At 43.7% G+C, this 247,657-nt stretch overlaps 4 protein-coding genes across 8 annotated transcripts; 2 read left to right on the forward strand and 2 right to left on the reverse strand.

Annotated features, from left to right (window-relative positions):
• Window positions 1-6,727: 6,727 nt before the first annotated feature.
• C12H1orf216 (chromosome 12 C1orf216 homolog) lies at window positions 6,728-12,840 on the reverse strand. Of its 2 annotated transcripts, XR_004256317.1 has the most exons (3): window positions 12,765-12,840; window positions 8,827-10,246; window positions 6,728-7,148 (listed from the first exon to the last, which is right to left on the reverse strand). XR_004256317.1 is itself a non-coding variant. In XM_032228599.1 (2 exons), the coding sequence occupies exon 2, from the start codon at window positions 10,228-10,230 to the stop codon at window positions 9,346-9,348; it is 885 nt and encodes a 294-aa protein (XP_032084490.1). In that variant the 5' UTR covers window positions 10,231-10,246; window positions 12,765-12,840; the 3' UTR covers window positions 6,728-9,345. The 2 variants fall into 2 exon arrangements, 1 of the variants encoding a protein (XP_032084490.1); XM_032228599.1 differs by having other exon boundaries at window positions 6,728-10,246.
• A 65,044-nt stretch (window positions 12,841-77,884) lies between these two features.
• Window positions 77,885-119,428, reverse strand: CLSPN (claspin). Of its 2 annotated transcripts, none has more exons than XM_032227109.1 (25): window positions 119,152-119,428; window positions 116,992-117,121; window positions 116,000-116,379; window positions 114,442-114,612; window positions 113,607-113,684; window positions 113,357-113,429; window positions 112,811-112,919; window positions 110,172-110,689; window positions 107,915-108,109; window positions 106,693-106,892; window positions 102,656-102,855; window positions 101,806-101,870; window positions 99,552-99,757; window positions 97,205-97,365; window positions 95,773-95,987; window positions 93,045-93,156; window positions 91,608-91,692; window positions 89,635-89,768; window positions 88,587-88,751; window positions 88,348-88,469; window positions 87,755-87,885; window positions 86,197-86,308; window positions 83,021-83,103; window positions 81,381-81,542; window positions 77,885-78,573 (listed from the first exon to the last, which is right to left on the reverse strand). In XM_032227109.1, exons 1-25 carry the CDS (start codon window positions 119,173-119,175, stop codon window positions 78,463-78,465), a joined length of 3,942 nt encoding a protein of 1,313 aa, XP_032083000.1. In that variant the 5' UTR covers window positions 119,176-119,428; the 3' UTR covers window positions 77,885-78,462. The 2 variants fall into 2 exon arrangements, with proteins under 2 accessions (XP_032083000.1, XP_032082999.1); XM_032227108.1 differs by lacking the exon at window positions 119,152-119,428 and adding an exon at window positions 118,761-118,976.
• Window positions 119,429-127,960: 8,532 nt separating this feature from the next.
• Window positions 127,961-155,848, forward strand: LOC116515224 (protein argonaute-4). Of its 2 annotated transcripts, XM_032227136.1 has the most exons (18): window positions 127,961-128,463; window positions 134,186-134,351; window positions 134,578-134,698; window positions 135,282-135,463; window positions 136,362-136,498; window positions 136,591-136,725; window positions 137,597-137,684; window positions 138,652-138,799; window positions 138,879-138,998; window positions 139,376-139,504; window positions 139,722-139,855; window positions 140,677-140,861; window positions 141,100-141,259; window positions 142,246-142,561; window positions 148,210-148,344; window positions 149,291-149,392; window positions 150,175-150,374; window positions 151,373-155,848. In XM_032227136.1, the coding sequence occupies exons 1-18, from the start codon at window positions 128,445-128,447 to the stop codon at window positions 151,479-151,481; spliced, it is 2,586 nt and encodes an 861-aa protein (XP_032083027.1). In that variant the 5' UTR covers window positions 127,961-128,444; the 3' UTR covers window positions 151,482-155,848. The 2 variants fall into 2 exon arrangements, with proteins under 2 accessions (XP_032083027.1, XP_032083026.1); XM_032227135.1 differs by lacking the exon at window positions 127,961-128,463 and having other exon boundaries at window positions 129,075-134,351.
• A 4,067-nt stretch (window positions 155,849-159,915) lies between these two features.
• Window positions 159,916-238,855, forward strand: LOC116516199 (protein argonaute-1). Of its 2 annotated transcripts, none has more exons than XM_032228617.1 (19): window positions 159,916-160,067; window positions 205,519-205,708; window positions 208,041-208,161; window positions 209,619-209,800; window positions 210,815-210,951; window positions 213,527-213,661; window positions 217,602-217,689; window positions 219,106-219,253; window positions 221,671-221,790; window positions 223,999-224,121; window positions 225,767-225,900; window positions 227,795-227,979; window positions 229,677-229,836; window positions 230,115-230,205; window positions 231,052-231,246; window positions 232,773-232,907; window positions 234,505-234,606; window positions 235,594-235,793; window positions 238,659-238,855. In XM_032228617.1, the coding sequence occupies exons 1-19, from the start codon at window positions 160,043-160,045 to the stop codon at window positions 238,765-238,767; spliced, it is 2,580 nt and encodes an 859-aa protein (XP_032084508.1). In that variant the 5' UTR covers window positions 159,916-160,042; the 3' UTR covers window positions 238,768-238,855. The 2 variants fall into 2 exon arrangements, with proteins under 2 accessions (XP_032084508.1, XP_032084509.1); XM_032228618.1 differs by having other exon boundaries at window positions 205,522-205,708.
• Window positions 238,856-247,657: the final 8,802 nt, after the last annotated feature.

The raw sequence follows: 247,657 nt of genomic DNA on the forward strand, positions 1-247,657 counted from the left end.
TTCGAACCACCGAAGCTGCCGACCTTTCTGATCGACATGGTCAGCGTTTTAGCCACTGAGCTCACAAGGGGAATACTTGCTTTTTCAAACAAACGTTCATAATTGCCAGGTGCAAGCAAACAGAGTCACGTGAATGTTCTTAAGCAGAAGCTTTATTGTTGGTCACCTATATTACAAGAATCTCGCTAATCTGTCTGCATTCCCTTGGGAGCGGTCAGAGAAGATTCCAGATTCTAGGGAAAGTCAGCCCTGTGCCACTTTCTGCAGTGCAAAGATTCTAAGCTAAAGCCTTGTCTTATCACCTCCCTCCAAAGGAGATTCTACCATCATAATCGGATACTAGGATGAAGAATCCAAATAAACAGTCATAGCACCTTTTTTCCATGCCAATAAACCACCAATAAACTAAAACAAAGAGCATCATTAAGGAACATTCTAAAGAAATGCTCAACTGTTACTTTTTAGCTAATGGTGTGTACAAACTCAGTTCATGTGGCTAGTTTATGGTTCAGTGTGTCATGAGAACCCAGAAAACTGGGTTGAGTGAACCATGATGTCATGCCAAGACAGATATTTAGAGATCAAGTGACCAAGGGTTGGGCATGAGTGCCCTATCTTTATCATCCAATCCTCCTTCTTTGGCTCTCCATCCCTCTGGCTTCCCACAAACCCATTCAAATCAAGGAAAAGAACTACAAAAGCAGATTTTGCCCACTGGCTTTTTTCAAGATGGAAACAATGGGTTTGAGTTTGAGTTTCATTTTATTTATATGCCACCCTATTCCCAACGGGACTCAGGGCGGCGCACAAACCCAAGGAGGGGAAGGGAAAAACACAAAAACTACAAAAGTACAGGGCATTTAAAAACAACCAACAGCCACACAATTCGAGAGGGGAAGAGAACTCATCAACCCCAGGCCTGCCGACACAGTCAGGTTTTAACGGCTTTTCGGAAGGCCTGGAGAGAGGTAAGGGTCCGAATCTCTGCGGGGAGTTCGTTCCAAAGGGCCAGAGCCGCCACAGAGAAGGCCCTCCCCTGGGTAGTGGCCAGATGACATTGGCTGGTAGACGGAACCTGGAGGAGGCCTGCTCTGTGTGATCTAATGGGTCTGTGGGAGGCAATTGGCAGCAGGCGGTCTCTCAAGTACCCAGGTCCAATACCATGAAGGGCTTTATAAGTGACGACTAGCACCTTGAAGCGTATCCGGAGACCAATTGGTAACCAGTGCAGCTCGCGGAGGATAGGTGTAATGTGGGTGTACCGAGGTGCACCCACAATCGCTCGCGCGGCTGCATTCTGGACGAGCTGAAGTCTCTGAATGCTCTTCAAGGGCTGCCCCATGTAGAGCGCATTGCAGTAGTCCAGTCTTGAGGTCATGAGGGCAGCTTTGAAGCTTTATAGAGTAACAGAGAGGTGGAGCCCAATAATCAGCACCATCAATATTTTAAGGAGCTCCAGGCTTGTATGAGGGTGGAGGGAGGATATCACAGGTGGTGAAGATCTAGTAGGGGCTGTCACTTTCTAACACTTGAAGTTCTTGTCAGAGTGACAGAGATTCTGAATCAATAGTGGAGTGAGACCAGATAAAGAAGATGGAGTAATAACCAGGAAGGAAGATGGAGTAATAACCAGGAAGGATTGGCTGGAGCTGAAGCAAGCAGTAGAGCAGTGTTTCTCAACCTTGGCGACTTTAAATCCTGTGGACTTCAACTCCCAGAATCCCCCAGCCAGCACAGCACAGCTGGCTGGGGGATTCTGGGAGTTGAAGTCCACAGGATTTAAAATCGCCAAGGTTGAGAAACACTGCAGTAGAGTATATGCTCTAAAGAATTGGAATTGGGTACACATATACAGATGATCCTCGACTTACAACAAGCGAGCCCAAAATTTCCACTGCTAAGCAAGAGATTTGTTAAGGGAGTTTTGCCCCATTTTACGACCTTTCTTGCCACAGTTGTTAAAAGAACCACTACAGTTGTTAAGTTAGTAACAGGGTTGTTAAGTGAATCTGGCTTCCCCATTGACTTTGTCAGGTGGTTGCAAAAGATGATTACATGAAGCCGGGGCACTGCAACAGTCATAAGTATGAGTCATTTGCTAAGCATCCAAATTTTGATAATGTGACTGCGGGGGAGGCTGCAATGGTCATAAGTGTGAAAAGCAGTCACAAGTCACTTTTTCCGTGCCCTTGTAACTTCAAATTGTCACTAAATGAATGGTTGTAAGTCAAGGACCACCTGTATTGGTGGTGAGAGCCTCATAGATTTCTGAGAGTGGATTTGCCAAATGCTTTGGCCACAAATTCTGTCCCAATGGCAGCAGGGAAGGCTCTTTCTGAGAGCACTTCCTTTTCCACCTCCACCGATAAATTAAATTCAAAAGCATTGCTAAGGGACATTCTAAAGGAATGTTCAGGTGCTCCAAGGAGAATATAAAAATGAAAAGCCTTTTTTGACTGGGAAGGAAAATGTGAGAAACTGCCAGGTAGATTTTTAGTACTGTGTTATTTTGGAAAAGTTAATCTATTTCCAATTAGCATAGGGTTTTTTTCCCTGGTAGGTATCATTATATCTACCGTTTTTATCAACATTGCCTTTAGAAACAAAAACAGTAATTTGGCAATGTTATAGAAATAAATATTTGTGCAAGAGCATTTACAGGAAATACATTATAACATTATTTAAAGCAGAGAATAAACCTCTTTTTTCTCTTCTTTTTTTCTTTTGCTGCCATTTTAGATGGGTTATTTCTGATCTATCTGAAAATCCTTTCCAAATGTTAAAAGCTTTGGCAGTAACTGCACTGCATATTATATTTTCAATCAGTGCTATCTCTGGTTGGATCATGATTATATAAAATATTAAAAGCTGTAAAAGCCATAAAACAATAGAAACAGTAGCATGGGTGAAAAATATTTATTTCTTCATATTATTGTCAAACTTTGTGTGAATTCAAAAATAGTTCCATCCTCTGGCAATATTTTCTTTCTTTCTTTCTTTCTTTCTTTCTTTCTTTCTTTCTTTTCTTTTCTTTTCTTTCTAATTAAGCATGCTGCAAGAATTATCTTTGTGGAACCTAAGGGACATATTACTTTTTTAGTAGTGGTTTCTATTAAATTGTAAATATCCTCTATTACTTATAATCATTGATAGATAAGACAATGGATTCAACAGATAGATGCTTTTGAGACAGAGGGATTTAGTGAGTTTAAGGTTTACAGCAGTGTTTTTAAAAATGGTAGCTTTAATACGTGTCAATGCTGGCTTGGGAATTCTGAGAATTAAAGCCCATACATTTTAAATATTGCCAAGTTTTATTTATCTGAGTCTAGAGTCAGTGTTACATACATTACTGGTGCTTTCACATCAAGTCCTTATTGCACAAGTGTCCCATTCATTTGTAGAATTTGGGGGAAGATGGCCACACATATAGAAGACATAGAATCATAGACTCATAGGGCTGGAAGGGGCCTCAGAGATCTTCTAGTCCAACCCCCTGATCAAGGCTGAAGTCTTGTACCATCCCAATCAAATGGTTGTCCAGTCTGTTCTTGAAAACCTCCAGTGATGGAGCACCCACAACCCCAGGAGGCAAGCTATTCCATTCATTAACTGCTCTCACTGTCAAAAAAATTCTCCTTACTTGTAAGTTGGACAGAGTGGGTAGACTGAGAGAAACCATGGAGATAAACAACCAAGAAATGGAATTTGTTCATAGCTAATCTCATAAAGGACACTTAAGGGTAGGTGCCCAGAAATCGGGGTGAAAACAATCGAAGACATTTCAAAAGATTCTGCCTCAGTGAAATTACTAATAAACAAGGGTTGAAAATTCATTTATAGATTCACAATTTGGAGTTTGTCCCTAACAGTTGTTCAGCTTACTAATGCAAATTGATAACACCATTGCTTGGCATTTTCTATCCTTTGGTCTTTTCTATTTCTTCTTCTTCTTATTATTATTATTATTAAATTGATACCCCACCTTTTCAACAAGAGCTAATAGGGTAATATGAAGCACTCCTACCTCTGATTATTTTTCCCCACAAGAAGATTGGAAAGATAATTAATCAAAGCTACTCAATAAGCTTCCATTCTCAGTTTTAGACTCTCCACAATCCTAATACAACATCTTAACTAGTATATGACACTGCCCAAATATTAGCCTAAGGAATGCTCCAAGTCAAAGCATCCTGGCTGGTTGAGGTCAGAGGGAATGACATGAATGAACTCTAAGCTCTAGCAGAAGCCTTAGGACCTTGGATAGCTCCCTGCAGTAAATCACAGGATGTTGCTCTACCAATATTTCACAACATTAAGATAGGTGGATTTTAACTCCCAGAATTCCCACCCAGTCCACCTGTCTCAACATTGTTAGGTTTGAAAAATGCTGCTCTACCACCTGCCTATCAACAGCTAAGGTCTTAAAACAGAGAGCAGAGCCTGGTGAACCTACCTATGCTCCGGCTGATTGCTGAGTGTATGTCAAGCTAGATCAAACTAAGAAACCAATCCATGTAGGCCAACACTATTATACTTTCATTGCACAATTAAAATAATAGAATTTTGCAATTCCTAGTGCACTTCTGTGATGGTGTGTGGGAAAGATTCACTCTCCAGCTAAAAGCTCTGTGTTTTCCTGCTTCAGCACCGCTCACCAAAGTTTAGAATGAGACTTTTTATTTTGAATGAAAAAATAAGCCATGGATATGCATAATCATTGCACATAAAAAGCAATAATCTATACATCTAACAACTCCTTTACCATTTAAAAGTCCTGGCTTCCTGGAATAAATCCTGGGAATTGTCTCTGGGCAAAGCAGTAGTCATCTGATAGAGAGGCTGGCTCCCCAAGAGTGATATTTCCCAGGATTCGCCAATAAGAACAAATCACTATAAAATCAGTTCAATCATACTGACACTAATGCAATTTTTCCTTCATTTTTACCAGTGCCATCTTCTAAACCAGGATTAGCAAACAATGGTCTTCAGGCCAAATCTAGCCTACCACCTGTCCTACAAATTAAGAATTGAGAGGCGGACAGGTGGCAGATTGCCAGATCTGAGTCTGAGCCAAACTCTTGGGGCAAAAGTAGTGGCCAAGCCATCCTGGGCAGGGGCAGCCTATCAGCATCTCCCTTGCTGGCAGGCCACAGTCTTCCAATAGTTACCATGCTGTTTGACCAGCAGATCTGCCAGCCGCAGTGGTAGAAGTGAGGCAGGATCTGGTCCTTTAGGCAGAAGTCTCCAAACTTGGCAATTTTAAGACTTGAGAACTTGCTGGCTGGGGAATTCTGAGAGTTGAAGTCCACAAGTCTAAAAGTTGCCATGATTTGAGACCTCTGCTTTACAGAATAGGCTTGGTGAACGCTATCTAAACTGTAGCAATCTCAATCTTCACACACACAAAGAACTATTATAAAGTGCAACCAGTATGCCCCACAATGTCTCTCCTAATAAGGAAACCTTATGGTACAGATAAGAGGTAGGTTCCAGCAGAGACTACTGCCGGTTCACTCAGGGACGTGCAGTGCGTGTTTTGCACGTATGCACAGTACAACTAAAATTGCTCTGCGCATGCGCAGAAGCAAAAACAAGATGGTGGTGCCTATGCCGCCACCAGGAGAACTGGTTCGGGGCATCGCAGGCCTGGGTTACTGCCAGTTCCAGCAACCCAGGCTGCCAAGCTACTACTGGTTCAGCCGAACTGGTAGGAACCCATCACTGGTACACGTAGTCCTCAATTTATAATCCGAAACTTTACACTCAATTTGTGAACTACTGGAAATCAGTTGAAGAATAAAATGTTGTATTCGAAAACCTTGTATTGTTAAGTTATTACACACAAAGTTTCACATTTCTCATACCTTTCCTTCCAGAGTTATAAAAAGCCAAACTTTAACCTTTTTTCGAGCTGTGTTCATTTTTGGCCAACTTTGCTCCAAATAATCTAGATGGAGATCGCTCATGAGAAAGTTTTTATTATTTTGTTTAATAGAACACAACAAGTTGTACAAAAGATGGCCAAGTTCTGTTTCTCTCAGCAAAATATTGCCGGAGATACAGTATTATGTCTCAAAGTTGCTGAAACCTCAGAGTCATACTGTAGAGGGCTGAGGTATGGGCTATATCTCTGCAACTATTGCATCGGCAAATGTAACTCTTTACCAATGTTCATTGGGGACATGTGTACATGTTCACACCAAATTTCATCGAAATCTGTGATGGTCGAACAGGGAGCCGCAGGCCACTTGACATGGAATGACCCATCAGACATTTAAGTCCATCATTTTCAAAGTTATGATGTACCCTGAACAAGGGACTTATAAGCTGGATTCAACATTCCGACGTCCCATTTCCACGTCTCCCACAGTTACATGACTGCATTTGGGGCACTTGGCAACCAGCCTGCATTTATGAACATTTGCAGCCCCCCCAGAGTCACATGCCATTTTTGCTGAAAACCAGTGTTTATTTCCAATTCCTGGCAGAAGAACCATGTCATAATAAACAATGGGTTTGCTTAATGGCTGTAGTGTTCACTTAACAACCATGGTGTTCACTGTACAACCACAGTGTTTGCTTAGTGACCACCAGCAAAAGATTGTAAAATTGGGCATGCTCACAGGATGACTCACTTTATGACTGAAATTGCGAGCGCAAATAGTCATAAGTGAAGGACTACCTGAATAGCATCTGCTTAGACACAATGCAAACAAAATCTATGGAAATTTTACATCCAATGTATTGCCACCTGCATTCTCATTCTATAATCTTATTTCATTTACCCACAAAATGCCTTAGGTAGGAGCTTACTAATCAAGATGCAAAGTATGTCTCCAAATATAGACATTTTTATCTTCTTTCAAAGAACATGCATATCACTCCTGATTTGTACTAGCGATAGCAATAATTACCCAAATGCTTCAATCAGTAAAATCAGTTTACATCATTATCCTATATTATACTTTGTAATACATTTATTCTGTTAAAAAAAATATAGAAAAGCAACAGACAAGTCTCTTTACACAGATGAATCATAAATGTTTTTTTAAAAAAAATCAGTTTGAGAAGGATTTCCGCAACGCGATATCCATTACTGGAAATGTACATCCGTATATCTCTACTTCTATCATAGTTGGAATCATCTGCAGGAAAGGAAGATTAAAATAAACATTATGTAAAATATTTAAAAAAATAAATTTCACTTCCACCAAAAAGATGCTGGGTGAAATATCTATTAATCTTGAAGGTAACCAGAACCAACTGAGGTCAGTAGATTATACTGAAGAACTAGGGGATATTAACTTTGACATAAATCTGACAGCTTATCATACTAAAGAAATAGCAAATTGGGTGTGGTCAATTGGCCAAACAAATATTTTCATATGATATTCCCTAATTTAGATATTTTGGAAAATGTCAAACACTCTCAGAAACTTTCTAACTCATCTTAAAAGAGGAGCCAGTTTTGTTAGCAAGTCGCTCAGAGTTTGTGTTCACCAAACATTGTAGACTAGAGAACAGTAGTTTGTAGTTATATTATTGCAAATCTACTTACAGGATTAGGTATCTCTTCAGTGTATTGTGTGACATTTAATTCAATTTCTATAGCCTTTCTGGATGTGGAAGACAGGAATTAGTCTTATAAAAATAAAATTCAAGGAAATATAGCACACTTGTTTGTTTTTTTTAAAGGGCAGTGTGGGGTATGATTGAGAGGCACAAGGATGAGATATATGTCTCTTCTTCATTCCAAGAGAATGAACAGCTTAAGGAGGAAAGATTTTGAGAAGTGGCATTTACTTCTGGTTTGGGACAAAAATGGCCCATGGTGAATAATGGGGTCACTTAACCAACACAGCATTTGCTTAATGACCACCAAAAAAGGTCATAAAATTAGTTCAATCACATAGGTGACCTGCTTTACAGCCGCCATGATTTACGACAGTTGTAAATTGAGAAGTACCTGTATTATTACTCTACTTATGCAAAAATTTATGGGCTTCAAGAGGCTACTAGGCTTCAATTTTAGATAGTGATGAAGATTTCTGGAAGTTAACATACAACTGTGTTACTTTGAAAGTTACAATATTCCATGCTGCTTTTGTTTTTTTTTAAACAAACATGCATGCAGTTATGTGCACAATCATATTTGGTCTCCAAGGTGAATACACTCTTGGAAAGGTTTGGTTTATTTGGAAGTAAAGTGAAACGTGCTTCTGGTTTTAATTTAAAGAGGTCATTGTCCAAAACGTAGGAAACAAGATCCTCTTTCTTCAATCAACTTGGGCACAGATTTTTTTATGTTGACATCCAACCTTGGTTCAACATACACCAAGGATCAGATGAAGAACAGGAGATACAATTTAGATTGTTGGGTTGGTTACATTTGGGGCATATGTTGATTGGTTCACAAAATCAGCTTCAAATTCAGCATCATCCCATTTTGATAAGTTGATGAGGGCCAAGGAAAGAACCAGATGTAGATTAACCAAATACAAGGCTGGAGAGAAGAATCCTGCCTATTCTAAAGCCTTTCAGATCTTTGGTTTCCAGATTCTTGTTTTGCATGCTGATAGGTTTGAACTTTAAGGGCTGAAAAAGTTGTAAGCACCTGGAAGCAGGATGTGAAAGCTTGCCTAGCAAAACCTAGAATAGAAAGCTTGGATAGCAAACCAACTCAAAGCCCTTGTTCATAGCAAGAAGGATGGAGTCTAGCTAACAAGGATGATAAATAAGGCAAAGTGTATGGAAATGGCCAGGCGGGTTAGGAACAGAAATTTGGCAGTTCGGGGTGGTTATCAAATAGTGGTACAGAACTACCTCATGTATCATAAGGATGTCATGCCATGCAAGTTGTATCATGGTTTGAAGCATCCAACATTTTATCCAGTTAGTAGCACAAAACTTGATAACTGACTTAAAAAATTCCCATTTCAAGCTTCTTTCCATCTCAGATGCTTAGCAGGTATTTTATAAGCCTATATGTCCACAATTTTTCAGCTTTTCTCCATGGCCATAGGCTCTATTCATCATAATACCACCTGCATCTCTTATTTTGTTTCACTCTAAGTTGTATTTATAATACATTCACCGCCAGAAGTGATGCATCTTGGAAAATATCTTGGAACAAAAATTATGTGTCCACATAAATAATACGTCCTGGAGTGTCTATGACTAACTTGCTGATAATTTTCTGATGTGTTCTAGGAGGAACATCAAACACGAGAAAAGTCCACTGGGGCAAATTGCAAACAAACCATGATCCTGATGACCCTTATTTGGGAGGCCAAACTAAGAAATGAAGAGATAGAAGGGGGGGCTTTTTTTTTACAATTCTCCCTAAGTTGAGGTTTTGGTGTGCCCCATGCCTTGCTGGACATGTTGAATAAGTTCTTTGCGGTTGTCCAGGATAGTGTCAAAGCTCTCCTGCAGTCGATTTTGCTGGTCAGCAACATTCTGTTGGAGGCTGCGAATCCAGCGTAGCAAGGCCAGGCGGCGATACATCACTAAGTGGATGCGATATTTCTGTTTCTCCAACTCTTTGAACTTCTCCTTCTCCTGCATGTTCCTGAAAGCTTCTGCCAGTGATGGGGAGAAGGTCTCAGAACTAGAGGAAGAACTGTCAAAATCACCAGAGGAGGCTTGTTGCTTAGTGTTACATGTCCAGTCTTCATCAGTAACAGAAGGTATCTTCCAAACATTGGTGCCATCACTCTCAGGGCTATCAATCCAATGACTGCTGGAACAACCCTTATCTTCTTGAGGGGACCTGGCCAGTTTCCCTCTTACCTTCACCTTCACCTGGCAGTTGGTCTCTTGTTCTGGACTCCTGACCTCAGCACCTTCGGGTGGTCTACGAATGTCCTCTTCCTCTCCTTCCTTCTCCTCCTCTAAACCCAGGAAGTTGTCATCAGACTTTAGGTTCTGAGAAATGCCTCTGGAGCAATTCTTTGTTTTCTGTTGGCATATTAGATCAGTCCGATTCTCAGGTACCTTCTTTATCCCACTGTAATTCCATTGCTCCCATTCCTCTGGTATCTGCACCTTTGATATGGATTGGCTCCAGTTTTCATTGCTATCATAGGACTTCTCATCCATGAAGTTGAGGTTCTTGTCTGGATGGGAGTCCTTTTTGTTACGGTAGATCACATCCTGCTGTGAATTTCCCTGGACTTCACCAAGCTGTGGATGGAGGGGGAATTCCGGTTGGCACATGGCAAACATCGATGCCCCCACCCAACTGGGAAAAAGAAAACCAGCAGAGAAAGAAATGTAGATATAAGGACATGACCAATATGCATAAAAATTCCAACACTCCTAGATGTCATCCCGAAATTCATGCTTTGGATCCCAGGCCAATCTCAGCATTTAGACCTCTCTAAAAGCCCGGATCATCAAATTAAAAAAAAAAACAACCTGTGATCAGTAACCATGTGATCAGAGCTGACTAAGCTTCTTCTGAATAGAGTTTAGTTTTCCAGGACTTAAGGAAAGTTTCCTTTGTTCCTATAATGAGCTTCTGGTTATCTAAATCCTGATTTATTTCATTAACTCAATGGTGCAGGTTCATGCAACACTGAATTAGCAACTGACCGGCCAAGTTGAGTTCACACAGCATACAGTATTGACCCATAAATTAACCAGATTTTGTTCCAGTGAGTTGTGTAAGGCCAATCCTAGTGCTTCCTGTGCTGGGGAGGCAGGGAGGAGAAGATAACTTCATGCTAGCCCCCAAGTAATTCACAAACTGGTCATATTTCCATCTTTCTAAGCATGGGTGACTATGTTGCATAATCTTTTTCTGGCTTAAAACCACAATAGTCCTCTGAATGCATGTGGGATGAGAGGACCATAAATGGGACCTGGATTATTACTTTAGCTGATCTAATTTAAGTTTTACTAAAATAAATGAATATAACACAGTCATCAGAATGAACACAGAACATAGAACAATAAGATTTGAATAAAACATTGAGGTTTTCTAGTCCAATCCCCTGCTCAAGCTGGAGATCCTATACTCTTCTGGATAAATGGCTGTCCAGTCTTGAAAACCTTCATGGTTTGAGCACCCAATAAACAAAAATATTTGTAGTTCAGGATTGAAATGAGGGGTCCTGTGTCGCCCTCTGAGCTTGGTTGTTTTCTTGCAGGTGCTTTATTACTCAAATTAGGTAACATTATCAGTGCTATCACTAATGAAGTGAGCTCCCATTACTTACAATAATACAATACAGAGTTGGAAGGGACCTTGGAGGTCTTCTAGTCCAACCCCCTGCCCAAGCAAGAAACCCTATACCATTTCAGACAAATGGCTATCCAACATCTTCTTAAAGACTTCCAGTGTTGGGGCATTCATAACTTCTGGAGGCAAGCTGTTCCACTGATTAATTGTTCTGTCAGGAAATTTCTCCTCAGTTCTAAGTTGTTTCTTTCCTTGATTAGTTTCCACCCATTGCTTCTTGTTCTGCCCTCAGGTGCTTTGGAGAATAGTTTGACTCCCTCTTCCTTGTGGCAGCCCCTGAGATGTTGGAACACTGCTATCATGTCTCCCCTAGTCCTTTTTATTAAACTAGACATACCCAATTCCTGCAACTGTACTTCATATGTTTTAGTCTCCAGTCTCCTAATCATCTTTGTTGCTCCTCTCTGCACTCTTGTCCCAGCTTCTGCCAACCTAGCAGTTTGAAAGCATGTAAAAATGCAAGTAGAAAAATAGGAACCCCTTTGGTGGGAAGGTAACAGTGTTCCGTGCACCTGTGGCATTTAGTCATGCCAGCCACATGACCATGGAGACATCTTTAGACAGCACTAGCTCTTTGGCTTTGAAACGGAGATGAGACCTGCCCCCTAGAGTGGGGAACGACTAGCACATATGTGCGAAGGGAACCTTTATTTTAATTTGGGTAATAAAACATGTGCAAGAAAACAACCAAACTCTAATGGAGCACCCACAATGTCTTTCCATATATTTAATCATTCTGTTCCCCTTTTCCTCCCATAATGGTTACCTTGGCATTACAGGCTTAATCTAACTAACCAAAGAAATTGTTTGCAAAAAGAGGCCAAGCCAACTCCCTCTCCTTACCCAAATTAACCTAAACAGGCTTCACAAGTTATGCAAAAGCCACTGTTGGGCCTTTAACTCTTTTTGTCTATTGTGCACAAACATCAGAAGGCCCACAACGAGGCTCTTCCACTCTTGGGGCTGCAGGTTGTGTAGTTCAGCTGTAGGCAGATCTGGGCTAGACAGGTGGAATATAATAACCTGGCAGAAAGGGAAGATTTTCTCCCCCAGGTCCCCAAAAACACCCAAAGCAGGTGAAAGAGGGAAAAAACCAAGCCGATGTCCATACAATCCTAAAAGGCACCCAGGTGGAATAAGGGGCTCCAGAATCTTCACTCAGCATTGCTAACGTACGTGGGCTCTCCTCGCATTTTCCAAGCAAGCTCTAGAAAATATTTCTTTCCTTTCCCGGATGAGAACGACGCTGTCGGGGAGGTGGCAGAAGGCTGGACCTGTTTGCCGTTTTAGGGCATGTGATTTGGGTGAGGGTGGGGGTGACAGGTGCAGCGCCAATGGTCTAGCAGGCAAACTGCAGGCAGTTTGCGCCGAGAAAGGAAGGAAGGTAAAAACCGGGAGCCGTTTTTGGTCGGGAGCCCCGCTGAAAGGATTATTCTACGTCCGCGCTCAAATTGTCGTTTGTGCCCCCCCTCCCCGTCCCCTCCCCGGAAGCCCCGGCCGCGGGCTTGGCACTCACCGCTGGAGCCTCGCAGGAATGTAGCGGGGAGGGGCGCTCGGGCGGGGAGGGGGGCTGGCAGGATTTTGGCAGCCGACCGTCGTTTCTACGGAGTAAGACGCGGGAGGGGGGCGGAAATGGCACAGATCGGGAATGTTGCAAGGAAGCACCGCCCGTTTCCTGGAGGTGCCCAGACGGTGGTGCCGGTGGCGGTGGCGATTGCAGAGAGGGAAGGCGAGGAGAGAGAACAGGTGACCCCGGAAAGCGATGCGTACGAACGGCTCCTCCCTCCTTCACACACACATCCCAAGTCCTTCTGAAAGGATTCCCAGCAGCTGGCACGTTCACATGACCAAGACGTGAGGCTGGACAAGATGCCAGGAGAACTGGGTTGGTGACGTTTGCGGTGGGAGGGCTGGGTGCGGGGTCGTGATGAGTAGCACGTGGAGGAGGACTTGGCCTGGGCAGTCTGTGGACCCCTGACCCTTTCTGAACACGGATGGAGCTGCGGGACAACCGTGGTTCCCCGCATTGTCAAACTTGGTGCTGTCCATTAAGCCTTTCATCAAGCCCACCTAATCCCCAACCAGGGGGTGAAATTCAGCAGGTTCTGAAAGGTTGTGGAGAACCGGTAGCTCGGAGAACTGGCAAATACCACCTCTGGCTGGTCCCAGAGTGGGGAGGGAATGGGAATTTTGCAGTATCCTTCCCCCAGGAATGGGAAGGGAATGAGGATTTTGCAATATCCTTTCCCCAGGAATGGAGAGGGAATGGGGATTGTGCAGTGTCCTTCCCCCAGGAATGGGAAGGGAATGAGGATGTTCCAGTATCCTTCCCCCAGGAATGGAGAGGGAATGGGGATTTTGCAGTATCCTTTCCCCAGGAATGGGAAGGGAATGAGGATGTTGCAGTATCCTTTCCCCAGGAATGGGAAGGGAATGAGGATGTTCCAGTATCCTTCCCCCAGGAATGGAGAGGGAATGGGGATTTTGCAATATCCTTTCCCCAGGAATGGGAAGCGAATGGGGATTGTGCAGTATCCTCCCCCCAGGAATGGGAAGGGAATGTGGATGTTCCAGTATCCTTCCCCCAGGAATGGAGAGGGAATGGGGATTTTGCAGTATCCTTCCTCTGCCATGCCCACCAAGCCACTCCCACAGAACCGGTAGTAAAAAAATTGAATTTCACCACTGTGCCTCCACCCCCACCCCTTCAGCCAAGCCCCAAAGATTCATGTAGGGTTGAGTGTGTTCTGAAAACTCAGTTGGTTGATTGAATGAAGTATGTTGAAGCTAATCACAGGTATGAGCTGTACAGAGGTGGAGAATGCAAGGAAATCCAAGCATAGCTGGCTGGCCTGGGAGTTGAAGTCCACCAGTTTTAAAGTTGCCAAGGTTAGACACCCCTGCTCTAAATCGTCCCAAAGGTGCTTTTTTTTTCAAGAGGCAACTGGACTTTCTGGTAGTCTGGTTCTGGTAGCACCAGAAAGTCCAGTTTCCTCTTGGGGGGGGGGGAAGCACCTTTGGGACAACTATGACCTGGATGACTGGGAATCTCCATAGACCTTGCTGTAAATGTTGCATATTTAGCCTGTTTAGTAGGAGATTAGCCTTAATGATTAAATACCATGCATGGGAAAGAGGAGGATATATATCACAATGTCATCACACAATAATGTCATCACTTCTGTGACTTCTATGCTGCCTTGGTCCATATCTGAAAAGCCATCAGTGCAAAAATAAAAATATCACATAATAGTTGCGTTGTTGCAATATATTAATCCATGGTTAAGTAGACCATTGTTTTTCTGGGTTTGGCCATCTGGCAGAACTATCAATTAACTACCCAAACTGGGTTCTCATTATAAGCTAAACCGTTTAAGCAATTATATGAATCCAGCTACTGGTTCAAAGCAGTGGTTGTCAATTCCTTCAAAGGTTGTTGGATTACATGAAATCATAACCATGTGTTAACTGGGTTCATGCAACAAAACCATAAACCACCATTTATAAAGCAGAAACTGAATTTAGTGTATCAAGGGATTCTGATTAAGCATCTTATATAAATTATTCAAATATGACAACAATGTTTGCAGTTTGGTGTAGTGTTTTAACGTCCTGGCCTTGAAACCAGGAGACGGTGAGTTCTAGTCATGCCTTAAGCACGAAAGACAACTGGGTGACTTTGGGCCAATCACCAGGAGACTAAGTTCTAGTCCCGCCTTAGGCATGAAGCCGGCTGGGGGACTTTGGGCCAGTCACTCCTCTCAGCCCAACCCACTTCACAGGATTGTTGTTCTGGGGAAAATAGGAGGAGTAAGGAGTATTGGGTATGTTTGTCACCTTAAGGCAGCTTGGCTTAGCATGTGTGAACTTTGCTTAGAACTCATGCTCATCTGTTATGTTCAACCATGGTTAGCAAGTAAGCTACAAGAGAATCAAAGCCACCTAGTAAAGAGGTGGGTTGCTCCCAGTTCAGCCCGGCCCGGATCAGGCAAACCAGTAGTAGCGGCAGCAGGATGCTCCACCCACCCACCCGGATGCTTCTGCACATGTGCGAGCGTGCCCAAACCAGTAGTAAAAAAATTGGCAACCCACCTCTGACCTAGTCTGAACCTTGGCAAACCAACATGGGGTTTAGCTGCAGTGCAACGGTCTCTACCCCTAGCGTGGCCTTGCCTGTGCCTTGGGCCTGCCCGTAGTCCTCTTCAAAGCTTGCTTCACATGCGGCATTGGTTAAACCTTGGTTATTCCTCCTTTCTGACAGAAAAGGGTTAGAGCAACAGGCCTTCGTGGTGCTGCAGCATTATCCGAGCAAAGTCTTTAGGCCTCTGCTGGGAACAATTTTGTTCAAAGGCTGGGCCAGGTCAGTGGATGGAAAACAACAGCAGATGAAAAGCAGGTGGCTCTAATGGCTTGTAAGAACCTGGGATCAGGCCTCAAGTGCCCAGCACCCCCAAAATCCAGATGTTTGGGATTTCTGCTGGAACTCCATCTCAGTTAAGATGGCCCTACTGCATCAAAACTGCAAGAAATCAAAGAATATTCTGAGGAAGCAGATTCCTAAAGTAGGATATTAAAGCAAAATATGAGTATCTTGCAATAGCTTTGCGGTCTTCCAATTGTTAATTCTCGTTTGGCTATCCTTGCCTGCAATCTTCAGTGGCACTTGGGCCATCTTGTCTGGCAACTCCATGTTTAGGGCAATGTTCGGAGAAAGTGTTCCATGCTCAGAGCTATGGTGGTGCAGTAATTAGAATACAGCATTGCAAGTTAACTCTGCCCGTTGTCAGGAGTTTGATTCTGATCAGCTCAAAGTTGACTTAGCCTTACAAGGTCAGTAAAATGAGGATCCAGATTGTTGAGGGCAATATGCTGATTCTATTAACTCTGTAATAGGGCTGTAAAGCACTGTGAAGTGAAATATAAGTCTAAGCGCTGCTGCTATTTCTATTCTCTGTTCACACATTGCTGTCACTGTCTCATTTCCAGTTGATGATTAAATGGTCTTACCCAGTGTTTCTCGACCTTGGCCATTTTTAAGAAGCATGAACTTCAACTCCCAGAGTTTCCCAGTGAACTAAGCTGGCTGGGGAATTCTGGGAGTTGAAGTCCATGCATTTGAAAGTGGCCAAGGTTGAAAAACACTGGCCTTACCCTTCTGGTTTATATTTTGCAAAATATGTATTATACAGTCGTATGTAAATCACTGCAGTCTCACACACACCTTTGAGATTTCTGTGCCAGATGTTGTTGTGTAGAGAGGTTGTTTGGATTTAGGAGTTAGGGGAAAGCATAAAATAGAAGTCTAAAAACATTCAACCCATTGCTACCCATAACCAGAAACATGTTTCTTTAGTCAGATAGAAATGAGAGGAAGATCAACAGAGTATTATACCACAACAGCAAAAAATTGGATTGCATAAATTAGGGGAAAGCTAATTTATCCTGATATATTTTGGGATGGAAATGCATTTTGCACCAATGCAAAGTAGCCCCATTGTTGTTTTAACTGTAACTGAATTTTTGGATTAAAAAAAATGTTATCTATCTCCCAAAGTTACCTATCTATGTGCTGGGTGGCCATTTTAAACAAATAAATACAACATAAACAAAGTCTCTATTCTCCTCCCTGCTCTGCTTCCCTGGGCTGACTGGGAAAGAAATGTTTTGCTTGCAAATGTGCCAAGTGTTAAAGGGAGATATTGGCTTTGGGGGAGGGGGAATCCTTCCAATGGCATTTTGCTCACTGCAATTTCCTCTCTCACTTTTCATTTTATTTATTATTTATTATGCTTCATCCCTGGTTGGGGGAACACATAAGAAGCCTGCCGAGTACTCAACATCTGTGGCCCTGCGTGTGACTTGAAGTTTACTATGCCTCGTGTTCTTCTCAGGCTAGTTTCCCCAGGGCCTAGACTGCCTTTTGTAACAACATTGTGCTACAGAAAAAGCACACATGGTTTTTTAAAAAAGGACTGGAAGACACAAACCAAAAGAACCTGTTTTATACCGGTAGCTCACATATCCTGCTAAGTCAGGCTTGACTAAGCGTTAATGGCTAGATTCAAGAAAAGCTACATTATAAATCAACAATCCCAAAGGTAAAGGTAAAAGTTCCCCTTGCATATACGTATGTGCTAGTCGTTTCTGACTCTAGGGGGCGGTGCTCATCTCCGTTTCAAAGCTGAAGAGCCAGTGCTGTTTCCGTGGTCATGTGGCTGGCATGACTAAATGCCAAAGGCGCACGGAACGCTGTTACCTTCCCACCACATATTTTTCTACTTGCATTTTTACATGCTTTCGCACTGCTAGGTTGGCAGAAGCTGGGACAAGAATGGGAGCTCACTCTGTTACGTGGCGCTAGGGATTCGAACCGCTGAACTGCCGACCTTTCTGATCGACAAGCTCAGTGTCTTAGCCACTGAGCCACCGCGTTCCTATCCCAAACTTAGGAGCAAATAAAAAAGATGAGATAATAGATAAATAAGCAAACACAGCTGTGGTGGAATGCAGTCCAGAGTTGAAGGAGGGAGAGGCCACGTAGCTGTGGACAGGAAGAGAGCAAAGTCAGACATTCCCTCACAATTCACAGACCACAGGTGGTCCTCGACTTATAACCATTCGGTTTAATGACCACTTGAAATTACATCACTGAAAAAAGTGACTTCTGACCATTTTTCACACTTAGGACTGTTGCAGATCACATGATCAAACATCAGATACTTGTTTCATATTTATGACGGTTGCAGTGTCCCAGGGGTCATGTGATCACCTTTTGCGACCTTCTGACAAGCAAAGTCAATGGGGAAGCCAGATTTATTTAACAACCGTCTTATTAACAGGTGGCAAGAAATGTGAGTTCTAGTTCTGCCTCAGCTAGAAAGGCGGCTGGATGACTTGGGTCAGTCACCCTCTCTCTCAGCCCAATGATCCACCCAACAGGATTGTTGTGGGGAAAAGATACGATGGAAAGCAGTGAGGAGGTGGATCCCCAGGAGGGAGGGGCTGCATTCCAGAGGAGTAAAAGGCAACTCAGGCGAGAGATTATGTGTGAGAGAAAGAGGGTAAGGACAGCCCCGCCTTAATAGTTCCCAGATTATATGTATATGCAGATAGTAGAATCCCTCAGTCTGTCAAGATTCTGTCTGTAGGTATGAAACAATAAAGAACTCTGTTTGCTGTGTGTCATTCTTGGTATTGGGCCTGACAAATAGGGAAGAAGGAGCATTAGAGATGTGTGTTCAGACCTTGGCTTCCCAAGAGCATGAAGCAAACTCCTTCTCCTGACCAAAACCCCATTTATTAATTGAATGTGAATTCTGCTCACTCACATCCAGCAAAGCCTTTCAAGGGAGGATTTAGAGCCACAGCTCTTATCTGGCTTGGAGAGCTGACAGGCCGATATCTGCAAAACCTGGCAAGGAGTCTCGGAGAATCATGAACCAATTAGGCAAACTAATTGTCTCCTGCAAACTCTACTCTCCTTTTGCTCCTCTTTTATTTCCTCAGAGAGGAGACATTCATCGTCCATCTGTGGCCTTACTCCCAAATCCACCCCTGTTCTTTAGCTGTTCCCTTTGTCTGGCCACTCTGCACATGCGCACACTGGGAACAAGCTCCAGCTGTTCGTCTGCCTCACTGATGTCTGACTCTGAAGGCAGCTGATAACTGTCAGAAGGCTCTGGCCCCCTCTCTGCCTCCAACACAGAGCCCTCATCAGAGCCTTCCCCAGACTCCAGGACTGGCCCATCTTCCTCCCCAACCTCCTCACTGTCCGAATCTGCTGCCAGCTATGCTGGCCGCTGCTGGGCCACAACAAAGGTAAGCAGGCATCCGTAGAAAACAAGGTCGACTCTCTACTTCCCTGTTCAAGGATGCAAACCGTGGATAAAGCCTTCTTCTTTCCCAGCTCCTCTTGTTCTACTTCCCACCTTTCATTGCTTACTTGCTCCTTCCCTCCCTTTCAACTATCTCCTCCTCCTTCCCCACAACCTGCTCCTGTCTCAGCTGTTGTCAAATGTTCAGCAAAAGAGACAAAAAAACAGCAACAACCAGAGACTGTAGTACCGGTAGCAGAACAATATTTTCCATCGCTATGTGTACCCATGTCCCCCTCCCCATGATCAGATCCCAAACAGCAAGTCCTAGCAGTCAGGTTAAGGTTAAAGGTTAAAGATTTGCATTTTTGTCGAGGGTTGAGACACACTTGCAGCCCACAAGCATCTTTCTAACACACATCTGGTTCCTCCCCAACCTCCTCATTATCTGAATCTGCTGCCAGCTCTGCTGGCCTCTGGCGGGCCACAACAATACGTTAACCACTTTGAATTATTTATAAAAATAATAAAGGCAGGATTTTTAAAAATCTAAAACATGTATCTAAAAATTCTGGAACAAGTGTTCCATGTCATTCAAATAGATCCTCCTAATGAATTCCCCATAAATGAGGGTTAGAAATTCCTCTTACAGCTTCCAAGGTCCTGCACTTACTGTACTCTAGGATTAGCTTTCAAGAGACCTGCCTGAAGTCTGGTGTACAATAGTTCGCATTTCCTTCATTTTCCCCACAGGGGTGGGGCCTCACCTTAGTTTTCACTCCTTGCTCCAACAAATCAGAATCAAAACTTTTTGGAGTGTGTATACTGTATGAAAAGGATCCATTTTGAAATAACAAAAGAAAAATGCCCTGTAGGCACTTAACTATGAAAGCCAGCTGAGAATAAATTTCAGCTTTCACGTTGAAGAGAGACAATATTTATCTCCATAGTATAAAATGCATCTTCATTAGATCCACTGTGACATCTTCTGAGGGAGATGGGCAGGTTACAAATAGGATAAATAGATAAATACATTTGCTTCATACCCAGCTGAGTGTCGTTTCTGACTTGTGGACTTCAAATCCCAGAATTCCCCAGCCAGCATGGGAGTTGACAGCTCCCAAGAGATCATAGGCACCACATTGAAAATGATGGCCAGGTAGACCATGACTTATATACCAGAGTTATTGAATTTGCTTATTACCTTAAGAACAAATACATACCATGTATGAGTTGTAAATTGTGGTTTATATCTTAGCATTATGGATGAACCAGGTTATTTATCTTGTAGAAAACCAAGAGCCAAGGATTTGCAATATGCAAATCCATTTCAAATGTTAATCTGATTGTTGTTAAGGCAGTTATCTATCCTTTTTGCGCTTTTCTTTGCATTTTGTCTCTCAAATGCTTTATAAGCAGAAGTTTGTTCAGTGGATTCCCCGTTTCTTCTCATATCTCTTCTACCTTCCTCTCCTCTTGTCTTCTTTCTCCTTCCTGTTGGAATAATTTACTTATGCTAGGCTATGTCCGGTTACACTAATCTTTTCATCTTTCCATTTTTAATTCAATACTACTACTGTCAAAATTAAATTTAAAATGGATCTGCCTAATTTTCAAATTATTATTTGCCAAGTGGTTTATGAGTTTCCTAAACAAGATTATGAGGATGAATCATAAATAGGTTCAAAGAATCCTCTGATAGATCAGGGTGCAGATGTTCCCTGAGTAAAAAAAGTAACTATTTCTTTTTTAAAATTTTTATTGAATGTTTTAATCTTTAAAAACAGAAAGAAAAACACAACAAGAAAAATCAAAACACAAAACACACATAACAATATAATTTCACAGAACTAAAAGAAAGAGAAGAATCGGATTTCTATAAAATATGGAATAAAATTTATAAGTGGCTAGAAAACAGAAGCCAAAACAGAAAATAGAGATTGCAAATATATGTTGATATAAATAATCAATATTATTATAAGTGTTAGTACTACTGTTGTTACATTATAGGACAAGGTAAAAGCAATAGGAAGGCAATGCAGAATGGAGAACTATAAAGGCTAAACAGGAAAGCCGATACAGAAGGCAGTATAAAAGTAACTACTTCATTTCTAGGGGGTATAGTGATTATCCTCTGGATTCACTTTCAAAGGATATTATAGGATTTTAAATGAGGATGGCTGGAACAATTCCCTTACATAGCCTAGAACAGACTGGAAGGAAGGGATTAAAGAAAACAATTAAGTTTTGCCTTTGTAGTGATTGCAACAGAGATGGGTTGCTACCGGTTTGCACTGGTTCAGATGAACTGGTAGTGGAAATTGTAACTGGGTTGCCAAACTGGTAGGGATGGCAGGCTCGCCATGCCCCCAAACCGGTTCCCCAGTTGCCGCATGTTTATTTGACATTTTTAATGTTACAGGCAACTGCACACACACGTGCACTGAACCGGCAGTAACGCTGGCAGAAAGCCACCCCTGGATTGCAACAACTTTTAACTAAGTCAGATATGCAGAAGGGAATTTTAAAGGGACATTTATAGGAATTTCAGTTGGCAGAAAAGGTATAGTCCAAAGGGAGAAGGATGGAGAAACCGTTCTAGACCTCTCCCACAATTCAGTTTGCAAAACATGTTCCTTAATTTGGTCAGCCCTAAGGCTAGAAAGCAGAGGAATCTGTTGGGTTCAACAAATGTACTTGTTCACTGAGGAGGCCCTGAACATCTTTATGGATATGCAAATTATTAATTAAATTAACTTGATTAAATCATGGATATGCAAATCAAATCAAATATGGATACAGCTATATTCCGTAATATGGAAGGGAAGGAAACTGGTTTCAGTTCAAGACCAAAATCTCATTTACCAGCTAGTGGAAAAAGGGAGGCTAACTGAACTGTCCCATTGTACATTGAATAGGACCACACAATATGCTTAACCAGGATAATTAAAAGCTCCAGAAGCTCCATTCACACAATCAAGCTTTATTTTCACTATGAAGATGCAAAGCAGAATGTTTCAGGAGTGGACTGTTCTAAAATACAGGATTATTCACTTTTCCCCCCCCTTCCAGACATCCTCAATATTTTCATCCCTTTCTCTACTGCAGTATATTTGCTTTGGAAGAACAAAATAACATTCTAGCATACCTCGAAATGTTTTGATTTCCCAACAGAAACATTTTGTACATCCCTAATCAATCAGTATTAATCTTTGCTTGGGGATTGACATGTTGGGCAAACCCAAGCTATTGGTAAGCTTATAGTTAAGCACACTGTGCAAATACAGAAAACAGGTTAGTTCAGTAAGCAGGTTAGCTGAGTTATATAAATTCAGTCATCTTATTATTGATAACTTATTGTTTTTCCTCCAAAAAGTTCAGAATGGTATTTTACTGCCCACTTCAAATATTAGGAACATCTGGGAACCATGAAGACAATGTCTAAAAGTGTTCTTCATTTAGATTTTCTCTGCCTCTGACTGACAAACTATTGTAACACATTCAAATTGTTTTTGTATTTAACCAATGTCAAATGGTTATATACCCATGCACATATTTTAGAAAGCTTTTTTATATACTTAAGCAGACATCATGATGATACTTTGATTCCTTCCACCACTTTATTTAAAGTGTACATAGGTATAAACCTCAATTTATAAATGGTCACTTAGCAACCATTCACAGTTATGATAGACACCCCTCGAAAAGCTATTTACAACCTGATTTCGAAGTTACGATAGACACATAAACACACACATACCATTTTCACATGATCACATTTTGGGGGTTTGTTAACCAGCTCATCTTTACAGCCGTTTGCACTGTTCCTTGGTCACATAACTGTGATTTTCTACTTTACCAGTTTATTTTATTTATTTATTAAATTTGTTTGCTATCTATTGTTTCAAGCAACTTTCCAGTATTTACTTCCAATTTCTAGCAAAAAAATGCCCATTGGATAAAAGGAATTTGTTTAATGACCATGGTGTTTATTTAATGACTGCAGCATTTGCTTAATGACTGTGGTCTTTGCTTAGCAACTATGAAAAATATCATAAAATTAGGTCCAATCGCAAGATGATAGACAAATTCATGAAGGTTATCAAAGGCTATTACACTCGATGGTCATTTACGATATGTAAAATCAGAAGCAGCATCCCTTACATCAGGGTTTTTCAACGTTGGCAGTTTTAAGATATATGAACAACAACTCTCAGAATTCCCCAGCCTGCCCAAGGTTGAAAAACACTGTCTTAAATACTGGTTCCAGGCAGTGGTGGGTTTCAAAAATTGTTCGAACCTACTCTGTGGGTGTGGCTTCCTTTGTGGGAGTGGCTTGCCGCCCATGTGACCGGATATGAAGATGCCAACGACACTTGTCAGAACCACCTTAAATTACCTCACACACAGCACTGGCATGCATAAGAATATGATGTAAACTTGTTTTTTAAAAGGCATCTTTGGTTTGCGTTAAAATAACTTCAACACACTCAATGTTCTGATTGTACCACAAACGCAGTAGTCATCCTTACCTTTCACAGAGGCACTGAGTTTTATAAATATGAGCATGATAGTGTAGAATAATCATATCCAAGGACCTGTGGTGGGTTTCAAAAAATTTTGGAACCTCTTGTGTAGGTGTGGCCTGCTTTCCGGGTCCACTGGTGGAACCTCTTCTAACCGGTTCGGTAGATTTGACGAACCGGTTCTACCGAATAGGTGTGAACTGGTAGGAACCCATCTCTGGTTCCAGGAGAGCAACAGTACTTGGAATAGGCATTACGGCACCAGCGTAGGAACCGAGAAACCGTAAGTTCTAGTCCCATTTTGGTATGAAAGCTAGTTGGGTGACTTTGAGTGAATCACCAGGAGATGGTGAGTTCTAGTCTTGCCTGCATGAAAGCTGGCTGGATGACTTTGGGCTAGTCACTTTCTCTCTGTCCAACCCACCTCACAGGGTGGTTGCTGTGGGAAAAATAGGAGGAGGAAGACATGTTGGATATGATTGCCACCTTGAGTTATTCATAAAATAATAAAAAATGAGGTTAAAATTAATAATATTTGGTAATATAATATAAATATACAATAAGATAGATAGATAGATAGATAGATAGATAGATAGATGGATGGATGGATGGATGGATGGATGGATGGATGGATGGATGGATGGATGGATGGATGGTAGGTAGGTAGGTAGGTAGATAGGTAGGTAGGTAGATAGATAAATAGATAGATCTAGATCTAAATAAAGATAAATGGCTGTTTGTGTGGAATGTTCCAGCATAAATCTGGAAAGCCTTGAGCAAATTCAACCAAACTTGGTACACAGATGACTAACTCTCTAGAAACAAATACTGTGGGGGGAGGGACACCCCTAACACCCCTTGGGGTATGTGTTCTGTTAAGATAACACCTGTTGTGCCTTAAAATGGTTTCTACCATACTGCCTTAAAATGGCTTCTACTGTACAGCGCTGTAGAGTTGCCATGGTAACAGCTTCACAAGGGGACTCCCTCTGGTAAGCGGGAAAATCCAACATTAGAAATTGCAACGACATTCATGGAAGGAGGGTTGGGATAAATAAATACCTGGGCACCGCCAGGTTATTAGCTAGTATCATATAAAAAATCTATTACTACTCTTACCACTGTTTTCACAGACTGCTGGTCTGCATGAATTGAGCCTTGGACAGATTCAGCAGGACTTTTCTGATGGTCTCAGTCAGTTTTTCAAGGAATTAGTCATCGTGCAAAGCGGGGGTGAGGTAGGGTGACCTTGCATTGCTCATTTTCCATGCATTTTCCATGCATTTTAGCCATTTGAATGTCAGCTGAAAATGGCAGTGAAGAAACCTCCAAAGTGATCCCTCCTTCTCCCCAATGGGTTAAAGCTTTGATTTTCTTTTTTAAAAACTTTCCCTGGACTGCGTGTAATCCAACCTTCCCCAACTGCCTCATCTGAATTTAATAAAGCAAGGGGGGGGAGTTGGAGAAATCTCCCAAAAAGCTTTCATAGAAATTAAAGTAAACAATGCCTTGACCTCCATCCCCTCCTTGCCCCGCTGCTGACTTGGGCCTGTTGTTACGGTTACAGACGGTTCGGCGTTTTTGTTTAATTGTAAACACATTTGGTAAATGCTGCCAGGACTTGGTGGTGGCTCACAAAGAGCACAGGTGAAGAACAGCAGGGGAAATGTCTGCTAGGATAAGAGAGAAAAAATGTCCTATTTAAATGGACGCAGAAAAGGAGAAGCAACCGACACAACTGAGAAGGCTACAAGCGGTAGCACAAAGTATTTATTAGAGCTACCATCTTAGATTGAGCTGTGAGGAAATATGTGATTTCGGACTGGAAGTTTCTACTGTTCACAAGATATGATGGTGCTGGAGTAGGGTCCTAATCTTATCCTCCTAACAATGAATGAAAAATAGAACATCTATGGCTTCATAAGAGTACAAATTGGTTAGGTTGGGTGGGTTGGGTGGGTGGGTGGGTTTTGGTTGGTTGGCTGGTTGATATGAGTTATCGAGTTGTTTTCAGTTCCTAGTGACTACATAGATTTTTCTCCATGATGATCTATCCTTAACCTGGTCTTTCAAGTCTCCAGATGGTCCCCACTGTAACTGAGCCTATCTACATGCTGCTGGTCATCCTTTTCTTCTCTTCCCTTCCACCTTTCCTAGCATCAGAACCTTTTCCAGAGAGTTGGATCTTTGCACAACATATCTGAAGCAGGGTAATTTGAGCCACCTTCATCTCATTTGTGCCTCGAATGAGAACTTTGGATTGGGTTGTTTGATGATCCACCCGTTTGCTTCCTTGGCTATCCGTAATATTACTACCTGTATCAGGAATCTTCGGCAGCACTGAAGTTCAAAAGCATCAGGAAGCTTCTTTGTGGTTTGTTTTATCTGACATGTGGCTACAAAAGAAAAAAAAACATAGAGACCCAATTCCCTCCTTTCCATTAATACGGGGTCCAAAAGGGAAAAAAATAGGGAGGGGTGGGTGAAATTCCCCATTTCCTTTTGCTCTGTGAATTGCTAATAAACTCCAGACAGAAAAGTCTGATTAGGAAATGGCTTAGGAAATTGAAAGGCGGAGGAGAAAGAGGAGAAGGGAGTGCCTGAACCGATACTGTGTCCCTGCCAGGAGCGAGCTGGGCTTTGCGTGTAATTGTGTCCTCTACTTTTCTCCCTTGCCATGTTCTATCTGTGCTATCAACTGTCGGAGTGAGAGCTAAGGTTGTCCTTTGAATGGGTCGTTTTCAGTGTATTGTTTTTAAGATGCAACTTCTTGTGGAGAGGTTGCCTTTTCCTGTGGAAAGCTTTCATTTGTCTGTTTTGCTCTCTGGGTGCACACTTCTTTTGATGCTGAGTTGACTCTATGGCTAGGAAAGGGCGCAAAGCGTAGTTGTTTCTAAGCATCTTCCAACCTTTCTGTAGAAGTATCCCTGGCTGTTCACAGGTCTACATTTCCTAGTCTGAGAAAGATTCAGGGAAGAGGTCCCTCTGCAAGACCAAGGCTTGTTTCATATAACAAGCTAAGTCATAGTTTAAGCTTGGATTGTATACATAAAGGAAAAGTTCCCCTCGTCTCTGAACCTTTTCCCCAGTCACCACAGTTGCCGCCACCATCTTGTTTTGGAGTTCTGCGCCCCTGCTCATCTCTGTTTCAAAGCCGAAGAGCCAGCGTTGTCCGAAGACGTCTCCGTGGTCATGTGGCCAGCATGACTAAACACTGAAGGCGCATGGAATGCTGTTACCTTCGCACTAAAGGTGGTTCCTATTTTTCTAGTTGCATTTTTACATGCTTTCGAACTGCTAGGTTGGCAGAAGCTGGGACAAGTAACAGGAGCTCACTCCGTTACACAGCGCTAGGGATTCAAAGTGCCGACCTTTCTGTTCAACAAACTCAGTGTCTTAACCACTGAGCCACCACGTCCCCTTGGATTGTATACTAAATCATGATTTGTTGGATGTGAAGAACAGATAATGCTGGAATGTGGTGACTTTGGTTTGGCTTAATGTTTCATGTTCATCAAACCAAACTCTGGTTTGTTCAACAAAGTTACTCCAAAGATAATTGTCGAATAATGATTTTCATCACTTGCCCCAAACCCAGTGCCTTTCCATGGTTGGCCTACATTTTCTCCAGCTAATCAGAGAAGAAAATCTCTTTGATCTTGGACCTCACCAATGCAGTGTAAAGCAATGTGTTCTGACTTGAACATAAACAAAACCCCTTCATTTCTAGACAAAAAGTATTTCCAGTCACTGTACATAATTGACATAAATGCTAAATTTATCTTCATTTTAAAAGGGAAAAATAGAGTTTTTTTTTTTTTAAAAGAGAGAGAGAGAGGAAAAAAGAGTGCATAGATTGAAATAGAGAGACGTTAATAGTTTGTCAAAACCATTGTGTCAAAAAGTCAGGAAAGTGGCCATGAACATGCACTGAAGCTTCACTTCCATTTTTATGGAGGTCCTTGAAAATGATTTCTAAAGCAAACTCTCTTTCATCAGATTCAATGAGAACTGATAGGAAAAAATGTGGGAGAAAGTTTCTGCCCAACAACCATATTTAGGGGTTCCATTTTTTAATATGCTTCCTATCCTCTTTTCCCCATGTACATGCATACACACACACACACACAAACACACACACTGGTGTTTACACCACATGCTAATCACCTTAATTAAAAACCCTGATTCTGTAGCTGCATTTACATATGTGATTTGATATTACTCTTAATTTGTAGTTAGGCTTTTTGCAATTTAATAGATTGCACCGATCTACTTCTTGGTTCATTGTACTGTGTCAGACCCAAAACCAAGAATGACATAAAGCAGGAGTCTCCAAAGTTGGCCACTTTAAGACTTGTGGACTTCAACTCCCAGAATTCCCCAGCCAGCCATGCTGTGGACTTCATGCTGGCTGGGGAATTCTGGGAGTTGAAGTCCATAAGTCTTAAAGTGGCCAACTTTGGAGACCCCTGACATCAAGAAATTTTCCAACCTGAATTCTTGATTGTTTTCACATCTACAGGTAGTCCTTGACTTACAAACATTCATTTAGTGAAGGCTCGAGGTTACAATGGCACTAAAAAAAAGTGACTTAAGACCATTTTTCACACTTATGACTGTTGCAGCATCCCTGTAGGGATGAGATCAAGATCAGATGCTTGGCAACTGGCATGTATTTATAACGGTTTCAGTGTCCCAAGATCACACGATCACCTTTTGTAGCCTTCTGACAAGCAAAGTCAATGGGGAAGCCGGATTCACTTAACCGGTATGTTACTGACTTAACAACTACAATGATTCACTTAACAGTTGTAGCAAGAAAGGTCATAAAATGAGGCAAAACTCTCCTAACAACTGCCTTGTTTAGCAATGGAAATTTTAGGCTCAATTATGGTCATAAGTTAAGGACTACCTGTATAGACAAAATCTCACTAAACTGAGGATTATCCACTATTTGCATCTACAACAGAGGTGGGTTCCGGCTGCTGCTACTGGCGGTTTGCTCAGGGACGTGCTGCATGCCCATGCGCAGGACTTTAAAAACTGCTTCTGTTCATGCACAGAAGCAAAAAACAAGATGGAGGTGCCATAGGCAGCTCACGGGTAATAGCAGACTGAGTTACTACCTACTCGGCCATAGGCAGCTCACGGGTAATAGCAGACCGAGTTACTACCTACTCGGCCGAACCGGTCTGAACCAGTAGGAACCCACCCCTGATCTACAATATATTCTAGGAACTATTAGGGAGGGATTGTTTTCATCCTCTTTCTCCTGCACATGAGCTGAGCTGCTTCTTACTCCAGAGGTGGTATTCAGCAGGTTCTGACTAGTTCTGGAGAACCAGTAGTGGAAATTTTGAGTAGTTCAGAGAACCAGTAAAAACCACCTGACTGGCCCTGCCCCCATCTATTCGCTGACTCCCAAGTCCCATCTGATTGGGAGGGAATGGGGATTTTACAGTATCCTTCCCCTGCCATGCCCACCAAGCCATGCCCACAGAACCAGTAATAAAAAAAAATTGAATCCCACCACTATCTTACTCCTCTGCAATGCACTTCCCGCGTTCCCTACTACATTCCACCACATTTGTTTATATATTAGACTTGCCTGCTGCCCATCTCTCCTAGAATTGACACAGGTTATAAGAATCTAGAGAGTGGGTGCATTCAACAACTGTCTTAAGTATGCTGTGTAAGCCCAGAGCACTGTCACAAATAGGGAACAAGATTCCTATAGGCACTTATGCACCCATGGCCTTTGCCATCGGTATTCATTGGGAGCTCTTAGCTCCTGATTATCTGTTTGAATTGGATTAGCAGAATCAGGCTGCAAAAATCCAGAGCACCCCTAGGTGGCAGCAAGCAGAGTATTCTAACTTTTGCTGCCATCTAGCAATCGTCTGGATTTGATAGTTCTGGCATGTAACCGCATGTTTAAAGTTTTTGTGACTGACAGGCCAATAGAAGCAAAAGGATGCTCCAAGCATATTCGCCCTGGCGTCATTTTTATTTCTCCAAATTGGTCATTGCTTTTTTTCTAGGACAGTTGGGCCCTATTTCAAACAAAACTCTGGGCTGCAGCAAATAACCATTTTTCATTTCAAAGAATAAGAATGAAGCTAAGTAGGCCTGAAGGCGTTTTTGGACATCAAAACAACACTGAAAACTGGTTCACAGCAAGTTCCTCTTCTGCTTTTCAAATATTTCTAAGTCATGTGGTTGCCAAGTAGTCGTCAAGAAGACATTTAATGGTAGTAGTGACTATGTGAACCAAATTGTGAGTTTATAGTTGTACAGAGCAGAGGTGGTACTCAGTCAATTCTGACCGGTTCTGGCGAACCAATAGCAGAAATTTTGAGTAGTTCAGAGAACCGGCAAATACCACCTCTGGCTGGCTCCACCCCCATCTATTCTCTGCCTCCCGAGTCCCAGCTGATCAGCTGGGACTTCTTTTGTTGCCCTGCACAGGAAAGCAGGTTAGTGGGGTGGGAAGGGAATGGGGATTTTACAGTATCTTTCCCCTGCCACATTTACCAAGCCACACCCACCAAACCAAGCCATGCCCACCGAACCAGTAGTTAGTAAACAGTTTTGAATCCTACCACTGGTACATAGTCAACAAATAGGAGTTAAAAAGTTTCACTAAGAACCTGTCTTCTGTTTTTTTCAGAAGGTTTCTGTGTGCAAGACAGAAGAGTAATGAAGTATACTGTATATGTGGCTATATGTAATGGTATGTGAAAATGACCTTGGGAGATGGAGGGAAGAGATGCCTCCTAGGGAATAACCAGATAAGTGAGAGCATAACCTGCAGCTGCATAACAGGCAGAGAAAGAAACTAAAAAATAAACCTCCCGAATTTCTCAGGTGATAAAAGAATCAGTGGGAGATTTGTACTTTCACTCTTGCAAGATTCTGTTAATGTATAATCTGTGGCAGATTAAGGCTCATTGGTGCCCTAAGCACCTACAGATCTTGGTGCCCCACCTTTGTACACACTGTACAAATCTTCATTGGTTTTTCTTTCTTTCTCAACTTTGTGGTGCCCCCTTTGGGGTTGGTGCCCTAAGCACGTGCTTAGTCTGCTTAATGGTTAATACACTACTGTGTATAGCCCTACAATAAGGTACAATTAGCTCATCTCATTGTGTTTCCTGTCTGATCTACCTGGGAAGGCTGACACTGAGTTTACACAACAGCTATAAACCAGATCAATTACAAACTTAGTTGTAAACCTGGGTATAATTTCAGATGGTGTGTATGTGTCAGCTTGAAACCCTGAACAAATAGATTAATGAAATATCTACTGACACTGTGTTCTGAGAAGTTTTCTGAATGTAAGAAGAAGAGAGGTGTGGTAACAGGAAGAGGCATACCTATCTTCTGGTGGAAATTGTTTGGAAACAGAAGTGGTCTCAATTGCAAACAAAGGACTTTGGGCATTCTACTTTTGTAAAAAATAAAAAAAAAGACTGAGGCTCTATAACCAGATATCCTTGCCCTTGTCAGAAAAGTGTGGTTCCCAAGACTTTTTAAGAGGAAGCTATGTCAAGGAACAAAACTTTTACAGTGGTTTCAACCCACTTCATGCCCAGTTAAGCATGGAGTTCCTTTAGGCAAATGGTTAACCTAGTTGCTGAGTTAACCAATTTTCTGGCCTCACACAAAACATTAACTAAATGCGTTGGATTCACAGAGCATGCAAAACCAGAGGAAATCAAATCAAGGTTAAACTAACCCAACTTAGCAGGTGGAAAGGATACTGCTGTTAGTTTTAATTGGCCTGGATGGACAAGTTGAATGGATATAACCTTTGTGAGCATCATATAGCAATGTAAGTCAAAGCCAAAATGAGATGGTATTTTTTTACCCAGTCTTATCTCCACATCATATTTAAATGTCATATAACTTATCCGTTTCACCTTAATCTACTATGTGTGTGTGAACACAGTCATTGTGTTTTGCTAGCTGAGGGCCTTGTGTAAACACATCCGTTGTCTCTCTCAGTTTGACAATCTCCAGAGGGGATGGAGCTACAATTCCCACCAAATCCAGGCAATGTGGGCCAAGTCCCTGGCTTCATTCTTATTTCTCCGGGATCTTGAAAAAACTTGGAAAAAAATCTCTAGCACAATGTGTCTTCAAGGCAAAAAGCTTTTATAAGCCTCTCATGATTCCTAGTCTTCATGCTCTAACTCCAACCCTCAAACTTTTATAAAAATGAACTCCTAAAGAAGTTACAGTGCTTTATTTTTTTTTATTTCATCAAGTATGAATTAGATAACAGATACAAGTATAGACATGATAATGAATACATGAAATGAATACGAATACAAGGGAATATTAGGACAGGGACGGTAGGCACGCTGGCGCGCTTATGCACGTCCCTTACAGACCGCTTAGGAATGGGGTGAGGTTGACAGTAGTCAGTCTAAGGTTAAAGTTTTGGGGGTTTGGGGGAGACGGCCAATTTAGACCAGGCAATCGCTTCTAAAGACATCTCCATGTAGTCTTAAAAGGAGTAAGTCCACCTTTAAAACTTCAGCTTCTGCCTTTGCTCAGTTGCTTCCTTGGTTTAGGAGTAGAAGAGCTAATATCAATCTGAGCAACCCCAACCTTAGCTACAAACGGAATGGTGCTGAATAGGATTCCTCCCCAAAATATACTAATAATGTGCCAGAAATCCCTTGAGTCCTGTGGGAAAGTCTAGTAATATAACTGTGGACTTTCTGATTTTGTAACCAAGAAACCCAAAACTGTTCTGAAAATAACTATATACAACATGACAGTTTGGAACCCCCAAAGTAAGCACTTGTTTTAGAAAGACCGATTTCAATAGAAGCCCTGAGCTGGGTTTATTCAGGAAAATAAATTTAGAAATTAAAATAAAAAATTCCAGAAAGCAGTGACAAACCATTTCTGAAATGTACAAAGAAAATATATAGAAACAGTTGTGTTTACATACTCTCCACCTCAGCACGAAGGACATTTTATACTTACTTAAGTGGTATACTCTGGCTTATCTTGAAAAACAAGTAAAGTAGGATCTGATTATCTATAGAGATTTTCAGTCATCCAGATCATAATTGTCTCAAGTGTGCTTTTTTTCTTCAAAAGGCAACTCGTCTGTTTTTTTCTCTTAAGAAAGAAGAAGAAAATGACTGTTGACTTACCTGAATGGTCGTTCTCTAGGCGCTGCGGGAGAGTCGAAGCATGGGTTAACTTCAGTTTGCTGCCCAAGGATTGAGTTCAAAGTTTGTGTAGCCACGCCTCCTGCTCCTTTTAGAGGCTAGTTTAAAAAATGAAGGGATGAGACCCAGAAGGATGTGGTACGTCAATGCATTATGTCCTTAGAGGTAGTAACCTGCATACCAACGGATGACCCCAGGGTGGGGTTGGACTCTCCTGCAGCGCCTAGAGAATGACCATTCAGGTAAAGCAACGGTCATTCTCCTAGGCGCTGCTTGGAGAGTCCAAGCATGGGACATACCCAAGCTATGTGGTCCCAGGGAGGGAAGAAGGATTGTCCTGGATCGCAGGAGCCACGAGAACCCATTGCAAGACCCTCCTTCCAAAAGAAGCTTCTGCAGCCACAAAGGAGTCCAATTTGTAATTCCAGATGAATGGAAATGGCAAGGATCAGGTAACTGCCCTGCAGATCTCCTCAATGGACACTTGCGTAGCCTAAGCAGCCGTAGTTGCAGCACTCCTCGTAGAGTGAGCCGTTATGCAAGGTGAAACCGACCTGGCCTGATGTTTGTAAGCCAGCTTAATGCAAGTGCGCAGCCATTGTCCTATGGTTCAAGATGGTATCTTTCTGCCCATGGAGCCAGGTTGAAAGGATATAAAGAATGATTCTGAGTTGCGGAAGGAAGCTGTCTTTTTCCTATATACACGCACCATACGACGTACATCTAGTGTATGCCAAACGTGTTCTCTGGCATGTCTGGGGCGCGGGCAGAAATTAGGAAGAATGACTTCCTGCGTCCTATGAAATAAGGTATTAATTTTTGGGAGGAAGGACGGGTCTAATCGAAGAATGACCCTGTCAGGATGTACAATACAAAGGTCCTCCCTGACCGAAAAGGCTGCCAGCTCCAAAATTCTGCGGTGATAGCTATAAGGAAGGCAGTCTTAAAAGGTAAATGTCGGAGACTAATGGAATGGATCGGTTCAAATGGAGCAGAGGTTAAGACCTGCAGGATGTTCGATAGAGCCCAAGTTATGTATCAGTGCATTGGCAGAGGATGGAGGTTGGTAGCCCCCTTCAGGAAGCGGCAAACTCTAGGATGCCTACTGAGAGGTTGAGAAGTGTCTCTGGACAAGATGGTGGCTAAAGCAGCCATCTGTCGCCAAAGAGTGTTGGGTGCAAGACCCTTATCCAACCCCTCCTGGAGGAATTCCAGAATTTGTGGGATTGTCACCATATTGGCATCGATGTGGTGAGAATGACACCAAGATGTAAAGATAGTCCATGTAGTGTCATAAATTTGCACCATGGAAGGTTGTCTGGAAGCCTGGATAGTGCGAATTTTCTTGTCAGAAAATTTGTCCTGCCTCAGGAGATCCCCCTCAAGTGCCAAATGGCCAACTGGAGCCACTGAGGATCCGGATGTGGGATGGCCCCTTGGCTGAGGGATTATCTGTTCCTAAAGTATGTGCCAGTGCTTGGACACCGAAAGGCTGACAAGGTCAGCATACCAGGACCTTCTTGGCCAGTAAGGTGCGACCAGCAGAACTTCCGCTCCCTCCATCAGGAACTTTCTGATCACCTGAGGTATCAGAGGGAGAGGCGGAAAGGTGGAAAGCAGGTTGGGAGGCCAGTGGCAGTGAAGAGCATCCATTCCTTCTGCACCGGGACACTAGAACCGAGAGAAGAACCGGGGGAGGTGTGTGTTTTCCAGACTGATGAAGAAGTTGATTGTCAGAAGGCCAAATCTCTGAGATAGCGGGTGAAACAGAAATGGGTGAAGCTGCCATTCCGAGTTGCTGATGGTAGTTCTGCTTAATCAGTCCGCGGTCATGTTGTCCTCCCCCGAGATGTGGTCTGCTTTCAACGACTCATGGTGACGCTCTGCCCATCACCCCAGGGCCTCTGCCTCTAACATGAGGGCCCTCGATTGAGTCCCACCCTGGTGGTTTATGTGGGCTTTGGTGGCTATGTTGTCTGTTAGTATTAAGACGTGGAGCTCTTCGATGTGCTTGCAGAAATGACCCAGGGCTAGTCTGGTGGCTCTGAGCTCCAGCCAGTTTATGTTGTGGGAGATCTCTTTTCATGACTACCTGCCCTGCATCATATATGTTTGTAGGAGGGCACCCTAGTAGTATAGACTAGCGTCTGTTATGAAGAGGCACTCCAGATCCTTGAAGAAGGCCCATTCCTCAATGCCACTGACTGCCACCACCTGAATGACCGAAGCACTTTTGGAGGCATTCGTACCACCCTCTGGGAATTGCTGGCTTTGCATCTGAATTGTAAGGAGGAACCACTGGAGTTCCCTTGCATGCAAACATGCCCAGGGAACTACTGCAATGCAAGAGATCAGCTTCCCCAACAATTGGGATAGAGTCAAGATGGATGCTGACCTGGATGCAGGGACCTATCGTTCAAGGTGATGCTGTTCACCCTGTGATCGACTCCACAACCTGCATGAGGAAGACCTTGCAGGTTGTGGAATGGATCACTGTGCCCAGGTGTTGGATTCTGGAAATTGGCGACAAGTGGCTTTTCTCCAGGTTGAATCCGTGCCGCTGGAGCGTGCGAATGGTGGTTTTGAGGTCTCAATGTGCTTATGCCCTGGACGATGCCTGTATCAGGAAGTCATCCAGGTAGCACTGGAGCCTCGCTGGATGAGATCATAGATGCGCTGCGACCACAGCGAGGAGCTTGGTAAAAGTCCTGGGGGCCGATGACAGGCAGAAAGGTAGGGCTTTGTACTGATAATGTTTGTTTGCAAACTGGAACCTCAGGAACTTGCAATGTGCTGGGTGAATGAGGATGTGCAAGTACGCCTCTTCAGGTTGATTGACATCAAGAAGTCGCCTTGCCTGATGCAACCCAAAATGGTCTGAAGAGCTTTTTGAGGTCCAGTATAGCTCTCCACCCTCCCAAGGACTTTGGAGCCAGGAAGAGGATGGAATAAAGTCAGTGGCCAGTAAAGGTCAGATCTCTGTCCGCACCAGCTGACGTTTGTGGTGAGATTTTGGGATTGGGCACTGGACAAATGTCCACAGAGGAATAGAGAGGAAATCTAGGATGAAGCCATGATGAACGGTGTTCAGGACCCATACGTCTGTTGTCATCGTCTCCCACTGGGCAGCATAGAGTTGGAGATGCCCACCTATGGGAGGGGACTGATGATGGTCATTTATTTCTATGAAAGGGGTGGTTGGAAAACCCCCCTCAAAAGGACCTATGGTTGGTTTGCTATTGTCTGCCCTTGTCTCTAAATGACACCCTATTATGGGTGTGATCCTGCATCTTGGGATAAGATCAGTTAAATCCCGCAGAGGTGGCTGGAGGATCTGCATTCCGAAAGGGCTGCCTACAAAAATAAGAGTCCTTCCTGGTAACAGATGGCAAGACTTTGCTTTTATCCTTGGATTCTATTGAGACTGAATCCAAGGCCTCCCCAAAAAGCTTTCCCCCTTTGAAGGGAGTGGAAGCAAGCTTCTGACTTCATGTCTGCCTGCCAGTGGTGGAGCCAAAGCAGGTGGCACAAGGTCACGTCGGAAGCTAGAGCTCTTGAAGAAAATTTGGTGGCATTGAGTGAGGCATCTGTTTAATATTTGACTGCTGCAATAATTTTGTTGATCTCCTGGTGCAACCTAGTGTCACCTGCTGGCAGCTTGGATTGCAATTTACGCAGCCAGAAGTGGGATGCCCTATTGAAAAAAGAGGAGAAGTCCTCATGGCCCATGCAGTATCCTGGTGGGTTTTGTAACAGGCCTTCTCCGCCTTCTTATCTTCTGCTTTAAGGCCATCCAGCAGATCAGCTGGAAGCACAGAATTGGAGGTTAGGGGGACTATGGGATCAGAGGAAGCTTTGAAAGATCCTCACTATTGCTCTCCATAGAGTAGAGCTTTTTGTCCACCCCACTGGGATTTTCCATTGACCCAGGCTGTGCCCACTGACGTTGGATGACATCCAGGAAAAGCTGAGGGGCTGGTACCAATTCCTGGGGTGGGGTGGTTTCCTTCAAGAGGCCAGCACTTGGATCCAGTGGCTTCTTTATTGCCCTGCTCTGGGGTGCCCATCTGTCTGGATGCCCTGGCCTTGGTGAGGATAGCCTTGAACATCGAGGGTTTGAATAACCCTGAGAAAGCGGGCATGTCAGGAGCTGGATTGTCATCCTCCGATAAATCGGGAACCTCCTGTCCACCCTCCTTCCCCTCAGACTCCTTGCTAACAGCAGAAGAGGCAGGAGAAGAGGGCCTCCCTGCCTGGTCCTTGGAACTTGGGATGTGTGGCCTAGTTCTAGATTGGCCCTGGTGAGGCAGACAGTGACCCAGCTGTTTAATGCCCTCAGCAATAGATATTGTGCTAGCGATTACCTCCTTCATTTCATTGGAAATATTATGGCCTTGGTCCTCAGCTGGGTGACGGCCCTTGGTTCTAGGATTAAGGGATGGAAGATCCTCCTCCTCAATGAGGAAACAGGCCTCATGCACTGAATCCTCAAACAAGAACGTGCTGAAGGATCTAGGGGACGCCCTGGATGGGTCGGGCTGTCAGCCTCTGCTTTGATGTGCTTTGGCTGCCATGAAACGGGGAGGGAGGGCATGGTATTTGGGAGGGGTTACTAATTGTGCTGGAGGAAGGTTCTGGAGCTCAGCTGCCTGTCGGACTACGCCTGCGTAGGAGATTCCTGCCAGGACTAACGGCACTGACATTCCATCTTTGTGATGCCTTTTGAAGTTATCTCACACCTGACACTTGGGAGAATTATGATTGGACTGTAACTGTGATGCCAAGGGGTGGGGAATGGGTTATTCTATATATCAATCGCTTTCGCGCCTAAATAATCAGTCTTCGCTTCGCTATGCCTTTAATCATTTATAATTAGTAAAAGTACACTTGATTTCTACCCACGGAGTCTCGTGGTCTTCTTTCCTAATTATCTAATGGAGAGGTTCTGACACGGGCAATAGGTCAAGATCCCCTTCCTCCACCAGGAATGGAGAAATATCCCAATGGAAGGAGGGCAGGGAAGGCCCTGAAGAAACCTCCGCCAGCGGAGAAGGAGCTCTGGCAAGCCTTTGGGCTTTTTGAAATTATTTCTCCAGGGCCCTCTGGCATCTTTCTGCTATCTTTTCAGCAGGTTTGGAAGCCTTCTTAGGTTTGGGCTGTTTTCCCTTAGATGGACGCCCAACACCCTCACTCTTGCCAGTAGGCCCAGGCCTGCTATGCTTACTGATGGAAGGACCTGCGTGTGCAATATCCTCGGCTACGCTGGTGGATGCCATTGCTAGAGGATCAGGGCAGGAAATTCTGTCTTCCCCTCTGCAGGGCTGTTGTGTGATGTAAATTGTAACCAGTCAATTGAGTCCAAGATAATTAAGTCTCTGCCCTGAGGCGATGTAGGAGCTCAAGCAGGAACAAAATGGGGCTTAGTGGCAATGTCCAGAGTGCCCGCAGATCCGCGTCCAATGAAAGTAGGGTATGGCCAAGGCAGACAACCAAACACCCTGCAGCTGCTTAGAATGTTCTTCTTGGGGAGGGGGAGACCTGTCTGGAAACCCGGAGCACTGCAGATTAAACTCCCTCCCAGTGGTAATCTGCTCTTGGAGGCAGATAGCGGCGATGCAAACGGCGAGAAGAAATTTCAAACTTCAAGGAACCTAAACTATCTGACTAACAATGAAAATAACAAAAGTGATACTATACTACACTATTTGGAGAGTCCAACCTATTGCTCAAGGACTGGAGCTCCCCAACTGCGTCCTTTTAGGGTGACTGAGTTTTTTAAACTGGTCTCTAAAAGGAGCAGGAGGCGTGGCTACACAAATTTTGAACTCAGTCTTTGGGCAGCAAGCTGAAGTTAACCCATGCTTGGACTCTCCAAGCAGCGCCTAGGAGAATGTTTTCCTTTTCACCCAAGACACGTCATCAGTTCTGATGGCAGGGGGATCCTACCATCCATCCTTCCACCATCAGAACTGATGAAGCATCTTGGATGAGAAGTGAAATGTTTTTCTTCTTCTTCCTCAAGCAAAAAATAAAAAAGCCCAGCTGCCTTTTGAATAAAAAAAGCACTTTTAGGATTTGATTAGTAATGGAACAAGAGACCACCATGAAATCCTCAAAGAAGGCAGTGACAAACCATTTCTGTACTGTTATTAGAAAACTTCCTGGATGGGTCTATGAGGTCACTAGGGCTCTAGTTCAGTTTCAAGGTGAGTTAGTGTTGTTGTTAATATATATTATATATTGTATGTATGTATGTATGTATGTATGTATGTATGTACGTACATACATACATACGTACATACATACATACATACATACATACATACATACATAATTGGAAAGTGGCATCAAATGTTGCACTACTAACATCAATAACAATAAATAATGCCACAATGAGACCAGGTACTAGCTTAGTTACTGAAAGTGCAATCAGGAAGACAATAGATAGTGTGACCCAAAGCCATTATTGATGTTGAGTAAGGAATTCTATATCAGACAAGTTGACCTTCAGGCCAACTAGGACTTCTTCTAGTGCAAGAGCTCCTGAGTATCAGCCAATGAATGGGCTACAGAACTCATCTGGTCCTTCTAGAAAATCAAGGCAGCCAGTGGTCAAGTGAATGGAAGACCAGCAAGGTTTTTTAAAAAAGGGGAGTCAGTTGAAAAAAAAAATCTAAGCAAGCATGATCTGCTATTTCAAACCAAATTCTAAAAACAAGGGTCTTCAAAACACAATATTTGACTTTTGGAGAAAAACACAGATTCAGAAACAAAGATATATTCTTAGAACAAAAGCTTTTAGGAATACTGTACTGCAGGAATTGGAGAAAAAAAACAGCTGCGAATATGAATAACATTGATAATAATAAGACAAATGGACAACATCAAACAGATGAACTTTTGGAAAAGCCACATCACATTTTATTAACTTTGAAGAGATATAACAGTGATGATGAAAGATATGAAAATGTTCAATAAAAGAATGTTGAACACCAGCTCTCTGGTAGACAGATGGAACTGAAAGGATGAATGATTGAACATATAAAAACATACTTAAAATATAGGGAAAGGCTTCCAGTCTCAAAAAAGAAAAGTAGTAAGAGTCAAAAGATGCAAGTTTTGGGGGTAGAAAAAATTGAAACATATACATGAGGTGAAATTACAGTAATCAACTAATTTATTAGCCCTTCAAAAATAAAAATACAACATTGGGATACATTGCTACAAAACCAAAGGAAGAAAATCAGTCACTAAATGGAAAAGTCTATTGGAAAATGAATCAATGAATTGCAAGCTGATGTTTGAAGAACTTGAAGGAAATAGGTTCAGAAACAATATCAAGAAGATTTTATAAAAAATATCAAAGAACCAATGAAATCTCAAAAGAATTAAAACAAGTCATGGCTGTGTTAAAGAAAATTAAACAATATGAATTTTGACAAAATCAGCAGTTTTGAACAAATCAGCATTTGCTTTATAAAAGCATTGCTGGGAAATATGACAAATACACTGTAGATGCCTTGATAAAGATGAAACATTATAATTTTGGACTAACATCTGGGATAACACAAAGTAACATAATAAAGATGCTACATGGATAAAAGAGATTGAGAAGAAAGAACATTGGCTCGGTCAAAATGGATGATATGGTCATAACATCTGAAATTGTTAAAAAGAAAACAAAGAAGGTTTCAAATTGGAATGCATCAGGAAATGTGAAGTACATCAATTTTGGCTTAAACATCTGACAACATTCTAAGAAAGATTGGCTGTTTAATTGAAAAAGTGGAAGAATGGATGATAATTGGTAGATTATTCTAATAATAAAATACAGAAACAAGGATATAATTGCAAACAACTACAAATGAATCATTTGTGAACGATACTCAGGCAGTTAACTGATATATTGGCACTTTCAATTTTGAATTATAGCTTCAAAAATGCCTGAACAAAAAAGATAACTGCCAAAATTCTTAAGGAACAAAAAAAATTGCTGATTGACAAAATTACAGTATACTAAAAACTTCAAGCAAGGAAAAACCAACTTAAAAATTGTTTGGATGGATTATAAAAAGAGGTAGGATTCTCTTCCACATAAAGCAGAGAATATACCTATATGGTAAATGTTTGGAAATATTTGGCATTAGCACATACTTCCAGAATTCTGTAAAAAAAGTCATAAAAATGGGAAACAACTTTGATAGTCAATGGCAAAGAAACTGGAAATATAAACATCGGTAGAGGAATTTTTCAAGGAGATTTTCATTGTTTCCATGGCTTTTTAACCATCTCAGTGTTATCCTTCACTCGTGTCCTGAATAAAACAAAATTGTCAAAAGAACGTGGGAAAGGATGACTTGAAGATACATAGTTATCAAAAATTGAAAGTGGACCCCTCACTTAAAATAAACAAAATGGTGTATAGCTAAAAAAAATGGGAATATCACACAAGATAGAGACCGCCTCCTGCCAATCACCTCCTCGCGACCAATTAGATCACATAGATTAGGCCTCCTCCGAATTCCATCTGCCAGTCAGTGTCGACTGGCAACTACACGGAGGAGAGCCTTCTCGGTAGTAGCTCCGACCCTTTGGAACGATCTCCCCGTGGAGATCCGTACCCTCACCACCCTCCAGACCTTCCACACAGCCCTTAAAATCTGGCTATCCCATCAGGCCTGGGGTTAAGATTGTAATCCGTCCCCACCCGAATGATGAATGTTGTGTTCTATTTTAATTATGTATTGTTCTTGTGTCATTGTTTGTATTCCCTTCCCCATGAATTGTAAGCCGCCCTGAGTCCCCTCAGGGAAAAGGGCGGCCTATAAATAAACTTTCCAATTCCAATTCCAATCTTAGCTCACAGAGAAAAACTAGCAATATTTTAGAATACCATAATCAGTCACATTAACATCTTACAGGGTGAAATCAAAAACCAGTTTGGAAAATTTTAAATGCATGAAAAAATTCTAAATTAAAAGTTAAACGAGAATACAACTAAAGCTATAAACAATGATACCAGGTATAGAATAAGCTTATATAAATTAAACTAGATATAGGTTGAGTTGGACAACTCAGAAAACCCAAGATCAATGTATCATGCATTGAATCCATAAAATGATGTTGATTGATTATATTTAATCAATTATATTTAACTAAAGTATACTTTTACTTATACCCAAAAATTAATGGTTTACTATAGATAATAACAGAGAAACATTGATTGAATGATTACACCAGGACAAGTAAAGAAAAAAAAATGTTCATTACCATTTATTTGCAAAGAAATCAGCCTGAAAGTAGCATAAGAATGATTATACAAATGAATTACAAGTATGGATAATCCTCAACTTACAACAGTTCATTTAGTAACAGTTCAAAGTTACTATGTCACTGAAAAAAATGTGGCTTATGACCATTTTTCACACTTACGAACTTTGCAGCATCCCCATGATCATGCGATCAAAATTCAAATACTTGGCAAATGGTTCGTATTTATGATTGTTTCTGTGTCCCAAGGTAATGGGACCTCTTTTTACAACCTTCTCACAAGCAAAGTCAATAGGGGCAGCCAGATTCACTTAATAACCGGGTTACTATCTTATCAACTGCAGTAATTCACTTAACAACTGTGGCAAGAAAGGTCGTAAACTGGGGCAAAATGTAACAAATATTTCACTTAACAACAGAAGTTTTGGTTTCAATAGTGGTTGTAAATATTCCAGTTGTTAAGTGAATCACATGGCCATTAAGTGAATTCAGCTTCCCCAATTTATATTACTTGTTGGAAGTCAACTGATAAGGTCACAAATGTCAATCACATGACTTTGGGACTTTGCAACCATCATAAATACATGCAAAGTGCCAAGATCTGGAATTGTGGGAATGCTGTGACGGTTGTAAGTGCAAGGATCAGTTGTAAATTATTTTTCTCCTGGTTTTTAGAATGGTGCCTTCATCATTACATCAAACTGGCTTTTGTAAGAAGCCTTAGGGTACCAGTTTTTTTTAAACCTCTTAAATAAACTGCCCAGTTTCCAAACAATCCAGAAAAGTTTATGGTTTGATAACTTTGGCCTTTAGAGTGCCATCCAATTTTCCCCTCTGTGCATGACAGGGACACCCTAGTGGCATGTTTGTTTATTTCAATATCTATTGGTCAACTGAGATTTCTCCTTTAAGCCATAAAGAAGTACCCGCTAAGGATAAATAATACCTAATCACTGCTAAGGGAAAAAAAGATTGAAAGCAAGATAGCAAAATCAAGCAAGAGCGGACTAAACAAATTGAGTAAGATGGCAAGCTTCAGACCGATTCTGTTTTTATCCAGCAAGGCCATTCATATTCATAAGACTGAAAAAGATTAGATGCAGCCTCATTTGGCTTTTAAGGGGCAGAGGAGGAAATACAGGAAAATGAATCAGCTGTGAGTTTCCTTGAGCTTCAGTCTGTTCCGCAAATATTCAAAGGTTCCCTGTGCAGCCAAGTTCCTCCCCCCCCTTCCCCCCCTCTGCCTGGCTTTCGGTCTGAACACATTGTCTGAATTAGCGTCTCGACGAAAAGGATATTGTTAGTTCCTGTACAGAGATAATAACCCCTGGTAGCGCCGGGAATTTCACCCATGCAGAGAGAATTTACCAAACTATTTCAGCCGCTGATCCACATAGATCCATTTACTCCCCGGCCCAAACAACTTAATGGAAACAAACTTGTCACCAGGAAGTCCGAATTGAGGACGGAATGTTGCTATAATTGCTAAAAGGCCATGTTTCCGCAAACGGAGAAGGGCAGGCTTCCTTCTCCTTGACGGCTTCAAAATCAGCCATCGGAGGCTGCAGCCAAAGAGTTCCCATCCTGATCCTCTTAACAATTAAAGAAAAGAAAAAAGAGGACATGGTGGGTGGGGGAGAAAATCATACATACATACATACATACATACATACATACATACATACATACATACCAGAGGTGGGTTATTCCCGGTTTGGCCCGGTTCAGCCGAACCAGTAGTGGAATTCAGGCCTGGGTCGCAGAACCAGCAGCGACCCAGGCCTGCCATGCCCACAAACTGTTTCCCTTGCCACTGATGTGCCGCCGCCATTTTGATTTTTAATGATTGCGGGTGCACAGTTAACTGTAAATTGTTCTGCGCATGCATGAAGAACAATTTACATTGAACAGAGCACATGTGCGCAGCGTGTGTTGCATACAGGTTGCAAACCAATAGTAAAACCAGCAGCAACCCACCCCTGATACATACATACATACATACATACATACATACATACATACATACATACATACATCAAACAGAATTATAGAAAATGAAGGATGAAGGCTGGGATCCATTGGGAAAGAAGCAAAATTAGGGTTCAGGTAGTCCTCTACTTACAACCATTTACTTAGTGACATTCAAAGTTACAACAGCACTGAGAAAAGTGTCTTATGAACAGTCCTTGCACTTACAACTGTTACATCATCCTCATAATCACATAATGTTACGTAATGTGTTTGCTACCATTTTGTTAAATTGGGTTGTTGTGTCATTTCATAAAATTTGAGCTGAACTGACAAACTACAGTTATGCTTACAGTTTGTATTTCCTCTTCAGTATGTATGAATTAGCATTAATAAAGAAAAAATATTTTCTCCCTACATGAATATAATGGGAAAATATTGCACATTAAATGTAAGTGTTGAATGATAGAGGCTGAGCTTTGCTAACAGTATAATAACTTGCTTGTGATCTTATTGTTATTACTACTCCTTTCATTAAGGATTAACACAGTAAAAAGAACAATCCATTTTTGACTGGTGCTTTTTTTTTTTATTAGAGTTCCAAGCCGGAATTTAAGAATTATCCATTAATGTTAAAAGGCAGTGTTTCCAAGCTTTCTTGGCTTTGGATCACAGCATCCGTGGTGATTCCCAATTTGTGCAATGGGGCACCGTAGCAAATTCACTAACAATTCCATTTATTGCAGACTAAAATATCCTGTAGCTCTCTTAATACTCTGCAGAACTCCAGGATATCACATGCACAGTTTGTGAACTGTGGTTGTCAGATACAAACAGATGCCTGAAAAATACTTTTTTTTTACTCCACATTATATATCTGAAACATTTCGCTTCCATTTAAAAAATGGTTTAATTTGCTTGTTATTCCACTTAAAAAACAAATAATGGGTTGATTTTGGAGATCTTCTCCACAATCTCCTCCTACTATTATTAGAGTTAGGACTTTTTCCCGCGATTCTGCTATCCTTGGGTACTGCCATGTCTACAAAAATTAATCTTTCCTTTTCAGCTTTTGTTAAATCTGGTGTCTTGTATTTTAGATAGTGGTCTATTTGTTTGTGAAAATCCCATAATATTTCAAACATTTTTTTAATTTTAAGATTATTCTGAAAACTCTAAAATTATTTCAGCTCAGATGCCAAAGAATCAAAATGTCTTACTCTGTTAGATTTTTTTTTAGTCTATCTGATCAATTGTGTAACATCCGCTAATTATGTGTTACTGGTTCATCTTTTTCTTTACAAAGTCCTCTGTTTGTTACAAGTGGAGTCCTTAATTTCTTCACATTTGTTTGTAATCCTTGTGCCTGAGCTGTAAGAAATGATCCTTCTGTTTCCTTCTTGTAACCATTGCTAATTCTTGGACTTGCCTGATTTATTTTCCTTTATGTAATGGTCATGTAATGGTTTGTTTATTTCTCCAATTTTCTGAACCACTTTGCAATACAGATATTCCTTGACTTACAACTGTTTGTTTAGCAACCATTCAGAGTTACAATGGCACTGAAAATGTGAATTCTAGTTCTTAGTCACAAAGCCAGCTGGATGACCTGGGGCAAGTCTTTCTGTCTTAGACTTTGGTTGTAGGTAAGGGCGAACCACTCCTGAAATCTTGCCATGAAAACTACAGGGACTTTGCTGTGAGTCAACACTGACTTAAACAGAGAGACCAAATAAATAATAAAATGGCTTGTTTTTGGAGAAGTCATCATGTTAGGCAATGACATGAAAATGGGATCAGATGCAAACTATCCAGGAAGCAGTATGGATGAATTCATCAGAATTTCCCTGGGAAAAAGTGAAATTCTCCCAGAATCCTTAAAGGCAGGATTCTGTGTCCAGATGATTACTCATGCCTCTTGACTACTGCAATGCATTCCATAGGGAGCTACCCTTGAAGACTGTCCAAAAGCTTTGCCTGGTCTATAATGCAGCAGTGCAGCCATGATGGACATGATTTGGTATGGCCATGTGACATTACTACTTCATGAGATGCAATGATTGCCAGTGTGATCCAGGTGCAATTCAAAAGGTGCTACCCATATTTTTCACAGTATAAGATGCACCTCCAAAAAGAGGCTGAATATCTGGGTGTGTCTTGTACACTGAATACAGCATTTTTTGCCTCCCGAAACCGCGCCCCCTTCACCAAAATGGCTTTGCAGAGCCTCTAGGAAGCTTTCAGAGAGCTCCTGGGGGCTGGGAAGGGCAGAAATGAACAAAAAATGGGCTGTATTTTGCTCGTTTTTGCCCCCCCCCCGAGCACTCTACAAGCCTCCTAAAAGGTATTCATGCCCATTTTTTGAAAAAGAAAAATGGGCCGTTTTTGGGAGATTTGCAGAGTGCGAAAACTTTTTTTTAAATTTGCCTCTTCAAAACCTTGGTGTGTCTTATACTCCAGTGCATCTTATACTCCAAAACATACAGTAGTTACCACTTATAAGAGCCAATTTGGCACAGTGATTAAGATACTGGCCTAGAAACCAGGAGACAATGAGTTCTAATCGTGTTTTAGGCATGAAAGCCAGCTGGATAACTTTGGACCAGTCCCCCTCTCTCAGTCCAACTAGCTTCACAGGGCTGTGTGGAAAATAGGAGAAGTGAATATTATGAGCCACTTGCCAAGCATCTGAAGTTTGATCTCGGCACCATGAGGATGCTGCAATAGTCATAAATGTGAAAACTAGTCACTGAGAACGAACCGGTATAGTGGCTCTTTTGGCCGGCCAGTTCACGCTCTATACCTGTTTTTATGGCAAAAGGCAAATTGCACACGCGCACACAGCATGTGGTGCCTGCACAAGCCCCGACAATCAGCTGGTTGTCGCAGGGGGAGTGGATTGCGCATGCGTGCACAGGTCGAGTCAGGCATGTGCACAGAACATGTGATCAGCAAACCAGTAGTGAAGAAGCCAGATTCACTTAACAACTGTGTTATTAACTCAACTGCAGTGATGCACTTAACAACTGTGGCAAGAAAGATCAGAAAATGGAACAAAACTCACTGAACAAATGTTGCACATAGCAACTGGGCTCAATTGTGGTTGTAAGTCAAGGACTATTTGTATAGGTAGTCCTTGAATTACAACAGTTCATTTAATGACCATTTAAAGTCACAATGGCACTGAAAAAAGTGACTTATGTCCATTTTTCACACTTAACGAACTTTAGTAGCAGCCCCATGATCATGTGATCAAAATTCAGGTGCTTGGCAACTGTTTCATACTTATGACCACTGCTGTGTCCCAAGATCATGTGATCCCCATGTGAAATCAATGGGAAAACCAGATTCACTTAACAACCATGTTACTAACTTATCAACTGCAGTGATTCACTTAACAAATGGGGCAAGAGGAGGTCGTAGAATGGGGCAAAGCTCACTTAAATGTCTTGCTTAACAACATAAATATTGGGCTCAATTGTGGTCATAAGTTGAAGACTACCTGTAATGGTTGTCATCCCTTGATGAAGCAAAAGCAGTTACAACAGGTAAGATCAAGGCAATCTTGAGTCCTAAATCCCTTTCTGTGATCCTGGGCTTTTCCCTCTAATTCTTCAACCAGAACTGAGCGTCCCCTACCTGTGTGTTCTACCCAGTCGGAAATACAGAAAAGAAAGCCTCCCCCTTCTGCTTTGCTAGAGTATTGAGCCTTAAAACCACAATTTCCATACAGCTGGAGGGTGGAACAAGAATGCTTTTAAATTTGTTTTGTCCTAAACCACAAATTAACTAAGCAAGCCAAAGCTAAAGCTGCATAAACCACTCAGAACAATAAACAAAAAAGTTTCATTTGTTTCCTTGCAATCAACAAGGGAAGGCTTGATAGAATCTAAAATATGCAAAAAGAAAAGTTATAATGACAGCTAGTCAATCTGATTTGTTGCTCGTAGAGCAGTGAAATAGTCTCTCCTACTATAAGCAGAGAACTTCCTAGAAGCCTGCAGATATGAGAGGACCGCTGCCAGAGATGCTTCATGTAGTCAGTGGCCCATTTGCATGTATGTCCCAATATTTAATTATTGCTTCTTTTTTTGCCACTATTTTTGCAGATTATTTTATATGGCTGTTCTCTTTTTCTTGGTCATGTGGCCAGCATGACTAAATGCCGAAGGAGCACGGAATGCTGTTACCTTCCCACCAAAGGTGGTTCCTATTTTTCTACTTGCATTTTTACATGTTTTCGAATTGCTAGGTTGGCAGAAGCTGAGACAAATAACGGGAGCTCACTCCATTACGCGGTGCTCGGCATTTGAACCGCCGAACTGCTGACTTTTCTGATTGATGCTCAGCGTCTTAACCACTGAGCTACCATGTCCCTTAAAACAATATCAAACCAAAGCAGAAAATGCTTCTGAGCATAGACAAAGTGACTTTCCTTACCTCAAAGAGAAGTGGTCATTGGAATCCAATTATACAGTTTTGCTATCTGCATGAATGTCCATCAACTGAGTTCTGGGCAATCTTAAAGAGCTGGTATTCATCTAAAAAGCTGTCATAGCTTTGAATCTCAGAAGAGGTATTATTTGTTGACACCCTCCATGCATATTTGGAGAAGTCTTCTACCATATTTCTTCAATCACAAATGTTATGAAGAAAGTTAGAAAATCCATTGTCCAAATCCACCTTTCCCTGATTTAGCAGGTAGTAACTGAACAATTTTGACTATGCTCAGACAATAAGAGTTCTGATTAGTACTTGGTTGGAAGACCACCAGAAATTTCCAAAGTTATAGGACTTTATATACTTTTTTCTATATAAAATATATATTAAAGGAATTGAAAAAGCAACCAGAGAAAACAGAAGATGGCAATATAAAGGAAGAGTTGGTTTCAAGGAAGATATGAAGAAAAGGTCATTAAGAAGGAAGAAAGGAGTGTTAAGGACAAGTGATTATACAATCAGAGATAAAAAGTAGTGTGAGAAAGAAGTTGGATGCAGGGGATGACCAGGCTTAGCCTGAGGGAGGGGTCAAATGCATCATCAGTCATAAATCTCTGTGCACCCGAAAGAGATCTAAGTCCAGCCCACCTTCTCCCGCTAATTTCCCTTCATTGTTAGTAACTCAGATTCTTATAAAGTGCTTAAGCTTGTAATAAATCTTTATACTCTTTTGAACTGCCTGAATCTCCTGATACCCCTAGTCTTGACAGGGTCGAGTTAATCTGCCTTGATTTTTGTTTAAGAAATTTGGACAGGATAGTTTTATGGGCTATCCTTATCCTGGCAGCCATTTTGAAAGCTATCCAGCCTTCCCATGGCAGCCATTTCATGACACCCTGTTCATATGATCTCAATTTTGTTCAAAAACTCCCCTGGTCCATTCTTTCTACTTATGGACTAGGTAAGTGTGGATACAACAACACAAAGAACAGTACACTGCTGTATTTTTAAAATAGGGTTTCTAAGTTTGACCACCCTTGTAGAGTGAGACATAAATATATTTATAGATAGTCCTTGTCTAGCAGTTGCCTCATTTAGCAAAATTTGCAGTTATGATGGTGACAAAAAGTAACTTCACAATTCATTCTCACATTCATGACCTTCACAGGCCATGCAATGGGAAAGCTGAAGGAAGGCTGAAAGAAGATCGTATGCAAACCTGGATCCCAGTCCAAAGTCCAGGAACCTTCTCAGATCCGCCTCCTAGATCTCCCCAATTGCTTCTGGTCTTCACCCCGAAGGTCAGGAGATATATGGGGGCTTTTAAGCCATATGAGCTTTGGCCCCTTAAGGTGGGAGGTTTTCACTTGCTTTCCTGGAACTTCTGCAGACCTCCGTTGTCTTGTCCAGCTCCATGGGCCATTATAAAGAATCCAATGATTCATGTTGAACTTGGAGGGGCTAAGCTGCCTCCATTGTCCTGCTCCCAACCCCCCAGGTTAGCAGCTGGTTGAGTGGAGACATAATCACTCCTTCTGTTCAGAAGGAGGGTCCATCTCGAGGAGGGGGACACACCCACCCTCCTTGAGCATCAATACGACAATCCAGTTGCCTTTTTCTACGCCGCCTATTGAACTTCTGAAATCATTCTTTGGCGATTACAATGTCAGCATAGCTTTTCATGGACTTTCAGGCCTCTTTCTCCCCCGCAGACCCCTGCCGTGGGGCTGCTGCACACACACAGACACAAAGGCACACACTTAACCACTTAACCCTGGCGACAAAAAGAGCAGTCAATGAGCTGTTTTCAAGGCCGCTCGTGCAAGAGAGCAGCTCTCAATAGGATTTGGGGAACTGGGTGTATATAAATTTCCATGCCTCATGGCTCCTCAATGGGAAACTTTGGGTCGAAGTCTATGCCGTGAAAAGGTGGTATGAATGCAGAGGGTGATGTTCCACCTCCTTAAAAGCAGCTGCTTCCCTTTAGGAGAACAATGATTTATTCATACCCCTTTGGGGAGGGTGGAATATATTTTTAAAAAAGCATCCTTGGTGGGGAAAAGGATTTAACACCATCCCTGTCCCTTTTCTCTGTCTTGCTTTTGTCCTTTGGTGCCTGAGTGACAATATGATCCTGCAATTGTTTCCTAAACAAGGGCCTCTAATAGAGACTTCCTGAGCAGAACAAGATGGTCTTAGGGCGAGAATGAAGTGGGCTTCGAGAGCTTAGCGAGGCTTCAGAAAAGGCAGTTTCTAAGAAGAGGCTGATCTCTCCAAGGGGCTGCAGAGGTCCCTGAGAACAGACACCAAAGAGCTACCAGCCAAAGTCTCTGTAAGGGATCATTTTATTCAATGAGATTTTTCAGGGTAAGGTGCAATTGTTCCCAAAACTGAGGCAGCAACAGATGGGAATGTGCAAACATTGACCTTCAAGTACATGGAGAAAACCCACATTGATCACATGTGATTGGATCCAGTTTTTTTCTTTCTTGTTCTTGCTTGGAAATTTACATCCCAAATGAGGAGGATAAGTTGGGAAGAAAACAAACCCTCTAAAACCTGTCCACAGGTGAAGAGAAGATAGACAACCAAGGAGGGCTATCTATGAGCTTTGGTACTGGTCTAGATTTTTGGCTGGTCACACCAAAAGGGGTGGCTAGTGATATCTGAAGGGTTTTTTTTTTGGAAAAAAGTTTTTTATTATTATTTCTCATACATACATTCACAAATATAAAGTCTGATAACTATTATTAATAATGTGTTATCTTTTAACATTTATAACAATTTTTTCCTCCCCTAAAGTTAAAAATATAATCGAGATTGCTTTTCTACCATCCCATACACCCATCTTATTTTACAACCTTACTTCTTTTTCCTTTTTATATTTTATATTTTTATCATTTGTATATTTTTATTGAAATGTGATGTGAATGTGACATACATTAAATAATGTCATAATAAAAAAACATCTAGAGAAGACATACAAAACTATGAATAAAATAGTTTTATTCAAAGGAATAAGACTCACAAGGGGGGAAGAAAACAACAATATACATCTATCCTCAATAGAAGATGCAATGATGGCAGATTAGAAACACAAGTTTATTGTAAAACTATCCACACCGACCAAATGCTCCACTACCAAAGTAACAACCCAACCTCCCACAAGAGAAGTTGTGTAAGAACACTATTTAGATAAGCAGAAACACACTGCAGCAACCCTGAAAGTCTGGAAAATGAAACAGATCAACCACACAAAATCTTCCAGCAAAATGGCAACTTTATCAAAAAAAAAGTGCCTGACCACTCAACCCACTACAGCACAACCAACACAAACTGTGAAAAGAATAACACTGCCATACATCAAAAACATCCCAGAACCATCAACCATCTCCAAAACATTTGAAGTAAACGAAAAGATCCAGCAGCCAAAGAAGAAGAAAAAAGTCAATTACACTATATAGTGTAGACAACGCCTAACAGCCACTATACAGGATAAACAGACAAAAGACTAGTAGTATATCTTTGAATACCAACTAGCAGTTCGAAGACATGATGAAAACTCCTTAATTTCACAACACATAGATGGACTTAACAATTAGTTAAGAAACAGCAATCCAGACCAAGTCAAATCTCAAAACACTATGAAAAACTGGTACTCAGACAAATCAGCCATCAACAGGCAAAGAAACAACATCTAAATATCATTCAAAAGACAGTCACCTCTGTGGCCTAGAGGTGGAGCTCTCTCCTCACAATAAGGAGGTTGTGAGTTCGATCCTAGGTACAGACAGATGTAGGGTCTCCTGCCTGGGCAGGGAGTAGGACTCGATGACCTGCAAGGTCCCTTCCAACTCTGTTAATCTGAGACAACCAAACTCCAGAAAGGAAACGAAAAGACCAAAACACCTCACCAGCAATCAACATCCAGATAAGTACGTATTAATATTAGGTGAACAATCAAGAAGTAAACAAGAGCCAAGGTGGCGCAGTGGTTAGGGTGCAGTACTGCAGGCCACTTCAGCTGACTGTTATCTGCAGTTCAGCGGTTCAAATCTCACCGGCTCAAGGTTGACTCAGCCTTCCATCCTTCCGAGGTGGGTGAAATGAGGACCCAGACTGTGGGGGCGATATGCTGACTCTGTAAACCGCTTAGAGAGGGCAGAAAGTCCTATGAAGTGGTATATAAGTCTAACTGCTATTGCTATTGTTAATACCCCAACCAAGAAACAACTAACTCAAACACGCTAATCAAGGAACTACCAAGAGCCCTAACAGAGCAAGTAAACAAGCAAGCTCAGAGAGCACCAAGGACCCCAACACAAAGTGACTTTAACTCCGTTGCCTCTTGCTAAGCCTGTATTACAATATCTTTATCACGGTTCATGAAATCCCATTTAAAAAGAATCACTTCAACATCAACATACACATTTAATAAATGCTAAATAAAAAGCACCTTCAACACTCAGAACTACAATAAAAGCTCTCATTTTCACAGTATTGAACACCCATTCCCATCATTGAACACCCATTCTCCAAGATGCAATCTCTTCTGCAGCACATCGTACAAATATAAAAAAATATAGCCATGGGATTTACCTTTGCGCAGTCTTCCTCTGAAGATCTGACTAGTCAACCATCTCCTTACAGCTGCCCTGAAATTCCTAGCAGGTAATCTTCCTTTATAAATAAATATGGCCCAAGGTCCTTTCTGATCAGCAAACGTCTTTTTATTCAAATGGTCCCTCCATTTTCCCAGTGATAACATGTCCAAGACATTTGGTCTGATTTGGTTTATTGCGCTTCTTAATAAGATTTTTTATTGCTCTTCAGTTGGAGAAACACTTTTTTTAAAAAAAAATTCAGCATGGGAAATATTAAGTCAGCTGCTGCTGTTTGGCGTTTAAGAGCTTTGTTTTTTACTCTTTAGGTAGCCTTATTTTCATCTCTCTCTCACTTTTTCATTCAGATGCTTCAAGGCAAATATCTCTTATTCATATCCAAAATATTTTCATTTCCCCAAAAAAGAAAGAAGAGGAGACAGCATATTTATCCCAAACAGCCCCAATGTTTTGGAATGCCTCATATTTGAGCATGCCAGTTCAGCCAGTCCTTTTCTCTCAGCTCAACCCACCTCACAAGGTTGTTGTGAGCATAATAGGAGAAGGAGGAGGAGGAGTGTTTTGTATGTTTGTTGCCGTGTTACTTATAAAGTAATAAAGATAGGATAAAAATCAAATCAATATCCAGCTTCAATCATGTGGTTGCAAATATTTTTTTAAAGTTCTCCACAGACACTCCTGCTCCCAATATAGTACAGACCAGGGGAATTCTCAGTTTTTTAGCTTTTCTTGGTAGAACAGTCTGGCAAATGAGTCCATTTGGGGCTGAGGTAAATCCTCGCCTGCATTTAAAAGGAAGTACACTTGTATTTTGTCCATTTCTAACTAATGGGTTTCTTAATGTGTCTTACTTAATGACAGAAATGTCGGGCTGAATTCTGGTTGCAAGTGGAAGACTTTGTGTAGGGTTTCCTGCCTGAGCAGAGGGTTGGACTAGAAGACCTCCAAAGTCCCTACCAACTCTGTTATTCTGTTATTGTTGTGTCCCCAAGTCTGAGCTGACTCTTTACACCATGGATGGATTTTTCTCGGGGACGTAGGTGGGTTTAGAAGCCCTATAAAAATGATTTTGAATTTCAGTTAGTCCATAGTTTTACCTTCTTTCCCCTTTGCTGTGAAATCTTCAGGTAATGGTTGTAGAGTGATTTGAACTGCATTTCTTGTGGTCCGTTTCAGGCTGAGCTCACATTTGGAGCTCACACACACACAGAGGGAGGGAAAGGGAGAGGGAGAAGGAGAGAGAAGCTGCTGTGAGGAAGCATCCATTCCAAGATGGAAGCCGGCTGGCCTATTCCCAATCAACTATAACAATTTTCACCTGAAGGCCAAGCAGCGCAATGCACTAATGGTGGTTAAAAGGGATGGAAAATTTACAATCTCAGGGAAAACAAGAATTGGAGGAATAAGTTGGTCTAAAAAGAGAGAAAGGGAAGGATGAACAGTTGAGAAACAAATGGCATTTGGAACTGATTCAAAAGGGAACTGAGAAATTATGCCTTAATAATGCTACTAATTTTAATAAGCTATTGGCAGCAACACAATACTAATTGCTCCCCTTTGAAAGTGATATTGGTTAGTCTTTATATTAATGGTTTTATTTTTACTGCCTTTAAAGTAACAAAGGAAAAGGAATAAAATTATACAGATACTTATTTTCTCAAAAGAAAGCAACAGGTAAAGTGTTTGTGTCTGTCTGTGTGTGTGTGTGTGTATGTGTGTGTGTGTAATATATGTATGTATCTATGTGTGTATATATATATGTGTATATGTATATGTATATGTGTATGTATGTATGTATGTATGTATATATGTGTATATATATGTATATATACGTATATATACATATATACACATACATATATACACATACATATATACATATATACATATATACATATATACATATATACATATATACATATATACATATATACATATATACATATATACATATATACATATATACATATATACATATATACATATATACATATATACATATATACATCATATATACATATATACACATATACATATATACATATATACATATATACATATATACATATATACATATATACATATATACATATATACATATATACATATATACATATATACATATATACATATATACATATATATACATACATATACATACATATACATACATATATATACATATATATATACATATATATATATATACATACATATACATACATACATACATACATACATACATACATACATACATATATATATATATATATATATATATATACACACACACACACACACATACATACATACATACATGCATACATACATATATACATATATGTATATATAGTCTGAACTCTGCCCAGGGTCCTCCACATCTTCTATGGCAGACTCATAGGGTTCCTCACTATCCGAGTCCGTCAGCAGCTCAACCGGATCCTGTTGGACTACAAAATATCCGGTTGAGCTGCTGATGGACTCGGATAGTGAGGAACCCTATGAGTCTGCCATAGAAGATGTGGAGGACCCTGGGCAGAGTTCAGACTCAGAGCAGGGACCAGAGAAACTGGTTGGCCATCAGCAGGCGCCTGAGTGAGGCATGGAGCAGTGTGGAAGATCAGAAACAGTTTGTCCCTGATGCTAGAGTGCGTAGAACTGAGAAACGGAAGCAACAACTTCGTAGGCAGTCTCATAGACAATAATTACAAACAGGTGGTTGTGCCTGGGCCCCTCCCAAGAGAGTTTATAAGGAAGGGCATTGGGAGGGGACATTTGCAGGAAACAACCATTCGAACTATTATTGAAGAAATCTTTGTCCTAGTCATGTCTTGTGGAATTATCTACATTGCTTTCTTGGAGCTTCTGGGTTGCTGCCAACCGATTATCTTGGATGTGAGTTTGCCTGGGCCTTCATCCAAAGAACTGGTTATCGCATTCATTAAATAGTGGCAAACAGCCAAGCCTGTGGTCTGGTTTATTCACAAGCCGGGGGGGGGGGGGGTCAGGACACATACATACATACATACATACATACACAGGAAAAGACCCGAATACAACAAGACCAGCATACTTACACCCATGAAAATCTACGAAAACAAATTAATGTGTCTTACTTCATATTCATATATATATATATATATATATATATATATATATATATATATATATATATATATATATATATATATATGAATAAAATTTATAAAATATTTGTTTAAATAACATTCAACTTTATTGTATTTGGTAGAAATGAGTTCCATATTTCATTATGCTTCTCCATGCATGGTGTACTCTATCTATGTCTATAGGCAATCTGCTTCTAGGTGGCAAATAATTACATCTTCTATTCATTGAGCAAATGTGCCATAGAGATAATTGATATTAATGTTTCACAATAGCTGAGTTAGAAGTGAGCCAGTTCGATATACAGGTAGTGCTCAACTTATGGCTATAATTGAGCTCAAAATTTCTATTGCTAAGCAAGACAATTAAGTGAATTTTGCTCCATTTTAGGACCTTTCTTGCCATAGCTATTAAGTGAATCACTGCAATTGTTAAGTTAATAGCAATTATAAAGTGAACCTGGTTGCTACATTGACTTTGTTCCTCAGAAAGTTGCAAAAGGTGATCACATCTCCCCAGGACACTGCTACCATCATAAATGAGCCAGATGCCAAGTGGCCAAATTTTGATCACATGACTGTAGAATTGCTGCAAAGGTTGTAAATGTGAAAAATAGTCATGTCAGTTTTTTCCCAGTCCCATTGTAACTTCACATGATCATTAAATGAAAGATTGTAAGTCAAGGGCCATCTGTACTGGTTCAGGCCTGAAGGTAGAAGAAACTGGAAGACCAGGAGTTCTATTCCTTGCTTTGGGGACAAAGTCAACTGAGTGGCCTTAGGCCAGTCATTCCCTCTCAGCCCTAGGAAGCAGGCAATGGCAGACCACTTCTGAAATCATGCCAAGAAAACCACAGGGACTTGTCCAAACAGTTGTTAGGAGTCAACAATCGCTTGAAACTACAAAAATAATACAAGTTAGAAATTCCCTGGAATGTATACAGCAATAATAAAAATGTTATCATATCTGGAGTGCAAGTCTCTGGATAACCATTAGATCCATGACGGCGAACCTATGGCACAGCTGGTGTATCTTGGGACATGCGAGCCCTATGTCAGCTCCAATGCATATCCATGCACTGGCCAGCTGATTTTCGGCCTTCCAGAGGGTGGTGGGGAGGTCGTTTTTGCCCGTCCTGGACTTCAGGAAAGCCTCTGGAGCCTGTGGATGGGCCCAACAGGCCTATGAAAGATCCAGAGGCTTCAGTGAGGCCTGCGCACATGCGCAGGGGAGGGCATTGCATTATGGATGTGGGCATGCGCGTCTATTTGGCACCCAAACAGAAAAATGTTCACCATCACTGCACTAGATGTTAGCAAAGGGATGCAGAACACTCTTCATTCCCTGCTGCCATTGAGTGATCATGTGAATTTTTGAACCCAGAAAATATCTGTGTTTTATACTTGCCATAGAAAATATCACTCTGATAGATAGTTCTTGGCCTCTTTCCACGGGCAAGATTTCTCCTTCATTTCATCCTTATTAATTTCTATACTCATTTTTTAAAATGCCTATATCTTTTCTTTTTTCTTTTGCTATAAAGCCTCAGCAAGCATTCTGCAACCACTTGGAAGTCACACCATCTCCTTTGTTCTAAAAAAAAAAGAGAGAGAGAGTCATAATTCTCTAACCACATAAAAACCATCCCGATAAGAATTATGGCCATTAAAAGCATTTTGAAAATGACTTTCAAAGCCAAATTCAAGAGATGTGTCTTAGTCTCACTTTAGGAAAGCCAAGATTGTCAGCCGGAAGTACTTATTATTTTAAAAGTAGGCATGGCTCCAGTTTGAGTGAAACATATCCCTGCCACCTTGGCCAAAACCAAAGCCCAATCTCAGTCATGACCTCCACTGGTTTTTCCTTCATCAGCATTAGTCTAAAACATAGGGTTTTTTTCAAAGTTGGACCCTTTAAAGTGTGGACTTCACACAACTCCCAACACTTTCCATGCTGGCTGGGGAATTCTGGGAGTTGAAGTCTACACCCTTTAAAGGGGCCAACTTTGACAAACACTGATCTAAAACATCACTTGAAAACGTGAAAGAGTGGCCCGTGTTTCCCCGTTCTTTAGGAGAAAAACAACAGCAGGTTTTCATTCCTACCAGGATGTTTCAAAAAGTTCAGCCAAGTGACATTGACCCATCTAATGCATTGCATAAGGAGACACGTTGGTTTCATGAGTTGGCCAGGCTGACGACTTCTCTTCGCCATCGTCACCTCAGCACACACCGGAAAAGGAAGCCCATCTCTCCAGATGCATGACCATAGTTCTTGGCTCTTGTAACACACTTCCCGAAAACAGATGCAATAGGAGAGAGTGAGATGAGAGAATGGGGCTATCACAACAGGCCAGATCTGGCTTTTGATGTCCTTGTCTCAGGAGAAAAAGCTTTACTACAGGATCACTTGAAGACTGCTCTGACCCTCAGCACAAGCACAATGCAGAACACATGTCTTCTCTTGCTTTAATTAACTTGGGTTGAATTGTTATTTCTCCTACCTCTGCCTTTGTTCCCCTGACATGAGATAATTTGGTCTATGCTCCAAAAAGGGCACTTCTCTATCAATGCTACATCTGAACCAACTATAAGGTAAAGGTAAAGGTTCCCTTGCACACATGTGCTTAGTCATTCCCAACTCTTGCGGTGGTGCTCATCTCCGTTTCAAAGTTAAAGAGCCAGTGCTGTCTGAAGATTACTCCGTGGTCATGTGGCCAGCATGACTAAATGCCAAAGGTGCATGGAACACTGTTTCCTCACCAAAGATGGTTCCTATTTTTCTACTTGCATTTTTACATGCTTTTGAACTGCTAGGTTGACAGAAACTGAGACAAGTAATGGGAATTCACTCTGTTACGCGGCGCTAGGGATTCAAACCTCCAAACTGTCGACCTTTCTGTACGACAAGCTCAGTGTCTTAGCCACTGAGCCACCGCGTCCCCAAACCAACTATAGAGAAGAGTTTTTCCCAACCCAGTGCTCTCCAGATACCTTGGACACCATTGGACAAATGTTGAGAAAAGTATGCATGGAAATAGTTTTTATGACAAAGGTACTAACTGGACAGGCTCACAGATAGAAGAACTGGAAGAAATAGAAACAGAAATAGTTGTCTTGTTGATAATATTTATTGTACTACTGATGGCAGGGAAGAATGGGACAATCCTTGTGCTAAATGCATGACCCTGCAGAGAAGGAGGAAAGGTGATTGATTTATGACTGATTATGTGCCATCAAATTGGCGTCAACTCTTAGTGACCAATTGATTTCCTCCCTGATGATCCATCCCTAACTTGCTCTTTGAGTTCTTCCAATGGCTCCCCATCACCTTTGTAGCTTTCTCCTCCTTGTTGCTGCTTGTCTTCTTCTCTTTCATTCCACTTTTGCTATCATTGGGGCTTTCTCTAAAGAGCTGGGTCTTCACATAATGAGTATAAGGATGGATAGATGGACAGGCAGGCCATCAATTTAAGACTGCATAGACCAGGGGTGAGCAACCTGTGGCCCTGAAGCCGCATGTGGCTCTTTCATCCCGCTGTTGCTGCTCCCTGTTGCTGGTTGATTCCACTATTGATAGGGTTTTTGGTTAGGACAGGTATGGGGAAATGGATGCCGTGCTAGGAGGAGACTCTGGTGGGGGAACCAGACTTCTAATTGCCTCCAGAATTGAATGAGTGTTTAAGGTTGCCGACCCCTGGCATAGATAGACCTTTTTCATGATTACCTGTCCTTAAACTGGTCCTTCAGGTCTTCCGAGAGTGCCCCCATTGCCACTGTAACTGAACCTTCCACCTTGCTACTACTGACCATCCTGTTCTTTTCTTTCTCCACCTTTCCCAGCATCAGAGTTTTCTCCAGAGATCTGGGTCTCCACATAATTTGTCCAAAGAAGGACAATGTGAATCATCGTCATTTGTGCCTCTAGTGAGAACTCTAGACTGTTTTGTTCCGTGGTCCATTGGCTTCTTTTCTTGACTGCCCATGATATTCTGAGGGGTTTTCAGATTTCAAAAGCAGGAGAAAACATGCTACTAAAAATGTGTTATTGTAAATATGTTTCACTGCAACAGGGAAGAAAATGACGGGTAACTTTAGTATTGATGCTGTTTGAATGATTCTTCGTGTTTAAACAGTGTGATACAAGAGTTAGCCTTGTGGATTAATTTTAGCAAGGGGTTCTCTGCCAGGTTGCTGGGCCTAGTCAGCCTCCTGCACCATGGTGTGGGGAAGGAGCATTTTTGCCCTCTCTGGGCTCCAGAGACTTTTCTCGAGCTTCCGGGAGGGTGACAATAGCCTCCCCAGACTCTGGAGGTCCTTCCCAAACTTCCAGTAGGCCCGTTTTTCACCCACCCCAAGCCTCTTCACGTGCCCTGCACTTACCTGCATCCAAAATGGGCCACGTGGGGGCTCCTGGGATGGGAGGGGCAGGGTGGGCGGGTCAGCCAGGAGTGGGATTTGTGGGTTCTCCGAACTGTAAAGAATCTTAGCTACAGGTTCTCCTACGAATCCCCCAGCAGCCCACCCGTGGATTAAGACCACCCAAGTCCACATTTCCCCTCAAATACAAGACTTGCTGAAATACGTTAGGCTGCTCAATATTTCTTATCTTTTCCACCCAAGTTCCTTTAAAAATGGGTCAGTTTTTAAAACCAAAAACCAAGTCCAACCAGTTTATGATGTTTAGGCAACTTGTTGATTCTGACCTGCCTCTTACAGACACCCTTCTGACAGTTCAAGAAATGTAGGTGTTTTTTAAAAATCAAAGATCTTTGCATGTCTTAAAAGAACTGCAGGGCCAGAATTTTGCTCCCCCCAGCACAGCAAACTCTCCAAACTTCTAAAATCCAACATCAAATTAAATCTGTCTTTGGGTATTTACTTACTTCTGGATGTTTGATTTTTTTTATGGGAAGGGTAAGTATTTGTTGTTGTTTTGTGTCAGTGAAGGGTCATATTTTAACAACCGTTCTAATAAGTATAAAGAGGAAGGAAAGGAAGATGGACAGAATCCATAATTAGCCCCCACAAATATATAGACAGCATATTGAATACAGAGCACAATAGATGTACTGTGTGAAGCATCTTTCATTTATAGATAGTCCTCAAGTTAAGACCACAACTGGGACCAGAATTTCCATTCCTAAGCAAGGCTGTTGTTAAGTGACTCATGCCTGATTTTATGACCTTTTTTATCACAGCTGGTAAGTAAATCACTGCAGTTGTTAAGTGAAAGAAATCCAGCTTCCCCATTGATTTTGCTTGTTGGAGGCTGGCTGGGAAAGTCCCAAACATCACCCTCAGATGCTGCAACCGTTGTAAATGCATGCCGGTTGCCATGTACCAAATTCTGATCACCCGACCACGTTATAATGGTTGAAAGTGCAAGGACCGGTTGTAAGTCACTTTTTCAGTATTGCTGTAACTTTTAGAAGTTGTTAGACAAATTGTTGTAAACCTGACTGCCCATATAGGTTTTCTTTTAAAAGATATGTATGTGGTTCAGTGGCTAAGAAGCTGAGCTTGTCGATCAGAAAGGTCAGCAGTTCGGCGGTTGGAATCCCGAGCACCACGTAATGGGGTGAGCTCCCATTACTTGTCCCAGCTTCTGCCAACCCAGTAGTTCGAAAGAACGTAAAAATGCAAGTAGAATAACAGGGACTACCTTTGGTGGGAAGGTAACAGTGTTCCATGCTCCTTCGGGGTTTAGTCATGCCGGCCACATGACCACGGATACATCTTCGGACAGCGCTGGCTCTTCAGCTTTGAAACGGAGTTGAGCATTGCCCCCTAGAGTCGGGAACAACTAGCACATATATGCGAGAGGAACCCTTACCTCATTAGTAGACAATGGCATTCTATTACTTTGAGGTAGTCAAGTTGACTGAATGGAGGGATTTAATTCTAGGTTCTTCTCTTCAGTAACCTGCAACTTTTTCCTTTACCTGGTGTATCTGTAGAATATGTATTTATACTAAAAGTAACTATTCTTCTGCCTTCCAGATGTTTTAGACAATATTTTCCTCACCATTGTCCATTCTGACTGGGGTACTGAAGTCAGAATATACAACTCCTGTCTTTTAACGTGGAGAATTTAACATGGAGGGATTATGCAACCTTCTCTGCTAATGCTCGTTGACAGTTCCTTTCACTCCATAAATTTATCCAAGTACTTTTATGGCACAAAGAGCACTGTAGCCTTGATTGGAAGCAAATGTGGCTTTTCCTCAACTCAAGCTAGATGAGATATTTCAACCACCTTGCCAAGACAGCTAATCCAAGTTCCACTTTTGTTTTAAGGAAGAGAAATTGCCAAAGGAAACCAAGTTGGTAGATCATAGGACAGCCTCTTCTTGGATTGGCGAAGAAGTCCACTTCTGGTTATCTCCTCAAATCAGGCTTAAAAAGGCAAAGTCTCCTCAAATCCATATTGTTCTTGTTTTCATCAACAATATGGAAGTGATTTGTCATCATCGTCTTCCAGGACATTTTTCAACTTCTCAGTCCAGTCCATAGCTCTGGGATTTTGTGGTAGGCTCTTATTAAAGTTCTAGGCAGGCCTGACTCTTTAGTTTTTTTTTAATTTATTTATTTTTACATCAGCCGAGGTTAGCTAGATGCTGCCACCTAGCTGGGCCAAATGAAGCCATGAAGAAAAATAATATGCAACTCGTTTTGGGGGGAATCGGTGCACTTCATTGCTACTCTCACCCGGAGAATGTTGCACCAGATGTTCTCGATAAGGTTTGGTGATTCCTTTTAATTAATCACAACTGTTCTCATTTGTGCTTGGCGTTCTGCATTTGCTGCGGGTGGAAGTGCATGGAGCATGGAACCAGTTCCCTAAACCAGGTGGCAAATTCTGCCTTGGACTGTCTGGTTTTTTTTCTACACAACCCAAAAATGGGAACTTTATTTTGTGTATAAATTTCATCTGAAAACACCCCTCTGAACATGTTCCAGACTCCTTAGCTATAGACTTTTAAATCACCTCTTCCCCCCCCCCCCCACACACACCTTTTTTTCTTGCAGCTGCATTATAGCAAACTTAAAGTTTGTTCTCAAGGCTACAGCAAGAGTGCCAGAAATCAAGGCAAGATCTTGAATGAATAACTAACGGCACATGAATCAGCAGCTCTTCCCCTTCTCCCTTACTTCTACTACAGTTTCAGAGTAGAGTTTGTCTTGGACTTACAACCATTCCTTTAGTAACCATTCAGAGTTACAGCAGCACTGAAAAAAGTGACATGAATGTCATGCAGAAAATGACATTTGAGTGCTTGGGTGCAATTTGGGTGCAAGTGTTTTTGACAAATGAGCATCCTGGGGTCACCATTTGCAGCCTTCCCAGGCAGTTTCTGACAAAAACGGGGAAGCCAGAATTGCTTAACAACTGAACAATTCATTTAAAAATGCACTGAGTTCTTTAACCAAAAGAAGCAAAAAAAGGTCATAACACTGAGCATGAGTCACTTAATAACCATTAACCACCTTAGCAGCAGAAAAACCGGTCCCAATTGTGGCCGTAAGTTGAGGACTTCCTGTACCACATGGCCATATGTGCATTTCATAGTGACCAAAGCAGCAGGGCATCACTAAATACCACTCTGCCAAATCTCCCAATATGGGTCTGATGATCCAACTCTTCAAAACCATTCAGGAGCCATAATAGATCAACAGTGAGGATCCCAGAACAAACTACAGTGTTCACCTATTCTACTCTAACCTAGTTACTCTTCTCCTTGAACTCTCACCAACTTCATGTGCTGATCTATTTCAGGGAAATGTGATAAAACGTGCAAATACTAGAAAGGCAAAAGAATGTGCATTTCATACTTTTTTCTTAATTCCCCATGTTCTCCCATCTTGTGCCATCAGGACAAGGCTGTTTTGACCAAGGCTTCCCAAGAGCATGAAGCAAACTTCTGGTCCCAACAAAACACCCTTTTATTAATTGACAGTTGCAGACCTTCTCTGGCTTGGAGAGCTGCCAGGCCGATATCTGCAGAACTAGGTAAGGAATCTCGGAGAGTCACAGGCCAATTAAGCAAACTAATTGTCTCCTGCAAACTCCACTCCCCTTTCGCTCCTCTTTTATTTCCTCTGGGAGGGGCCATTCACTGTCCATCTGTGGCCTTACTCCCAAGTCGACCCCTGTTCTTTAGTTGTTCCCTTCATCTGGCCACTCTGTGCATGCCAACAAGCTCCAGCTGTTCAACTGCCTCACTGATGTTTGACTCCGAAGGCAGCTGATAACTGGTATATGGCCCTGTCCCCCTCTCTGCCTCCGACGCAGAGCCCTCATCAGAGCCTTCCCCAGACTCCAGGATTGGCCCATCTTTGTCCCCAACCTCCTCACTGTCCGAAGCTGCTGCCAGCTATGCTGGCCGCTGGCGGGCCACAACAAAGGCAAGCAGGCATCCGAGGAAGACAAGGTCGACTCTCTACTTCCCTATTCAAGGATGCAAACCGTGGATAAAGCCTTCTTCTTTCCCAGCTCCTCTTGTTCTACTTCCCCCCTTTCATTGCTTACTTGCTCCTTCCCTCCCTTTCAACTATCTCCTCCTCCTTCCCCACAACCTGCTCCTGTCTCAGCTGTTGTCAAATGTTCAGACAAAACAACAGCAACAACCAGAGACTGTAGTACCGGTAGCAGAACAATATTTTCCATCGCTATGTGTACCCATGTCCCCCTCCCCATGATCAGATCCCAAACAGCAAGTCCTATCAGTCAGATTAAGGTTATAGGGTAAAGATTTGCATTTTTGTGGAGGGTTGAGGCACACTTGCAGCCCATAAGCATCTTTCTAACACACATCTGGTTCCTAAGCTTGCATTGCTGTAAGTTAGCTCTAAAGGTTGGTGGTGATATACTGCTGCCATCTAGTGGCCGAAGAGGGGAATCTTCATCTGACCCTATAGGAAAAGTGTGTTTAGTGGAGGGTAGCTCAAAACATCTGCTTGCCCCCTTTCAGTCTAATCCAGGGGTCTCCAACTTTGGCAACTCCAAGCTTTGCTAGCTGAGAATTTCTAGAAGTTGAAGTCCACAAGTCTTGAAGTTGTCAAGGTTGGAGACCCCTGCGTCTAATCAATGTTTTATTTTAAGGCACAACTAGCTCATGAAAGTTGATGCCTTAAAATCAAACTTGGTTAGTCTGGCAAGTGCTACCAAATTCTTGACTGTCACCTGACATTGTTTAGCAGTTGTTGCCAAGATGTGAGGCAGTCTCCGCAGGAAGAATGGTCGAGGCTGGATCTGTGATGAATGTGCTGTCTCTCATCTTAGTTCTTTTTTTTTATATGTGACTTTATTATGCTCCTCTGATTAACAGAATACATGCAACAGTCCTGGTGAAAGAATACAACTTCAAGAGGAGGAGGACTTGGAAAATTAACTTATAAAGAGAATACCCCCTAAAGCTTTAATTATTTTTTTTTAGAAGCTATAACTCACCTTTCATTCAGGAGCTCAAGCTGGTGTCAGGCGCAAAGAATCAGGACCATAGGTTGGGTTACAACACAGAAGATTTATTCAAAAAAATCTAGTCAATTTTCAGCACTAAATTAGCTCTAGATAAGGGTCAAATGAATTAACAAGATGTTGGACTTGCACCATTTGTAAGGAACACATTGGCTCAGTGGCTAAGACGCTAAGTATATTGATCAGAAGGTGAACAGTTCGGGGGTGTGAATCCCTAGTGCCATGTCATGGAGTGAGCTCCTGTTTCTTTTCCCAGCTTCTGTGTGTTACCACTACCATTACTGCAGCTGTTGCACAGGTAATCGCTGACTTATAGAGCCAAAACTTTAGATTGTTAAGCAAGATAGTTGTTAAATGAGTTTTGTCCCATTCTACCACAGTTGGCCACAGTTGTTGTGAGTCACTGCAGTTCTTAAGTTAGTAGCATGGATGTTAAGTGAAACTGTCTTCCCTATCGACTATGCTTATCAGAGCACCACAAATGTTGATCACATGACCCTGGGGCATTGCAGCCATCATAAATACATGCCAGCTGCCAAGCATATGAATTTTGAACTCGTGACATGGGGATGCTGCAATGGTCATGTTAAAAAATGATCATAAATCACTTTGGTCAGTGCCTCTGTAACTTCGACCAGTCCCTAAACAAAGGGTTGTACTTTGAGTTGTTGTCAGGCCTGCAGCCATATTTTCTTTTGGATCTTTGGCCTGCCACCTTTTCTATGATTCTACTATGCATTTTCTATTGTGGGAAAATGGGACGGAGGATTGTAAGAGTGAGATGAGATATAGCCATAACAAAATTATTTCTAGAAAGCCAAGGTCATCCTTTGTCTCTGCACCTCTGCACTTGACCGGAACAGGATGGGTGGAACTGCCAGCATGGCAGTGGGAGATTGGACCAGGTGGGTGTGGGGGAAAGATCTTGAACTTTCAACTAGGTGGGGAAAACTGGGAAGCTTTCAGATTCGGGTTTTCCCAGATGTGCCAACATGGCTCTCTTAATAAATTGGAACTTTGAGCAATACTTTGACTTGGACTCTGATTTACTTGAGGATGCTATTTGGAACCCTGACAGTTGAATTCTTTCTCCAACTTAATGGACTCCTATCTATAGCTCAGAATCAACCTCTGTGCCATTAGATGCACTCTAGTCCACCTTATGAAATAATGTCTTTTTAACCTTCCAGGTGCCTCAACACTTATTTTTCCAAGGCTGACTTTAACACTAGCTAGTCAAATGCTAGGACTGCTGCCCGCTTCAGGCGAGAGAATGCAGAGCGAGACATCAGCCTGTTCAATTTCAATTTTCCCTTTTAACTCCAGGCCATTTATTAAAACGCACATACTGGGAGTCAAAAGCGCCACAAAGGGCCCCCTTTTGACACAGCGTTAGCTTTATCAAGGCTGCAGTACAGGGCAGTGATAAATGGAACTGCCCTTCGGTCTGTCACAGGTAGTAGATTAATACGAGGAGCTAAATAGACTTTACATGGCTAGGAGGCCAGGCGTTCTGTAGTCATTGGAAGACAAGATGAAGCAAGCTGTGCCCTGGAGCGTGGGGGGTCTTCTTTGACACACAATCTCTTCCCCTGTCCCTCTGAAAGACAACTTCTGGAGCCCATCCTCCTGCCTATATTTAATGCAGTCCAGAGATTGTGGGGGAAATTTTTTTTACTCAGCCAGAAGAATAACATATAATCCCGTTCATCCTATAAATTAATCAAACATGGCCCAGGAAAGGAGGCTTCACAAGGGGAGGGGAGAGGCAGTACGTTTTCAGATGGATCTAGTGGGGATTCTCAGAGACTTTGGGATCTAGTGAGGCAGGTCCATGCTTGAAACTCAAGAACTTTTATTCTCAAAGCAATAGGATTGTATCTGGGGGTCCAACCTTGGGAACTTTAGAATCGGTGAACTTCAACTTCCAGAATTCCCCAGCCATCCATGCTCAAGAATCTGGGAATCACAATTAAAGTATCACATAGCAAGGCAGGGTTTAGTATTTCTTATATACTTTATATCCCATTACTTGTGCCAGCTTCTGCCAACCTAGCAGTTCGAAAGCACGTAAAAAATGAAAGTAGAAAAATAGAAACCTCCTTTGGTGGGAAGGTAAAAAGTGTTCCATGCACCTTTGGTGTTTAATCATGCCGGTCACAGGACCACGGAGATATCTTCGGACAGTGCTGGCTCTTTGGCTTTGAAACGGAGATGAGCACCGCCCCCTAGAATCGGGAACGACTAGCACATTTCTTTATATATGTTATTATTTCTTTGAACATTTTTCCTTGGATTTTCACTTTTCCAATTTCACGTCTTTCCCACTAGATCACTAGGTTTTGGGATTTAGAGATAAATAGACTGTAGACATTTTTTGCAAAATGCTCCTTTCGGACAACCTTCATCTATGCAGAAAAGCAGAAACGTAATGAAGGAGTTGAACAGCTATCTGTTGTGATAGAATAACAGAGTTGGAAGGGACCTTGGAGGTCTTCTAGTCCAACCCCCTGCTTAGGCAGGAAACCCTACATGACTTCAGACAAATGGTTAGTCAACATCTTCTTAAAAACTCCCAGTGTTGGAGCATTTCCTACTACTCACAAATTTTATCCCTCACTAATTTCTGAAGAGAAAGCTTCCCACACATGACAAAAAGCAGGGATTGGTTTTGCAACGAGGGCATCAGATAAGCTAAAAAGAAAAGCTTGTGTGTATTACAGTCACGGTGGATGGTGACTTTATTTTTTTGACCAAGAAACTGAAACATAATCAGTTCAGACTCAGGGACAAGAAAAGGTTGTTGATTTCTGGAACTGAATATTATCATAGGGGAATCTAAACACAGATGTCACTCTCCAAGGACACATATCACCCTTTGGTAAAGCTTATTGGAAGTAAGGAAATGATTTCTAGCAGAGACAAAACTGTGACTGTGTATACTTTAAAAAGAATTCCTGTCTTTTCTCATCCCCTGAGCATCCTGGAACAACCTGCCCCCAGAAGTTGTGAATGCTCCCCAACACTGGAATTTTTTAATAAATGGCCTAGGGAGGTGATGGCGAGCCCATGTTCACTCATATGGTTGGTGCCTTTGAAAAGATATACTTCCTTTATCACTTTCAGAAATTCCTTGTTAACTACTTTTCAGCTATTAGGAATCTTCAATTGGCAGGTTTTACAGCACCAGGTATACCCTTCAATACTTAGCAAAAGAAGTTTTAAATAAAGTTTAAGGTCTTAGATTTTGGGGGGGATTTTTACATGCTTTCAAACTGCTAGGTTGGCAGAAGTTGGGAGAAATAACGGGAGCTTACTCTATTACATGGTGCTAGGGATTTGAACCACCGAACTGCCGACCTTTCTGATCAACAGGCTCAGCATCTTGAGCCACCCTTATTTATCTTTACAATAGTCTTATTCCCCCCCCCTTCGTCTCCATTTTTCTTCTTTCCTGAACTTTCTTTTTTTTCTTTTTAGTTTGCATTAGCTTTTCTTTTAAATTGTAATGCTTTATAAAATTACTATACGCACACACACACACTCACACACACACACACACACATACACACATATAAAATATATATATAAAAGCTGCACAGAGAGGAACCAGTGAGGTTACTCAGAGCCAGCTTCCACTTGCCTTGTCCACTCTGCAGCCATTTTTCACACTCTGAAAATACAGATCGCTTTTAGCCTGGGTCCATCTGGTTTCTCAAATAGCCTGTCTCTTTGATAAATAACATAAATTAAATTAGACAAGACAAATAAATAGGGTTCCCCCCCCCTTTTTTTTTTGCTTCCCCACTCCTCCCCTTCCCCAGCATCTACCCTCAACCTCTCCCTGGATGGAAAACAAAAGCATATAGAATTCAGCAAACGCCTGGAGCCCCCGAAAGGCCATCTCACCAGTGCAAAATCTGAGGGGCAGCGAGGAGGGTGGAATGATTGCAAACGTGTCTGAAATGTTAACCATTTAACAGACCGCGGGACTCCCGCATAACTTTTAAGCTCTTTTTAATCCCTTTTAGTGCAAACCAGCGCAGCTAACAAGTCCAACAGGTAAGCAGCAATCCAGCTTTCTTCTTGTTGTTGTTAGTTGCGAAGTCGTATCCAATCCATCGCAAGTTGCGACCCCATGGACAACGTTCCTCCAGGCCTTCCTGTCTTCTACCATCCTCTGGAGTCCATTTAAGCTCACGCCGACTACTTTAGTGACTCCATCCAGCCACCTCATTCTCTGTCATCCCATTCTTCTTTTGATCTCAGTCTTTCCCAGCATGAGGCTCTTCTCCAGGGAGTCCTTCCTTTTCATCAGGTGGCCAAAGTATTTGAGTTTCCTCTTCAGGATCTGGCCTTCTAAAGAGCAGCCAGGGTGGATCTCCTCTAGGACTGAGTGGTTGGATCACCTAACAGTCCAAGGGACTCACAGGAGTCTTCTCCAGCACCAGAGTTCAAAGGCCTCCATTCTTTGGCGCTCAGCCTTCCTTATGGTCCAAACATCACAGCTATACATTGCAATAGGGAAAACCATAGTCTTGACTATACGCACTTGTGTTGGCAGGGTAATGTCTCTGCTTTTTTGTATGCTGTCTAGATTCGCCATAGCTTTCCTCCCCAGGAGCAAGCGTCTTTTAAGTTCTTGGTTGCAGTCCCCATCTGTGGTGGTCTTAGAGCCCAGGGGACGCACGTGTGCATGCGAGGGTTCGTGAACCTGCGCCCCTTTTGGGCCCGGAAAGCCTCCTGCACCAACCTAGAAGCCAAAACGGGGCACAGGGGTGCCGGTGAGGCCCTCCGGTGCCCCATTTGGGGCCTAGAAAGCCTCCTGCACCAATTTGGAAGCCAAAAATGGGCAAAGGGGGTAGGGGGTGGGACCCATGCACGGGGGGGGGGTGTGATCGCATTGCATTTTGGAGTTTTGGCCGCTCATACACGCTTTGGGCACGAGGCAACAAAAAGGTTAAGCATCACTGCCCTACACCATTTCTGACAAATGGCAAGCCAAGATCTCCTCTCCTTGGAAGCCTCCAGTGAGGAACCTCCTATGACTATCAGGATGCTGCAATGGCTTTAAGTGTGGAAAAATGGCCTAAGTCTTTACATCAGTTTCTCAACTGTGACGACTTTAAGTCCTGTGGACTTCAACTCCCAGAACCCCCCAGCCAGCACAGCAGAACCCTAATCTCAGCCAAGGGATTGAAACCACGGTTGAGAAACACTGCTTTAGATGGTCCTACAACAGCACTTTTTCCAGTGCTGTGGCAAGTTTGAACAGTCACTAAATGAATGCTTATAAGACAAGGACTACCTGGACTTGTCCAAGATGTCATCAGTGTTTCTCAATCTAGGCAACCTTAAGACGTCTGGACTTCACCTCCCAGAATTCCTCAGGTAGCATTTGCTGCGGTTGAGAAACTGATTTGTGTAACTTTTATGCAGTGACATCACATTGCAGGGATCCCTGTTTTGAGCTCCCCGTGTCTTTTCATGCACCCCCGAGAAGGCATCTAGTGCAAAGCTTTGCAAACAACAAATATGTGGGATAAAGCAGCCAAGGGATGCGCGGTAGCTCAGTGTGGTTAAGGCTCTGAACTTTTCGATCAGAAACGTTGGTATTGGGAATATATATATATATTCCCATATGCAAACAAACCTGGCAGATGGTTAGCTTATCAGATTAGGAAAAAAAGGAAAACTCGAAATATATCTAAACTGATTTACAGAGGGAAGGAGGTGTTCCAACAGGAAGAGATTCAAAAGGCTTTCTGGGAATTTTTTACAGAACTGTATAAAGGGGATAAAATTAATGGTTTAGACATAGACAAATATTTAGACAAGGAGAAAATACCTTCAGTTAGAGAAGAACACAGGCAAAAATTGAATCAACCAATAACCTCGGGGGAAATCCTGCAGGTAATTAAGCAATTAAAGCCAGGGAAAGCACCAGGTACAGATGGCTTGACAGCGGTTTACTACAAAAACTTACAGTTAGAAATGGTAGAACCTCTTAGAGAATTATTTAATATGATTCAAACGGAAGGTAAAGTCCCTCCATCTTGGAAGACAGCGTTTATATCTTTGATACCCAAAGAAGATCAAGATACTACTCAACCCAAAAATTATAGACCCATTTCATTACTGAATGTAGATTATAAAATTTTTACTAAAATATTAGCAAATAGGTTAATGTTGGTCATTCAACAATTGATACATACGGACCAAACAGGTTTTATACAAGGGAGACAGATGAAAAGTAATGTTAGATTAATTATTAATGCATTAGAATATTTGGGAAAGAACAACCAGATCCCTGCTGCGTTTATATTTTTGGATGCTGAGAAGGCCTTTGATCGAGTTAATTGGCAATTTCTGTTGAAGATACTGCAAAAAATGCAGATAGGAGATAATTTTTTACAGTCAATTAAAGCAATATACCAACAGCAAACAGCACAAATCATAGTCAATGGAAGTCTGACAGACTCTTTTCAAATTGGAAAAGGTACAAGACAGGGCTGTCCTTTGTCCCCATTATTGTTTATTATAACTTTGGAAGTATTGTTGAATAAAATACGGGGCTTGGATGGTTTAAAAGGGATCAAGATTAGGCAGCAAGAATATAGAGTCCGCGCTTTTGCGGATGATTTGGTCATAATATTGGAACAACCGCAGGAATCCAGTATGGTTTTAATGAATATGATTAATCAATATGGTCAAGTGTCGGGCTTTAAAATAAACTTAGGAAAAACGAAAATATTAGCTATAAATATGAATATTAAACAAAAGGAAGAATTAGGAGTGATGCTAGGATGTGAGGTAGTTAAAAAAGTCAAATATCTTGGAGTTAACATTTTAACTTCAAATGGGAAATTATATAAGCATAATTATGAACCACTTTGGTATAGCATACAGACAGAGATGAAAAAATGGGAGAAATTGCACTTATCTTTGCTGGGTAGGATAGCGGCAGTGAAAATGAACATTTTACCAAAATTTTTATTTCTCTTCCAAATGTTACCTATACTTAAAAAAGATGCGAACCTTTTAGAATGGCAGAAGGGTATCAACAAATTTGTGTGGGCAGGAAAGAAGCCGAGGGTAAAGATGAAAATAATGCAAGATGTACGTGAGAGAGGAGGATTGAAACTACCTAATTTAAAACTATATTATGATGCAGTGGCATTATCTGTAATTAGTGATTGGATTCATTTAACTAATGATAGAATATTGAACATTGAGGGACACGATCTGGTATTTGGTTGGCATGCTTACCTGTTATTCAACAAAAAATTGGATAAGACCTTTAAAAGTCATATTTTAAGAAATGCTTTATTGCGGGTCTGGAAGAAATATCAATATAAATTAAATGACAAGATACCCATGTGGGCAATTCCTAGACACGCAATTGAAAATATGAATACAGCACAAAAACAGGACAGAATTACTTACAGACAGCTTCTTACCTCGGAAAGGGGGGTATTACAATTAAAATGTTTAGAGGTATTAAAAGAGGAGAAGGTAGTTCAAACATGGTTCCAGTATGGGCAATTACAGGCTAGGTGGAAAATAGATCAAAAAATTGGTTTTATTCAAGTTGAGGATAATCTGTTTAAACAAATAAGAGATCAAAGCTTAATGCATATAAAGAGGATATATAATGTATTAATACAGATGGATTCGGAAACAGAATTAGTTAAAGATTGTATGATAAAATGGGCTCAAAATATTGAGGAACCAATAATGTTGGATACATGGGAAAGAATCTGGGTAAGAAATGTGAAATTTACACAAGCTCAAAATCTGAGAGAAAATTTTTACAAGATGTTCTATAGATGGCATTTAGATCCTAAAAAGTTGGCTTCTATGTATCCGAATGTACAGCCTAAATGTTGGAGGTGTGGTTCTCTCGATGCTACATATTATCATATATGGTGGACCTGCCAAAAGGTTAAGGCATTTTGGATAAAAATATGGTGGGTCATGCAAAATGTTTTTAAAAGAAGGATAAAGTTTAGTCCTCAGTTATTTTTACTAGGTATATGTACTGATTTTACAGTGGTAGAGACCAATTTGACTCTGCACCTGATAACTGCAGCAAGACTGTTGGTGGCGCAATATTGGAAGAAGGAAGACTTGCCTACAATCCAAGAATGGACATTGAAAGTAACAAACTTAGCTGAAATGGCTAAAATATCGGCATATCTCAAAGATCATTCAAATGAGAGATATAAACGAGACTGGAAAAAATGGATTGACTATATACAAAATAAATACGGGACTAAGAAATTCCAGTTAGCCTATGCTTAAGATCAGAAATGATTTAAACTGTTAAAAGTCAGTTCAGTAAGAAGAAGCTAAGGTCAATCTAGAATGTCATTAATTTCTTTATTTCTTTTTTCTCAATAGATTTTAGACTGTGTTAGTTAAAAATCCATACCGTGTACGGGTTCTGGGAAGTCGGGGGGGGGGGGGAAGGAGGAGGGGGGGGTGGGGGGGTGGAGGGAGGGAGGGATACACACAACAAAAAAAAAATTGTACTTCAATGTCTTAATGATTGACAAATGATGACATATTTGTGTTTTTTTTTTTTAAAGAAAAATAAAAAAGTTGAAATACAGAAACGTTGGTATTTCGGTGGTTCGAATCCCTAGTGTTGCGTAACAGAGTGAGCTCCTGTTACTTGTCCCAGCTTCTGCCCACCTTGGTGGGAAGGTAACAGTGTTCCGTGGGCCTTCGGCATTTAGTCATGCCAGCCATATGACCACGGAGATGTCTTAGGACAGTGCTGGCTCTTCAGCTTTGAAATGGGGATGAGCACTGCCCCCTAGAGTTGGGAACGACTACCATATATGTGTGAGGGGAACCTTTACCTTTACCTTATTTGTTAGCGCCTCTCCTTTAATAAAATGGCATCTTATATCTGTTTTATTATTTCAATCCCTTCCCCCAGATTAGCGTCCTGCTGTTTCTGAACTGCTCCCTCTGGCAGCTGTAATTGTAAATGGGTTAAAAAAACAAAGGGAGAGAAGTGGAAGGAACAAGCACCATTCGCAGCAATCTGCTTTTCTTTGCTCCCAGAGGTTGCAAGTTATCCTAAAAATTCATTGTTGGCACCAGAAATCAAATAAAAGCCACTCGTTTGCAGGGAGAGGGATGAGCAACGTGTCCTCAGCTCAAGTTCAGGACAAAATACAAAGAGGTAGGTGGCTATGTGGTGCTTCTCAGAACAATTAGGATGTCAGGCTGAAGTCAGAAGCAAGAGCTATTTCATTGGAATGAAAATAGTTATCCAATGAAGCAGCAGGTTGATGGCTAACAGATGCAAGCAGCAATTCAGTTTCTAACCAGGACGCCTTCTATATTGGGCTTCAGTTCCAGGAACGTCAACAAGATGGCATGCCATCTTTTCTGAAAACTCACTTCTGCAACAAGGAAGGCATCCAAATCCTTTAGTCATCTCTTCATTTCCTTCCATTCCTCCCTCCACAACAGAGGCAGATGTCTTTCTAGCAGGAAGGCACTTAAAATATATTTTTTCCCCAGTGATTGAGGGGCCCAGAAGGTATAGCAGTGAGGTCGTTACCCCAGTGGAAATGGCAGAAAATCTTTGGGGGATTTGTGATTATGGGGACGAGTGTTTTAGACCAGTGTTCCTTAACTTTGAAAACTTTGAAGATATCTGGACTTCAACTCCCAGAATTCCCCAGTCAGTCATGTCAGCTGGGGTATTCTGGGAGTTGAAATCCACATATCATAAAGTTGTCAAAGAAAACATTGTTTTCTTAAGAAACACCGTTGTTAAAGTCTGTACAGCTTCTCAGTCATCCAGGTCATGGTTGTCCCAAAGATGCTTTTTCAGGAGACAACTTTTCTCTTCCTGAGAAAAAAATTTCAGACTACAGGAACCAGGAGCATCACTCAGGTGACCCTGAGGACACAGATAAAACTTACAAAGGCATAAAAGGATGCAGATTACCAGCTATCTGCAAGGAATATAAATCCTTACATTCCCCACCATCCTGTTGGAGCTGAAGAAGCTTCTGAAGAAGAGACTCGGTGGCACCGTGGTTAAGAGTGCAGCACTGCAGGCCACATTTGCTGACTGCCTGCAATTTAGCAGTTCAAATCCCACCAGGCTCAAAGTTGACTCAGCCTTCCATCCCCCCCCTGAGGTGGGTAAAATGAGGACCCAGATTGTTGGGGGCAAAAGGCTGACTCTGTAAACCGCTTAGAGAGGGGCCTTGTGAAGTGGTATATCAGTCTAAGTGCTATTGCTATTCTTGGATGAGAAGCAAAACATCTTCAAAGAAAAAGGCAAGAAAGTCCAGCTACCTCCTGAAAAAGCACCTTTGGGACTGTTTTAGACTATTAAAAATTGTCTGCACTATTTTAACGTAATCCTATCTCTTAACAAATAGGGGGGATTTTGTCATGTAACCTTTGAGAATTTGGGGGCAAAAATGAAGGGCTGGGGGGACTGCAAGCAAATGTTCCCCAGCCCTCCTTACCAAACTGCAAGCGCCTGCTTTTACCCTTCAGTATGCAGATGCTGCAAAGAAATGAACTGCAGCCACAAATGGAAGGTGAAGCCCGCATTTCTCTTAATGGGAAAACAATGAATGTACCAATGTTGGGGACATTATCCAAACTCACAACCTGCGGCTACTCTGTTGAAAGAAACAGGTATAGGTCAGTGCCCGGATGGTTTGCTGAGGAAAAGTTGGAGATAAACAGTAATATATCTGCAGACTATAGTTCCAAATACATATACAGAAAAAGAATTCAATTGCCTGCATGTATCAAACACAACAGCTTCCTTTGAAGTCTTTATTTTTGACGTAATCTCTTCTGCTTCTTTCCACGATTAATAACTCTGTTTATTATGAAAGTGTTATGGCCCACCAGTGGCCAGCGGAACTGGCAGCAGTCGGACAGTGAGAAGGTCAGGGAGGAGCATGAGCCAGTCCTGGAAGCTGGGGAAGGGTCTGATGAGGGCTCTGCGTCGGAGGCAGAGAGAGGGCCAAGGCCGTGTAGCAGAGATCAGGTGCCTACGGAGCTAGACAGCAGTGAGGCAGAGGAACAGCTGGAGCCTGGTCACAATGTGCGCATGCGCAGAGCTGCCAGAAAAAAGAACAACTCAGAAATCAGGGTAGTCTTGGGAGTAAAGTCACAGGTGGAAGGTGAATGGCCCCTCCCATAGGAAATAAAAGAGGAGTGAAAGGGGAGGGGGCTTTTGCAAGAAACAATTCATTCGGTCAGTCGTTAGATCCATTTCAGGAGTGTGGAGATCTGTCCGTGAATCTCAGAGACTCTGTGCCCTGTCTTTCCTTGCACAGCACCTCATTTGGGAAAATATTTACATGGCAGCTTTCCAAGATAGATAAGGTCTGTAGTCATAAATATTCCTTTGAAAAACTGTTTACCAGGCCTTGCTGAATGGGAATGAGAGGAAATCACATGCGTTTAATAAAAGGGGTTTTGTCGGGACCAGGACTCTTCCTGGTGCTTTTTGGGGAAGCCTAGGTCAGAACAGAAAGCCTGATTACAGGGCCTTGTGTGGATGTCTATGTTTCACGCTCTCTGCACACAAATGTGATTCATTCATTTAGTGTTTACAGAACAATTTGCAACCTTGGATTGCTGCCAGAAGATTGATCTTAGAGAATGAATTAGAAGGAATGAATGATCTTAGATCAAGAGCCGAGGTGGCGTAGTGGTTAAATGCAGCACTGCAGGCTACTTCAGCTGACTGCAGTTCTGCAGTTCGGCTGTTCAAATCTCACCGGCTCAGGGTTGACTCAGCCTTCCATCCTTCCGAGGTGGGTAAAATGAGGACCCAGATTGTTGTTGGGGGCAATTATGCTGACTCTGTAAACCGCTTAGAGAGGGCTGAAAGCCCTATGAAGCGGTATATAAGTCTAACTGCTATTGCTATTGCTATTAGATGAATTAACACAGTGAAGAACCAGTCAGGAACCTGCTGAAGGAATGTCTTGGGAGAAACACCTGGAAAAAGTGGCCAGAAGCCTGCTGTGTGTAATCCCGTGTCTCCTCCAGATTTCAAATGGAATATAGTTTAAATGAGGTGCATTTCATCCAGACTTCCCTTTCTCCCCATTTTGTATGCTTTAAAATGTGCATAAAGACAGGTATCATTTTTAAAAAGTAGAGGCTGCCCTCCCTGTTTTGTTCTTGACACAAATTCAAGATCCTTGTTTATTTATAAAAATTAAAATGCCAGCAGGAGACAAAAGCACTGGGAACAACAACAACAAAGGTACATATATATTATACAGTATACATTACAGATATATCCTGTTCTATAATATGAATTTAGAAAAATTAAAACCTTGATTAAAAGTACATCAGGATATTCCAAAATACCAAGGGGAAAAAAGTTATATATACAAAGTTTTATATATTACATACAGCCCCCATGGTGATTTTAAAACCCAGCCACCGGGATCCCAATGCTCCAAAAGTGGCCCCAAAATAAAGCAATGTTTTAGAATATGACTTAGGTCGAGTAAAGTCCCAAAGGAAAAAGAATGAATTAGGGAAATGCAGGCTCAGTTAGTGCTTGAGTCAGTACTGTAACGACAGAGAGCAAAAAGTATTTTTTTCCTGCTGCCCAACAAATCCCTGAGGATAGGGGAGGAATCTTAATGCCGTGTGTTCTACAATTTCGGTGTTGCCCATCCAGTAAAAGATTTGTGCGTTGTCTTTACAGCTCTGCAAAATCCAAAATGTGGCTGGACGAGACAAAATACTTTTTTTTTTTTACCTCTCCAAATACTGGAATATACTTCGGGTTTCTTGAACTGATGTGCTGTCAAGTCGCAGCCGTTTGGGAGAAGGCATGGCAGCAGGAGGCAGAGTTCTTCTCTTGACCTAGGAAATGTCCGGAAGCAAGTTTAGTCCCAAAGATTTTCTAGATGACCAGAATCTCATTCATTCAATCTGCCTGGATGTGTCTCAGTCACTGGCTACTGGAAAAGGACCAGGGTGTTCTCGGTTAAAGGAAGCATCTTTATCTAACTGAACTTTTTATTTGCCTCTATAGTCAGTTGACCAACTGCTCTCTCCAGTTCTGAATAACACCATCTGTCCTGACCTAGGCTTCCCAAGAGCATGAAGCAGACTCCTTGTCCCAACAAACCCCTTTCATTAATTTACTGAGAATTCTGCTCATTCACATCCGGCAGAGTCTTTCAAGGGAGGATTTACAGTCACAGACCTTCTCTGGCTTGGAGAGCTGCCAGGCCGATATCTGCAGAATTTGGCAAGGAGCTTTGAGAGTCACGAACCAATTAAGTGAACTAATTGTCTCCTGCAAGCTCCACTCCCCTTTTGATCCTCTTTTATTTCCTCTGGGAGGGGACACTCATTGTCTACCTGTGGCCTTACTCCCAAAGTCAATCCCTGTTCTTTAGCTGTTCCCTTCGTCTGACCACTCTGTGCATGCGCACACTGGGAACAGGCTCCAGCTGTTCTTCTGCCTCACTGCTGTCTGATTCTGAAGGCATCTGATAACTGGCATACGGCCCTGGCCCCCGCTTTGCCTCCGACACAGATCCTCCATCAGAGCCTACCCCAGAGTCCAGGACTGACCCATGTTCCTCCCCAACCTCCTCACTGTCTGAATCTGCTGCCAGCTCTGCTGGCCACTGTCGGGCCACAACATCATCCAAGCCTAAACCAAACCAAGTCTAAAAACACCAGGGAATTTCTAGAAGCCTGGCACTCTGACAAATTATCCATCAACAGACACATAGATATAAACAATATCTATTTACTGTGCAAAAGAGACAATCAACACACCAAGAAGGGAACAAAAAGATCAAAACACCTCCTCGCCTGCGATCAGCACCCAGATGAGCACAGATTAACTCCAAGATTAACATCAGACCAGCAATCGAGTAAACGAATGCCCCAATCAAGGAACTGCCAAACAAGCCAACAATAAACAGCCCAACCAAAGAACCTTTAAGACCATCACGTCAGAGCAAGCAACTAGAATACAGAGAGCAAACCCCCATCCATAGTAACTTAAGACTACTTTATTGTCATTTTGAATGTACACTGATCGGCATACATGAAATCGAAATCTCATTGCAGACACCTCTCAAAGGGTCACCACCTCTAATATACACTACATAAACATGACAAAATAAATATAAAATTATGCATATACCAGGTGTGGGTTCCTGCTAGTTCTAACCTCTTCTATAGAAGAGGTTCCACAAATCTACAGTGCCGTTTAGAACCAGTTCCAGCTCCCTCCCCCCGCCTGTCTGCACATCATCAAGATGAAGAGCAAGAGGAGGAATTCTGGGAGTTGAAGTCCACATGTCTTAAAGCTGTCAAGTTTGAACACCCCTGGGGTTTTTTTCTAAAGGGTTAGGGGTGCAAGGGTCTTGTAACTTGACAGCTTTAAGAGTTGCGTGCTTCAAATGCCAGAGTTTCTGAGCCAACATTTTGGTTGCTAAGCAAGAGTGTTGTTAAGTGAGTTTCACCACATTTTACAAGTTTGCCACGCCCATCCAGTCACATGGCTGGCAAGCCACTCCCACTCGGTCACATGGCCGGCAAGCCATTCCCACAAAGCAGGCCACACCTACAGAAGAGGTTCTAAAAATTTTTGAAACCCACCACTGGCACATACCCACATATCTTATATGACACAGAGAAACAACACTGTCTAGTTCGGATGGATACACGTACATGGCGAGAGAAACGAATCTTGCAAGTTTGCCAGGTGGCCTAGGGCAGTGATGGCGAACCTTTTCAACACTGAGTGCCCAAACTGGAATGCACCAGAAACCCGAAGACCAGCTGGCCGGTGCGCATACCTGTTTTTTGTCCATTGGCCGTTTTACATGCCGTTTTCAGGCCAAAACGAGCCTGTTTTGGGAGCGTTTTTCAAGCCATTTTCAAGCGCTCCGGCGCCTGCAAAAACCAACTGGCTGTGTCGGAAACCAGAAGAGCAGCTGGTGACGGCATGCGTGCCCATAGAGAGGGCTCTGCGTGCCACCTCTGGCACGCGTGACATAGGTTCGCCATCACGGGCCTAGGGAACAAAGCTGCTACAGAATCTGGTAGTCCTGCTAGAAATACTTTGAAACCTCCTCCTGGAGGGGAGCAACAGAAACAAACCGTGAAGTGAGTGCGTGGGGTCTCTAACAATGCTGATTATGTTACCCAGTCCTTACTGATGTTACCTAGTTTAGGTAACGAAACTTCTGCAAGAAAATAACCAAGCTCAGACAGCACTAAGGACCCCTCCCTCACTATTCAAGCCTAACAGCACTGAAATAATTTTTCAGTGACTGGCTGGAGGATTCTGGAAGTTGAAGTCCAGACAGGCTAAAATTGTCAGTAACTGGGGGTCCTTGGACCACTGGTGGCCTGTGAGAAAATTTTGGTGGTCCTCAGAAAAATTATTTGCATTTTTATATTGCACTAAATACTATTTATCTTCTAAAAAAATTCATATTAGTGGTCCGCAGGATTTAAAATTATGAATTTAGTGGTCCCTGAGGTCCAAAAGGCTGGTGACCCCTGGCCTAGAGGGAGGGAGGGAGGTAAGGAAAATGGGTAGGTGGATTTCATAGAGGGGCGGATGGACAGATATAGCATAAATAAGAACAAAACCCATGTTAAGTAACAGGTTCACCTCAAATCAATCAGATCTCTACCTGGGGTTTGGCTTTCTCTTTCACGCCCTCGGTCTTCACTGGGGACAGGGTCTGGAAGACAAAATTCCTTGAGTTCCTGGGGGCATTCGGGTTGAGATCGGACATGGCTGCCAATTTCTGCAGGACGGCTCTTGGTTGGTTCAGCAGAGATCCATTCTTCAGCTATCAGTTGGGGGACAAAAAAGTTATCTAAGATATTGTATTCAAGTAACATGACCGCATATCATTTTGACCTTCAGGAGCATGGAGAGTCCTCCTACTCCCATCTCACAGGCAGGGCAAATAAGGAAGAGCAGTGCTTCAATGAATTTCTCTCTCTCCTAATGTAGGCAAGCCAGAGTGGAAGCATATCAGGAACACACCAGCTTTGCAGCAGTGAAAGAGGGAGCAAGTCCATGGATACATTTAGCCTGGTTTGTGTCTACCACAGGGGTCTCGAAACTTGGCAACTTGCTAGCTGGAGAATTCTGGGAATTGAAGTCCACAAGTCTTAAGAGTTGTCAGGTTTTGGGAGCCCTGATCTACCCTAAAGGTAAAGATTCCCCTCAAACATTGTCCTAGTCGTTCCCGACTCTAGGGGGTGGTGCTCATCTCCGTTTCAATGTTGAAGAGCCAATGCTGTCCGAAGACATCTCAGTGGTCCTGTGGTCGGCATGACTAAATGCCGAAGGCACATGGAATGCTGTTCCCTTCCCACCAAAGTTGGTTCCTATTTTTCTACTTGCATTTTTATGGGCTTTCGAACTGCTAGGTTGGCAGAAGCTGGGACAAGTAACGGGAGCTCACTCTGTTTACGTGGTGCTAGGGATTCGAACCGCCGAACTGCCGGCCTTTCTAATCGACGAGTTCAGCGTCTTAGCCACTGAGCCCCACACAATATATTTAAATCAGGGGTAGTCAACCTTTTATACCTACCGCCCACTTTTGTATCTCTGTTAGTAGTAAAATTTTCCAACCACCCACCAGTTCCACAGTCAAGGTGATTTATAGAGTAGGGAAGTAACTTTACTTTATAAAATTTACAAAGCAGAGTTACAGCAAACCCCCACCACCCACCATGAAAGCTGGAACGCCCACTAGTGGGCAGTAGGGACCAGGTTGACTACCACTGATTTAAATACATATGCATATAAATACCCCCCCCCGCCCCCCAAGGCTACTCTGGACTGCAGTTTTACCCTTCCCACCAAAAGTGGTCCCTATTTTTCTACTTGCATTTTTTACATGCTTTCAAACTGCTAGGCTGGCAGAAGCTGGGACAAGTAATGGGACCTCACTCTGTTATGCGGTGCTAGGGATTCGAACTGCCGATCTATCTTATTGACAAGCTCAGTGTCTTAGCTTCTGAGCCACCGGGTCCCTACTAGTGGCATTTCTCCAAGGAGTTGCTGGCAGTGAGAGATTCTGCAACTGGAAAAAACAGGGTTGAACCTGGGATATTTTTCACAGGGAAGCACAAGGCTCAGGCATTACATACACAAGCTTTCCCGCACAATCGAGGCCATCTGTGACAGCCCAACCTCTGGGGGCAATCTGGTATTTATTACCCGAGACAGGAAGCTCACCTCTATTATAAAGAACGTTTTCTACCGGCGGTATAACTTTAAACAAGGAATCGTCCATCCTCAGATGATACTAACCTGTGGTTTGCTGCCGGGCTGGAAACTTTCAAATGGATTTCTGGGTAGTGATTTAATTTCCTGAACAGCTACTGCAGAGGGTGCTAGAAAAAAACAGGGGGAGAGAAAGGAAAGCCTTTCAGAAGGCAAACCAAACAGCAGGAAAAGTTGCACTGACTGCTTCTTTGGCCATTCACGCAGTGTAGGAGAGAGAGTTTACGTACGGACAAACTGTTTCCCGTGTGGGCACTCACAGGTCAGGCCAACCCAATCCAAGGACAAGCTTGGTTTAGAAACCATCCTTGAGTCCATTTCAGAGTTGCTTTGAGGATAGTATCCCTCAGTCGCATCACGTTTCCAACAGTTTTGTCAAAAACCAACATTTACTTACAGTGTTCACCAAAACTGGGACACAGCGAACCATTGCTTTAAAAAAAAAAAAAAAAAACAACCACCGCATGTCAGGCCTGCAGACATCTTTTCTTTTGGATTTTTGCCCTGCTATACTTTCTATTATTCTACTATGCCTTTTGTATTGTGGGGAAATGGGAGGGGGGATTGTATGAAGTTAGATGATATGTAGCCATAACAAAATTCTTTCTAGAAAGCCAAGGTCATCCTTTGTCTCTGCACCGCTGCACCTGACCAGAATTGGATGGGTGGAAACTGCCAGCATGGCAATGGAAGATTGGACCATGGGAGGGACTTGTGGGTGTGGGGGAAAGATCTTGAACTTTCAGCTAGGTGTGGAAAACCAGGAAGCTTTCGGGTTCAGGTTTTCCCAGATGTGCCCACACGGCTCTCTTAATAAATTGGGACTTTGAGGAATCCTTTGTCTTGGACTCTGATTTACTTGAGGATGCTATTTGGAACCCTGAGAGTTGCATTTGCTAAACAACTACCACAAAAATAGTTGTAAAATTGGGCCGGTCACATGGGTGACTTGATTTATGACTGCCATGATTTATGACTGTGATGGGCAGGTTCCATTATAGCCGAAACCTGGGGCTTACAGAGGCCACTTTTAGAGAAGCAGGTGGAAACTTAGGGTGCGTGTGTGTTTTCAGTGATGCTGCTACCTTTGGTGCTCTTGTGTCATTAGCTAACTGGGTAACATCATCAGTGCCAGTAAGGAGTGCTGTTTCCTGTCAGTTTATATTCTGGTGACTTGCCTATCTATATGAGGGTGGGAGCAGTCTTATGTTTACTGATGGTTCTTTGGCAGTTTCTTGATTGGGGTATTGCTCACTTGATTGTTGGTCTGATGTTAATTTTGGAATTAATCATTCCTATCACCCATTTCCTCCCACGTATGACTGCATGACTGTAACTCTGTTGCTTGTATTCTTACGATTTAGACTGATTGTTCCCTAGTATGATTTGATTGCTTATTTGTACCCTATGACTATCATTAAGCGTTGTGCCTTATGATTCTTGATGAATTTATCTTGTCCTTTTATGTACACTGAGAGCATTTGCACCAAAGACAAATTCCTTGTGTGTCCAATCACACTTGGCCAATGAAATATTCCTATTCTTATTCCATTCCATTCTTCTCCTATTCTATTCTATGCTGATCTGGGTGCCGATTCCCGGTGGAGAGGCGCACGGAACGCTGTTACCTTCCCACCAAAGGTGGTCCCTATTTTTCTACTTGCATTTTTAACGTGCTTCCGAACTGCTAGGTTGGCAGAAGCTGGGACAAGTAACGGGAGCTCACTCCATTACACAGCCCTAGGGATTCAAACTGCCGACCTTTCTGATCGACAAGCTCAGCGTCTTAACCACTGAGCCACCATGCCCCTCTCTTTTTAACCTAGGAATATTTAAAATGATTTAATGACCTTTGAAGGCTGTTCTTAACTTTGGGGGAGGGAAGTTAGGGATACAAAGAAAAAGGCAATGGTACAAAATTAGCAAAGATGAATCATTGATTTTGGCTGGCACACACAAAATAAAGTTGTTTTAAAACCTAGAAGAAAACCAACATTTTTTGTCTCTGTCTCTCCCCCACCCCCAATATGTGTGACTCAGCCTTACTAATTTTATATAGATGGCCAAGAGAGAGGAGGAAAGTTCAGGGTTGTTGATTTTTCTTAAAACTATGGTAAGCTGCAATGTATGGCTGTGAGTTTATGCCACATATGTATCCCAGTTGCAATGTATGGCTGTAAAAGTTAGACCATAAGGAAGGCTGATCACCAAAGAATGGAGGCCTTTAAACTATGGTGCTAGAGAAGACTCCTGCGAGTCTCTTGAACTGCAAGGCGATCCAACCAGTCAGTCCTAGAGGAGATCAACCCTGACTGCCCTTTAGGTCAGATCCTGAAGATACTTTGGTCACCTGATGAGAAGGAAGGACTCACTGGAGAAGAACCTAATGCTGGGAAAGATTGAGGGTAAAAGAACAAGGGGACAACAGAGAATGAGGTAGCTGGATGGAGTCACTGAAGCAGTAGACCTGAGCTTAAATGGACTCCAGAGGATGGTAGATGACAGGAAGGCCTGGAGGAACGTTGTCCATGAGGTTGTGATGGGTCAGACATGACTTCACAACTAAGAACAATAAAGCTTATTAAAGTTGCTTTCACTTTGATTTGTTTCCTGGATCTCCAAAATCATCTCTTTCACTCAAATTTTTGACCAGCCCAATGTAGAATTCCTATCTGTCTAATTTATTTTATCTATTAATAATCACCCATTTCTGGGAGATTAGAGGGCAATCTCAAAATATTTTTCCATGATAGTGCTGATTCAGTTGAACTTCCTAGCTCCAAGAATCTAGTCAGCTCTTACCTTGTTAAATTTCAAGGGCACATTTGAGTTACTGGTCTCTCCTTCAATTTTTTTTTATTAGTTATATTGTTATTATCATTTTCCCCATGTTTCAATTATCATATTTTGTTTTGTGGTTGATATTATAACCTGGTAGGAGTCTCTCGATTGTGGCAGGTTAAAAACTCAAGTCAATCAGCAAAATGTTAATTAGAACATAGCAATTATTTTTTTGCTTCTGCACAATTGAAATTCAGTGGTAAGGAAGATCCATGGAGCATAAAGAGATGGATTAAACACATGAATTGCCCTGCCTTGATTTTTTTTTTTAAATCAGCCAATTTGGGGAAAAAAATAAGTTTAGAGTCCTTCCTTCTTAAGGTGTAACTCTACCATTCATAAAGGGGGGAAAAGAAGAATACCTTTCTTTTGCAATGACTTGTGGGTGAACCTTTTGGCCAGTCTCATGAACTGGCTATCCTCATCCACATCCACATCCTCCTCCTCTTCCTTCTCCTTTCCTCCTTTTGTAGACTGTGAATAAGCAGAAAAACTTGCATTAGACAAAGCAGCAAGAAGGAAAGAAGAGGCAGAAAAAATTTCTCTCTTGAACAAAATCACTGTCTACTAGTCGGTAAGGTAAAGGTTCCCCTCGCCCATATGTGCTAGTCGTTCTTGACTCTAGGGGGCGGTGCTCATCTCACTTTCAAAGCCGAAGAGCTGAAGAGGCAGCGCTGTCCAATGACCTCTCCGTGGTCATGTGGCGACATGGCTAAACGCCAAAGGCGCACAAGATTATGGGATTAGCTACGAACAAATTCCATTTCTTGGTTGTTTGTCTCCATGATTTCTCTCAGCCTTCCCACCCTGTCCAACTTACAAGTAAGGAGAAATTTTCTGACAGTGAGAGCAGTTAATCAATGGAATAGCTTGCCTCCTGAGGTTGTGGGTGCTCCATCACTGGAGGTTTTCAAGAACAGACTGGACAACCATTTGATTGGGATGGTACAAGACTTCTGCCTTGATCAGGGGGTATATTTAAAAAAATGGTTCCATCATTTATTTGTCTCTTGTGGACATCCCACTCTTTGATACTCTCTTTCCTCTGCTCCTCTCACATGATAGACTGCTGGGGAAGAAACGGGTTTTTTCTCCTCCACATCTGAATTACTTGCTAATAAAGAGTTTTTGAAATTAAGCTGACAACCATGTAACATTCGGCCTTTTGGGGGCTTCTAGCCTAGGTTGCATGTTCTCCTGGCCTACTCTGGGAAATACAGGTAGTCCTCAACTTATGACCACAATTATCTTGCTAAGTGAGATAATTGTTCATTGAGATTTGCCTCATTTTATGGTTTATTGGACATTTTATGACCTTAGTAACAAGGTTGTTAAGCGAATCTGACTTGTATGTTGTAGATGGCTCCTGTTTTTGTTTTTTGATGATGTAACCTAGTAAGGTAGTGAAATGTCTGCAAGAAAACAAGCAAGCTCAGAGAGCACCAAGGACCCCTCATTTCAACCCTGAGCTACAAATATTCTCTTTTATTGGTCACATCATCAGTGCTAGAAATTTTAGGATAACCAGCACTGATATTACCTAGTTTGTCAGAAGATTGCCAAAAGTGATCACATGACCTTGGGACATTAAATGGCTCATTGTGAGGGGCTGTCGCAGGGGGTGATTTCATTAATTTATTATATGACTCTTCTTTTATTTGTTTTTTTATTGTTCTTATATGAGGTTTTATATTCTGTAAACTGCCTTTGAGTTTCCATGGGCAACTAGTTGGCAATATAAATCCCCTAATTAAATAAACTGTCATAGAGACATGCCAGTTGCCAAGCATCCAAATTCTGATCACGTGATCACAGGGGTGCTGGTTGCTTTTTGGAGCGCCATTGTTAACTTCACAGTCACTAAATGAACCGTTGTAAGTCGAGGACTACCTTTCCATGACTTGGTACCATGCTGGTTACCTGTTCTCGAAACCACTGTTCTCGTTCAAAGCGCTCCTTCCTCCACTTGGCCTCGGTCTCTTCAAGGTGGTTTTCATTGTCATCCCCACTGTCGGCATCCTTGGGAAGATCCTCTCCCTCGGGAGCGTCATCTGAGAACGCAACACACAAAAGGAAAATAAGCTCCTCGTCCCCCCCGCCCAAGTCTCAAGGTTTGTTTTAGAAGAAAAAGCATCTGGACTCAGAGGAGAAGGCATGAGATCTGTGACCAGGGCAAAGTGATAATGGATATCTACATATCTATATATAAATGGCTGTGTTTGTGTTTCTGACTGTGTGTTCCAGAATAACTCTGGAACGTCTTGAGCAATTTCAACCAAACTTGGTATACAGATTACTTGCCCTCTGGAAACAAATACCGTGGGGGTAAGACACCCCTAATATCCTTTTGTGTGTGAGAGTTCTGTTACAGCCTGTTGTGCCTTAAAATGGCTTCTACCATACTGGCTTAAAATGGCTTCTACTCTACAGCACTGTGGAGTTGCCATGATAACGGCTTCACAGAACCTGTGAATACAAAACTTGATACAGACCAGCGTACTAACTCATCCTACCTATGTTCTTCCATCGGAACCTCCTCATCCTTCCAGGACCATCACTGTGAAGGTCTCCATCGAGAAGGTACCTCTCCTGATACAAGCGCAACTGCCGTTTATCATCATCGCGTATCATCTTCCTGGAGAGGGAGCAGACCAGGAAAGGGAACATGACTAGTTTCCATTCGGAAGATCTATGCAAAAACTGAAGTGCAACCATAATAGACAAGCGCACTGATATACAGCCAAATACTTACATATGGATTTTATTGACTTGATCATGAAGTTCTCCATCTTCTGGAAGAATCTCATCCAGAACGTCTTCTTCGTACTCGTTGAGTTCCTCACCATCATATTCATCTTCACTTCCCCCTTCACTGCCCGACAGCTCAGCCTCATCTTCCATGAAATCTTTTAAATTGCTGAAAGGGGGTGGGGGGTGGGGAAGAAGGCAAGTTGAGTTCAAAAGGAATTCAAAGCAATATTGTTCACAAAAAGCTGGCCAGGATCTCCAAGAGAGAATATTTTCTTTCAGCTCAGCTATTAGAAAAAATTGACAAGCGACACAGGAGTTGCGCTGAGATTCCTACGTGGAGAACCCCTTTCTAATTCGGTGAAATATTGGAAGACAAATGGAAGGTTGGAAGCAAAGTCCACGCTAAGATAGAGTTGGGTTGCCACAATACAGCTTTATTTATAATATCAGTTCATTCATCCCACATAAATTTTAATAAGCTTCTCAGACAAGCTGTCTTGAAAGTTTCCTTAACTTTTAACTTATCTATATAAAAACCTGTGTGTGTGTGTGTGTGTGTGTGTGTGTGTTCGTTCCAGCATAACTCTGGAATAACTCTCGAGCAATTTCAACAAAATTTGGTACACACGACTTACCCTCTAGAGAAAAACACTGTGGAGGTGAGTCACCCCTAAAACCTCTCAGGATGTGTGTTCTGTTAAGATACAGCCTGTTGTGCCTTAAAATGGCTTCTACTGTACTGTTGTACAATGGCTTCTACTGTGCAGCACAGTACAGTTGCCATGGTAACGGTTTTACAGTACTCCACAAGGGGGGGGGATCTCTCTGGTAGGTAACGGGGAAAATCCAACATTAGAAATTACATTTTGTCCAGACATTTTTCCCCTATAAATAAATACCCAGGCAACGCCGGGTTATTGGCTACTATTTAAATACAATTTTAGTTCCTTAGCCTATTTTTTCCCCATTTTGTTTTTTGTGGTTTCATTCTGCTTTAAAGGATTTAAGATGAAATCAAATTTGCCAATAAGTTAGAAAGCGTTACTTACAATTTATTCTTCCTTCCTTCCCTTCGCTTCAGTTCTTCTTCTTCATCATCATATTCTACCCCATCACCTCCTTCTTCCTCCTGATCACTCTCCTCCTCCTCTTCCTCCTCCTCCTCCTCTTTGCACTTTTCATCCTATGAATCAGAAAAAATATCACGTTCATGAATTCTTGAAGCATGGTAACATATCCTTTAATATCCTCCAATATCTTTATTTGTTCTTTTCTTTTCTTTTTCCTCCTTTAGCAGAGTTAATACAACCATTCTTCTCTTAATGGAAGATTATGATTGTATTAAACTGGGAGCAAAAGAAAAAAGAATGAGATTAGCAACCCAGAGTAATTTCATCAAAGATTTTGTTAGGAGGAAAAAAAGAGAGCAAGCGCCTAGGACAGTGATGGCTAACCGTTTCGGCACCGAACGCTCAAAGCGTGCATGCCCCAAAATGCAATGTGGGTGCATCCCGTGCACATCCCCCGTGCATGCACCCCGCCCTCTCCACATGCACAGCAGAGACCCGAAGACCAAATGGCTGGCGGGAGGTGCCTGTGCATGCGTTGCAGAGCTAAACTGGGGCTACGGCTCGCGTGCCATAGGTTCGCCATCACAGGCCTAGGATTTAGTGCTGCTCCAAAACACGGGAGTTACCTGTTGAAATCCCAAAGATACCAAACAGGTAGCAGAACGTGGCAGTGAGTGGGGAAGTTTCCAATTCGCTCTTTTCCAACCGGAAGGAATGACAAAGCATAGCAAGTCCTCGATTTACATCTACCATTGAGCTTAATATTTCTGTTTCTTAGCAAAGCAGTTGTTAAGTGAGTTTTGTCCCGACGTTTTTCTACAGCTGTTAAGGGAATGATTGCAGTTGCAAAGCAAATCATGACATCCTTAAGCGAATCCGGCTTCCCCCATTGACTCTGCTTGTCGGAAGCTGGCTGGGAAGGTTACAAATGGGGATCATGTGACTCCCTTGGATAATGCAAGTCATAAACATGCCACAGTAGCCAAGTGTCAAAAATTTTCATCATGTGACCATGGAGATGCTATAACGGTTGTAAGTGTTAACACCGGTCACAAGTCACTCTTTTCAGTGCCATTGTAACTTCGAACTGTCACTAAATGAATGATTGTAAGTCAAGAACTACCTCTGTGCAAAATAAGAGAGAATAATGAGCATTTACTTAATATGAATTATCTTATATTTTATTGGACAATTAAGTGGTTAGTGCAGAATTATCTTCTACTTTGCCTGAAAATGAATGAAAATAATGTTGTGGCCCGCCAGCGGCCAGCAAGGAGGTTGGGGAGGAACATGGACCAATTCTGGGGACTGAGGAAAGCTCAGACAAGGGCTCTACCTCAGAGGCAGAGTTAGACAGCAGCAAGGCAGAGGAACAGCTGGAGCCTGTTCCCAGTGTGCGCAGGCCCAGAGCTGCCAAAAGACAAGAACAACTAAGAAAGCAGGGTCAACTTGGGAGTAAAGCCACACCTTGGAGGTGTTTGGCCCCTCCCATAGGAAACAAAAGAGGAGTGAACAGGGAGTGGGCTTTTGCAGGAAACAATTCATTCCTTCAGTTGTTTCAAGAGTGGAAAGGTCTGTTTGTGACTTTAAGAGACTGTGCCAAATGTTGCCCTGTGTTTGGAAACTAGTTATCGGGCAGCTCTCTGAGTGAGATAAGGTTCGTGTTGATAAACATTCCTCTGAAAGACAGTTTGCTAAGCCTTGCTGACTGTGGATGAAAGGAATTCACAGTCATGTAAATAAAAGGGGTTTTGCCAGGACCAAGACTTTGCTTCTTGCTTTTGAAGGAAGCCTGGGTTAGAACAAATAGGAGCATTTAAACTGACCAGCTGAACAAAAAATATTGTTGTCATTGCTGCTGAATTAGGACTGGAAACCATGTTTCAGGATTGGACTGGCATGTGTGCTTTATGCTCCATTTGGACCTTGCTCCAATTGTGCACGGTACTTACTTCTTCCTCACTGTCAAAAGGATGATCATCTGTTAAAAGTTGGAACTCCCCAAATTCCTCTTCTTTCTCTTTATCTTCTGCCTCCCTGCTTGAAAAGTAACATTTTTTAAAAAATAAAGAAAATGCAGCAGGAATGTAGCTAATTGGATACGCCAGTTTAATTGCTGAATGCTTTGACTTAACTAAGCACCATAGAACATGTAGAAACAAATGGTTACCGGGTACCGTGATTTTTATTTAACATGGCCTTTAAATTGGTATGTCACTCAACAGGAGCGCAAGAGATATAATACTGGTATGTATCTTTCATCTAAAGCAAAAACAAAGAGAGGGAGAATTCCAGAATATGGCTGCCACTACTGAAAAGCTCATGCCTAATTCTATAGGAGCCATCACAACAAAATCTGATAAGGCTGGCAGAAAAAAAACAGATCCAGCAGGGAGTTCATCCGGCCTAAAATTACCATATTTTTAGAGTATAAGACGCTCCAAAGTATAAGACGCACCTACCTTTTGGGGAGGAAAACAAGAAAAAAAGAATCCGCCTATCTCTCAGCAATTTGCTTTCTTGCAGCAAACAGCAAACAGCCTGTTTCAGTTTCAGCACAGCCTGATTAGCACAAGCAGCTGGTTGTCGATTGGATCGGCCTCCCGACAATCAGCTGTTTCAGGATGCAGGGATTGCTATAGCCTATTGCTGCCTCCGTCATTCTATTTTTGGCCTCCACATGCCCCATTTTCCACCTGTACCAGGCAGTGGGGATCAGAATGGGTGCAAAATGGGGTGCACAGAGGCCAAAAGTGACACACGTAGAGGCCAAAAATGGGATGCGGAAGCTGAAAATGGGGCGCGCAGAGGCAGCAATAGGCTATGGCAATCCCTGCAGCCTGAAACAGCTGATTGTCAGGAGGCGTGTCAGAGGTGGTATTCTACTGGTTCGGACTGGTTCGCCAAAACTGGTAGTGGAAATAATGGGTGGCTCTGCCCACCCGCCCCAGCTCTACGGCATCCCATTTAGGCCCTTTTTCACCAAAAGAGCACATGCTCACATTTGCGAACCAGTAGGAAAGGTAAGTGAATACCACCCCTGATGCATATGCTTCACTAACCAACATCTTATTGAGCCATGGTGGTGTAGTGGCTAGAGTGCAGTACTACAGGCTACTTCTGCTGGCTGCCTGCAATTTGGCAGTTTGAATCTCACTAGGTTGAAGGTTGCCTTCCATCCTTCCAAGGTGGGTAAAATGAGGACCCATACTGTTGGGAGCAATATGCTGATTCTGTAAAACCGTCTAGAGAAGGCTGTAAAGCACTGTGAAGCGATGTATACATCTAAGTGTGATTGCTATTATTATTTGAACTTCACAGCAGCTTTTATATTCACCTCTCGGGGATAGTTTTGTAAAGCCAAATACTTTGCATGTCTCCACGCTTACCTCTCAGGTGGAAAGGAGTTAGAAAAAAGAGAAAGGGCTTCTCCTCCTGGGTCTTTGGTCCTCCTCTTCCTTTTCAGTTTAGAAGTGGCCGACAATGACTGAAGAGGAGAATCTGAGAGAAATAAGAGGTCTTTAGAACAGGTTCGAACTGCAGATCAAAACATAAGATAACTATCCCAAGTTTTGCTTCTTCTGCTTCTTTAAGTGGGATGGGGGAGACCTTTGTGTTACACTAGACACAGACCATATCTAGCCCAGTGGTGGGATCCGGCCAGTTTAACAACTGGTTCGGTGATCGCGTGCTCCGTGCATGTACGCAGTTTTAACAAAACTTACCTTCCACGTTGCTTCTGGGGGGTAACACAGCTGAGGCGGGGATATAGGTAAGTAAACACAACTGAGAGGATATGGTTAAGTAAAGCGCAGGGGCGGGCAGGCAGGCCCACTTGATCATTGGAGCAAACCGGTTCGCTCCCAGCTGCTCAACGGAGCTACCCGTTCACCCAAACCTAACCCGAATCATTGTTTGTGATCCCTGAATTCTTCTCTGACTATTGTATCAAATGTTAGCAGCATAGTTTAATGCAGGAGACCCACCAAAGACTCATAAATTCCTTAAAAGGTAAAGGTTGCCCCCTGCCCAGTCATGTCTGATTCTAGGGCTCATCTCCATTTCTTAGCTGAGGAAGCCAGTGTTGTCCAAAGACACTTCTGTGGTCATGTGGCCAGCAGAGGTGCACGGATCAATTACCTTCCCACCAAAGCGATACCTATTTATCTATTTGCATGCTTCCGAACTGCTAGATTGGCAGGAATCAAATAAATTCCTAAAAGAAGCTAAATAGTTAAGTAAACAAAAAACACAGAAAAGGCCAATCCTTTCCATGTACATATCGTGGCCCCACCCATTTTCACAGCACGGCCCAATCTTCTGAAGATCTTACCTTTCCTCAGATGCCAAGAATGGGCTTTGGCCACCATAAAATTGCCCCCTACTTGCCAGGTTACTTTTTAAAGAAACAGGTTTCGCACAGACATCAGCACAGCTTTTTTGAACTGAGCTTTGTGGAATCCTAGACTTCTACGATAATTTGATGGGGACTCCAGTGGAGACTATACTGGAAGCCTGGGAAGTTTTTTTCGAATACAATGAGGGATTCTAAAAGCAGTTATTTCTAAAAGTGTAACAAAAAAGGCGGGGCAGAATTCAGAAGCCCCACCCCCTCCCTTCCAAGGACTCATGATGACACATTATCTGAGAGCCAAGAAGCAGGATTCTCAGGGTAACTTATTTAACTGACAGGGGTTTTTTTTTGGGGGGGGGGGAGATGGAAAATCCTTGGAATAATACAGCAAAGAGATTAAACACACTCAGTTCAGTTGGCTGGAAAAAACGATGTTGAGAGGTTAAGTGCGTCTATTATTAATTATTCCACTTCTAAAATGGCTGTTGCCCTGGAGCCAAGAAACCTTGAGTACTTGGCATCCAAGGTAAGAGCCAGTCTGACCCAGGGGTCAAATATAATTTTCACACAGGGCTTAGAAATGTGGAAATCCTATTCCCCTGTCTGCATTTTGGTTGACAAAAGGTGAGTGCAGGATTTAGCACCAAGCCCGATGAGGATGAATGGAACATAGAACAATAGGGTTGGAGAGGACCTTGGAGGCCTTCCAGACCAACCCTCTGCTCAAGAAGGAGATCCTTATTTTTGAAATCCTCCAGTGATGGAGCAGCCACAATTTCCAGAAGTAAGCTTTTTCAGATTAATTGTTGAGAAATCTCTCCTTCGTTTGTTCTGACCCAGGCTTCCTTAGAAAGCAAGAAGCAAAGTCTTGGTCCCTGCAAAACCTCTTTTATTTACATGACTGTGAATTCCTTTCATTCATAGTCAACAAGGCTTTAGCAAACAGTCTTTCACAGGAATGTTTATCCACACGAACCTTATCTCGTTTGGAGAGAGCTGCCAGATAACAACACAGGGCAAAACAAAACTTGACACAGAGTCTCTTATAATCACTAACAGAACTTTTCAGACCAAATGAATTGTTTCCTGCAAAAGCCCACTCCCCATTCACTCCTCTTTTGTTTCCTATGGGAGGGGCCAATCACCTCCAAGTGACTTGTGACTTTACTCCCAAGTAGACCCTGCTTTCTTAGTTGTTCTTGTGTTCTGGCAGCTCTATGCATGTGCACACTGGGAACGGGCTCCAGCTGTTCTTCTGTCTCACTGCTGTCTAGTTTTCTCTCGGCCACCTAGGCAGAGCCCTCGTCTGAGCTTTCCTCAACCCCCAGACTGGCCCATGTTCCTCCCCAACCTCCTCACTGTCCCAACTCTGCTGCCAGCTCTGCTGCCAGCCAGCAGGCCACAACATCATTCTAGGTTGGATGTCCTATGATCTTCCACCTTTTATTTCTTGTCCTGCCCTTAAATGCTTTGTAAAATAGATTGACCCTCCTCTTTTCTACGACAATTGCTCAAGTACTGGAAGGTGGTTATCATGTAACCCCAATCCTTCTCTTAGTTAGACTAGTCACACCTAGTTCCCTCAGTCATTCATCATACGGTTAAGCCTCCAGACCCCTTATCATCTTTGTTGCTCTTCTCTGAATTCTTTCTAGTGTTTCAACATCTTTTTTGTATCATGGGGACCAGAACTGGATTCTTCATTGTGCTCTTAATTATAGCAATTATCCCTCTTGTACTTTTCAGAGGAGACACCAACTCACCCTGAGATGGAAATTTCCCTGAGCAAAGATGGAGCAATTCCTCCATGTCTGACTTCTTGCCGCTGCCTGGGTTAGGAGATTGTTGGTTCTGCCCAGAATACAGATCAAACAATTCACCCATGTTGGCATCCATCGCATTCTCGTCCATGCTGGCCAAAGGCAGACGGCTCTTGCAGGACTGATATTTGTTCCGGTGAGGGCCAACGTTCAAAAACCTGAAAGTCAAGAGTGGATTTTATAAGGTGCCCTTAAGGCCAATTCGGATAGTTCCCCGCCCCCTCCCGCGCAGATTTGTTTAATAAACCATGGTTTATCAAACAGACAGCAACTGCTGGCTGTATCCAGAATAAACAAGCCAACCACCAACAAGTGAATCTGCTAGTTTTTGGACTTGGAAATCCATATAGAACAGTGTTTCCCCAATCGTAGCCATTTTAAAATGTGTGGACTTCAACTCCCAGAATTCCACAACCATCACTACTCCACAACCAGCAGTATTCTGGGAGTTGAAGTCCACACATGTTAAAATGGCTACAATTGGGGAAACACTGATCTAGAATAATGTGAGTTTCAGTTCTTATATGTCAGCCCTTTTAAGCTAGGCCAGAAGAGGAAAGGGTACAAGGATTTCAGGAATGCAGCTTAAGAATACTAAACAGAATAACGGAATCTTTAAAATCTGCCAAGTTAACCCTCTGCCTTTTCTTATACTGAACCGAATCAATATAGCAGGGTGTCAAACTCGCGGCCCACAGGCCAAATGCGTCACACCCTGGCCACACCTATCCCCGTTTTAGCAAAAGGGGGGGAAAGTCACACTACGTCACGTGCAGGGATGGGATTAAATTTTTTTTAGCAACCAGTTCTCTGCCTGGTTGCTGAGTGCGCGTGACCATCTCGGCCTCCTGCACCATGGTGGGGAGGGGGCATTTTTGCCCTCCCCAGGCTCCCGAGGTTTTCCTCAAGTCTCCGGGAGGGCAAAAACGGCCTCTCCCGGGCTCCAGAGGCCAGAAACGGAGTCATTTCTGGACTTCCGGGACGTCTGTTTTTCACCCTCCCAGAGCCTCTGCCCAGGCCCTGCACTTGCCTGGCATCCAAAAAGGGCCACGTGGAGACTCCTGAGAAGGGCGGGGTGGGCGGGACCAGCCAGTGCTTGCAACTACCGGTTCAGCGAACCAGATGTAAAATTAGCATCCAGTTCACCTGAAGCGTTTGAATCCCACCCCTGGTCACGCGAGGACATGACGATGAGAGTTTGACACCCCTTTAACATAGGATTATTTTGAGTTTCTTTCTCCTGTCTTCCTTTCTCAGGATCGATCTGGGTACAATTTTCTTTTCATGGTTCCTGCATAGCTTCGTCAGCATTAGCATTAGTCTGTTATCACCTTACATTTTTTTAATCAATGCTTTGTGTTCCTCTGCTACCTACCCATCTGCATCAAGCAACTGACTCTGCGTGTCATCCTCTAGGGAGAACTGGAACTGAAACCTCCCCCCGGTTGGAACTGGGCTTTTCTCCTCTGGTGTAACATTGTAGAGATCCTGGGAATCTTCGATGGGTAGTGATGGCTCCGATGCTTTGCCTGAACTCTGCATAGATCCCAAACAAAATAAAAACTCATTAATACAGGCCAGATCTTCAACCCACATCAGAAAGTAAACAGGTAAGGTGAGAGGAGGAGACAGAAGAAAAAATATCAGAGGACACTTGAAATTAGAGGTAGTCCTTGACTTACGATCACAACGGGGACCAGAATTTCCATTGCTAAGTAAAGTGGTTGTTAAGTGAGCCACACCTGATTTTACAACCTTTTATGCCAAGGTTGTTAAGTGAATCACCAGTTATTATTTGGAAATTTTATATTGCTGCCTACTCACTCGCAGGCAACTTGTTAAGTGAATTGTGCAGTCGTTAAATGAATCTGGCTTGTGTTGGCTTGATGGAAGCTGGCTGGGAAAGTCACAAACGATGGTCACATGACCCAGGATGCTGCAACTATCATAAACACAGCCCAGTGCCTGAAGTTTGATCATGTGACCCTGGGAATGACCAGTTGCAAGTTATTTCTTCCAGTGCCACTGTAATTTTGAGCAGTCATTAATGGTTGTAAGTCAAAAACTAAAGGTAAAGGTTCCCCTTGCACATATGTGCTATTTGTTCCCAACTCTAGGGGGCGGTGCTCATCTCCGTTTCAAAGCCAAAGAGCCAGCGCTGTCCAAAGACATCTCCGTGGTCATGTGGCCGGCATGACTAAATGCCAAAGGTGCACGAAACACTGTTACCTTCCCACCAAAGGTGGTTCCTATTTTCTCTACTTGCATTTTTACATGCTTTCGAACTGCTAGGTTGGCAGAAGCTGGGACAAGTAATGGGAGCTCATTCCATTACACGGCGCTAGGGATTCGAACCGCCGACTTTTCTGCTCGACAAGCTCGGCGTCTTAGCCACTGGCCTCATTTAATGACCAAATTGGGACCAGCAATTTGGCTATTAAATGAAGCAGTTGCAGTGAAATGATCTTACTGTCAGTTTCTTGGAGGTCTAGGCCCAGGGTTGCAGATGACTCTCTGCATTCTTTTGCAGGACAACTGCAGCCACTGCGACGTCACTGGCATCTGCTTGAATGATAAATGGATGCTCTGGGTTTGGGAGTTTGAAGATTGGCTCTTTGGCAAATCGTCTTCTGAGTGCCTCAAATGCCTTCTGGCACTCTGGGGTCCACTGTAGTGGTTGCCTGGATTGCGGTTTAACCCCACCTACCCCTCCCATTTTTAATAATTCAGTAATCAGGTGGGAGATTACAGCAAACGAGGGGATGGTACGCTGGTTTAACAGCTGCAGACAGGAAAGCACTACAGAGCATGATCAATTCAGCACAAGAAACCATTGGTTGCCCTCTAACACCACTGGGTGACATCACCAGGTCTCGCTGCTTTAGCAGAGTAAGGAAGATACTCAGATGATTCACACCCTGGTCAGTGTCTTTTTGCTCTTCTACCATCAGGCAGAAGACATCAAAGTATAGCCATCCGAACAAACAGGTTTAAAAATACTTTCTATCCTTGGGCTGTCAAGACTCTTAAACACAACCACAATCACTCCACACACACAGAGAAATGTATAACTTTTTAAAATTTTCTTTCTTTTTCTTTTCCTAATTACTTTCATAGGGATTATTCTTTATGCTATTTATATTATACTATTTATATTTGTTGTCAGGGATTGCATCAGTGAGGCTAAAACCAATTTCGTTTTATACGTGATGTGCAATGACAATAAAGGCTCTACTATACTATGAACTATCTGTAGTAGTTTGCGAACCCTAGGAAGCTTTGGGGTTGCTTGTGGGTGTGAGGAGGCTGCCCGTCTAGGACGGCTTTGATTTTACCTGGATCCATCTCTACGTCCTCACTGGAGACTCTATACCCCAGGTAGCCTAGGCTGGAGTGGTAAAATTCGCATTTAGATAGTTTTGCGTATAGCTTGGCCGCGAGGTGTTTCTTGATTACCTGGCGCACCAGGCTTCAGGGTTTCCAATAAGAGGAGAACCGCCCTACTAATCATTGCTACTGTTGGCGGTATAAGAGGGATGGCAGGAGGTGTGGGGGATTCAAACCCCAGTTACAAGATGCAGAACCTCCTCTAGAAACTTTCTCGCACCATTTAAAACGTGCAACACTTTCTTCATCCTTTTGCATTGTGTGTCTTTGTACTCTCACTAATTCATTTAGCATTAAACTAACATGCTGTAAAGACTAAAGCAACAGTGGCTTACCTTAGAAGCTGAGCTGAGGAAGCTTGTTTTGAAGAAGCCAGGAGAAGGAGAGCGGGCTGCTCCAACCGCAGAGAAAAAGTGGCCTCCACGTCCCATTTGCTTATTACATGGCTGATAAGAGGGAATCATGGAGCCGATGAGCTCAAAGCTGCTATTGTGGCTGTTCTCCTTTGCCAAGGTTGGCAGCAAAAACGAATCTTCATCATCTAAGAGAAGGAAAAGGGTGAGGACAGAAAACATGAACCGTTTTAGAGAAATAATAAAAGTGAAGACATTCGGCACTTCAGGTATACTATCTAAAATCATATTTCTTTTTAAAGAAATAATCCAATCAGCAGCACCTACAGGGAGAGACGGGAAGTGATGAAAAAAGTACAGGTAATCCTTGGATTACAACCATTTAGTTAGTGAATATCCAAAGTTACAACGTCACTGGAAAAAAAAGACTTATGACTGGTTTTCACACATAAACCTGCATGGTCACATGAGTCAAATTTGAGAACTTGGCAACTGGCATGTATTTATAACATTTGCACTGTCCTTGGAACCTTCCCAGCTGGCTTCCAACAAAGTAGGGGGTGTGGGAGCCAGATTCACTTAACAACATGATTCACATTAACAATCACATCAAAAATGTATACAAGGGGGCAAATCTCATTTAATAACCCCCTTACTTAGCAAAGGAAATCTGGGGCTCGATTCTGGTCGTAGGTCGAAGAATATCTGTATTGTCACATTGCCACACAAGCCCCACCCCTTTTCCAATGGCATTACAGCTTTCAGCCTTCTGATGAAAGAACCAAGAGTCTACAAACTCTGCTGAACCATGGTTAACTTCCACCTAAGTGGTTTAGTTTACTGTGTGAATCCAGACTTTTGTTTTAGTTTACCATTCAGTCCCATAAAATTGATTCATTCGGGTACCAGATCAATCACATAGGTGACTAGAACTACAAATAAACTACTGTGTTTCCCCGAAAATAAGACAGGGTCTTATTTTCTTTTGACCCCCAAAATAAACACTTGGCCTTATTTTTGGGGAGATCTTATTATTTTTGAGGTGCAGGAGGCGGCGAGTGTGGTCACCTCATGGCTGCTGCTGTTTTGCAATATTTTTGGGGGAGGGCTTATTTTCGGGGGAAGGCTTATTTTAGCGCATGCGCTCAAAAGCCTGATTGGGCTTATTATCTGGGGAGGTCTTATTTTCAGGGAAACAGGGTAGCAGGCTGGAATTGCTATATAAGACAGCTTCTTAGGATCTTAAACTCTCCAGCACACATTTAACTGCATGGCACTGGTCTAATCAGAACAACTCAGGTGAACAGGTGAGTTTATTTTTAATGCATGCAGTGACAAGCTTTTAAATCTTATGCTTCATACTGTCTCTTCCTCCTTCCACTATTTACAGGAACATGCTTTTGTCACTGTCACCTGCTGAAGGATTAAGCCCAACAAGTGCAGCTGGACTCAGGACCTGCTTGGGAGCACCATGAAGCATGGCTGTTTAAAAAGCAATTGACTGTCCAGATCAGTCCCAGGGTTGAGTTTCCAAGAATCCCCTCCAAAATAAAACCAGATGATTTATCCACTGCCCACTAAAAATGAAAACAGCAATGTCACTAATATACAATAATACAATAGCAGAGTTGGAAGGGACCTTGGAGGTCTTCTAGTCCAACCCCCTGCCTAGGCAGGAAACCCTACCCCACTTCAGACAAATGGCTATCCAACATCTTCTTAAACATTTCCGGTGTTGGGGCATTCACAACTTCTGGAGGCAAGTTGTTCCACTGATTGATTGTTCTAACTGTCAGGAAATTTCTCCTCAGTTCTAAGTTGCTTCTCCCCTTGATTAGTTTCCACCCATTGCTTCTTGTTCTACTCTCAGGTGCCTTGGAGAATAGCTTGACTCCCTCTTCTTTGTGGCAACCCCTGAGATATTGGAAGACTGCTATCATGTCTCCCCTAGTCCTTCTTTCTATGAAACTAGACATACCCAGTTCCTGCAACCGTTCTTCATATGTTCCACATGTTATATATCTTTCAGGTGATTCTAAGGTAGCAGTTTTATAGTTTGAGGCCTGAGGACAGGGCCTCCTTCTATTTTCTTAATGGATGTAATCCACCCAGAGCGACAGGTGTGAAAAGCAGAATATAAAAAAAAGACAGTAAAGAAAAGAGTCTGCAATGCCCTTGTTGCCTTATTCACCAGGAAAAAGGGTGGAAAGAAACAACAGAGGGACAGATGCTCTACCTTGCTTCTCTGCTCTCTTGCTCAGGGCTTCCTCCAGCTCAACTTTTTCACCGGCCAAAAAACATCTGCCAAAAAACAAAAGCCATTTAAGATATCAATATGATTTATCAGCACAACATGCTACCTACTTTGATTTATTTTAAATGTATCTTAATTATTAGTTTTGGCTTCTAGATCCACCGAGCAATTATTCATGGAAATGCAAATTAATTTTATAAACAAATGGAACAAATACAAAGGGATACAGAGAAAGGAGTTGCCCCGAGGTAACATAAGAGGCTAATAAATTTTCTAACGGACTAAATAACACAGTTCATCGAGATGTTTTTGTAGCCTTTGACAGTTATAAAAGATAATGGCTATCAGCTCTCCCAAAATAAGGTTTAGGGCAGGGATGGCTAACCTTTTTGTCGTCGCGTGCCAAAAGCATGCCCACGGGAGCATGACAGAGCACCTGCACCCATAATGCAATGCCCCCGGATTGTGGGAAGGGCCCCCCAATTGTGCTATCCCTCCGCTCCCCCCATGCATGCGGCGCGACACCCCCCACTCCCCTTTTTGGCCCCAGTAGGCCTCCCTGCAGCCTCCTGGGATGAAAAACAGGGCATTGGGGGGGAGGAATCCACCTGTGCTCCCCCGACCCTCCCCCCACATGTGTGCGTCTTCTGCATGCACAGCAGAGACCCGAAAATCAGCTGGTCTGCAGGAGGTGCGCGCACATGCCCGATGGAGCTGAGCTGGGGCGATGGCTTGCATGCCCAGAGAGGGCTCCGCCTGCCATAGGTTCTCCATCACGGGTTCAGGGTGTACAATGAAAGCAGTTGCTTTTTCTCTGGATTTTTCCAAGTACCCTATTTTTGAAGAATTGTCTTTAAACAGGAGCAATGTTGACTCCGTGGAGGCAGGCTTTGAAACAACACTGCAGGGCAACCCAACGTTGGTGGTTTCATCTTCATCAGCTGATTCTTTGTCTGTTTCTTTCTCGTCCTCAACATCCTTCTCCCCAAGCTCTTCGTGCTCCTCCTCCATCTCTCCAAGACCATCTGGGTCCTAACGGGACACACACAGACACACAACTCCATGAGTGAAGCAGAACCACAGGTACTCCTTGACTTACAATCAATAGTTCAGTGATTGTTCAAAGTTAACAACAGTGCTCAAAAAAGGATAACAGAATTGGAAGGGACCTTGGAGATCTCCTAGTCCAAATCCCTGCTCAGGAAGGAAACCCTAGACCCGTGATGGTGAACCTATGGCACGCAGAGCCCTCTCTGTGGGCATTTGCGCCATCACCAGCGGCTCTTCTGGTTTCTGGCGTGCATGTGCCGTCCAGCTGGTTTTCACAGGGACCAGAGTGCTAGAAAATGCCCAAAAAACAGGCATGCATGTGCCGTCCAGCTGGTCTTTGGGTTTCCGGTGCCCCAGTGTGGGTGAAGATCAGCTGGCTGGCGCGCATATGTGCACAAGCCAGCTGGTTTTTGGGTTTCCAGCACTCGGGCACGCACACATGCATGGGCGTTCCAGTTTGGGCCCTCGGTGCCAAAAAGGTTCACCATCCCTACCCTATACGAGACAAATGGCTTAGGTCCATAAATGGCTTATGATCCCTTTTTTCACATTATGACTGTTGCAGGATCTCCCTGGTCACATGATCAAGATTCAGACGCTTGGCAAGTAGACCTATTTATGACGGTTGCGGTGTCTCAGGGGGTCACATAATAACACCTTTTGCAACTTTCTCACAAGCAAAGTCAATGGGGGAGCCAGATTCACTTAACAACCGTGTGACTAACAGCTGCAGTGATTCACTTAGCACCACGGTGGCAAGGAAATTTGCAATATGGGGCACAACTCGCTTAGCCACGGTTCCCCTTAGCAACAGAAATGGTGGTGGTGATGTCAAAGACGACTTATATTTCCAGAAAGGGATAGGTTAAAAAAAAAATCATGACAGCCTTGCTAGTAAGCTCATAAGGTGAACAGATGTTGTGCCTATAAATCTGTCTCAAACACCACAGAAGTCTTTTTTGCTAGAATTTATTGTAAAGATGGAACAATGAAAAACAATGTTATCACCTTGTATTCCTCCCCACCCCGCTCAAGGCTGTTTTGTTCTATTCCAGTGGTGTCCAAACTTGGGAACTTCAAGACTTGTGGACTTCAACTTCCAGAATTCCCCAGCCAGCCATGGTCCAGCCAAGTCCACAAGTCTTACAGTTCCCAAGTTTAGATACTCCTATTCTTTCTCCGTATGTTATCCAATTAAAACCCAGTGCAATTTACCTCAGACTGTTTCTTTCTGAAAGTGTTGGCTTGCAGAATTCTGAGCCAGGCTGACCCAGAAGGCACAGCTGGAGAAGGCCACTATAGCATTTAAAACCACCATCAGAGGCAAACTCCAGCAGAACTGAAGATGCACCTTATGTCTCAGCTGGATCTTGACTACTTCAGGAGAACATCAACTTGCATAGTCTAAAACCCTGCCCTCACTAGGTAAAGGTTTCCCTCATGCATATGTGCTAGTTGTTCTCGAATCTAGGGGGGGTGCTCACCTTCGTTACAAAGCCAAATAGCCAGCACTGTCTGAAGACATCTCCCTGGTCATTGGCCGGCATGACTCAATGCCGAAGGCACACAGAACGCTGTTATCTTCCCACCAACGGTGGTTCCCATTTTTTCTACTTGCATTTTTGCATGCTTTCAGACTGCTAGGTTGGCAAAAGCTAGTAAGGGGAGCTCACTCCATTACACAGCCCTTACTACAGGAGATATTTTTATGCTCCTGCTAAAGGACCCCAAACAACGTACAAGATCCAATAAAAACAACACAGTGTAACACAGTCAATCAACAGGAAAACCACCTCCTTAAAATAAAATAATGCGGTTATAGAAATTACTACGCTAACGCAGTTAAGGAATTACAACATGTTAGGGAATTTATTTAGTATGGTTCTGAAGTAGGGGTTACTCTATAAATACTTATGTGAACAAATGTGTCTCAGCTGACATCAGAAGCCAGATGACACGAAGGCAACTTTAATTTGGGATTATTCTTTATAGTATTTATGCTGCATTGGGATTATTCTTTATACTATTTATGTTGTTTGTATTTGTTGTCATGAATTGCACCAGTGGGCTAAAGCCCATTTCATTGTAGTTATTTTGTACAGTGACAATAAAAGCTATGCTAAAAAAAAAAATCACTGGGCAAGAGTCACAGGGTCACCACTGAGAAAGTCCTGCTCACAACTACTACACCACACGCCAGATACACCAGCAGTCGGCTTTGTTTCTGGACTCATTTTGCAGAAATTTGCATCAGGAAACCTTCTTCTGATATTTATTCTACTGGTGGCAATTGCAGAATTGGCCTCTCCTTATGCAAAAGTATGAATAACAACAATAATCATAGATCACAAGCAAATATCTGTCCCTTACAACTCCACCTTTTCTGAAAAGTGGGCATGAGAACCAGCAGAAATAGATTCCAGGACTCGTAAAGCCGTGATGGCGAACCTATGCTACGCGTGCCACAGGTGGCATGCAGAGCCATATTTTCTGGCACACCAGTTGTCAACTCTGGCGCACGCATGATTTTTGGCCTTCTGGAGGGCCGGGGGAGGCCATTTTTGCCCTCCCCAGTCTCTGGAGGCTTTCCTGAAGCCTGGGGAGGGCAAAAAATGGTCCCAACAGGCCAACCGGATGTTCGGAAACAATCCAATGGGCCTGGGGGGGGCAGGAGAGGGCATTTTCTCCCTCCCCAAGCTTCAGGAAAGACTCCTGAGCCTGGGGGTGTTGCACGCATATGCGCAGGTGGCCGGGGAGGATTGGATTGGTGTGGGCACGCGGGCACACACACGATTTTGTCATATCATAAGAAAAAGGCTCGCCATCACTGCTCTAAAGGAATCCTGACGCTGCAAATACATTCCATGCTGCATGGCCAGAACACAATCTGGTAACCATGTTGTAACATGCAGTTAGGGGGAAGGGGCCTAATGCAAATCAAGAACCAAAGTCCCTCTTTCTTTCACTTCATTTTACATCTGGCAGTAGCCAGGAGAAGGATAAGGGAAACACTACGTGAGAAATTGTAATAAAAAGAAGCTGGGATATAACCCATTTGGCATTACTCAGAACCTGCTGCTTTCTCTTTGATACACAACCGTTGAGCAGGGCTGTGAGTTACACTGGATGTAATCCGGTGGTCCCCTCAGCTTCATCCCCAACCAACACTTATCTGATGACTATGTAACTAAGGTGAGATATGGAACAGCCATTTTCATAACGTGGGGTCCTCCAGCCACATGAAAAACAATCACAGATAATGGCCTGGCCTGAACTGATAGTAAAAAAAATGCTTTAAAAAAGTTTTTAAAAAGTTCCAACGATTGTGCGGCATAGCTGATTGTTGCCCACCTGATTGTCGGATTCTTTTTCAAAGCATTTTTTTTACTATTGGTTCGGGCAAACCGAAGCCAACTGGCAGCATGCTTCTGAGCATTTCACCCTGCTTTGTACCTTTATGTCCCTGTTTCTTGAGAATAAATCTCCGTTTCATTAGCCAGGAGAGGTCTAGGTATGGAGCACAGGGATAGGTGAGGTTTCTGACTGCAAAGCTACCCAATAATTAAATCTATAGATCTACCCGTCACACTCATTTAAATGCTTTGCTCTGGACAGCTGAAGCCTTTAAAAGATTTCAAGACTTAATTATGGCTGGAGGGTGGGGGGAGGTATTAATTTCAAAGAACTTTTATTTTCTGGGCAGCAAGCCAAGAAAGGATCTCTCTTCATCAGCAGGCCAATTATCTCAATTCCCTGGCTGATTTTTCCCAACTACGTGAAAAAACTTGCCAAAAGAGGCAAAAAGAAAAGGAAAGAGACCTCCTGATTCACTTCTTCTTCTTCTTCTTCCTCCTCCTCCTCCTCCAATTCATCTGACATCTCCTCCTCCTCCTCTTCCTCTTCTTCCTCCATCACCTCGTTATCCAGTTTGAACAACGCATGCCGCTTCTGGCGTTCTTCCGTCCTGCGAAGCTTCATAGCTGCCTGCAGTTTAGCCTTCAACGCCTGCAACTTTTCACCTGGGTAGTCAGGGAGACAGGTAGGTTGGATCCCCACATTAAGGCCTGCGCAACCCACCTCTTTAGCTGATGGCCTCCAGCCATCGTTTCAGCAAAGCGACACGCAACTGAGCTAAAAAGCAATAATGGAGGCACCTGAACAAGGAAAGACATTTCACCAATTGACTGGAAGAGCCCTGGGCTTTATTTTCCAAGGCAGTTAAAACAATCCGTCAACACCTTTTGCTTCAAAGCATCCTCGGTGCTGAGTTGCTCTCTTGGCTTCAGAACAAGACCCAAAGGGTTCTGTATTCTTGGGGACAAGATGATGCAGCTGGAGCATCGCAGGCGGTAAGTACGCATGCACTTGCTGGGTATGTGCATGTGGTGGACACCGGGCCCCGTTGCAGCATACTGGTTGCAACGCGATGGGGGAACCCACCACTGATTTACCTTGGAAAACCTACTTCTGGTAATGTATAGTATACGATTATTATTTTGGATCCTGCTGAATAAGTTACTGTGCTTTCTGAATGTGATTGCTGCTGGGAACTCCAGCCAGAGTTTGCGGCATTGCAGCCAGATTCAGCACAGCTGATTGATGGGTGGATCAGACTGCCGGAATACCCCCCAAACAGCTGTTCCAGGCTTGCCAAAGGCAATCCCTGCCTCCATGCCTCACGTTTTTGGCCTCTGGTGGGGATGGGGGTGGTGCTACATTCAGTGTATAAGGCACACCAAAATTTTCACCCTCTTTTGGGGGGGAAAGGTCCGTCTTAAACTCCGAAAAATACGGTATGTATATCTTAACACCAGTTAGTTGTCTTGACTATTCCTATGCTGGTGGTTGTGTTTGCATGACACAGGTGAGCTAGACTTCAAATTTTATAACTTCCTGGACCACAGAGTTGAATTCCAACTCACAGTGAAGGGAATTTGTTTGATTCACAGATCAATCAATGGTAGAGCTTCCTATGTGCTAAGCATCCTGCTTCCAAGAGAATCAATCCTTAAACCTTGAATCTGTGCTCTCCTAGGCATACCTGGCTTAGTCCGGGCAGCATCCTGTACCATCTCTGTAGCCAGCATTACTGGTACTACGTCCGCTTTCAGCTCCTCTTTGCCATCATTCATCACTTCTTTACGAATAATGTTCACGCTCACCATTCGCTGTTCTGTTTTTGGTTTGGCCATGTGAAATGCATGCTTTACAAAGCGTTCTTTCAAAGCTTCCAGTTCTACAAAACCCAAAGAAAATTGCAAAAGGAAATTGACTAGAATCACTTGTACAATAATTATAACCTTTTTTAATTTTTTTACAAAAGGCAATTCAATACTGGATTCACCCATAACTCAATTCTGCAAAGTTATCCACTCAGTTTCTTTATATTTGTTGCAGATAACAGGAAACAAATTCGTCTCTTGAACAATTCATAAAATACCACAGATCTAAAATCAGGACTCAAGATAAAATCAAGATAAAGGATGCTCAAGCATTCTTTTCATTTAAGAGTAATTCTGTTATTTGAATGAGGATACCACAAACAGCATCCTCCACCTACTAATGGTCAAATTTATATTAGCTTCTGCAAATTAGGAACTGCTCCAGTCTATCATAATAGAAAGAAAACTTTTTTTTCATTTCCTTCTCTTCTTGCGACTGCTGTGTGCCGTAATGATTACCATGAATATCTATATGCAACAGGTTATTATTTTAAATGTGTAAATAAACTGAAAAAAATGGCTTTCATAAAGTGGTTAAATATTTGGAACTATCTTTTTCATAAAATCAGTTTTGGAAGTATTTCTTTTTGGGGTAATTTCTGCAGCTTGATTTTGAAAAAAACAAACAAAATCAAATTACCTTGTCTTTTGCTTGACCTCAGGAGGGCAAACAGCAAATATCGGGCAGAGAAGAAGAAGTAAAACCACAACTCATTGATTGGATGGGTATTTATGAGAATTATCTCTCTGCCTTTTTAATCAATGTTTTTTTCTGTTCTTGCTTTTGATTTAAATTGCATATTTAAGTTCCTTGTATTAAAGGAATTTATTACAGGTAGTCCTTGAATTACAAAGAAATTTGGGCTATAATTCCCATTGCTAAGCAATGCAGTCAATATAGCACAAAAATGTTTAGGGTTGTGAGTCCTGGTTGTTGTCATTAAGGCAATGGCAAAGCCAGCAGGAAATTGCAAGTCCTGGGCAAAGGCAGGTAAGTGGCTGCAGCTGAGGGAGGGCACTTGAGAGTGGGGCAGAGAAGTGCAGCAAGGGTCAAAGAGTGTGTATGGATAAGGGAGACTTACCCCATCAACTTGTGGATTCCCTTCTAGCTTCCCCATTGGCTTTCTGGGGAAGCTGGCAGGAAAGGTCACAAATGGTAATCACATGATTGTGGGGTGGCTCAACTAATTAAGTGCAAGTGGGTTGCCAAGGACCTTGATTGCAATCACATGACCATGAATGATGGGATGGCCAGAACCCCAAGGACTGGCTGCAACCATTAGTTTAGCAATACTGTAATTTTAGTCATTGAAGTTGTGAGTGGAGGAGTCCTTTGGTGCTCTCCGAGCTTGGTTGATTTATTGCAGACGTTTCATTACCCGAACTAGGTAACATCATTAGTGCTAGGAGGGGAGTGTTCAAGGAACCAAGAGCAAACCTCACTCCTTCTAGCACTGATGATGTTACCTAGTTCGGATAACGAAACATCTGCAAGAAAACAATCAAGCTCAGAGAACGCCAAGGACCTCTCATTTCAACCCCGAGCTACAAATATTCTCCTTTATTGGAAGTTGTCAATTGAACAAATGGTTGTAAGTCAAGGACTATCCACCCTGTTTCCCTGAAAATAAGAACCCCTCCCCCAAGATAATAAGCCCAATCGGGCTTTTGAACGCATGCACTAAAATAAGCCCGCCCTCAAAAAATATTGCAACAGAGGCAGCCATGAGGTGACCACCTGCACTTCAAAAATAATAAGACCTCCCCGAAAATAAGGCCAAGTGCTTATTTCGGGGGGGGGGGAGAAATAAGACCCTGTCTTATTTTCGGGAAAACACAATATATGTGAGCTGGGAGACTGATTTGACAAATTATGGTATCATCTTTGATAATCAATTACTGCTGCTGCTATAATTCAATACAAAAAAGGCAAAAAATAGCAGATTGTTCAGGAAAAGATGCAACATGAAAGGTCTTTCCTTCCCCCCCTCCACCCCTCGCAAACCTCTCAGAATAAATTGCACGGAGGGGCTTCTACACAAAGCAGCAATCTGACCAGGCTCAGGGTCACCATACCTCTGTTGGGTTCAGGCTCATCAAGGTCAATAAAGGGCTCCATGCCAGAGCATAGCTTAGGTTTAATGCTCAGATCCACCCCCAGCTTCCGAAGCCGATCCAATCGGGACTTTTTAATCTTGTCACCAGGAATTTCCACCAGGGGCTCCAAGTCTTGAACGGGTTCTTGGGGTACCCCAGGCAATTCCAATGATTGCACCTCTCTTTCTTCAACTATATTTCCCTCCTCTGGTGGTTTGATGGAGTCAGCAGGGACTTCATTAAGCTCTCCTTCTTTCCTGGAACTTAGATCCTCGCTAAATTCTGCTTTGGAACCTTCATTCTGCTTATCTTCTTCCAAGCAATCTCCTATCAAATGCTCCGTTTCCTCTGCGGAAGAGCTGCCTGCAAAACCTGAATTTGGCTGGTCCAATATTCCTGGCTGAAGAGGCTGTTCTTTCCCATTGCTATGGCAGCTGATACTGGAATTCCCTGTCACGTTATCTTCTTGGAATGAGTTGGGTTGAGTTTTCATTGACCTGTTTATCAAGACACAGGTAAATTAGTAACCTCCTCTTTTCCCTTGAATTCAGTCAATTAGGCTAAAACATATAAAGAACATTTGCTGGAATTGGGTATGTCTAGTTTAATGAAAAGAAAGACTAGGGGAGACATGATAGCAGTGTTCCAATATCTCAGGGGTTGCCACAAAGAAGAGGGAGTCAAACTATTCTCCAAGGCACCTGAGGGTAGAACAAGAAGCAATGGGTGGAAACTAATCAAGGAGAGAAGCAACTTAGAACTGAGGAGAAATTTCCTGACAGTCAGAAGATTTAATCAGTGGAACAAGCCTCCAGAAGTTGTGAATGCCTCAATACTGGAAGATTTTAAGAAGATGTTGGATAACCATTTGTCTGAAATGATACAGGGTTTCCTGTCTAGGCAGGGGGTTGGACTAGAAGACCTCCAAGGTCCCTTCCAACTCTGTTATTCTATTCGAATTCAAAACATGGGACAATCAAGCTAAAGGTATTTCTTTTTTCTTTTCTCTCTCTTTTCTTTCTTAGGTGGGTGACATGATTAGAAATTAGAAAAAAGCCTTTTAATAAAGGGTGACAGAACTAAAACTAGAAGGATTAACTCCAATGCTCCATTACCTGCCCTGGTTACTTGTGCAAATCAAGGTGCCGTGTGTGTGTGTGTCTATGTGTGTGTGTGTGTATAGCAGAATTCTGGAGTGCCGTGGTACACAGATGACTTACTCTCTGGAAACAAATACTGTGGAGGCAAGACACCCCTAACAGCCCTCGGGTATGTGTTCTGTTAAGATACAGCCTGTTGTGCCTTAAATGGGTTCTACTTTACTGTCGTAAAATGGCTTCTACTGTGCAGTGCAGTGGAGTTGCCCTGGTAATGGCTTCACAGTACTCCACAAGGGGGTTCCCTCTGGTAAGGGGGAAAATCCAAAATTAGAAATTATGTTTGGTCTGGACATTTTCCCTCTATAAATAAATAGCCGGGCAATGTCGGGTTATCGGATAGTCATCTATAAAGACCTTCATGCCACATGGAGCATTTTTGAGGAATTGTTATCTCTCCTGGATTATATCCGTCTGGAAAGATCAGGCAGAGGTTATGCCTTCTGCAGTTACATCCACCCCCTACCCCAAATACTCATATGGTTCGCATCCTAATGATGTTCCAGAGATCTTTTAAAATATAGTTGCTCTCCTAAGTTTCACATGGGGTAAAATTTGTATTTTATCTTGTGTGATATTGTTACTGAGATGCTCTAGTTCCTTTTTTTGCTTTATTGTTTTAAATTGTAGCCTGCTCTGGAAGTGATCTGGCATCAAGCAACCTCCAAATCCAATCAAGCCTTATTATATTTATATAATAATTCTGACATAATTACACTTTATGATTTATGAAGCTGCAACAGAAACTACCAACTTGTGCACAAAATTCCAGAACAAAGAAAATGTCAATCAGTTCACTTCTACACGCCAAATTAGTAAAACTTTCAAGCTCAGATTAAGTAACAGGTATAAATATAAGAATACGCTAAACGGGAAGATTTTCATATCAATTGGGGCTAATTGGGGTAACAGTTATTCTGTACTTATGTACACACTATAGTTTGAGTAACAATCTTTTGAATTAAGAAACAGTCAAGCCCCAGTAAAATATGAAAATTCAACAAGGTATAAAAATCAAGAAAGTATTATCACAGTGCTATATAGCATATTATCTAAAAGGGACAAGGGCAAAACTGTGGACTCTGAATTAAAAGAATTCTTCAAGCTTATCCAGTTTTATTCAAGGAAAACAAAGAGTATTGAGAAAGGTTCTCAAATTAAAAACTCTGCATATTGGCTTATTTTACATAGCATTCTTGGGATGTTTTTGTTAAGCCAAAAAGCCGGGACAGACAACAAAACTCAATTCTTGACATTTATAATCTTTTTCAGAGACATCGCTTCAATTTTTGAAATTGCAGCAAGCATATTTTCATATCCACAAAATGTAGAAATATATATTTTTCTTTTAGAAGCTGCATCGTGCATCCAACTGCAGCTTACGCTGTTCCAACAGTGTCAGCAAAGAACGTTGAGAAGTTAAAAGAATATGGGGGAAAAAAAAAAGGAAAATGGACTTACTTCAGCAAAGTCATTGCACTTCCTTGGAAAGAAGGCCGAGGTTTGTGCTTGAAGAATTCCTGCACGCTTTTGGCCTCTGGCAGGTGATAAGGTAGTGTCATTGCGGCTTCTACCATAAAAAAAATAAATAAATTAGAAGAAAATCAACCCAAGCAAACCATTAATTGCATTGCTACCGTATTGTAACTTATTTTAACAAAAATGCAAGAGTACCAAAAATTACGAAGCTGATTTTCAGCATAAACCAGAGTGCTCAGTAGATTACAGGTAGGCCTTGATTTATAACCTTGTTCTAAGAATTTTCTTAAGTAAAGGTTCCCCTTGCACATATGTGCTAGTCATTCCTGACTCTAGGGGGCGGTGCTCATCCCCATTTCAAAGCCAAAGAGCCAGTGCTGTCCCACGCATCCTGTTTTCTTAGGTAAATTACACAAATGATTTGACAATAGAACACTTTTTTGGTGTGTGTGTGCATAATTACAGTGCTATATGAAAATTGCCCATGGAGTCTCTTAGAAGCATTACAGAGTCTCTGCTTTTATATACCTCTAACGAGTCTCTGGCTCTCACTATGCAGCTGCCTGTTTTCTTCTTTCGTTAACTTGGCTGGTTTCAGCTTCTAAATAAAGGAAGGAAAATCCTGGAATAAGTAACTCTTTCAAGAACATATTGTGAAATGCAATTAAAAAGCAGACGGGCAGAAGACGGATATGCTGCTATACGAATCTCTACTTAAGTTAAACAAAAAGTGGGAGGAAAATAAAGTATATCAATATGGGGTGGGGGGAGTACTTACCCTTTTCCTAGATTCTTTTAGAAGCAGCCCCTCACTTTCATCCGTCAATTGTTGGTAATCCTCACTCTCTAAAAACAGCTGTTTGGAACCAAAAAGGAAATGTTAATTTTCATCTCATATTTGAGGGACTTGATGGGATTCTAGGGGAGACGAAGGATAAAAAATAAAAATTACTCCAACATAGTCAAATTGCTACTGGTTAGGGATTCTGGGATTTTTCCCCGCTAAACAGGTCCTACAGCCCGACAACAACAACAACAACCACAGACGGTTCGTCATTTGGAACACAACATGCCAGATATCATAGTTGTCCAAAAACCAAAACGTACAGTTTATTGATATCGCTGTACCAGGAGATGCCAGAGTTGAAAAAAAAAAAACTGGGAAAAAAAATCATGGAATACCACAACCTGGCCATCAAAACCACCCGATTATGGATGAAACATGTAATAGTGATACCCATTGTCATCGGGGCACGGTACCATGGCCAAGAATTTTACAAAACTCATCAACAAATTGCAGCTTCCTGCAATAATACGAGCGGAACTGCAAAAAACTGCGCTACTCGGAACATTGTATATTTTAAGAACGTTCTTGGTTGATATCTAGGACGCTGGCAGCAACCCGTATCAACCGTTAGCACCAGTCAATGGTATTTATGACACATTTTTAAATGTTCAGTTGGCTGAGTTTCATGTTTAATGAATAAAAGAGACAATAATAATCATAATAATCAGATCCTTGAGGAGGACTCCGGTGGATAAAAATACCAAATCCACTCTAGACATCTGACTGAATGATGAACAACAATAATAATAATCTTGATGCAACCCACCTTCCGTTTTTTTGTTTTCACTTTCTCTGCAGTATTTATTGACATTTCCAAATTTCCAACTTGAAAAGGTGAGCCATCCACTTCCTCCTCCTCTTCCTCCAGGCCATTGTCAAAGAGCTCTTTATCCGTCAGCAAGCACCCACTGTCGTTAAAAGGACAGTCTTCACCATTCTAAGAGCAACGGAAATAAAACACAGGAATTCCAGTGAAGAGATTCAATTCCATAAATGAGATTTTTCCAACCTGGCCCTCTGCCCTACATAGACTGAACTGCAACCCCTGTAATTCCTAGCTTCACATCTTTCAGATCTGTGCAATTAAAGTCCTCAAAAGTTATGAAACTCCAACCCACTACTAGAAACTATCCTGTTTCCCCAAAAATAAGCCCTCTCCTAAAATATATACATACGCCGCTGGTCTCTGCCATTTCCTGAGGGGAAAGGGGGAAAATATACCCCACATGCACCTGCCACCCACGCGGAACAGCCTCGCAGAAGCTGCTCCTGCAAATCTTAGCTATCGTGCCCCTTCTCTTAGTGGCGGCCGCAAAAAGAGCGCCAGGCCCAGCGACGCTAGGGCTGGCAAGAGTGCGCCAGAAACATCTGGCCCTCTCTGGATCAGCTGACCCGCGGGCCGAGGTTAAGAGGCCTCCTGCACCTAAAAAATAATGACTCCCCCAAAATAAGGCCAAGCACTTATTTCAGTGGGTAAAAAGAAAACAAGACCCTGTCTTATTTTTGGGGAAACACAGTAGGTTGGGGAGGCCAGCATGAGAGAAAATACCACAAACCTTTATAAAAGGTTACACTGGAGCAATGCATCACTCCACTCCTCCCCATCAGATGCCAAGCCTCATTACAAAGAATAAAATATGGGTATTTTAAAACCGTGATGGCGAACACGGCATCTGCGAGATGTTGTCCCAGCTCAGCTCCACCGCGAATACATGCATGCCTCCCACCGGCCAGCTGATTTTCAGGTCTTTGGCACACATGTGGGAGATGCGTGTGCATGTGTAGGGGGTGAGCAGGGGGTGCAGTGCCGCAACCCCCCCGCCCGCGCCAGTTTTGGTCCCAGGCTTCTGGGAGGCCCAAAATGAGGCAGTGTGTGTGTGTGTCGTGCACGCATGTGCGGGGGGTCGCACATGCATACATGGAGGGGCAGGGGAGCGCAAGGGGATCATGCACACATGCGCAGGACGCAAGGGGGGTTGTCGTATGCACATTGCATTATGGGTGTGGGCATGCACTTTCGGCACCCAAGGACAAAAAGGTCAGCCATCACTGTTTTAGAACATGGGCAAAGCATTTCTCTTTGTGTAATAAGACAAACTGTTCAATTGTTTGCATCAGTTTGGTCTAGTGCAGGGGTCTCCAAGCTTGGCAACTTTAAGCCTGGCAGACTTCAATTCCCAGAATTCCCCAGCCAGCTCTGCTTTAAGTCTGCCAGGCTTAAAGTTGTCAAGGTCAGAGACTCCTGCTCTAGTGTGCTCTAGATCATGCTGCATGCTACCAAATGATGCTACAGTCCTCAGCCACTGTCTTACGTCACATCATACCTTTTGTTCCTGTGACTTTTCTTTCTTTCTTGCTTGCCTTGTAGTCTTTCTCTTCTTCTCTTCCTTTCTCTTCCTTTTCCTTGAGCTGCTCTTTTCTTTCATTTCTTTCCTGTTCAAGCTCTTGTCTTCTCTCTCGGGAATCCCCAGCTGAAGTGGTGGCAACAGGTCCTCAGTGTCGCTGACATCGCTGTTCACCCCAGCATGGTAGGAGAGGACGCTGTCTTTGTTTCCCAACCAATTATACTTTTCCTTGGCGCTTTCCACATTGTTAGCTGCAACCTTCAGTTTCTCTGGGTTGCCACCTTCTCCTTCACTATTGCTGTCAGCAAGCACCCTCCTGCATTTGATTCTCTTACGCACGCAGATCTCTTCATCTGAATCTGCCCCAAATATATATATATATATGACATCAGGTTTACTTATGTGCAAAGCCATAGTTTGTTTAAATCTAGCTTGCCATTTCACACAATCCACTAAACCATAATAAAAGTAAAGATTCCCCTCCCACATATGTGCTAGTTGTTCCCGACTCTAAGGGCCGGTGCTCATCTCCGTTTCAAAGCCAAAGAGCCAGCGCTGTCCGAAGACGTCTCCGTGGTCATGTGGCCGGCATGACTAAACGTGGAATGTGCAAATAATGCTCAAACAACATTACATAATATTAGATCTACAAACTAAATTGAAACTGTATTATAATGCAGTGGTCCTCAAACATTGTGGCTTGGCAGCCTGGTTGCCGGGGTGGGGGTGGGGGGAGAGGAGAACCGGGCCGTGTGAGTGACGGACCGGCACACATGCGCGCAGTTAAACCTGCGCAACCAATGGGCCAGCACGCACAGCTCAACTGCAAATGGCATCGCGCATCCGTGCAGGCCCATTGCAAGTCGAGCTCATGCGGCCCAGTTGCAAATATGTCACAGCCCGAAAGTGGGTCTTGGACCAGAGGTTGGGGAGCCCCTGTTGTAGTGAAATTGTACCCAAGAGATACACACCTCCTTCGTCAACGGATGCAACTCCCTTGCTTATCTGGGACCGGAAGCTCATTTCACAGCTGCCTTGCCCACTGTCTGAATCGCTGTCAGAGGTATCTTGAGTTTTCACATCCTGGGCATCCAAATGGAACTACAGTTCAGGAACATTGGTAAGTATGGGAAGATAAGCACATGTCCTATCCAGTATTTAAAAAAGGAAGGCAAATATGCCATTATTCATTTCTTGTCAGATTCAAGAAGGTTGATTCAGTACATAGATTGCATTATGCTTTTTTTTGGTAGAATTTTTTTTTACTTTTTAGACAAACATAAACAAACAAGACATAATACATAAAACCCTCTTTCACCACATACAGTGTGTCAATTGGTTACAAGGTGTTTGTGCATCCTTTTCAGTCATCACTTGCAATTTATATGAATTCACATATTATCAAATCCAATATATTTATATACATTATTATCATTGTACCTTATTTGTTTGACTATCACTATTTATTCCTTCACTTTCAACGAACTATACTAAATATTGGGATCATTTATATTATAACATTTCATTACATCCTTCAATCTATCCAATAATTATGTATCTTTATAGTATATTCAATGTCATTCTATTATTTTTGTATTGGTAACATTCTCTAGTATCTTTCATTTCCATGTTTTTTTTATCTAACCATTGATAAAATAAATCCCATGTCTTATAAAATTGTTCATCTTCTTGTTCTCTAATTTCAAACGTCAATTTACTCATTTCTGCACATTCCATTATTTAGTAAATAACTTCCTCCTGCGTTGGTATTATCTCATTTTTCCAATTTTTAGCAAGAGGATTGCATTATGCTTCACTTTTGACAAGTTAATTGGATTCACATACTACAGTACACCTTGAAACATGGTTCATATATCATAATACTGGGGGCACACATTATGCTAAGAAAAGCAAAATATAAGAACCCGTTTGGAGATTGAAGCAACATCTATAGCTTTTCTATTCTCTGGCCGTTGTTTTTTAATGGCAGCTGTCAAAGCCAGGATAAGGGTTGGATTTATTTAAAATTATACTCTATCATATCCCTACATCTTGCCAAAATCTCAATTGTCACAAGACTAATCACAGGCTAGGCTAGGTCTATGGCATACGCGCCATCCCCAGCTGCTCTTTTGGTTTCCGCTGGTCTTAGTGGGAGCTGGAGCATTGGAAAATGACCTGAAAATAGTTTGAAAAATGGCCGAAAAGCAGGCCATTTTCTGGGGCGTTTCTGGGCCATTTTCCAGACCATTTCCATGCTGGGTTTTGAGTCATTTTCAGGCTGGTTTTCGGACATTTATGGACGTTTTATTTGGCCCGAAAAATGATTCTCTTTTTTTGGCCTGAAAAACAGCTCCCAAACAGCCTGAAAACGGCCCCCCAAACACCCAATAGGCTAACTCTGTAAATCCTTTAGAGAGGGCTATAAAGCACTATGAAGTGGTCTAAGTGCCATTGCTATCAAGATCTCAGAATTTACGGTCCCCACCCATCAGGGACCCATGCTCACGATCATGCTAGTTAATACTTTTTTCATCCTGGTCTATTTTCTAAGCCTTACTTTGTTGTCTTTGTAGTTAGGTGATCTAAACCTGCCTTCCAATTCGCCATTGCTAATTCACCCCACTTGCTAAGGCAGCATTTTCCGACTTCGTGCAGTATATATAAAACCTGTGAATCTGAACCTTGAAACTTGTTCTTTTTCCCCCCAACACGTAAACACACACACTCACACGCACACCTTCATCCCCGTTTTCTCCAACCCGGGATGCAAGAAATCAGGTTTGCTGCATCCGAACTCAAAAAAAACCGAACAAAGCCTAGATGGCATTGGCGAGTTGGGTCTCTGCTGCCACCTAGGGGTCGTCTGGGGACGCTGTCCCCATCTGTTCGCAGCACGCGTAGCCACTTTGGAAACATCGCCAGGATAGGCAGCACATCTAAGCGGGGCGCCCTTGGCATGCCGGGATGTTGAAGAGGAGCCGCAGCGCATGCCGGGAGTCGTAGTCCCGGGTCTCTGAAATGTCTACGAGGGAAGACCTCACCCCTCCCCACCTCCCCAAACGACAGCTGAGGCAGCTTCTCATCCGCCGGTTAGCGGATAACTCGTCCTAGACCCGCGCCAGACTCACCACTGCCGCCGCCGCCGCAGTCATGACAGCCGCCTCCCGCCTTGACTAAGATGAGCGACCCGGAAAGCGCCAAAAGCTCAGGGAAAGCGGCTGCGTTTGAGTCTTCGCGCTCTTGCTCGGCCTTTGGCTCCTCCCCTCCTCCCCAGCCAGTCACAGCTGGCATCCAGCCTTAGGGAGCCGCCCCTTTTCGTCTCCATTGGTCAATAGCTTGGACCGGCGACTCTCCGGACCAATGGTCCAATCGTCTTTTTTATACGGAATCGCCCTCCCTGTGGAGTAGTTTCTTGGATTTGCAAGACTACAGAAATACAATCAAAATGTTTTCGTCCAGTTATTTACCCTATTTTTTCTTCCCAGAAAATATCTCACGAATTCCTCTTCCCCAATCATTAATATTTTAAATTCCCAACGTTGTTTAAATTACACTCAAAATTAATAGTATTTAATTATCTAATTTCACATTCCCATCTACTGATCTAACTCATGATATATATATATGTACTAATATTTACCCTATAATTATACCTCTCCTGGGTAAATAACTGGAAAAACTGTAAAAAAGGTGGAATACAGGGCGTACAGTGATGTTAACTGTGTAAAAATTGAATAAGAAATGAAGAGAAGAATACTGTGGAAGTTGGAATAGCAAAGCTATGGTTAAAAATGGTTAATTTGTAAAGATTAATTAAAAGTAATTTGTTGAAGACAAAAGGATATTTAGTAATGATATGTAAGATTAAATGAATTAATGGAAAAAGATAAAGGATTATACAAGAGATGAATATTGATAAAAGTGAGATGATTAGAATACATATTGAAACTATTATAAATATGATGCATAAGATGTCACCTGATCCACACACTGTCCATAAATATGTATAATGGAAAAAATTACAATAAAACTTGTCTTTAAAAGAATATGTTTTCCCCCCTTTTATCATTTTTTCTTGAGAAAAGTATTAAATATGTTAAACCCAGCCTTTGTGCAATTGTATTAATATCCAAGTGGAGGTGGACAAGGAATGCAGAATCCGTATTTATATTTTTATTTTACCAAAATGAAAAAAATGCAGTTAGTCATTTTGGGGCATTTGAGCAAGACTTTGGCAAGAAAATGATAGCAGTATGCTCCCATATCTAAGAGGCTGCTACAAAGAAGGGGGTGATGGTGTTCCACCTATTTTCCAAAGCATCTGAAGGCAGGACAAGAAGCAATGAATGGAAACTAATCAAGGAGAGAAACAACCTGGAATTAAGGAGAAATTTTCTAACAGTGAGGACAATAAACCAGTTGAACAACTTATTTCCCAAAGTTATGGTGCTTCATCACTGGTGGTTTTTAAGAAGAGACTGGACAGCCACTTGTTTGTAGTGGCTATATTCTAAGGGTCTCTTGCTTGAGCAGGGGGTTGGACTAGAAGACCTCCAAGGTCCCTTCCAACTCATGTTATTCTATAAAAGAAATATTATGGCAATTCTATAGGGCAGCATTTTTCAACCTTTGGGAAGTATATGGACCTCAATACCCAACATTATGCAGCATGCAGGAGTTGGCTGGGGAGTTGAAATCCACATAGCTGAAACTTCCCAAGGTTGAAAAACATTGCTATAGGACATCCAAAACTGCTAAGAGTTCTGAATTTGGCCTCTGTGTGCATCTACCTTCAGCAAGGTATATCCACTAATAACAGAATAAAATAAAAAATGGAACATAATCGCCTAGTTATATTGCAAAATGGATATCTTTGGGCACTTGTTAGCTTAATTTTTAAATCCAATGTTATTGATCATGTGCCTCAAACTGGAGTATTAGATTCAACTAGTCCCATGCCTTCCATAAGCATGTATTTTTTCCACTACTTTCCACTACATACATCTTACTGTACTCCCCAACAGCTTCATTTTTCCCTCTGGGTGCTCTGTTGGAATACAAATATTGCCCCTTCTTTTTCCTATTCATTAGGATATTTTACTGCACCATCCTGCTTAGGGGTTACTGCATTAGCAGAAATACGTGGAATTTCAATGGGGGATGAGAAGTCCTCAGCCATCAAATGCCCTCCCCATTAGTCTATGGCAGTGTTTTTCAATCTTTGCAACTATAAGATGTGTCATTGGAGAATTCTACAGATTGAAATCTATACAGCTATACAATATTTTCCCTAAAGGGGAAATGGGGGAAAATCTTAAGGGAGGCAGAAACCAGCCCCAGTCTTCCTGGCCCAAGCAGACACTAAGGAGGCCAGCTTTTAGAATTGCAGATTTGGTAATCCATTCAGAAAGACTGGGTCAGACTGAAACACTAGATAAGCAACAAGCCAAAGGTTGTCAAGATTAGCTCAAACACCTAGGATTCCAGGGAGTCCTTCCTTCTCATTAGGTGGCCAAAGTATTTGAGTTTCATCTTCAGGATCTGCTCTTCTAAAGAGCAGTCAAGGTTGATCTCCTCCAGGACTGACCGGTTTGATTGCCTTGCAGTCCAAGGGACTCGCAGGAGTCTTCTCCAGCACCAGAATTCAAAGGCCTCCATTCTTTAGAGCTCAGCCTTCCTTATGGTCCAACTTTCACACCCATCCATTGCAACTGGGAAAACCATAGCCTTGACTATACACACTTTTGTTGACAGGGTAGTGTCTCTGGAAGATGTTAAATCACAAAGTGGCCCTACTTTATGATTTAACATGTTGAGTGGACTGAATCAATTATTATTTATTTAATAAATCATGATGAAACAAACTATGGCTGAGAACAATATGCTAACAAAGTCATAAAGAATAATCCATCCAACCTCTGATTTATTTCTAGACAGGACAGGCATGCTACGTTTTCCACTAAGTCTTTCTAAATACAACTTTAGACCATACACTGACAAGCAGATTTGAGAAATGTGGAAGTTGCCAAAACATGTTGTAGTTAAATAAACAAGGGAATGTACAAAGGAAAGCCTTTTTTTCTGCTTGGAAAAAAAGTTTATTTATTAGAATATAAATGTCATATTTGGTTTGTCAGCAAAGACAAATTAGATGTAATGTTATTAAGTTTTTCTAAGGGAGCCAAAAGCTTGTCTTTGCTTGCTTGAGAACTGGCAGCACTGTTCTTCAAAAAATGATATATGCTTAAAAGCAAATATTTGATTAGCCTTCTTTGTCTGGGCATTCTTCAGATATTTTGGAACTACAACTTCCAGAATTTATAATCAAGTTTGAAATCTGCACTAGAGGAAAATACAAAGAGAATCTATTTGGTTATATCAGACTATTATTTTGCCTTCTAAAGTCTTATAATTACAGAAAATGCATATGCTGTACAAATATATTTTCTTTGTGAACTTTCTACAAAGATGGTTTCTTCTATGTGCTCTCTGATAACAGTGCCTAATCCAGTGACAGGAATGTGGTACAAAAACCAAATTGAAGGTTTTAATTTAATTTTAAAGCTCCATTACATTACAAACAACAGAACACCAATATGTTGTCTTTTTTAATTATATTTTGTGACACAAATTATAACAGCCTACTTTATATATGCATTCGTTTCCATGTCATGCTGAGCCAAAAATAAACAATTCACAGTCGGTATGTTCATTCAAGAGTTCAAGGTGGTATTAATAGCATTTCATCCCCAAAACAACTGTGAGAAAGGCTGAGTTGAGAAAGTGTGACTGCCCTAGTTTCCTTCCATAGTTGAGGGTGGACTGAAATTTGTGTCTTATTGCTCCTAATCCAGCACTTAATTCCTATGCCACACATTTGATTTAGCATTATAAATACGGGTAGTCCTCAACTTATGACCAAAATTGAGCACAAAATTTCTGTTGCTAAGTGAGATAGTTGTTAAGTGAATTTTGCCCCATTTTACGACCTTTCTTGCGACAGTTGTTAAATGAATCATTGTCAGTAACATGCTTGTTAAACGAATCTGGCTTCCCCATTGACTTTCTCAGAAAATCACAAAAGGGGATCACATGATCCCTGGGCACTGCAACCCGTCATAAAAATGAGTCAGTTGACAAGCACCTGAGTTTTAATCATGTGACCATCAGGATGCTGCAATGGTTGTAAGTGTGAAAAACGATCATAAGGCATTTTTTGCAGAGCCGTTACCTTTAAATGGTCACTAAATGAACTGTTGTAAGTCAAAGACTACCCGTACAAACATTCATTTAGTGACCATTCAAAGTTGCAGCAGCACTGAAAAAAATAATCCCTCCTTGTACTTATGACTGCCATACTGGCATCCTCACTGTCATGTGATCAAAATTCAGAGGCTTGGCGACTAGCACGTAGCAATAGCACTAGCACTTAGATATATACTGCTTTACAGTCCTTTGCAGCTCTCTCTAAGTGTTTTACAGAGTCAGCCTCTTGCCTCCAACAATCTGGGTCCTCATCTTACCCACCTTGGAAGGATGGAAGGCGGAGTCAACCTTTAGCCTGGTGAGATTCGAATTGCCAAATTGCAGGCAGTCAGCAGAAGTAGTCTGTAGTATTGCATTCTAACTACTGCGCCACTGCAGCTCATGTATTTGCAATGAATTCAGCATCCCAGGGTCACATGATTATCATTATGAGCTGCAGTGGCGCAGTGGTTAGAGTGCAGTACTGCAGGCTCCTTCTGCTGACTGCAATTTGGCAGTTGAAATCTCACCAGGCTCAAGGTTGACTCAGCCTTCCATCCTCCTGAGGTGGGTAAAATGAAGAGCCAGATTGTTGGGGGCAATAAACTGACTCTGTAAACCACTTAAAGAAGGCTGTAAAGTGGTATATGAGTCTTAAGTGCTAGTGTTATTGCTATTTGTGGTCTTCCCAGCCAGATTTTAATAAGCAAAGCCAACAGGGGAAGCTGCATTTACTTAATGAGTATGTGGTTTACCGGTACTTAACTGCAGTGACTCACTTGAACTGTGGCAAAAAATGTTGTCAAATCAGACGTGATTCACTTAACCACCTCGCTTAGCAAAGGAAATTCAAATCCTAATTGTGATCAAAAGCAGTGGAGTTCCTGTATATGATCAAGATTGTTACAATCATTAAGTTTCAATCTACCCTATTTGTTGCCATGTTATCAAAGATGATGGAAGTATTCCATATAATCCAGAGCTATTTGGATTAAATGATGATAAACAGTTGCATTCACTTTAATGGAATCCAGGGTCCAGAAAGCAAGTCATGATTGGGTAAAGATCCTGGCATGAGAAAAAAGAATTCCCAAGTGCCAAGAAAGAGTATTTTGGGTACTCCTCCCTGTTTTAATTTCAGTGATTGCTCTGCTTTTGTGTGTCAAAACCTTTGGCATGCAAAAGCATCCAGAGGATTAGTAATCATTCATCAAAAACATTCCAAAATCTGAAAGTTAAATAGGTAATACTCTGCTAGAGTTTATGTAATTATCGTTCAGATTGTTTTGGGTAAGTTGACATCAAAAGAAAAGAGATCTTACCTTGCATACCTTGCAAATGCTAGGTGCCCTATTAAACCTCAGTCAAGCCTTATCAAAGGGTGAATTGTCAAGAGAGGGAAAACTATAAAATGTTTATAGGGTAAGCTAGGATGGACCTCATTAGTACATGAATTGAAAAAACAAACAAACCCTGTGGATATTTAAACTATGCAATTGTCTCTTGATCATATAGTTTTTCATAATAATCCTGAATTATTTTCTTTTTAGCGTCAATTCAATAGCAAGAAGTCCCTTCATCATCTATTAGTTGATAAATCAATTTCTTTTATTCCCTCCTTTTTCAATCTATACGCCAACAGTCTTCCTGGCTTGTTTGTGTCAATTTTTATTTATTTAGACCTTTTAATTTTTCGTCCTAACTCTTCTTTATCTGTTAAGTTCAACTTATGTTTTTTTTAAGTCCATTTGATTTTTTTTATGTTCTTTTTTTGGGGGGGGATACTGAAATAAAACAATACCTAGAAAAAGCAGAATTACCCACAGTACCATAAGAGTTAAAGCAGCATTAGATGAAAGAATAACAATGATGGAACGAATAATGGAGATATAAACAATGCAATACTCCGGGGAAAAGCGCTCCAGATCTGAATGCAGGTAGTCCTTCACTTGTAGCCATTCGTCTAGTGACTGCTCGAAGTTACAACTGCACTGGAAAAAGTGACTTACAGCTGGTTCTCGCACTTACGACCATTGCAGCATCCTCAGGGTGACTCAAAATTTGACTGCTTGGCACATATTTGCAATAATTTGCATCCTTCCCAGCCATCTTCCAGCAAGCAAAGTCAATGGGGGAAACTGGATTTGCTTAATGACCACATGGTTTACGTAACAATGGGCAAAGATCATAAAATTGGGTGCTGCAGAAAAAAGCTTGGAAGATCCCACATATCAGCACAAGTGGTGGGATTCAAATTTTTTTACTACTGGTTTTGTGGGTGTCTCTGTGGGCGTGCCATGTCTTTGTGGGTGTGGCAAGGGAAGGATACTACAAAATCCCCATTCCCTCCCCACCCCACTAACCTGCTTTCCAGTTCCATTCTCCTGTTCAGGGCAATAAAAGAAGATCAGCTGGGATGCAGAAGGGCCGAGGCCAGCCTATTTGCTGGTTCTCTGAACTACTCAAAATTTCCACAACCGGTTCTCCAGAACCTGTCAGAACTGCCTGAATACCACCTCTGATCAGCAGCCCTGAAAGGTGAAACCTGGGAAAGAGGGAATCCAGTGAAGAGGAAGAGAAATGGTACTGACCCCTGGCAGGAGATCCAGCTCCCCCCCCCCTCCGCTCCTATCCTGCTCTGCAAAATGAAGCAAACTGTGATGATCCCAATCAGTATTTCTCAATTTTAAGATGGGCAGATGTCAATTCTCAGAATTTCTCATGGAATCACCGGGGAAGTCCGTGAGGTTGGGGTTTTTTTATTACATTTATTAGTTATTATCATTTATTATGATAGGAATTGAAGTCCAACCATCCTGGATAAGGAATTCTGGGAACTGAAGTCCATCCAAGCTGGTTGGGGAATTCTGGAAATTTATATATATACTTTAATATTTATTAAACTTGTATGATGCCTCACTTAGAGGCGACTCTAAGCAGCTTACAATCAATTAATTTCCCAATTATAACATTAAGATTTTGGGAAATCCTGCTACCAAAAAAGATGCTGAGGCCCTAGAAAGAGCGCAGAGGAGAGCATCAAAGATGACAAAGGATCTAAAGGCTAAACCATATGATAAAAGGCAAAGGGAACTGGGTATGTTTAGCCTAAGGAAGAGAAGATGTGTGTGTGAGAGAGAGAGGGGTGGAGAGGGAGAGAAAGAAAGAGAAATGTTAGCCATCTTCCAATACTTGAAGAACTGTCACAAGGATGGACATGGATTTATTCTCCATAGCATCTGAGGGAAGAAGCAGCAATGGATGGAAGCTCCATCCGAAGGAAATTCAACCTAAGAATAAGAAATGAGAACTATTAATCAATGGAAAAACTTGTCTCCTTTCTTTATGGGTGCTCCATCACTGCGAGTTTTCAAGAAAAGTTTGGGCAACTATTTGTCCAGGATAGTGTAAGAATAGAATAGAATTCTTTATTGCCAAGTGTGATTGGGCACACAAGGAATTTGTGTTTGGTGCAAATACTTGCAGTGTACATGAGAATAAAATACATTCATCAAGAATAAAAATATAACAACACTTAGTGATAGTCAAGATTACTAATATGCTATCAAATCATACTAGTAAACAAATAAAAGCAATACACTTTGAAAGATACAAGCAGCATAGTTATAGTCATTAAGTGTGGAGAGATAGATACTAGGAAGAGAAGAATAGTAATATTCTTGGTAAATTTTTGATAGTGTTATGGCAAATAGATGTTAAGCAGAGTGACGGCATGGGGAAAAACTGTCCTTGTGTCTAGTTGATCTGCCTTTTTGAGCTCCAGATTTTTGAGGTAACATTTCATCACCATTCATAAACTGAAATGAAATATAAAATATATTCATAAAATGAAATGAAACTAAACTTGCAAATGAATAAGTAATGAAATTAAAATTCAATAAATTACATAACTGTTCACTGAGCTTCAGATGAATGGTTACAGGGCGGTTTTGTACAGAGTACGAAGTATATATCAAATATTGTTTTTCTTTTTTAAAAATTTGGTTTTGTAATTTTAAAAAAAATCCCCTTCATGGGTGGGTCCCCTCTGAGCTCCATGGGCCCCAAAACAATGGAGCCGCTGCACACACACACCCCTCTCCTCAGGCCTGTGCACAGGGGAAGGAGATGGGGAGCTGAAACCCTCCCCAACTGGCTGGGGAATTCTGGAACTTGAAGTCCAACCATCTTAAAATTTGCCAAAGTTATGAAACACTGGCTGGCCTTAATGTCTATCCATAAACCTTTCCTTTTAGCCTGCCGGGATGGGTAAAACCCAGCGGTTTTTCTGCTTGGGAGGGGCCACCGCTTCTCTATGTGGGGCGGGGGGTGAGAGAAAAGCAAAAATAAATAAATAAGACGGCGCGAGGGGGTCGAGGGAGAAGCCCGCCCGCGTACCCGCCGCTGAGGCAAAGCGGGCGGCGCGTCCCCGAGGCGCCCCCTCTCCCCCCGCCCCGCGCTCGCCTACCTCTCCTTTCCCTCGTCACGAGGGCCGAAGAGGGAGTGAAGAGGAGGAAAAAGGGGCGGGGCTGGAGCGCGCGCGCCCGGGGGGTGGTGGTTGACAGCCTATAAGCTGCCCCGCTCGGTCCTCGCGCTCTGGCTGGCTGGCGCACGCCCGTGTGCGGGGCGGCGGCGGCGGCGGAGGGGGGGAATGTCCTCGGTGGGTGGGTTTAACCACGCGCAGGCGCGCGCAGGCGCAGCTGCAGGGGGCCGAGCTCGAGGCGGCTGTGGCGGGGTCCACCGCGCTGAGGCGACGACGAACGACGCGCATTGGGGAGAGTTTGGCTCCGGCTCGGCCGCCTCTCTTCAGCCCCGGGCCGGCCGCTCGCCTCGCTCACTCGCTCGCGGGGCGGAGTCGCACGCATGCAGGCGAGAGCCTGAGGCGGACGGAGCAGCAGCAGCAGGGATCGCCGACGACGGTCCCCGTTGGAACCGAGGGAAGGAGCGCGATCGGTTGTTCGGTCGGCCGGGCGGGCTGGTTCCGCCGCGGCCGCGCGTTGTTGGTGACGCGGAGACGCTGCTCTCCGCCCCCCGTTCCCTCCCGGCCGACCCTCACCCCGAAGCCAATATTCCCGAAATCAAGAGATACGCGGCGGCGGCTGGAGCCGCGGGGCCCGTGGCGGCGGCGGCGGCGGCGGCCGGGGGGGACCGCGGCGAGGCCACCGCTGCCGTCGCCATGGAGGCGCTGGGACCAGGTGAGAGGCCTGCCTGCAGTTGTGGGTGGGCCAGGGGCGGAGGAGGGGAGGGGGCTGCCCAGATGGCCCCTTTTCTTCGCCCTTTTAATTGGGGCGGGGCTGGAGGGGACTCGGGTTTCCTTTCCGCGGAGCCTTCCTCTCCCCCTTCCCTTCTGAGGTTGAAGCCGCCAACAGGTGCTGCTGGAGGCGCTCAGGTCACGTTGACTCCGCTCTGCCTGAGGCCATGTGGGCCTACAAAGGAGTTCCCCCCCTCGGCGGCTGCTGCTGCCTTGCGTGCGGCTGAACACTTTTCCAGTGTTTGTAAACACACACAGAGCACGTGATGCCTTCAGGAGCCTGTTTAAAAATTTGCTTGCGTTCTTGGGAGTCGGAGCAGCACTTTTGCCCAGCCTCCTGCTGCCCTTTGAAAAACTTTTTAAAGACCGCCGCAGCAACTATCATGTGTGGTTCAAGCAATGCTCCAACACGGGAAGTTCTTAAGAAGATATTGGATAGCCATTTGTCTGAAATGGTGTAGTAGAGTGTCCTGCCTGAGCAGGGTGTTGGACTAGAAGACCTCCAAGGCCCCTTCCAACTCTGTTATTCTCTTTATTTCTGTTCTATTTATATCTATTCTATATTCTATTCTATTTCCATTTCTATTTCTATTCTATTCTATTCTAGGCAGCCCGTATAATTCAGTGTATCTGGAGCAGGTAATAGTGGTCATTCGGAGGACTGTGCACCAGGATGTGAATGCAGTGGATAAAGGAAACATTTGTTCACCTATCCTCTTTCTTCATGCCTTGATTGAAACCTGGTTTTAACAAACACAGTTACCAGAGTTTGCACAGTATACTAAACTGTAAGCCAAGGTTTATGGACCTCCTTGCTAAGCCCAAAACAGACAAACCACATAATAGCCTTGGATGAAGTGTGAATTCAGTCTCTGGCTGGATTATTTAGAAACGGGAAAAAGAACTAACTTTGGTAGAGCCAAGTTGCCTTGTGCTTTAGTTACTTTCTAATCTGCTTTTTGTTATCTTTAGGAATTTTTAATGGAAACCTAAGAATATATATAGAGAGAATATAGAGATTTAGTTTGTTTCCTGCAGTTATTTATTTAGGCGTTAACTTTTGGCCCAATTTTCCAAGAGATAATATTTCAAGTAATATGGAAGGGGCTAGCTATATCTTTGTTTATGCCTGTTTTGAAATATTTGTTAAAAAGTCAACTTTTTAAAGTATAAAAGCTGTCCACAAATTCCAGATAATTCTGATTCCTGGTTACAATAAGAAAGTTTATGGTGAGAGTGCAGTAGTTTTTAGATATAGCACTTGTTATTGTGATTTTAAGTTTAGATAAAATAAGTACAAATATATGCGTTACAGTTACATTGGTGATGATACTTTTTGACTGTGTGTACAATATGCTAATTATTAAATATAACTAACAAACCACACTGGCTTGTGGCCACTTAGTTTTGGCTTAGCCATTGTTATTTTTTAGCATGGAATCAGCACATTCTGGAGTCAATAATTCAAATATCTAGGGCAGTGATGGTTAACCTTTTTGCCGTTGAGTGCCGAAAGCGTGTGTGCTTGCACCCATAATGCAATGCGTGTCCATGCCCCGCATGTGCTCCACCCTCTGCGCATGTGTGCACAACCCCACATGCGCCCCACACATGCACGTGGGACCCTCATGCATGCACATGTGCCCCCTCGTGCATATGTGCATGTCTCCTGCATGCGGCCTCCACACATGTTTTATTTTTATAGTTATAATGTACACTGGAGATGGCATTTAATTCCATTGTATGAAGCGCAATCACAATAAACTAAACTACATTTTTGTTTTCTTGCTCCTGGTCAGAGCAGGAGTTTGAGCTTCTGTAGTAACTAGAGATTATTTGAAGATAAATCTATTTTAGCTGATCTTTTTTCTTCTTTTCCTTCCAACCCCATCTCCCTTGAAGCTTCCATATATTATCATTTTACTCATTCATGTGTTTGAGATCTAAATCTTGAGAAAAGACTAGAGGGTGTGGTTCTGGCAGTAAAAGGTAGGGAGTGGTGGTCTATGTAGGTTTTGCATTTGGGAAGAGTGCCAAGATACTTTAAGGAAGAAAGACAGCAAGCTGCAAGCCCTTCTGGTCTTGTGCCAGGCTGTGTCACCCAATTAAGGCTCTACAGCTCTTTCAACTATTCCTTTTAAATGCCAGGTAGATTCAAAATAAAACAAATTATTCCTGGTTTCAACTTTTTAGAAAAGTGATAGATGAAGTGAAAACGTGTTTGATATGTTTGGAATATACACAGCCAGTTGGGAGCTGTTTCACATCACTACAATTATATCATAGATGATAGTGGTACTTTGGCCAGTTCCCCCCAAAACCTAAGCAAAATCAAACCTGGTTGGTAAATGATTGTTACTACATCTAGTTACTACTACAAGAAAATTGGAGGTTGTAGAGTGGGAAATTCTTTAAAAAAACAAGAACAACTCCCAAGAAGACCATGAAAAACTGCTTTCTTATTATTAAATCTTGAAGCATCCATGTAGATTTGAAGACTACTTTCAGGAATAAATAGCAATAAAAGCTTAATTGTTGATTTTTGTAGCAATGCCCTTGCCTTTTTCCAAGAAATACTTTTCCTTAACTACTGAATTTATATTTTGAATTGAAATTATCCCTTGTGCTGTCTCCCTAGCTATTGTTGGAAATAGTTTTGATTGATATATTTGTGGAAAATTTCAGTTTCTATGTCAAAGCTTCTCAATAGACATGGCAATTACTCTTGCAGTGTATGGCAAGAGTATATGCTTCCAGCATGGCCTCCAAAGCGTCAAGGTCATGCACTGCCCAGCTAAAGGAAGCTGGCGGGAGTAATACAAACAGGCGATCACTTTAGTGACAGTGGCAAAGGCATCATTTTGTACTGCATGGGAAGGAATAATGGTAAACGACTCATGCATTTTACCAAGAAAACATATAATACTTTGAATTAATTTAGCTGTAAATATTATTTTAGTAGTTTTGGACACACAAATATTGTGTGCGTTAACTGCAGCTCCCATTATTTTATTGAAAATGTATTTAATACATTTGAGTTTGAAGAAGTATCAGATAAGGTTTGTTTGACATATTCAGAGCTCACTGAGCAGCAAGAAAATTTACTATATATGGGAGACATATTTTTTATAAGGAAACAAAGAGAACAGTCAATTGTTCAGTGATTGTTTTAAATTTACGATAGTGCTGACCTGAACAAAATGATACATGACAGATTCCTAGCCACCAGAGCATCCCCATGGTCATGTAATCACAAGCCAGGCATTCAATGACTGGGTCATAATCATAATATTGGAGTGTCCTACAATCATATCATCACAATTTGCAACTGTCACTAGCAGCTTCCGCAATCAAAGTCAATAGGGATACTAGTGGGGGATCACAGTGATCATATATTGCAGTATTCACTTAATGAAAGCAACTGGAAGTGTTGTTGCTAAGCAATCTGATCATATGATGTCATGTTTTATAACCGTGTGATTTAGTGATGGAAATTCCAGTCCTAATTGTCATCATTAACTAAGGACTACCTGTATTTGACAAAATTTGTTCCAGGAATGGCAACTCTTATTGCGATGACACTTACAGGATATGGATGCCAGTATATTAAGTACATATTAAGAATTGAAAGATTTACTGATAAGTTTACCTGTATGAAAATATGATTTGACTAAACCTGTAGCAGTGTCAACAGGTACTAGTGCATCTGGTTTAGGTGTGGTATTGTTACAAGAAAGATTTTGTGTGATACGTGCATTTAAAACCAGGATTAAACTGCTAGTTACTAACTTCCCCAAAATATCAATTAGTAGTAGTTTAAACCAACAGTCTCGAACCTTTCTGGCTTTGTTGATTGGCATGGGGGTGGGGGTGGGGGGAGTGCTTGCAGCTCCATTTGCCCAAGTGGTGGGCATATGCGTCCGCCACATGCACAAATGGAACTGTGCCCACCTGCCTGCTGCACGTGCTCGCTTGCCCAACAACTCTGTAGTCTGGTTTTGAATGGGTTGCAGCTCGAGTTGGAGCCCCCTGGTTTAAAGAACTAGGAAGGAACTGGTGATTGTAGATGCCTTTCTAAGAGCTTTTTAAGATAGTAATGATGACATATGTAGATTATTGTATTCTAATGTTGCAATAGATTTGTAGCTATACTTGCTTGTATCTGGTAATATAATCGAAACAATTTAAAAATGCTAACTAGTCAATTATTAAAATTATTTTGATGGGCTGGCCTTAGCAAAGAACGTTTAAAATGTATTGGAATTATAAGGAGTTGAATATTACTTCTCAAGAATGAAAGACAGAGAGGTGAGATCTTGCGGGGGGGGGATAAGAGGCATGTGTAAGAAGCTGAATTGATCGTGTTTGAATTTCCTATGAGATTATGGCAGGAATTGTGTTTGATATATTTTAATTTTAGGGGAAAAAATAAAAATTAGTTTGGAAATTTTATTTGATATTTTTTTGTAGTGGTCTTCTTTCTTTGGGACAGGTTTGGGGGGGTAGGCAGAAGTTGAACCCCAGACTACTATAGTGTAGAGTGCCTCAAGGCTCAGATCTGCCATCCCTTCTTTCAATATGTACATGAAACGTTAGGTGATATAACTAAATGGCACTGGATGTACCGTAGCATCAGTATATTAATAATACCCATACATAATTACTCCAGGTGAGAAGGGTACTGCTGTTACGATATTGGTCCAATGATCTAAATTTCCTGAAAGCTGTAAAGAGCTAGCTCTTCCCCCAACTTCTTGTAGAGGATGAAGTTGTAGTTGGAGGACAGTGCTGTTGGCTGCATCAAAGCAGTTTGGTTGTGGTGCCTGGCTTCTTTGTTTTCATTTCATGTATTATTTTGGTTTTATATAGTTGTTCTGAACTGCCTAGAGTTTGACTCTAAAGTTGATGGACATGCAAATCATTTAAATAAATAAATTTTGCATTGTGGGTCTCTTCAACACATGGAATCCTTGAGGTCATAACAGACAATAGATCACAATTTAACTTAATGGGATTCAGAGTGTTTTCCAAAGATTGGGATTTTGCAGATTCTATTTCCAGTCTCTATTATGCCCATTCAAATAGGATAGTAGAAAGGACTATACAGATTGTGAAGAGAATGTTACAAAAATCAAAGCTGGACGGTTTTGAGTTTTATTCAAATGTGTTGGCTTAAAAGAAAATCATCGAACTCTTAGATCTGCGCAGAGGTTGACGGTATAGCTTATTAAAGAAGGTGAAGGGACTTGAGGATACATTGAAGATCTTACACTATCTCAGTTCAAATGCGGAAGGAAAAAGAAACAACTGAAGATACCAGAAAAGGACAACAGTTGGGTTATCTTGGGGGGGAGGGGGGAGATGGAATATGCTAGGAATAAGTAATCTCTATTATTTGTGAGTAGAATATAATGAGTGAACATAAGGAGCTAGCTGTGGGTATTCAATGGCTCTCTTTTCTTGGTAACCTGTAAACTATCAGTCAACTTTATCCATGTATTAGATCTGTCTTAATAGTTTGTATGCAATGTACTTCAAAATGGGATGTGAGCATGTAAATGCAAGCTACTTCGAAATGGAATATGGCCTAAAACTGATTTAAAATTGTATGGAACACTATAATTTTACAGTAGGCTTACCTATCAAACATGCTTCCATTTTTCCAGGGCCACCAGCCACTCTTTTCCAGCCACCGCGTCGGCCTGGCCTGGGAACAGTTGGAAAACCAATTCGTCTCTTAGCCAATCATTTCCAAGTACAGATTCCTAAAATTGATGTTTATCATTATGATGTGGATATTAAACCAGAAAAACGTCCCCGGAGAGTGAACAGGTATAGTTTCAAGCCTAATTTTAATGGTTCTCTGACTGCTGATAATTTGGCAGTTTTAAATAAAACAATACAATGGGCATACATGGAGTATTCCTCAGCAATAGCAGTCTCATAAGGTAGAGACCATTTGTACTTGAACTAATTCATATTTTGAAAATCAAATTGAGAACATTATGCTGTTGTACCATTAAGTTGTTCTCATTTCAATTCACATTTCATTTTCCAGGGAGGTAGTAGATACCATGGTGAGACACTTCAAGATGCAAATATTTGGGGATCGACAACCTGGCTATGACGGCAAAAGAAATATGTATACTGCGCATCCTCTGCCTATTGGAAGGGACAGGGTAAGTCATTTCAGTAATAGCCTTCAGAGTTTAACTTAATGCTTAAATGTCATCTTTCCTAAGAATGTCCTACTGAGCCTCCTTGTTTGCCCTATTCAAATAATGAAGTTATCAAAATAGGTTTTAGATTTGAAAGTGGCATTGCTAAGGTGCAACTCCCAGCTTTTTCAGAAAGCATATCCAATGCTAAGAGGAACTGAGAAGTGTATATTTGTGACACCTGGACACCTGACAAGCAATGATAAAACTGCATCCTTGGCGTTGCTTTGAGCCTATTAAATAGCATTCAATATTTGTTGTTTTGTCATGCCCAAATTATAGTGTCCTGCATTAGATGAAGCCTATGAACATGTTTTAAAGTGCATGAAAACTATCCTTGAACTATAGCTTATTTTTATCCTAGGGAAGATTGATCTGGGACTTTGATGGGTATCTGCTGTACCCAAATAATAATGAGATTAAACTGAATTCAGTCAAGGATCAGTGGAAAACAAGTTGAGCTCATGAACAGTTTCAATTTCAACAGGTGTTCTGCACAGTTGAGAAAGATCTGCACAGTTAATCCTCACTGTTGTGTCTTCAGGTGGATATGGAGGTCACACTCCCCGGTGAAGGGAAGGACCAGACCTTTAAAGTGTCAGTTCAGTGGGTGTCTGTAGTCAGCCTTCAGCTGCTCCTGGAAGCTTTGGCAGGGCATCTGAACGAAGTCCCAGAAGACTCTGTGCAGGCACTAGATGTCATCACACGGCATCTTCCCTCTATGAGGTGAATATTTTTTTACTCATTCTCTCTTGGATTGTAGTTTTCCCAGCAGACGCTGGTTGAATCTTTTATGCATGTTGTAGCCCATTGTAACGCTTACGGATATTCCTCCTTTCAGAAGTGAAAACTGTAATCGCAAGGAATATGCAATATTTCTAAGGAATATATTTGTGTTCTGCTCTCACTAAATGCTTTTGCTTTTCCCACCTATCTTTGACTTGGTGGAATATAGGAAAGGTATGGAACATCAGTCACTTTTTAAAATAACATTTGAATAGAGTCAAATATAACTTTCAAAATAAATTGTAACTCTGTCTCTTTTCAATTAAAGTTTAGAATAGTCTAACTCTTGCAGGAAAACAATTTCTATTTTACAAACTATCTTTTTTTGTTTTGTGTCTTCAAGTCAGTATTGACTCCCAGTGACTGTGTGGACTAGCCCCTTCAGTTTTCTTGGCAAGATTTTGGAAATGGTTTGCCATTGCTTTCTTCCTAGCATTGAGAACGATTGGCTACTGATACTTGCCTTCCATGGCAATTAATATATGTTCCAGAATTTCTTGAAGAATTTCCTTAGTCTCCTTGGTATTCCTTAGTGACTTTTGCTTAGATCCATTATTTTACTCACACCAGAAATCCTTCTCTGTCTCTGAAGTTTTAAATTGAAAGGTGGTATCCTATGTTAAAATTTTCTGAGTGACAGATCTAATATCCACTCAATACACATGTGCTTTAACTTACACTGTTGATGATGATCTTGCCAAAAATGATGTGACGGAATACCCTGATCCAGGACAAATGGTTCAAAAAAATGATCCACTTGTCTGATTTTTAATACTTGTAATATGTTCCTGATTTGTAACTTCTTGACAAAGCTGAATAGATTCTCCCATTCCACCAGGTACACTCCAGTGGGGCGTTCCTTCTTCTCTCCCCCTGAAGGATACTATCACCCACTGGGAGGAGGTCGGGAGGTCTGGTTTGGATTCCATCAGTCTGTCAGGCCTGCCATGTGGAACATGATGCTCAACATAGATGGTATGGAAGAAACCTGTTTCCTTAAATTACCCTAAATCTCTCGTGAGAGACTTTTCTCAGTATCCCGCCTCCTTTTTTTGTTTTGTTTTTAGTATCCGCAACTGCTTTCTACCGTGCTCAGCCTATTATTGAATTCATGTGTGAAGTCCTGGATATTCAGAACATCAATGAACAAACAAAACCCCTTACGGATTCCCAGCGTGTTAAATTTACCAAAGAAATAAGAGGTACTACTTTAAAATAATAAGTTATCATGTATGTTGAATTGTGGTAAACAAAAAAACTTGATTTCTGAAAATTTTGCAGTATATTTCCACCCTTAGAAAATTATAAGTTGGGCTGGTTTTGATGGTGTTTAGAGAGAACATTTTTAGTAACTGCTTAGAGTTTCTTCATCTCCCAATATCACACATTTAAAAATAAAAAAGACAAGCTTGTGGTTATACAGATGGATTTTTTTGTCATTGTGTGGATATTTCTCTGACATTCCCCATTTGTCTTTTAGAAAACCAATACTTTGGGAGTTTTTGCTGAAGAAAATATGAGGGATGGCAATTATGGCTCAAAGCCAGCTCTCTACCTTTTAATTTGTTGGTCACTAATTTTTTTATCAGAAATATTCAACAAAAAAGTAAAAATTTAGAATATTTTCTTATCCTTTATTAATGATCACAACTCACCTCTGCTCTGTATTTATGGTCAAGTTGTTCTAACCTTACTACATTATCAAAATCCGAATTAACTACTCCCTCCTCCACCCAAAAAAACCCCCCTGGGAATTCTGACTACAGTATTATGACACATTTCTGTAGTATTTTCAGTGGACATTTTTTTTTCATTTTATGTTATAAGATTCTCACTCCCCCCCCCCCTCGAATTTTAGGATGACTAGATTTGGAAGAAACTATTTACTTGGGTTGAATATTATTTTATCCACTCAGAATTTTATTTGAACAATCCAGATATAGTGGATTTGCATTTATATAGAAAATAAATGTAATCATAGACAGCCCAGTAGTTTGTTTTGATATTTGATCCTTCTCAATATATCATATTGGCTTTTGGTGTGTGTGTCTTTATGTTTCACTGGATTTATAGGTTTAAAAGTGGAGGTTACTCACTGTGGGCAAATGAAAAGAAAATACAGAGTTTGCAATGTTACTAGACGACCTGCTAGCCATCAAACGTATGTATGCTTTTTTTTTTTAAAGCAATCTTGAAAAGTCTTTGTTCTGTTTCTGCTATGGAAAAGCATTGTATAAACTGAAGGTCACACATAACTAAATATTTCATAAACTACCTATTTCAGAATTCTATAAAAATAGAAAACTCTGAAGCCATTTGGAGTAGGACCCAAAAAAATGACTTCTGCTTTGGCAATATGTCAGTGAAGATTCTCAGTCATCCAGATAAGAATCATCTGGAAGAAGTTGAGTCCTGGCAACTGGACTTCTTTTCTTTTTCGGCTTGAAACATTTCACTGCTTATCCAAATAGACAGGCTTGAAAAAAGATAAGCATTTCGGATAAAAAAGAAAAGAAGTCCAGTTGCCAGAACTCAACTTCCAGATGACTTGTGCTTTTTTGGTTGTGTTATTTTGTGATGGAAATTCAGTCCCAATTATCATAGTTAAGTGAGGACTACCTGTATTTACATAATTAATGTACAACGATGGAGAAAACGTGATATCTGGCAGCCAGGTGAGCTTCTTCAAATGGGAGAAGCTACAGATAAGCCTCTTCCCAACAGGCATGTAGCAGTGATACGGGACTAAGTAGTCCTTCATCTTACATGCATATTTATACTATGGGCTCTTTTAATTTTAACTTTTAGTTAATTTGACCAACATTATGCATTTTTTTAAATCATGCTGTCCCTATGTATTGAAATGTTAAACCTGATTTTTAATGTGAGGATGCTAATATCCCTTCACTGGAGCTTGATATCATGTATTTGGAGTACTACCCTCCCAGTCAGACCACAATCCATCTCTGATTGCTTTCAGTTTTTATTAATTTCAGCAATATGACTGTGGGGAGAATAATTTTGTTGCTGCTTTTATTAAATAGTTGAGAATTCAAAATAGTTGTTTATGTTCTGATACCTCTTTCTTGTGAAATGAATATATATTTAATTTATATTTTTGCTTACAGGTTCCCTCTGCAGTTGGAAAATGGGCAAGCTATGGAGTGTACAGTAGCTCAGTATTTTAAGCAGAAGTACAGTCTGCAACTGAAATACCCACATCTTCCATGCCTCCAAGTAGGGCAAGAGCAGAAACATACCTATTTACCCCTTGAGGTAAACACCTAGGCGGTTCTGTTCCTCAGTTCTGTTCTGCTGCATCAGGCTTGTTCACCCTGTATCTTTTTCATTCTAGGTGTGTAATATAGTTGCTGGGCAGCGTTGTATTAAGAAGCTAACAGACAATCAGACATCAACTATGATCAAAGCAACAGCACGGTCTGCCCCTGACAGGCAGGAAGAAATTAGCAGACTAGTGAGTAACTGCTTGAATATATTAAATCACCATTAAGATGGAGTGAAATAGTGGCTGGAAGACACTTATCACTTTTCCTGCATGAACTTTGCAAATCTTTTTCCTGGGATCCAGCACCATTTCTCACCACTGGGTTGATGAGGTTATGGTACACCCAGAATGTGGTGTATCCAAGACATAGAAGATAGGATAATAAACTCCATCCCTCTCCTCCTTTTGCAATAGTCCACATAATTCACAGATAACTACAACAAAAGATAGCAGCAACTGGGGAACAAAGGCACACAGTGGACTTCCAGTTGAGCTACACTTACTCAAATGAAATATTCCCAACAGCTGTTGTGTCTATATTTAAGGAATGTTCTCTGAATGTCTAGGTCAAGAGTAACAGTATGGTTGGTGGACCTGATCCATATCTGAAGGAATTTGGTATTGTTGTCCATAATGAAATGACAGAACTGACAGGCAGAGTATTACCTGCACCAATGCTGCAGTATGGAGGTAGGGTAAGTACTTCATAATTTTCACCCAATCTAGATTACACAACAGGCCTCATAGAGGGGCTAATGCATACTTTTAATTCGGTAGACTCTTTACTGGCAGTTTATTAAAATTTGAGTCTGAAAACGTAGTTGATCATGGAAATGCAATGAAAAGGGGTTTGCCTGTGCATTAGTTTATACACTTGTCAAAGAACAGCGGTTTGTGTTTGATTTTCTTTAGAACAAGACTGTTGCTACACCAAATCAGGGTGTCTGGGATATGAGAGGGAAACAGTTCTATGCTGGGATTGAAATTAAAGTGTGGGCTGTTGCCTGCTTTGCACCTCAGAAACAATGCCGGGAAGATTTGTTGAAGTAAGTAGTTTCCCTTTTTAGAAGATTATTATGTTTACTTGTTTAAACTGATATTTGGAAAGCTTTGAATGGTGTATCTTTAATAGAGGTTAAATGTTGTTATCAACAAGATGATGGTACACAAAGCAATTACTTTACATCACCTTTTGCTTTCTCCACTCTGACACCTTCAAGATCTGGTATCTTTTAAATTTATTTTTTATTATGTATATCCCGCTTTTATTATTTTTGCAAATGACTCAAGGCGGTGAACATATCCAATACACCTTCCTCCTATCTTCCAACACAACAACAACAACCTTTTGAGATGAGTTGGACTTCAAGAAGATCCAATATCTTCTTTATTATAAGCATATTTCTCAGCCAATGTAATTAAAGCCTAGTGCAATGGAAAGTAATTATGACATCTTAATTTGGGATTATCAATAGAACTTGCTTACCCATAATTAGAAATTTCAGAATGACAGAGTAATTGGTTGTGCTCATTTTCTGATGTCCAGAGTTACTGTATATTGACAGTATTCAAAGAAGTTTGGTCTAACCCTGTGTTTTTCAAAGCTAGAAACCTTAAAAGATGTGGTCACCAGTTCCCAGAATTCCACAGTTGTGCTGGCTGAGAAATTCTGGGAGTTGAAGTCCACTCGTCTTAAAGTTGCCAAAATTCAAAAAAATACTGATCTAACTTAATGATTGAGAGAAGATCTGTTTTCTAAGAATCAGTCCAGTTCTTTTATCAAAACCATTTCAGGTGGAATAAAAGGGATAACATGCACAAGGTAAGGTTGTGCTAATGCTGTCTATGACTTATTCTGTGATTCTAGGAGTTTTACTGATCAGCTGCGCAAGATCTCTAAGGATGCGGGGATGCCAATCCAGGGCCAGCCATGCTTCTGTAAATACGCACAAGGGGCAGACAGTGTGGAGCCCATGTTCAAACATTTGAAATTGACTTATGTGGGGCTGCAGCTAATTGTAGTGATTCTTCCAGGAAAGACACCCGTCTACGGTAAGGAAGAGACCATTTGACCAAATGCATAATATAATTATCATATTGAAAGAATGTGCAATTACAATTCAATGCTTTTTTTTTTTTAATAATCCTGTGCAAACTCTTTAAAATAAAAAATAAAAACCTTTAGATAATCTAAGTCATCAGTTCGAGTTACTGGAATGGGATGGGAGTAGAGGTTGAATAGAGCATTTAAAAAAACCTGGGTTCTAAAAAAAAAACTTTTTCATTGCAGCTGAAGTTAAACGAGTTGGGGATACTCTCCTGGGCATGGCGACTCAGTGTGTTCAGGTGAAGAATGTGGTGAAAACATCTCCCCAAACTCTTTCCAATCTTTGTCTGAAGATCAATGCAAAACTTGGTGGAATAAACAATGTCCTCGTACCACATCAAAGGTCAGTTTAACCCTTGGTTATTCTTCATAGAAGGCATATGGCCGAGTTTTATTCAGAAGCAGAATGATGAAAACACTCAAAATGAAAATCCTTGCATTGAGAATGTTGTCATTTACCTAATTTATATTGTTCTAAAGTTTTCCTTCGTTATAGCAATAAGAACTTAGTTGTCTCTAAATAGTTTTTTCTTTTTTCGTTCACATATTCACTTATACTATGATATCTTATACTAGATAATTGTCCCCATAAAAACCTGTATAATAATCTCCACATTAGAAAGTGAGGCTATCTGGGAGTCCAGTGTAGGATTTCCATTTTTCCCAATAGCCCTTGAGATTTTATCTTTCTTTTTTGTAATTGTTGTTTTATACTAATAAATTCTTTAGATTTATTGTTGACTGGGCTGACCTGAATTTTTTTATTGAAAGAAGGGACAACAATTCATTGAATTCTCTTTTTACCCCAAAGCAAAACAGGAATTAATTGAGGATTAAGGTTAATTGTTTGATGCAACAGGGAGCCACATAATGACTTATTTATATATATTTATATACCATATGCCCCCCAAAATAAGCACTTGGCCTTATTTTTGGGCAGATCTTATTATTTTTGAGATGCAGGAGGCAGCGAGCGTGGTCACCTCAACACATATTGCTGTGTTGCAATATTTTTGGGGAGGGCTTATTTTTTGGGGAGGGCTTATTTTACTGCATGCACTCAAAAGCCCGATTGGGCCTATTATTTGGGGAGGTCTTACTTTCAGGGAAACGGTATATATCTATTGTTTGTCCTCTAGCTGAGGTGGGATATGTTAGCTATCAAAGAGGTAGAATATTGAGTTGTGTAATGCAGAAATAAGCACTTCTTCTCAGCAACTGAAGAATAGCTTGGAAAAAATAAAAATGATAATTAGAACTTATAAAACATTTTTAAAAGGATTTTTTTGCTGGTTCCTAGTTAAAATGCCTTTTTTTCCAATTCCCCAGACCCTCAGTATTCCAGCAACCTGTTATTTTTCTGGGAGCAGATGTCACTCATCCTCCTGCTGGAGATGGGAAGAAACCTTCCATTGCTGCTGTAGTAGGAAGCATGGATGGCCATCCCAGCCGCTACTGCGCTACTGTACGAGTGCAAACATCCCGTCAAGAGACATCACAAGAATTGCTGTACAGTCAGGAAGTGATCCAGGACCTGACCAATATGGTGCGAGAACTGTTGATCCAATTTTACAAATCTACTCGCTTCAAGCCTACAAGGATCATTTACTACAGGGGAGGAGTATCCGAAGGGCAGATGAAACAGGTATTGGTCTAGTAATTCATCCTCTGAATGGGCCCCTTCAGAAAGTCCATTCCTTTGCCAGATAGCCTGGAAAGAGGTTTATACCAAGAATGCACTCAATGCAAACATTTAATCATCCAGTTTGAAACTACCTGCATGCATTGCTTATTAGCCCCATTGCCGCATAGAAATCTGGCAATGGTTGCAAACACTAATTATCCTAATAATAAACAGTAACATATGATGGTTATGTTAGTATTAAGATGTCTAAAACCATTTAATTTTAGATGATCTGATAAACCACTACTATATTAATCTGTAAAGAGTGACTTAGGTGTGGATCCTAGTACTGCTAATGAATGACTGCATTTTGGGTACTCAAATTTATGGCCTTTTGCAGAATTCCTATGGAAACGTAACTCTGATATATGATGTTTTTGCTGAAAGACAGCATTTGTTTCCAGTTTCTGGCAAAAAAACACACCCTATATTGAACAATGGATTTGCTTAGTGACTGGTGTTTTCTTCATAATCACTTCCACAAAAAAGGTAAAATCAGGCACAGTCACCTGATAACTGGCGTAATGACCATCACAATTGATGGACATAATTGTGGGCTCAATTACAATCACTTGAGGACTACCTGTAAGCTGGAAAAGTAGGCAGATTGTCTCTTAGATTTTTTTTTAGATTTTAGATTTTATTTAGCATTTATAGGCCGCCCTTTTCCCTGAGGGGACTCAGGGCGGCTTACAATAATAAGGGAAGGGGAGTGAAGACAAAATATAGAAAAAAATGTGAAATAACTAAAAAGTACTAAAACACAACATTCACTCAGCATTCGGGAGGGGCAGAAGAGTTTATCCCCAGGCCTGACGGGCTAGCCAGATCTTAAGGGCTGTACGGAAGGCCTGGACTGTGGTCAGGGTACGAATCTCCACGGGGAGATTGTTCCATAGCGTCGGAGCAGCAACTGAGAAGGCTCTCCTCCGGGTAGTCGCCAGTCGGCACTGACTGGCGGATGGAATACGGAGGAGGCCCGCTCTATGCGATCTGATGGGACGCAGGGAGATTATTGGCAGAAGGCGGTCTCTCAAATAGTCAGATCCACTACCATGGAGCGCTTTATGGGTGGTAAGTAAGACCTTGAATTGCACCCGGAGATCTACAGGCAGCCAGCGCAGCTCGCGGAGGATAGGTGTTATGTGGGCGAACCGAGGTGCGCCCACAATCACTCGCGCGGCCGCGTTCTGTACTAGCTGAAGTCTCCGGGTGCTCTTCAAGGGCAGCCCCATGTAGAGCACGTTGCAGTATTCCAGCTTAGAGATCACAAGGGCTCGAGTGACCGTCGTGAGAGCCTCCCGATTCAGGTAGGGCCGCAACTGGCGCACCAGGCGAACCTGGGCAAATGTCCCCCTGGTCACAGCCGATAGATGGTGATCAAAACTCAGCTGTGGGTCCAGGAGGACTCCCAAGTTGCGGACCCTATCTGAGGGGTATAAGTTTTGTCCCCCCAGCCTGATTGATGGTACGGTGGTCAAATTATTGGGAGGAAAACACAACAGCCACTCGGTCTTGTCTGGGTTGAGCACCAGTTTGTTTGCTCTCATCCAGTCTTTAACAGCTTCCAGACCCTGGTTCATCACGTCCACCGCTTCATTGAGTTGGCACGGGGTGGACAGATACAATTGAGTATCGTCCGCATATTGGTGATACTTTATCCCGTGCCTTCGGATGATCTCGCCCAGCGGTTTCATGTATATGTTAAATAGGAGGGGGGACAAGACCGACCCCTGTGGCACCCCATATGTTAGGGGCCTCGGGGACGATCTCTGCCCACCCACCAACACCGACTGCGACCTGTCCGAGAGGTAGGAGGAGAACCACTGCAAGACAGTGCCGCCCACTCCCACCTCCCGCAGTCGTCGCAGAAGGATACCATGGTCGATGGTATCGAAAGCCGCTGAGAGGTCAAGGAGAACCAGGATGGAAGCATGGCCTCCATCCCTAGCTCTCCAGAGATCATCAGTCAATGCGACCAAAGCGGTTTCTGTGCTGTAACCGGGTCGGAAGCCGGACTGGAAGGGGTCAAGATAATTTGCTTCCTCCAAGGTACGCTGAAGCTGGAGGGCCACCACTTTCTCAACAACCTTCCCCACATAGGGAAGGTTGGAGACTGGACGGTAGTTATTTAAAACAGCTGGATCCAAAGACGGTTTCTTCAGAAGGGGTCTCACCACCGCTGCCTTAAGCTCGGTGGGAAAGTGCCCCTCCCGAAGAGATGCCACAACAACCGCTTGGATCCAGCCTCGTGTCACCTCACTGCTGTTGGCAACCAGCCAGGAGGGACACGGGTCCAGTACACAAGTGGAGGTACTCACAGCTCGCATAGCCTTGTCCACATCCCCAGAGGCAACTTCCTGAAACTCAACCCAGAGATGGTTTGCCAAGTCTTTCCCCTGTGTCTCAGCTGGCTCTGCAAGAGTGGAGTCCAGGTCCGCTCGAAACCGGGCAACTTTGTCCGCCAAGAACTGAACATACTCCTCAGCCTTGCCCTGTAAGGGGTCCTCCGTCTCCCTCCTATTTAGGAGGGAGCGGGTTATCCTAAACAGGGCGGCTGGGCGGGACTCGGCGGACGCTACCAAGGAGGCAATGTGTGTTCTTTTTGCCGATCTTAAAGCGCGAGTATACTCCTTGGTGCATGCTGTTACAAGTGCCCGGTTCAATTCGGACCTGTCTGATCTCCACAGGTGCTCTAGGCGTCTCCTCCGGCGCTTTATCTCCCGGAGCTCCTCGGTAAACCAAGGGGGCCTCCGGGGGCCGCTGACCCGGAGGGGCCGTAGTGGCGCAATCCGGTTTAGAGACCCCGAAGCTGCCGAGTGCCAGGCAGCGACAAGGGTCTCCACCAAACTGTGGGCGAGAGTATCTGGAATAACCCCAAGCTCCGTCTGGAACCTAACAGGGTCCATCAGTCGCTTGGGGCGGAACCACCTGGTCGGTTCCTCCTCCCTACGGTGGGGGTTTGGCCTCCGGAAGTCTAGCCTCAGTAGGCAGTGGTCTGACCACGACAGGGGTATGATCTCATTACCCCTCAGACCAAGATCATAACTCCACTGCTCCGAGAGGAATACGAGGTCGAGCGTGTGACCCGCTGAGTGGGTTGGGCCTCGAATTACCTGAGTCAAGCCCATGGCTGTCATGGAAGCCATGAACTCCTGCGCTCCGTCAGAGCGTTCACCGAGCGAAGGCAAGTTGAAGTCCCCCAGAACTATAAGTCTAGGGAACTCAGCTGCCAGCTCGGCTACTGACTCGAGGAGCGAGGGGAGGGCTGCTGCAACGCAGTTGGGAGGCAGGTACGTAAGCAGCAGACCCACTTGACCCTTGAGGTCCAGCTTCACCAGCATGGACTCACACCCGACAAGCTCCGGAGCAGGGATCCTACGAGGTACTAAAGACTCCCGGACTACAATAGCCACACCGCCACCCCTTCCCTGGGCTCTCGGCTGGTGTAGCACCTGAAATCCGGCTGGGCACATCTCTACGAGGGGGACTCCTCCCTCCGTGCCCAGCCATGTTTCAGTAATACATGCCAGGTCTGCGCCCTCATCAGTTATCAAGTCCCGGATGAGGGGGGCCTTATGAACCACAGACCTGGCATTTAGCGACAGCAGCCTGAGACCAGGGTCCTGATCACTCGCGCCATCTGACCTTGGAGTGGGACTCCTAGGGCCGGAAGGAGGGATCTCTGTAATATAGCGAACCCTCCTTCCCCAATGATGGCCTGCCCTAAAGTCCCCGCCGTATCTGCCTCTCCCTGTTATGACCGCAATGCTCCGACCCTCTCCCGTGGATATAGCCCCCCCCAACCACCCCAATGGCCCCCATATAACCCGCCAGGTCCTCCGAATCATTCATACTCAAACTCTCACACAAGCAGTCCTCACTAATAGAATTAAAACACAAATACAGCTAAATAAAAATAAAAGTGAGATCATTCATACAACCAGACAATCCCATGCACTCAACATACCAGTTAAAATTAGAAAATGATAGGGTTGCGCAGGTTCAAGATAGTATTAAGTTCGTAATAGTCCAACGTAATAATCCACCCTCTCCTGAGGGGGGGGGTCACACCCTAATGGGGGGCTCCACTCTTCTCCTTCTTCTATGCCCCAAAGAAAAGTCCACAACCGGAAGGTCAAAGTTCGATAGTATACAAGGCAGTCGTGTGTAATAAAGGGGAGGCAAAAATGCCTGATGTTTATAAACAAGAATTGTTCAGTCTTATTCCCCTTAAAGTCCCAGAGAAAATCAGCGGACCACATAGGAGAAAGTCTCTTTCCTAGGATTATATAATGTCCATAGTCTGGTGGGCCAAGATCTAAAGCTGGCCCCAGCTGCTCAAGACAAAGGGGGGGAAAGCGATGGTTTTCTTGGTACCCAAACCTTGTACCTACTGCTGCCATCATCTGTTGTTCCCAATATTCCTAATAAACAGTAACAAAGGAATAATAACTAAGGCAGCTGCGGTGGTAAATGGGACAAGGCTGGGGGGAGGGAGGGGCGTCCGGACCTACTTCCTCCTCAGATCGAACATCCTATTCAGGGCTCCGTCTTCCGTCCTCCGTTCAGTCCCCTAGCCAAACAGGCAAACGGTCCAGGGACCCTAGGAGTGGACAGGCAGCTGGCAGCAGAGTCAGCCAGATAAAACGGGAGGGGGATGTCCGAGGGGGGGGGGCTACGAGCTGGTAAACGCAGGCAATCACCCCAACCACCCCAACCACAACTCCCAATGGTCTTTAACAAGTTAATCCTCGCCTTCAAGATGGTAAGATGGTAAAATAGTTAATTGAGCCCCCCCAAGCTCTCCGTACCAATCCAAGTCTGTCCCGACCAGCAGGGAGGGGGGGGGAGCGCCAGCAGGGAGGGGGGGGAGCGCCGAGAAGTTGCAAAACGCTGAAGTTATCAGCGCGGCGTCACCTTCACGATGTTAAAAAGATGGTAAAAATTAATTAATTGAGCCCCCCAAGCTCTCCGCACCATTCCAAGCCTGTCACGACCAGCAGGGAGGGGGGGAGAGCCGAGAAGTTGCAAACGCTGAGATTATCAGCGCGGCGTCGCCATCTTCTCTCCCGCGCCGCAGTCGCCGGACCAAGCCGCCGCAGTTTGTTACTCAGGGAGACAGCCACAAGCAGTTACCGGTTAAATGCTGAGCCTTGTAAAAATCCTGGGACTAAATCCTTCCAGGGGGCTCCGTTGGTAGTACGAATGGGCTCCGGAGGCTCTAGATATTCTTAGTCTTTAGCACTGGCTTCTGAGGAACAAGAAGCCAGGCAGCCATCCGAGTCCCGCACATGCGCAGAATATTCTTCATCCAAACCAGATGTATGTTATATGTCAGTGATGCATCCTGATCCTAAATTAAATTAGTAACTAATCCCAAAGCATATAGCACTATGCATAACAAGCAGTTTTATGAAAGTACTTGTCTTATTTTCTTCATGGCAAGTTTGCAAAATCATATTTTATCTTGAAAGTTTTCATGAATTTACTTGATGTATTCAGCAGCCAGAAATTGGCTTGGATTCATACCTGTTCTTAATAGTACAACGGTGGGACTTCATGAATTGCTTCATGAATTGAGTTGATTTCAACTTTAACACTTCTAGGTAGCTTGGCCTGAGCTTATCGCAATCCGGAAGGCCTGTATCAGTTTAGAAGAAGACTACAGGCCAGGGATCACCTACATTGTCGTGCAGAAAAGGCATCACACAAGACTCTTTTGTGCAGACAAAACTGAACGGGTAGGTAACTGCAGAAGGAACGTAAAGCCATTCTGTTAAATTCTGCAGCTTTCAGGAGATGCCAGATGGCTTTTCTTGGAAAAATGCCTGGGTGGGGTAAGGTTGGTGCAAATGAATTTTTATAAGGCTAGATACTGTTGGGGTTTTTTGGTGGTGGTAAATAAATTTACACATTTTGAATCAATAAAAAGTATAATAATTCAAAATTGATTCTAAATGTCAGATGTAATACCGCTACAAGAAGCTAAAGCCTAGCTGAAAACGTTGAGGCATATTTGTAGGCATCCCTCAGCACTAATGATTCCTAAGAGAATGAAATCCGTGAGATCCAGGTAAGTCAGATCCATTTCATTTCCTCCTGCTTATTATTGGAAAACATTCAGTTCAACGTATTTCAAGTTGGACACTTCATTTCAAGTTGCAACAGCGGTTCCAATCTTAATGAACCTAAACGTAATATTTCAAATTTAAATTCAGAAATGTTTTGTGCATTTCTGTTTGTCAAGTCATACATGCCGCTCTTTGCTGCCCATTTCTTTCATGAAATTCTGTATATAAAGTTTTTTATTTTTTCATTTTCATAACATATAATCACATGTATACTATTACATAGCCATGTATACTATTCATGAAATTCAAAATGGCTATCATCAGGCGATGGCATTAGGATAATGTGAAAATATGCTCAGTTGGACGTTGCTTCAGATATATTTGAATCCAGCTGACTTCAGGCAAAGCTGAAGAATTTCATCTTTAGAGGAAACTGTCCAATTGCTCGTTGAATCATGATTCTTAATATTTAGTAGTAGGACAGTGGTAAGGTTCAAGTGTGCTGCACAGTTTGATTGAATGATGTAATGTCAAATAAAATAAAATGATGAATTCTGCTTATTTTGTTGACACGGATTCCTCACACTAAGCGTTAGGGCTGTGTTTTCTCCAATAGGTGGGGAAAAGTGGGAATGTTCCGGCAGGCACTACCGTGGATAGCACCATTACCCACCCGTCTGAATTCGACTTTTACCTCTGTAGCCATGCAGGAATCCAGGTAATCATAATATAGCCAGCAGTTACTCTGTAGCATTTTGTGGTTGGTGCATGAATGAAACCAGCCTTGTATAAAGGAACTGCAAAACAAGCTAACAGTAACAAGCCAAGAACCACTGAGACTACTCCCAGCCAACACTGACAGGACAAATGACTAGAATATAAATTGAGACCAAACTTCACTCTCCCTAGTTCTGATATCTCAGGGGCTGCCACAAAGAAGAGGGGGGGTCAACCTAGTCTCCAAAACACATGAGGGCAGAACAAGAAGCAATGGGTAGAAACTAATCAAGGGGAGAAGCAATCTGGAACTCGAGAGAAGAGTTAGAACAATTAATCAGTGGAACGGCTTCCCTCCAGAAGTTGTGAACAGTGGAGGTTTTAAAAAGATGTTGGATAACCATTTGTCTGAAAGGGTATAGGGTTTCCTGCCTAAGCAGGGGGTTGGACTAGAAGACCTCCAAGGTCCCTTCCAACTCTGTTATTCTGTTAAATGAAAGGTTAACCTTGATACTGAAATGTGGCATAAGCAGCCGCAGTTTGGCCCTGAAAAGCCAGCGAAGCATTTTCTTCTGCATTAATGAATAGCCTTCACCCCTAGGTTGAAGAAGCTGCTCCTTTCTTCTTGCATAGAAACTCTGTAAGAAAAAAGAGAGGACTTTCCTGGGGAAGAAAAGAATAAGAGCCAACTTCTTTGTTCCGAGGTTACTGCCTGCCTCTTGCACGGTATGTCTGCCTTTAGGGAATTTCAGGGGTGGATTGACTAGATTTATCTTATTTCAGGGAACCAGCCGTCCTTCTCACTATCAAGTCTTGTGGGATGACAACTGCTTCACTGCAGATGAATTGCAGCTACTGACATACCAGCTGTGTCACACTTACGTTCGATGCACACGGTCTGTCTCAATCCCTGCGCCTGCATATTATGCCAGGCTGGTGGCATTTAGAGCAAGATACCATCTTGTAGACAAAGACCATGACAGGTAAGCAAACATGGGAGAAGAATCTTCAAGGGTTTAAAGTATATTCAGACTCTAGGATTGCATCTTGGGTAAGCGGTAAATTATGTACAGATCTGCCCTTCTGTTCTGAATTTAATCTGAATGCAAAGCTCCTTCCCTTGTAACAATTCGATTTTCACAGGGAAGTTACACATTTTTGGTGGCATCAGTCGCTGGTTGCTGCACAGGCAATATTTTGTTGAACAAGTTGCAACAACCTGCCTTCTGATTATAGATTCCATTTAATTGGCTAGAAAAATTAGATAATGTATTTATCAATATAATCTACAAAAAAAAATCTGCAGAGACTCTGAAATTGTATTAGTGGAGCCTGTTAGTTTTGTTAATCCATTATGCTAAGCTAATTTAAACTTCTACCAATGTTTTGGATATTTCAGAAGAAACTACAGTTTAGAGATTAGATGCCTGAATCACATGTAAGAGAGGCCTAGGGTTTATTTTTAACCTTGTTTGTACAAGTAGTCCTTGATTTAGAACCGTAATGGAGCCTGCCTATTATGATTGTAAGTCGTGACAATTGTAAAATGGGTCAGTCATGTGACCTATTTACAACCACTTTTGCAGCAGTCACTAAAGGCTTTTTTTTTGCTAAAAATTGGAGGTAAGTGCTTTTCAGCAAAGAAAAGCTAGTAAAACATGACCATAGGATGTTACAGCCAGCCATGTAGATGGCCTAGTTGCCAAGCACCCAAAATTTGGTCATGTGACTGGAGGGTAACCCTCAGAACTTTGAATCTGGGTCATAAGTAGCCCCAAGATAGTTCTGTTTTAACTTCAGTCATAAGTGAGTGACTACCAGTACATTATTGTAACCTGAATAGAAACTACCTCTGCCCAATACTTAGAAGTGGATTTTTCACCTTGAAACTGTGGCAACCTGTAAAGGGTCGGGATGTAGTTGAGGGAGGAGTGTAACCTCAGTGGGATTATGTGTTAAATCCTTCCAACTTCTTTTTCAGTGCTGAAGGCAGCCACGTGTCAGGACAGAGCAATGGCCGTGACCCTCAAGCACTCGCCAAGGCAGTACAGATCCATCACGACACCCAGCACACAATGTACTTTGCCTGATCAGACTCTGCAGCCACGTGGCGTGGCAGGAGCGGCCTAGTTGGTCAGGTCACCAACCATTAATTGTCAGGGCTCGTTTTTTTAATTCAGGCTGCCCTCCACCAGCAGCTTGGGACAGTTGCACTGAATTGATACCTGCCACCAACATCTCGTGCAGGCACAATTGAGCCATTTTTATTTTTATTTCTTTCCGTAAACAGAAATTTCATAAACAGTCTTTGCATTGGACTGAATTTTTACCTCAAAACGCAAAAGGCTGATCCTCTTAAACAATTTTTAAAGGACTTGGCACGAAAGGTTTTTATTGAAATATTTTGCTAACCAATTAATCAATTTACGTTACCTCTCCATCCCACGTTAAGCTTGTCAAGAAGAAGAATTCCTGCTGGGCTTTGACATAACTGCTTAGTGAGTCTCCAGATATGGCAAAACAGGATTCTGCTGTTTTTTCTGTCTGGAACCATATAGACTTGATCAATGAATTTTTGGTGTAAAACACCTTTCAACAAACATGTATTTTCAGAGGTATGGCTGTTCCTTTGGTTTTGTTTTTTAATTTTTCGCTTTGTCAAATTTTGCTAGTTCCCTTTTTGTAAATCTCTCTGCAGTCCTGGGCTGCAAAGCCATTGCACTATAACTGCGAATTCAGCTTGGTGGTACTTCTGTGAATGCGTAATGTTAGCAGAGAAAAATCCCCCCTGGCAGTTCTAATACAATTATAATTATGATTACGGTTAAAACTGCCATCTTTTGATTCAAAATGCTGAACTGCTTCCCCTTCTAAAAATAGGTAACCAGGTTCTGAACAATTAGTTTTAGTATTTTTCAAACATCACAAAAAGTGCCCATTTTATGCTGCTATGTTTGACAAATTGAAGTCATTTTTAATACTCTTTTTCATAGAAGGTTTTAACTTTGGCAATAATTTTTTTTAAATAACCTGGCAGTAGCTTTTCTAGTCAGAATCCATTCTTGGGTAGATTGACTTATCTTTGCTGAAGAGAAAATTAATTACTAAAAATGGATCAGAAGAGGCTCCCTTCATGCTTTTTACAAATGATTATTTTTAACTGTTTTATAGTCACCATTGGTCTGTCTACCCCTTTTTATAAGCTTGGAAAGTGGGTGTTGTGTATCGGAAAAAAAGGCTTTGCCAATTTGTACAGTTGTGTATAGTGTGACAGTAGCAATCAAAGACTTTTACCAGCAATTTAAATCCTGTTTCCTTTGATGATTTAGGTTTCTTGCATGTACAGCGACACTCAGTAGCATGTGTGAAGTGTGAATTGTAATGTTGATCTTGAACCTTTTCTATTAGGATTCTTATTTTGCTCGGTTCTCTTCCACTGAAACATGTTAATACCAAAAGTAGGATGGGAAGGGGTTGTGCAGACAATAATAGTGTTGTGTTGAGACTAGCTTGTGAGTGTTAGCACACAATGCTTTAAATTCCTAGTTTTTGACTGAGTTGATATGGCCACTGGGAAGACTGGGATTTGGCCAATAATTGCACTCTGGATTTCTAATCAGAGGGTGGCATCACAGAGCCTTGTGACCTTGTGAGCTTTCAAATCCGGACTTTCACGTTGGCAATATGATACACCGTTTAGATTGTCCTTCAGTCAGTTGAAATAGAGCTTCTCATAACTTGGAAAATGTACATTTCCAAGAACATTATTCAGTTGTGTCAGAGTACACTGAAGTTAGTCTTCAAAAAACAAAAAAAAGTTTTATATGCTTCTTCCAGAGCCGTGGGCGCGTGTGTGTGTGGGGGTGTGTGTGCATGTGTTTGTGGGAAAGGGCATATGCAGTGTTTGTCCCCATTCAGAAAAAGAAGTGAAGCAACTTAGTTCTGACATCCAGAGCTAAGATATTAGATTGCTTAAGTATAGGTAAGGGTTTTTTTTTTAAACTTTTCCTTGAGAATACCTCACTTGGATAATCAATATCAGGACACACAGGGAGGGAGAGTGGCCACTGCTTTAGTTTATCTGCTGCTTTTCTTTTCTTTTAATGTTCAGGGAGAAAATGCAAGAATTTTAACTCCTGCTGACCCAAACAAACAGAGAACTGAGGCACCTTGAAAAGAGTCTAAGCACCTGTTTTAGTGTGTAGCATTTTTTTTATTGCACTAGGTAAGGACATGGTTTGAGAGAAAGAAAGGAAAGTAAGAAAAATGGGTCTCTGTACCACCTGGGTACACTGGTAGCTGCCCTGGCACCTAGTACAGGTGGAAAATTGGGATATATGTACCCACCTGTCTACAGGTGAGATCTTCCAAATCCCAACCAGGCAGAATGAAAAACAAGCTTTCTAAAAGGTTTGTAAACCTTCAGCAACCAAATCTGCTTTTGCTCCCACTTCCAGATATGAAGATTGGAAAGTAGGGCTGGAGGAGAATTTAAATCTCTCATCCTATCAATTGCCAGCAAAAGCAGATTTTGGGAGCCAGGTGGGATTCCCCACTGCTACCCAAATAGTAACAAAAAATAGAAGTGGGAGGAAAACATGCATTTTAAAGGGCTCAGTTAATTTTAGTTGTAGTTGGGCCCAAACTGTGAAGACAGGAAGCTTAACAAATCCGGGAAGAACTTTTTTCTGATTGGCTTATTAGGAAATGAGTCTGTATAAAGTGTATAAGCTATATGAAATGGTTCTTTTTAAAAAATTTCTTATCATAGGAAAAAAAATAAGATTTTGATCGTATTTTTCATGTGTATTACAGCCCACAACCCACATTGGTCTTTTGAAATCATCTGTATTTCAGAGAGATATCTAAGCAGGATTCCTTTTTTTAAGTGAATTATTATCACAATGAATTTTTATCAGCCCAAAAACGTTGATGAGAAAACTTTCTTGCCAACTTTTGCACTTTCTTGGAATTTTACATGATTTCCACCCCCTCTTCTTCCTTCTTGTCTCTGTTGAAAATTTTCCTGTGCAAAAAAATGTTCAGTCATCTCTTAGTTGCTGAATGGTCCAGTGATGTCATTTGGGTATGTTTCAGAGCTGAAAAATTCTATCAAAGCAGACAGCGATGAAGATCTTTAAAAACTAATAAAAAGGGAAGGTCTTGTTGATCTTTGGGAGACCTTTTTGACTCATTGGGACTGCCCCTTCCCCTGGGGATGAACTGAATGGTTATGCATGTGTCAATCAATGGGAAGATGTGCATTTTCTAGCTATAGTTCTTAAGGTTTTAGGGTTTAGTTTGGTTGGGGTTTTTAATGTGGTTTTCTTTCCTTTTGACCCAGTCTTCTCCAGCTGTGTTGTCTTTGGTCGTTTTGGGCTACAAATTCCAGAATTTCAACTTGGTTGGAGATTTTTGGTTTATATTAAGCCTGCTGGCTCCTTTTCTTTTTTCTTTTTGCTGTTATGTCATGGGAGATTTTCAAATGTAGCAAATTTGAACTGTGGGCTGGAGGGGAGTGGGCTAATAATTTGGGCAGTAGTTCTTGGTGTTTATAGGAAAATCAAATGTGGTTCCTTCTGTAAGTCTTCTGCTTTTTTATTTTATTTCTTTGAGCACTTTTATTCCAAAGAGGCTCTAAAAAGCTTTTGCTCTGTAACAGAGAGTCTTGCTTTACTTCTGTGACTTCTGGGCATTTTAAGAAGGGCATCGAAGGAGACTTCAAAATCAGAGGCAGAAGATGTTCCATGTTTCTTTGATCCAGAGACGTCGTTTTCTCCTACAGCCCTAATATCAAGAATCTTTGTATGATGGGGAAAAGGGCATGGCTCTCCTTGCGACAGGTCACCCAACCTCCAATCAGTTCTTCCCACTCCTGCCAAGAAAACTACCTTTTTTGATGATGCTGTGGGTCCTTTTTTCCCCTTCTTGCTCCATGGCAAGGCAGTTCCTCTGTTTTCATTTTCGTAAAGCAGAGTTCAGAGGGCATTGTATCAATACTGTTTCAACTGCAAGGTTTTTTTCCCTTGTACAAATGGAGGAAAAATCATAAGTGGATATCAGTTTAAGGGTTTCTTTATACCTTGCTATTGACACTTTCATGATATTTCTATGTCTAGGGCCTGGACCTTGTACGTAAAACTTGTTGGCATATGTTCATTTTCGACTGATGTATTTTTCCTTTTTTGTTTGTTTGTTTGTTTCTATACTGTTAGACTTGTAATGTTATAAATTGTATTTTATTAAATTGGACTGGATGTATGTCTATAGCAATACGAGGTACTTTTTCTTTCAAAGAAACTCTGGGATGGGTAGGTTAACAGTGCCTCCCTCCCCCATTGCGATATGCTGGCTGTGTATAATTGCAATGTATTTTTCTTTCTTTCTTTTTTTTTAGCCTGCAGGGATTTTGTGTTCATGTGTCCAAAAAAAATAAAGGCATTTGTTGCCAAATGTTTTTTCTTCGGTGTGCAATAAAAAAAGCTTGTCTTTTATTTTTATTCTAAAACCAGTGGGCTACTGATAAGATTCATGAGAGAAACAAGGGGCATGAAATGGAATTTTAAATAATATTATTTGGATGCATGACTGTAAACCAGATGCCTGAGATGTTGAAATTTATAATATTTAAGAACCAAGTGACATTTTGGGTAAGAAGCAAAGAATGTTGTTAAATATAAAGTAAACATACTTGTGGCAGAAATCTTGACTTTGATGGCATTTGAACTAACGTAATGGTAACCAGGGATAATTTTTTTGTTATGGCTAACCTAAAGAAGTTATCAACTATGTGACCTTGGCAGTGAAAGTAAACTCTTAAGCAAAATTTACTGAGGAAGGCAATTGCAATAACCAGCGAACTTCTCATGATGTGCATGTAACTGGATAATAAATGTATTGTGTATTGTATTTTACATTCAGAGACAAAACTTACCTTGGGCAAGATAAGACCACGAGAAACCTTCAATAAAAATGAGTAAGAATTAAAATGTATAATAACATCAACAGAAATAGTCAACCAGTCTGATGATGAAGGGAATATATGGCCTTTTAAGTGTGCTTAAAAATGATAGTTCCCCCCCCCGGTAATATAAAATTTTAAACTAATGAGAAATTGCAGTAGCTTGATAATACACAAAATGAAGTCCTGCTTTACACAATGCAAAATTATCCAGTAGTATGAGTCTCACTCAATTTGGATGTCTCCAGACAAGATTTATTCTACACCTGTTGGTTTTACCCATCCATTTTTGGCACTTACACTATGCAATCTTAATGCAAAGATTAAAAGATAACCTTCCATTCAAGAGGTGCAACCAACCAGATTTTGGTGCTAAAGTGGCTGAGGTAACCATGGAGAAATGTAGGTGCCCATTTTAAAATATACCCTCATGCTTGTACATTTGATTTTAAGCTGCTTGTGACTTAATGTGAAGCAAGACAAGTGAATTATTTAGTAAATTGGCTTTACACACAGAACAGCTAACTTAGTGTTTATTTGAAGACTCTGGACTGGATCGAACTCTGGGCTCATTAAAAGTGGGCCCCAAAAGTCAGAATGGTAGTTTTGACGCATGTTCAAAGCTGCGCCTTTTTAAAAAAGTGAGTGCCTTGAAGCATTAAGAATGAGGCAAGGTTATCAGCAGCCATCTTGATTTTTTTTGCCCCCACTGTAGACCCTCTGTGTGGGCACTTGGAAAGTTACAGTAACTCTGGAAGACCTTATCCCTTGAGTTGAGGTGCAACCCAACATGATGATGATGATGACCAGCCGTGTCCTCTTCAAGAGAGACTTTGGACTTCTTTTACAGCAACTATGATAGGCTTAGTTGTAGAGGTTAGCATCTTTGTTCCTAGTTGTGTTGGTTCTACAGATGGATTTTATGCTTTCCTCCATGATTGCATTCCTGATGTTAGCTAGAATCTTCAGTACCATAGAGGGGTCCAAAAATCTCCCGTCAACAATTTGAATTGACTGCCTAATTAAAGCTAGGGCAGAGTCACTGAGAGTTGGGCAGCCTACGCAAACAAACTTAGGTGCCAGCAAGGTTTCCAATGTGGAAACTTGCTCCAAGAAATGCACGGTACTGTACACAGAAGAAGCCAGGGTGGCTTCCTCCTTCTCTCCACTAAGGGGCACCGGTGGTGGATTCCTTAGTTGGCAATGGCAGAGGGAAGAAGGGAAAATCCATGGAATCCTTCCTCTGGTTGCCTCAAATGGTGAAAGCACCAGATCCCTGTTGCAGCTGCTAAGGATCCATGTCGTGGGGCAAAACCATTAGTAGGACTAGTGTGGTCTAACAAAGCAAAAAAAGGTGAAGATTAGAGTTTGAAACTTTGAAACAAGGTCACTCAGATCGGAATAAATTGAAAAAGATTACCTTCCACCCACCTGTGTTTTGAAAGAACCTAAGAATTAACTAAAATTAGAGATGTAGAAAACAGGTAAAAAGTGTCTTTACTACCTAGGGTTGAAGGAAGCTGTAGGGTTTAGCACTTGCTTTTTGATCCCCTCTTGGGTCATCTTCCCTTAACTATTATCTGCGTACAGGTATTCCCACAATCAAGTGATCCTTTGAAGTTGCAACAGGAGTAAAAAAGTGAGATGCCCTTGGACCTTTGACTGGCAGCCATCCCCATGGTCACTTGATCAAAATTTTTGGGTTTGGCAACCAGAATGTATTTTCAACTGTTGCAATGTCCTGAGATCATGTAACCCCCCTTCTCCATTGACTTCTGACAAGCGAAGTGATAGGGGAATCCAGATCTGCTTAACGAACGTGGTTCATTTAACAACTGCAGTAATTCATTTAACATCAGTGGCAATTTTTTAAAAAAAAATTAGACATGACTCACTCAATGCAAGTTTAAGAATGAAAATTCTGGTCCCAGTTGTGGCTGTTAGAACTGTCTGTATCATAAAGTGTGTCACGGGACTGTATGAACCTCCATATTGTTGGGATGCCCAGAGGACAGTCCACTTGGCTTTAACATAATCCCTAGATGGTTGGTTGGCTGATTATTTTAGAAGTCCATGCCAGCTTTTAGAGTAGTGTTTTTCAACCTGGGCAGCTTTAAGATGGGTGGACTTCAGATCGTGGAGTTGGTCCATATGCTGGTTGGGGGTTTCTTGAAATCCAGCCATCTTAAAGTTAAAACGTTGGTTTAGAAGGAATGAATGGCAAAAGAAATCAGGCGTAGTACGAGCAAAGGGGTAAAGAGTAAATAAGAGGGAATTGATGCAATCCTCAACCAGGAAAAGAGATGAGAAAAATGTTGTTAGTTGTGAAGTTGTGTCCCACTCATCGCAACCCCATGGACCATGTTCCTCCAGGCCTTCCTGTCCTTTACCATCCTCTGGAGTCCATTTAAGGTCACACCGACTGCTTCAGTGACTCCATCCAGCCACTTCATTCTTTGTCATCCCCCTCTTCTCTTGCCCTCAATCTTTCCCAGGATGAGGCTCTTCTCCAGTGAGTCCTTCCTTCTCATTAGGTGGCCAAAGTATTCATCTTCAGAATCTGGCGTTCCAAAGAGCAATCAGGGTTGATCTCCTCTAGGACTGACCAGTTTGATCGCCTTGCAGTCCAAGGGACTCGCAGGAGTTTTCTCCAGCACCATAGTTCAAAGGCCTCTATTGTTTGGCACCCAGCTTTCCTTATGGTCCATCCTTCACAGCCATACCTTGCAACTGGGAAAACCATAACCTTGACTATAGACACTTTTGTTAGCAGGGTGATGTCTTTCCTTTTAAGGATGCTGTCTAGATTTGCCATGAGAAAATAAAAAATAAACATAAAATGGACTGACTGGAGGGGAATCAATGGTGGTTTTGGGGGGGAAAAAGGAGCAGGAAAAAAAATGAATCCTCTTGGTGTAAACCAGGGGTGTCCAAACGTGGGAATGTTAAGACTTATAGACTATAGAGTTGAAGTCCACAAGTCTTAATGTTCCCAAATTTGGACACCCCTGGTGTAAATCCATGTTTTTCAAAGACACTCAAATGCTCCTTTTCAGAGTCCAACCCGAAGCCCTCCATAGCCCTAGAGAGTGTTTTACAACTTTAAGATGGGTAGACCATTTCCCAGAATTCCCCAACCCCCTTGGGAATTCTGGGAGATGAAGCTGCTGAGGTTGGAAAACCCTCGGGTAAGCTCATTTTTAGGGACTTTATTTGCCTCCGGGTTTTAATTCCTTCGACTCCTCGACGGCTTCCGATTCCCTAATTTTTGTCTCCTGCTGCTCCCCCACCCCGAAGTGGAGAGGGAGGTTGTCTTGCACCCGTTCCCGGTTCTGTGCCTTTCTCTGCAGAGTTTTCCCACCCCAGGCGCCCCTGGGTCCAGGAGCATCCCTCCGGCCTCGGAAGTGTGGGCTCTTTCGAGACTTCCCCTCGTCCCCTACCTCTTTGCGCCGCTTGGCTCGCCTCCTCCTCCCCCTCCCCTCCTTCCCTCCCTCCCCCCATTTCCCAGCCTGCGGCGGCGCTGGTTGGATGCGCTGCCGCGCAGGCGCAGTCCCGGGATCCCGGGCTCGTCCCGAGCAGAGGCTGCGGCTGCAGCGGCGCCCAGGTCCCGGTGCGCCTTTGGACGCGGCTCTTCCTCGCGCGCGCCCTCCTCCCTTCTCCCCGCTCCGGGGCGCCGCCCGCGTGGATGGGATGGAAGCGGGTCCCTCGGGAGCAGGTACCCTGCGAGGAGCCCGGCAAAGGCCAGCTCCGAGGGGCAGCAGCATGCGTTGGGGTTGGGGATGGGGGGGGGGATGCAATCGGTCCGGGCGACTCCGGGAGCCCGTGCAATATATAGGGGCCGAGGGGAGGGGGCTCTCTCCAGAGGAGCAAGAGCGACGCCGGGCTTTTGCAGAGGGGAGGGGGCTTCTGTGCTTTGGAACCCAGAGGGGAGGGGGCTAGAGGGGAGGGGGCTTGGGGGCGCCAGGGGTGAGGGCCAGGCTTGCGGAGGGCACCAGGTTGGCCGAATAACAATGGAGGGGTGGGGGGTGAAAAAGGCTTCGGTGGGAGCCGGGGTGCAGCGTTTGGGAGAGGTCTGAAGGCGAGGCCCCAGCTGGACGTGAGGAGGGGGGGCAGGTTTGGGGGAGGGGGAGTCTCTAAGTTCCAGCAGGCTGCCTGGGGTGTGTGGGAGGTTGCGAGCCAAGGAGGGGAAGGGGCTGGAGGGCAAGGGAGGCCTGCGAAGGGGAGGCCACGTGAATCTTGCAAAGTGGAGGGGGCTTTCCAAGTGTCATGGGTGGATGGGTAGGTGGGTGAGATGCTCTGGGGCCGCGGGCCTTGTTGGAAGCAGAGGGATGGCTTGGAGAGAGGAAGGGGCTCTCCCCAAAACTCAGAACTTGAATTTGGGGAAGGGGAGAGAAGCCCCTCTGCTGGAAAGGGGGTTGGAGACTGGCTGAGATTGCAGATAATAGGGGGACTGGGGTGGGGAAGGATGAGGGGCTGGAAAAACCAAGTGGTGTGCAGAAACAAAATGAGGGGGGGCGAGGGCCTTGAGATAAATCGGAAGAGATGAGGAGGAAGCAGGAATCAGAAAAATGAGTCTGGGGAGAATCGCTTTAGCTCTGTGGAAAGCCTGGGGTAAGCGAGAGAGGTGGGCTCAGCCGTTCCCCTTTGGTAGAACAGACTCTGGAAGCATCAGATTTTTGGGGGGGAGAGGAATGTGTAGCGGTGCCTCTGAGTAGCAGGTAATGCAAGGAGACAAGGTTTATGGGGCTGTTTTGTGGAAGTGGGGTGCAACCCAGACATCCAGACTGTGGACAAACTTGGATGAGGAGACTAAGTCTTGGCTGGTTAGGTGTGTTTGAGAGAGTAAACAACCCGTGGATAAGACACCTTGTTACTCATCCGTCCTTCTGTGTGGTGGGATGAAAGAGAATTTCCCCAGTTTTTTTGGGGGTGGTGGTGGTGTCCCAAGGAGTTGTGGCTCTCTTCACATGTCCCACTGGAGAAGGGTACATCTCTTTGCATGGAACATCATGGCCACCACTGGGACTGGGTGACCCATGTCCCTTCTCACCTCCCATCTGCCACTAGGTCACAAGGACCAGGCTCCTAAGCCAAATGGACTTGACATTCAACCAAGTGAGGATGAAATTTATTATGGGATGCCTTAACGTGGAGGATGACCCCCAGCCCCGCTGTAGCTCCTAACCCAGTCTTAGCAGCCTATGTTTGCCTTCATACAGCAGTTTTAGTATGTTGTGGGGATCCAGTCTAGTAAGTGGGGGTGCCACTTTTTTTAAAACTAACATCCCCCATCTGAAATTTTCTGAAAAGTTGGGACTGTAGACCATCAGCTTGGGGAGTCCCTGAGATTGTTACTTCCAAAACATCAGTGGGTACATGGCGGACAGCAGTTTTCAAGGAGGGAACCAAGGTGGGTAAGTGAGAAGACAGAGAGTGACTCACTTTTGGAGGGTCTTTCTGGGAGAAGTAGACGTTTGAAAGGACAATGGAAGGAGGCACCATAGTTCCTTGAAGGTTCGCTGGGGAAATATCAGAAAGGCTTTGATGTCCAACTTGCATCAGAGCTGTGACACGTATCTGAAAGGGGTATTTGTTGTTAGTTGCGAAGTCGTGTCCAGCCCATCGTGACCCCGTGGACAATATTCCTTCAGGCTTTCCTGTCCTCTACCATCCTCTGGAGTCCATTTAAGCTCATGCCGACTGCTTTGGTGACTCCATCCAGCCACCTCATTCTCTGCCGTCCCCTTCTTCTTTTGCCCTCCATCGTTCCCAGCATTCTTACATTCCTATGGCGTATAGATTCTTACAGCATCAGACTTTCCTTTCACCACTAGATACATCCACAGCTGAGCATCCTTTCGGCTTTGGCCCAATCCCTTCACTCTTTCTGGTACTACTAGTAGCCCTCTGCTCTTCTCCAGTGGCATATGGGACACCTTCTGACCTGAGGGGCTCATCTTCCGGCATCATATCTTTTTGGCTTGTGGTACTGTCCGTGGGGTTTTCGTGGCAAAGATAAAGTTGCCATTTCCTTCTCCAGTGGATCAGGTTTTCTCAGAGCTCTGTGCTATGACCTGTTCGTCTTGGGTGGCCGTGCACGGCATAGCTTCATTGAGCTACGCAAACCCCTCCGCCCACGACAAGGCAGTAATCCATGAAAGGGTGAAAGAGGTATGCAGACGGGTAAAGGTTCCTGTTACGACAAGGGGTGCCAAGGGCAGCTAAGCTGGTTGCCTTCTCTTCCTCCCTTCCCCCCTTCCCAAGTAGAGCAAAGGGGTTTGCAACTCTCCTTGTAAGGTGTGTGTGAGTAAAGGCAACAGAAAGCAATTGTGATGGAAAGTAACTGTGACTTAAAGAGGAAAGGGGGGGGGGGGACACAGGGCAGGAGCTGGGCCAGGGCAGTGGGCTTTTGGTTTTCTTTGTGTGCCCAAGCCGTGACCTCCAGGGTCATAGGAGTATTTCTTTTTTATCGCCTCTTTAAAAAATGCAACCCACGTCCTCCAGATTTCCTTTAAAGAAACTCTGTCCCCAGCATTTCCAAGCTGATGAGGAGAAGATAAGAGCATGAGGTGCTTTTTGAAACTTTCTCAGAAGAGGGATTTTAATTGTCGGTACGTCTGTGGAAATTCTCAGTCATCCAGGCTGTTCCAAAGGTGCTTTTCTAGAAGACAACGGGACTTTCTGGGTTTTTCTTCCTTTGAAAATGTTTTACATCTCATCCAAGGGGCTTATTCAGCTCTTCAGAAAGGCACCTTTGAGTTAATCGTCAGGGATTCAAACTATGCATAGTCCTTAGGCTCTTTGCGTATATTGGGGAGGTTTTGAGAAAGTTGTGAGAAATTTCCCAGTGACTTTGGGATTTTCAATCTCCTTGTCTTTACTAGAGGCCAATTGGGATGGTGATGCGCCGAGGGAGTGATGCGCTGTACTAGGTCATAATGCTAGTTGGTTAGTCCTGGCTTAATGTGCTATGTAATGGCAACTCTAGTGGTTGTAAGCTATTGTGGGAACTTTTGCTAATTTAGCTTTATAAACTTATTTGTGGCTTAAAGCAAAGATCTCCAGCCGTGGCAACTTTAAGACTTGTGGAGTTCAATTGCCAGAATTCCCCAATTGTAGGAGTTAAAAGTCCACAAGCCTTAAAGTTACCAATGTTGGGAACCCCCCACCCCCCTTCGGGCTTTAGAGTACTATTTGTGGGGCTTGGGCAGTGGTGGCTTAGAAAGCAAATCCTGGTGAAAGTGAAGCGAACGATGCTACCCATTGTGGTTTCTAAATATGGTTTTTTGCTTAGTGTGGTGTGTGAACTAGGGCACTCTTAACAGCTCTGCTTTTGAAAGCTTTCAGCTGCTCAGCAAATTATGTAAATGTGTCTTGCATTTCAAGCACAAACAATAGTATTGTGGTACCTTAAGAATTAGGATTAATGTGGTCCATGCATTGTACTACTGCATTATACATGATGGTTTGGTTACATGGATTAAAGTGTGCTTAGCCATTGTTACTTTACGTGTGGTACACCTAACTGATTACGTCTCATGCAATAAACTATTCTCAAGCCCATAACGGCTTGGAATCAGTTGTGGGCCATAGATGCCTTCCCAAAAGTGTTGGATTACAGTACCCAGCATTTCCAAGCTGATGAGGAGAAGATAAGAGCATGAGGTGCTTTTTGAAACTTTCTCAGAAGAGGGATTTTAATTGTCGGTACGTCTGTGGAAATTCTCAGTCATCCAGGCTGTTCCAAAGGTGCTTTTCTAGAAGACAACGGGACTTTCTGGGTTTTTCTTCCTTTGAAAATGTTTTACATCTCATCCAAGGGGCTTATTCAGCTCTTCAGAAAGGCACCTTTGAGTTAATCATCAGGGATTCAAACTATGCATAGTCCTTAGGCTCTTTGCGTATATTGGGGAGGTTTTGAGAAAGTTGTGAGAAATTTCCCAGTGACTTTGGGATTTTCAATCTCCTTGTCTTTACTAGAGGCCAATTGGGATGGTGATGCGCCGAGGGAGTGATGCGCTGTACTAGGTCATAATGCTAGTTGGTTAGTCCTGGCTTAATGTGCTATGTAATGGCAACTCTAGTGGTTGTAAGCTATTGTGGGAACTTTTGCTAATTTAGCTTTATAAACTTATTTGTGGCTTAAAGCAAAGATCTCCAGCCGTGGCAACTTTAAGACTTGTGGAGTTCAATTGCCAGAATTCCCCAATTGTAGGAGTTAAAAGTCCACAAGCCTTAAAGTTACCAATGTTGGGAACCCCCCACCCCCCTTCGGGCTTTAGAGTACTATTTGTGGGGCTTGGGCAGTGGTGGCTTAGAAAGCAAATCCTGGTGAAAGTGAAGCGAACGATGCTACCCATTGTGGTTTCTAAATATGGTTTTTTGCTTAGTGTGGTGTGTGAACTAGGGCACTCTTAACAGCTCTGCTTTTGAAAGCTTTCAGCTGCTCAGCAAATTATGTAAATGTGTCTTGCATTTCAAGCACAAACAATAGTATTGTGATACCTTAAGAATTAGGATTAATGTGGTCCATGCATTGTACTACTGCATTATACATGATGGTTTGGTTACATGGATTAAAGTGTGCTTAGCCATTGTTACTTTACGTGTGGTACACCTAACTGATTACGTCTCATGCAATAAACTATTCTCAAGCCCATAACGGCTTGGAATCAGTTGTGGGCCATAGATGCCTTCCCAAAAGTGTTGGATTACAGTACCCAGCATTTCCTGTTGCTGCTACCCACTCTTGCTAGGGAGGATGAGAGATGCTATTCTAAGATACACAGAAGGCAGGAGGGTTAAGAATGATATATGTAATATTCTGAATCTTTACAGTATTACAACTTCCTAAAATGAATGTGTGTACCATCCCTTCAGGAGTAAATGCACAGTTTCATTGGGATTAGCATGGGGCAAGAAATAAATAACCTATTTTCAGACTATAAAATGCACCAAAGTATAAGACTCACCATGATTTTGAAGAGGTAATTTTTTTAAAAAAGATTTCCCCCTCTGCATGCCTCATTTTTTTGCAAAAAAAAGGGGGGATGCAGAGCTTTGGGAGACTTGTAGAGTGCTCCTGGGAGCTAGGGGGCGCAAAAATGAGCAAAACAGCCTGTTTTTTGCTTGTTTTTGCCCTCGTCAGCCCCCAGGAACACTTTAAAAGCTTCTCAAACCCCCTCCACATCCATTTTTGCAAAGGGAGGGGGTTTCAGGAGGCCAAAAATGCTGTATTCAGTGTATAAGATGCACCGATTTTCATCCTCTTTTTGGGGGGAGGAAAAGGTGCGTCTTATCCTCTGAAAAATACGGTACATCACTTTTAATAATGTCATTGTAATCTCTCTATTGCAGGCACTCTAAAACTTTGTGGCCTTGTGATTGTCTATTTGGGTTTGTGCAAGCAATGCCTGGAGTGGGGTTGACAGTGCTCCCACTGTGCATGTCCAAATCTGGGTAGGCTTTTTTATTTTAAAGCAACCCTTCCATCTCATTCTTAATTTCCCTGAGACATCCCAGCCTCAAACCACAGTTTTGAGAATCCCTGGTAAACGTGGACCGGAATTACATTCCTTTCAGGTTTGCAGTAAAGCTGCGAATAGGAATATGTAGAACTTTAGGGTAAATTCATGACCTGTTACTTTTTGCAGACTGACTAATCCAGTACAGGGTAATCCTCAATTTACGACCACAAATGAACCCAAATTTTAGGTTGATAAATGGGAGATATTTAAGTGAGATTTGCCCCCAATTTATGACCTTTTTTGTCACCGTTATTAAGTGAATCATTGCAGTGGTTAAATTAGTGACACTGTTAAGTGAATCTGGCTTCCCCATTGACTTTGTTTATCAGAAGGTCGCAAAAGGTGATCCTGTGACTCTGGGACACGGCAACCGTCATAAATATGAAGCAGCTGCTAAACAACTCAATTTGGATCACAAGACAGTGGGGGATGTTGCAAGGGTCGTAAGTGTGAAATATAGTCATGTCACTTTTTCCGGTGCCGTTGTAACTTTGAACTGCCACTAAACTGCTGTGAGTCAAGAACTACCTGTAGATCATATGATTTAACTATAGCAACTAAAAGTAGACTGTAAGCTTTTGGTCGTGGTGGGACAAGTGTGTGAATGGCCATCTCTAATAACCTTAGTGTTCTCTGAGTGTGGTTATTTTCTTGCAGACCTTTTCATTACCCACTAGGTAACATCATCAGGGATGCAGAGGGAGGCAGTGGCTCAGTGGCTAAGACAGACCTTCCGCATAGCCCTCAAGACCTGGCTATCCCGTCAGGCCTGGGGATAAGATCACAATCTGTCCCCACCCGAATGAAGAATGAATGTTGTGTACTATTTTACTCTTATGTATTGTTTTATGTTCATTGTTTATACCCCCCCTCCCTATTTTATGTAAGCCGCCCTGAGTCCCCGCGGGGAAAAGGGCGGCCTATAAATATTAATAAAATACTACTTAAAAAAAAAATACTGAGCTTGTTGACCAGAAAGGTCGGCAGTTGGGCGGTTCGAATCCCTAGCACCACCTAACGAAGTGAGCTCCCGTTACTTGTCCCAGCTTCTGCCAACCTAGCAGTTCAAAAGCATGTAAAAAATGCAAGTAGAAAAATAGGAACCACCTTTGGTGGGAAGGAAACAGCACTCTGTGCGCCTTCGGCATTTAGTCATTCCAGCCCCATGACCACGGAGACGTCTTCGGACAGCGCTGGCTCTTCATCTTATAAACGGAGATGAGCACCGCCCCCTAGAGTCGAGAACGACTAGCACGGATGTGCGAGGGGAACCTTTATCTTTACCTTTAACATCATCGGTGCCAGTGATAATGTAGCACTGATGATGTTGCTGAGATTGGCAATGAGATGTCTGTAAGAAAAACACCAAGCTCAGAGAGCTGCAAGGATCCTAGAGTTCAACACTGAGCTATCGGGGCATCTCTAACAAGTAAGCATTGCCACTGACTCAGTGGTCCAGGGGATCTTTGTCTAAAACAGGGGTATTAAATCCATATGGTCACATGGCGTATTGTGACTTCCCCCTTTTGCAAAACCAGGGGTGGGCGTGGCCAGCACATGACGCATCCAGATGGCAGGCCGCAAGTTTGACACCCCTGGTCTGAAATGAACATCCTTTCTCAATTGGCAAAGGGCCGTCTAGGCAGAAAAAGTGCATTGAACTAATCTTTGAAAACCTACCTTTCCTAAAATCTAGGTTAATGCACATGAGTGCAATTTTGAGTTTAGGAAAGGCAGCTTGCTAACTTGGAAGCAAGATCCAGGATGATGGTCTTAAGAAAGGATAGAAGGTGATTGGCACTGTGTCTTGTTTTAAGTTACTTGGAATTGCTGTCTTGATGATGTGCAATTTGTATATTTTTATAATTTGTATAAAGGTGGCTTGGTGGCCAAGACGCTGAGGTTATCGATGAGAAAGGTTGGCAGTTGGGCGGTTCGAATCCCTAGCGCTGCATAATGGAGTGAGCTCCCATTACTTGTCCCAGCTTCTGCCAACCTAGCAGTTCAAAAGCATGTAAAAATGCAAGTAGAAAAATAGGGACCACCTTTGGTGGGAAGGTAGCAGCACTCTGTGCGCTTTCGGTGTTGAGCCATGCTGGCCACATGACCACCAAGATGTCTTTGGGCAGTGCTGGCTCTTCGAACTTTGAAACGGAGATGAGCACCACCCCTAGAGTCGGGAACAACTAGCACATATATGTGAGGGGAACCCTTACCTTTACTTTAATTTGCATTTGGGAATGGATCCAGGGCTGCTTCTGCTTTGCCTGATGTCTTGGCAATTCTTGCCAGCCATGATGGTCCATGCTTTCAGACACCAGGCTTCCAGTCAGTTGGAAGAATATGACTGTTTCATGTAGACTTCCAACTCTGATTTTTTAGGAACTCAGGTTGACTAAGCCAGGGGTCACCAACCTTTCAGACTTCAGGGACCACTAAATTCATGATTTTAAATTCTGCTGCTGGCTAATATGATCTGCTTGATGACCGTCTGGGTGGGTGTGGCTTGGTGATCATGTGACTGGGTGGGCATGGCCAACTCGATGTCACTCACGTCAGTGGGCACCTCTCCAGCCTCTACTCAGCCCTCCCCTCCCAGCCACTCCTTGCCTCCCCATCGAGGCTCCTTAGGGCCCCAACAGGAAGCAGTTGTTGGAGCTAAGCAGCCACCAAGAGAAAGAGTTGGCAAAACAGCTGGCTCAGTGTAAATTGGATCTGACTGAGAAGGAGGCTCAGCAGAAACACCTCACTGAGGGCTATCCACATGCTTCAAAATGTATTTTAGAGACTAGTAGGAAAAGCTACTTTATTAAGGCGATCCTTCACTGACTTTGTTCAATTTGATGCTTGTTTTCAAGGAAGAAGGATGTAGTAGCTATGTTGGCTTTCCGGAGTTTAAAAACGAGAGATAAAGGAACTGTTAGTGAGTTTGGTATAAAGGTACCTTATTTTTCGGAGTATAAGACACACCGTTTTCCCTCAAAAAAGAGGGTGAAAATCTGGGTGCATCTTATACATTGAATATAGCATTTTTGGTCTCCTGAAACCCTGCCCACTTTGCAAAAATGCCTGTGCATAGCCTTTAGGAGACTTCCAGAGAGCTCCTGGGGGCTGGGGAGGGCAACAATGGGCCGTTTTTTGCCCCCAGCCCGTAGGAGCACTACATAAACCTCCTAAAGGCTATGTATGCCCTCCTTTTTTTGACAAAAAACGGGCCCGTTTTTGGGAGGCCTACAGAATGCAAAACCTTTTTTTTAAAATTTGCCTCTTCAAAATCTTGCTGCGTCTTATACTCCAAAAAATATGGTAGTCCTCGACTTACAGCAGTTTATTTAGTGACTGTTGAAAGCTACAACAGCATTGAAAAAAGTGACTTATGACCATTTTTCACAACTTACGACTGTTGCAGCATCCCCATGGTCACATGATCAAAATTCAGATGCTTGGCAATTGACTCATATTTATGACCTTTGCAATGTCCCGGGATCATGTAAACTCCGTTTTTGCTGGCAGAAGCACCGTGGGCCAGTCCCTTGCTGTTTCCAGGGGCGGGGCCCATGGGCCAGATTTAAGTATCCCATGGGCTGGATTTTGGCCCTCGAGCCTTGAGTTTGACACCCCTGATTTAAAGCCTCAGATCTGATTTTCAGGTATAGGATGGAAGTGAAATTGTGGAAACCTTTTGGGAAAAGTGCATTTTTGAGGTTTGATGGCTAATAACACCACTTTTTTTTTTTGGAGTTTCAAAATAATCATATTCCATTGCTGGATTGGCCTGGGAATAGCCCATACCTTAACCCAATTGAAAAACTATGGAGCCGACTAAAGAGACTTGTTAGTCAGAAGCGACCCAGCAATAAAACCCAGTTAATAGAAGCAATCGTTCGATCTTGGTTTCACATTATAACCGCTGCAGAACTCGAAGAAATGGTCCACTCCATGGGAAGACATTGTAAGACTGTAATTCGTGCTACAGGTTACCCAATTAAGTATTAACTGACATGGTGATGATTTTTGTGTATCTCGTTTTTTCTATGTTGATAATTTTATCTCATTTCACTTTTCTTCCTTATAACTGCTATTCTAAGAGCTATTGCGTTACATTCTTGATTATTTCCATTGATATATAATTTTATGGTACCACTCAAAAAAAAAAGTGGTGTTATTAGCTAGTTTTAGAAAATACACTTTTCCCAAAAGATTTCGACAATTTTACCATTACTGTACTTCAGGATCCTTTTCTACCTCTTGGCAAATTTTGCTAGGCATAAAAAGGGAATTGCATCAGCACGATGGTATTTCAGGGCCTGGGGGAGTCTGCTTTATCTCCGACAGCGTTGCCAGAGAGGCTCCTACCAGCTTCCCTGGAGGTGGTGCCATCTAGACCATTGGTATTTAATTCCCATAGCTTCCCACTCCGTCTTATTATGCAGGCTATAGATAGTGGAAGTTAAATTTCGATGCATCAGGAGGGCATCGTGCTTTTCACTACTGTCTTAAAAATGTGTTTTAAGGATTAGAATGAAGTTCGCTGATTTAGTAAACTTGTGGGGAGGGGATGACTAGAGCAGGAGTGTCAACCTCAAGGCCCAGGGCCCGGATCCAGCCCGTGGGGTGCTTAGATCTGGCACATGGGGCCATCCTGGAAACAACAAAGGATTTTCCCGCGGTGCCTCTGCCAGTGAAAACGGAGCTCCAGAACCCTTGTTTTTGCTGGCAGGGTGTTGCAGGAGACCATCACAGTTGAAAATGGAGCTCAGGAGCCTGTTTTCACTGGCAGAGTGCTCCCCGCCATGAGAGATGTCGAGCTGGCCATGCCCACCCTGGCCATGGCCATCCGACCCCTGAGGTCAAACACAACCCTGATGCGTCCCTCAATGAAATCAAGTTTGACACCCTTGGACTAGAATCTAGACTAATGGAGTCCACGCCCCACAGGGGGACAATTTGATTTTGAATGGGGACAATTTGAACCTTGTTTAAACCAAGTTAATGGCCTTTTAGGCTTCCTCCGCGTGAGTAGAGGTTCACTTTTTGAGTAAAGTAAAAATTATATGTCATCAAGATTTTAGAGATGCTTAGGTGGAGCATGGCCAAAAATTGGTTGGGAACCACTGGACTAGACCAGGGGGTCAGCAAACTGGTTCTGGAGCTGCATGTAGCTCTTTCCTCCCTCTGCTGCGGCTCTGTCACCCGTCGGCACCACAATTTTGAGAGGAGCTTCCTGGGAGGAGAGGGAGAGAAGCACAGTGCGCCAGGAGAAGACTCTATGGCAAGGGAAGGGATTTCCAGTTGTTTCCACCATTGATAGGGCTTTCGGTTATGACAAGTAGAGGAAAAAGTACGCCGCGCTAGGAGGAGACTGTGGTGGGGGAACTGAACTTCCGGTCAGCTCCAGAATTGAACAGGGGGCTTCCGGTTAGGACCTTTGTGGCGTCCGGTGTTTTCTGTGGGAAACAGGTCCAAATGGCTCTTTGAGTGTTTAAGTTTGCCGACCCCTGGACTAGACCAAAGCTGGGAAAGAATCACTTTCCGCTTTAGGGACAAACCAAAGAGCCAACCCCGGTTGCATTGTGAAGGTGCCATTGATACTCTACAACCCTTTAGTGGCTTCTGATTAGGTACCTAAAAGGTGATACCTCCCAACCTTTCCCAACCAGGTGAGACCCAGCTTGTGGCTGTAGGTTAGTGGGTTCGTCTCAATTTCTGAATCTTTATTCAGCTTAGGAAGGAACCAAAGGTTCAGTTAAGGATCGTGAACTCTAATGATAAGCCCCTGTGGAGTAGAGTGCATTGAAGGGTTATTAGAGCATGGACTCTAAGTCTGCTTATCTCAGACCAGGAAAGGTCACCAAAGGCTTCCTGTTCCCCTAGTGCAGGGGTCAGCAACCTTAAACCCTGAAAGAGCCACAAAGGTCTTAACTGGAAGCCCCACATTCAATTCTGGAGTCCCCTTTTAGCGCAGTGTCCTTTTTCCCTCTGCTGACCGGAAGTCCGGTTCCCCCACATAGATTCTCCTCCTTCTCTTGCGTGTGGCATCCTTTTTCCTCTTCCTGTCCTAACCAAAAGCCCTATCAATTGTAGAGCTGACTGGCGACAGGGAGCCGCAACAGAGGGATGAAAGAGCGACATGTGGCTCCAGAGCCACAGGTTGCTGACCTCTGCTCTAGTGCAGTGCTGGCTGGGGAATTCTGGGAGTTAAAGTCCTCAAGTCTTAAAGTTGCCAAGTTTGGGGACCCCTGGTCTAAGGTATGGGAGTTTCTTGGATGAGATTACCAATTCAACCCAAACCCTGAATAGGAAAGACTTTTCAGGAGATTGCTTTGCCTTCTGCAAAGATTGTTTGTTTGTTTGAATTCTATTTTCCTATGAGAAAAATGTTTATTTGATTTTTTTAGATGATGAGAATATTGGCACAAGGGGCAGGAATTAGTTTAAACCCAAATTTTTTTTTTAACACTTCTTGAAAATTGTTCTTAGTTGTTTATTCTGGCCTCTAGAGGAAAATTCACACAACTCATTAAGTCATAACATAATTTACTTAGGTTTTGCTTAACCCGGTGTGTGAATAGCTTTTTAAAAAAAAATTACAAACCATTATTCAGAAGTTTGTGGTTTATTTATAGTTTTTAATGTTCCATTTTTTTGGCTTGGGTTCAAAGATTAAGTGTGTGATGAAGCTAAAAGAGAATTACTGATCCACGGAGTTCCAGGATTGTGGGAACTTTTCCTAATCCATGTGCAACATTCTACATTACATTGTGCTGGTTGACAAAGTGTGTTATATGATGCTTTATTTGCAGATTAGCTACCTCTGTGGGTTAATAGCCTGCCCAGATTAAGGATGTGAAGACTCTGGAAAAAATGGAAAGATAGAAGAGAATATTTGTAGCTCAGGGTTGAAATGAGGGGTCCTTGGTGCTCTCTGAGCTTGCTTGTTTCCTTGCAGACGTTTCATTACCTAACTAGGTAATGCCCTCAACACTGATGTCTGCAAGAAGAAGAACTTCTTGGCTGATGAGCATGGGACCTGTAATCCGGCAGAAGTGAAGCGCATTGGCTTGAAGATGGCTTGGCTAAAGAGTTGCCAACCACTTCGAAAACCAGCTTTTTAGATTCCTGCTTCGGAAAAGAACTCTGTGAGGGAGTTTAGCCCTAAAAAACTCTACTTCTCTGGGAGATTATTTGATCAAGCGTAAAAGGAAAGAAATCCCCACGGAGGATAAGGCTATTAATAGCTACGGTACTAGACTTGGGAGCTATATTTTGCCCTGGGTATCCTAGACTGTGTGCTTCTGAATGCCCATTGCTGAGTGTGTGCCCCAAAGTGCTATTTTCATTCATGCTTTGTGAATCTCGTTGATCTGACCAATTGTTTCTTTTTAATCATTTCACATGTGTGAACTTTGTTTGGTTTCCTTTAAATACAGCACTGATAGTGGGAAAAGCTGCTCTTGATGCCCACTGTCGTCCTACTGTATATTTGGTGGGGGGGGGGTATTTAAATAAAGAGAAACGCTCCCCCATTTGCAGTTGGCCTCCCCTCCCAATAAAATGATTATTTGGAACAAAATTCCTGCATTATCTAGTTTCAGGATCTCAGAGTACAGAAAAAACACGAGACCTTGGAGTCTTCTAGTCCAAGCCCCTGCCCAAGTCTGAGACCTTACGCCATTCTGGACAAATGGCTAGTTTAATAGCTAAAAGTAAGGTTCTACATTTAGGCAAGAAAAATAAAATGCACAGGTACAGTATATGTGGTACCTTGCTCAATAGTAGTAACTGTGAGAGGGATCTTGGAGTCCTAGTGGACAACCATTTAAATAGGAACCAGCTGTGTGCAGCAGCTGCCAAAAAAGCCAACCCAGTTCTGGGCTTCATAAACAGGGATAGAATCAAGATCACGTGAAGGGTTAATGCCACTTTATAAGGCCTTGGTAAGGCCACACTTGGAATACTGCATCCAGTTTTGATCACCACGATGTAAAAAAGATGTGGAGACTTTAGAGTGCAGAGAAGAGCAACAAAGATGATTAGGGGACTGGAGGCTAAAACATATGAAGAACAGTGGCAGGAACTGTGTATGTCTAGTTTAATGAAAAGAAGGACTAGGGGAGACATGATAGCAGTCTTCCAATATCTCAGGATCTGCCACAAAGAAGAGGGAGTCAAACTATTCTCCAAAGCACCTGAAGGTAGAACAAGAAGCAATGGGTGGAAACTAATCAAGGAAAGAAGCAACCTAGAACTAAGGAGAAATTTCCTGACAGTGAGAACAATTAATCAGTGGAACAACTTGCCTCCAGAAGTTGGGAATTCTCCAACACTGGAAGTTTTTAAGAAGTTGTTGTATAACCATTTGTCTGAAGTGGTGTAGTTTCCTGCCTAAGCAGGGGGTTGGACTAGAACAGTGGTCCCCAACCCCCGGTCCGCGGACCGGTGCCGGGCCGTGGAGTACCTGGCACCGGGCCGCGCAGCAGCCGGGGGACATGAACAGCTGCCCAAAGGTCCGCGCGCGCGCTGGTGGAATCCCCGGGCGCTGCTGGTACCGCCGCCACCGCCGCCCCCTGCGAAACCCAAGAGCGGCTCTTCTCCTGCGAGGCGGCTGGCTGAACAGCTGCCCAAAGGTCCGCACGCGCGCTGATGGAATCCCCGGGCGCTGCTGGTACCGCCGCCACCGCCGCCCCCTGCGAAACCCAAGAGCGGCTCTTCTCCTGCGAGGCGGCTGGCTGAACAGCTGCCACCGCCACGCGCCTTCCTGCCTCAGCCGCTCCGTCGCTTCCAAGGAACGGCGTCAGCGGCGGCAGCTTTACTTCTGAGGCGCTGCACGCTTCCCCAATAGTCGTCACAGCCCAAGTAAGAGAACGGGAACTTCCCGCCTGGCTTCCAGCCCGCACCGAAAGGGGGCCGTTGGGGTTTTTTGTGGAGCTCGGAAAGACGCGCGTCAGCTGTGCGCGTCCGCCTCCTCGGGGCCACTTTTGCCCAAGCGCCCGAGGCAGCCAACCCTGGTAAGCAGGTGGTGGTTAACTGGCGCCTTTGCTGCAGGTTTTTCTGGAAGGGGCCACTGCCGCTGTCCGGAGGTGACCTTGAGCTGCTCGCTCGCTCTATGCGGGGCTGGTGGGGCTGTGACGCTCGGAGGTGGCGCGTGTGGGAGTGAGAGGCGCGGGGACTGGCTTTCTCCGGACCGGTTTTCTCCGGGGGGGGGGGGAGGCGAAGGACCAGGCTGCAGCGCAAAGGCTCCTGGGCCGTGCGCAAAAGCTCCTGGGCCGTGCGCAAAGGCTCCAGGGAAGAGAGCCCCGTGCGCCCCTGCGCACGCTCAGCGGGCCACGGTAAAATTATCAAAGGCTGACTGGTCCGCGGCGATAAAAAGGTTGGGGACCACTGGACTAGAAGACCTTCAAGGTCCCTTCAAACTCTGTTATTCTATTCTAAAACATGTTTTCAGTGGATAATATGTAAAATTCAGACGAACGTCTATAAACAGATGCACCAAAGTTGATTCTGTATGGAAGTCGCTTCTCTCAAAATTCGTTTCAAAGCCAGCAGGCAGCACCTTCAGTGGACTCCTGAAATCTCAGCTCAGCTCTCTCTGTGCAGGGTAATCTATGTGTGTGTGTTTGTGTGTGTTTAAATGGAATTCTGTCCTTGAAAACACAAATGCAAGAGCTAGAAGCCTTCCCAGCTGCTTGCCTTTCCTGGGGAAATGTGGAGGAGGGGGGAAAGCTTTGCAGGGCTGGGCATGAAATGTTTGCTGCCCATTTTGGGGACTGTTTTGTGTTTGTTTGTTTTTTGGTGATGGGAACCTCGGCCTTTGTGTGAGGTTTGCCGGAGCAGATTGAGGCGCTCATGTGATTAACGGCATGTGTTAGCCGTGGGCTAGCTTTTCCCCCTCCCCCTTTTCCTTTGGGACCCTCATGTTTTTGCCCTCCCCTTCACATAATTTATGGTAACAGCAGGACAGTGTGTGGGAGAGCCTGCTTGGATGGAGAGGAGAGGGCTCCCTTCAAAAGGCCAAAATGAAAAGAAGCTGATTCGGGTGTCTGGGAGCATCTATGCCTCTTCTCTCCCTCTTTCTCCCCTTCCCACTCTGGGATTCTGCTGGGGGCGGGGGGGGGGCTGCAGGATTTAAATAGAGGTGTTGATTTCATGTCTTCCTAACTGTGTGTCTGTGTGGGTCAAGCGGTTAACAAGAGGTGTAGATCTAAGCCTGGGTGACAGCTGTTAAGGAAAAGTCCCAGAGGTGCTTTTCCTAAAAGGCAACTGGCCATTATTATTATTATTATTATTGTTGTTGTTGTTGTACAATTGTATCACAGCAGCCAGTTGTTTCGCCGGATTTGGCATTGGTTACTAGTCGGGCCCAGTGCTTTTGGAATAGCACCCAGTGTGCCAATTACCACTGGAATTACCAGTTTACCAATTATTATTATTATTATTATTATTATTATTATTAAACATAAATTAAAATGTTGGGCACCATCCTGGCTGAATCTATGCCATACATGCTAAGATATTCAGTTATACATTATAGCCACCCTGTTTTTTTAACATCTGATCCATACCATATTTACAAAAAGGAAAAAGCTATTTCCAGCTGTGTTGGTTTGTGTTTATCTTGTCCATTCTCACATTTATCATTTCATACATAATTCTAGTCTCCATTCTGTGGATCTGGACTCATGCCTATTTTGGCCTTTCCCTTTTATATTCCAACCAGCGATAAAATTTATCCCAGATCTTATAATATTCCGATTCATCTTTATTCTTCAATTCCCACTGTGTCAGTGTATCCATTTCAGAGCAGGTGTTTTGTTTTGTTTTTCACTTCTCACCCAAGCAGCTTCTTCAACTCCTGGATTGGATGAGAAGGGAAACATTTCCAAATGAAAAGAAGAAAGAAAAAAAAAACTCCAAGAAAATCCAGTTGCCTTTTCGAATAAAAGCATTTCTGGGACAATTGAGATCTGGATATATTGAGAATCTCCTGATGAGACATAGAATTGAATTCTTTATTGGCCAAGTGTGATTGGACACACAAGGAATTTGTCTTTGGTGCATATGCTCTCAGTGTACATAAAGAAAAATAAAATACATTCATCAAGAATCATAAGATACAACACAGTGATAGTCAAGGTTACTAATAAGCTATTAAATCGTACTAGGAAACAAATGAAACAATATAAATTTTTAAGATACAAGCAACATGGTTTATAGTCATAAGTGGGAAGAGATAAATACTAGGAAGGAAGAGAAGAATAATAGTAATGCAGTCTTGGTAAATTATTGACAGTGTTATGGCAATTAGTTGTTAAGCAGAGTGATGGCATTCAGGAAAAACTGTCCTTGTGTCTAGTTGTTTTTGTGTGCAGTGCTCTATAGCATCGTTTTGAGGGTAGAAGTGGAAACAATTCATGTCCAGGATTCGAGGGATCTGTAGATATTTTCACAGCCCTTTTTTTGACTTGTGTGCAGTATACAGGTCCTCAATGGAAGACAGGCATGTAGAAGGCACCAAGTTCAACCCTCATTTCTCCACTCTCCTATCCTTGAGCTCTGCCCCTCTTGAGTGGGAAGTTGGAACAGTCTTCTCCCTCTGAATGGGGTGGGGGGAGATATCCCAGGTCCTTCTGTTGCTGCTGCTTTGCAAATCCATTATGTGGCAGCAGAAAAGGCCCCCAAAGACCCCTCCTCCCCCATTTCCCCTCCTTTGAGCCTCATCCATTTGCATGACAAAGTGGGGACTGCTTTAGGTGGGGGGAGTGGGAGTATGCAAAGGGAGCCCCTACTCATCCGCCTCCAGGCAGAAAAGGAAAGGGGGTGGGTGGGTGGAGGAAGGTTCTCTTGGATGGGGCACTGGCCAGCTTGGATTTATAAACCAGTCTTAATAGAGATTTGTCTTTTATATTAAACCCTGTTTACTGTCTGTGGCTAACCTTGTGAATCAAGCTGATATGGTTTGCAAGCTTAAGGTAGCATGCTGGCTGGGGAATACTGGGAGTTGAAGTCCACACACCTTAACTTTCCTGAAGTTGGGAAACATTGGTTGGGGGTGGGTAGGTTGTCATTTATTTTGTGATTCCCATTCATTGCGGTTTATTCAACAAACCACGGTTTCCAAAATGGTGGTCTTCCATAATAGCTAAAATCAGTTGGGTACATGACTCATTGGAACTACAATCTTGAGTTTTGTGGCCTAAGTCCTCACCAGGAGTAGCTCCTGCTTATCTTCCAAGCCCACAGAAGATCTAGCTATGGTGACTATGGATCTGTTGATGGGATCTGTTTGTGGTTATTCAATAAATCATGATTAATCCAACTTCAGTGTAGTATTTTGCATAAACCAAAAAGAAGCTTGTATTTACAAGCTTCTTTTGGGCCAACTGCCAATTCCTCTAATGTCCTTTCATTCCTTCGCTATGGCTACCTCGTTCGTGACCCTACAAAAGCGCGAACATCATAAGCGCGCCGACAACACCGTGGCGCTAAAACCGCGATGTCAAAAGCGCGCCGACAACAGCGCGCTGACAACAGTGCGCCGACAGAAGCACGATTTAATTTAAGGTAAGGTTTAGGGTTAGGTTTAGGGTTACGTTACAGTGCGCTTCTGTCAGCGCGCTTTTGTCGGCACACTTTAGGGCTAATTCGTCGCTCATTCGTCACGCGATTTTGTCACCGCGCTTTAGACACCGCGGTTTAGTCAGGCGCGCTTTTGTTGTGCGTGCATTTGTGGTGGAACCACCTCGTTGACAGACTGACTACTGAGGCCTGGAGAAAATGGAAAGAAGACTGAGGAACAGAAGGATACCACCAGTTGGAAGAAATATCCTTCTGGGTTCAGTTCCAAGTGGGGAGAAAGACACTGGAAATATGGAGGCTATTTGGAAAGATTTGGAAAGAGGACAGGATTACATGGTTTGAGGTCCTGGGCAAAAAGCACGGAGTGGAGGGAGACAGAGATTTATACCCTCTCTTGGGACCTGCCTTAGAGTTTCCTGTTCCTGTACAAATGTTGGCTGTTTAAACATTATAGGCTGTCTGTGTCCCAGGCTTGGTTGAGCCTTGCTGGGTGATGTAATCTTCCCAGGTGCCATGTGGTAAAATGGGTAGAGGGCTAATCCTATCATGTCCTGAGGGCCATGTCTTAATCCCATCACCCTGTAGCTGTGGGGGGTGGGGTGGGCAGGGAGCTGCAGGAAGCTGCTTTGTCTTTAAAACATGTTTTTCCTTTTCTCATCCAGGGAAACATAATATTCTGCCTTTTTAGTATTTCCTAAAATATTTCATTCCTCTTGGAGGGGGGTGGGTTTTAACTTCCTACATACCAGAGGTGGGTTGCTGCTGGTTCAGCCTGGTTCAGCCGAACCGGTAGTGGCCGCGGCAGGAGACTCTGCCCACCCACCTGGACGCTTCTACGCATGTGCAGAAGTGTGGCATGCGTGTGTGAGCGCGTGCACAAGTAAACCGGTTAGCAACCCACCACTGCTACATACCCAAAATATGGGTATGTGCAGCCTTGTTGCCACCTTGCTCTTATTCCAAGACTTTTCTGCCTCTCTAGAGTTGGATCTTGAGCTGAGTGGCTACACAAACCCCTCTGCTTTTACTATCATGAATCTTTGAGGAAGCAAATGGCGATTTGCTTAATCTTGTGAAGTAGGAACAGCGCATTCTGCTCCTAGCGTGTGAAGCACAGAGTTGGTGAGTGATGATGTGTTGTTGTGGAATTCATTATCTTTTTCTCCATAGTGAGGGGGAAGGAGTATCCAGAATGGGTTGACCTTATCCTCTCGTGATTGGTTTGAGTCAGATAAGCTCTTTGGGCTCCGCCCCCTGGAAGTGAGCCTGCCCAGTTTTCTGACTCAAATCGATCGTGAGAAGTTGCTCATTCGAGAGCTCCAGGAATTTACTAGGATCTAAAGGAAAATTCATTTGGACCCGTCGAGTTTTGCCTCCCTGCTTCACTCCTCCTGCAGGATTGGGACTGCCACTAGCCCCCTGGGGCGGCAGGCTGCCCTGGACACTGAGGACATCCGAAGACTCTCAGTGAGGAGCTTGGCCGGGCAGCAGAAGGAAGGGCAAAGCCTCTAGCAGGCAGCCCTAACCAGGAGGTCGGGCAAAAGCCTCTAGCAGGCAGCCCTAACAGCTGAGGCTTGTAAGAGCTGGAGATTTGACTCACCCCAATCAAGGGAAAGGTTGCACCTCTCCAGACCTCCAGTAATTTACAAAGGATTAAAGAAAATAAACTTGGACCCGGCGAATCCTGCCTCCCTTCATCGCACACAGCCTCCTCCTGCAACGACCGGATTGCCACAAGCCCTCTGGGGCGGCACGCTGCCCTGGCCATTGAGTGAGGTGGAGTCACTCTGTGAGGACCGTTGCCGGGCAAGCAGGAGAACCGGGCACACATGCCTCCTAGAGGCAGCCCTTGATGAGAGGCTTCTCAGGAGCAGAAGCGCTCCTCCGCTCCCCTCAGCCACGAGGGTTTTTAAAAAGGAAAACCTGTGCTGGCAGCTATCACCAGTGGACAAGGTGAGAGCCGGAAAGGCTCTAAAACAGCTGCGGGAGATGAGCGGCAGCCGCATGGCAAGCCTGCAAAGGCAAAAGCCATTTCCATGTGCTCCAGCAAAGAGGAGCCTTTTGAATTTGGAGCCGGGGGCCATCTTGAAGCCACGTGGTCCAAGATGGCGGCCCCCAGCAGCTCAGGAGGCCGGCAGGACAACAACCACCACTTGAGGAGACCTACAAAGGTGAGAGACGATCGCAGAGGCATTAGCCAAGAGCGAGGGAGGCAGCAAAGGGCCAAAAGGAGGCCTATCAAGGAGTTAAAGAGGCAGGTGGTGGATCAACCCCCCCCAAGCCTACTTCCTTGTTGAATCACAAAGGCAGCTGCCACAAGGCTTGCAGGAAGAACCACCCCCCCTACCTTTCTGGCTGCCAAGTAACAGGAGAAGGCTTCCTCCATAAGAACATTCTCCTTTAATTAGGAGACAGAGCGGGAGGGGCGAGAGGCTGACCGGCATCCGTAGCAAACTGTGTTTTTCATGGCTAACTCTTGATTCCCCCTTAAGAAAACTCTCCTTTAATTAGGAGACAGAGCGGGAGGGACAAGAGACTGATGGGCATCAGTAGCAAGTTGTGTTTGCCATGACTAATTCTTGATTCCCCCTTAAGAAAGCTCTCCTTTAATTAGGAGACAGAGGGGGGGGCAAGAGACTGATGGGCATCAGTAGCAAGCTGTGTTTGCCATGACTAATTCTTGATTCCCCCTTAAGAAAGCTCTCCTTTAATTAGGAGACAGAGGGGGGGGGCAAGAGACTGATGGGCATCAGTAGCAAGCTGCGTTGTCGTGGTTAATTCTTGATTCCCCCTTAAGAAAACTCTCCTTTAATTAGGAGACAGAACGGGAGAGGCGAGAGGCCTACTGGCCCCAGTAGCAAAAACTGTGTTTTGTTTTGTTAATCCCAAGCCGGCAGCCCCCTGCAGCCTGGAAAAACGCAGGGGGGGGGGGAGAATATTCAGCCCAGCTGCTAAAGTGCAGCTCCCAATGGAGCCCCCAAGCAGGTTACTGAAGACCTTCCAAGGGTGGGGGTGACCAGGCAAACGGCTAATGCAATACAATACAATACTATGCAATACAATAGCAGAATGGGAAGGAACCTGCAGGCTTTCTAGCTCAATCCCCTGCCCAGGCAGGATATCCTATACCATCTCAGACAAATGGCTTCCTATGTTTGATTAGGCTGACTCTGTAAACCACCTAGAGAGGGCTGAAAGCCCTATGAAGCGGTATATAAATCTAACTGCTATTGCTATTGTCATTGCCACCCAACAGCTTCTTAAAAACTGTTGGAGCTCTCACAATGTCTGGAGGCAGGCTGTTCCACTGATTAATTGTTCTAACTGTCATGAAATTTCTCCTCAGCTCTTAGTTGCTTCTCTCCTTGTTTAGTTTCCACCCATTGCTTCTTGTTCTGCACTCAAGTGCCTTAGAGGATAGTCAGGCAGCCTCTTCTCTGTGGCAACCCCAGAGATATTGGAACACTGCTATCACGTCTCCCCTAGTCCTTCCTTCCAGTAGACTAGACCTACCCAGTTCCTGCAACCGTTCTTCATAGGCTTTAGTCTCCAGTACCCTGATCCCCTGTTGCCTTCTCTGCACTCTCCTTAAGAGTCTCCACATCTCTTCTACATCATGGGGACCAAACTGAGCGCAGAATTCCAAGTGTGGCCTCCCAAGACCTCAAAAAGTGGGATTAACACTTCATGGGAGCTTGATTCTATTCCTCTGTTTATGATGCCAAAAACTGTGTTGCTCTTCTGGCAGCTGTTGCACACTGCTGACTCACATTAAAGGGGTTGTCCACTAGGACTCCCAAGATCCCCTTCACAGTTACTACTGTGGAGCAAGGTATCCTGTACCTGTGCACTTCACCTTCATTGCCTAAAGGTAGAACCTTACTTCCTTGAACCCCATTTTCCCTAGGTAGTGCCCAATGTTCAAGGGTATCAAGATCCTTCTGTAGCTTTAGCCTGTATTCTGAAGTGTTGGCTATTCCGGCCAGCCGGGGGTCATCTGCTAACCTGATGACCTCCCCCCCCCATCAGCCGTTAACAAACAGAGAGCTAACAGTCATTCCGGCTCCTTCTTATGACCGCTTGAGATAACAGCAGTTCTTAAAGAAACAGTACTACTATCATGGCATATATTTTGCTATCCCAAATGTTAGCTTACACACCTAACACCCTCATTCAAATCACTGATGAAGATGTTGAAGAGTACTGGGCTCAACACTGAACCTTGGGAGACTCCCTGCACTCTTCCCTCCATGAAGAGGCAGTTCCATTGAGGAGTACAGGTGGGTGCACCAGTTACCAAGGCACCTGGGGTGACTAGGTCTAACCCACATTCTTCTACTTTATCTAATAGTAGGTTATGGTCTACCTTATCAGGACTTGCTGAAGTCCAAGTTAACTATATCAATGGCATTCCTATGGTCCACTAGGGTGGTCACCGTAATCTAATATGGCCAGTCTGGTATGATGTGTTTTTGACAAACCCATGTTGGCCTTGGGCTCTCGAGACGGTTTTTCTTCCTTTCTGAAGGGGGGGAATCACATCAGCAATTCTATAGTGGTTCTCCAGTACTCCAGGATCTCTGATAGATATAGTTTCAGTTGTTTGGAGATTTTGTCCGCCAGCTCCTTCAGACCCCTGGGTGTAACCCACCCGGTCCTGGGAATTGGACCTTGCCTAAGATAGACAGGCTACCATTTCTTCCCTATCTCATCTTGGGTTCCTAATCTGAATTTGGGATGCGGTTCTTGATAGGTTGGATTGTTTATCCCTTCGGGTAAAGACAGATGCCAAGCACGAGTTAAATGGTTCGGCTTACCCCTGCTGCTTGTCACCTTCGGGCCACTTCTCCCAGCAAGGGACCAATCGTTTCCTTAATCTTTCTTGGTTTTATCAGGCGGGAAGATGCCCCCTTTTGTATTTTATTCTAGTTCATTATTATTATTGTGGTTGTGGTTCTTGTTGTTATTATTATTAATTTACCTTTGCGGCAGGCCTTTATTGTGAGCCTTAGCTCCCCTCACTCCATCTTTACACACACTCTAGTGGCCGCCCATTAAACTCCGTCTGTGTTTACATTCTGAATATCTCTGCGCTAATCCTAGCCATAGAATCATAGCACCCTTATGGCCGGGAGGAAAAAAAAAAAAAAAAAGGGGTCAGACAGGCTGGTCCCCATGCCAGAACCCACCACAAACTCAGAATGGGATGCCCGACTATGAGAGATCGCAGAAGCACCTCAGATAGCCTATGAATTTAGACAACATTCGCTGAGGGCAGAACATACAGCAGGGGTGGGCTCATCAGAGCCGGCTGGCTCAACCGGACCAAGGGGGACAACTTGGAGCGGAAGCTGCAGCCAGTTGACCGCTTGGCGGTGGAGCGGAGCATCCTGAGGAAAGACCTCTTCTCCCCCAGGGTGATAAGGACTATCCAGGCCGCCCGCAGGCCCTCCACAGAGCGCATCTATGGCTCCACGTGGCGGGCCTTTGACTCTTGGTGCAACTCCCGGGGGTTCAACCCCATCCAGGCTACGGTGCCTCAGGTCTGGACTTCCTCCAGGCGGGCCTGGATAGAGAGTTAGCTCCTAACACAATTAGGAGACAGGTCTCAGCCATCTCATCAGTTCTCCTGTGTGGCAGAAATCAGAGCCTGACACACCACCCCATGGTCAGGCAATTCCTTAAGGGGGCCTCCAACCTCAGACCACCTACGGTACACAGGTACCCTTCCTGGGATTTACACAGGGTATTGGACGCTCTAACGGGCGCCCCATTTGAGCCATTACAAACAGTTTCCCTTAAGTTCCTGACCCTGAAGGTGGCTTTCCTGGGGGCCATCACTTCCGCCAGGCGGATATCCGAACTGCAGGCGCTGTCCACCAGGGAGGATCTCTGTGTCTTCCACCAAGATAGGGTGGTGTTACGGCTGGATCCATCCTTCATTCCCAAGGTGTGCTCCTGCTTCCATCGAGCCCAGGAACTGATTTTGCCCAACTTCTGTCCAGACCCTTCTCACCCATTGGAGAGGAAGTGGCACACTCTGGACGTTAGGAGGGCTCTGAGGATTTACCTCAGGAGAACCAGGCCAAACAGGAAATCCGAAGCCCTGTTTGTCTCCTTCCAACCAGGATCCCTGGGTAATAAGGTAACTTACACCACTATCGGCAGGTGGCTGCGAACCTGCATTGCCACTGCTTACCAATCGCAGGGGTTACAGACACCAAATCATATCACAGCCCACTCCACACGGAGTGCAGCCACATCCACGGCCTGGGCCACACAAGCATCCCTGGCCGAAATCTGCAGGGCAGCCACATGGGCTTCCCCCTCTCCCTTTGTTAGGAACTATAAGTTGGACTCCTCTGCCTCGGCAGAGGCCTCGTTCGGCCTCAGGGTGTTGCAGGCGGTTCACAGGGCAGGACCCGTGCCTCAACAGGCCTGAGTGGGGGACATAGGGCCTCAGGGATCTCCCTCCCTAGGGACGTGCAGGCTTTGGTACGTCCCATTCTGGATACTCCTCCCCCCTCACTATGGAGAAAGGGCGTTGGTACTTACCTGATACGCCTCTTCTCATAGTGGGGGGAGGAGTATCCAGTCCCTCCCTGACTATGTTTGTACAACTAAGTGTTATGTTCTTTGTTTATATTGTTATTTAATTATTGATGTTGAAGACAATAAAAGCAAAAAAACTGAATCAAGAGTCTGGAGCGAATGATGCAACGAGTCGGAGAGAGCTCTTCGTCATAAAACTGGGCAGGCTCACTTCCAGGGGGCGGAGCCCAAAGAGCTTATCTGACTCAAACCAATCACGAGAGGATAAGGTCAACCCATTCTGGATACTCCTCCCCCCACTATGAGAAGAGGCGTATCAGGTAAGTACCAACGCCCTTTTTGATCGCGGAGGCTTTACTGTATTCTTCCCAATAGATAAACCACTGAGAGTTTCTTGGTTGTGACAGAATATCGTTCAAATACCATAACTAGGAAAAATAAAAATTTGCATGGGCAATTTTTTTTTTGACAGCCAGATTTTCCTGACTCCAAAGTTTGATTGTCCCTACTTTCCTTGATGGTTGAGGCTGCAAGTTTTTAAAAATGGCATTTTAATCTTTTGACCCTAAAATCCTCCCGTACAAAGTAGAATATCTTGACTTCACAGGAAGTGGGAAACTAGTAATCTTCTTGATCTTCTTTACTGCTTCTTGTTCAAGAATTTGTCATATGTCTGTAATGATTCCAGACTTGGTCTCTTGAGAGCCCATTGCTAGTTCTCCTTCTGAAGTCTAATTTTCCTTCATCTTCTGACCCCCTCCCCTTCATGGATCACGTTCCATATACAGAATATTCTAGAAGCAGAGAACGCTGCTGCATGTTTTACAAGGATGGGATTTAGCTGCCCAAGAAACCTTTTCCATGAATGTCTCTGGAGATTCTTAGTCATCTAGGTCATGATGTCCCAAAGATGCTTTTTCAAAAGGCAACTGAACTTCCTTTGTTTTATCCTTGAAGACATTTTGCTTCTCATCCAAGAAGCTTCCTCAGTTCTGGCTGAATAGTGGAGGGAATCCTTTCATCCTCCACCATTCAGTCAGAATGGAAGAAGCTTCTTGGATGCAGGGGTGGGTTTCTCACACGGCGCGTGCATGCGTACTAGCGTCTGCGCGATGCTCCAGCTGCTCCTGGAGGATCGCGCAGGCGTTCTGCGCATGCGTGGAAAGTGCGAAATTCAAAAAAAATGGGTAAGGAGCAGGCGCGGGTGTGCGGGCGCGCGCGGGCGTGGGGGGGGGGCTTCGCCGTTCCCGGAAGTTACTTACTTCCGGGTTCGGCGACCAAACGGATCGCAGGGACCGGTGCGAACCGGTCGAAACCCAGCCCTGCTTGGATGAGAAGTGAAATGTCTTCAAGGATAAAATAACGTCCAGTTGCATTTTGAAAAACAACCTTTGGCACTTTTTCATGGTGTTTTTTTTTTTTTCTTTTTGGAAAGCAGCATGCCCTGAAAAATTTAATCAGCCAGAAATTGGAGTAGGGATTTCATGTCTGAGTAGGTAAAGTCTTCAGCCAACATCCTCCCCCTCTTTTTTACAAAGCCAATCTCAGTCACACCGTGTGTGCATAATGCATTCATTGGAAGAAGTAATTTGTATGCCAGAACTCAGTGTTTCTGGTTCTGGTAACCCATTGGACAGTTTAACTTGAATTTTTCTGTATATAGGAATTGTAATAATTTGGCATTATAAGACTGCTGCATAAAAGTATTCCTTTGTGAATTCCTTTCAAATCACTTCCAGGAAATAAAAGCTGAATAACAATATCTGATTGCTTTTCATAACTGTTTTATGTACTTTTTAAAATAGAAGATGTTTTATCCTCCTCCCTTTCCCTTTTTTCTAAAGTTTTTTTAAAAAAAGAAAATAAGACCACTGATGAGAAGGGTGATGACTGAAAAACACTCCTTACCCACTGCTGATTTTTTTTCTTCTTCTTTGGCTTGTCTTCACATCTCTACTTCAGGATGAGCTCACAAACCTGTCACTAAACTAGAGAATACAATATTCTTTATTGGCCAAGTGTGATTTGGCACACAAGAAATTTGTCTCCCGTACATAAGCTCTCTGTACATACAAACAACAAGTGAGAAATCATGATCATAATCATAAGTTATATTCATCAGAAATCATCGCCACAAGAGATAGTCATAGGATACTAAATAAGCAATGAACATAAATCATCTTAGGATGCTAAATAAAACAATATAAATTGTAAGATACAAGCAAGGAAATTATAGTCAGAAGAAGATAAGGAAATAGGTAATGGGAAAGATGAGAAGAATAGTAATAGTAATAATAGTACCATATTATTATGGATTTTATTCAAGAGTCTGTACTAAAAGATTTACTGGACAGCTCATGTGCTATACTATTCTATATTTTCTAGTCTCTATTCTATTCTATTCCCATTTCCATTCCATACACTACTCTGCTCTTATTCTATTCTATTCTTTATATGGAATGTTGCCTCATTTTTATCAACGCCATAATCTTGTGAGGCAGAATGAAGGCAGAGGGTGAAGTGGCTTCACTAAGCATGAAGAATCCGTTAATTGGGAGGTGTGGACGAAGAAGGCTTGAGTTGAAATGCAAGAACCCCGATCTTTAAGCCAGGCAGTCACCCGTTATGCATTGCTCGAGTCTTGTTTGCAATCAAGATTTTACTCCAGATGAGCTCTTCTCGGGTTCTTGATTGACACTGAGCTTAGTTGCAGATACTTCATCCTCGACTTACGGCCAGTTGCTTAGTGAGTTTTGAAGTTAGGATCTACCTGTGGAACAGTGGAATTACAATCCAGTTTCAAAGTTTCAACTGTCCCCCCCAGCCCTGGTCACGTGACTGCCCTTTGGGCAGTTGGCCTCACTGCCACATTTACGGCAATTTGCAGCCTCTGGCACGTCCCTCTTTTACAACGGTTTTGCCAAAAACCAGCGGTTCTCCATAGTGAGGGGAGGAGTATTCAGGATGGGTTGACCTTATGCTCTCGATTGGACTGAGTCAGATAAGCTCTTGGGATACACCCCTGGTCCACCAGGCACCGCCCAGTTATCGACTCAGTCCCTCAACAGGATGGTTTGCCATCCTGGATCTCCGATAATTTGGAAGAAATTTAAAGAAAGAAAAAGGATTAATCTGTCTCCCTATAGCAGAAGCCACATGTGAGCTGGACAGCTCCCTGAGCTGCAAAAAGGACTGCCAAAAGCCCCCTTAGGGTGGCACGCTGCCCAGGCCTCTGAGTGAGACAAGTATCACTCAGAAAAGGAAATCTGCCAGGCAACCAGGAGACAAAGGGCACAAGCCTTCCAAAGGCAAGCCCTGCCGCGGAAGCTCCAGTGGCGGAGCGCTCCGCCGCTCCCCACAGGGTCGAGTGGTGAGCTGCAGCTTCCTCAAGCGCCGCGGGGCGCGAATCGGGCCACCAGCAAGTGAAGGCAGCACTGGATTCTCGCCCGAGAGGTGAGCCTTGCCGCGGAAACTCTGCCGGGTGCCGGAGCGCTCCGCTGCTCCCCGCAGAGTCGAGCAGCGAACCACGATTTCCCAAACGCCGCGGAGTGCCCGTGCCATGCCCATGTGTCCCACGTCATTGGAGGGGGTCCACGGGCAGAGCCAAGCCTCTAGCAGTGCCAGAAAGAAGCAGAAGGAGGAAGAACCGATGGCAAGGGCGCGCGGCAGCTCCTCGAAGCACAAGCCGCCAGAAGAAGAAATTTAAAAGAGGCATCCTTTGTCTCCTGGCGCGGGCGCCATCTTGAAGCAGGGAGGAGCCACATGTTCCAAGATGGCGGCGCCCAGCACCAACGAGGAGACTGGCAGGGCCCAGGTACCTGCAGCGACAGCCAGCAGCCCCACCAGTGGGGCAGAGGATCAACCCAGGTTAGTGGCCACCCCAGAGGCTGCCCAGAAAGTGGGGGGGGGGGACAAAGGCTAGAGACAAGAAAAAGCACCTTTCCCCCAGGGCGGAGCTGGAGGCAGAGGGTGGTCACAAACATCCCAAACCCTCTAAGTATTAAAGGTGAAGGCACAGGAGGCTGGAGCACCTCTACAAGAAGGCAAGTGGCCATAAGTCCATCCCAGGCCTGGGACAGAAGGGGAAGGCCCCTGGAATCCCTGCAACAGGTGGGGCCATAGGGGAGGAACCCACATTGCAAGCAAGGATCCCTATTGACACATCAGGTCTTTGGGGTCTTGCTCAGTGGTGGCAATCTCCCCCCCCCCACACACACATACGGCTTCACTGGGTTCAGCCCTGCCCACGGGGCAACCACCTCTGGGTTTCCCCCCTGCACAGGTGGGCATGGGTTCCAGCCAGCAACCCCCCACAGGGGTCCCCAACTTTCAGGACCTAATGATGCAGGCCTTCTAGCAATGCATGACAGCAGCATTTCAGCAACGACAAATGCAGCCACAGGTGGCATCCTCTCCTAGGATACCAGAGGGCCTGGAATCACAGGGGGAAGACATTTCTAGTTCCTCAGCCTCATCACAAGAGGACAGTGACCTGGATTGCGAGGAGGGGGAGGTTAGGGAGGATAAACTATCTGAAGATGAAGGCATGCCCCCTCCTAAGCCAGCCTCCACCGGGTTGTTCCAGCCCTCGTTGTATAAGTCACTCCTGTTCAAAGCCAAGGCAGCCACCAAGCTCAGAAACAGCAGCAGAAGCGCCACCTCAACATCGGGTTCTCTGCAGAAACCATAATTGATGAGCTGCCCATTGAGATCGACACGGTGCCAACCCCCAAGGCCTTTCGTGAGTCGGACTGCAGAGAATGTGGTGGCTGGATGGAGTCACCAAAGCAGTTGGTGTGAGCTTAAATGGACTCCAGAGGATAGTAGAGGACAGGATGGCCTGGAGGAACATTGTCCATGGGGTCGCGATGGGTCAAACAGAAGTTCGCAATTAACAACAACTGTATCATGCCAGGGAACATCCTCACAGCATAGCACGGACCAAAATTCAGCCCTGAGCCACAGTTGTTCTTGACTGTGGTGTCTCAGCTGCGCCTGGGAGCCTTCAGCCAAGTCTTTACTAGGCTGCTTAAGTGTCTGCAGATTTATGACGGGGGAGGCTTGACAGACACGCTGGGTTGAGGAATCGAGGCTGGCTCTAAGTCACTCAAGGAGCTTTGCACATTCAGGATGAATGTGAACTTGAACTTCCTAGTCAGACTCCAGCGCTTTATCCCCCAGCCCTCCCTGAGATGGTGAAGCTGAAAAAGGAGATTACGCGATTACAGCTGCTGTCCATTTCAAGTCTTTATTACTTTCTGGAGCAACTGCCCTAGAGAACACAGGTGCCATTTATGTGACGGGAGCCAGTCCATCCCAGGGTTCCCTTTTCCAGGGGTGGCAGGTCTTCCCCACCTGGCTGGAGGGTGCCAGGTTGGAGAAAGGTGGCTTTTACCAATGGTCGTTTTTGTTTTGTTCTTTTTAAATATACTTTTATTATTTACATACGTATAAGAGATGGCTCTGCGTGCCACATCGGGCACGTGTGCCACAGGTTCACCATCACGGGCTTAGGGCATTAGCTGATCTTGAAGTGAGGCTGGACAGAAAACTCAGTTGGACCAAGGTTGATAATACTAAGGTTAATGTTGTAAGCTGTCCACTTGTGGCCAGATGGGTGGCAAACAAATTTAATCAATAAAAATAAATACCTTTCTGAATTCATAACAGCCCAAACTTGGAGAAACTCAATTTTCTCCACTGTTCAAGGTCCAGGTAACACCCTCATTTCGTTGCTACATCACTCTAACCTTTTAGCAGCTTCAAGCAAGTCTCCGTTTGGCTTAGCACCTGTCCAGGTAGGCCGGAAGGATGATTAGAAAGAACAGGAAATCCTCCCCACACACACACACACAGACACAAAATCCGAATGCGTGGCAAAATAAGAAAGAGCCAGAGGATGGATCTCTGGCAAGGCCCCAAATTTTGTAATTTAGTCCCAGTGGTCATTGTTTCCTTGCCTGTGGCATGGCTGTAATTCTTACACACACACACACACACACACACACACACACACACACACACACACAAACAAACACACACACACCCCTTTCTTGTGTCCCTGATGGACACCCCTTTGGGTCCCTGAATTGATTCCTTGACTTGGTTAATTAATCTTTCGGGGAGGGGGAGGGAAAGCCTGGCCCTTGTCTGAATGCTCCTGTTGAATCGGCCGTTTGCGTTGGGGGTCTTGACAGCCCCCCTTACCCCTGGGAGCAGCTCCTCCTTGCTCCTCCTCTGCATTTCAGACTCATTGAAACGTCCAGACCTGTCCCAAGATCAGATTTATTTTGCAAGAGAGCAGCCTGGCTAATCCTTCAACTTGCGTGGGAGGAGGGGAAGAAGGGGGGGTGTAGACGAGAAGAGAAGACGCATTGAAAAGGCTGAGCCCGCAGGCCATCTATGGGAGTTTGGTCCCCATTGTGAGTCTCTCGTCTGCAGCTGCGTCTTGTCCATTCATCCCAGCCCGGTCGGTGTGGGCCCTTGACGCGACGGGAGCTCACCCCAGAGTGTGTTCTCAGCCTGGCTGGGTGAGCCCAGCAGAGGCCTTTGTGTGTTTGGTTCGGAGCTTCTCCAGGCCAGCCTTCAGAAGTGCGTGCCCGCTGTAACTCCTTTTGTTCCCCCTGCCAGTCCCGGAACAAAGTCCCCTGCTCAGCCCCATGGGATCGGTGGTGGTGGAGGAGGAGAGCAGGCTCGCTCGATGCAGAGGGAAGGGCCCTGCTTTTTAAATGCGAGAGAAAACCAACCAGCCCTGTCCTTTTGTTTGATACGGAGGGGAATCCGACTGTCTTGTCTGCCCTCTTGTGTGGCGCCGATGAAGAAATCTTGATTATTCTCAATTCTTCCCTTTCTTTGCCAGGCAAGAGTTCCGCTGAACCAAACTTTAGAATAGGCTCCGTATTTTAAGCTACTAGCCCAGTGCAACCAATTTTAATTTTCCTGACCCATCCCTGCCCATAGACCCACTGTTTTCCCTTGAGTTTCAAGACAAAACAAATACAAATACAAATACAAAATGCAGGGGGATATTCTTATATTCTTTCTTTTGTTGTTGTTCTTGCGGTTTCCCCCTGTAGACAAAACTGAAAATCTAGGAAAGATTGTAAGGCAAGAAGAACCCCTTGTGGTTTGGTATCAGGAACGTGTCTTCCCCAGAGCCAACTTTGGAAAACAAATACAGGCGAGTGGATAGGCACCTTCTAGGTTGGATATCTGCTCCAAATTGCAGGTTGGGCTTAAAAATGCCGATTTTAAAATCAGGCAGGAAAGTTGGTTGTTCTGATTCATAGACTTTTGCAGGGGTGTCAAACTCAAGGCCCGGAGACCGGATCCGGCCCATGGGGTGCTTAGATCTGGCCCACAGGACCACCCTGGAAACAACAAAGGATTGATCCACGGTGCCTCTTCTACGCATGTGCACGTGCCTCCCACCGGCTAGCTGATTTTTGGGTTTCTGCCGCGCCGGCACAGGGGGTGGGACGTGTGTGGGAGATGCATGTGTGGGTGGGTGGGGGGCATTGCATGCGCATGTGCAGGGGGAGCTCAGGGGAGTGCAGTGCCAGTTTTTGGTTCCAGGAGGCTGCAGGGAGGTCTACTATGCCCAAAACACGCCATGGGGTGTCACCTGTGCATGCATGGGAGGTTGCACAGTCAGGTGCGGGGGGGGGTAGAGCACATGGGGTGGCATTATATTATGGGTGCAATGGCGCACACTTTCGGCACATGGCAACATCACTGGTATAAGTAATAGCCAGCACCCCAGATTGAGCCTGGAGATCAACCCCTGCAGACCTAGCCAAATAAGTGTCACTCCGTTCCATCATCTTCTGCCAGTCAACCAGTGAGCAACTGTATTTGGAACCAACTTTTGCTTCTAAGCACTGTTCCCTCTAAGGTGCGCAGGTGTGCGGCCGTGAACATGGCAAGAAAACCCCGTGCAGCAGTTTCTAACTGCCACGCAGGGGCCTCAGAAAATCTAGGGTTAGCACGGGCGCGGGGATGGCAGCAGGAGCTTACATGGCACAGCCGGTCTCCTAGGACCTCCTAGGCGCCAGCTGCGCCGCTCATTACCGTCAATCGCCCCGTGTTCAGCAAAGCAAACGTGGGGAAGTCCTTTGCAGGCGGCTAGAACTGGCCACCCACAAAGGACCTCCCCAGACTTGTTTTGATGAGCACGGAGCCACTGACGGTAGTTTGCGCCAGCCGCGGCTGCTCAAACTAGCATCAGTCGCCCCGTGTTCAGCAAGGTCCTTTGTGGACGGCCAATCCTAGCCGCTTGCGCCCGGCTCTGCGGCTGAAGTGAACCCCCAAAGCCCCCGCCGCCACCAGAATATCTGCTGCCACCTCCTCCTCCTCCTCCAACAGCACTGCCGGATTTGCCGCCCGATGCTGCGGCTGAGGTAAAACCGCCAAAGCTCCAGTCAGTACCCCCACCCGTGGCAATGGTGCCTCTCCCTCCATGCGGAGCACCTGAGCTGGCCTCCGTGTTATCCATCCCCCTTCCTCCTCCGCCGTGCTTTTGAGGAGCCATGAGGCCACGGGAGCTAGTAGGAAGGTGTCGGAAGTGGAAGCGGCGGCAGAGGTAAACCGGAGCCCAGCTGAGGTGCTCCGAGCGGAGGGGGAGGCACCGCCGCCGCTGCCATGGGCGGGGGCACCAGCAGGAGCTTTGGCAGCTTCACCTCAGCTGCAGCGCTGGGCAGCAAATGTGTTGGTGCTGTTGGAGGAGGAGGAGGAGGCGGCAGCAGTTATTCTAGTGGTGGCGGGGGCTCATCGGCATCTTCAGAGGCAGCCCTGCCCCCTGTGAAAAAACCCGAAGATGGAGCAGATCCACGCAGATGACGTTGCCGCAACATGACTGGAGGAGGAATTCTGGGAGTTGAAGTCCACAAGTCTTAAAGCTGTCAGGTTTGAAGACCCCTGGGATTTTTTCCCTAAAGGGTTAGGGGTGCAAGGATCTTGTAACAACAGCTTTAAGACTTGCGTGTTTCAAATGCCAGACTTTCTGAGCCAACATTTTGGTTGCTAAGCAGGAGCGTTGTTAAGTGATACTGATATTATATAACACTTTAAATAATTTTAATTATTTGAAACTTTGAGTTTCAAATAATACTGATTTCGTTGTTGTCTTAGGTGACATCTGTGAAAAAAATTCAGGTGCTCAGGCATGAAAATGTGCTGCTCAAACACTATACTTTTCTGCTCACACTGAAAAAAAATTAGAGGGAACATTGCTTCTAAGTCATTGTCAAGAGCAGCTCTGTGAAGTGTGAATTGCAATAGCTTAAGTAGAAGATGACAAGGGGAAGAGTCCCTCTGGGCTAAGAAGGATTGCAACGGATGGACAAATTCAAAGGTGGCCAGATGTTCCAGCCATGGCCTCCGCTTGCTGTCCCAGGTCTTCCTAAGTAGGGAGGCTAACCAAACTTAACGTAATATAAATGTAGCTATTTGGCTTATAAAGAGACCTGGTTAACTATTGAATGCAGTGACAGTGACTTTCAATTTCCTACAGGAAGACTAAAGGATGCTATACACCTGTTAGAAAGAGGGACCACTTAGCTGGGGAAGGGAACAAGGACCATGTAAAGCAGAGATGTCTAACATTGGCAAGTTTAAGACCTGTGCACTTCAACTCCCAGAATACCCCATCTGGCCATTCATGTAGGGAATTATGGATGCCCCATTATGCTATAGCTCTGCGATGGCAAACCTATGTCACACATGCCCAAAGTGGCACACAAAACCATGTTGCCCGGCATATGTGCCTTTTCCTGTTTGCCTTCTGGGTTTCTGGTAAGCATGCACATGCGGCGATCAGCTGTCCTTTGTGCATGCGGCAATGCTGAAAACCATCCTGTGTATGCATGCCAGCCAGCTGATCTTGGTGCACACATGCATGTTAGAACCCAGAGGTTTGTTTTTTCTGGAGCGTGGCCCCAACAAGCGTGCGTGTGACATTTCCGTGCGACCTTTTTGGCACTCATTGCTGAAAAGTGTTCTGACTGAGGCTTCCCAAGAGCCTGAAGCAAACTCCTTGTCCCGACAAAAACCCTTTTCTTAATTTACTGTGAATTCTGCTCATTCACATCCAGCAAAGTCTTTCAAGGGAGGATTTATAGTCACAGACCTTATCTGGCTTGGAGAGTGGCCAGACCGATATCTGCAAAACCTGGCAAGGAGTCTCGGAGAGTCACAAACCAATGAAGTGAACTAATTGTCTCCTGCAAACTCCACTCCCCTTTCGCTCCTCTTTTATTTCCTCTGGGAAGGGCCATTCATCGTCCACCTGTGGCCTTACTCCCAAGTCGACCCCTGTTTTTTAACTGTTTCCTTCGCCTGGCAACTCTGCACATGTGCATACTGAGAACAGGCTCCAGCTGTTCGTCTGCCTCACCGACTCTGAAGGCAGCTGATAACTGGCATACGGCCCTGGCCCCCTCTCTGCCTCTGACACAGAGCCCTCACCAGAGCCTTCCCCAGCCTCCAGGACTGGCCATGTTCCTCTCCAACCTCCTCGCTATCCGAATCTATTGACTGCTGCCTGGCCAAAACAAAAATATTTTCCATCACTGCTATAGCTATAGCTTGAATAAACCAGGTAATGATGGTTTATTTAACAAATCATGCAATATCACAATCCCCAACACCAATTCAATTTCCTTAACCCTGCTAAAGTCCTGCCTTTGCCCTCCTGCCAACTCAGAAGTGCCTTTTTCAGACTCAAACTGGAAACAGTACAGGGACCAAGAGTGGTGATTCTCAACCTCAGCAATTTCAAGAAGGGTGGACTTCAAGTCCCAGAATTCCCCAGCCAGCATGAGGAAAAACTACCCTAGAATATGCATAAATACGCAAAATTAGCAAAAACATGCTCTCCTGTTTCCCCGCCACATTCGGAGTCCAGGTAATGCTTCACATTCTCTCTTCCCCGGTTATCCAACTGCTACTGCATTTTGCTTTCATTGTTAGTCAGACTGCAGACAGTTGGAGAGTAGAAGCCTGCGAGATGGGATCTAATTGTTCCATGTGCCAAAGATCTAATTGTTCCATGCGCCAATGATTTCTCAATTGTGATTTGTTTCCAAGTACTTTCCGTAAGCGGGCAGGGGGCTTATAGAGCCAGGGAGGGGAGAGATGCCCAGGCAGCTCTCCTGCAGTTTTGTTTTGTTTTTTTCAACTCAATCCAGCTGGATATTGAACTGGGAGATGCCCAGGAAAATGGGAACACACCATCAGCTCAAAGTGAAACGTCCGTTTGAACCTCCAGTCAAAACCTTGGTTAAAAGATGGCGTATGATACAAAAGGGCACCTTTCTGAGATCCCGGAGAGAATGTGCTGGAATTTCTGATTTTGGTTTTGTTTGGTGATTGGCCTATGATGAGAAGCCAAGAATTGTGATGTATAAATCCTAGTTTGTAGGGTTATGTCAAAGACTCAACCATCTGTTGGGTTATGTCAAAGACTCAATGAGCCATTGTGATGCAGTAGTTAAAGTGCAGTACTGCAGGCTAGTTGTCTGGCTGCCGGCTGCCCGCAATTTGGCAGTTCAAATCTCACCAGATTCAGGGTTGACTCAACCTTCCATCCTTCCAAGGTGGGTAAAATGAGGAGCCAGATTGTTGGGGGCAATAGGCTGACTCTAAACCGCTTAGAGAGAGCTGCAAAGCACTGTGAAGCGGTATATAAGTCTAAGTGCTATTGCTTTTGCTATCCATGCCAAAAGTATCTAAGAAGGTTAAATCATGGTGGCCAAAGTTTGTTAATCTGTAAAGTTCTGTTACTCATCCAAGTAATTTCATCAGTCAGTTTGTGAGTTGGTGTGTTTATGGCTTAGCATAGTAGATAGTTGTGGCTTAGCCAATGAATTATGATTTTTTTAAAAGTGATATAATGGGAAGCTAAACAAAAATGTAGATCCTGCATCTGAATTAGAGGTATCTCCACATGTTTCTGCAAAAAAAAAAGTTGCATCTGAAGGTATAGCATTTTACAGAAAACTGATCTTAGAATAACTTCCTTTTTCAGCAGTTATGTTTTTCTTTCCACAATAAGCAATAACTCATCATCCCCAGGACTCTAATTAGGTAACTGCTGGAGATCTTCTGATGTTCTGGAGGAAATTAGCTGGTGGAGGTAAACATCTGTCTTACTTGTCAAGCACTTCTGTCACACAATCATTTCCATCCTTGAAGCTTTGGCCTTCTTGGGTTCATGGAACATCTTTCCCATCTGCCTTGACTCAAAAGATAGGGCCCTCTTTCTTGAAGAACACAGTATTAAACCACATAGTATCAACAGTGGAGTCCTTCAAGTTTTGGGGTTCTACAATCTCCAAGGATTTGAAATGGATACTTAACATCAGAACCATCATTAAAAAGGCACCACAACGAATGTTCTTCCTGCATCAAGTCAAGAAAATTCAGACTGCCCAAGGAGCTACTGATGCAATTCTACAAGAGGAATGATTGAGTCTTCATTTCTACCCCCACAACTGTCGGGTTTGGTACAACAACCAAACAGGACAGTTACAGACTTCAATGAATAGTTAGGACTGTAGAAATAATAATTGCAAACAGCCTGCCTTCCATTGAGGACCCATATACTTCATGGGTCAGAAAGAGGGCTGAGAAAATATCTACAAATCCCTCACATCCTGGACATAAACGGTTTCAACTCCTCCCCTTGGGACACTGCTATGGGGCATTGCATGTCAAAACTAGACACAGAGACAGCTTTTCCCCCCTCGTGCCAATTGCCACAGTACTGTCTTACATATATTTGTGTAGTATGGCTGTATTGCTACTATCCTCATCTTTTCTACTACACACTCTCACTACTATCATTATGATTCTTATTACTCTGTTGATTTGCATGTACACTCAGTGCTGCTGCACCAGAGACAAATTCCTTCTGTGACTAATTATACTTGGCCAAATAAAATATCCTATTCCTAGAGGAAGATAACTTTGAAGATATTTCATCCTACCAGCTTCTGATCGGAATATAAGAATTTAATCTTATCTACTCCATCTAGTTCAGCAGTCTGTTCTCCTAGTGGCCAACCAATCATACAAGGAAGTCCACTAGCCTACCAGGAGATAGCCTTCAGAGGCAGTCCCACCGACATCATGATTAACAGGGTAGCTATTGACTCCCATATCAACATGAATTTGGGCAAACTCTGGGACAGAGATCTTTAAACTTGGTAACTTTAGGACTTGTGGACTTCAACTCCCAGAATTCTCCAGCCAGCTATACGAGTCCTAAAATTGCCAAGTTTGTGGACCCCTGCTCTGGAAGATATGCTATGGCCTAGCCGGACCAACTTAATGACTGAACAACAACAAAATCGATCTCCATGACTTTCATGAACCAGTCCAAACTTTTTGAAGCTGGTGAAACCAGTAGGCAGCATCACATCTCCTAGTAAATGACGATGTTGCAGTCATCTTTTGGTGTCTGGTGCTCTCTGAGCTGGATTGTTTTCTTGCAGACATTTCATTACCAAACTAGGAAACTTCATCGGTGCTGTGCTGATGTTGTTACCTAGTTGGGTAATGTCTGCAAGAAAACAATCCAGCTCAAAGAGCGCCAGAAATACCACAATTCAGCAATTGTGCTAGAAACATTCTCTTCTATTGCAATTATTATTTTAGCGCAAGGACTGGAAAATTGCAGCTCCAGGGGCACAAAGGTTTCTCAAAGCCTTTGGGGTCTGCAGGGTCCTAACCCCCCCCCCCCAAATTCACGCTGCATTGTAATTTCATATGGAATAGAAATAATCGAAGCCAAGCGTGGGATCTGCAGTTTAACTGGCTTTCAAATAAATGATTTCATTTTGATAAGTTAAAGACACAACTGACCCGAAATGTACACAAAACGACATTCAGAAATTGAAACAAGTTTATTAAAAATAGCTTCTAGCAAGCATTCAGATTTTGGAAATCGCTTGTTTTTCCAATGGACTTCCAACAATAAAGAGAGAGGAGTGTTTGTATACCAGATCTGGTTTTGCTTATTAATCTCAGTGTATGATTTATTTTCCTTTGCCGCATGTTTCTAGAGCAGAATACTAGACATCTGTGTGCTTTTCAAAGTTCCCAAAATTCAGATTTTTGCAAAAAGATATTTGGTTTTGCCATGCATGACAATCTGTGTGGTCCGCAAGCTTTGACAGTTCCTAAAAGTTATTGCTGGGAACCTCCCCTAAAATGGCAATTTTGGAAGCTGGTCAGATCCCATAGGACATCTTCTGTTTTCCCTGGTTCCTCCTGCTTGTGGGACTGAGTCCCATGGTGGAGAAGAGTCTCCTGGCATGACCCTCAAAAGCTTTCATGAACCACAACACTGCTGGGGTGGCTGGATGTTTCCCCCCAGATATGCCCTTTTGTCCCTCTCCCTCCCTTCCCCATATGGGATTGCATTGTGTGGAAGGGAAATTTTACCCCGCAGTGTCACCACACAATGTTGTCGCTATCCAGTATTCCCTGTGCTGTGCAGCTGGAGAGTAGAGGAGTCTTTGACTTTTTTCCCAAGCATCACTCCCTGGAAAAGGAGGTCAGAGAGCATTTCAGGTGATGTGGCCTTGCCTACATTTGCCAGCTGTGCACTAGGTTAGTGTGCTGGCATTGCTGCTCGATTCGTCATGGCTCTTGGTTCCTGCTGAACGTCTACAGCTGCAAAATCCCAGAAGAGATGTAAATGAGTAGCATGAACCAGGAAAGCTTGCCTTGGGTGGAAATTGGCCGTCGGAAGGTTCTGTTTTCATTTGAACGCTGTTCAAAAGCGGGTTAAAGGAGCTTACCTTTTTTTCTGCAGTAAGAGGCAGAAGGAAGATCACACCTTATCTTGCTCAAATGACACACCGCTGGAAGTCGGCCCATGTCTACACATAAGCAGGTCATCTCCAGAAGCTGTGCCCACGATCGGAGGTTGAGTGGGAATATCAGGCCTGGTCACGTTTGTCTTTGGCAAGAGTTCAAAAGAAACCTTGTTTGTGTTGTGGCCCACCAGTGGATCTGGCAGCAGATTCGGACAGTGAGGAGGTTGGGGAGGAACATGGGCCAGTCCTGGCATCTGGGGAAGGCTCTGATGAGGAGGCAGAGAAGGGGACGACAGTTATCTGCTGCATTCGGAGTCAGAGATCAGTTGGGCAGAGATCAGCTGGAGCCTGTTCCCAGTGTGTGCATGCGCAGAGCTGCCAGGAGAAGGGAACAGCTAAGGAACAAGGAGCCTGTTCCTGGTGTGTGCATGCACAGAGCTACTAGGAGAAGGAACAAGGGCCGACTCAGGAGTAGAGGAACAGGTGGATGGTGAATGGCCCCTCCCATAGGGAATAAAGGGGAGCAAAAGGGGAGTGGAGTTTGCAGGAGACAATGAGTTCAGTTCATTAGGGTGAAGATCTGTTCCTGACTTCTTGCCAAGTAATTGCTGCTACAGCGTGGTGTTTGGAAGATATTGACCTGTCAGCTCTCCAAGCCTGAAAAGATCTGTAGTTGTGAAATCTCTTGAAAGACTGTTGACTGGGACTTTGTGGAGAGCAATTTTTATCGGGACGAGGAGTCGGCTTCATGCTTTTGGGAAAGCCTAAGTCATATGAGGTAGTGATGGAAGTGCTGGAATATGAGTGGGGAGACTCAAGATTCATGCCTGCCTTCAGCTGTAGAAGCTGACCATCCCTTCTTCTCATTTCAGTCTGTTTCACAGTGTGGTTGTTGTGGGGAAACAGGACTTGTATTATGTTTCGATAATAAACACATACTGGAGATCTTAGGCCATTGATGTTTAAACAGTTTCTAATCTCTACAAAGATGCTTGCTCCTGCGGAGGGAAGTTATGGCGAATCTAGACAGCATACTAAAAAGCAGAGACATCACCTTGCTAACAAAAGCGTGTATAGTGTATAGTCAAGGACACGGTTTTCCCAGTTGCAATTTATGGCTGTGAAAGTTGGACCCTAAGGAAGGCTGAGCGCCAAAGAATTGAGGCCTTTGAACTCTGGTGCTGGAGAAGACTCCTGCGAGTCCCTTGGACTGCAAGTCAATCAAACTGGTCAGTCCTAGAGATCATCAACCCTGACTGCTCTTTAGAAGGTCAGAGCTTGAAGATGAAACTCAAATACTTTGACCACCTAATGAGAAGGAAGGATTCCCTGGAGAAGAGCCTCATGATGGGAAAGATTGAGGGCAACAGAAGAAAGGGATGGGAGAGAATGATGTTGTCTTTCTGTGGACATTTGTATTTCAAACCATAATTTCCGTTTTTCAGCTGAGGGCCAAACATCACACGGTAGAATTCACTTCCAACAGAGGAGAACATGTGTAGTTCAGAGTTGACCTGGGAGGTCCTTGGTGCTCACTGATCTTGGTTGTTTTCTTGCAGATGTTTTGTTTCCCAACTACTAGCTAACATCATCTGTGCTTCCCTGGTGAAGTTACCTAGTTGAGCAACGAAAAGTCTGCAAGAAAACAACCAAGCTCAGAGACACCTCCCTCCCCCCAATTCATCCTCTGTACTCAACATATAATATCCCCATAATAACCTTATTTCTATTTCATCAAAGGAGGTGAGAATGTTGGCCTGTTCTTTACCAGCAACCCACTTCTAAAGGAGACACAATTAGATTTATCGCATACAACGATCTGTGTCTATGCATGCTTAAGCAAGTCTTTGCTGACCTGTGCTTTAATTTATTTTTAAAGTGTCAGCCTTAGAATAAAACCAACAGCCCATTGCTAAATAACCCCCACCCCCCTTGCAGAAGCTGCCTCTTTCTGTCTGGCCTCCCCTTCTCTCTGTGTGTTGGGCCATCCTCGCTAAAGCTTGTAAATCACTTTTGATCCTTGGAGAAGGCATGCAGTCAGTGTGGGGTGAGGAAGAAAAGGTGGGGCAGGCTGGCCTCTGGATGACCTTGGATGGGAGTGCATTTCTCATGTGATTCAGTGGGGACAGCGGTGGATGAAAGGGGAGGGTGGGAAGCTCATGATTAGGAAGAATCTATTATGGTCTTAAATTGCCTGTCGATAATCAGACACCACAAGAGGAAGCAATTGTTATCTCCTTTCAAGAAGTATAAGAGAAAGAGGGGGGGGAGGGAAGACAAGGGAAGACAACGAAAGAAGGGAGAGAGAAGGAAGGAAGATAAAAAAGGAAGACAAGAAAGGGAGGGAGGGACAGATGGGAGGGAGGGAAGGGAGACGAAAGGAAAGACAAGGAATAGAGGGAGAGAGAGGAGAAATGGAGGGAGAGAAGGAGGAAGGGAGGGAAGAAAGGGAGGGAGGGAAGGTACAAGAAAGGAAAGACAAGGAATGAACAGAGGGAGGGAGAGGGAAGGGAGGGAGAGGGAAGGAAGGAAAATGGAAGGAGAAAGGGAGGGAGGAAGGAGGGAGGGAGGGAGGGAGGGAAGGGAGACAAGAAAGGAAAGACAAAAAAGGAACAGAGGGAGGGAGAGGGAAGGAAGGAAGACAGGGAAGGGAGAGAGGGAGAAAGCCCATTTTTCTTGGTGATGTAAATTTCTGTTCTTCTCCATCCTTTGGTGCTGCTGAGCCCTCATTCTTCAACCTTGCCTGTTTTACAGGCCAACAAGGTGCATGCATTATGTCTCCCATAGCACCACATGTGGATTTGACAGCCCTAAAAATAGCCTCCGAGAAGCCTGCCCTTACCAACTCGGCTTTTCTCCTGCTTCTTCCTTTGCACCAGTCATGGGTTTAGAGTTTGGCTGTTGTTTGGCAGGATAGTCAGAGGCCCCAGGAGCTGGGGCACAGCAGGAGAACACCACCTCCTCTTTTTCTATAAAACCCCCTCCTTTGTCATGATTGGAATTCTAAACTTTGGATTCACTTGACTCTCCTGTCACTCTGTCTTCTCCTTTTCATCTGGGTTTCTTTTGGAGACAAGTAAAACAATGCAGTTGTCCTTATAGCTTGTGCTGGTGAATATAAGACCCTGCAGGTATTCAGGCTAAAAGATCAGGTAGAGTTTTAATTGATAACTGCTAGCGGTGGTGCAGTGGCTAAGACGCTGAGCTTTTCGATCAGAAGTTCGGCGGTTTGAATCCCTAGCACTGCATAATGGAGTGAGCTCCCATTACTTGTCCCCAGCTTTTGCTAATCTAGCAGTTCAAAAGCATGTAAAAATGCAAGTAGAAAGATAGGAACAGGGATGGCTCTTCTGCTTTGAAACAGAGATGAGCACCGCCCCCTAGAGTCGGGAATGACTAGCAGATGTGTGCGAGGGGAACCTTTACCTTAGCCTGGTCCTAAGCTTAGCATTGGGAAACAGAACTATGATTTTGGACACAGGGGTGAACCCATGCACTTGGATCAAAACCAAACACCAATGCAGGTAGTCCTCGACTTACAACCGTAATTGAGCCCAAAATTTATGTTGCTAAGCAAGACATTTGTTAAATGAGTTTTGCCCCTTTTTATAACCTTTCTTGGCCCATTTGTTAAGCGAACCACTGCAGTTGTTAATAACACAGCTGTTAAGTGAATCTGGCTTCCCCAGTGATTTTGCTGGTCAGAAAGTCGCAAAAAGGGACCACACGATCCCCAGGACACCGCAACCGTCATAAATATGAGTCAGTTGCCAAGCGTCTGAATTTTGATCATGTGACCATGGGGATGCTGCAATGGTCACAAGTGTGAAAAACAGGTCACAAGTCACTTCTTTCAGTGACATAACTTCATATGGTCACTAAATAAGCTGTTCTCCTGTTTCTGCATATGTAGGGAGCCCTCAACTTACGAACAAAATTGGGACCAGAATTTATGTGGCTAAACAAGATGGTTGCTAAGTGAATCATACCTAATTTTATGATTTTTTTTTTGCCAGCCACTATTGTCAAGCAAACCACTACAGGTTTTTTTAAAAATAGAATTTATTTTTATTTTCAAAACAAACACAACACATAAAATCTTCCTTCTTTACATACTGTAGAAAGTGTATCAGTTGGTTACAAAAGGTTTTCGTGCATCTCTTCCACGGTCATCAAGCATAATTCATATTAACTCAAGTATTTTAACTCAAATATTTATACATGTTACCCTTATACCTCCATTTTTATTTCACTATAATTATTTAAACGTCCTTCATCATAAAATATACCAAGATTTAACACATAACCACATACTGGCATTTCATTTAATATTTCTAAAATTCTCCAATAACACTGAATCCTTATGTCCTATTCTAGCTAAACATTCATAACACCCAAATTTTGAGCGTGTGACTGTGCTGTGTTGCTTGTAAGCAGGTTAACTGGTTGTAAGTCACTGTATTCAGTGCTGTTGTAATTTTGAACTAAATGAATGGTTTTAATTAAAGGACTATCTGTAGAGTCTTCTTCCCCATTGCTAACAAGGGTTGAAGCTAAACCTTTTGTATGCAAAACAACGTTTGCAATGCAGGTGGAGTTTCTTTTCACTTCTGTCTTATCCACGGGTAACTTACAACTAATCCAATTTTCAGAGTCATGCAATACACTCAATTATGAACTAATTACATCAGCCCAGTTTTTTTTAAAAAAAAAAATCTAAAATGTGTTTTGAATGCTGCTTGTCTTACAAGCTTGCCATGGCAAAGTCGTGACAAAGAAAAGACATGGATCAGGAAGAAAAAGGGGGCCATGTACCGTAGTTTTCTCCAGAAATGCTTTGTAGGGAGAATCAACATGGGATGACGTTTCTTTTTTTTCCAAACAAAGTTTTTGTTTTATTTTTTGTTACAAATTTTAGATTCTTTTGTAAACAAAATGTTGCCCGGGTTTTCCCCTTTAACATTCTCTCCTGTACATAATTCATTTTACATCATATTTCCATTTCCAATTTTAGCCATATTATTTTCTTCCCATATTTCCCATCTTAAACTTATTTTTTCTTACCACATAAACAATATCATTATTTGCCCCTTCAGAAATAAAGCAAATTTATCATTTTATTTTCCACCTGTTATTCTATTTTCTATAGGTAATATATACCTATAGGGGTAAGCAGAAGATCTGATGTACATATAGCAATAGCACTTAGACTTATATAGAATAGAATAGGATAGAATGATTTATTGGCCATGCTTTGCAGCATTCTCTGAACAGTTGACAAATATCGGGATGGTGCCCCCCAACCACCTGGGTCCTCATTTTATCAACCATGGGAAGGATAGAAGGCTGAGTCAACCTTGAGTTGGTCGGGGTCGAATTCCTGGCTGTGGGCAAAGTTAGTCTGCAATACTGCATTGTAACCACTGTGCTACCATGGCTCCATAGAAAGTGATTATTGTTGCTGTTGTTAGTTGCAAAGTCGTGTCCAACCCATCGCGACCCCATGGAACACATTCTACAGGCCTTGGCTGGAGAATTCTGGGAATTTAAATCCACAAGTCTTAAAGTTGCCAATGCTGGACACTTGTGGTCTAGATGCTCTAAATGTTTTTCAGCTGTTGGGTTCGCACATTCATCTTTCTCTCTCTCTTTCTCTCTCTCCTCCACTTCCAATTTTTGTTTTTTTTAGCAGTTGCTGCAGGCACTTACCTGCCACCCCTCCAGCAGGTATTTCAAGCTCCTCGTCGGCCTGGGATAGGAACTGTTGGGAAGCCCATCAAGCTCTTGGCCAATTACTTTGAGGTGGACATTCCCAAAATCGATGTCTATCACTATGAAGTTGACATCAAGCCGGACAAGTGTCCACGCAGAGTCAACAGGTAAGGCAAGTATTTAGCATTTAGCCATTTCTCCCCTCTAGCCCTCACAACACCCCCCCCCCAAAAAAAAAACCCCTCTCAGGTGAACATGTTCCTCATGTTCTAAGAGTAGGGTTGTCCAACCTAGGCAATTTTAAGACTTGTGAAGTTCAATTCCAAAAATTCTGGCTAGGGGAATTCCGGGAGTTGAAGTCCACAGGTCTTAAATGTCTATGGAGATTCTCGGTCATCCAGGTCACGGTTGTTCTGAAGCTGCTTTTTTCAAAAGGCAACTGGACTTGCTTGTTTTGCATGAAGAACTGAAGAAGCTTCTTGGATGAGAAGCAAAATTTCTTCAGGCAAAACAAAAAAAAACCCAACCAAGAAAGTCCAGTTGTCTTTTGAAAAAAATATATATATATCTTTGGGACACAGATTTTAAGGTTGCCAAGTTTGGACACTCCTTCCTGCTCTAGTCCCGGGATCTCCAACCTTGACAACTTTAAGCCTTGAGGACTTCAAGTCCACAAGTCCTAAAGTTTCCAAGGTTGGAGGCTCCTGCTCTAGAGGAATTACCTATGGGCTGGGAGGGGGCAGGAAGAGAAAAAGGCATGCCGAGGCACCTCTTCCTGCCTGTTGCTGAGTTTTGATGGCCCCCACTTCTTGGCTGAGCTGTTTTCAGTTTACCTGCTTGCTTGGCCCTGTTCAACTTTGTTATGACTGGAACGGCTGTTCTTGCTTAGGTTGGCTGGGAGTAAGATGACATTTTTTCGATGCCCCCTCTCCTGCGAAGCAGGGTGTTTTATGTCCCTTCTCCTCCCTCATCATCTCCGGTCATGCCTTGGTAGCTCAGGAGAAAACAGCGCCTTGATCTTCCATCTCCGTTCAGTTTACAGCAGCTGGGTGGATCTGGCTGTGGTCCCAGGCTTTTAAAATAGCTGCTCATAGACAGCTGGGCTGGCATTTAAATATTCTTCTTCCTGTAGTCTTCAACTTGGGAGGGTCAGAGTTCTGAGAGAGCTTATGTGAAAATAGGAAGCTTCTCACAGCTTTCTGAAGTCCTAGATTTGGAAGGATCACAGAGGTCCTTTAATCAAGATCACATGAAGTGTTAATACCACTTTATAATGCCTTGGTAAGGCCACACGTGGAATACTGCATTCAGTTTTGGTCACCACGATGTAAAAAAGATGTTGAGACTCTAGAAAGAGTGCAGAGAAGAGCAACAAAGATGATTAGGGGACTGGAGGCTCAAACATATAAAGAACGGTTGCAGGAATTGGATATGTCTAGTTTAATGAAAAGAAGGACTAGGGGATACATGATAGCAGTCTTCCAATATCTCAGGCTGCCACAAAGAGAAAGTCAAGCTATTCTTCAAAGCACCTGAAGGCAGGACTAGAAGCAATGGGTGGAAACTAATCAAGGAGAGAAGCAACTTAGAACTAAGGAGAAATTTCCTGACAGTGAGAACAATTAATCAGTGGAACAACTTGCCTCCAGAAGTTGTGAATGCCCCAACACTGGAAGTTTTCAAGGCGATGTTGGATAACCATTTGTCTGAAGTGGTGTAGGGTTTCCTGCCTAAGATGTGGGTTGGACTAGAAAACCTCCAAGGTCCCTTCCAACTCTGTTATTCTATTCTACTCCCAAGTCTCTTCTCAGCGCAGGAATCCACAGGGAGTCCTTGACTTAGGACTGTAATTGAACCCCAAATTATGGTCGCAAGATGGTGTCTTTGTGTTTGGCCCACCCAGGTTCATGCGCAACTGGCAATTTTCTTAAGTCTGCTTTAGATCAAAGTTCTCAATTTCTCCCCTGCAACCAGTGACTTAGGGGACATGGTGGCTCAGTGGCTAAGATGACCTTGTCGATCTGAAAGGTCGGGAGTTCAACGTTTCGAATCCCTAGCGCTGCAAAATGGAGTGAGCTCCCATTACTTGTCCCAGCTTCTGCCAACCTAGCAGTTCGAAAGCATGTAAAAATGCTAGTAGAAAAATAGGAACCACCTTTGGTGGGAAGGTAAAAGCATTCCATGCACCTTTGGCATTTAGTCATGCTGGCCACATGACCATGGAGACGTCTTCAGACAGCACTGGCTCTTCGGCTTTGAAACGGGGATGAGCACCGCCCCCTAGATTAGTGAATGACTAGCACATATGTGTGAGGGGAACCTTTGCCTTTAACCAGTGACTTGAGAAATAGTGGGTTTTTTTTTCCCTCTGACTTTCAGTTGTAATCATTTTCGCTTCCTAGCGGAATTATATTTTAAGCCTGTCTTTCTAGCTTCTCCTTTTTCTTTCCTCCTCTCCCCGTCCGATGTCTGTCTGTTGCTTTTTTTTTATTTTTGCAGGGAGGTTGTGGAATATATGGTACAACACTTCAAACCTCAGATCTTCGGAGACCGGAAACCGGTGTACGATGGAAAGAAGAACATCTACACCGTCACAGCTCTGCCTATTGGAAATGAAAGGGTAAGAAGTTCAACGACAAATGCAAAACCTTTTAGATTCAGACCAGGTTGTCTAAACAGTACGAGAGATTCTAAACATAACTGGAGCTACTCTGAGCTCAATGTTCTTCTGATGTGATTGGAACACTTCTGTAAGTGTGGAACGGCCTGCTTCTATCCAGGAGTGAAATCCTCCCGGTTCAACCCAGTTTGGCCAAACCGGTAAGGACAACTGCCCCTTGTTTTGCGAACCGGTAGTTAAAAATGAGCTTCCAAGGATCATGCAGCTCACAGCTATTTTTTTAGATTTGATTTTTTAGATTTTTAAAGGATTTTTTCTCTGCCGGTTCACCTGAAAAATACTTTTAAAATCTAAAAAAAATAGTTTCTGACGATCGTGCGGCTCAGCTGTGAGCCGGGCAATTGTTAGAAGCTATTTTTAGAAGATTTTTAAAGGGAAAAAGTGCTTTAAAGGGGGGGGGGGGGAATTGGCCATGCCCACCCAGTCACATGACTATTACCACCACCACCAAGCCACGCCTACAGAAACGGTGGCCGGGGAGGGGAGGGGATTAGATTTCACTAGAACTTCTAACTCAGAAAGCGACGAATTCAAAATGTTTTCCATTAGGAAAAAAGGGGGGTGAGACAAATGAAACTAAAAAATGTTAAAAAGTTATGATATGTATGTAGTTACTTACCCAGCACATCTAAATTATATTAAAGTAGCCAAAAATATCTTTACAATCCCCCCAAGGCATGTCACAACTTTTCTGCACCCCTAATGTTTGGAAATTGAATTGAAAAATTCAACACACCCTAAAATTTTGAAAAACCGTAGTGTTCTTTTTCTGAAAGCAAGAAATATTTGCACATGCAAAGTCCCAGCCAGGATGATATCATAATTAAGATGTTAAACTAGGAAGAGATTGATCCACCCAGCCATGGAAACTCACTCTCAGACCAATTTACCTCACAGGATGTTTATGTGGGGGAAAAAATCAAAGGAGGAAAGATGGGAGTCTAACAAATAACCCCAGATAGTTTTTGGGTTACAACTAGTCGTACTTATGTACATCAGTTTGCAGTGTCCAGTGTTTTAGGACAATTTTGCTGAAAACTGGCAGTTAACCTCCAATGGTTCTCTTAATGACCACTGCAAAAAAAAAAGTTTGTCAAAGTGGGTTGCCCACATGACTGACGCATTTTATGACCATTACGCGTTATGACCGTGATGGGCAGCCTCCATTACGATCGTATGTAAATAGCATGGGTGCATCCTTTCTGTTTCTTGTTTGCATACGTGACTGTGATTCAGAACAAATCACAGGTTTTTGTTTTTTTTCAAGAGAGTTCTAGGTTTAAAATTGGGATTGTTCCAGGAATACGCAAAGCAGGTGACAGCAAAGTTGACGTTTTTGGATTTAGGGAAGGAAAGCAAAATTCAAGGGCTCGTCTTGTTTCCTTGGCCTTTTGCAGGTTGATTTTGAGGTGACAATTCCAGGGGAAGGCAAAGACCGAATATTTAAGGTCTCCATTAAATGGATGGCTATTGTGAGTTGGCGGATGCTTCATGAAGCTCTAGTGAGCGGGCAAATCCCTGTCCCTTTGGAATCCGTCCAGGCCCTTGACGTCGCCATGAGGCATCTGGCTTCCATGAGGTAACATCTTGTTTTTTCCTATTTTTGAAACACAAATACCAAGAAGGGGATGATAACTAGCTTGAGATGTGTTTGCTACCATTACTCACTTCCATTCAGGAATCCGTTGACCTAACATGCCGTCTCTTATATTTTAAGTTGGGGGGAGGGGGGAACACACCATGAATAAAGATCCAGACTCTCTTCAGAAGATCATCTCCCGGAATTTTTAGGGGATGAAACATCAAAATAAGAGTTCTCTGTTCTGACCTCGGCTTCGCAAGAGCATGAAGCAAACTCCTGGTCTTGACAAAAACCCCTTGCATTAATTTACTATGAATTCTGCTCATTCACATCCAGCAGAGTTTTTCAAGGGAGGATTTACAGTCATAGACCTTCTCTGGCTTGGAGAGCTGCCAGGCTGGTATCTGCAAAACTTGGCAAGGAGCCTTTGAGAGTCACGAACCAATGAAGTGAACTAATTGTCTCCTGCGAACTCCACTCCCCTTTCGCTTCTCTTTTATTTTTATTTCCTCTGGGAGGGGCCATTCATTGTCCACCTGTGGCCTTACTCCCAAGTTGACCCCTGTTCTTTAGCTCTTCTCTTCATTTGGCAACTCTGCACATGCACACACTGGGAACAGGCTCCAGCTGTTCATCTGCCTCACTGCTGTCTGACTCTGAAGGCAGCTGATAACTGGCATACGGCCTCTCTGCCTCCGACACAGAGCCTTCCCCAGATTCCAGGACTGGCCCTTGTTCCTCCCCAACCTCCTCACTTCCGGAATCTGCTGCCAACTCCGCAGGCTGGCCACAACATTCTCATGTATACATTTCACTGAAATGAGAGAAAACCACCAGTATTATATAAATATTTCAATAATTTCTAGATATGGAGACAGGATCTGGGCATTTGCATTTTCTTAGAAGAAGATAAGAAAATGAGAAAAATATTGATGGTTGAGCCTCAGCTGAAATCGAAGTTGTTGTTAGCTTTCATGTGCATGTAATATAGTTCCTTGTTTCTCTTCCCAGGTACACTCCAGTGGGGCGTTCCTTCTTCTCTCCCCCTGAAGGATACTATCACCCATTGGGAGGAGGTCGGGAGGTCTGGTTTGGCTTCCATCAGTCTGTCAGGCCTGCCATGTGGAAGATGATGCTCAACATAGATGGTAATAATCCTTACACCTCTCAGTTTGAAGTCATACCTACAGGTAGTCCTCAACGTATGACCACAGTTGAGCCCAAAATTTATGTTGCTAAGTGAGAAATCTGTTGAATGACTTCTGCCCCATTTTACAACTTTTCTTGCTGGGTTTGTTAAATGAATCACTGGGGGTGTCAAATTAGTAACACAGTCGTAAAGTGAATCGGGTTTACCCATTGACTTTGCTTGTCAGAAGGATGCAAAAGAGGACCACACGACCCCGGGATGCTGTAACCATCATAAATATGAGTCAGTTGTCAAGCATTTGAATGTAAATCATGTGGCCCTGGCAATGCTGCAATGGTCATAAGTGTGAAAAATGGTTATAAGTTCATTATTTTCAGTGCCGTTGTAACGGTCACTAAACAGACTATTGTAAGTTGAGGGCTACCTGTATCTCTCAGTAAGAGTCTATGCAAAGCTCAGTGTTCTGTACAGCCATCCTGCATCTAATATGGGCCAGATGTATTACTCAAACTCCAGAATTTTAACATGTGTGAACTCCATCCTGGGGAATTCTAGGGAATTCTGGGAGTTGAAGTCCACACATCTTAACGTTGCTGAGGTTGAGCATGACTGGTAGACAGATGTCCATTTTCATCATTCCCAATGAGCGAAATTGTCTGGATAATGCTGGATGAGAGGATGCTCCACTGCTCCTTTCCCCTCATATTTCAGGTTGTTTTGCGATGTTTTATTTATTTATCTCCATGCAAAGTTGTTTGACAGCTTGTGAAAGGTCTTGTTGAAAAATCTTTGAGAGGAATTTCTGGAAAGACTCCAGAGGGGGAAAAACATTTAATTAAATAACTTCAGTAATATTTCATGTTCTTTGGAAGGCTCATAATTCTTTTCATAGGTATTTTAGAGTGATTCAGGGGTAAAGTTCTTGATTTTGATCTGCTAACCAAGTTGTGTGTGTTTTTGTGTGTGTGTTACAATCCCATGGGAGCAACATAAAATTTGGACTTCTTAAAGAGACTCAAATGTCATATCTTATTTTTGGAAAAAAAAGAGATTTTTGTAGAACTTGTAGTTAAAAAAAAGATGAATTCTAGAAGATATGGTTGATTAACTCTTCTAGAAGTTAGAGAATAGGCTTTGGTTTCCATAGCCATTAACATTACAGAAGAATAAATTATGCATCTGTTATTAAAAGAAACAATTATAAATATTAAGTGCCCGGAGGAAGAGCTTTTCATTGGGAATGTCTTGTTGGTATTAATAATTTGAAAAGGTGTAGCAAGAGAATTGAGGAGCTTAATTCTTTTATAAAGTGTTCAGATAAGAATTATAAAATGGTAGATACCCTGCAAAAGTACTGTGTTTCCCCGAAATTACGACATGTCCTGATAATAAGGCCATGCCATATTTTTCCTGTGGGCAAAAATATATGCTCTGCCCCAATAATAAGCCCCCTGGACAACCCCCCCCTCCAGCCAGGCAGACTGCCACTCACCAACCTAGCGATATCCCAAAGGCGCAAAGCTGCAGGAGCCAGGGTAGGGGGTAAAGGCTCTCACATTGCTTGATGCCTTTGGGATACCGCTAGGTTGGTGGGTGGCGCTTTGCCCAGCTGGAGTGGGGGGTTGCCGGGCTGCTGCTCTCACGAGCAGCCACCCAGCAACACCCCTTTCCAGACGGGCAGAGAGCCACTCACCGACCCAGTAATATCCCAAAGGCGCTAAGCCATGTGGCGCTCTGCCCGGTTGGAAAGAAAGGTTGCGCGAGCACTTGTTTTGCCTCCAGCTCGTGTGCCTCCCAGCCTTACCATGCCCTGGCCCAGCTCTCCCTGCAGGGCCGGGCCAGGGTGCCACCGCAGCACTACTGCTGCTGCCGCTGCTATGCTCCGAGCATAACCGGCTTCCAAACTCCGGAGATCTGCTGCCGAGTCTTCCGGCAGCAGCCACTCTGGGACTACACTCTATGATTGTGGGCTGACTGTTGGAAGACTCTGGTGGGACAGAGAATCTTCCCACAGCCAGCCCACAACCATAGAGCGTAGTCCCAGAGTGGCCGCTGCCGGAAGACTGCGGATCTTCAGGGTTTAGAAGCTGGTTATGCTTGGAGCACAATAGCAGCGCGGCGGCAGCACTGCCCTGGCCCTGCAGGGAGAACTGGCACAGGGCATGGTGAGGCTGGGAGGCACATGAGCTGGGGCGGAACAGGCGCTTGCGCAACCTCCTGGCTTAGTGCCTTTGGGATATTACTGGGTTGGTGAGTGGCGCTCTGCCTGGCTAGAAAGGGGGTTGCTGGGCGGCTGCTCATGAGCGTGGTCACCTAATGGTGGCTTTGTTGCGCTGCTGCGACAGCGCAACACAGCCATTTGCTCCTGAGGCTGTGCCCGGCTCTTTGGGTGCCTGCTCACAAGAGAGCAGCCACCCAAATCAATACCCCCCCCCAATAATAAGGCCCAAGCAACATTTTTTTGTGGGGGAAATAAGACCCTGTCTTATTTTCGGGTAAACACAGTAGCTGTGGACTGGTTAGTTTCAAGAAACAATTACGGTTGGGATTTACGTGCACCTTTCTCGGTTTAGTGTCTGCCACGGCGTTCTACAAGGCCCAACCGGTGATTGAATTCATGTGTGAAGTGCTGGACATCCGGAACATTGACGAGCAGCCAAAGCCCCTGACTGACTCTCAGAGGGTGAGGTTCACAAAGGAAATCAAAGGTAAATCAGAAAGGCAGGGGGAATTATGGAGAAAACGGTAGAGATTTATTTGGCAATTGCCAAGAAACAACATTAAGGGCTTAGTGGCTAAGTTGCTGAGCTTGTTGATCAGAAAGGTCGGCAGTTTGGTGGTTCGTATCCCTAGTGCCGCATAACGGATTGAGCTCCCATTACTTGTCCCAGCTTCTGCCAACCTAGCAGTTTGAAAGCATGTAAAAAATGCAAGTAGAAAAATAGGGACCACCTTTGGTGGGAAGGTAACAGTGTTCCGTGAGCCTTCGGCATTTAGTCATGCCGGCCACGTGACCACGGAGATGTCTTCGGACAGCGCTGGCTCTCAGCTTCGAAACGGAGATGAGCACCGCCCCCTAGATTCGGAAACGACTAGCACATATGTGCGAAGGGAACCTTTACCTTTTATAGCATTCCAGCTGAGATTCTGCTTGGTGTTGAACTTGTATAAAACCTGAACTGTTGAATGCAGGTAATCCTTGGTACTTAATGACCAGTCAGAGTAATGACTTACCTGGAAAAAGGAAATGATGACCCAGTTCTAAATTTATGACAGTTCCTCCTTCCTCACAGTCACTTGAATGCACTTCAGGCACCTGCAACACAGCTGCATTTTCAGCCCTTTGTAGTTGTCCCAGTCCTGGGATCACGTTTTATGATGGCTTTGCCGATTAATGGAAGTTGCTTTCAGTTTTGGGCAAAAACCATGTCACAGGAAGCAACTGGTTCACTGACTGACCACAGGGTTCATTTAATGACGCCTGGGGGGGGAGTCATAAAGTCGGGTTAATCCTGTGGGTGACCGGATTTATGACCATCACAACACACAACCGTAATGGGCAAACTCCATTGCAGTTGCATGTCGAGGGCTATGAAGTGGAAGGAGAAGGAAGAGAGTGTGAACAAAATCACTTCTGATTCTTAGTGCCATGGCAAGAGCTTGGGAAAGAATAGTCAGGATCTGGGGAGAACCACAGCTTTCTCTTTGCAAAGAAGGGGGTGGGTGGGAAAGATGCCCTTTGCCCACCCAAGGCGTCAAGATTTACACCAGCTTTTTCTAGGTTTTCCTCTTATATATACAATAGAATAGAATAGAATTCTTTATTGGCCAAATGTGATTGGACACACAAGGAATTTGTTTTTGGTGCATATGCTCTCAGTGTACATAAAAAGATACATTCATCAAGAATCATATGGTGCAACACTTAACGATAGTCATCAGGTACAAATAAGCAATTAAATCATACTATGAAACAATCAATATAAATCATAAGGATACAAGCAACAAAGTTACAGCCATGCAGTCATAGTGGGAGGAGATGGGTGATAGGAATGATAAGAAGATGCAGACTTAGTAAATAGAGTGACAATGTTGAGGGAATTATTTGTTCAGCAGAGTAATGGCATTGGGGGGAAAAACTGTCCTTGTGTCTAGTTGTTCTGGTGTGCAGTGCCCTATAGCTTCGTTTTGAGGGTAGGAGTTGAAACAATTTATGTCCAGGATGCGTAAATATTTTCAAAGCCTGCTTTTTGACTTGTGCAGTATACAGGTCCTCGATGGAAGGCAGATGGGTTGCAATTGTTTTTTCTGCAGTTCTAATTATCCTCTGAAGTCTGTGTCTGTCTTGTTGGGTTGCAGAACCAAACCAGACAGTTATAGAGGTGCAGATGACAGACTCAATATAGGAATAGTTTTAGTACAGCAATGGAGATTTTCCAAGTTTCCAAGCTTCTGCTTTTCTTCCTTCCAATTTAAGCAGCAGAAGCTTAAACATTTTGGCAATGGGAAAAATTGGCAATAGGAATAGCATTTAGACTGTATACTAGAATACAAGAATACAATAGCAGAGTTGGAAGGGACCTTGGAGGTCTTCTAGTCCAACTCCCTGCCTAGGCAGGAAACCCTATACCATTTCAGACAAATGGCTATCCAACATCTTCTTAAACATTTCTAGTGTTGGGGCATTCACAACTTCTGGAGGCAAGTTGTTCCACTGATTAATTGTTCTGTCAGGAAATTTATCCTCAGTTCTAAGTTGCTTCTCTCCTTTATTAGTTTCCACCCATTGCTTCTTGTTTTGCCCTCAGGTGCCTTGGAGAATAGTTTGACTCCCTCTTCTTTGTGGCAACCCCTACCCTGTAGTGTTTTGCAGCACACACTGAGTGGTTTACAATGTCATATTGACCCATCCCCCCCCCCCCAACAATAATCTGGATCCTCATATTACTGACCTTGGAAGGATGAAAAACTCAGCCTTGAACCCTGTCAGGATCAAAATCCAAACTGTGGGCAGAGTCAGCCTGCAATACTTCATTCTAACTACTGTGCCACACAGCTCGGATTAGGGGTATATCTGCTTGAATGGGAAGGCCTCTGTGTGAAAATAAGTGAACAGAGGTAGATAGTAGAGGATTATATGTGTGAAAAAGAATTACCTTATGTCAGTCATTCCCTGTTCTGCCCACCACCATCACATGCATATCAACCAGAAATGTAGGAATATTCCTGATTGTTACCCTTCATGATTGCCCTTATTTTTTTTTCTCCACCAATTTGTGTTCCATCTTTTTCTTTTTAACTGGTATGAGGAGTGCTGGTACTGGATTACCGTATTTTTCAGAGTATAAGACCTTCCCCCCCCCAAAAAAAAAGAGTGTAGAAATGTTGGTGCGTCTTATACACAAAATACAGCCATTTTTGGTCTCCGGAAGCCTCGCTCCCACATCCCATTTTTGTGAAAAATGGGCAAAGAATGAGACGTTTTTGTCTTCCCCCAGCCCCCAGAAGCACTCTTCAGTCTTCAGCAGGGCTCGAGGGAGGCAAAAATGCCCCTGTTTTTGCAAAAAATGGGCAAAAAATGGGCCATTTTTCAGAAAAATTGAGGTGTGTTTGTCTTTCCCCAGCCCCCAGAAGGACTCTGCAAGATTCAGCAGAGCTGGGGGAAGGCAAAAATGCCCCCATTTTTGCAAAAAACAACCCATTTTCCGCCCGTTTCTCGCAAAAATCGAGGCGTTTTTGCCTTCCCCCAGCCCTACTGAAGTGCTGCAGAGTGCTCCTGGGGGCTGGAGAGAAGAAAAACTTTTTTTCTTACTTACCTCTTTGAAATCTTGGTGTGTCTTATAGTTCAAAAAATACGGTAAATTAAAAATTAAGATTAAGTTGTTTCCAAGTTGGAAAGGCTTTTTTATCGTCTGTCTGATTCTGTGGACTGACAATGTTTAGAAAGCTTGTGGCACATTCCTGTTGATTTTTTTTGCATATTTTCTTGGAAAAGGATCATTGGAGGCTGAGATACCTCTGATCTCTCCGCCCCCCACAAAAATATAAGTATATTAGGAATTGGACTGTGTATTTTTTTTAAAAAAAACTGGTATTTATTTATTTGGGAGATTTATTTACCTTCTCAGTCCAAAATGAACCCTGAGGGGAGTTGCTTAGTTATTTCTTGTTTATAATGAAACAGTTCATCAGCAACAAGAATTCCAGAATAAGCATTTTTTGAAATCTGTAGAGGACTGATTATAAAATGAGCAAGTCTGAAAAGATTTTTTAAATATCTATCAGTTGATGGAATCCCATAACTTTGCTGTCACATTCCAGTTTTAGTGCACTAATAATAATTGCCATTATGTATGTATTGAGGAAAACATGTTCAATATAAGCAAGATTAAGGAGTCGTTCTTTTGTGAAGTATTCTAATAAAAGAAAATCTTGTAATTTCAGGGTTTCGTGCAAGAATGAATCTCTGACTAGAATAAGTACTTGTAATTGTTGAAATCAAAACCTTACAACTTCTGTTCATTAAATGCTACTGTATTGTAATTTTAATGGAGAATCTTATAAACTAAAACAGAATGGAGGAAGGAGGCAGCTTTGAATGAAACCAACACTACAATTCCTTGTAAACTTAATCTTCTCTTTCACTAGGTTTGAAAGTGGAAGTTACTCACTGTGGACAAATGAAGAGGAAGTACCGTGTCTGTAATGTCACTCGGCGTCCAGCTAGTCACCAAACGTAAGGCAGGAGCAGTTGAATGAAGAAACATATGCAGGTAGTCCTCATTAAGTGACCGCAGTTGGGACCGGCAGGTTAGTTGTTCAGCAAACTGAACATAAAGCCACAACTGTGCTTATAACCTTCTTTTAGCTTTTCTTTTCCTTTGCGGACCTGCGAAGGTCATAAATGCAGATGTGGGTGGCAACGTTGCTTTTTTATCACTGTCATAACTGCAAACGGTCGCTATCCGAGGCAGTCGCTTAATGAGGACTACCTGTACCAAGAAGACAAACTCTGCCTTTTATACTCGTGTGTACAGCTTTGAAAGGCGAGTTTGTGTTGTGATAACACCATACAGGTTTTGTCCTTTGGATGGGTGGAGGGGTCCCCAAGTCCATGGACTGGTACCAGTCTGTGGCATGCCAGCAACAAGGCCGTGTAAACAAGCAAAGCCCCATCCACGGGATGCAGGCAGCAAGCGACACTATGCCCCCTTCCGTCTGTAGAAAAGCCTCACTCCACGGAATTGCTCCCTGGTGCCCCAAAGGTTGGGGCCGCTGTCCTGGCGGGTCTCTTTGGAATAGCAGTCACTAACTGGTGATCCGTAGACCACTGGTGGTCTGCAAGAAAATTTCGGTGGTCTGCAGAAAAATTATTTGCATTTTTTACATTGCACTAAATCAGGGGTCCTCAAACTACGGCCCCCGGGATGGATACGTCCAATGAATATTTCTGTCGCTACAGAGTCTCCCCCTTTGAGATCTTTTTGTGTGGGTTGGAGGGGGGCAGAAATTCCGACTTGGGGTCTGCTTCAGCCTCCTGGTGGAGGGCTTTGGGCAAAGGCTGGAGGAAAGCGCCGCTGGTGGCGAAGAACCAGAGGGGCTTGTTCCAGTGGGACTCCATCATGGCCTGGAACTGACTGACCATCTCAGCCCACTGAGCCTCCAGGTGCCAGTACCTGGCCTTGCACTCCAGCAAGTCTTCCCTCTGCTTGGAAAGCCTATGCTCATAGTCCTCAGTGAGATGCTTCTGCTGAGCCTCCTTCTCGGTCAGATCCAATTTGAACTGAGCTGTTTTGCCAACTCTTTTCTCGTGGTGGCTGCTTAGCTCCAACAATTGCTTCCTATTGGGGCCCTAAGGAGCCCGGATGGGCAGGCGAGGAGTGGCGAGCAGAGGCCGGTGATGTGCCCATCAATGTGAGAGACATTGTTGCCCATGCCCACCCAGTCACATGACCACCTAGCCACGCCCATCAGCCGGCCATTAGGCAGATCATGTTAGTGGTCTGCGGGATTTAAAATTATGAATTTAGTGGTCCCTGAGGTCCTAAAAGTTGGGGACCTCTGCTCTGGAGGCCTCAGAGGAGTGAAGCTGAGCCTCTTTTCATTGGTGGGCATTGGGTCTCTTAAGAGCGCTCTTGTTCTCTTTGTACAGGTTTCCCTTGCAGCTGGAGAGCGGACAAACTGTGGAATGCACTGTTGCACAATACTTCAAGCAGAAGTACAACCTGCAGCTGAAGTACCCACACCTGCCCTGTCTTCAAGTCGGCCAAGAGCAAAAACACACCTATCTGCCTCTGGAGGTAAAAAGCATCTGCCTGGGGTTAGGTTGGTGGTAGTTCTGGGCTAGGAGCCTTTAGGGTCATCCCCGTACAGACTGGTGCAATCATACTCTGTTCTTTGCTCTCACCCCTTCCATCTTCATAGGATGGAATGCAGTCTGGATTCCCAGGAGGGAGGGGCTGCATTCCAGAGGACCAAGAGACAGTAAAGTCCCAATGGGGATTTTTCAAGAGGCAACTGGGATTTCTTTGTTTTTCCTTGAAGACCTTTTGCTTCTCATCCAAGAAGCTTCTTGTCAGGCGTGCCTCCTTCAGTAATGCCTCCTTCAGTAACCAAGAAAGAAAACTGCCAACTCCATTGTTTGTGGAATTAAAAAGTACTTTTACTGGTTATGAAACGATAGCAGTGAAAGTAAAGCAAGATCTGATTCAGAAAGGCGCGGACGCATACATATCAAACAATTATCCAACCCCCCCTCTAACGACCCCCACCCCAGTGTCCAATCTGCAACTCCTTAAGGTGCAATATGGGTTGCATCTTCAGACAGCATCATCAGGACAGTTGGCCTTGACCAGGTCCAAACACCGACCATCAGCATGTGCAGAAGATAGTGAGAAGAAAACTCCCTTTGCCATATCACCTCCAGTGCCATTTATTCCCATCCCAAATACCATGCCCCCACCCTCCCCATTTCTATGGCAGCCGATAGCAAGTAAGTGAAGCAGAGGCTGACACTTCTTCAGTTCTGAAGAAGGAGGAGTGAAACGTCTTCAAGGAAACCCACAGAAACTCCAATTGCCTCTTGAAAAAGCACCTTTGGGACAACCATGACCTGGATGGCTGAGAATCTCCATAGACAAGAGACAGCAAAGTTTAGGTAGTTTGATTAAGAGAGAGTCAAGACAGCTCCTCCTTAGAAGTTCTCAAAGTCTATCTTTAATGATGCAAGTAGTTGCTTTAGTTTGGCAAGATTTCTGTCTCCAACAATTGCTCACCTTTAGTATCAAATCAAATAACTTTAAGCTGCAATATGGTCGCCAAGCAGTGATATCAGAGGTGGTATTCAGCCTGTTCGGACCGGTTCACTCGAACCGGTAGCGGAAATAGTGGGTGGGCCAGCCCACCTGTCCCCAGCAATATGCCGTCCTATTTCAGCACTTTTTTGAGAGCAGGTGCATGTGCGGAAGAGGTGCATGCACCTGTGAGGAAGGCCGGGCACATGCGTGGAAGAGGTGCATGCACCTGTGAAGCGAGCGGGTGTATGTGCGGCAAACCGGTGGTAACAAAATGTGAAACCCACCGCTGAGTGATATATATTAAAATGTGAATATAAAAACACATATGTCCATTTGGAAATGTAAATGTAAGATATATAGCAAGCAATAAGAACATATGAAATATAGGGGATAAAAGTACAATAATAATTGACTGAAGTCAATTATTGAATTATATTGAAGTAATATAAAATAGAAGGAAGTAAATAAATCAGAATCTTCTATTGATATTTTTGTTGCTGCTGCTGATACTGTCAAAGTACTTGTGTGGGAAAGAGATGCTTTCTGGAGCGGGATAACAATCATCATGTGACATGTTGAGTTTTGGCTCAGCATATTGTGTGAATCCAATCTTTGTGGTTTTTAAACCCTAATTTGTAGCTGGGTTTGCTGTGTAGGCTTGAGAAATAGTAGCACATCCAGCAAAGTAAAACTAAGCAAATCAACTCTTAATGTGATGCGTGCAGAGGTGGTATTCAGCAGGTTCTGACCAGTTCTGGAGAACCAGTAGTGTAAGTTTTGAGTAGTTCAGAGAACCAGTAAATACCACTTCTGACTGGCCACACCCCCATCTATTCTCTGCCTCCTGAGTCCCAGCTGATTGGTAGGAAATGGGGATTTTGCGGTATCCTTCCCCTGCCACGCCCACCAAGCCACACCCATAGAACTGGTAGTAAAAAATTTTGAATCCCACCACTGGATGCGTGTCAGTGTATATTCAAGAACTGGAATAGGGTTTAGTAACAAGGTCAGCTAATGTGAAACAGTTTGAAGCCTGAGCATGGCTTAGCTCTATACTAATCTGCTGCTCTGAACTAAAACTGAAACTATTCTACACTCTGCACATGCTTGCTTGTACTCTCTACCACATTGGAGGAACCAGCTTTTGGTATTGTATATTTACTTCATGTGTTCTATTATACGTAAAGAGAAGTTAATGAATCCTGCTGAATCAGTTACCTGTGTGTGCTTTCTGGATATGATTGCTGCTGCAAACTCTGACAATTCGTTGTCCCAGCTAGTTTTGTTTTGCTCAAGCCAGGGTTTGGCAAAATCGGGACGCTACACACAAAACCACTAAATCATCGTTGCTTTCATCCCCTTTTGAGTTCAAGGAAAGGTGGTCGCTTTAAACAAACACCTGCTCCTCGCCTATTTTCTAGGTGTGTAACATTGTGGCTGGCCAGCGGTGCATCAAAAAACTGACAGACAATCAGACGTCTACCATGATCAAAGCTACAGCGCGATCTGCTCCTGACAGGCAAGAAGAAATTAGCCGGTTGGTAAGTACCACTTCTTTTCGTCAGAACCATGCCAGAATGGGATGCTGACCTTTGCGCTCGTATGAAGGTGGTAGGAAGCTCAGAGCTCAATGCTGTTGTAATTTAGAAGGAAGAAAGTGCAGGAGTTTAATTCTTGGCTCTGCTTAATAACATACCAGCTGTGTACAATTCAGGGTACACGTGGTCCTCATTTTACAACCATTCATTTAACTGCTGTTCAAAATTACCATGCTGCTGAAAAATGTGTCTTATTACCACTCCTTGCACTTAAAACTGTTGCAGTATCCTTGCAGTCACATTATTAAAATTTCGTTCCTTGGCTACCAGCATATATTTACAATCATTCTAGCAGCCCAGGATCATGGGATCCCTATTCGTAACCGTCCCAGGGGCTTCCAACAAGCAAAATCAAAATCTGGGAAGCATGCAAACCACTGCATTTGCTGCGTCGGATGAGGAGAGCACATATTTCTCCTTCTGTCCTGGCCACTTTTTATAGAGGCACAATTGAGAATGTTTTAACAAACTGCATCACTGTTTGGCTTGGTGGCCTCAGATAGAAAGTCCATACAGAGAGTGGTAAGGACAGTGGAGAAGATTATAGAAAGCTTGCTTCCCATTATTCAGGATACAGCTTATAAACGCTATGAACTTAGAGCTCAAAGCATTGTTAGAGACCCCACACACCCACTTCACGATCTGTTTCTCTTGCTCCCCTCTGGAAGGTGGTTTCGAAATATTTCTAGCAGGACTACCAGATTCTGTAACAGATTTGTTCCCTAGACCATCCGTCTGGCAAACTTGCAAGATTCATTTTCCTCACCATGTACATGTATACATCCGAACTAGACTGTGTTGTTTCTTTGTGTCATAGAATACATGTGGCTGTATGCATAATTTTGTATTTATTTATTTATTTGTATTTTTGTTATGTTTATGTAGTGTATATTGGAGGTTGTGACCCTTTGAGAGCTGTATGCAACAAAAGTTCATTTTAATGAATGCCGATTACTGTATATTTAAAGTGACAATAAAGTTATTCTACGTTTTCTAAGATTTGCTTAACAGCATGATTCACTTAATAGTCATGTGATTTGCTTAATAATGGCAGCAAAAAGGTTCTGAAATATGGCGCAACTCATTTGATAAGTGTGTCAATCCTAATTGTGGTCGTTAAGTTGAGAACTTCCCGGCTTCAGCCTTTCTTTTTGCAGGGTTTAGCATTAATGCAGGTGCTGTAAAGGTAATAATATAGTACGTTGGGTAGAAGAAGGAAGAGATGATCCTTCGGATGCTTAGAACCAGATGTGGATAACATGATGGGCCCTCCTCAGTTGGGGATGCTGGCTGTGTTGCCCAAGGTTGAGGGAAGTTATTATTCAATAATATGTCTTCTGTTTTCCAACAAGTCCGCTCTTTATTGCCTACTCTTAATTAGGTTAGTCTTTACCAACTTCTTCTAGAAGTGTTGAGACATCTGAGAATTATGAGAGATTCAGGCTCAGATCATCTAAAGCAGGGGTGGGGAATGATGGCTCTTTTGTGACTTATGGACCCAAATTGGCTCAGGAATTCTAGGAGGTGAAGTCCACAAGTCATAAAGGGGCCATTTTCCTCCACCTCTCATCTAGAGCCTCTTTGCGGGCACACGAGCTGTCACCCCAGCTCAGCTCCACCACATATGCAAGCACGCCTCCAGCCAGCTGATTCTCAGGTCTCTGCCGCCATGTGCATAGACAGGGCGCATGCGAGAGATGTGCCCATACACAGGGGGGTGGGGGGGGCTGTGCCCCATTTTTGATCTCAGGAGGCTTCAGGGAGGCCTGCTAGGCCAAAAACAGGGCATGGGGGAGGAGGTAGCCTGCGCATGCCCAGGGGTAGGTTGCACTCACATGTGCGGGTGGTGGTGTTGCACACGCATTGCACATGTGCGTGTGAGCGCTTTTGCCACACGACGACAAAAAGGTTAGCCATCACTGGTCTAGGATGTAGCCTTTTGGGGGCCTATCCCCTAGAGCAGCGTTTCTCAAGCTTGCCAACTTTAGGATGGGTGGACTTCAATTCCCAGAATTCCTCAGCCAACATGGCTGGCTGGGGGGGGGGGGTTGTGGGATTTGAAGTCTATCCATCCTAAAGTTCCAACATGGAGAAATAGTGCTCTAGAGAGATTTGCTTGTTTGAAAACGTCAACCTCCCTTTGTCTTGCAGATGAAAAATGCCAGTTACAACCTGGACCCCTACATACAAGAGTTTGGCATAAAAGTGAAAGATGACATGACCGAAGTGACTGGGAGGGTCTTGCCAGCCCCAATTTTACAATACGGAGGCCGGGTGAGTAGTAAGGAACCTCTGGGCTGCTTTTATTCACAAGCACTCCTGAAGGCTGAGATATTTATTTACTAACTCATATCAAACCATCATTCAGAAACTGGAGTCGCATGTAGCTTTCTGAGAATCTTAGCTGTGATCTTAGAAAAGATAACAGAAGGGAAAGGAGTTTTTGTTTCTCTGGAAGCATTTTTTTAAAGGACAAAATCCATGTAAATCTCTTCTCCAGCAAATCACAGAATCATAGGACTGGAAGGGACCACAGAGGTCTTCTAGTCCAGGGGTCCCCTTCTAGTCCAGGGGTCCCCTGCACCCCACTACCGGAGCTTCAGCCATTGAGAACCGGGTCACAGAAGTGGTGGGTGAGCGCATGGTCATCCCCACTTGTACGAGCAGCAGGCCAGCGTGGGCTCTATTTTCATTAATGGCACCATCCAGGGGTGGGATTGAAAAATGTTAGCAAACCGGTTCTCTGCTCAGTTTATTTTTTTTTATTTTTTTTTATTAATATTTATAGGCCGCCCTTTTCCCTGAGGGGACTCAGGGCGGCTTACATAAAATAGGGAGGGGGGGTACAAAACAATAAACATAAAACAATACATAAAAGTAAAATAGTACACAACATTCATTCATCATTCGGGTGGGGACAGATTGTGATCTTTATCCCCAGGCCTGACGGGATAGCCAGGTCTTAAGGGCTGTGCGGAAGGTCTGGACGGTGGTGAGGGTACGAATCTCCACGGGGAGATCGTTCCAAAGGGTCGGAGCTACTACTGAAAAGGCTCTCCTCCGTGTGGTTGCCAGTCGACACTGACTGGCAGATGGAACTCGGAGGAGGCCTAATCTATGCGATCTAATTGGTCGCAAGGAGGTAATTGGCAGGAGGCGGTCTCTCAAGTTGCTGGGTTGGTGGTGGCCATGGTGGGTGTGGCCTACTCAGCCTCCTGCACCACGGCAGGGGAGGGTGCGTTTTCACCCTCCCCAGGCTCTGGAGGCTTTCCCCAAGCCTCCAGGAGGGTGAAAATGTCCTCCCCTGGGCCTCTGGAGGCCAGAAACAGGCCTGTTTTCGGACTTCTAGGAGGCCTGTTTTTTGCCTTCCCAGAGCCTCTGCAGACCCTGCACTTACCTGACATTATGAACTGGCTGCCTGGAGCCACCTGGGAGGTGAGGGGTGGGGTAGGATGGCCGAGGCCAGCCGGTCCTTGCAACAACCGGTTCAGCAAACTGGATGCAAAATTAATATCCGTTTTGGCCAAACCGGTGTGAACCGCCTGAATCCAGTCCCTGGCACCATCCCCTCCCATCGGTCCACAAAGCTGGAAAAGTTGGGAGCTCTGTCCTAGTTTAATCATCTTAGTCAAGGCAGAAGTCTTATGCTATCCCAGTCAAATGTTTGTCTAGTCTGTTTTTGAAAACCTTACTAATTCAGATCTTTGAGGTATGGATTTTGTCAGGCACAAAGGAATAGGGCCACACAATAAGCTACAGAGAAGATTTATTGCTCAAGCCCATACTCAAGAATCAGTTAACTAAATTCGGGCTAGATAGGAGTCATTGGAATTCAAGGGGGACTGGAGTTGGATCACTTGTGGCAACATGATGATTCCAGGCTGATTCCTCTCTTGATGCCACCCACTTTCCTCCACAGAATCGCGCCATCGCCACGCCCAATCAGGGGGTCTGGGATATGCGAGGGAAGCAGTTCTACAATGGGATCGAGATCAAAGTGTGGGCCATCGCGTGCTTTGCCCCTCAGAAGCAGTGCAGAGAAGAAGTGCTAAAGTAAGTGATTAGAGATCGTGGGAGGGGGGAAGAAATGAAAGAGCTCCTAGAACAGGGGTTGTCAACTGAAGGTCCATGGGCAGAATAGGGTGCTTAGATCTGAAAGCAGCAAAGGACCGGCCTGTGGTGTCTCTCTTAGCAAAAATGGAGCTCCATTTTTGCTGATAGAGGGCTGCTGGAGGCCATTGCAGCTGGAAACGGAGCTTGGGAGCCCATTTTCGCTGGTAGAATGCTCAGCCCACCACAGGTGCCCCCGACATGAGTGACATCGAGCTGGCCATGACCCCCCTCCGGCCCCCGAGATCAAACACAATCCTGATATGGCCCTCAATGAAATTGAGTTTGACCCCCCTGTGCTAGAAGGGACAGAAAGAGTTGACCTCGTCAGCTCAAGCCAGACCTGAAAAGCTGGGCAGATGCTGCTGGTTAAAAGAGGCAGGTTGGAGCTGCATAAAAAGGTAGCTTGATTCAGTGCAAAGTTGCCAGCCATGACAGAGAACCTAGAGGCAATTTAATTCTCAAACCTCCCCTGGTGTTGATTGTCTTCCCCAGCATTAAACAAAATATGAATTGCAATAGAAGGTAATATTTGTAGCTCAGGGTTGAAACGAAGGGTCGTTGGTGCTCTCTGAGCTTGGTTGTTTTCTTGCAGACGTTTCATTACCCAACTAGGTAACATCATCAGTGCTGGTTGTGTAGCGTAGTAGGGTAGTGGAACATCAGCAAGAACACAAGCTCCAAGAGTACCAAGGACACCATAAACAATAATAACAGCTTTTGGAAAAAAAGGAATTACAGTTCTTGCTAGAATGTCAATTGTGGCAAGGCGGCTGGGTTCTTACCTGGGCTACCCAAGATTCCACATCAAAAACAATTGTAAAACTAAACATTTGTTGATTTTCATCTTCATTTTTTTTTTTTTTTTTTTTGAGATTTAAAATGCCTCCCCTTTGGATGATGTGCAAAATCTTACACGTTGCTTATGTCCAGAAGATTCCAGGTTGAAATTGTAGGTTCTCCACATAAGGATTCTGTCTCTACTTGGATTAGATCGGGTCGGCAACCAGTAGCTGTAGAGCCACATGTGGCTCTTTCATCCCTCTGCTGCGGCTCCCTATCACTGATCAGCTCCATAATTGATAGGGCTTTCAGTTAGGACAGGTGGAGGAAAAAGGCTGCCGCACTAGGAGGAGACTCTATGGTGGGGGAACTGGGCTTCCGGTTGGCTCCAGAATTGAATGGGGGGCTTCCAGTTAGGACCTTTGTGGTTCTTTGTGTGTTTAATTTTGCCGACCCCTGTTCAGCTCAATAGAGAATGATTTGCTGGAAACAAGCTTATTTCCTGTCCTTTCCCGAAGGCAGACAATTCACAAAGTATGGGAATATTGATACAATACATTCCTGCTTTGCTTCCATTCTGGCTCTACTCCCTAGGCCAGTGTTCTCAACTTTGGCAAGTTTAAGATTTGTGGACTTCTACTCTGTTTCCCTGAAAATAAGATCCTGCTGGAAAATAAACCCTAGCATGATTTTTTCAGGATGCTCATAATAGAAGCCCTATTCCGAAAATAAACCCCAGTTAAGATCATCAGCCAGACGGACGCAGTTAGTAATGTATTTCCCCCTAAATAAGACTGAACCAGAAAATAAGCCCTAATGCATCTTTTGGAGCAAAAAATAATATGACCCGCCCAGTCTTATGTTTGGGGAAACATGGTAGGGAGTTCTGGGAATTGAAGTCCATATGTCTTAATCTTTTTAGTTATACCAAATAGTAATGACTAGCCATGTCTATAGCAATAACCAAGCTTCTTTCCTTTTGAGTGAGTGGCATATCAGTTGTGACAAATTCATCTACGCTCTTCTGATCTGACTTTCTGTTTTCTTTGGATAGGAACTTTACGGACCAGCTGCGCAAAATTTCTAAGGACGCCGGGATGCCAATCCAGGGCCAGCCTTGCTTCTGTAAATACGCCCAAGGTGCTGACAGTGTGGAGCCCATGTTCCGACACCTTAAAAACACATATTCAGGACTCCAGCTCATCATCGTCATCCTGCCAGGAAAGACCCCAGTGTATGGTATGTCATCAGAATCTGTGTCAGGAAAAGCATTTTGTTCTGACCCAGGCTTCCCGAGAGCATGAAGCAAACTCCTTGTCCCAACAAAAATCCCTTTTATTAATTAATTGTGAAGTCTTTCAAGGGACGATTTACAGTCCCAGACCTTATCTGTCTTGGAGAGCTGCCAGGCCGATATCTGCAAAACTTGACCAGGAGTCTCGGAGAGTCAGGAACCAATTAAGTGAACTAATGGTCTCCTGCAAACTCCACTCCCCTTTTGCTCTTCTTTTATTCCCTATGGGAGGGATTTTGCTCTTCTTGAGAGACCGCCTACTGCCAATTACCACCACGCGACCTATTAGATCTCATCGATTAGGCCTCCTCCGAGTTCCATCTGCCGGTCAATGCCGACTGGCAACTACGCGGAGGAGAGCCTTCTCGGTGGCAGCTCCGACCCTATGGAACGATCTCCCTGTGGAGATTCGTACCCTCACCACCCTCCAGACCTTCCGCACAGCCCTCAGAATCTGGCTATCCCGTCAGGCCTGGGGCTAAGACTGTAACCCGCCCGAATGGTATGAATGTTGTGTTTTTAATTATGTATTGTCTTATATGTTAAAAGTGTGTCTCCCCCTCCCCTTTGGGTTGTGAGCCGCCCTGAGTCCCCCCAGGGAAAAGGTCGGCATATAAATAAACTTCTACAATCAAAAAAAAAAATATTTTTTTTTTCATCATCTACTTGTGGCCTTACTCCCAAGTCAACCCCTGTTCCTTAGCTGTTCCCTTCGTCTGGCAACTCTGCGCATGCGCATACAGGCTCCAGCTGTTCCTCTGCCTCACTGATGTCTGCCTCTGAAGGCAGCTGATAACTGGCATATGTCATTTCATTTCATTTTCATTTCATTTCATTTATTAAAATTTATAGGCCGCCCTTTTCCCTGAGGGGACTCAGGGCGGCTTACAATCACAAGGGAGGGGGGTGCAGTATCAAAAAACAAAACAAAATGTGAACAAAGAAAAATAATAAAACACAACTTTCGTTCAGCAATCAAACACTCGGGCGGGTGAATTGGGAACCTATCCCCAGGCCTGCTGGGAGAGCCAGATCTTGAGGTCTGCGCGGAAGGTCTGGATGGTGGTGAGGGTACGGATCTCAACGGGGAGATCGTTCCACAGGGTCGGAGCTGCAACAGAAAAGGCTCTCCTCCGTGTGGTCGCCAGTCGGCATTGACTGGCAGATGGGATTCGGAGGAGGCCCAGTCTGTGCGATCATATCTGTGCGATATGGCCCTGGCCTCTCTCTGCCTTCGACACAGAGCTCTCATCCGAGTCTTCCCCAGACTCCAGGACTCGCCCAGGTTCCTCCCCAACCTCCTCACTGTCCAAATCTGCTGCCAGTTCCGCTGGCTGCTGGCAGGCCAGAACATATTTGAGAAGGGTAGTCTTTAATTACTGCTTACTGTTCTGGCTGCAGAATTTTGGGAGTTGAAGTCCACACATCTTAAAACTTGCCAAAGTTGAGAAACACTGCATTAATCTAACCAACTTGTAGTATTAGAAAGTTTGGAACATCTCAAGAATTCTCCCTTACGGGACTTTGATTTTATTCTCCTCCTTGTTAATGGACGTATTCCTAAAGGGATTTGCTTGCGCTAAACAGGAACCGTCCTATTACGAAGACCACTGACCTTTGATGCTCTGTTCTTTCCCTTCAGCGGAGGTGAAGCGTGTAGGAGACACACTTCTGGGCATGGCCACTCAGTGTGTGCAGGTCAAAAATGTGGTGAAGACGTCCCCCCAGACTCTTTCCAACCTCTGTCTCAAGATCAATGTGAAACTTGGAGGAATTAACAATATCTTGGTGCCCCATCAGCGGTATGTATTGCTTGGGGTTGACCACTTTCCTTGTTCATACTCTATGCTTCTATTATCTTCTCTCTCTTCGTCTTTTGGAACTCCTTTGCAAAATCGATCATGAGCTCCTGAAGTCTACGAAGTCTGGTCATAAAATAGTTTTTTTTCGGTGCTGTTGTTACTTTGAGTGGTCACTAAAGAAATGGTTGTCAGTCAAAAACTGCCTGTAGTATCTACCCTCAGTCATCTGAGAACCCTCTTTGGCGATCCTTAAGACTCCTGCTTCATGTTGCTCCTAGATCTGCCGTTTTTCAGCAGCCGGTTATATTCCTGGGAGCTGATGTGACTCATCCTCCAGCTGGTGATGGAAAGAAGCCCTCCATAACAGCTGTAAGTTCACTTTTCCAAAGTTGGGGTCTTAAACAAAACAAAGATGCTTCAGCTTTGGAATTTTGGTGGAAACAGGGTCTCAGCAGAAGACCTGATTTTGGGAGTCCTCTCCTCCTCCTCCCCTCTCCTCCTCTTCTCCCCTTCCCTTCTCTCCTTCTCCTCCTTTCCCCTCCTCTCCCCTCCCCTCCTCTCCTCTCCTTATTAAGGCTGGTAAAGCAAGGATGGGATTTCATGTTTCCCTAATGTCCTTCTCCTGATCTCGTCTTCAGTATATTGTTTCACTTTAGCCAGTTGCACCTTAGTCAATAATCCACATTCAAGCATGGTTTAAGCCAGTGGTGGGATTTAAATAATTTAACTCTGCCCTAATGAGCAGCTGGGTAGGCGTGGCTCGGTAGTCATGTGACTGGGTGGGCGTGGCCAACTCAACATCACTCAGGTCAATGGGCGCTTTGCCTTAGCTGTTACAATGTAATAAGTGTTAACTGGAGAGGCAGTTTCGGTAAGCAGGGCAATAAAGATTAAGCTAGAAGCAACACCAGAATGCTTCCTTCCTGCCTTCCTTACAGGATTAGCCCTGTAAAGTGGGAAAAAACAAAAGGAGATTTCTTCCAACAACCAGTTCTCCCAACTGCTTAGAAATTTAACAACTGGTTCTCCTGAATAGGTGTGAACTGGTTGAATCCCACCACTGGTTTAAGCTCAATCAGTGTTTTCCCGTCATCCTAGACTCCCCTTCTCCCAAAAATGCCACAGTATATAAAGATTTGAGATCCACCCAACACCTGTTGCCTTCCACTTTCGCTGTGAGCGAGACATAGACGTTGCCTCTTTGTTTGATGGCAGGTGGTGGGCAGTATGGATGCTCACCCAAGCCGCTACTGTGCCACAGTTCGGGTACAGCGGCCACGGCAGGAAATCATTGAAGATCTTTCCTACATGGTCCGAGAACTCCTCATCCAGTTCTACAAGTCTACACGCTTCAAACCGACACGCATCATCTTCTACCGGGATGGTGTACCTGAGGGACAACTGCCACAGGTGAGGAAGGCTTCCTGACACTTCTTCAACATCAAGTGTTGCATGGAAGGAGGAGTTCGCTCTCGGGTTCACCTTGGGTTGGTAGAGCCACCTTTCCTTCTTTAGATGCTTATGGGAGCACAATGTTCTGACCCAGGCTTCCTTAACATGCATGAAGCAGAGTCTTGGTCCCAGCAAATATCTTTTATTTACATGATTGTGAATTCCTTTCATTCACAGTCAGCAAGGCTTTAGCAAACAGTCTTTCAGAGGAATGTTTATCCACACGCACCTTATCTCATTTGGAGTGCTGCCAGATAACTAGTTTCCAAACACAGGGCAAAGCAAAACTTGGCACAGAGTCTCTTATAATCACAAACAGAACTTTCCTCTTGAACCGACAGAAGGAACAAATTGTTTCCTGCAAAAGCCTACTCCCCTTTTGCTCCTCTTTTGTTCCCTATGGGAGGAGTCAATCACCTCCAAGGTGTGACTTTACTCCCAAGTCGACCCTGCTTTCTTAGTTGTTCTTGTCTTCTGGCACTTCTGCGCATGCGCACACTGGGAACAGGCTCCAGCTGTTCCTCTGCCTCACTGCTATCTAGCTCCCTCTCTGCCTCCAATGCAGAGCTCTCATCAGAGCCTTCCCTAGACTGCAGGACTGGCCCATGTTCTTCCCCAACCTCTTCACTGTCTAACTCTATTGCCACCTCCACTGCCTGGCCGCAACACACAACTTCCCAATATTTATTGCGCAACTACAGGACATTCCTCAACTTACGACTGCAATTGGGATCCGAATTTCTGTTGCAAAGCAAGCAAGGCAGTTAATTTTATGACTTTTTTTCCCACTGTGGTTAAGCAAATCACTGCTTGTTAAATGAACCACCGGTCATTTAAGCAAATCCAGCTTCCCTGTTGAGTTGAACTGGTCATAAGCCACTTTTTTCAGAGCTGTTGTAACTTCCAAAAGTCACTAAACAGAAATGGTTGTGAGGATCCATAGTCATGTTAGATGGGACATGGTGGCTCAGTGGCTGAGATGCTGAGCTTGTCGATCAGAAAGATCGGCAGTTTGGCAGTTCGAATCCCTAGTGTCGTGTAATGGAGTGAGCTCCTGTTACTTGTCCCAGCTTCTGCCAACCTAGCAGTTCGAAAGTATGTAAAAATGCAAGTAGAAAAATAGGGACCACCTTTGGTGGGAAGGGAACAGTATTCCGTGCATCTTCGGCATTTAGTCATGCTGGCCACATTGTCTTCGGACAGCGCTAGCTCTTCAGCTTTGTAACGGAGACGAGCACCGTCCCCTAAAGTCAGGAACGACTCGCACATATGTTAGAGATTTTCCTGGATCTTCCTAACTTCTAATCTTCGGGCATCCACTTCTTTGCCACCAGGAGCTGCACAATTTGCCATGATTGGACATCCCTGATCTATACAGTCTGTTCTGGGTCCTTTGGGGAGGGGGCGCAAAAGAAAACTCCCAAGTGGGCTTCTCAGGCTCTCTTCTATTCATCATGTTAGTATTATTTTCCTTCCTTCCTCAGATCCTCCACTATGAGCTTCTGGCCATCCGGGATGCCTGCATCAAACTGGAGAAGGATTACCAGCCGGGCATCACCTACATCGTGGTTCAGAAAAGACATCACACTCGCCTCTTCTGTGCAGACAAGAATGAGAGGGTGAGCCTCAAAGATGTGTGTGTGTGTGTGTGTAGGTTTATTGGATTTTGCATTGTGGTTTTATTTCTGTAAGCCACCGGGGTCCCTGTAAGCTGGGCGGCTGTGCAGGTTATCCTCAACATACGACCACAATGGACCCCAACATTCCCGTTTCTAAGTAGTCAAGGACTACCTGTATAAATTTTCTACCTAAATAAATACATTCCACAATAAATGCCTAAATAAATACATTCCACAACTGGTGCGCCAGTTGCGACCCTACCTGAATCGGGAGGCTCTCACAACAGTCACTCAGGCCCTTGTGACCTCTAGGCTGGAATACTGCAATGTGCTCTACATGGGGCTGCCCTTGAAGAGCATCTGGCGACTTCAGCTAGTCCAGAATGCGGCCGCGCGAGTGATTGTGGGTGCACCTCGGTTCGCCCACATAACACCTATCCTCCGCGAGCTGCGCTGGCTACCTGTTGATCTCCGGGTGCGCTTCAAGGTGCTACTTACCACCTACAAAGCCCTTCATGGTAGTGGATCTAGGTACTTGAGAGACCGCCTCCTGCCAATTACCTCCTCACGACCCATTAGATCGCATAGATTGGGCCTCCTCCGAGTTCCATCTGCCAGTCAATGTCGACTGGCAACTACACGGAGGAGAGCCTTTTCAGTAGCAGCTCCGACCCTTTGGAACGATCTCCCCGTGGAGATTCGTACCCTCACCACCCTCCAGACCTTCCGCACAGCCCTCAAGACCTGGCTATCCCGTCAGGCCTGGGGTTAAAGATTATATTCCATCCCCGCCTGAATGCTGAATGAATGTTGCTTTACTCTTTTAATTATGTATTGTCCTATATGTCTTTGTATGTTTCCCCTTCCTATATAAGTTGTAAGCCGCCCTGAGTCCCCTCAGGGAAAAGGGCGGCCTATAAATAAACTTAACCTAACCTAACCTAACCTAACAATTTGAAAACTGCTTAGACAGGTGTCAGGCTACGGTTAAGTGTGAAAAATGTTGTTTTTAAGTTACTTTTATTCCGTTGCATTGTAACTTTTAAAGATCACTAAATCAATTGTTGTAAGTTGAGGACTACCTATAAGTCAAACTGCACAGCAGAATTGTAGAATTAAAAACCCTGGCAATTTTTATGGAAACTTGTTCCCATTTTGTCTGGTAGCCTTCCCATTGCTATTGTATGCAGCCGTGGTGGGGAACCTATGGAACATGTGCCTGAAGTGGAGGCAGAGCCATGTCGCCCCAGCTCAGCTCCACCATGCATGCATGCGTGCTTCCTGCCAGCAAGCTGATTTTCGGGTCCCTGCCGCACATGCGCAGAGGGAGAGGCACATAGGGGAGATGTGCACACATGCATGAGGGCGGGGGTTGTGTTTGCGTGCATGGGAGTGAGGGAAGCATTTTTGGTCCTAGGAGGCTGTAGGGAGGTCTACTAGGCCCAAAACGGTACCGGGGGGGGGGATTGTGCATGCATGTGCAGTGGGGGGCATGGGCAGTGGTAGTTGCGCACGCTTTTGGCACGTGATGACAAAAGGGTTAGCCATCACTGGTATATAACTTTCTCTTTGTCTGTCTCTCTCTCTCTCTCCGCAGATTGGCAAAAGTGGAAACATACCAGCAGGAACTACTGTCGATACAAACATTACTCATCCTTTTGAGTTTGACTTCTACCTGTGCAGTCATGCCGGCATTCAGGTATCTTTTTTTTTTTTAGTAGCTTCCTGGCAGAGATGGGTAAGGCAGCCCTCCTTCCAGGATGTGGTGGACTTCATTTCCTAGCATTCTCTGCAATGACTGCAAAGTCTAGGGATGGAACGCCACATTTGGGGTCGGGGGGAAATGACGATGACGGCCAAACTGAATCAGTGAATGGAACAACCAACCCATAATGTAAGGCCTGCGGCCATCTTTTCTTTTGGATCTTTGGCCTGCTACACTTTCTATTATTCTACTATTCATTTTCTATTGTGGGAAAACGGACGGAGGGGGGGGGTTGTAAGGAGTGAGATGCAATGTAGCCATAACAAAATTCTTTCTAGAAAGCCAAGGTCATCCTTTGTCTTTGCATCTCTGCACCTGGCCGAAATTGGATGGGTGGGAGCTGCCAGCATAGCAGTGGAAGATTGGACCATGTGATGGACTTGTGGGTGTGGGGGCAAGATCTTGAACTTTCAACTGGGTGGGGAAAACCGGGAAGCTTTCAGATGTGCCATCATGGCTCTCTTAATAAATTGAAACTTTGAGCAGTACTTTGCCTTGGACTCTGATTTACTTTTGGATGCTATTTGGAACCCTGACACATAATCTCAGAGGACCTTTCAGACTTGCCACCCATCCTCCGAGGGGTACAGACAGTCCTCAACTTATGATCATTAAATGACTTTGCTTGTCAGAAGGTTATAAAAACATGGTCAGGTGAGCCTGGAACACTGCCACCAGTGTGAATCTGATGACAAGCGTCTGAATTTTAATCATGTGATCACGGGGATCCTGCAATGGTTGTAAATGTGGAAAAAAAATCATGTCACTTTTTTCAATCGGTTGGAATGTCAAACGGTCACTCAGTCAACTGTTGTAAGTGGAAGACTGCCTGTACCAATTTCTTTCCTGCACCCCCACCTTCCATCGTTGTGGTGGTAATGTTTCTCGACTCCTTTCATTCTTTCTTTCCTTCTCCCCTAGGGTACCAGCAGACCCTCCCATTACTACGTGCTTTGGGACGATAATCGGTTTACAGCAGATGAGCTACAAATTCTCACCTACCAGCTTTGCCACACCTACGTCCGTTGCACCCGCTCTGTTTCTATCCCAGCACCAGCATACTATGCTCGATTGGTGGCCTTCCGGGCACGATATCACCTTGTAGACAAAGAGCATGACAGGTAAGTAGTGGCACCTCCCACCAGCCCCCATGAAGATGCTCCTTGCAGAGCCCAACATACCACCACTGGGTGGCGCTAGGGAGTTAGAGGTTCTGGTGTTCTTTGAGCTGGGTTATTTCTTGAAGAGCTTTTATTACCTGATATACCGTATTTTTCGGAGTATAAGACGCACTTTCCCCTAAAAGAGGGTGAAAGTTTGGGTGCGTCTTCTACACCGAATGTAGACCCACTGGCTCCCACTCTTTGGACTCTGCCTCCCAGCAATTTACTGCCTTGCAGCAAACAGCTGGTTTCAGTTTCAGCTTCAACACGGTCTGATTAGCACAAGCAGCTGATTGTCGGTTGGATCGGCCTCCCGACCATCAGGTGTTTCGGGATGCAGGGATTGCCATTGCCTATTGCCGCCTCCATGTGCCTCTTTTTCCGCTTCCCATATTTGACTCTACGCACCCTATTTACAGCCTCCGCGTGCCCTATTCTTCTGCCCATTCCAATCCCCACCACTTGGAAAGGGCAGAAAATGGGGCACAAGGAGGCCAAAACTGGGGTGTACAGAACCTGAAAATCGGATACAGAGTCCAAAAATGGGGTGCGTGGAGGTGGCAATGACAATTGACAATTGTTACCTATGACAATCCCTGCAGCCTGAAACAGCTGATCTTGGGGAGGCCAGACAATCAGCTGCTTGTGCTAATCAGGCTGTGCCGAAACTGAAAGGGGCTGTTTGCGGCAAGGAGGCAAATTGCTGGGAGGCAGAGGCAGATTTTTTTTCTTGTTTTCCTCCCCAAAAGCTAGGTGTGTCTTATAGTCTGGAGCGACTTATAGTCTGAAAAATATGGTATCTCTTTAAGATAGAAGCTGATTCCTGTCATTAATTCCCCTATCTGGCAACAAAGCTGTTGATTTTTAAAAAAATAGAAGTCTCTGAGCTTGAAAATGAGATCGCTGCTGGTATAAGGATGAACTGGCATAACTTGGCACCAAAACAGTGGTGGGTTCCGGATTCCGTTCCAACCAGTAGGGTTGGAATGGCCCCCAGCGTCACCCACATGCACGTCCTTTCTTGTATTCATCCCCGAAAGGTGCGTCTTATACTTCAGAGCATCTTATACTCTGAAAAATACAGTAACTGATAATGTTACTCGGCCTGGTAACAAAAAGTCATCCAACAATACTACCCCTTCTTTAGAAAAGAGACAAATGGGTATTGCAGCTAAATCTTGGAAGCTGTAATTTACATTGGGGAGGGAGGGTGCATGAATGGGGAAATATGAAGTATCTGAGGAAAGAAATTACATTGACAGTACAGGTAGTCCTTGACCTACGACCACAACAGAGCCCAACATTTCTGTTGCTAAGTGAGACATTTGTTAAGTGAGTTTTGCCCAATTTTTATGACCTTTCCTGCAACAATTGATAGATAAACCTCTGCAATTATTAAGTTAGTAACTCGGTTGTTAAGTGAATCTGGCTTCTCCATTGACTTTGCTCGTCAGAAGGTCATAAGAGGGGAATCACATGACCTCTGAACACTGCAACCGTCATAAATAAATGAGTCAATTGCCAACTTGCACCTGAATTTTGATCACGTGAACAAGGGGATGCTGTAATGGTTGGGTGGAAAATGGTCATAGGTCACTTTTTCCAGTACCATTGTAACTTGAAATAGTCATTTAATGAACTGTTGTAAGTCAAGGATTACCTGCATTTCACTTAGCAATAGCCATAGCACTTAGACATATATGTGTTACAGCCCTTTCTAAGCGGTTTACAGAGTCAGCCTTTTGCCCCCAACAATCTGGGTCCTCATTTTACCCACCTTGGAAAGATGAAAGGCTGAGTCAACCTTGAGCGTGGTGAGATTCGAACTGCCAAATTGCAGGCAGCCGGCAGTCAGCAGAAGTCCCCTTCAGTACTGCACTCTAACCACTGTGCCACCATGACTCACTTAAATCAAATAAAGTCTGCATCTCTGCTCAAAAAATTGTTTAGCCCTCCACACCAACTCCCCAGCATGTGGTCGAAAGCCAAAAAAACCTGCCCCCAGTCTGGAAAAGGTTTTGTCCCTTTAGTTTGTCTCCAATACCCTTAGACTTATGGAAGAGGGAGGAAAAAACCACAAACTTTTTATATTACAGAGGTGTGTAGTTTATCTGGAGCAGGGGGTCTCCAACCTTGGCAACTTTAAGCCTGGCAGACTTCAATTCCCATAATTCCCCAGCCGGCTTTGCTTTAAGCTTGGAGGACTTTAAGCCTGGGGGACTTCAACTCCCAGAATTCCCCAGCTGGCTTTGCTTTAAGCTTGGAGGACTTTAAGCCTGGGGGACTTCAACTCCCAGAATTCCCCAGCTGGCTTTGCTTTAAGCTTGGAGGACCTTAAGCCTGGGGGACTTCAACTCCCAGAATTCCCCAGCCGGCTTTGCTTTAAGCTTGGAGGACTTTAAGCCTGGGGGACTTCAACTCCCAGAATTCCCCAGCCGGCTTTGCTTTAAGCTTGGAGGACTTTAAGCCTCGGGGACTTCAACTCCGAGGATTCCCCAGCCGGCTTTGCTTTAAGCTTGGAGGACTTTAAGCCTGGGGGACTTCAACTCCCAGAATTCTGGGAATTGAAGTTTGCCAGGCTTAAAGTTGCCAAGGTCAGGGACCACTGATCTAGAGCAGTGTTTCCAACTATGGCAACTTTAAGATGCTGGCTGGGGAATACTGAGTGTTGAAGTCTTAAAATTCCCTGGAATAAAATCTGTGTTGTTTTATGGTGACAGTGATTTCCCTGTCAAGAGAAATCTGCCATCCTCATCCCTTCCGCATTCTGACTAATAACGCTCTGTTTTAATCCTTTTAATTCCTTTTCCTCTGCCTTTTTAGTGGAGAAGGCAGTCACATCTCCGGCCAGAGTAATGGCCGAGACCCTCAAGCTCTCGCCAAGGCCGTGCAGGTTCATCAGGACACTTTACGTACGATGTACTTTGCTTGAAAGCCCAACATTTTTACCTCACTCCAGAAAGCTTTCAGATTTGAAGGAGCCATACAAAAAAGAGAAAGAAAGAAAGAAGAAAGAAAAAAGAAAGAAAGAAAGAAAGAAAGAAAGAGAAAGAAAAAAAGAAAGAGAGAAAGAAAGAAAGAAAGAAAAAGAGAAAAAAGAAGAAAAAGAAGCATTGGCGCACCTTGTGGTTATCCCAGCAGGCCGCGGACAAAACATTTCTAGGAAACCACCCTCGTTTTCCAGAGTCAACGCAAGAGAACTGCGTAACTGGATGGACTCACCTCTGTAGTATTAAAACAAGAGAGACTTTCTGTTTTTTCAGGCTTTCCAGTTACTTGACCAAACAAATGCAAAAAAAAAAATTGAAACCGAGGGAGGGAAACTGTCTTTCAATTTAAAAACAAAACAGGTTTAATGACTGGGATGGTGAGGAGAGGCAGGAGACGCAATATTAGACTTCTGACTGTGAAATAAGAAGAGTTCCAGTCCTTTTAATGCCCCCAATCAAAAATGCTGTTTCTTATTGGTTCAGGGTGGGGTGGGAGTGGGTGGGGGGTGGGACTTGTAGAGCCTTAAAACAGATGACTAGATTTATAAAAACTAATATTTTAGGATACAAAATGCTTTAATTGGCGAAGAAGAAAAGAAGCCAGTAGTTTATAGATGAATTTTAACACAGTTCCCCCTTCTCCACAGAAGAAAGAAAGAAAAAAAATATGAATTTTCCCCCTCCCCTTTCTATATAATTATGGTGTAAGGTACCCGCAGCACTTACCACAAAAGGAAACTTGTCTTCCGTCTGTTTAAAAAGTGAGTTGGCTGCTGCCCTTTTAATGCGGCAGAAACACACCGTGGGCGAGTGCCTTACTTCAATGCTACAAAACGATGACTTTTTTTTTCGCCTTTCGGGGTAAAAAAAAAAAAAGGAAACCAACAATGCTCTTGACTTGACTTGGTCGTGGTCCAGATCTCTAGCTTGAAAGTTTTTGGGTTTTGTTGATATTCACCAAGCATACCATTTCATGTTAGCTCACAGCCTAGTGGTGGATTACAATTCTGTGCACTTTTATCCTGACATAGAAATTCGGAGAGCTGATGATGATTTAAAAAAAAACAACCCTGCTTTTTCTTTTTTTAAAAAAAAATATGATGAATTGCAATTGATTTAATTGCTTCTGATATATTTCTTGTGTGGTGATTTCCCCCCCCTCCTTTTTAATTTAAAGAACGCTGCATTTCTGACGAACAGAGTGTGTGTGTAAAAAAGGAAGTGTGTTTTTGTCTGCCCTGTAAGCACAAAAAAAAAGAAAAAAAAGAACTCTGCTATCAATCCATGCCCTGATTTTTTTAATATACGGATGAAATTTTTTATTATCAAGTATTTTTATATGATGCCGAGTCTATTGCCAAAACTTACACTCAAATTCTCACTTGTTTACATCATCTTCCCTACTTTTGTCCGACATTTTGGGAATATTCTTACAGCGCACCAAGTAGATGGCTGGATCACCACAAAAACTCAAATTGGAATTATATCGAGAAGGTTTCCAGGGGGCTGACTTTCCCAGGAGCTGCCCAGCCCCTCCCGAATCTTTGTGCTGTATAGTGAAGGAATGATTATTTCATTTACTGCAGTTGTGTAACCCCGATGTCTTCTCAAGCCTTCTGCTGTGTTTTTCTATCTAGCATGATAGTGAAGATGGACCTAAACCAAGCCCGTTTCTCCAGCTTGCTTTGAGATCAGAACATTAAAACGCACTTTGCTGTTTGTCTATAGAAATGGATCCTGATTTTCTAGGGATAAAACAAACCAGTCCTTTTACCCCATGGCTGTGAATTCCAGTTTTCCTTCCTGCAACAAACATCTGACCCCTCGCAAACTGAATTCGGAAGGAAGCCCGTGCCATACGTTGTCTCCAAACCATATTTTGTCGCTTCAGAGTTGTATCTTCGAGTGCCAATGTGAATTTTCGACATCAGCCACGGCAAAAGATCCCACTTCTCCCAAAAAGCTGCACAACTCTCTTGTAGTTTTTGTGGAAAAAACCCTCCCCCATCCCCCCAAGGAAAGGCAACACTTGCGGGGTGAGACTTGTGAACTGTGTACTTCCAACATTGTTCAATTTTCTTCTCTTTTTTTAGGCCTTATCTCTTCTCCCCGCCCCCTTCCCCTGCCCTCCCCTGCTTCCCCATCTCCCACAGGGCAGAATGTTAACCCATCTGAAAGCTATGCAAACAAACAGGCCACTCAGAACGGGACCCAGTTGGGTGCTTTGCCATTTGATTGTGAGTCTGTCTTCTTTAAACCACAAGGCTAACAGCTGCTAAGGGAATGCACCAGCGCGCATCAAGAGGAGGTGGAAATTCATGACACAATGCTTTATCTCAGATGGCCTCTGAGCCACTTGTCTCTTGGACTACTTAACGGGGGTGGAGCTGGTTGATCTTTGAAACACAAATAATGCAGATTGTGGGTTCAGTGATCCTTCCTTCCTTCCTTCCTTCCTTCCTTCCTTCCTTCCTTCCTTCCTTCCTTCCTTCCTTCCTTCCTTCCTTCTTCTCATCCACCCAACGTCCTTCCTCTCATCCATTCTCCTGCCTTCCTTCCTGCTTCTCTCTCTCCCTCCCATCTTCCTTTCCCCGAAAATAAGATGTCCCCGGATAATAAGCCCAATTGGGCTTTGGAGGGCATGCGCTCAAATTAGCCCTCCCCCCAAAATAAGCCCTCCCAAAAAAATATTGGCAGCAGCCATGAGGTGACCCTCACTCATTGCCTCCTGCACCTCAAAAATAATACTTCCCCGAAAATAAGGCCAAGCGTTTATTTCAGGGGTCAAAAGAAAATATGACCCTGTCTTACTTTTGGGGAAACACAGTACTTACCTACTTCCTTCCTCCCTCCCTTCCTCCTCCCATCTTACCTACCTACCTCCTTCCATCCTTCCTTCCCTCCTTGAATCCTTCAAGGTTGGCATTGTTTTGCCCTGGGCACCTGCTCTCAAACAGAAGCATCAAGACCGAAAGCCAACATTGCTTAACCAAGTGCCTGCATGGCGAGCTCACCTACCAGCCTTCATCGAAGTTCCAATTACCACTTGCCTCGCCTCTTCTCAGCTTTTGCGTGAAAATGCATTTGCAAAACAAAAAACCGGAAGGACATTTTTGAGTTTTTCTTGGTGTCTCTTCGCTCCGTCTGCCTCTTTCTGCTTGGAGTAGATTCTCACTTCTGACACCAGCACTGCGACTGCGATTCTAAACTATTTTTGAGCAAGAATAAGCAACTTGGGCATTTGCAGAAGGGGAAAGTGGGGGGGAGAAGAGAATCCGAAAGAAACTTGGCGCTTTGACAAAACCACCACAACCACCAATGCTTTAAAACCAACACAAAACCTCCAAGACTTGAATTGTTACCAGTGGATCCCGTTTTCAGTAGTTTTATATTTTTATTTTTTGCACTCCACAGTTAGGTTGCTGCTTTTAAAGGAGGAGGAGGGGGATGTGGCATGATTGAGGGGATGTTGAGTGGCCAGCACTTTCCTCACCCCACCCCAACCCACTTCTTTCCCTCTCCCCACCTGGTGCATGCAGAGTTTTCACAAAGTGCCGTAAATAATGTAATTGCTGCAACCTCTTTGAAACCATGTTTTTCTAAGTTTAGAAAAAAAAAACTTTCTTTTGATGTTTTAAGAACTGGGCTAACCACCCCCCTGCATGTGCTAAGTAACAAAAGCTACCTGTTGCATTCCTGCTTTGCTTGGGCAAAACTTGTCTTCTGTTTTTTGGAGGGTCAGAGAGTGCCCCACAAAAGAGGAAACATTCTCTGCTTCAGTTTCTTCCTCCATCACTAAGTGTGGCTGTTGTTGCTGTTGCGCATGGCATGGGTGTTTTTGTGAGATCCGCAAAACAATAATAATAATAAAAAGTGTTTCAGGATGTTTCGCCTTGCACCTTAACCTGTATTCCTTGTGCTATGCTTTCCCCCATCCCTTATGCGGCTGGAAACGTTGCTGACTTCCCACAGGCTGTGTAGCTGGATGGGGGGGGGGAGGGAGGGAGGGAGGGTGTGAATGCAGCATCCAAATGTAGCTGTCGTTGTTGGTTTTTATTAGGATTATTTTTAATTTGCCTGCACTGCTGCTTGTTCCGATGGACTCCTTAGGTCTGAACGAAGGGAAAGGGAAGTGGGTGGATGAGGCTTCCACATGCAAGGAGAGATGTAAAAATGAGACCCGACTGAAGATGGGAGCCCAGTGGTTTGAAGCGATGGGCCCCGATGCCGCATCGGAAGCTGGCATCGCAAAGGCCTGGATCCAGAACTGGCCTGGCTTTGTAGGATTGAAGGATTCCAGTTGCATAGGGCAGTGGTGGTGAACCTTTATTGCACCGAGTGCTGAAACAGGAGAATGTGCGGGAGAGCATCGGAAACCGGAAGAGCAGCTCCCCAGCGTGCATGCAGGAAAGCGCCGGAAACAGGAAAAGCAGTTCCCTGGCGTGCATGGGCGAGCCAGGAAGCTGAGCTTCTGGTTTCTGGCATGCACATGTGTGCCAGTCATCTGGTCTTGCAGTTTCTGGTATTCATACATGTGCAAAGACATGCATGCTCCCGGGGTGCCCATGTTCGCCAGGGAGTTGCTATTCCAGTTTTCGATGCTCCCGCGTGCAAAGGCCATCTGGCTGGGGTGCATGTGCAGACCGGAATCTAGAAGAGCAACGGGTGACGGCCTGGCTTGCCCGGAGAGATGGCTGTGTATGCTACTTCCAGCACATGCGCCATAAGTTCTCCATCACTGGCTTAGGGGCACATTTTTCTCTGCATCCTGATGTTTTCAGTAGAGATGGGGCATTTCAAGCATTATGTCAGTGTTTCTCAACTTTGGTAACTTGGAAGAGGTGTGGACTGTAACTTCCAGAATTCCCCAGCCAGCCATGCTGGCTGGGGAATTCTGGGAGTTGAAGTCCATACCTCAAGGTTGAGAAACACTCACTTAGGTTTGCAATAGTGCCAATTATCTGTAGCTCAGGTGTTAGGAGGAGGGTGGAGGTTCATTCTCCAAGCTTATGGGTTGGTTTCCAGACGTTTTGTTACCGGGCTATGTCACTTCTTCAGCGGAATTTAGGGAATGTCAGTGTTGGCATTCTGCTGCTCCTTCATGCGGTCCCATCCCCAGACCTACTGACTACACAAACACCCTTAAAAGCCGAAGAACAGCAACACAGGCGTCCCCTAAATCCTGCTGAAAACGTTACCTAGCCTGTTAACGAAACGTCTGGAGAACAAACCCACGCCTCGCAGAACAGACCTCCACCTTCACTGACCTAGGAGTGGCTGGGATTCTGACGTACGTCATCTCAACGCCATGATCTACGCTGGGTGGGGATTGTGAGAACTGGAAGTCAGCAGAACCTAGAAAGTGAGAATTTCCTCCCCCCATCCCTGACCTAAGGACCTGGCAAAATGTACTTGAGAATTTAAAAGTGGAAGCATCTGGAATTCCCCCCCCCCCCAATTTGGTGGATACTTCAGAACCTTCTCAGGTTCTTCTGGTTTCTGATCAGAATATCCATCATTGGGTGCAAATGCCTTTCCGAGATCTATTTCTACATCTTTTAAACGGCACTGAAAGCTTTTATCTGAAAGCTGCTTCCCCCTCCCCCCCGTCTGTTGAAAATTATACAAATTTTTCTTCTCCTAAAGATTGTTCTCAAAAGAAAAGTTACCGATGCTTCCTCCCCCCCTCCCCTTTCCAATTTCGCTTCTTTGTTTTCTCCTTATCACTTTGGGACCAACAAAGCAACTATTGTCCATAAAAAGCCGACGTTGTAGAAAAGATGCAACTTCCAGTCCTTTTTTTTGTTTTGTTTTTCCTTCTCTCCCTCCCTTATAAACAAACTGTTAAAAGCATCTTGGCAGCCCAGTGCAAACTTGTTGTGCTGGTTCTCTCTCGTGAGAGCCACGCAGCAGAACAGCAATAATAATAAAAGAAACAAAACCCGTATCACACATGCGCATGTAATTTTGCACTTCTAAATAATTGTGAAAGTTTTAAACTGATGGCAATTCTAGTCTTGTGTTCAAAACAGTTTTTTTTTAACCTGTTACAAGGAAGCGTGGATGTGTAAATACAGAATGTTCACAAAACACACCTGTCTGTGTAGCTTTGATTTGTGTGGATATGTATGTGTGTATGTATTTATTTGAAACTACCTGATAACCCCCCGTTGTTCGGCTATTTATTTTTGGGGGGAAATGTCCGGAGCTAATGTAATTTCTAATGTTTGATTTTCCCCCTTACCAGAGAGATCCCCCTTGTTGAGTACTGTGAAGCCATTATCATGGCAACTCCACTGTGCTGTGGAGTAGAAGCCATTTGAAGATACAACAGGCTGTATCATAACAGAACACCCCACCCGCCCGAAGTGGAAATTTGAAAATTGAACCTATTTATAAAATTCATGTATTCAAAGACAGCAGCATTCTTTACTCTAGTTTCTCTGGGGATCAGTTGGGATGTAGCATAAATCAAGAGGCCAATAACTCCATCAGCTATAATACTGTAGATCAGAAAGGAACTGCAAGTTAGACTTCATTGAGTTACTAGTATTGTCTCAGTCCATTTGACTAGGAGTTAAGTTCTAGAGTGATTACAACCTAAAGAAGAGAAAATGGATTGGTCCTATAAAGCAGGGATCACCAACCTTTTGGACCTTAGGAACTACTAAATTCATAATTTTAAATCCCGCGAACCACTAATATGATCTGCCTAATGACTGGATGGGTGGGAATTGCTAGGTGGTCACATGACTGGGTGAGCGTGGCCAACTCAATGTTACTCACGTCAAGGGGCACCTTGCCAGCCTCTACTCACCACTCCTCGCCTGCCCACCTGGGCTCCTTAGGGTCCCAATAGGAAGTAGTTGTTGGGGCTAAGCAGCCACCTCGAGAAGGAGTTGGCAAAAAAGCTGGCTCAGTTCAAATTGGACCTGACCGAGAAGGAGGCTCAGCAGAAGCATCTCACTGAGGACTACGAACATAGGTTTTTCAAGCAGAGGGAAGACCTGCGGGAGTGCAAGGCCAGGTACCAGCACCTGGAGGCTCAGTGGACTGAGATGATCAGTCAGTTCCAGGCCATGATGCAGTCCTACTGCAACAAGGCCCTCTGGCTCTTTGCCACCAGCGGCACTTCCCTCTAGCCTTTGCCCAAAGCCAGAAGGCTGAAGCAGACTCCAAGTCAGAATTTCTCCCCTTCCCCCCGACTCGCACAAAAAGACCCCAAAAAGGGACACTCTCTGCAGCAAACCAAGCGTTCATTGCACATATCCGGCTCAAGGGCTGTAGTTTGAGGACCCCTGATTTAGTGCAATGTAAAAAATCCAAATAATTTTTCTGCCAAAATTTTCTCACAGACCACCAGTTGGTGACAGTTGCATAAAGTTTTGTTATTTCAAATTAAAAATCCTTTTCTTCCCTTCCCTTTCTCCTTCCCTTCCCCTCATTTGATCCTTCACTTCTCAGAATTTTTTTTCCCTCTGAAACAGACCATGCTCAATTCAGGAAAATGCAAATGGAAGAGATGCAACATATGGACATTTTGAACACTAAAATAGCATTAAAAAACTGATGTAATCTTCTGAAAAGCAATAAAATAAAAGGATTTTAAGATTGATATAAAACTTTTAAGGTAGGTCCAATGAAGAAAGAAACATTGCGGGATTCCAAGAATATTATTTTATTATTGTACAGCACCTTGGCAATCTTAAAATGCTTCCCAGACTCATGGCTATCTTAGTGTCTGTTTGAGTCTATCCACTTCTTCGTGTCATTAGATGCCCCGTTCTTACCCCAGAAGCTTTTTCAAACGTTCTGTTGGAATTTTCCTGGAACTCAAAATCTTATTATTTTGGGTCATGCACTCTGAATAAAGCATAATAAGTCTTGAGTTCTCATCTGATGCCTTTTCAAATATTTGAAGAATGCTATCATTTTTCTTCTTGAGGCTAACATTCCTATTTCCTTGAATCGCTGTTCCTAGGCCCTGATCATTTCATTTCCGCTTTCCCAATCTCTTCCAATTTCTCTGAATCGTTGCTCTTAAAATACAGGGCACAGAAATGAGGGTAATGCAGCAGACTCTGACCAAAGCAGAATAAAATGGAACTCATAACTCTTGTAATGTGGACATTGTACTTTCTCTTAATGCACCTAAAAACTGTACAGGTAGTCCTTGACTTAAAATCACAACTGAGCCCAGAATTTATGTTGCTAAGTGAGACATTTCTTAAGTGAGTTTCCCTGCCATTTTATGACTTTGGGCCACATTTCTTAAGTGTATCACCGTGGTCAAATTAGTTGAATTTGTTTTTAAGTGAATCTGGCTTCCCCATTGACTTGGCTTGTCAAAAGGTTGCCAAAGATGACCACGTGACCTTGGGGTGCTGTGACCATCATAAATATGAACCAGTCGTAAGTCACTTTCCAATGCCATCGTAACTTCGAACAGTCGCTAAAAGAACTGTTGTACGTCAAAAACTACTGATACTCAGTTTTACATCCACTCTTAACTCATAGTTGGCAATCCAATATGACTCCAGAGAATAGCAACCCCTTACGGAACGGTAGGAAGATTCGGGAGGACCTTTCACAGAGGATGGGGCAGAAATCAGCAAGTTGAGTTTTCAGAAGTGCGATTTTCTCCTTAGTCAATACCTTACTCCTTATTCCTGTGATGGCGAACCTATAGTACACGTGCCACAGGTGGCATGCAGAGCCCTCTCTGTGGGCATGCGAGGCATCGCCCCAGCTCAACTCCACAGCGCATGTGTGCATCTCCCACCGCCAGCTGGTTTTCAGGTCTCTGTGGCACATGCGTGGTAGGTGGGGTGC

This window comes from Thamnophis elegans, chromosome 12, assembly GCF_009769535.1.
Source record: "Thamnophis elegans isolate rThaEle1 chromosome 12, rThaEle1.pri, whole genome shotgun sequence".
NCBI classification, from domain to species: domain Eukaryota; kingdom Metazoa; phylum Chordata; class Lepidosauria; order Squamata; family Colubridae; genus Thamnophis; species Thamnophis elegans.

Coding starts and splice junctions, on each gene's coding strand:
- CLSPN (XM_032227108.1), bottom strand. CDS start 118,850: ATGCCATCTAGGCTTTGTTCGGTTTTTTTTGAGTTCGGATGCAGCAAA. Junction 99,758..101,805: donor CAAGAGAGCAGAGAAGCAAG/GTAGAGCATCTG, acceptor TCCTTCTCTTAG/ATGATGAAGATTCGTTTTTG. Junction 86,309..87,754: donor AACAGTGGTTTCGAGAACAG/GTAACCAGCATG, acceptor GCTTATTCACAG/TCTACAAAAGGAGGAAAGGA.
- LOC116515224 (XM_032227135.1), top strand. CDS start 134,128: ATGGAACACTATAATTTTACAGTAGGCTTACCTATCAAACATGCTTCC. Junction 134,699..135,281: donor TGCCTATTGGAAGGGACAGG/GTAAGTCATTTC, acceptor TTGTGTCTTCAG/GTGGATATGGAGGTCACACT. Junction 142,562..148,209: donor CCGAAGGGCAGATGAAACAG/GTATTGGTCTAG, acceptor TAACACTTCTAG/GTAGCTTGGCCTGAGCTTAT.
- LOC116516199 (XM_032228617.1), top strand. CDS start 160,043: ATGGAAGCGGGTCCCTCGGGAGCAG. Junction 160,068..205,518: donor AGCGGGTCCCTCGGGAGCAG/GTACCCTGCGAG, acceptor TGTTTTTTTTAG/CAGTTGCTGCAGGCACTTAC. Junction 219,254..221,670: donor ACACCTATCTGCCTCTGGAG/GTAAAAAGCATC, acceptor CCTATTTTCTAG/GTGTGTAACATTGTGGCTGG.
- C12H1orf216 (XM_032228599.1), bottom strand. CDS start 10,230: ATGTTTGCCATGTGCCAACCGGAATTCCCCCTCCATCCACAGCTTGGT.